Source organism: Saccopteryx bilineata, chromosome 2, assembly GCF_036850765.1.
Source record: "Saccopteryx bilineata isolate mSacBil1 chromosome 2, mSacBil1_pri_phased_curated, whole genome shotgun sequence".
NCBI lineage: Eukaryota > Metazoa > Chordata > Mammalia > Chiroptera > Emballonuridae > Saccopteryx > Saccopteryx bilineata.
Genome location: NC_089491.1, coordinates 317,735,605 through 318,012,797, shown reverse-complemented (window position 1 = coordinate 318,012,797; position 277,193 = coordinate 317,735,605). Strand labels below are relative to the sequence as shown.

Here is a 277,193-nt window from a genome sequence, read left to right as displayed (position 1 = left end):
TGCTACTGCTCATGTTCATGGTTGTGGGTGGCTGGAGCCAATCACAGCTGTCCTCTGGGACAACACCAAATTTTTATTGGATAATGCATAATGTACACGGGTCATTGTATGGCTCTCACAGAATTACATTTTAAAATATGTGGCGTTGATGGCTCTCTCAGCCAAAAAGGTTCCCGACCCCTGGGTTAGACCCTCGACTTGTCTTTGGTACAAACACCTCCTGTGTTTCAGCACCAGAATGTTAGGTTAAATCTGAGGGTGTCTAGTTCACTGGGGAAGGGGAAAGCCTCCTTCCAGCTTCTCTTGGAAACTGGCAGGTGGGCATAAACCCCCAACTGTGTCTGACCTGGAGAGAACTTCAGCAGACTGACTTATCCCATATGAGATAGCTGACAGGCTATAAACCCCTTCCTGGGTCTATGGTTGGGCACCGGGGAGAGCCAACTGAAAACACAAAGCTGGTTTGTTCCAAAAGGATTATTTAAAATGCTTGGTGCACATGTGGTGAGAGGGACCCAAATGCCATGTGGTCACCCAGGAGGGTTGGAGTAGTCAGGGGTCTTGGAAAAGCAGCTGACATCACTGCCTCTATAGGTACAAAGTAATACCTTTTTGTATGTGGATTGGAGAGGTGCCACAGTTTCTCCAAATTGTTTATCTCCTGGCTCAACTGTGTAACGGAGGCCTGTGCTAGTTCAGAAGGTCCTGGGCGGGGCAGGCAGGCTGAGGCTTTAAGCCAGCCAGTCCCCCCTCCCATTGGTTTGCACTGCCTTTGGAATGGGGAAAAGGGGATGGGGACTGATCTCCCAGAAGACTGCTATCAGAGGATAGCACCCTAGGCCTGTAGCCTGGCTTTTATTGTAATTTCAACTCCTCTAATTGTCAGGTCCCTTCCCAATGTAAGTTTTCCCTGACTTTTGCAAAGATAAACTTTTAGCTACATTTCAAAGTGAAGGCCAGGAGGCCACTAAGGGAGAGAATAGCAAGCCAATTAACTACAGCCTCCCAGTGGGGGTGGAAATGTGCTGCTTTGAGCCTGGGGAAGAAATTGGGTGAGGGGAATTTTAGCTCTGGTTTTAAAAGCCGCCCTGAACCCAAACTTTACACTTAGTCCTCCAGCCCCTAGTAATATGTATACACTTTGTCATTTTTTAAGTGACTTCGGAGACTTCTCCAGAATCTGAACTGGAGGGTCTACATTCCCCCTGGTTTGTGCCAGCACAGTCCCAGGCACACTGGCCACGCCCCTGAGAGTCAGGTGGTGTCACCTGTTCTTCGCTTTTACAGAGTAATCTCTGGTGCGGGCCTGAGTACCTGCCCTTAAGGGTATGACTCCTTTCTGTGGTTATTAGTTCATGGGCCGAATCTGCTCTGAAAAACTCAGCCATTTGTGTTAGGTCAGATATTTTTATTATTTTTAGAAGCCTTCCTGTTTTATTATTTTTATAACCCCTCACCATATGCTTTTGCTCCTTGATTGAAGGCCATGGAGCAAGGATGAATTTGACACTTTGGCAGTTTAGGGAGAGACATTGTTCTGGGTCTTTTTTACTCAGCCATCAACGTGGAGTAACTGGAATCTTATAAATATCAGCATCCTAACGGGGGCAATTTTTTTTTCTTGAAAGAAAGAACCCACAGAGTAGAGAGTGAAATTTCAGAGTTAGAATTATGGAGGTTAAAGTTAATAAGCATTTTATGGATACTTGCTGTGTGCAGGCCGTGCTGTTAGATACTGCCACAGAGGCAAAGTTGAGCAAGAAATAATATGGCGGCTCTCCACCTCCTGGAGGAATGAGGTCTTTATAGATGACGTAGATACAGGGCAGTGGAGGGTTAAGTGCTTTAATGACTAGACAAAGAGGGAGCAAGAACTCTGGATGAAGGTTAAGGAAATCATGGTGAAGAAAGTGATGCTTAAGGTATATGGTTAAAGGTGAGCAGATTTTCAACAGGAAGGCATTCCACAAAATATATTGAGCCACATGTGCCCCAGGCTAGTCGCTGGGAATGAAGAGGAGGATCCAACACTGACTAGTCCTTGATTTGAACTTAGGGTGTGTAGGGGTAAAATGAAAGCTGAGACTTTAGAGAGCCTTGACTGCCAGGGTGAAGTGCTCCACAAAGAAAAAGAAAACCAGGGCTTTGTTGTTTTTAATCAGCTATAGTTTAGAAATATTAATGCTTCAGGACATATACAGACGATCAGTTAAGAGACTGCTATGGTTAGTAGGCCTGACCTGTGGTGGGACAGTGGATAGAGTGTCGACCTGGAATGCTGAGGTCGCCAGTTCAAAACCCAGAGCTTGTCAGGTCAAGGCACATGGGAAGCAACTGCTGCGAGTTGATACTTCCTGCTTCTCTGCTCTCTTTCTCCTCTCTCTCTAAAACTCAATAAATAAAATTTTACAAAAGAAACTGCTATTATTAGTAGGTGGAGGCAGTGATCATTGAAAGGAGGGAAATGGATGTGAGAAAAATTGTGGAAGCTAAATCTCTCATGGTATTTATTTATTTATTTATTTATTTATTTCACTTTTCTGAAGTGAGAAGCAGGAAGGCAGAGAGACAGGCTCCCGCATGCACCCGACCAGGATCCACTCAGGAAGCCCACCAAGGGGGCGATGCTCTGCCCATCTGTGGCATTGCTCCGTTGCAACCGGAGCCACTCTAGTGCCTGAGGCAGAGGCTATGGAGCCATCCTCAGTGCCTGGACCAACTTTGCTCCAATGGAGCCTTGGCTGTGGGAGGGGAAGAGAGAGACAGAGAAGAAGGAGAGGGGGAAGGGCAGAGAAGCAGATGAGCACTTCTTCTGTGTTCCCTGGCTGAGAATTGATCCTGGGACTTTCACACGCTGGGCCAACGCTCTACCATTGAGCCAACTGAACAGGTTTTTTGTGATTAATAACAATTTATGTGAGAGGACTAAAGGATTCTGAAAGTTTCATGTTTATGTGACAAGAAAATAGAAATATTTTAAGAGTTGAAACTTTGAGGGAGAAATATTTTAGCTTTTGACCTAATAGTTCCATAATATAATTTAGGCCCAGGTAAGAACTAGCTGTCCAGTAGTTATTTGTTAGATATTTTATTTATTAATTTTACAGAGAGAGGAGGTAGAGGTGGAGCGAGAAGTATCAACTCATAGTTGCTTCACTTTAGCTGTTCATTGATTGCTTGTTGTATGTGCCTTGACTGGGCAAGCCCAGGGTCTTGAACCAATGATCTCAGCATTCCAGGTCGATGCTTTGTCCACTGCACCACCATAGGCCAGGCCAGTAGGTATTTTTTAATTACGTGCTGAGCACCTCTAATGTTCTGGACCCTGTTCGTGGTGATGGGGATGTGGTGAACAATGCCGAGTAGGTACTCAATAAATATCTGTGAATAAATTTGTAGAGATGACTGATTTCTATGGAGAACAAATTGTAGGAGAGCAGAGACAGATGAAGACACGGCAGTCCTCTAGTGGGAAAGGGTGACCTGGACAGTGACGGTGGCAGTGGAGATGGAGAGCAGTGTTTTCAAGGGAGAAGCAGTAGGGCTTTGCAGTGGATTGGATGGATAAGGAGACATGAGGGGAAGGGTGTAATCAAAGTGGCTTAAATGGGTTCATAGTGGCACTCCTTACTATTGATGAAGTGTGAGGGAGGGAGGAACTCAAAACTGAGTTCAGGAGAAAAATTAGGCTAGAACAGTGGTTCTCAACCTGTGGGTTGTGACCCCGGCGGGGGTTGAATGACCAAATCACAGCCCCCGCCGGGGTCGCGACCCACAGGTTGAGAACCACTGGGCTAGAAACACGTAGTTGGGAGCCATTTCTATTAAGGAGATTAGAGGATGCAATATATTGGAGGGGAACCCTATTTATGGGGAGTAAGAGGGAGCAAGCTGACAAAAAAGGCACCTGAAAATGAGAGTCTTCTAAAAGAACCAGGAGCTTAGATAGGCTACTCTAGTTCTCAGATACGGAGAAGAGAATGAGGCTTGGCCATGGGCACCAACCTAAGAAGCCAAGGCTGTGAAAGGCTTTGAAATTTTAGCAGGAGAATTAAAAGACAAGAAACCCTGAAAGTCAGAGAGATTGAGGCTTTCGAGCTACTGCAGGGGTGGCCCTGATGGAAATGAGACACCTTGCATGATGTTTATACATTTCAAAGCTCTAAAACTATAGGTGGGGGATTGGAATGCATGGAAGGAATCACCCAGGGCTCTCCCCCCAACATTCTCATCACCTAGTCCCTGTCACTAAGGATATTTTTCTAGGTGTCTTCATTTCTATAACTGGAAGCTTCTCCCAATCCCTGCTATTAACCTGTCAGCTCCACTCTTCTGCCTCAAGAAGTTAGTTTCCTTCCTTCTCTTTATACTGCTATTAACATTTGAGCAGTCACTTGATTATTTCAGGAGAAACTAGTGCTGAGTTTCTTTCTGCTTGGTCTGAAGTGAGGTGATCCAATTGTCATTCCCTATTTCTGCTGTCCCATTTTATTACTGAAGCCTCTTCTGCTGAGATGTTAGTGAACTTCTGCAACTAACCGAACTATCCCTCCTGTATACCCTTCCTACTATATTTGAAGCCAGTATGCCTGAAAAATCTGTGTTGATATAAGAAACAATTAGTAGCTTCCTTTTCTGTCTCAGATGGCCTCCTATGTTTCTCTATCAAAGGACCTAGAGAATCCCTACCCAGAAATTGTTTTGTTTCCTCCGAAAGATTCCTCTGTGTGTCTTTCTTCCCCATCGTTCAACCTTAATTATCTACTGCTTCTCTGGAGAAAATTGGGCTGCAGTCTTGCTAGGAGAGGGGCAGCTATGAGCAGTGACAGGCAATGTGTAGTTAGTCTTCAGTGTCTGTGTGAGGGGCTGCCTGAGATCTTACAGAACACCAGGAGGGAGGAACCATCCCAGTCTTGTTACACCCCAGCCCCCACCTCGCAGAGGAGTGCCCCAGCCGGTAAATCACTGGGAGATACTGTTTGGACTAAAAGCCACCTCTGTTTTTCTGTCCTGACCCAGAAACTTGTGAAGCCACAGTGAGACAGCCCAAGGGAAAATTCATAATGTTGATACCAATTCCTGCTGTCCTCCTCACATACTTCTTCCCTCTCTGACAGCACATGCAGCATGCACACGCACACACACGAACCCTGTATCTCTATTTAACTAAGATTGCAGAAGCTGTGTGCTTGGCTAAGAATCTTGACTGGCTTCTCTTCTGAGTAAGGTCTCATTTCTGATCTCTACCAATCCACGAGACTTTCCTTCCTATAGAGACTCTAGATATGTCCCTATAGTACTTCACATTTTGCCCCTCTTTTTCACTATTCTTGGTTCAGGGCATTAAGAGAAGGCCAAGCCTGACCTGTGGTGGCACAGTAGATAAAGCATCAACCTGGGACGCTGAAGTCGCCAGTTCTAAACCCTAGGCTTGCCTGGTCAAGGCACATACGGGAGTTGATGCGTCCTCCTCCTCCCTCCTTATCTCTCTCTCTCCAAATGAATAAATCTAAAATAAACAAATAAGAAGGCCAAAATACAGGGCTGACGGGGGTGGTAAGTTGTGGGGTTTTAGTTCTCTTTTCATGGAACAGCTCTGGCCTGAGGCCAGGTGGCAGTAGGAAGGTGAGCAAGTTTATAAGCAGGGACATAATTGGGGGGGGGGGGGGGGGTAGCAGGCAGCTGCCTAGAAGCAAATGGCACATGTGCCATAAAGGCTGAATCAGACTCCACCTGGGTGCTTCAGGCCTAAAGCAGTCACAGAGATGGCACATGTGCCATAAAGGCTGAATCAGACTCCACCTGGGTGCTTCAGGCCTAAAGCAGTCACAGAGAAGAGTCTAGGAGCTAGAGGAACCTTAGGGCTCAGTCCGCCTTCTGCTTGATGCTTCCTGGGTTCTTTGCCTCAGGTTAAAGAACCTGTGAGACTTGAGCATCATGGGCTTGTGTCTGACAAACTGGATTCAACTCCTGCAGCTTTGTGACTCTTGCTAAGTTGATTACCCTCCAAAGCCTGTTTCCCTGTGTATATCATTATTTCCTGCCTCACAGGGTTGGGGGGAGGTTAAGTGAAGAAATACTCATTAAGAGCATGTGCTTAGTAATGGTGGTGGTACAGCTGGCTCCCGGTTCCCGCACTGGCCAGTGCAGGAGCAGCTCACCACGTGAACAAGGGGAAGTGGAGGTCGGGACGTGAAGCTGTAGTCCTTAGCCTTCAGAGGGACAGGGCTGTTACAGGAGAAGCCTGCTGACCTGCCCCCCCACCGTACCCTCCCGCCGTGAGGGCTCTGCTGTGTTGCAGAGTAAAGCCCCAGAGAAGGGTGAGAGAATGGGATCAGGAAGCCATAATGGGGCCAGGACACTGCTCAGAGGCAAGGGCTGGCCCTTCCTGATAGCTCTCCCTCCCCAGCCTCGCTCCCCTCCCTGCCCTCCTGCCCAGCATGCACAAACCCCTTCCCTCAAACTTCTGAGGCGGATTTGATGCTTTTAAACTTTTTTCTTTATTTAGACAGAAAAGATGAACTCTTTAAAAGTAAAATGCAATAAATAAATAAGTTAAGCATAGAGAAGTGTCCGAAATGGACTCCCAGTCTCCCCTTTACCACTCCCACCCCCACCCCGTTTCTTTTCCCTAAAACCTCTTCCTAAAGAAAGTGATCAAGTAATAAACCCCTTTACCCCTCCCCACACCCTTCCTCCCAAATACCTAATTACCCCCTAAAGTAAAGGGAGAAATCAAGAGAGAAAAAATGCAAGGGAAACATTGTCTAAACTCCCAGAAAGAGAGATGGCAGCGTCCGGGCCAGGCTGGCTGGATAACGCAGGCTGGTGGTGGTATTTACACGGAGGGGACCAGCAGAGACTGTAAACATTTTTAGGGGTTCAGGAAGGTCTTTTCTCGTGAAAAGAAGAGGGTCTCTGTGGCTGACTGGTGGAGAGAGGCAGCCCTCAGGGCTCCCCCCACCCTCCTTAGAGGGGGGGCCCTTGGGGGAGGCAGTGAGTTTTAGGGCTGGGAGCCCAGGGTTCAGGGATATCCTACCTCTAGCTAAGGGCAACAGGGAGCGTGAGAACCAGCTTCTGAGAACCCCCTAACATGGCGAGGAGGCTGGGACAGGGTGAGGGGAGGAGCGCATGGGAGACCCACTGCCCTCCCAGGCTGCACAGAGCAGGCCCATTGGTGGGGAAGCAAGTGTGGGAGCTGGGCACAAAGGCCTATCACAGAAGCCTCAGCAGAAGGCAGATACCCCAGAGCCTTTGAGCCTGTTCCCCACTCCCTTACAAAGGCCAAAAGGACACCTGGGAGGAAATAGGCCCTTGAGGAGAGGTGGGGTGGTGGGAGGGGGCTGGTGTCCTGTGCCCCAGAGCCACGAAGCAGCTTTTGCCCCAGAGCCCAACTGCCCGTGGCAGCTATGCAGAGAGGGCCGGGCCAGGTGGGGAGAAGGGTGAGAAGCCCCTTCCTCTGGTGTCTCCAGACCTGTGAAGGAAGGAGACATGGTGAAGCCTCAAGGAAGACAGCAGCCAGTGCAGGTCTCAGGCTCTGGGGGGGAGGGGACTGGAGTGGCTGAGGAAGGCCAGTCATCAGAAAGGCCTCAGTCCACACTGAACCCTCTGGCCCCTCAGCCATTGGACAAGGGACAGGGATGGAGGAGATGGGAGAGAGGGCAGAAGAACCCAACAATATTAGAAAGGAAATTTTCGAACAGCTCATGAGGAAAAGACCAGAAGATACAGAGGCAGGGGGAGAGGCAAAGAAATGAGAGAGCAGACAGGCAGGCAGAGATGACGGAGAGGGGAGCAGGTGCCTTTCTGACAGACACCTGAGGAAAGAGCAGGGAGAACCCGCAAAGGGGAGGGCAGGGGAGGCCCAGGGTTGGGCTTGGGGCTGGTCTCGTGGGTGAGACCCCTGGGCCCCTAGGGAGTGCTCTCATTCCTTTTTGGAAAGGAACAAAGAAAGCCGGAGAGAAATGCACGGAACACAGACCACAGTCACCAACCACTGTTAACCAAGCACATCCCGCGAGCTGCCTCCGGCCCTGACTCTGGGCTGGGGGGCGCTTCCCTCCGCGGTCCCCTCCCCAGATAACAAACAATTGGCTCCAAAGACAACACGCTCATTCCATGCAACTTACAGGGGCCCGGAGCAGGGGTCCGGGGATGGGGGCTTCGGCCGACAATGGACACGGACCCTGGGCTGGGGGCCCCCAGGGTGGGGGGAAGTTAAGCAGCCAGGATTGGGGGGAAAGGGGGAAAAACAGAAAATGTGGGTATTGTTCTTGGGTTGTATTTTTTTGGAGATTTGGTCCAAGGGAGATTAAACAGTATAAAAGTAACCAAAGCTCAAAACTCTAGGCTGTGAGGTTGAGGTGGTGGCTGGCAATGGGGTAGAGGGGACCTGGTCAGTGAAATTCACAGGCAGTCCACAGTTCAGCCTCCTCTACCTGAACCAAAGCTGCTCCTGAGAGGACTGAGGCTGGACTCCCCCCAGTCTGTTCTGTCCACTGTCCCATGGGTCCACTGCCACATAAGAAAATCACCTGGAGTCCAGGGCACTGGGCACCTCATGACCCTACTTCTCAGAATAGATATTGCAGGAGCCAGTGATTCTACAACCCTCTAGTACCCTCAACCAGCCCTCTTAATCCTCAAGTCTCACTCCCATAATTCCACTCCAGCCCAAAGGAAAACCAGAGAGACAGACACATGGACACTGACCAGACAAATGAGACCAGATACTGGGGAAAATCTGGGAGTGAACACAAATATATAAAGACTTGGCTCTCTCTGGGGTCAGTGTGTGTGAGAGAGAGAGAGAAAGAGAGAGAGGGAGAGGGTGAGGGTGAGGGAGAGGGAGAGAGAGGGAGAAAAGATTTGGATGATTAGATAACAACCAGAATTGGCATCCCTGAGGCTGGAGGAAGAGAGGGTGGAGTTTGAGTGAGGGTCCTGGCTGTGGGGAAGGGGGGGCTGCAGAGGTCACAGGACAGGAGCAGGACCCACCTGGGAGCCCTCAGTAGGGCCGGTTGGCATCCTTAGGCCGCTTTAGCTGGACTTTGAGGCGCTTCATGCCAATCTGGAAACCGTTCATGGCCTGGATGGCAGCCTGGGCGCTGGCTGGATTGTCAAAACTCACAAAGCCTGAGGGGTGAGAGGCACAGGGCCGGCCCCGCCCCACCTCACTCTCCTGTGCACTGGGGTTCCCCAGCACCTCCCGACTGCCTCTGGGTCCCCCAAATGCCTAGAAAACTGCCTAGCTCACAGCAGGCATTCGGTCAGTGTTGCTGATGGACGGGTTGAATGAACGAACACAGCCCAGCCAGTCTCCCACAATGGGACAGTATTCTCAGTGTTCTGAGGGAAAGCCCCTTCCTCAGCCTGGGTGGTTCTGAACCCGCACATTGAAAACATTGCTTCCAGACCCTAAGTGACTTCTGACGCAAGGAGGACAAGAACATGGCCTTTCTCCCCTGAAGCAGCCTTGTAGACAAAGACCTGAAGACTAAATCTCGCTCCCTAAGCCTTCTTTTCTGAAACCAAACATCCCGTTCCGGAGCCTCTTCCAGACCTTGTGGAGCACGGGTTTGACTGGTTCTTAGGGAGGAAAGATGGGCCTGCGGTTTTCTGGAGAAGAGAGGGACCTGGGCGGCAGCTGGTATGGGATGTTGGATGTATTAAAAAAATGTTTTTTAACTCTTGGATGATCTGGATTCCAAACATTGGGCCCATTGCAACCATAAGTGCCTTGAAATGTATCAGACCTTGTCCTCATTTGGAGTTCGGCAAAAATGTGCCATATTTTGTCTTTTAGGTCATCATATTCTTACCAAAACACTTGCTCTGATTGGTGGCTCGGTCAACAAAGACTTTGGCAGAGATGACATGGCCAAAGGGGACGAACATCTGGAGGATCTCTGAGTCAGTAAACTCCTGGGGCAAGTGGTAGATGAAAATGTTGCAACCATCAGGGCCTGGGTGGCAGCAGAGACAGAAGGAAGAGTTTGGTGACTGGGGGACAGTCTCAAGGAACAAGGGCCCTGGGAGAGCAGGTCCTGGGAAGACCCTCCAATCCTGACCTGCATGGGCCAGGGTGCCCACCACGTCAACCCTACTCCCCTTCTCCCCTACCCATGGGGCCAGAGCTGGCTGGGCTGTGAGGGAGTCCCAAACCCACCACAGGGGCACCCGTTCCCAAAGGCTGTCAGTTGGGCCGCCCAGGCCACACCTTCCCGTTGCTGCTGCTGTTGCTGCTGCTGCTGCTGCTGCTGGGGCGGAGGCGGGGGCTGCTGGGCAACCAGGGCAGGAGGCTGCGGGAATGCAGGTGCAACCAGGCTGTAGGCTGCCGGGTAGGCTGCTGGAGCGGGGAGACAGAGAGCTAAGGGAGCTCCCAAGAGGCTCTTGGCCCCTGTCCTCCCTGCTGGCTCTGTCTCCCCGGCTCTGGCCCAGGCATGCACTGGAGTTGGCAGGGCTGAGAGGTGTCAGAGAAGGAACTGCTCCAGACCCAGCTTCTGTCTTGCCATCCCTCCCACCTGGGCCAGGCCTGGCAGGGCTCCTCACCCGTATAGTGCTGCATCCCTGCGTAGGCCTGCTGTAGGGGGTCCACCGGGGCCGCGGGGCTCTGGGCTGGGGAGAGCAGCACCGTGTGAGAGCAGAGCAGAGGCAGCAGGTGGGGAGAGCCTCGTGTGGGCTCAGGTATGAAACGAGAGGGTAGACATGCACAAGCCCAGCCTTAGCAAGACTTGAGTCTGACTGTCTGCATAACCCTGATAAGTCCCTTTGCCTCTCTGCACCTCAGCTTCCCTGGCTGAGAACAAGAAGGAACGTCCCTGCCCAGAATGACAGAGCAGGAGAAGGCTGTATAACCCTAAGCCTGGAGAGAGGAGTTGTGTCAGAGCTGCTGGTGAGGGGAGTGGTGGCCAGAGGGTTCCTGGGAGAGGGGTAGGCAGCAGAGACCCCCACCTGGGTAGGGGTGAACCCCGTTGGGATACAGAGCATCAGGGGCAGGCTGCCCGGTGGGCTGGGTGGGCACCGGGCTGTAGCCGTTGACGCCCAGGGCAGCAGGGATTGCCGAGACAGGCGTGGCAGCGATGGCAGGAGGGGTGCTGGTTCCTGGGAAGGAGAAGGCAACAGAGACAGAGCAGAGAGCCAACACACACACACACACACACACACAAATGCAGAGAACCAGTCAGCACGTTTGTGGCAGAGAGGACACAGGCTACTTTCTGACCCCTGACCCCCTCCTGGACCCCACAACTTCCCTGAGCCATGCGCTGTGCCCAGTCCCTACCTTACCATGTTGTAGCTCTCCTGACCTGCCCCATTGCCACCAGCCCAGCCTCTTGGGACCTTACCTGAGGATGGGGTGATGGGGGTGGCGATGAGGCCATTGGCATTAATGGCGGCCATGTGTTGCATCTGCACAGCAGCCATGGTGGCCATGGGGCTGAGGTAGGCACTGTGAGCCGCCACCAGGGCCGCCTGCTGTTGCATCAGCTGGGGGCAGGGAAAGAGGAAAATAGGGTCAGGCTCGCAGCGCCCTGGCCTGGCTCTCCATCCAGCCCTGGGCCTTGGCATTGGGAGGGCAGGTGCAGGACATAGGAGGCCAGGAGGAGGGGTATGGATTGGGCCAGCCCCAGGGGTCAGTGCTTACGGCCTGGGTGTAGGCGCTGTAGGCTCCGAACTGGAGGGCAATAGGGCTGAACATGCCCAGCTGGGTGGCCACCTGCTGCATTCGGCGGAGACCTCGCTCCTTCTCTGTGTCAGCAAACTTCACCACCAGGCTGGATGAGGCACCCTGGGAATGGGCCCCACATGTGGTCAGAGGGACAGAGGCGGTCTCTCCTCCCCAGAACCCTTGGGACCTTGCTCATGTCCATCACTCCTGGCTTGGCCTCCTGAGAGGGCAGCCATCAGTGAGCCTCTCTCAAATGGGCAGATTTTAATCCCACCCTCCCCTGCCAGGATGTGCAGGAGACTAGAAGAAGCCGACAGGAATGTGAACGTATGTGTTTGGAAGGAGAAGGGCCTACCGGTACCCAGAGGGCATCCCTGGCTTCTTGAGAGAATTCGGAGCCAGAAATCCTCTGCAGGGCGCATCGGCCACAGAGAGTTTAATCTCAGACTGGTTGTACCTTGCTGTTGCCCCACTCCCTTACTGCTATCCCTCATCCCCACCCCAGTCCTCAGATCCAGAGATGCACCTCACATTTTAATACCAGCTTGTGCCAAATAAAACCAAACGGATACACTTGCAAACATTGTTGTAGAGCCATGAGTCTGGAATGCACTTCTCCACTCAGTGCTGCAAGTCCCTGCTGAGTGCCTGTGGAACCTCTGCTGGAGCAGCTCAAGTCAGCCGCACTCACCTAGGAACCAGCTAGCTGTGGGCTAGATGCTTGCTCTGCACCACACCAAGGCAGCCAGTTGATCAACTGCTCATGGGCGGAGCATGAATAAATATGCAGACAGCACTGCACGCAAGCAGGCCTCTAAACAAGTGTCCTGCCACCCTCTAAGCCAGTGAGGGTGGGGGCACAGTGCCAGGCGCAGGTGGGGTCCCAGGTGACTTGGCCAGGGATAGGTACTGCTCTCCTTAGGGGAAGAATGAGACTGCCCACAGGACCTGGGTCCTGAGATAGAGCCCAACCAATGGGCTATTCCACAGGAGCTGCCTCAGATGGGAAGCTGGGGAAGAGGTGGGAGATGAGGGCTGAGGGCATTTACACTGAGGACGAGGGACAAGGATAAGGGGCAAGAGGTAGAGAAGTGTTATTTGAAATGTGAATGTGCCCCTAAGAGGGTCGATTTTTTTGCTAGAAAAGTCTTTACAAATACATTCAAAGACCCTGTCTGTAATGGACTGCACCCTCTGAGCCAGGGCTGGTCATGGGTCAGGCAGAGCAGGAGAGGTCCAAGGGTGGAGTGCGGGGCTCACCGGCAGGGTCCGGCTGCTATGAAGGGTGTTGATGGCCGCCTGGGCCTCTGCATGGGTTTGGAACTTCACGAAGGCGCAGCCTAGAAAATTCGAGAAAGAGGAGGAAAGAGTGAGTGCTCACCTTTGAGGCCCCCCAAATCCCAAGAAACCAGTGGGTCAGGCAGTAGGGCTCACGGGTCTGGGTGTGAGGAGGTATGGCGTGGTTACCTTTGCTGGTGCCGTCTGGCCCCCGCAGCACAGTGCACTCATCTATGGTCCCAAAAGGCTCGAACATTTTCCGGACGTCTTCATCTGTCTGCTGCTTCCCTAGCATCCCCACAAAGAGCTTCCGGTCTTCTGGGGGATAGGGAACAGGGGAAGGGGCATGTTCAGGGCCTCCCAGCTGCTTTTCAGCTCTGTCCCAGCTTGAGACAGGCAGGAACCCCACCCTTTACCTTCAGCTCTTCCCTGGGGCTCCACACTCTCCTCACCCTGGGGGCCAATGGCTTTTGGGTGTAAAAGGGGTGAAGGTTGGGGGATGGATACAGTTACAAGGAGGGCTCATCCCAGCTTTGAAGGACTTGCATTCCACTCTGGGCTTCAGTTTTGCCATCTCTGTGATGGGCTGAATCACATGTCTTCTGGCCGCATTCAATCCTATGCCAACCTCGACTGGGAGCCCTTCAGAATTCTGACTTTCTTCCTAAATAAAGGGTGCCCCATGGGTACCCCAAGTCCTGGGCTTCTAGGTTGAGAGAAAGGTACTGAGTCCAAAGATACAGAACCTACCTCCTCGGCTCTCGCTGTCGGCTGGCTTGACCTGGATGGGCCTGTTCATCTAGAGGAAAAAAGAGAAGGCAACTGCTGGGGACCTCCTCTGAACACTCCAAGAGCCCTCCCCAGGCAGGACCTGCAGAAAGGCGAGAGGGAGCAAACCCCAGGCCCAGGAGGTTTCCCCAGCCCTCTAAATTGCTGATGGGAAGGAAAAGATGGGCCCTAGTCTTGTTCAGGATTAGAACCAGAGGAGATTAGAGGCCGTGAAAGGAGAGGATGTAGCGGAAGATCCTCATGGGGCACAGTGCCAGGCGCAGGTGGGGTCCCAAGTGACTTGGCCAGGGATAGGTACTGCTCTCCTTAGGGGAAGAATGGGACTGCCCACAGGACCTGGGTCCTGAGATAGAGCCCAACCAATGGGCTATTCCACAGGAGCTGCCTCAATTCTACACAGTAGCCACAACAGAGGCCACTCATCAAGAAGCCCCAAGGAAGACTCTAGACTGAGGGAGACCCTACAGATGCCCCAACTTCCTGCTGACCCTAAAGGTGTGTCTGCCTCTCTTTCTGCCCCCCTACACCCCTTAACCCCAGGGGGATTGCACTCGGGCAGCACAAAGGGAGCAGATGCCCAGTCTCCGTGGTAACGGGAGAATGCGCGCCATGGCAACCGCCCACTCAGCCTGATTTATCCGTCCTCGTCGCCCTGGCGACCATGGTGACGTCATCACTTCTGCTGCTCCACACACCCGCAGAAGGAGTGGGGAGGTGGGTGGGAACAGGGTATGCTGGTGGTGGTGGATTTGGTGGGCACAGGAAGGTGGGGGAGGGGCCCAGAAGGGCTTCCTGGAGGGAGGCATGCTGAGTTGGCCCTGCAGGGGCCATACTGTGCCTTCTGCCTTCCTCCTCCAGATCAAATCCTTGGTGTCTCACAGCTGAGACAGCTCTGAAGGAGGATTACTGTCCTGTGCTCTGTCAAGGATCTCCCTGTACCCAAAGTCCTCCAGAGCTCTCCCCTTCCACTACTCCTGCAGCATCTCCCTTTTGTTCAGCCTCCAGTGGAAATGCAGACATCCCCACTTCCACTCTCCATGTTCTTGTCTGGCAAGAGGACTTGGGAATGACTCCTGCAGGTGATTTCCTTATCCAAGGTGGGAAGCATCTTAGGAACTGGAGTGGGAGGGGAAGGATTCAGTCTTCGTACCTGAAAATATTTTGCTGTTAAGGACTTTGACCAATGGGTCACACCTGGTCACCCTACTCACCTGATGGCAGGGCAGTCCTAGTTCCAGTGACCAAAAATAAATTAACAAAAGAAACTTTTTTTTTTTTTTTGTATCTTTCTGAAGCTGGAAACGGGGAGAGACAGTCAGACAGACTCCCGCATGCGCCCGACCGGGATCCACCCGGCACGCCCACCAGGGGCCACGCTCTGCCCACCAAGGGGCGATGCTCTGCCCCTCTGGGGCGTCGCTTTGCCGCGACCAGAGCCATTCTAGCGCCTGGGGCAGAGGCCAAGGAGCCATCCCCAGCGCCCGGGCCATCTTTGCTCCAATGGAGCCTTGGCTGCCGGAGGGGAAGAGAGAGACAGAGAGGAAGGAGGGGGTGGGGGTGGAGAAGCAAATGGGCGCTTCTCCTATGTGCCCTGGCCGGGAATCGAACCCGGGTCCCCCGCACGCCAGGCCGACGCTCTACCGCTGAGCCAACCGGCCAGGGCCAAGAAACTATTCATCTACATTCTGAGGGTGGGGCTAAAGTTACCCTCAGGCCAGGATCCCCTCAGCTGTAATATCAGAGCATGGAGAGCTATGTGTCATCACTTAACACAGAGAGAGGCATACATGATGGTTTCCCCACCCAACAGTGGACCTTCTTCCCCAGGTGTCACACGTGCCAGTCAGTCTGGCTGGACTCTACTGGCAAGGGATTCCCAGCCCTGGGTCAAAACTAAGCCCCGCCTCAACAGATAGTCCTCCCCTGCATACCCCCATCCCTGGATCTGACAGCAGCTGGTGGGGGAGGGGTCATGCAAACCTTCCAGCCAATCCCTTCCAGTTTTATCCTCCACCAATCTGGGATTATCCCATCTGAGGTTCAATCTCCTTAGGAGCGTGTGTGCACACGCAAGCACGTGGCGTGTGTGTGTGTGTGTGTGTGTGTGTGTGTGTGTGTGTGTGTATAGCAAGGGGTGGGGGTCAGACACTCAAGCTCCTGGTATTTCACCCTCCTTCTGTCCTGTACTGTCACCCAAGCAATCAGGAAGTCCTGTCACAGGCACCTCAGAAGGCAGAGAGACAGAGAGACACACACAGAGACACAGAATCAGAACCAGGGTCTCATGCCTGCCTAACCCCTTCCCAACAGGCCCCTGGGGATTTGCTGTTCTAGTTGGGGATGGGGAACTTGGGGCCATAGAGAAAGGATGCCATCCCTCCCAGCACCAGCTCCCAGGCATAAAAATAGCACACCAGTACATATCCACAGCTGATACAGGTTCTCACAAAAGCACACACGAGTGTACAGACCACACCAACAGAAGATTCCCCCCACTCCCTCCCAAACAGCTTCCCTTGGTGGCCCCATGCCCCATTGCCAGCCTCTCCTTTTGCACTGGCTCTTCCAGTGGGAAAGCTACTCTTTGTTAGCTCAGCTCAGGCACACCTGTCCCCTCCCCTGAGTCCAGCTGGGCCCTGTTTATCTAGCAACCCAGCACTGGGTGCCTCTCTCCCCTAGCTACCATCTCCAGGTGATAAGCCCTCCCTGAGGGCCTCCCAAAGAAGAAGGGGTTATTTATACTCCAACCAAGAATCATTGAGATCCCCCTCACCAACGTGGTCACCTGTACGGCACTTGCTCCTCTCACCAATCGCAAAGACTCCACTTCCAAGAGGAGCTCATCTGTCTCCTGAGAACAGAGGCCCACCGCCCTGCCACTCTGGGTCCAGACTCACAGCCAGTGTCCAGATCGCACATAGGTCCCTCCCACAGGACCAGAGTCCACTGCCCAACAGAAGCTGACAGGATCCCATGTCCCTAGAGTGGGATTTTGGCCCAAACAGACAGGGAAAGGCAGGGCATAGGGAGTCCCTCAGACCACCACCTCCAGGAGGCCACACCCTGCTCTCAGGAAGAATCCAGGCACTTGTGGCAGAGCCACTCCTGGGACAGAAAAGGAAATGGGCTCAACAGACATAGGTCCAGCTCCCTTTCTCCCCACAACCCAAAGCATCACCCTAGTGGAGCAGTGCTTTCCAGATTCTGGAGTGACAGGGATGGGGAGAAAGGAGAGAGGGCTAAATGACCCCATTCAAAAAGAGCCTGCACAAAGAAACCAGATAGGAGGTGACGGAAGACAATTGGACTTTGGGTGATCGGTATGCAACATAATCAAATGTCAAAATAACCTGGAGATGTTTTCTTTGAACCTATGTACCCTGATTGATCTATGTCAGCCCATTAAAACTAATAATAAAGGGGGGGAAATAAAGAGCCTGTGGTAGGAGGGCATGCAGATTAGACAACAGGAAGAACTTCCCAATATAATTATGCAAGAGCTGGCACATAGTACACATACACACACATATGCTTGCACACACACACACACACACAACCACTGTCTGAGTAGAAACAATGCTGCCAGGATGGCAGGTGGCAGAGAAAAGACCTGGGGACACAAAGAGTCACAGACATCTGCTCCCTAGACTGCCCTGGGATGGTGCCCCATGGGGCACCCCTTGAGGATAAACCCCTCATTTCCTACTAGAAGCTCTGTCCGATCCCTCTGCATCTGTCCTCTGGGCCAAGACCCAAAGTGGAGAAGTCGGCATCACCTTGGGGCTCAGGCAGAGGACTAGACAATCATTAACCAGGGTGCCCTTCTTCCTCACCCCACCCTGGGCCTTATTTCCTCCAGAAGGGGAGGCAGTACCTTTCCATGCCCTGGAGAGGCCTGCCTGAACGCAGCAGGTGGCTGGAGGGGGACAGCCCCAGCCACACAGAGGGCTCTGGGGCTCATGCCCACTCCAGCCCCAATCTCTGGCCCTCTTTCTCCCTTCTCCCTCACCCCTCTGGTTTCTGCAGGGGCTCTGAGAGACAGGGAGACGACAGGAAAAGACAGAGAAACGGGTAGTGTGAAAACTGTTGATTTGTGAGGGGCCTCCAGAGAGAAAGTGAGAAAAAGGGAAGTTGTTATGTGACGTGATAGCAACGAGGCTTCCCAGGGATGCGTGGGCCCACACCCACACACCTGGTCTGTCGGCTGACCACACACGCGTGGGTATGTGCGCACACGTGCTCCTGGGATTGCAAGCCTGCTTACACACATGCACGAACCTTAACTCTGTGAGCAACGGCTGTTCTGGGCTGCCTCACTGCCTACAGGGATCAGATAGTGGGTGACAGCAGGGAGCAGGCTGTTGATCTGCTGTCCTAGCAGCACTCAGGGTTGAATGCTACAGAGGGGGTGGGTCACAGACCTGTGGAGGGTTGGAAGTGGAGGTGGCTGAAGCAGTTCTAATTTTCTTCGATTCCCCAACCCTCTTTCCCCATCTGCTTTATCTATTTCCTTCCCAGGAAGAGGTGGACAATCATCCTGTCTCCCTTTCTTACATAGGGGAAGAGTAGAGGCTGGGACAGGTGCATCCACAGCTCCCAGATGGTGCTGAGCAATGTTTGCTAAAAGGACAGAGGGAGTTAGTTCTCATGAAGAACTTCCTGGGGCTTGCTGTGCTGTGACAACAGAAGCAGATAGAGAGCAAAAGTGAACAGCACAACTTCCTTCCCAGGTGTATAATGGAGGAAAGTGGTGGTCTGAGATTCTCCACTTCTAGCCAGGCCAGCCCAAGTCTGGGGCAGTCTGCAAGGCTGGCTGAGAGAGAGACAAAGAGTTCCGACCTTGCGCAAGGAGGCCACACTTGGCAGGGTAGGGCCTGATTCTCCATAATGAAGGCTGCCCCCCACCCTACCTGTACTTGTCCCTCCCCGCCCCCCTCCAGCTTCCTCCCAGTCCAGCCCACTTAGGCCCTGCTCCTCCCTGCTGCCCTGTAGCCTTGTTCCCTTGCTCTTCTTGAGAGACACAAGATGAGCCTGCCCAAGCTCAGAAGCCAGCACAGACATGCCTGGCCAACAGGCCCAGCTGCCCATCTCAGGCAGCAGGCACCGCTCCCCCAGCTCACAGCCACACTTCTTCCCCAGAGCCACAAAAGAGAGCCTGGGTGCCTCCTACTCACTCTGCCCCACCCCTGGTGTCCAAGGTCTTCTCCCCATGCTTCCCAATCAGCTAGTCCTCCCTCTAAGTAAGTGTCACCCCATGGGCAGGTTGGGAGGTGGAGAAGGGGCTGCATCTGTGCCTTGCATAGTTCATGTTTACTCTGCTAATCACTTCTCTCCAGGTAAGAAAAAATGCATGACTCTACAGCAAGAAAGAGAGCTGCTAGAGGAAGAGAGGGACTTACTGGTGATGAGAGGATGAACAAATGCACTCAGTGTCTTGGGAAGGTGGTGAGCCCCCTGCCCCTGCTAAGGCTCTTCTCAGCCCCCTGGCCCTGGAAAGGCTGGGACTCACCCCTGGAAGCGTCTTCTGTTCGTGCAGGGCGCTCTGGGCCTTCAGGGCTGAATCGCGGGCACAGTATGTCAGGAAGGCACATCCTGAGGAGGTGCAGGGTCAGAGAGACCAGTGGGGGGGGTGAGTCCCAGGTATCCCCTCCCTAAAAAGGCTCCTCCCCCCCCCAAGATACTGAGGTCTGGGAAGCTTGTTCCTTCTTGCCACCTTTGGCCTGCTGAGGTGGGGAACTGTCTAAGAGAGACGTTCTGCCCAGGGACCTCTGACTGATGAGCCCAGAGCTGAGACCCAGAGGCCAGGATGTTGAAATGGTGGTGGTGGTGGGAGAAGGAGAGCACTGGGGCTGCCGGGCCATGGGCTTTATGTGTCTGGAGGAGCGGGGGCATGTGATCGCCAGTGCGTGCAGTGTGGTTTTCTCTCCTCCTTCGCTGAGCTCCTTTCCTCTTTCTCCTTCGTCTCCACCTCCCTCCATCTTGGTCATCATCACCCCTCTCCTCCCATTTCCCCTGTTTCCTCATCTCTCTCCAACTCTCTGGGAGGTGGTGGAAGGCCGAGAGTGGAAGAAGAGAAGGGAAGGGAAGCGCATCAGCGGAAGTCCCTGTGGAGGGAAAGGTGGTGTGGCCCTTCTGACCCCAGTGCCTGGAGCTCTCCAAGTGCTGCCCCTGGGCCTGAGCCTGCTTAGCCACACAGCACTTGGACAGGCCTGGGGCACAACCTCTCTTTGCCTCCAGCTCCTAACTTTCAAGTCCCTCACACTTCCCAGATCTTCACCAATCTCTGTCCTACATACCCTGCTTCCTGGTCTTTCTCCTTAGCCTGGAGCTGCCCTGCCCAGTTCATATCTACTCTTTCCAGGTTGACCACCTGACCCTGTGTCCTGACCAACATCCCATTAGTATCTGAGGTTACTAAGACTGAGTCTTACACACACACACACATACACACACACACCTGCCCAGCTCCTTATCTCCCAAACCAGCTCTCTTGTTCCTCCATCTTTCCTTGTGTTTATCCATGATACCAACCCCTCATCTCTGCAGCCCCCTTGACAACTCTTCTCCCAAAGAGGCCTTCCTTAGTCTTCTATCTAAGCCCTCAGGCCACGCTAGCTGAGTCTTCTTCTAACTCCTCCATCACACTCCCCAGCCCAGAAACTCTTTTCCTTCCAGATCGGCCCTTTCCAGCCACTCCATCCCTCCAGCTACTTCCACTCTCCTCCCAGCCTCCCAGCCTCCCAGCCCACTCCTTGAAGCCTCTCCAGCTGCCTGACCCCTCACCCTTGTGCAGCCCGGTGTTCTTGTCCTTGATGACAGTCAGCTCGAAGATCCGACCAAACTGTTCGAAGATGGGCTTCAGGTCCTTTTCCTCCAGATGCCTCGGGATCTGCCCCACAAACAGCTTGATGGCATCTGGCTCCTTCATTGGGGCGGCCCAGGAGGAGGGGCCGGGGGGAGCAAGAAGAGGCCCAAAGGCCAAGGGGGAGCTGCCCAGCAAGGAGGCAAGTGGCAGTGGGGGGGGGGGGCAGGGGCCCAGCCGGGCTGGCTTTCCCTTGGGCCCCCAACCACAGTGCTGAGCAGAGAGGCAGCTCTTCACACAAAGGAGGCCGGGAGTTGAGGGCTAGGGGTCAAGGGTCTAGGCAGACACTGCCATGCTGCCAGGGGGCATAGCCCAAACAAATGATCTCCTCTCAGAGATTTGGCAAATATCCAGGATGGGAGTCAGTGTGGCCAAGACCTGGAGGGTAGGGTGGTATCAAAGGTGCTGGGAACTGGGGACTGGGATGAGTGCTGGAGGCGGGGGAAAGGGCCTGAGGAGGGCAGTGGGGATGGAATCTGAGGGGTTCAGGGCTCTGATATGGTTGCCAGCACAGGGGTGGGGGTGGGAGGTTGGGGGGGACTCCTGATGTGGGGCAAGTGGAGTTCTCGTGGGTTTCCCTGAGAGGACACCTCCCCTGTGGCTGATCCTTCTGCTGGGTCCGAAGATCCCTGATGCCTGATGTTTGATCTCTGATGGCGGCAGGGCTCCGGGGATACCTTTTGCCCTGCCGCCCCCCCCTTCAGGTCCTCCCCTCAGCCCCCCCTCCCACCCCCACCCCCACCCCGGTCCCCGGGCCTGGGCTGCTGCTGGCTGATCCCGCTGCTGGGGCTGCCTGCTTTCCCGGTCACCTGGGTCCCGGAGCTCTGCTCTCCGGCCGCGCTCTCCTCAACAAAAACCTCCCCCCTCCACACCCCCCTTCCCACTCCCACCTCCTTTCCCCTGACATCAGTGATGTCAGTCTCAGGGGTGGAATACAAATTCCCTACCCTGGAGAGGGACGCACAATCCAGACAAGAGCCACGCCCTCTTTCTATCTCCTGCCTCTCTGACTCCCTTCCCGCCCCCAGAAGAGCAGCTGGTCCTGTTGATAACCACCCTTCCCCCATCTTACTTTCCAGTCACAAGTTGGGCAAGGCAATAAGATGGAGAATTTATAGAGGAGCCCTAAGGTGGGGTCCATTGTTCCGGGGGCTGGAGCTGTCCCTGGTGCTGGAAGAGAAGACCCAGGAGAGGGGAGCAAGGGGGAGAGGGAGAGGAAAGCCGGCATCTGGGAAGACCGAGAGTAGGGAGTCAAGGAAAGAAACCAGGGGAAAGAAAATGGCATAGGAACGATTGGGCAGGCTGCGGGTGGGGGTGGAGGGAGGTGTAACTAGGGAGTGATGCAGGTCACAGAGCCCGGGGAGGAAAGGGCAGAGGGGACCCAGAGAGGAAAGATGGAAAGGATGCAGACAAGGGGAGAGCCCGATTAGGTGAATACAGAAAAGGAACCAAGAAAAACTATATCTTGCTAGCATTTGCCGACGCCTCCTTCTCTCTCCCTGAGGGGTTTGTGTGTATAAGTGCGTGGGCTGGAAGGCAGCGGTGGTGACGGTGGTGGCTTAATGGTGTTGGCAGCCGGAGCTCTCACTTGTAAGCTCCTTGAAGACTTTTGAAGACCAGGACACCGTTTAATTCAGCATTTTACTGTCCACAGTGTTTAGCACAGTGTCTTGATCATGCATAGTAGGTGCTTAACAGATATCTCTTGAATAAGTGGTTGATGCCAAGAACCTCCACAAGAGTAGATTCTGGATTCCTTCACTGGGAAGAACCACAGCTGTCAAACTCCTTTAGGGCAGAGGAAATCCAATTTCTCCTCCCTTTTCTCCCTATCGTCCCCCCTCCCCCTTAGGCTCCTTGAGTGAGACTCTAACTGAATTGGGTAGCAAAGAGGGGTGGGGGAAGCATATTTGGGGGCCATTACCTCCTTAAACAACTATATTGCGGATGATCAATTTGCTTCATAATCTTGAGGGAGGTTGGCCCCTCCATTCACTGGGCCCACTCACAGCTCCACCTCGACACAGGGAGAATCTACTGACATCAAACTCCCTGAATGGGGCAGCCTTGTTTGCCTGGCATCTGATGCATTCAAGATTGGGGTCAACATCTCCACAGTGGTGCTGATGTGTCTGAAAAATGTCCCAACTGAATCCCAGCAGCCCCCTCCTCAGCTGTCACAGTAGGCAGGCTTCTCTTCTGAAAGGGAAGTAATAGTAAGTAATAGTAATAGCACTTAGATGGTACTTACTATGTCTTAGGCATTGTTTCAAGTACTATGTATTCACTAGCTTATTTAAATCTCAGCACTATCCTACGATGTAGGTTCAATTATTATCTCTAAATAAAGATGGGGAAACCAAGGCAAAGAGAGTAAATGACTTGCCTACGGACAAGCAGCTAGAAAGAGATCTAGCTGAGAGTGGAACCAGGCAGTCCAACTCTTGAGTCCATGCCTTTAACTCCTACATCAGAAATTCCCAGTGAGAATGAGGGGAGTGGTTAAGCCTTTCTTCTTCCTGTGTCTTAATTTGAGCCCTGAGTGAGAGATGTCCTTCTTTCTGATGTCCTTTCTACTGTTAGATTCACTATGACCACTTTCTATTCTTCTTTGATATGGGTGTCTGTGGTGTGAAGTCACATTCTGGCAGGTGTGTGTGTTTGAGTGTGTGTAGACATGATTACACTTAATCGTATGGACACCCAGTTCTTCCCAGTAGAGTGCCCTAAGGTGGGTGGCTGGCAGGAGATGGTAGAGGACCCAGTGCTGGGTGCTTGGAGCATGCAGGGAACCAAGAATGCAGATGCATCTGGAAAGGAACTTTCCACTCACCTCCCTCACACCCATGTATCTTTTCTTGCTTCTAATCTGATCTTGGTATTCATGGAGATGAAAAACAGATCATGCCCTTTGAGGATGGAGCCTAGAAAGACCCCCCTGCCCTGTTGATCTCATTACTCTGTGTTTTGTCAGCAGATCTGCCGCCCTGCTGCTCATTTAGGCTTGGGGCTAATCATATTAATTGAAATATTAAACATTCACAAAAATGAATTATTATGAACTCCCCTCATTCCTCCTCCCAGTCAGCAGCTGGGTAGTCAGCTGCCAGCAGCATAATGCCTCCAATCTTTCTCTTAGTTTGTGGTCCGGAGATGGAAGGTTTCAGTCAGAGAAGAGAGGCAGGTTAGGGGGAAGAGACAGGAGCTCTCATCAGGCCCTCTTTGCAGGGTCAGTGTGGGCACATCTCCGTTTTCCTTCAGGCTATGTGGGAGGGGAGCCCGTGAGGTCAAGAGTGGGGGAAAACCCCAATCACTGATCAGAGGACCATTCTGGGGAGTTGCTCTCCAGGAGAAAATAAGGTTTCAAAGCCCTAGTTCCTCAAAGTACTTTCTCTGTCCACTGTCCCCAAGCTCACCCTTTCATGTTCCTCTGCACTCAATGCTAAGCTGCCCTACATAAAAAGATTATTGTTGGTCCTGGCCGGTTGTCTCAGTGGTAGAGCATCATCCCAGCATGTGGAAGTCCCAGGTTCAATTCCCCGTCAGGGCACACAGGAGAAGCGACCATCTGCTTCTCCACCCTTCCCCCTCTCTTCATCTCTCTCTTCCTCTCCCACAGCCATGGCTCCATTGCAGTGAGTTGGCCCCGGGTGCTGAGGATGGCACCATGGCCTCACCTCAGGAGCTAAAATGACTCCAGTTGCAATAGAGCAACAGCCCAGATGGGCAGCGCATCACCCCCTAGTGGGCTTGCCGGGTGGATCCCACTTGGGCACATGCGGAAGTCTGTCTCTCTGCCTCCCCGCTTATCACTTAAGAAAAATATATTTTAAAAAAAGAAAAGATTGATTTTTTTTAATTGAATTCAGTGGGGTGACATTGGTTCACACACACAAAAAAGGATTATTGCCTGACCTGTGGTGGCGCAGTGGATAAAGCGTCGACCTGAAAATGCTGAGGTCGCCAGTTCGAAACCCTGGGCTTGCCTGGTCAAGGCACATATGGGAGTTGATGCTTCCTGCTCCTCCCTCTGTCTCTCTCTCCTCTCTGTCTCTCTCTCTGTCTCTCGCCCTCTCTCTCTCCTCTCTAAAAATGAATAAATAAAAAATAAAAAAAAAGATTATTGACTTCATAAAGGGAGGACTCACTTCTGGTTTTATATTCTTAGGATATGAGAAATGCTGAATAATTGGAATATTTTTCAGAAAGGGTAAAATGTAGTGGTGGTATGTGTGGGGGCAGAGTGGCTAGTCACCAAATGCTGCTGGCCTCACTAATTCAAAACAGAGTGAAGACATCTGCAGCAGAGAATTCATGATATAACCTTCCTTCCCTCTAGTGGCTTCTACCTCAAATGGAGAGGTAGACAGAAGGCCAACGCACTATGCAGTAGTGAGCACTGAGACATTATTAAGAAAATAAAAGTAACCCCTCTCATTTGCACATACTGGTATTTGGATTTGGGCCATGGAACGTGATCAATCAAGAAAAGCTTGATTCTCAATGCACAAGAATATCGTAGAACAGCAGGAGGAGGAAATAAGTTTTCTGTATGGGGGTGGGGGATGGGCAGAATGGTGCATAAGTGCACAGGTGTGTGGAAAGATTTGCCAGTCCAGACCAGCACTGTTTAATATAATTTAAAATTTTCTAGTAGCTATATTTAAAAAGTACAAAGGAACAAGTGAAATTACTTTCAATAATATATTTTATTTAACTTATATATTCAAAATACTATTCAACATATTTCTATGGTATATCTAAAATACTCAACATGTACTCAATATAAAGATTATTAATGAAAAAAAGTTTTTTTTTATTATTTATTTTACAAAGACAGAGAGTGAATCAGAGAGAGGGATAGACAGGGACAGACAGACAGGAACGGAGAGAGATGAGAAGCATCAATCATTAGTTTTTCATTGCGCGTTGCAACACCTTAGTTGTTCATTGATTGCTTTCTCATATGTGCCTTGACTGCAGGCCTTCAGCAGACCGAGTAACCCCTGGCTGGAGCCAGCGACCTTGGGTTCAAGCTGGTGGGCTTTTGCTCAAACCAGATGAGCCTGCGCTCAAGTTGGCAACCTCGGGGTCTCGAACCTGGGTCCTCTGCATCCCAGTCCAACGTTCTATCCACTGCGCCACCGCCTAGTAAGGCGAAAAAAAGGTTTTTAATGAGATACACTACATTATTTTTTGTACTATGTCTCCAAATCTAGTGTGCATTTTATACTTGCCCCACATCATTTTTTTTTTTGACAGAGACATAGAGAGGGACAGATAGGGACAGACAGGCAAGAAGGGAGAGAGAGCCTGACCAGGCAGTGGTGCAGTTGATAGAGCGTCGGACTGGGATGTGGAGGACCCAGGTTTGAGACCCCGAGGTCGCCAGCTTGAGCGCAGGCTCATCTGGTTTGAGCAAGACTCACCAGCTTGAGCCCAAGCTCGCTGGCTTGAGCAAGGGGTCACTGGGTCTGCTGTAGCCCTCCCCGCCCCCCCCCCCCCCCCCCCCCCCGTCAAGGCACATATGAGAAATCAATCAATGAACAACTAAGGTGTCGCAACACAAAACTGATGATTGATGCTTCTATCTCCGTTCCTGTTTGTCCCTCTCTCTGACTCTCTCTGTCTCTGCCACACACACACACAGAAGACAAAATAAAAAGAAAGCAGAAAGATGAAAAGCATCAGTTCTTCCTTGCGGCATTCCACGCTCAAGCCAGCAACTCCTTGCTCAAGCTGGTGAGCTCAGGCCGAAGCTGGGAAGCTCTGGGTTTTAAGCCTGAGTCCTCCGCGTTCCAGTCCGATGCTCTATTCACTGCGCCACCACCTGGTCAGGCTGCAGCACATATCTTATAGAAATGGTTCAAGTGCTTAGTAGGCACAGGTGCCTCATGATGACCATACTGGATGGTGCAACTCTAGAGGTTCTACCATTAACTTCTCTGGGGGTAGAGGGGGGAAAGAGGCAGGTCTTGGCCAACAGCAACTATCACCTCTGATTAATTTCTGCTCCTGCCTGAAAAAAAAAATTACTTCTGACAGATGGCAGCTTATCTATCTACCTCTCATTCTATTAACTCTTCTAAAAAAACACAAACAACCAAAAAGTAACCTGGATGGGGTTCTTGTGAAGAGGCCGGTAGCCCTTACCTAATCTGCCTCTGAGTTTTTCCTTTCTTGGGAACTGCCAACATTTTCACTTCTTTTCCTCAATCTTTGCAGAGAAGAATGGAGGCATACCACCAAGAGGCCCCTCCAAGGCCCAGGCCTAATTCAGGGCTTATTCCTCAGGCTCTTTCCTTGCTCCTTGGGCAGTTGTGCCCAAGTCCGGAAAGGCAGCCTCCCCTTTGGGCTCTCTTTGCTGGCTCACAGAAGACCTTGCTGGGCATAATCCCTGGAGTGGAAAAGCTCAGTAGGTGCACTGAGAGACCGGCTCCTGCCCTTTCCAGGCTGCTCTTTTCAGCTTTCTGGCTTAACATTTCACTTTCCTTCCTTTTTTTTTTTTTTTTTTTTTTTTTTTGTATTTTTCTGAAGTTGGAAACAGAGAGGCAGTCAGACAGACTCCCGCATGCCCATCAGGGGGCGATGCTCTGCCCATCTGTGGCAGTCGCTCTGTTGCAACCAGAGCCATTCTAGCACCTGAGGCAGAGGCCACAGAGCCATCCTCAGCGCCGGAGCCAACTTTGCTCCAATGGAGCCTTGGCTGCGGGAGGGGAAGAGAGAGACAGAGAGGAAGGAGGAGGGGAGGGGTAGAGAAGCAGATGGGTGCTTCGCCTGTGTGCCCTGGCCGAGAATCGAACCCGGGACTCCTGCACGCCAGGCCGACACTCTACCACTGAGCCAACCAGCCAGGGCGTCACTTTCCTTCTTAACTAGATACTAGAAGAATGTGTCTTGAAGACCGACTGCCTTCCTCTGTTCCTACTCAATTAGGAATGGGAGAAATGATTTAGAATTTATGAGGATCAAGGTAATCTATACAAGAAAGTCAGTCCAAAGGGGAAGCTTCTGGCAGGATGTTCCCCCAGGTCCTTGCCAGCATCTTTAGTCTGATAACTTTTCTTCCTTAGCAGAAAGTGGGGTGCTTTCACGTTGTTTTAAGAATCCAACAGTTAAATGTCAAAGGTCTACAGGACAGAGGGTTTGGCTTCCTGGCCGTAGGAAAGGGAAGAAGCCTGGATTCTCTTTCCTTGCTATATAGGCTTCACGCAGCTTTCACCCAATAGAGGGTCGGGAACCAGTCTCTGGGAGACTCTGCCCTAGGATTCCCTGTACAGTTTTAATCTAGAGCTAAGAAAAAAACAATTTGAGGTTGGATGAGGTTAAGAAGGGCTCACTGCATATGCAATCAAGCCGGGTGGTCAGTCCCCAAATCTGTGGAAGGCGATCCTTTAGAAACCTCATATTGCTTCTTCCCTCAGCCTCCTCGGGGCGCTGGAGAGGAGCCGGGCTTGAGGGCGGGACCGGACCGGGCTGGGGGCGGGGCCTCACCCGCGCGACCCGTCGCCTTGACGACCGCGACAAGATGGCGACGCTGCAGGTTGGGCACCTGGGGTCTGACCCCGGGGCGCTGAGCCCGGAACAGCTGGAGAAGCTGCGCGACTTCAAGGTGGGTGCGCCCCTGCCTTCGCCGCTACCCAAGCGCAGCTCCCTCAGGCAAAGGGCCCAGACAGGGAGAAGGACCCCCAGAAAGGGGAGCCCGTTCCAGATAAGGGGCAAAAAGCTGGGGGGAAGAACCCTTCAGATCCCTGAGCAGAGCCCAGGCAGGCGCCTCAGAGTGCAGGAAGAACTAAAACAGGAACCTGGACAATAAAATGGACCCAAATTACTGCAGGATACGTTAACTTAAATGCAAACCAGTACTTCCCGACGATGGAGATAATACCTAAGTCAAGGCTCCTAAGCCTGAGTTGGAAGCAGCTTGGAGATGTTGGCCTATAAGAAGGCAGGGCTTAAATGTTCAAGCATCCTGCGAAAAGACCTGGGTAAATGTACACGTTACTTCCCAGCCCTTAACACCTCCAGGGCTTGAACCCTGAAATCTGCCTCCTCATGAAGCGTGACACTTTGCTCTTGTTCCCAGATCCAGACTCGGATTGGTAACGAAAAGTACCTAAGGACCCACAAAGAAGTGGAGTTGCTCATAAGTGGTTATTTCAGGTAGGTAGTATTCCAGACTGGCCTTGAGCAAAGAGTGGAATATTTTACCAAAGGGGGGGAGGGATAGATGAGTGTGAGTCCTTTTGCTTCCTTTTGGGTCTGAAAGTTACAAAATATCCTATGGTTTAATTTTTTCCAACTCTGGGCTTTGTGGCAACTAGGTTTTTCTTGAGTTATTTCTAGTGGTTTCCTTCAGTTGTCTCTAAATTCTCAAAAATACTAATATTCACTCACTGTGGTTGTAAGGGTAACTATATACCTATGACACTTAGAAAAAGGAGTTGGGAATTGAGAAACTCAACAGGCAGCCATTGGGAATAGAACATTATTCTCTATCAGAGAAATTTGACAAGATCACTAGAACTTTTTAAAAATTCAGATGTCTGGCCCTTCCCTATCTGAGAACATAGTTATAGAAAGAACTAAGGGTGGAAGAGGCGGGAATCATGAACCGGCAATGGCTGAAAATAATAGAACTATCTCAAATACTGTTTGGCCATGTAGACATAGGCAAGGTTTAAATAGTAATAATGGCTTTCATTTGCAGGCACTGTGTTGATTTCTTCCATTAGCAGTCATCACACTGTATTGTGATTGCGTTGTCAGTCTTCTGTCTTTCCTAGTCCAAAGCTCTAAGCTGGTGGAGCCACGTTAGTGTCCCCAGTGCCCACCCAGTGATGGCATCTTCGTATACTCTTGCTGATCCTCCCAGTGACTCTGAAAAAGATGGCTTATTATCACTTCCATTTTACAGACTTCAGATTCAGCTTTGAGAGATGAAGTACTCTCTCCCAGTTGCTGTGAAATGTAGAAACACCACATCCCTGACCATAGAACGAGTTTTGCAAGATTTGCCGATGAGTAAATGAAAAGAGTTGTGTAAAGCCATAATATTAGTTCTGTAAAGGCCATAAATGTTCCCTGATGTCTAAGTTCCGGAAAAGCCCTCAGGATGCTGCTGCCTTAACAACCTCTGTAAAAGGCCAAGATAACCGAGCACATTCTTTTGCTTTTTGTAAAATGCTTTGCTGAGCACTCTCTCCCTAGATTGTTCCAACGATAACCCAAAGCCTGTTTCGCTTCTGCAAAACTGCTTTGGCTAGGTGCTCACCTCCTCCCCTCGCTTCTTTTTTTTTTTTTAAATTTTTTTTTCTTTTCTTTTTTTTAATTCATTTTAGAGAGGAGAGAGAAAGGGAGAGAGACAGAGAGGGAGAGAGAGAGGAGAGAGAGAGACAGAGAGAGAAGGTGGGGAGGAGCTGAAAGCATTAACTCCCATATGTGCCTTGACCAGGCAAGCCCAGGGTTTCGAACCGGCGACCTCAGCATTTCCAGGTCGACGCTTTATCCACTGCACCACCACAGGTCAGGCTCCCCTCGCTTCTTTTTGCCTTTAAAAGCAAACCCCTGAATTTGTTCGGGGCCGCATGATTTGGTAACTATAGTTCCTGTGCGGTCACCAGCATTTTAAAATAAAGACTCCATAATAAACGTTTGTTTCCTAGCTGTCTAGATATAATAGCCGAACCAGGCACCAACTCCCTGGATTTCCCACCATGTTGCCTTGTAGGCACACGGAGCTGGGAAGCCAGAAGTGGGGCTCCTTTCTGTCCTCAAAAGCAGACCTGGAGAGGTGTCCTTTTCCCAGGCCCCTTTGTTTTCCCTGGATTTCACTATTCTTTTTATTTTAGCCATTTCTCCAAGTGGCAGAAGATTATCAGAGGGCAGGAGGGGAAAGAGAAAGGGAAAACTGAAACCTGTGTGTGAGGGCTGGCTTTATTTGGGCTGGGGTATGGCCTGGGCAAAAGATAGTTCTGTTCCTCTCTCAGTGTCAGCCCTGGGGGTCAGGCCATCACTTTTCACACCTTTTCTTCTAAAGGAAAATAAGGGTGACATCCTGCCTTTCCTGGGGAGCTTGCAACCTGAGTTAGGAATGACTGCAGCTGGGAGCTTGGAGATAGATGTTAAAAGTCTGAATTAAAACACTTTCTGTTCACAAACAAAAGGATTAGAATCCTTGGGGGTGGTGAATGAAGAGGGCGTTTTTAAATCATACGTCAGGGGCCGCTCTGCTTCTCTTCCAGGAGCTGGACTTCTGTGCCTGGCTGCTTCCCGGACAGCCCAGGCATCTTCCCTTTCCTTCCTCTCATCCCCCCTCCCCAGGCCAGGTAGGCCACCAGGCTTTTCCTTTTACTGTCCCTGAAACTCTCCTACATGAAATCCTCCTGGCTCCTTTTGGACCTTTCTCTTTCTTTTTTTTTTTTTTTTTTGTATTTTTCTGAAGTTGGAAATGGGGAGGCAGTCAGACAGACTCCCGCATGCGCCCGACTGGGATCCACCCGCATGCCCACCAGGGGGCGATGCTCTGCCCATCGGGGCATCGCTCTGTTGCAACCAGAGCCATTCTAGCGCCTGAGGCAGAGGCCACAGAGCCATCCTCAGCGCCCGGGCCAACTTTGCTCCAATGGAGCCTCGGCTGCGGGAGGGGAAGAGAGAGACAGAGAGGAAGGAGAGGGGGAGGGGTGGAGAAGCAGATGGGCGCTTCTCCTGTGTGCCCTGGCCAGGAATCGAACCCAGGACTCCTGCACACCAGGCCGATGCTCTACCACTGAGCCAACTGGCCAGGGCTGGACCTTTCTCTTTCTGTGGTGGAGATGGAAGAGGAAGAGGAATTGTTTGCTTTGGTTTGCTCGTTCACTTGGTGTTACTGCTATTTCCTTTGGGTGGTGCTGGGATGAACCACAATCAGCCCCTCATCTGTACTAGAAGCTTCAGATGGTCCCTTTAGTGAAAAAGAGAAGGGAGAAGAGGGGACAGAATCCTGGGTAGCACACCTGTTCTCACCTGCTGGGTAGGTCTCTTCTCTAGGCTCACTCCAAGCCACTGGAAGTTCTGAACTGTTTTTGTTGGGAAGCAAGCTCCCCACCCAGGTTTCCCATGACTAAGGCCGTTCAGTCACAGCTCTGAGAACTCTTAATTCCTTGAGTTTTGAATCTTAAAAATGGAAAGAGTATGGATCTAACTTATTTTAGGCACCCAGAGATTTCAGATTTTAGGCTGGAGATGTTATAGCAAAGAGTGAATTATATAAAGGCTTTATTAAATGTTTTTGTAAATACTCAGGCAGATGAATCTTCTCCAATACAACACTGATCATATCATTCGTTGGCTGCAAAAATGTTCTGTGGATTGACTATTCCCCTCCCCTTTTTAAAGATTTTACTTATTGATTTTTAGAGAGAGGAGAGAGAGAAAAAGAAAGGCAGTGGGGGAGGGGCAGGAAGCATCAACTCGCAGTACGTAGTTGCTTATGGCAGGTGCTTTGACTGGGCAAGCCCAGGGCTCCAAACCAACAACCTCAGCATTCCAGGTCAACACTCCATCCACCGAGCCACCACAGGTCAGCCCCACCCCTCTTTAAAACATTCTATTGCAATACAAAGTACAGAAAAGTGACACATCCTAAACTGGATAAACATCCACACATGACACTAGCATCCAGATCAAGGACTAGAACCTGACCCACAACTCAGGTCCTTTGTGGCCCCCTCTCATCACTTCCCCCAAAAAGGTAACCAGCATTCTAGCTTCTAGCAGCAGAGATCTGTCTTGCCTTTACAGAAATGGATTTCTACAATCTGTATTCTATTGTGCCTGGCTTCTTTGGCCCAGCAGAGTCTTATAAATACCCATTTTCTTTTCTGTATTGTATTCCACCATGCGACTATGCCAGGCTTTATTTATGCATTGCTATTGTCTTTTGAATTGAGTATAAATGTCTCTCCCCGGCCTTCAGGAACCCCATGATAGACACTTCTTTGCTTCCTGCTACTCCCTGCTCCAGCCAGCTGAACCTCGCTGATCCTTCCATGGACCTCATCGAGGGTCACTGACACTCCTTATGTGCTCTTCTGGACCCTGGGGATACAAAACTGAATGTGACCCAGTACCTACCCTCAGGAGTTCCCCATCTATAAACACAGGCTGTTTCATTTCCAGTCTTTGCTCCTGGGGCTTCCCTGGGTCTCGAATGCTCTTGTCCTTCAGCCTTTGCCTTGCACTGAAATCCCATGTGCACCTCAGGGGTCCTCTTAAATGCCAGCTGCTCTGTGGAGATTTTCAGGGTCCTGCTCTCAGTAACCTCTCTTTCTCTCTCTCTCTCTCTCTCTCTCTCTGACCTCCCAGTGCACTACTAGCCATCTTGTAGCACTTCCTGAAGGTGGCCTTTTGGACATTTAGGAACTTACCCATTCCCTTTTACTTGACTATAATTTCTTTGAGGTGGGGCTACATTTTATCTTTAAAAATATATCAATCTCTCTTATCTAGTACAGTTATTTTCACAGTTTGTGCTCACTAATTCTCAAATTGAATTGAAGGAGAAGGGAAGCAAAATTCTTAATGCTGCCTGGCCTGTGGTGGCGCAGTGGATAGAGCATCAGACTGGGATGCAGAGGACCCAGGTTTGAAACCCTGAGGTTGCCAACTTGAGCACAAGCTCACCAGCTTGAGCTGGGGTTGCTGGCTTGAGCGTGGGATCATAGACATGACCCTATGGTCACTGGCTTGAGCCCAAAGGTTGCTGGCCTGAAGCCCAAAGTTGCTGACTTGAGCAAGGGGTCACTCACTCTGCTGTAGCCTCCCCCCATCAAGGCACATATGAGAAAGCAATCAATGAACAACTAAGGTGTCACAATAAAGAATTGATGCTTCTCGTGTCTCTCCCTTCCTGCCTATCTATAATGCTGGTGGCTAGGTTCACATTGGATTTAGGCAGATGGCAAAGAGACTATGGAGCCAGGAAGAGTTAGGGCCATTTTGTTTAATAAAGTCTCACAATGGCGGACAAGCACACAGGCAGGGGAAACTGCCTCTCAGGCAAACAAATGGCAAAATGGCCCCTCACAGTGGCAGGCAGGCAGTCCACCACCCACAATCCCCATCACTAATCTTTCTAGAGCGCAAGCCCCCATAGCCTTATATAGGCTATGCACATGCCTCTGCCACGTGCTCACGCACTAATCAAGTAAAGTGCTTGCAGCTGGTACACCAGTGAGCAAGCCTCACACAGCTGCCCCACACTGTCCCTATCTGTCCCTCTGTCTCTGTCAAAAAAAAAAGCATCAACCTGGAATGCTGAGGTTGCTGGTTTGAAACTCTGGGCTTGCCCGGTCAAGGCATATACGAGAAGCAACTACTACAAGTTGATACAAAGTCATCCCTCACCATATTATGGTTCACTTTTCATGGTCTCACTGTATCACGGATTTTTAAATTGTATATATCTAATTTTTTATTGTGGATTTTTCACTATATCGTGGGATTTTGCGGTATATAGGTATTTTTATATATTTATTATTCTAATTATTTTTGTGGTACAATAAGCTGTAATGCTCTTCTTGGCCGTGCAGTACATTCATCTCATCATCATCACTTTCATCGTCATCAGTACTGCACAGCCAATTCATCACCATCTTCATCATTCAAGTTGTAGTATATTCACTGGTGAGTACCCATATAGAATTTTATATGTTGTTAAAATTACATGGGCTTAAGAGTGTAGAAAGTGTTTAAGAGCATAGGAAGTGTTTATAAGAGTGTGGGAAAGTTTAATAACAGTGTGGGAAAGATTTATAAGAGTGTGGGGAGGGTTTATAAAGCCTTAAAATACATAAATAATAAATATAAGGTCACTACTTTGTGGATTTTTGCCTATTGTGGGGGGTTCTGGAACCTAACCCCTGCGAGAGACGGACCACTGCACTTCCCACTCCTCCCCAGATGCTTTCTCTCTCTTGCTTCTCTCTCTAAAAATCAACAAAAATAAATCTTTTTAAAAAAATTCTTGCCTGACCAGGCAATGGCGCAGTGGATAGAGCGTTGGACTGGGATGCAGAAGACCCAGGTTCGAGACCCTGAGGTTGCCAGCTTGAGCAAGGGCTCATCTGGTTTGAGCAAAAGCTCACCAGCTTGAGCCCAAGGTTGCTGGCTCGAGCAAGGGGTTACTCGGTCTGCTGAAGGCCCGCGGTCAAGGGACATATGAGAAGGCAATCAATGAACAATTAAGGTGTTGCGTTGCGCAACGAAAAACTAATGATTGATGCTTCTCATCTCTCTGTTCCTGTCTGTCTGTCCCTGTCTATCCCTCTCTCTGACTCTGTCTCTGTAAAAAAAAAGAAAAAAAATTTAAAAAATTCTTAATGCTTAAGGGTCCGGGGCTTCCTGGGCTGGTGAGGCCGGGCAGCTGTGGCCATGAGGAGGCATGGAGAAAGCACTGGCCTTGGAATCACAAAACTGGGTCCCCTCTCCTTTATTTACTCCCATTATGAACGTGGGCAAATGATTAACCTTTTAAAAGCTTAATTTGTTTATGTGTAAAATTCACCCGGTTGTTGTAAAGTGAAATGATATTTGTGAACATATTTTATGAACCATAAAACTATGCGAGGTAATTTTTTGTTTGTATTTCTCTGAAGCTGGAACTCGGGAGGCAGACAGACTCCTGCATGCGCCCGACCGGGATCCACCCGGCATGCCCACCAGGGGGCGATGCTCTGCTCACTCGGGGCCTTGCTCTGTTGAGACCAGAGCCACTCTAGCGCCTGAGGCAGAGGCCACAGAGCCATCCCCAGCGCCCGGGCCATCTTTGCTCCAATGGAGCCTTGGCTGCAGAAGGGGAAGAGAGAGACAGAGAGGAAGGAGAGGGGGAGAGGTGGAGAAGCAGATGGGCGCTTCTCCTGTGTGCCCTGGTCGGGAATCGAACCCGGGACTCCTGCACGCCAGGCCGACGCTCTACCACTGAGCCAACCAGCCAGGGCCAAGGTAATGTGTTTTGAGTTCCCAGTGGCACCAGGACTGCAGCGCCTGCAGAGTCTGTCTGCTGAGCCGGTGGGCCACTGAGCATCTTAAGTTCTCAGCTTTGTAATACTGTTTTTCTACTCCCATGCCACCTTGGGAATTCATGGTTAAATTTGCTCCGAGGGTTGTGAGGTTGCCTCTCTGTCCTGCCACGCTGAGGAAAAGGCGGTGTGCCTGCTGCCCGCCAGGTTCTGTCTCTGGTTCTGCGAAAATGTTTGTCAAACACCCGACAAGCATCCTTCGGCTGCAGCGCAGCTGCCCTGAAGTGCCGCCCCCGCGGCCACGCGCCCCTGCCTTAAAGCCTGCTTTTCCTCCTATCCTTGTCCCTTAATGTTTTTCAGAAAAATGTTTCTGGAAAGGCCAGACAACATCCGAGAATTTGCTGCAGGTGAGTAAGGCAGTGTCTGTTTTGGGTGTTTGATAAACTAACGCAAGGAGTATTATTGAGATTTAGACTTGGACTAGCCCAGGATTTCCCCCCTGAGTCAGGGGTACGTCTTCACCCGATGACTCTGAAGGGAGCTTTCGTCAGAAGGCTCTTTCGTCCATTGCCACATCCTCAAAATGTGGATAGGTAAGAAATGAGGCAGCACTTCCTTGTGGAGGGCTAAGAATTTTGAGATTCCCAAAGGAGCACAGTGGCCGTTCTTTCCCTGGGAATCTGAAAGCAGGGTTCTCTACCCCGGTGCACATGAGAACCACCTGGGGAGCTTTTAAAATACCAAGGCCAGGTCCACCCCTCCCCAGGTTTTTATTTAATTAGTCTGGGGTGAGGCTTGGCCTCCACAGTTTTAAAAGCTCCCCTGATGACTCTAATGGGCTCCACTGCCCAGAGATGGCTTAAGGCCCATGGTATTTAGATGGGAAGGGCAGGGCTGGATGATTTCTTGGGTCCTGTTAGCTGTGGGAGTTGGTTACATCCTCAAACCGTTTCTAACCGAATCTAAGTAGGGCTTTGCTGCCACAGCAGACGCTGCCTCTGATTCACATTATGCTGGGTGTATAAAAACCCTCTCTGTCGTCATTTTCCGAGAGCCTGGATCTCCTCTGAGATGAGATCCTCAGAGAGGGCGTGCTATCTCAGAGACAGGAGTTGGCAAGCTGAGTTGAGACAAGAATAACACTTGGCTTTTAGTTGGGCTCCAAGATGGGCCGGAAGAGAAAACCCAGAGGCTCCTTCAGCCCTCTGATGGTCCCTTGTGCGTGAGCAAGCGCAGAACAGTGGTGTGGAGGGGCCAGGAGGCATCCTGTGAAACCTTGTGTCCTAGGACTGCTGGAGCTGGCAGGCTCAGAACTGCTGGGGGAGGGGTGGCGGGGGGTGGGGTGGGCAGTGATCACACAATTTGCTGTGACATCTCCTATTACGTTGTAAAGCATGGCTACCACTAACAGTCCTGCCAAGATTGAGCCATCCTAACTTTTCAGCAGAGCAAGCTATATTCTTCCTAGTTTTAGTCCCTTGGGTTTAGATGATTTTTTCTTTTTGATTCCTATCTCAGACTATTTCACGGATCCAAGACTTCCCAACAAGATTCACATGCAGCTAATTAAGGAGAAGCAGCTTAATTAGCAAAATCATGATGCTCAGTTGTTGAGAGAGACCAGCAAGCATCCAGCCCGGGGGCGGGTGCTAACCTTACTTGCAGAAGGAGCTCCTTTACTCTTGTGAAAACAAGTACCGGCTTCTGGGCCCAGAGTGTGAAGGAAATAAATGGAGAAGCTGAAGTTTCATGCAAGTGTTTAGTTTTCTTGACACTGTTTCTGGATTAGGGACTGTGAGGAGAGGCCCAGGGAGTGTCTAGCATGTCTGCCAGAGGAGACATTTGTCTTCTTGCTGTGATGAAATGGATGAAGAGAATGGAAGGGGGAGAAGTTAGGGGTAAAGAGAGTGACAGGGAAATGGGGCTGGGACCTGCTAGTATCAAGACTTTGCTCTCAGACTGCAAAATTCCAGAGTGCTCCTGCAGATGCCATTTCCTCTGTCCCTGGTGGTGGGGGCAGAGGGGCTTCTGGAAAGGGTGGGGACACACCCTTGTTGCATCTTGGATTGGATGCTTTTCTGCTGTGGGGAAAACAGCTGTGTTAGGCTTGCTTGAGGGTTTACTGGCTGCAAGCACTTTGCCTGATTGGTGTGTGAGCGCATGGCAGCGCCACGTGTGTGAGTGTGTGTGTGTGTGTGTGTGTGTGTGTGTGTGTGTAAGGCTATGGGTGCTTTCCCTTGGCGATTCTCAGATCGCTCTAACACCACCACGAGGTGTGGTTTTCTCTGCTTCCTTGCCCTTCAATTTGCTTGCCTGTCTTTGCGAGCTTCCAATAAACAGGAATGGCCCAACACTTCGCAGTTTCTCTACTATCTGCCCAAATTCAGTGGGAACCTGCCTGGCCTCAACCACTGGCATTACCCCCCCCCACACACACACACACACACACAAGCCAGGTGAGGCCATTAGGGCCATCACACATTTTACAGGCAGGATGATTTCTGAAATGATTTTGAAGGTGGTGGTGGTTGTTTTTTTTAATGTGAGGTGGGAAAAAGCCACACTCCTGATTTAGCAGAACCATTTCTGTTTTGCAGGGTCATCTGAAAGTGAGAGTTCTTTTGTCATCTGTGTGGGCTCTGTCTGCTTTGCAAAGGCTTTTAAAGATACTCATTAAAAACAGACCTTCCTGCTCTGTTTTATTTCACTCAGAAGGAGGAAGACATCCTTTGTGGGAGGACTGCTCTGCCCCTGCTTTGACCTGGGGGGCAGTAGGCCTGTTTCTCTTCGGGTGGCAGTTCATGGGCCTCTCAGGTCAGCTGCTGTTTCCATGTGTGCTTCCGTATGTGCGCGCCCAGCCCTGCAGACCACCCACTCCTGGAGCCGAGACTGATGAAAGAATGAGTGGGGCCCTGCAGACCACCCACTCCTGGAGCCGAGACTGATGAAAGAATGAGTGGGGCCCTGCAGACCACCCACTCCTGGAGCCGAGACTGATGAAAGAATGAGTGGGGCCCTGCAGACCACCCACTCCTGGAGCCGAGACTGATGAAAGAATGAGTGGGGCCCTGCAGACCACCCACTCCTGGAGCCGAGACTGATGACAGAATGAGTGGGGCCCTGCAGACCACCCACTCCTGGAGCCGAGACTGATGACAGAATGAGTGGGGCCCTGCGGGCCACAGCTGGCTGAGGTGCTGCTGAGACAGCCTACCCTTCAGCAGTGGCATTTGTGTTTTCTTTATCTTACCTCCTAGGTTACTGTGCAGAGTGTACGGGTGATGATTAACTTTTATCTCCATAGAAACAATAAGAGGAATTGGGGTGGAAGGACAGCAAGAGAGAATGAGATTAGACATGGAACACCCACTCAGGGTCAGCAAGCACTGGGAAGTATGAGCCTAACAGGTGACTCAGAGGTAGTAGACTTGGTTCTTATGAATTTTTAGAAACAAGCCACCCACCCATTTGGTTTTCAGCTAAGAGGCAGGGGAGTGGACCAGTTGGCTTTAGGAAGTCCTTTCTAGGCCAAGAGGCATGGATGTTGCCTGTGGATGTCTTGCCACCATCCACTGGCTCCACTGTATGAAGGACCAGTCACCTGTATATCACCTGTCACCATCACCATAGCAACAGAAGCACAGCCCAAAGCAGAGATTGTATTTCCTTTGTTTCTGCCTGTCTTTTTCTCAGCTGCAGTAGTAGAATGGGTAACTGTAATGCCCGTGTCTGAGGCCAGGCAGGTCCACATTGGATTCGGGCAGATGGTAGAGAAACTGCATAGCCAGAAAGTGTTGGGCCATTACCATTTAATAGATTCTTGCAATGGTGAACGAGCAAACCAGCAGGGAAAACCACTCCTCAGTCAAACAAACAGCAAAAATGGCCCCGTACAGTGGCAGCAGCCACCTTCCGCAATCTCCCATCTGCCACCCACCACTGAGCACGAGTGTAGCCTTATGTAGGCCATGCACACGTGGCGCTGTCACATGCTCATGCACCAGTCAGGCGGAGCGCTTGAAGCTGGCAAACCAGCGAGCAAGCCTAACACAGCTTTTTTCCCAACAGCAACAAAATAGGGCATTTAGATAACTGTTAAAAACTAGACATAATAAGTTATGCAGTAGGAACCTGAAGCATTATTTTAAATGCTTTCAGAATCACACATCAGTAGCTATGGCTCTGTTTAGAAAATCTTAATGAAGTCTTCAGCAAAAAACACATCTACGGAGGGCCTCTGATGTGAAGGGTTCTATTAGACACTCTTTTATTTATTCATTTATTTATTTTGGTGACAGAGACAGAGAGAGAGACAGACAGGGACCGACAGACAGGAAGGGAGAAACGAGAAGCATCAATTCTTCGTTGCGGCACCTTAGTTGTTCATTGATTGCTTTCTCTTATGTACCTTGACTGGGGGAGGCAGGGGCTACAGTAGAGCAAATGACCCCTTGCTCAAGCCAGCGACCTCTGGGCTCAAGCCAGCAACCATGGGGTCATATCTATGATCCCATGATCAAGCCAGCAACCCGACACTCAAGCTGGTGAGTCCATACTCAAGCCGGATGAGCCTGTGCTCAAGCTGGTGACCTCTGGGTTTCAAACCTGGGTCCTTTGCATCCCAGTCCGATGTTCTATCCACTGTGCCATTGCCTGGTCAGGACTATTAGACACTCTTGGAATCTTTATGGGCAGAAATGACCTGCAACAGTGCGGGGAGAGAGCAAAATGTTTTTCAAGATGCTTGAGTGCATGATTTATTACTGTGAGAGGACCATGGCTTATGCTGTGGGGGCCGGAGTTCCTGGTAGACATAAGAAATGCATTTCATTTAAAATATATTCCAAAGCCTTCCTGAGGAAAGAATACATTGAACACATGGTCATAGTGTGTCAGCTTTGCATAAGATAGTGTGCTAGGTCCCGGGAGTGAGGTAGAGAGAGCCATATAGTGGTTTATGGTCTGGAAGATGGGCTGCTTTTCTCCCTAAACTTTTGAGACTGAAAGCTCCATCAGGGCAGGGACCAAATTAAAAAATCAAACTTGTTCACAATTTCTGACTCCTAGCAGAGTGTCTGTAATATAGTGTAAGGCCAGTGGCCGTGGCCATGCAGGTTCCCATTGGATTCGGGCAGACGGTAAAGGAACTGTGGAGCCATAAAATGGTGGGCCATTCCGTTTATTAAAGTCTCCTAATGGTGGACAAGCAAGAAGACAGGGAAAACTCTCTCTCTCTCTCTCTCTCTCTCTCTCTCTCTCAGGACTCACAAGCAAAACAGGCTGGGGGGTGGGAGAAACCCCTTCCCAGGCACAAAATAGCAGACAATAGCAAACAATTGCCGCTCCCCAGCAGGCAGGCAACCCGCTATTTGCAGTCTGCCGCCCTGAGGGCAGGCACCACAGCCTTACATAGACTGTACACACATGGCGCTGCCCCGTGCTCATGCACCAATCAGGCAAAGTACAAGCAAGCAAGCCTAACACACTTGTAACACACTGGTTTGCCCAGCAAATAGCAAATAGCAAGCATTTGTGGAGAGAAGGAAGGCTTGGGTAACTGAAGGAACACTCACATTTTATTGCTATGAAGACAGTTATATACCTGTGACAGAAGCAGGTACGTAATATAGGAAAAGGCAAAAGAATGAACACCAGGTCTGCTTGCAGGAGTAAGGGAAGGCTTATGGAAACTGGCATGTGATGGGCAAGAAAGGATTAGCCAGGCACATGTGGGAGGGACGTGAGGCAGTCAGGGCACCACAGGCGCTTCCATTCTGAGCAGGATGCTGGCGGAAAACCCTGTTTGTTGCCTGCTACTCTCATTACCCATTTCTTCCTTACTAACAGAACACAAGGGTTTTTTTGAGGACAGCAGTGGGCTTTACCTCGTGGTGGATTGTATTTATCTAAGCAAATCACCACAATCAGATTCCCTGATTTCACAGCCTCCCTTACAGCTAGCTATTGGTAAGTGCTCTGGAGGTTTCTAGGAAAGCTTTTGCTTTCATAAAAAAATATAGGCCTGATCAGGCAGTGGAGCAGTGGATAGAGCATTGGACTGGGATGCGGAGGACCCAGGTTTGAGACCCCGAGGTTGCCAACTTGAGCAAGGGCTCATCTGGTTTGAGCAGAGCTCGCCAGCTTAGACCCAGGGTCGCTGGCTCGAGCAAGGGGTTACTTGGTCTGCTGAAGGCTCACAGTCAAGACACATATGAGAAAACAATCAACTAACAACTAAGGTCTTGCAACAAAAAACTGATGATTGATGCTTCTCATCTCTCTCCGTTCCTGTCTGTCTGTCCCTATATATCCCTCTCTCTGTCTCTGTAAAAAAAAAAAAATATATATATATATATATATGTATATATATGTGTGTGTGTGTGTATATATATATATGAATGTGTATATATATATGTGTGTGTGTATATATATGTATGTATATATTTATGGGAGTGTTGTGACAGATTAAGCTGATATAGCCCTCCCTTTCTTCCCTCTTTTCTCTGATTTGAACCCGAATATGATGTTGAACTGAGTGGCCATCTTTTTTTTTTTTTTAATTTTATTTATTGATTTTAGAGAGAAAGGGGAGATGGCAGGAAACATCTACTTGCAGCAGTTGCCTCTCATATGTGCCTTGATTGAGCAAGCCTGGGGGTTCGAACCAGCAACCTCAGCATTCCAGGTCGATACCTTATCCACTGTGCCACTACAGGTCAGGCCTGAATGGCCATTTTTTTTAAGAGAGAGGCATGGAGAGACAGACTAGCATCGAGCTATTCCTGTATGTGCCCTAAGGATCGATCTGGCAACCTCTGTGCTCCGGACTGAGTGGCCGTCTTAAGGCCATGAAACAACAAGCAGGAGGGTGAGCGCCAATCCTCTGAAGTGGCAGAGATGGAAGATCAAAGCCTTTGAGGCCCTGACAGCATCTTTGAGCACCTGAACTGCCTAGCCATCACCTGCCTTCAGACTTCTTGGCAAGCAAAGAAAATAAATCTCTAATTTGTTTTGAAATCAGATCAGAGTTTAAATCCAGACACAGCACTTACTAGATGTGTGGTCTTGGCCAAGTGACTTAACTTCCTTGAGCATTAAGTTTCTCATCTATAAACTTAAATGTATAAATATCTACCTCTCAGGGCTGTTGGATTAGGGGGTGAAGAGTGGATGGTTCCTGGCATGTGGGAGATGTTCACTGGGGCTGTGTCTTTTGGAGGTACGTAAAATGCAAGGGTGGGAGTAGTGAGAGACAAGAAGGTGGGGACAGATCACAAAGGGCACTGTGTATTAGGTAAAGGAGGTTCATTTTTTTTTTTTAACACATAGGCAATGGAGAACCAGCAAAGAATGTTAAGCCAAGAGGAACTGATGAAGAGATTTGTATTTAGAAAGAGTCATACTGTAGAGAAAGCAAATTAGATGAAACTAAAACTAGAATGGAAAGACCTGTAGGGAGACCATCGCGGCCTGACCTGTGGTGGTGCAGTGCATAAAGCATTGACCTGGAACGGCTGAGGTCACTGGTTCAAAATCCTGGGCTTGCCCCGTCAAGGCACATATGAAAAGCAACTACTACGAATTGATGTTTTCTACTCCTCCTCCTTTCTCCCTCTCTCCTCTCTAAAATGAATAGGTAAAATCTTAAGGCATGGGGCAGGGTGGGGGGCCAGTTGGTTCAGTGGATAGAGTGTTGGCCCAGCATGTGGATGTCCTGAGTTGGAGCCCCAGTCACGGCACACATGAGAAGTGACCATCTGCTTCTTTTCCCCTCCCTCTGCCCTTCTTTCTTCCCCTCTCATACCCAGTAGCTCAGTTGTTCCAAGCATTAGCAGCGTCAGAGGCTGAGGATAGCTTGGTTGGCTCAAGCGTGGGTCCCCAGACCAGGTTGGTGTGTGGATCCAGGTCAGGGCACATGCGGGAGTCTTTCTCTCTATCCCCCCTCCTCTCACTTAAAAAAAAAAAAAAAAAAGAGGCAGGAAGACTACTGTATTGCCATGGTCTGAGCCACCATCTCCCCTCGCCTGCATAGCTTCACTCACATCTTAGCTGGTCTCTTTGCTGACTCTCAGTCCACTATGTAAGTTGAGAATGTATTTAGCTGCATATAACAGAAAACCCAATTTATAGTGTTTTATGCAAATAGGGGTTATTTTTCTCACCTAATAATCAGTCTGGCAGTTAGGATGATTTAAAGATTTAATGATGTGGACAGGTCCTAGACCAGGCTTCCATCTTTGACTGCCAGCCTTGCCTGTGGCCTCAGTCCCAAGAGGCCGCATTTCTGTACTCCAAGTGGGGAGGAGGAAGGACAGCCACACAGGCTGAGTTCAACCCTTTTTATTGGGAAAGAAAAGTTTTCTGAAAATCCTCTGCACCTGTTGTCTCACAGGGTCCTGTGGTTCACTCCAAGTGCAACAGAGACCAAGAAAGTGAAATTTTAACTCCTCTAGCATCTAAGACAAAAGGTGGCAAGAGAAAAGAAGAGTGGGAACGGCTAAGTCGGCCCCAAAGCAGTGTCTGCCCACCTGCATCCCCGACTCATTCTCCATGTCAGAGCTAGACTGATTCTTAAGGAACCTCGGTCAGACCCTTCAGGAGTCTTCCGTGCACTTAGAATAAACCCAGATGACTTTCAAGGTGCTACAAAACTTTGTAAAACCTCCTCCATCTCTCTCAGAACATGCTAGGTTGTTCTCACTTTAGAATCTCTGAACTCTGCCTGGATTTCTCTTCCCCAGATCTTCACAGGGCTGGTGGTGCAAGTTGGGCGACTCCACATGGAAGGGAAGACAAAACTGTTAAGTGATTAGGCCTTGCTTTTCTTACAGCAAGTCTGGAGGTGGGGGCTGCTGGTGTTGGTTCAGTGCCTGTCTCTTTGCAGTTTCTTCTTTCCCTTGTGGCCAAGGAGGAGCAGGAGGACCAGGAACGGACTCTGCCAGTGATGCTTGTCCTTCTTTTTAAGGAAAAGGAAAAGCTTCCCTCTCCCCATTCTGCCAACATTCACTAACTTCTTGTTTGCCAGAACTGTGTACATGGCCCCCTCTTAAAGGGGGGCTGGGAAATTGAGTATTTAGCCAGCTACCAGTATCCTAGGTAGCTTCTTGTCACTTTCTCAGAGCCTCCCCTCAGTTCCAGCTGAAGTAGCCTCTCCCAGACATTTAAGCAATATTTAATATAAGTCCCCATTATTATCTGTGATATTACTGTTTTGTTTTATACAAAAACTGTCACTGTCTGATATCGTCTTGTTTGCTCATTTTCTCATCATCTGTGGCTCCTAGAATGTGAGCTCCAGTGAGAGCAGGCCTTGTCAGTCTTGTGCATCACTCCGAGGCCAGCGTGCAGTAAGGATTGCCTCGTTGTGAGTTCGATTCTTGGAGGGGCACATGCAGGAGCAGACTGATGTTTTTGTCTGTCTCTCCTGTCCTCTCTCTCTCTAAAATCAATATATTAAAAAAATAAGAGTTTCTGAAAACGTTTAGAAAAAAAAAAACTTAAGAAAAAGAAAGGATTGCTTCTGTCTCTTTCGCTGTTCAGGGTGGAAAGGAAAAGCAGCATCTAGAAAACAGGGCTCTTCCTTCTAGCTGGGCAGGCCTCTACTGCCCTCTCCTGGCCGTGGCCCAGAACTGACATACCACTTGGGGAATGCCTGTTCCAGCCTCTGTGGAAAGTAAGCAGGAGGAAGAAAAACAGGGTGAGGCATGGGAAACTATTCACAAATTTACAGATTCCTGTAATAGTAAGTTTCTTCTCAAGTTATCAAATCCAGGGCCTTGTCTCTGATGGTGCTGCTTCATGAGTTCCTTAACTGTCTCTCTCTCTCTCTTTTTTTTTTTCATGGACAGAGAGAGAGAAGAAGAGATAGGGACAGACAGACAGGAACGGAGAGAGATGAGAAGCATCAATCATCAGTTTTTCGTTGCGACACCTTAGTTGTTCATTGATTGCTTTCTCATATGTGCCTTGACTGTGGGCCTTCAGCAGACCAAGTAACCCCTTGCTCGAGCCAGCGACCTAGGGTCCAAGCTGGTGAGCTTTTTGCTCAAGCCAGATGAGCCCATGCTCAAGCTGGTGACCTCAGGGTTTCGAACCTGGGTCCTCCACATTCCAGTCCGACGCTCTATCCACTGCGCCACCACCTGGTCAGGCTAGCTGTCTCCTTCTTAAATGTGTTGGAAAAAAAAGAAATCTTGTAAGGTTGATTATTCATTCATTTATTCATTCACCTATTGATTCATTTATTCAACAAATATTAAAGCATATTATGTATTCAGGATGCAGAGTTTTGGGAAGAAAACATACTCTTTCCTTAGGGAGTAAAGATAAATGCATATATAATTATAGTACAGTTTTGTTTTGTTTTGTTTTGACTTTTATTTTTTTCTTTTTTTTTTCATTTTTCTGAAGCTGGAAATGGGGAGAGACAGACAGACTCCCGCATGTGCCCGACCGGGACCCACCCGGCACGCCCACCAGGGGCAATGCTCTGCCCACCAGGGGGTGATGCTCTGCCCCTCCAGGGCGTCGCTCCGCTGCCACCAGAGCCACTCTAGCGCCTGGGGCAGAGGCTAAGGAGCCATCCCTAGCGCCCGGGCCTTCCCTGCTCCAATGGAGCCTTGGCTGCGGGAGGGGAAGAGAGAGACAGAGAGGAAGGAGGGGGGGTGGAGAAGCAAATGGGCGCTTCTCCTATGTGCCCTGGCCGGGAATCGAACCTGGGTCCCCCGCATGCCAGGCCGATGCTCTACCACTGAGCCAACCGGCCAGGGCTGTTTCATTGATTTTTTGCCATCGTTTTCTTTTATAAATTTCATTGCTTTCTGTTCTTTTTTTTTTTTTTTTTTTTTTTAAGATTTTTAATGGTCAGACACTTCATTTTTTAAAATTTATTTTAATTTATTGTGCTTACAAAGATTAAAGTGTCCCACCAAGTACATCCACCCTACACCTGTGTTCCCCTCAACCTCCCCCTTTCCCCCTCCCACCCACGCCCTCCCCCCTTCCCTCCAGGATTTGCTTTTCTGCTCTCTATAACACTGTATATATAATTTCACCAATCTCATTCCCTTCTCTGATCCTATCCTCTCATCCCCTTTCCCTCTGGTCCCTTTGATCCTGCCTCTATCTGTATTCCGCTCCTCAGTTCACATTGTTCATTGGATTCCTCAAATGAGTGAGGTCATATGATATTTTTCTTTCTCTGCCTGGCTTATTTCATTTAGCATAATAGTTTCCAGGTCCTTCCATGTTGTTGCAAAAGGTAAGATTTCCTTCTTTTTCACAGCCGCATAGTATTCCATTGTGTATATGTACCATTGCTTTTTAATCCACTGGTCCACTGATGATACTTGGGCTGTTTCTAGTCTTGGCTATTGTAAACAATGCTGCAGTAAACATGGGGGTGCATTTCTTCCTTTAAATCAGTGAGTTGGTATTCTTAGGATATATTCCTAAAAGTGGAATGGCTAGGTCAAAAGGCAGTTCGATTTTTAATTTTTTGAGGAATCTCCATACTGTTTTCCACAGTGGCTGCACCAGTCTGCATTCCCCCCAGCAGTGCAGGAGGGTTTCCTTTTCTCCACATCCTGTCAGCACTTACTATTTTGTGTTGTTTTGTTAATGAACGCCATTCTGACTGGTGTGAGGTGGTATCTCCTTGTGGTTTTAATTTGCATTTCTCTAATGATTAGTGATGTTGAGCATTTTTTTCATCTGCCTATTGGCCATCTGTATGTCCTCTTTGGAGAAGTGTCTATTTCTTTAGCCCATTTTTTAAAATTTTTTTATTTGTTTATTCATTTTAGAGAAGAGAGAGAGAGAGAGAGAGAGAGAGAGAGAAAGGGGGGAGGAGCAGGAAGTATCAACTCCCATATGTGCCTTGACTGGGCAAGCCCAGGATTTTGAACCGGCGACCTCAGCGTTCCAGGTCGATGCTTGATCCACTGTGCCACCACAGGTCAGGCCCATTTTTGCCCATTTTTTGATTGGATTGTTTATCTTCCTAGTGTTGAGTTTTACTAGTTCTTTATATATTGGTTATTAACCCCTTATCAGATGTATTGTTGAATATGTTCTCCCATGTGTGGTTTCTCTTTTTATTTTGTTCATATTGTCTTTAGCTGTGCAAAAGCTTTTTATTTTGATATAGTCCCATTTGTTTATCCTGTCCTTTATTCACTTGCCCGTAGAGATAAATCAGCAAATATATTGCTGCAAGAGATGTTGGAAAGCTTATTGACTATGTTTTCTTCTAGATGCTTATGGTTTAATGACTTACATTTAAGTCTTTTATCCATTTTGAGTTTATTTTTGTGAATGGTGTAAGTTGGTGGTCTAGTTTCATTTTTTAGCAGGTAGATGTTCAATTTTCCCAACACTATTTGTTAAAGAGACTGTCTTTACTCCATTGTATGCTCTTACCATTTTTGTCAAATATCAATTGTCTATAAAGGTGTGGGTTTATTTCTGGGTTCTCTGTTCTGTTCCATTGATCTATATGCCTGTTCTTATACCAGTACCAAGCTGTTTTGAGTACAATGATTTTGTAGTATAACTTGATATCAGGAAGTGTGATACCTCCCACTTTATTCTTCTTTTTCAAGATTGCTGAGACTATTTGTGTTCTTTTTTGGTTCCATATAAATTTTTGGAATATTTGTTCTATATCTCTGAAGTATGCCATTGCTATTTTAATAGGAATTACATTGAATTTATAAATTGCTTTGGGTAATACAGATATTTTAATGATGTTTATTATTTCTACCCATGAACATGGTATATGCTTCCACTTGTTTTATCTTTCTTGATTTCTTTTATCAATGTTTTATAATTTTCCAAGTACATGTCTTAAATCTCCTTGGTTAAATTTACTTCTAGGTACTTTAATTTTTTTGTTGCAATAGTGAAGGGGATTGTTTTCTTAATTTCTCTTTCAGACAATACATTGTTGGTATATAAAAATGCCTCTGATTTCTGAGTATTAATTTTATATCCTGCCACCTTGCTGAATTTATTTATCAGGTCCAGTAGTTTTTTGACTGAGACTTTAGGGTTTTCTATGTACAGTATAATATCATCAGCAAATAATGATAGTTTTACTTCTTCTTTTTCAATTTGGATGCCTTTTATTTTTTCTTCTTGTCTGATTGCTGTGGCTATGACTTCCAGAACTATGTTGAATAAGAGTGGTGAAAGGGGGCACCCCTGCCTTGTTCCTGATCTGAAGAGGATTGCTTTTAATTTATGCCCATGGATTATAATGCTGGCTGTGGGTTTGTCATAGATGGCCTTTATCATGTTGAGGTATGTTCCTTGAATTCCTACTTTGCTGAGAGTTTTAATCATGAATGGGTGCTGGATTTTAAGGAGTTTTTATTTTTATTTTTTTTATTTATTCATTTTCGAGAGGAGAGGGAGAGAGAGAGAGAGAGAGACAGAGACAGAGAGAGGAGAGACAGAGAGAGAGAAGAAGGGGGGGAGGAGCTGGAAGCATCAACTTCCATATGTGCCTTGACCAGGCAAGCCCAGGGTTTCGAACCGGCGACCTCAGCATTTCCAGGTCGACGCTTTACCCACTGCGCCACCACAGGTCAGGCCGGGTGCTGGATTGTATCAAATGCTTTTTATGCATCTATTGATAATATCATGTGATTTTTCTCCTTTCTTTTGTTTATTTATTTTTTTTGTATTTTTCTGAAGCTGGAAACAGGGAGAGACAGACAGACTCCCGCATGTGCCCGACCGGGATCCACCTGGCACGCCCACCAGGGGCGACGCTCTGCCCACCAGGGGGCGATGCTCTGCCCCTCCGGGCATCGCTTTGCCATGACCAGAGCCACTCTAGCGCCTGGGGCAGAGGCCAAGGAGCCATCCCCAGCGCCCGGGCCATCTTTGCTCCAATGGAGCCTTGGCTGCGGGAGGGGAAGAGAGACAGAGAGGAAGGAGGGGGTGGGGGGTGGAGAAGCAAATGGGCACTTCTCCTGTGTGCCCTGGCCGGGAATCGAACCCGGGTCCCCCGCATGCCAGGCTGACGTTCTACCGCTGAGCCAACCGGCCAGGGCCTCCTTTCTTTTGTTTATATGATGAATCACATTGATTGATTTGTGAATATTGTACCACCCTTGCCTCACCAGAATATATCCCACTTGATCATGATGTATGATTTTTTTCATGTATTGCTGGGTCCAGTTTGCTAATATTTTGTTGAGAATTTTAGCATCTAAATTCATCAGGGATATTGACCTATAGTTTTCTTTCTTTGTATTGTCTTTGCCTGATTTTGGAATAAGGATTATGCTCGCACATAAAGGAGATTGAAATCTTATCAAGTATCTTGGAAGTCTTCCCTCCTCTTGACTTTTTTGAAATAGCTTGAGAAGGATAGGAGCTAGTTCTTCTTTGAATATTTGGTAGAATTCACCTGTGAAGCCATCTGGCCCAGGGCTTTTGTTTTTTGGGAGTGTTTTGATAACTGTTTTAATCTCATTTGTTGTAATCGGTCTGTTTAGGTTTTCTGTTTCTTCCAGATTGATTTTTGAAAGATTTTATGTTTCAAGGAATTTGTTCATTTCACCTAGGTTGTCTAATTTTTTGGCATACAGTTCTTCATAGTATTTTCTTACAATCCCTTGTATTTCTGCTGTGTCAGTTGTTACTTCTCCATTCTCATTTCTAATTTTATTTATTTGAGTCCTCTATCTTTTTTTCTTGGTGAGTCTGATTCAAGTTTCATTGATCTTGTTTACCTTTTCTAAGAACCAGCTCTTGGTTTCATTGATCTTCTGTATTGTTTTTTTAGCCTCTATGTCACTTATTTCTGCTCTGATCTTTATTATTTCCTTCCTTCTACTTCCTCTGGGCTTTACTTGCTCTTCTTTTTCTAGTTCTTTTAGATGCAGGGTTAAGTTGTTTGAGCTTTTTCTTGCTTCTTAAGGTATGCCTGTAATGCTATGAACTTCCTTCTCAGGACTGCTTTTGCTGTGTCCCATAAATTTTGAGTTGTTGTATGTTCATTTTCATTTGTTTCAAGGAAATTTTCAATTTTTTTTCCTTGATCTCATTGTTAACCCATTTGTTATTTAATAACATGCTATTTAGTTTCTAAGTGTTTTAACGTTTTTCAGTTTTTCTATTGTAGTTGATTTCTAGTTTCATGTCATTGTGATCAGAGAAGATACTTGATATGATTTCAATCTTAAATTTATTAAGACTCATTTTGGGTCCTAAAATATGGTCTATCCTAGAGAATGTACCATGAGCACTTAAAAAGAATGTGCTGCTTTAGGGTGAAAGGTTCTGAAGATATCTATTAAATCAGGTTGATCTAGTGTGTCCTTTAAGGCCGTTTCTTTGTTAATTTTCTTTCTTGAGGATCTATTCAGTGATGTTAGTTGAGTATTAAAATCCCCTTCTATTATAGTATTGCTGTTGATCTTGCCCTTTTTGTCCATCAAAATCTGCTTTATATATTTAGGTGCTCTTATATTAGGTGCATAGATATTTACAATGGTTATATCCTTCTATTGGATTGCTCCCTTTATCATTATGTAGTGACCTTATTTATCCCTTACTATAGCCTTTGTTTTAAAGTCTATTTTGTCAGATATAAGTATTGCTACCCCTGTTTTTTTTTTTTTCCTTTCCTATTTGCATAAAATATTTTTTTTCCATCGCTGTACTTTGTCTATGTGTATCTTTTGTTTTGAGGTGGGTCTCTTGTAGACAACATATGTACGGGTCCTGTTTTCTTATCCATTCAGTTACCCTATGTCTTTTGATTGGAGCATTTAATCTATTTACATTTAAGGTTATTGTTGATAAGTAGTTGTTTATTGCCATTTTTTTTCTTTAAATCTACATTCCTCTTTTACTGGATTTTTTTTCTCTCTTTCTTCATTTACAACAGGCCCCCTTAACATTTCTTGCAGCATTGGTTCGGTTGTAATGAATTCCTTGAGGGTTTTTTTTTTTTTTTTTTTTTTTGGTCTGGGAAGCTTTTTATTTCTCCTTCAATTTTAAACAATGGCTTTGCTGGATAAAGGAGTCTTGGTTATAGGCTCTTGTTTAGCATTTCTTTGAATATTTCTTGCCATTCCCTTCTGGCCTCACATGTTTCTGTTGAAAAGTCAGATGTCATCCTTACAGGGGCTCCTTTGTAGGTGATTGACTGCTTTTATTTTGCGGCTTTTAGTATTCTTTATTTATGTCTTAGCTTTGGTATTTTAACTATAATGTGTCTTGGTATAGGTCTCTTGGAGTTCCTCTTTACTGGGATTCTCTGAGCTTCTTGAACTTGTGTGACTTTTTCCTTCATCAATTTAGGGAAGTTTTCAGTTATGATTTCTTCAATCAGGTTCTCTATCACTTGTTTTCTCTTTCAGGAACCCCTATGATACAGATGTTGTTTCTCTTCATGTTATCACAGAGCTCTCATAGAGTTTCCTCAGACTTTTTGATCCTCTTTTATTTTTGCTGTTCTCTTTCCGTGCTTTCACTTATCTTGTTCTCTAAATCACTGATTCGGTCCTCTGCTTCATCCAATCTGCTTTTAATTTCTTCTAGTGTAGTCTTCATTTCTGATATTGCATTTGTCATTTCTGTCTGATTCTTTTTTTATGATTTCCATGTTCTTTTTTATGTTTACTATCTCTTTGCTTAGGTGCTTGTTATGTCCATCTATTGTTGCTCTAAGATCCTTGAGCATCCTAACAATTATTATTCTAAACTCTGCATATGATATCTTGGCTATTTCTATCTCATTCAGTTCTTTTTCTGGGGATTTCTCTTGTTGATTCATTTGAATTGCATTTCTGCCCTCCCATTTTGTCTCTGTATAGACTGCTCCTTTGGATGTGTTGTTTGTGTAGCTAGCTGAGTATAGGGTTGGTGTTGTCTGCCTCTAGCTTCCAGTGGTGTTGTTTCTAGATCTTCTTCTGTTGGCCTCAGCTGTTATTTGTAATCCACTGTGGGCTACTTCTCTGCTGCACTGCTCTTTTTGCTATTTATGTCAGCATTTTCTATGTCTTAGCTGGGTCAGGTGTGAGGAGCCTTTCCTTAAGATACCACTCTAACTAGGGTTGTTAGGTCCTGGGCTGATGCTCTTCGTATCTGGCCACTGGATGTACCAGCCCTAGACCTCCCTGGCTGGAACCTGGCACAGACTAGTGGGGGTCACTGCTTATGACTGGCCTTTAGCAACCTTCTTGGAGCTACAAGCGATCCAGAATTTGTGGCTGCCTCTGCTGGTCCCTGATGTCATTATAAAGATCAGCTGAACTACTAGGCTGGCTTTTATCTACTCTTGGCCTGTGTGTGTGTGGCTTCTCTGTTCCCAAGGTGTGCTCTTTCCACCTGACCCCCACTCTCACAGCCTCCTCAGGCTCTTGGGCACCGACACTGCTGGGCACGTGGGCTCACAGGCCACAGCTTGGGCACCCCTCCAGGCTTCCCCACAGGTGCAAGGGACTTCTTGCCTCTCTGGGCTTTACCCTGTGGGCGCACGGGGACACCTCTCCTTGCCATCATTGTGTGGGCCACCAGGCTTTTCCCCCCACGGGCCGCAGGAGGCCTCTCCAGGCTCTTCCCCTTGCCGATGATGCATTGTCTGCCAGGCTCTGCCCTCTGCCCACGCTGCAGAGGCTGCCCTGCTGGGCTCCATCCCCACTACCGTGCAGGCCGAGCACTGCAGCTGCCACCAAAGCCAGGCCCTCCCTCCCTTTGGAGGTTACTCAGCAGTTTGGGGGTGTGGTGTATGCCAGACCTCAGCACTCAAAACCTGTATCCCTGATGTGCCTCCTGCTTCTAAGCATCTCTTTGCACTGACTAGAGCAGGAGAGCCTCTGGTGGGCAGGGTAATTGCTTCCCTTTGCTGGCTTGGTTCTCCCAGGAAAAATGGCCACTTTAGGTTTGGGAAATGACCCAGTACAGGGGTCAGGGTCGCTGTCCCCACAGTCTCTCCCTGTGACCCCATGACTACACTTTCCTCTCGTAACTCCAGTCTTCTTAGTGTTCCCTGCTTCTGGAGTCCCAGGTAAGTGGCTGTGAATGAGATTTTCTGCACAGTCCCTTTAAGACGGAACCTGTGTCTGAGAGTTTTGTCTCCCTCTTGCAAACAGTCACCTGGCTCTTCTTTCAGCTAAATACTGTCTGTACGCCTCCTCTAGTCTTTGGGCTCCAGGCTGGGGTTCTGGTCCAGTCCTGGGGCTGAGGACCCACAATTCTCCAGACAACCCATCCTGCTGTGAGAGATCTTCCAGGCTGCCTGTCACTCCTGGGAGCAAGGCAGCCCTTTCTGGGTCTCTGTCCTTCCTACGAGTCTCTTGTGTGGCTTCTTCAGTGATGTTTGGTTATAGATTCCTCTTAGTTTATTTAGTCCAAAGTTGGTTTTTCATGATGATTGTTCCTAAGTTAAGTTGTAATCCACTTTGGTTCTGGGAAGTGGGAGTTATATCGTCCACCTACTCTGTTGCCATTTTCCCGGTCCTCTGTTCTTTTTCTTGTCTTTATTTCTTTCCTTGCTCATGCTTGCTTTGGATTTAGTTTGCTCTATTTTTTCCTGAGTTCTTGAGATGAGACTTCAGATGACTGATTTTAGACTTTTTTCTTTTTTTTTTATTTAGTGAGAGAGTCAGAGAGGGACAGATAGGGACAGACAGGAAAGGAGAAGAATGAAAAGCATCAATTCTTCATTGTGGCACTTTAGTTGTTCATTCATTGCTTTCTTTTTTTTTTTTCATTGCTTTCTTATATGTGCCTTGACCAGGGGGCTACCGCTGTGCCAGTGACCCCTTGCTCAAGCCAGCAACCATGGGGTCATATCTATGATTCCACACTCAAGACAGCAACTGCATGCTCAAGCTGGATGAGCCAACACTCAAGCTAGTGACCTTTGGTGTTTCGAACCTGGGTCCTCTGCTTCTCAGGCCAACGCTCTATCCACCGTGCCACTGCATGGTTAGGTTTTCCCTCTTTCTTTCTCTCTTTCTCTCTTTCTTTCTTTCTTTCTTTCTTTCTTTCTTTCTTTCTTTCTTTCTCTTCTTTCTTTCTTTCTCTTTCTATTTCTTTTTTTTTGTATATTTCTGAAGTTGGAAATGGGAAAGCAGTCAGACAGACTCCCACATGCGTCTGATCGGGATCAACCCAGCATACCCACCAGGGGGTGATGCTCTGCCCATCTAGGGTGTTGCTCTGTTGCGACCAGAGCCATTCTAGTGCCTGAGGCAGAGGACATGGAGCCATCCTCAGCGCCCGGGCCAACTTTGCTCCAATGGAGCCTTGGCTGCGGGAGGGGAAGAGAGAGATAGAGAGGAGGAGGGGTGGAGAAGCAAATGGGCGCTTCTCCTGTGTGCCCTGGCCTGGAATCGAACCCGGGACTCCTGCACGCCAGACCAATGCTCTACCACTGAGCCAACCGGCCAGGGCCTTTCTTTCTCTTTATTTAGTGACAGAGACAGAGAGAGACAGAGAGAGGGACAGATAGGAACAGACAGGCAGGAAGGGAGAGAGGTGAGAAGCACTAATTCTTCATTGTGGCTCCTTAGTTGTTCATTGCTTTCTCATATATGCCTTGACCAGGGTGCTACAGCAGAGCAAGTGACCCCTTGCTCAAGCCAGTGACCTTGGGCTCATGCCAGCAACCTTGGGCTTCAAGTCAGCAACCTTTGGGCTTAAGCCAGTGACCATGGGATCATTTCTGTGATCCCACATTCAAGCTGGTGAGCCCATGCTCTAGCTGGATGAGCCCACGCTCAAGCCAGTGACCTCTAGGTTTTGAACCTGGTCCTATGCATCCCAGTCCAACACTATCTCCACTCCACTACCCTCTAGTCAAGCTCTTTTCTTTTTCTTTTTTTTTTTTTTTTTGCATTTTTCTGAAGCTGGAAACAGGGAGAGACAGTCAGACAGACTCTCGCATGCGCCCGACCGGGATCCACCCGGCACGCCCACCAGGGGGCGACGCTCTGCCCACCAGGGGGCGATGCTCTGCCCATCCTGGGCGTCGCCATGTTGCGACCAGAGCCACTCTAGCGCCTGGGGCAGAGGCCACAGAGCCATCCCCAGCGCCCGGGCCATCTTTGCTCCAATGGAGCCTCAGCTGCGGGAGGGGAAGAGAGAGACAGAGAGGAAGGCACGGCGGAGGGGTGGAGAAGCAAATGGGCGCTTCTCCTATGTGCCCTGGCCGGGAATCGAACCCGGGTCCTCCGCACGCTAGGCCGACGCTCTTTTCTTTTCAAGTGGGAAGAGGAGAGATAATGAAACAGATTCCTGCATGCATTCCTACCAGGATCCACCCAGCAACCCCTGTTTGGAGCCAATGCTGGAATCAATCAAGCTATTTTTAGCACCTGAGGCTGACCCTCAGCACCTGGGACCAACTGAACTATTCTCAGCACCTGGGGCTGACCCTCAAACCAATCAAGCCACTGGCTGTGGGAGGGGAAGAGAAAGAGAAAGTAGGGCAGGAGGGGGAGAGAAGCAGATGGCCGCTTCTCTTGTGTGCCCTGACCAGAAATCGAAACTGGGACAGCCATATGCTGGGATGACACTGTATTCACTGAGCAAATCAGCCATGGCCTCTTTTTTTCAAGATTTTATTTGTCTGATCAGGTGGTGGTACAGTGGATAGAGTGTTGGCCTAGGATGCTGAGGACCCAGGTTCGAAACCCCAGGTTTGCTGGCTTGAGTGCGGGCTTACCAGCTTGAGTGCAGGATTGCTGGCTTGAGCATGGGATCATAGACATGACTCCATGGTCACTGGCCTGAAGCCCAAGGTTGCTGGCTTGAGCAAGGGGTCACTGGCTCAGCTGTAGTCCTCCAATCAAAGCATGTATGAGAAAGCAATCAATGAACAACCAAGGTGCTGCACATAAGAGTTGATGCTTCTTATCTCTCTCCCTTCCTCTGTCTGTTCCCCTTTCTTTCACACATTAAAATGAAAAAAAAAAAAGACTTTATTGATTTTAGTGAGATGAGATGGAGAAAGAAAGGCTGTGGTGGATGCAGGGAGGAGCAAGAAAGCATCAACTTGTAGTAGTTGCTGCTCATATATATGTGCCTTGACTGGGCAGCCACATGTCTCAAACCAGTGACCTTAGCATTCCAAGTTGAGGCTTTATCCACTCTGCCACCACAGGTCAGGCACATTTCTTTAATGAGTGTTGGGCTTGGTTCTGGCATACTTGGTATCACATTCATACTTCTGAGGCTTGCTTTCAAGGTTTGTAAAAGAGTCTGTATTCTTTTTTTGTTTGTTTGTTTTTAATTGATTGATTTTAGGAGAGAGGAAAGGAGAGAGAGAGAGAGAGAGAGAGAAGGAGAGAGATACCGATCTGTTTCTGTATTTACCTTGACTGGGGACTGAACCAGCAACATTTGCATATTAGGATGACAGCTCTAACCAACCCGAGCTATTCAGCCAGGGTATATAGTAGTTCATATTCTAATGTCCACTACTACTGAGTTCCTTGGAGGACCCTATTTGATACTCCATGTATTATAAGATCTATCCACACTGGTTTTCAGGAACACATTCCCATCTTTTTTTTTTTAAAGATTTTATTTATTAATTTTACAGAGAGAGGATAGAGGGGCAAGGGGTAGTGAGAAGTATAGTTGTTTCATTTTAGTTGCTCATTGCTTTTTGTATGTGTCTTGACCGGGCAAGCCCATGGTTTTGAACTAGCAACCTCAGCATTCAAGATCGATGCTATATCCACGCACCATCTAAGGCCAAACATTCCCATCTTCTTGTGTAAGCTTTAGGAATTGCTTGTCCTACTGCTTTCTAGAGGTTCCCTATCCCCCCAGTTTGAGGGAACCCATCTTCAGTTCTTCAAAACTCTCTCTAGTATTCTAATTCTCAATTCCTATCCAATTTACCCTCCACCAACTCTAATCCTTTTTCTCCAGTCATTGAGACGTTTGGCTTTATTTGGGTTTGCCCTCCTGCAATGCTCCCTGTGGCACAGTGCAGGAAGCCACCTCAAGGCAATAAACTAAGGTGATCACCACATTTGTTTCCCTTTTTCAGTTAGTAAAGTTCTGTACTGCCTGCTTTTCAATATCTGTAAACATTTCTGTTACAATTCTGTCTGGTTTTATAGTTGCTTACAGTGGGAGGGCAATTTCCTTAGCTATGATTTATAGGCAGAAGTTGAAGTCTTTCTTCCTGAGCCAGTTTTTAGCTGGAAACAACAGAAGAATGAAGAAGTTTAGGTCCCTAGGAGAAAGGACCCTGAAATACTGTGACAACTTTATAGGTAATAATTCCCTCAGTCCTATCCCAGAAGGACTTACGATCATTTATTTGCATAATATACATTTCAGAAAGAGTACTATTCAACCATTTCAAGAAATGTTAGATAGGGTCCTATTTGACATTTTGACACTCAGTAATCTGAAGCATCATCATGGCCACTTGTTAGACTGGTAGTGTTTGGGGCAAGATAACAAATGTATTTCAGGCCCAGATGTGGCTCTCAGTGGGTCTCCTGGGTTCACAGATCCACCTAGTGGTCATTTTACTGGGTCCTTATGGATCATTGAATTGGACATATTTCTGCCTGACCTGTGGTGATGCAGAGGATGGAGCATCGACCTGGAATGAGGTTGCTGGTTTGAAACCACAGGCTTGCCAAGTCAAAGCACCTATGGGAGTTGATGCTTCCTGCTCCTCCCCCTCTTTTTCTCTCTCGTCTCTCTAAAACCAATAAATAAAATCTTAAAAAAAAAAAAAAAGAAATGGACATATTTAATAGTTGTCAGAACTACATTAACCATGATAGGTTAAGAGATATCATACCGAGGCCCTGACTGGGTAGCTCAGTTGGTTAAAGCGTTGTCCTGATACACAAAGGTTGTAGGTTCAATCCCCAGTCAGAGGACATACAAGAAGTACAACTAAGTGGAACAGCAAATCAATGTTTCTCTCTCTCTCTCTTCCTTTCTAAACAACAACAAAAAATTATATCATCCCAAAGAAGGCCAACATGAAGTTCCTGAAACCACATCTACAATCTCATTCCAAGATAGTTCAGTTTGTCAAATTAGTGGCCATTTAGGCCCTAAAGGATGCAGGGATGGTGTTGCCCATCACTCAATTCACCTGTCTGGCCCCTACTAAAACCAGACAGTTCCTGGAAAATGATTTTGGATCATGACAGTCTCAGTCAACAGGTAGTTTCAGTTGTACCAAATGTGGTATCTTTGCTGGAGCAGATTAACAAAACCTCAGGTACATAGTTGGTGGCCATTAATCTGAGTAATATAATATATTCCTTTCCATTGTTATAAGAAGGATTATAAAAAATGTGCTTGCACTATTGAGATAAACAGTAATATACATTTAAAGTCTTGTGCCTGGACCATGTAAACTCTCTCACCGTCGGTCACAATATAGTCTGAAGACAACTGGATCATGTGAACTTTCCATAAAATATCACATTACTGTCTTTATTTTTTTTTAAATTAAGTGAGAGGTGGAGAGGCAAAGAGACAGACTCCCACATGCACCCTGACCGTGATCCACCAGGCTAGCCCCTTACCAGGAGATGCTCTGCCCATCTGGGGCCTCTGCTCCATTGCTGGACAACAGAGCTATTTTAGCACCTGAGGCAAGGCCATGGAGCCATCCTCAGTGCCCAGGGCCAACTAGCTTCAATCATTGGAGCCATGGCTGCAGAAGGGGAAGAGAGAGAGAGAGAGAGAGAGAGAGAGAGAGAAGGGGGAGGGGTGAAGAAGCAGATGGTCTACCCCAGGACTTCTACATGCTGGGCCGACACCCTACCACTAAGCCAACTGGCCAGGGCCACATTACTGTCTTAATGACATCATTGCACAGGATGAGCAAGAAATGGCAAGTACATTGGAAGTCTTGGTAGTATAAACATTCTTGAAATGGTGGTAAATAAATCCTACAAATATTCAGTCAAGTTTTTAGAAGTCCAGTGCTTTTAACATGCCACAACATTCTCTCCAAAATAAATTTTTTATCTCACTACTGAGGGAACTCAATGCCTGGTAAATCTCTCTGGAGTCTACAGATAGCATATTCAACACTTGGGTATACTGTGCTGACACATATATTAGTGACACAAAAGATTGCCAACTTTGGTGGGACATAGAGCAAGAAAAGGCTCTGTAGCAGGTCCTGACTGTGGTACAATGGTACACCTATTGTATTAGTGTCGGTGACGGGAAAAGATGTCACATACTGTTTATGGCAAGCCTCAATAGGAAGTCACACACGACCCCACTGGTTCTAGAACAAGGCCATGCTATCTGAAAGAGTACTATATATACCTTTCAAAAGATTGCTGCTGTCATGCTACTGAGTCCTAGTTGAGAAATGCTTGCCCATGGGACATAAAGTGCTCAGATAACCAGAAATGCATATTATAATCTGGGTTCTGTCAGAACCACAAGTCATAAGGTTGAATGGGTTCCTCCATAGTCCTTCATAAGACGAAAGTGATACATACAGAATTGGGCACAAGCAGTGCGAGAAGACAAAAGCCAGCTGGCACCCAGCACTGTTGCACTGAAGCTTCTCTTTCAGTTCACATCAATCACCACAGGGAGCAGAGGGAGTCCCTTATGACCAGATGAGAAAAGAGGAAAAAGGCTGGGCTTGGTTAATGTACGTGTTGTCTCAGGTGGAAGTAAGCTGAAAATAGACTGTGGAGTACTATGGCCCCACTTAGAAGTGGCCCTGAAAGACAGCAGTGAGCAGAAATCTTCCCAGTGGGTAGAGTGCAGCTGCCTGAAGAAAGAATGCGGACTTATGGGCAACGGTTCTGCTGGTTGATCAGAAGCCTGTTAGAAGAAAAACTGGAAGGCTGAAGACAAGGAAGTCTGAGGAAAAGGCATTTAATTTACCTAAGAATGGATACAAACTGTATGATCTTTATACTGCATATTAATGCCCACAAGAGGACATCCACCACAGAAAAGACACCAAACCAAGTAGACTGAATGACTTAGCCAGTTGGTATTAGCCAGTCACTGTCATGGGCACCCCAAGGATGGCAAAACGAGCATGTGAATGAAGCAATAGTGGAAACCATGCATGAACCCAACATCAAGGACTCACTAAAGCTGATCTAGCTATAGCTACTGCAAATGTCCAAATTGCCAGCAACAGAGACCAACACTAAGTCCCTGTTTCGCCACTATTTCTTCAAGGAAACCATCCAGTCACTTGGTGGTGAGTTGATTATATTAAATCCTTCCTACCTTGGAAGAGACAATGTTCCATCTTGACAGGAATTCATATATTTTATGGGTATGAGTTTGCCTTTCTGGTCTGCAGAGCCTTATTCAGCACTACCATCCAAGGGCTTACAGAATATTTGATCCATTGGCTTGAGACCTTGTACAACACTACTGTATCAAGAGACCCACATTATAGCAAGGAGGGACAGCACTGGTTATACAACCGTGCAATCCACTAGTCTGATCACATACCATAGTACCTAGGGCAGTGGTCGGCAAACTCATTAGACAACAGAGCCAAATATCAACAGTACAATGATTGAAGTTTCTTTTGAGAGCCAAACTTTTTAAACAAACTATATGGGTACGTACATTCCTTATCGAGGTAGTGCCCGTACGTGGTATTTTGTGGAAGAGCCACACTCAAGGGGCTCAAGAGCCGCAGTTTGCCAACCAGGGACCTAGGGCGATGGAACAGCCTGTTGAAGGCACAGCTGAGGCACCACCTTGGAGATGATATCCTGTAAAGATGAGTCACCATCCTCCAGGTGCAGTACATGCCTGGACCAATAGCCATCCTATAGTGCTGTTGCTAAGGAGTGGACATAAGGGTAGTTCTCCATTACCATTAATCCAAGTAACCTGATTGGAGAAACTGCCTCCTATCCAAACTCTGGGCTCTGAGGATTTAGAAGTCCTGTTTCCCAGAAGGGGAATATCTTTTATCAGTGGACACACAGTGTGTGGCTGCCACTAGATTATTTCAGATCACTACCAAGAAGACATGAGGAAAGGAATCACTATCTTGGCAGGAGTAGCTGACCCTGATAATCAGGAGGTAGGGTGGACAGGGAATATATTTGGCATCCAGGACATCTACTTAGGTGTGTATTCTTTCTCCTTTGCCTAATTTGGATGATAAATGGGCAAACAGTCATGGCCTGAGAAAGGCATGCTGACTGGGTACCTTATCAGGTAACCATCTGGACCAGAAGTACAAGTTGAGGGGGTGTGGGTAGGAACCTAGAATGGCTAGTGTAGGAGGGAGACTAGTACCAGTTGCTGACTTAAGCCTAGCTATAGCAGTAGGGATTATCTGGGTCTGTCTCAGACCTTCATGTTTTAAGTTTTCCTGTGCAAAAAGGCCTATCAGAATCCTAAAGGGATCATTCTAGAACTTACGAAGCAAACAGATCCGAACAGTGCAAGACATGGCCTGCAGTGGAGACTGGTGTGCTGCCCAGAAGTCTCCCTTCAGGACTGACAAGTATGTCGATAGCTATCATATGAGTTCCCTCTGGGAACGGTTTGCCTGGTCAGTCACCTCCCCTTAGGTCATGCCCCTTTCCTAGTGGGGGCATACTGGTCTGGCCATTTGTTTCCAAGGATACACATCTCTGCATCCTTGAGCTTGTGAACTGAGGTCTTTCTTGAGACTGCATCAGCTCAACTTCTCCCTCTACCCAATCGTTTCCTTTACTCCCACACAAGTATTGGACCAGAAAACTCTCCCCAGTAAACTTCCTGCATGCAAATCTCCAACTCAGTCTGTTTCACCAGGAACTCACCCTGGCAAGTATTTAAATTCTTTCAGATTAGTTGTTCCAGTTGCTTAATTTCAGAAAGCTTCATGATGGTGATGGTATGGAAAGATGGTATGTTAAATGAGCTTTCCATTTCAGTGACAGTAGGGATAGGAATCACAGAAATGGCAAATTTCAAACAACTGAGTTATGGAGTTCTGGCAAGTATGAGGTTGGGTAGTTACTAGTGCAACTACTGATGACAGACCTCTCAGTTGGGATGGCATCATGGGGATGAAAGTGAATCAAAGTGCTTGATTGTCTTGGAGTGGTAGCTTAATTGGCTCAAATACAATGACAGAAATCAAGCTCTCTGGTGTTCTATTAAGGATAGCAAAAGTCATTGGTCCTATCTGTACCCTTCCTGAATTGCACGACCTCTCATCATATTTGAATGACTCTCACATAATTCACTTGTCAGCAATTGGGTCTTTCTCCCACTAATGGACCTTGACCTTATGCACAACTACTTCCCTCATCTCTTACCAAGCAGGACACCTATTCCATAATTACCTAATGACCAGCCCCATCTTAACTCTGGTCTGGAAACCAATGTATCTTTTTTCAAAATCTTAGGACCTGGTTCAAGAAAAAAAACAGAAGTTTCCTTTTTCAGCTTTTTTCTTCCTAGCTTCATTTCTCCCAACAATTTATTCAGATTGCCTTAGAAGAATAGAACCCACTGTGTTTACTCATGTTGATGACTTTATCAATATACCTCATGAGAATAAGTTTTAAGATCAGAGACAAAACAGCTTGAGTTACCTGCCCATAGCAACTATTGGATGTAGCCTGCCAAATGCATTTTTTCCCTTGTTAGCGGCAAACCCCAGTAACTCAAGAGGACATCCCATGTGGATGTCCTGTCCCCAGTCTACTCAAGTGCAGTAAACACCTAACAAGAATGCAACCATTTTATATCTTCTTGAGACATAAAAGTCCAGTTTGGATGATAAGGATGAGCCAAGTACTAAAGACAATGGCCAGCTCTTCCATCTGTCCCAGTGAATTCCAATGGAGGAAGAGGAAATAGGATCTAGACTGTTTTGGTCTATTAATTCAGCTTATGAAATCTACAGCTTGGAACTTCTTGTACAGGGCAATCACAATAAGTCTGATGTGATAAGTTGAAGATGGGGATGGCAAATGTGGAAAACTGAACATGAATATGCCATTTAGTCGGATGTCCACATATGCTCTCTAGAAGTCCGTCTTTGGTCAGAGTGGGCTCATCTTCGCCCCACTGTGCCTCAGGTTCTGCTTCACCACTTTTGAGGAAGAGTAGGTTCAGGTCATCTGGGAGCTGGTGGGAGCCATTTCCTTGGCAGCTTGCTGGGCTAACCAATACTTGTATCTTTTGACCTTGGGCCTTTCAAAGTTCACCACAGACATAGGTACCCTGACAGTGTCAAGTCCATTTACCTGTACACAAAACAAGAAGCCCCAGAGATCAGTGAAGCAGGTAAGAGCTAACACTACCCAACCCCAGCTTTTCACCCAGTCAGAAAAGGTATGTGAAACACTGACCGTCACCTCACACCAATACTCGCCCCACCGTGTGATGGGCTCTTCTGGTAACTTTAATGCATGTGGAGCTACCACAACACCAAGCTGGAGAAAAATCACAGAAAAAGCTCTTTATGTGTCTGCCACTCATAAAGTCTGGAACTTTATAAAAGAGGGTTCTAGAATTTCCTATACAGAGATGAAAACTGGGGAGTTTATCCTGGCTGATCCCAAAGGAGGGCACAGACCTCCAGGGACGGTGGCAGAGAAACTCAGTCCTAATTTCTCAGAAAGGAGGTGGATTCACAAAGAGAAACCGAACTGGAAACCAAAATTACTTCATTCACAAAAGAAAAATTTTCCAGTGAGTCACATTTCCTCAGGTTCTCCCTAACTCAGGGGTCCCCAAACTTTTTACACAGAGGGCCAGTTCACTGTCTCTCAGACCGTTGGAGGGCCGGACTATAAAAAAAACAATGAACAAATCCCTATGCACACTGCACATATCTTATTTTAAAGTAAAAAAACAAAACGAGAACAAATACAATATTTAAAATAAAGAACAAGTAAATTTAAATCAACAAACTGACCAATATTTCAATGGGAACTATGCTCCTCTCACTGACCACCAACGAAAGAGGTGCCCTTCCAGAAGTGCGGTGGGGGCCGGATAAATGGCCTCAGGGGGCCACATGTGGCCCGCGGGCCGTAGTTTGGGGACCCCTGCCCTAACTAAAGATGAAATAAATGATACCATCTTATCTATCTTCAAATCCTATGTGCCCACCACCATCAGTCCTTAGCCATTTCCCTCGCACACCCCTGCGAACCAATCAAGAACACTTTCCCTGGCTCCGGCTGGACTCACACCTGTGCTAACAAAGGGAGCAATCCTGAGTTTCCTTCCCAGAGGAGCTTCCACCCTCGGAACCGTTTGCGAACACTCACATTTTTGAGAAAGTGGCGGGCAACTATTTCAGGGTTTAGCTCCCATTTGACATTGTTCTTCATCCCCACCTCCAGGTGACAGCTTCTCAGAAACTTCACGGTCTGAGAGGAATTATAAACTGAATATGTTAGGGTTGTAATCAAAGGAAAGGAAACATGTTAGCAAGAGGCACAAGGTCTAAGAGCTCAAGAATAGGACATAATTTCTGCCTCACAGCCAAGACAAGTGAGAAAATCAATGGAAAAGATAGAGAACATTCTTGTCTCAAGGCTGATATTGTGGAATGATGTTTTTGCGCCACTTTGGAGAAGAATGACCCCTACACCTGGCTGTTGCTAATCAAGGAGAAACAGGCGGCCACTGGTATATCTCAGAATGAAATGACTTTTTTTAATTTTTTTTTTACAGAGATAGAGAGTGAGTCAGAGAGAGGGATAGACAGGGGTAGACAGGAACAGAGAGAGATGAGAAGCATCAATCATTAGTTTTTCATTGCACGTTGCAACACCTTAGTTGTTCATTGATTGCTTTCTCATATGTGCCTTGACCGCAGGCCTTCAGCAGACTGAGTAACCCCTTGCTGGAGCCAGCGACCTTGGGTCCAAGCTGGTGGGCTTTTGCTCAAACCAGATGAGCCCGCGCTCAAGCTGGTGACTTAGGGTCTCGAACCTGGGTCTTCCGCATCCCAGTCTGACGCTCTATCCACTGTGCCACTGCCTGGTCAGGCTCAGAATGAAATGACTTTGACAGACTGTTTTAACCCAATACTTCTGGCTCTTCAATCCCACCTCTACCCCATTAATGATTCCTCTTTGTTTAGCAGAATAAAGTATAAACTCACTAGCTGAAGAGTCAATGTTTTTTTTTTAATTTATTGTGTTAACATGGTTTCAAGTATCCCACTCAATATAACCCCCTGCATTGTACCCCCCATGCAAAATCTTTCCATTCCCCTTTCACCCCCTTTGCCCACCCCTGCCTCAGACTTAATGTTTTGTATATCCTACCCCAATTCCCTGTTCACCCAATTGTTTCTTAATATTATACTATACAAGTCCTCTGCTTTAGCTATACTAGTCTACTTTTTATGTTAAAACATGCTTTAACTATCTTCTTAAACTTTTTCTCCCTTACGAATACCTTTCAAAAGCCTTCATGTCCTATCCAAATCCTACTAATATCACAGTCTCATTTAATCCCATCTGGAAAAAAACCCTCTCCAATCACCCTAATCCATTTTGGTCCATGTTACTTTTATAATTTACTGTCTTGCGCTTATTGATTGCTTTTGAATGTGTTTATGTTCTCTTCAAGTTGCCTGGAAATATCCCCAGGGCAGAGCCTTCACCTCACTCTTCCATGGGTCCCCTGGTGCCCACGTTGGGGCCACACTCAGTAAGCTAGGGCACTTCACCCAGGATTTCCCAGGTCTCAATACCAGTCATGGCAGCCACAACACTTCCCTTTCCCCCTCCCTTTGTGTCTGCAATCAAGAGACTTCAAGGAAATCAGAGAACCTCTCAAGAAGAGGTTGGTGACTCGTATAGATAAAGACTTTCTATGTTTCTACTCACCGTCTCACCTGCCTTGGTCTGGATCTTTTCTAATTTTCCTTCTTTTCTTTGCTAGAAAAAGAGTTAAAGATGGAAAAAAAAAAAAAAAAGGAAAGAAAAGTGAGCCTGTGGTATATAATAATAAAGTATTACAATATGAGACATAGGCTGGGTTTCTAGATTCCTGTTCTAGTCCCTATTTAATTTTCAAGTTAAAGATAAAAAGGATGGAAGTTACTAGGGGAAATCTTAAGGTTTTATTCCTCCTTCTGCCTTTCTTTGAGCTCACTATTTTCTCCTCTTCAAACAACTTCTTGTTTTCAGGGGATGCATATACAGCCAGTCCTTGAGGAAGTAGTCGATTCCGGCCCACAGATTTCTTTACTGAAACCAGGTCACCCCTGACTCCCAGACCTGCCAAAGCAAACAGAGACAATAGGTCAGGACTAGCTAGGAGTCCCTAAAGAGAAGCTGATCAAAGAAAGAAGCGCTCTTATTCTCTCAGTTCTTATTCTTCCTAAAAGAAATATTAATATTCACTAGGACCAAGATTTAAGAGAATTCGAATTAGTTTCTTTCTGGCCTGATTTAGAATTCCCTGCACAAAGTGAAGCGCTGTCCTAGCACAGGATTTCAGTATCTGTGGCACATAGGCCTCTGGCCTCCTGCCCTCACGCACTCACACACTAACTGATGTTCCTGCATCCCTGTTTTAACTGGTCACTCAGGAGACCAACACCATAATCACAGTGCTTGTATGGCTTTCTCTTCTCAAAGAGAGAGCTGATCTTTTCCACAAAGTAGGAAAGGGCAGGAAAAAGATGATGTCAAACAGAACCTGTCTCGGATAGAAGTACCTCTGCCGGGCCTTACCCTCTACCGACTGCGTGAGGATGAGCTCCAGGTTGTCTTTGGGCCGGTGTTTCGTGTCCTCCACCAGCTTGTAGACGCGGTGCCGCCGGTGCAGACGCGGCTTCCGGCCCTCCCCGGCCAGCGGAACCTTCCACCAGCGCTCCACGATGATCGTGCTCTGGAGGCCGAAAAGCGAGGGTGAGTGGTTCTCCACGGAGAGGCCCCTTCATACCCGCGCCACCCGCCCCTCCAGGAGAACCCGCGATGCCAGGCTGGAACCCCACCACGTCTCAGCGCGCCTCCAGAAACGAGAGTCGGGCGTAAACGGCCCCACCACGGTCAAGGGTCCCGTAACCCAGACCCTGCTCTCACCCGACTGTGAGAGAGACTAAAGTCGCGCTCCGGGCCTGGGGTGCCCCCTTCGAGTCGTGGCCGGAGCTGCGCCCGGACTCCTCCTTGCAGCAGCCGCTCAGCGGCCGCCCGCAGCAGAGAACAACCCCGAGCCACAAGTGGGGCCGCCATCATCGCGGCGCGGAGACGACCAGAGCAGGCGCGGCGCCGGCGCAGGGAAGGCCCCCGCCAGGTGCCCGCGGCGCGCCTGAGAGGCGCAGCTTCCTCGGCCGAGCCCAGGCGCGGGCCGTAGCAATCCTTCCCCGCCTTGTCGCTGCGGGCAGACCAGAGTCGACATGACGCTCCCCGATTCAGCGTTTACCTCCCGTCTTCCTGTTTCTTTTTGAGGGAGGGACGCCCATCGCTACTGACAGTGGAATGACTGTTAGGTGGACTGACACGGAAAAGACACGATCGCCCTCTCGGTTTTGGTGCTGCTCTTGGCAGTCCCTTCTGTCCAGTCTACTGGATACTGAGGGAGGAGGGTTGCCATCTCACAAAGGATGGATTCCTCTGGAAAACTATGCCAACCCAGAACTCATTTAACTCTTAATCGATACAACTGCGGTATTTAAGCTAATATTTAATTTGGGAAACAAGCTGCAAGCTGACCGAGTCCTTGCAGTTTAGTTTTTTGGGGGACAGAGGTGTGGGGGACTAGCAGTAAGTTGACAAGGTCCTTGCTACCCATCCCGCCACCTCGCTTGATTGGGTTGCTAGAGGCTGGCTGTGGGAGACTGTAAACTAACAAAGATCCTTGCAGTTTAAGGCGTAAGTTGCTAAAGGCTAGGCTCTTACCCACACCTCCATGTTAGCTGGGAAGTTGATTGTTTCCACTGTCCCATCCCCCATGTTCCTCGAAGAAACTGGAGGCTGTTTTCTTTTTACTCTTTGTTTTGTGAAGTTAAAATGTTGTTCATGGTGGAGGGTTTTTTGGGCTCTTGGGAGAATTGTTGGTTTGCCTCAGAAATGTGACTTTATATCAGAGATCTTTTTGTTTTGCAAATGGCTTTGCCCTCTGCACTATAAATCAAATGTTGGGGGGGCACAGGCTGCTCTTGCAAGCCATCAGCTTGGAAATGAGACCTCCAGGTCCCATCCTTTTTCTGTGTTTATTTTCTAACCCTCCTCTCGGGACAATTTAAAATATTCTAAATCATAAGGGAGATAAGCCATAGAAAAAGGAAATTATGGAAAGGCCCAGATAATACTTTCTGAGGAGGGTCTCAGTCCTAGAATGAAGACCAGATAAATGGAATGAATGGAGTCTGTTTGGCAGAGATTTGGGAAAAAATGCTCTGTGCATCATATCATTTGACCCATAAACAGCCTTTGACAAGCTGTCCCTCCCCCTAATTATATTTTCTTTATTTAGCTTCTAGAACATCAGTTTTGTTTTTGTTATTTTCCTATTTCACCAATTTTCTGCAGTCTCTTTTTTTTTTTTTTACATAGGCAGAGATAGATAGGGACAGACAGACAGGAACGGAGAAAGATGAGAAGCATCAATCATTAGTTTTTCGTTGCGTGTTGCGACTTCTTAGTTGTTCATTGATTGCTTTCTCATATGTGCCTTGACCACGAGCCTTCAGCGGACCAAGTAACCCCTTGCTGGAGCCAGCAACCTTGGGTCCAAGCTGGTGAGCTTTTTGCTCAAGCCAGATGAGCCCGCGCTCAAGCTGGTGACCTCGGGGTCTCGAACCTAGGTCCTTCCGCCTCCCAGTCCAACGCTCTATCCACTGTGCCACCACCTGGTCAGGCTGCAGTCTCCTTTTGATGATTTCTCTTTTCTCCCTTCTTAGAGTGACCCCAGGACTCAGTCTTTGTATGGTTACTCTTCTCATTATACATACTCCTGATGCTCTCATTCAGTCTCATGGCTTAAAAGTACTATTATTATATAGTATGTCAGTGGCTTCCAAATTTCTCTCTCTATCCTAGACTTCTAAACTCTAGGCTTGAAGATCCAACTACTTAGTTGTCATCTTCCCCTTAGAAGTCTAACAGACTATTCAAAGTTAACATGCTCCAAACTAAACCAATCTCTATCCTCTTGCCTCAAAGTGCCTTACCTAGAGCCTTTCCCGTTTCAGTTGATGGAAACTCCCTCCTTTCAGTTCTAGGACTCAACTTCTTTCTTTCATACTACAAGAAATCCTGTGGGTTCTACCTTTAAACTACAGAATTTGACCACTTCCCAGCACCTCCAGTGCTTCACCCTGGAATAAGACACTATGCTGACTGCTGCAATAGTCTCCCGACACATCTCCCTTTAACACTCTACAGTTTATTTACATCAGTCAGAATCTTTTTAAGAACCTAAGACAGATCATGTCACTCTTCCAGCCAAAACTTTGAAACTTTCCCCTTTAAAGTCTTTAAGATGGTCTACAAATCATATGAAATCTGGTCTGATAGCTCTCTGACCTTATCTCCCTCTCCTCTCCCTATAGCTCACACTGCTCTACCCTCAATGGCCTCCTGCTGTTTCTTGAAAACACCAGGCACACTTTCTCCTTAGGATTTTTGTTTTGCACTGGGTGTTGTGTAGGCATGGAGTGCTCTTACCCCCAGGTGTCGGCTTGGTTAACTCCCTCATTGCCTTCAAGTCTTTGATGAAGTCATTTTTCCAATGAGGCCTACTTGGATTACCCTATTTATCACTACAACCTGTCTCGTTTCCTTCACGCTCCTGATCCTTTGTCCTGCTCTATTTTTTTCTTCATAGCATATTGTTGTATTGGAACAGCAAGAGACAGACGTCTTGCCACACAATCAATTAGCCAAATTAGGAAGTCTTTAACCAGCTGTGTGACCCCAGGGAGACCTAAGTTGTTTAAATCAATGCAGTCCTGACTAGTCTGAGACTAGCTTTTAAAGGCAAAATTACATACTGATTGAGGAATGGGGAGGAGAGGAAGCATAGCAGTAAAACAAAGCATTGAAACAAGCTTTCTTACAATGTTTATCTATAGGGTTAATTCAGGGAGAAACATTTTGAGAACACCTGCACCCTGCAAAGCTAGCCCAAGGCCACAGCCTGGGAGACTAGCCTCAAGGCCAGAAATAGGGAGTCTTTTAGGAAAAGTTCATTCTGCTAAAAGTCTCTGTTTTAGAGAAAGTAAGTTCTGCCAAAAATTATTCAAGCTAAGAGCCCTTCTCTTCTATATTTCAATATTACCTCCTAATACAGTAAATGATTTTCTTAAGAGGGGACAGGATCAAAGAAGGTGAAGAGATTAGCCAGACTAAATACATATAACACATACAGACAATATGAGGTAGCAATTCCCAGAGGGGAAGGTTGGATAGAATAGGGGGAGGGGGCACAGGGGGTAAAATGGGTAGAGACTTGGCATGGGGCACAGGATGCGGTGGGTAGAGGGTGTTATATTAAGTGGAACACTTGAAACCATGTGAACACAATAAATTAAAAATAAAAGTTAATAAATATATTATTTTCTTATGCTTATTGTTTAGATGTGCTTCTGTTAGAAGATACGTTCCATGGGGCAGGGTTCCTTGTTTACTGATGTATCCCAAGCACCTAAGATAGTGCCTGGCTCATAGTAGGCCCTCAATAAATATTTGTTGAATGGATGAATATGCAGAGGTCTCAAACTTGTGGCCCAGATCTAAATTTTACTCACCATATTGCCTTTAAAGAAAAAATCAAGTTTTAACTGTTAGTAGTCAATATTTTTTAAAAATTGGAAAAATTTACCACAAAAGCTTGTCTTTCCAGTTCTGTTGAAAAATCATACAATCTGGTCCATAGTCTGCATTTCTGCATGGCGACTGCATGGATGGGAGCTGAGTCGTGTTGGCTTGAGACTGGATGTGAGCTTTCCATTTTGCTATAGCCTCACCTGCTGCTCCCCTCCCCCACCCTTCACTAATTTCCTTTAGCTGTCTGGACCCCTGGAGACATTTAGTTTGCAATTCCTACCCTACAGGGCAATTAGAAAGTTCAAAAACATATAGCACCTCTGGGTTGTTACAAGGATGCTGATAAAAATATTTTACTGAATCAGGTCAGACCCTGGATAAGGATCTTGGAAGCCTCTTGCAGTATGAGACACTAACCCAGGGGTCCCCAAACTTTTTACACATGGGGCCAGTTCACTGTCCCTCAGACCGTTGGAGGGCCGCCACATACAGTGCTCCTCTCACTGACCACCAATGAAAGAGGTGCCCCTTCAGGAAGTGGGGGGGGGGCGGATAAATGGCCTCAGGGGGCTGCATGCAGCCAAGGACCATAGTTTGGGGACACCTGCAACCCTTTAGTTGCTGAATTTTAAGGTAAGTGGTGTGTGTGTATGTATGTTGTGGGGGCGCGCTGGAAGGGCACAAATGCTGGGCAGGGCTGTTGACCACTGCTACAATCGTGAAGTACATACTTGGCTAAAGGGGAAGGGTGGGGGAGGGGCACAGCAGAGTCCTGAAGTGACTCCTTGCCCATGTCATAGTGCCCACCTGGTCACAATGGCACCAGCTTGCCTAAACCTCTGTCACCCATCTCTAAACCTCACTTTGCCACTGGGAGGCACTGAACTGAGAAACTGCCTTGCTACAGGTTGCGCCCCTCTCTCTACTCCCTTTCTTATATCAAGAAGGGAAAAACACGGAACTACCTCTACCCAATCTGGTCACCATACGCCTATTACCTCTACTGTTATAAATACCGGGTCACCGTCCGGGAGAAGATGCTGCCTTGTTATAAAAGGTACTTAGTTTTCAACTCTACCTGTTCTTGTTTATATAAACTGTAAGGAAATATAAGAGAATTTGAAAGAACTTCTCACGTGGTAAGAGATAATAGCAAAATAGGTGGAACTTTAGAATTTTTCCAACTGGTCTGGGAAAGTAGATGCAGGCTGGGTTAGGGAAGATCCAGAAGATAGTGCCAGAGCTTGGTCTTATGTTCCTAGAAGTTATGACCCTCTCCCTATCTCAGACTTAAAATAATTTGGGCCTCTTTTTCCCAACCAGCATCACGTATAAGGAACGGGAGGACCTGACACTCCGGCCCCGTTCCTGCCTTCAGTGCTCCTGAGTCCCTAGTAGGCCTCCAGGTGGGCAGAAGCACCGAGCAAGGTAACCACAACCAGCTTAAAGAACTGTATTCGGTAAGTGGACTGTGAGCTGGTGCCTGTTGTAATGGTGCCTTGCAGAGAAGGAACATTAGCTAGATGGAAAATATATCATAGAAGGAGCTAGATGAGATCTTAAAGCTCATGTGTAAATGCCATTTGCAATATATACGGATTCTTAAGGTGCTGGTGAAAAGCAGGATGGGAACAGAAGACGTGGGAACAAAGAGCAGACTGTATTAAGACTTGTGAGACATAAGGCTGTTCAGATGCTAACCTGGACTAGAACCAGAACTCCTGTACTTGCTCTGTATCATTTTGCAATAACATGCTTATATGTGGCCTTTGCATTTTAGATGGGACATGGGAGAATTGAGAGAAAACCCATATGATGGAAAAAAGTGGAAGAGTATTATCAGTGAGACAGTAAACAGATGACATAGCTTTGTTTAAAGAACAAACTCTCAGGTGTAAATGTCAGTTTCTAAATGGATAGTGCACCCCTGAGGTGAGGTTAGCAGGCAATAATAATCCTACGTCAACTCCAGATTTCAGGTGTTCACTATCAAGAACTCCATGACAGGATGGAGTTAGGTCCTAGAGTTAAGAGAGATATACTGTTGAATAAGACCTTGGCTCAGATTCTCCCAGGCTCTCTACCAACCCCCTCCTTGCTTCTTCAGACACTCAAATTGACCTGAGCTCTAATATGTGAGGACTATATGCACACAAAAGCAGGAGACAGTCTGACTTGTGGTGGTGCAGTGGATAAAGTATAGACCTAGAATGCTGAGGTCTCCAGTTTGAAACTCCGGGCTTGCCTGGTCAAGGCACATGTTTGGAGTTGATGCTTCCTGCTCCTCCCCCTTCTCTCTCTCTTTCTCTCTCCTCTCTCAATAGTGAATAAAAAAGAAAAAGGCAGGAGACAATTAGTCTGATCTGTACTCCTTTTCCAGGCTGGGAATTTGACGGTGCTAGCTACAGACCCTCTGCCCCACCAGGACCCAGTGCAATTAGACTTCCATTTTCGCCTTACCCCCCAGACCTCTGCCCACTGGCACGGCGTTCTGTGTGACCATCGACTCTTCCTGGATCTCCCATATCGGGCCTTGGATCAAGGCAACCAGGAAAGGTGATTGAGCCTGGATGGGATAGTGAGTAGGGAATAAGGTTAGAGTTTCACTCTTTCATCATATCATCAGCCACTAGTGCTAACCAGTAAGGACTGACTTAGGAGCTGGATACAGTTGAACCACTGAATTGGCATGCAGACAGGCCTGTGAGCCAGCCCAGATCTGGGGTTCGGTTGGGAGGCTGCTGGATTTAGAATCAGAAACACAGAAGTGAGGATCCATAAACAGTTGTATAGGATGTGCTGTCCAGCTCTTTACTTTATATAGAGTAGCCCCTCCTCCAGACTCTATCCACAGCATGGGTCGCTTCATAGTGTGCTATCCTTCACCTTCAGAGAAAAACCTGTCGAAATTAGTTCAGCAACTTTCATTTTGTGGCTTGGGTTAGTAAAAATTGACCAGTAAGATTTCTTTTGGATACTGAGTTCGCTTAACATTTCATTAACCATTTTTTCTCTCTGGCTCCTAGTTTGATTGCAACACTCGAGTATGTGGAGGAGAAGACCAGTGTGGACTCTGTGTTTGTAAACTTCCAAAATGACCGGAATGACAGAGGTAGGGATCTGCTCTGTCTTTGGCCCTTGGTGCTGACTTTTTCTTCTTAGGGGTGGGATCCTCTTCCCCGACTCTTTAAAAAGGCCATGCTCAAGCATTTCAGCCCTCCCCCCTAAGGAAATGAAGGTACTTAGTATTCGGTTCAAGTTACAAGTGGGAGGTCCCTGTGGATTTCAGAAGCCAGACTGAAGAAGCACTGGTGAAATTACACAGAATTCATTCAAGGGTTGTGGCTGGTAGGGCAAAAAGGGTATCAAATGTATTAAGCACCAACAGTGTCCAGGGTATCAAATGTGTTAAGCACCAACAGTGTCCGAGGGTCAGCCGTAAGGCCAGGATAGAAGTGAATTTAACCAGAGGCTTGGAGCACACATTACAGAAACTACCTCTTCCCTCAAGGACTTTGTATTCTGCTGGATATAAGACAAAGGATGGTTGAGTTTACATCATCGTTACATCATAAACATCTTGTTTAATCTTAAACTCTGTGAAGGTTCTATAGTCCCCATTTTACAAATGAGAAAAAAGTTCAGAAGGGTTAATTCATAGAATGTCACAAAGCATGGTAAATGTTAAAGCCAGGGTCAGAGTCTTGTCTGTTTGACTCCGAGGCACGTCATCCTAATGCCAGCAATTCACTGCTCTCCCACAGCTAATCCCTAGAGCAGAGGTCCTCAACCTGTGGGTCGCGAATTTCCCATGGCTTTAGGCAACCCCTGTGTTTTGGTCGTTTGACCCCCCCCCCCAGGGTAGCGACCCACAAGTTGAGAAATATGTATTTTCCGATGGCTTTAGGCGACCTGTATTTTGGTCGTTAGACCCCCCGCTGGGGTCGCAACCCCACAGGTTGAGAACCGCTGCCGTAGAGGAAAAGCCCCGAATCTCTGGGGGAATCCTGGTATTGAGCTTCAGTGTTCTAATTTGTTCTCTCCTTTCACAGGTGCCCTACTACGGGCCTTCAGCTACATGGGCTTTGAGCTGGTCAGACCAGGTCATCCTGACCTCCCTCACTGGGATAATGTCATCTTCATGGTGTATCCCCTTGAAAGAGACCTGGGCCACCTGCCCAGTAAGCCTCCCTGAACAAGCTTATTCCTACTCTGTGAGGGGCTGGGGCCTTGATAAACGAGACGCAGGATGTGATTCTGGACACCTGCTATCCTAAGAATAAAGGGTAGTGCAATCCTCAAGCATCCTGTTCTCGGGGGCAAGGTGGGGTTGGCTGGAGTGGAACATGGACCCTAGAGCTTAATTCACTGTAGGAGAAACATTTAATTACTGAAAAGATCAGAAGGACCTGAACAGAGAAGGGACCCAAGGATTTTAGGCTTTTGCCTTCCTTGCACCCCAAAGCCATCCCCCCCTTTTTGAGACAGGAAGGGAGAGAGGGAGGGAATGAGAAGCATCAACTCATATTTGCTTCACTTTAGTTGTTCACTGGTTGCTTCTCATATGTGCCTTAGCCCCCTTGCTCAAGCCGGTGGCCTTGGGATCATGTTAATGGTCCCACAAGCAAGCCAGCAACCTTGGGGTTTTGAACCGGAGACCTCTGCACCCCAGGTTGCTGCTCTGTGCCATCACCAGTCAGGCATTTCTCCCCTTTTATTCTAACCATTTACTGAGCACCTGCCAGGATTTTCATTCATCTATTTCGGTCCAAATTGGAGACAAGTGCTAATTCCTTCTTTGGATGTGAAAATGAGAGAAAGCACATGTGTTCTCAAGGCTTTGACTCAAAGGGATTTCAACAGACAGAATAACAAATAGGAAGCACAGAGCAGGGCATTCCTGGCAGCAAGAAAAAGTACAGGGTTGTGTTGGAAGAATAATGAACCCATAAGAATGGGATGTAAACTGACAAGACTTAAAGGCTACATGAAAAGAACTTTTATACATAGTAAACTAAAGCTAGGAATGAGACACCCCTCATTTTCCACAGCAAGAAGTTTTATGAATCATTTGTTAGGGGTCCTCTCTACCTAACAGTAAAGGCTGAGGAAACTGGGGACTAAGTGATCTTGTGACCCTGTAGAGTGGCTCCAATTCCAGGGCAGAGCCAAGGTCTGAAAGATCAATGGCAGCCCTTTGTCGATTTTTCCAAGACTACTCATCAGAGCTGCTCCTTTACAGGAGTGCCTCTGCTAACTGGTACTGAGAATTTGAAAATCGTGGCTATGGGAAAAGAGTTTCCATGCAATAAATGAGTAGACCTTAGTCTCTAATTCCTAGATTAAAAAACCTGCATGCCCTGGCTGAAAAGCTAGGTTAGTTGGAGCCTCATCCTGATACACAAAGATTGTTAGTTTGATCCCTGGTCAGGGCACACACAAGAATAGATGGATGTTTTTGTCTCACTCTTTCCCCTCCCTCTTTAAAAAAAAAAAAAAAAAAAAGGCCTTGACCAGTTGGTTCAGTGGTAGAGCCTGGTGTGTGGAAGTCCAGGATTCTATCCCTTGTCAGGGCACACAGGAGAAGCAACCATCTGCTTCTCCACCTCCCAACCCCTCAACACTCTCTCTTCCCCTTCTGCAGCCATGGCTCCAATGGTTTGAGCAAGTTGGCTCTGGGTGCTGAGGATGGCTCCATTGCCGTGCCTCAAGTGCTAAAATAGCTAGGTTGTGGAGCAATGGAGCAGCAGCCTGGACGGGCAGAGCATTGCCTGGTAGGGACTGGGCAGTTGGATCCTGGTTGAGGTGCATGCAGGAGTCTGTCTTTGCCTTCCCACCTCTCATTTAATAAAAACAAACAAAAAACCCTTTTACACACATCCTTATGGGCTAATTTCAAGTTTTCCAGTTTACTTTGCTGATCCTTAAAAATAAATGTTCATTTGCCATTATTCTACCACCCATGTTATATTTACTTTCAAGTACCTTCATAGTTCTGAGTCCTCACAATGTTGTCAGAAATGGAGAGAGGCTATAGGGAAGTAGGCTTCCTAAAGTCAGAGATCTATTCCTAGAATCCAGGTTTCTGGAATCCTAATCCAGGCTTTTTCCTCCAAATACTTTAGGTGGGGTCTTATTTACACAGCCCAAACCTAAACTGGTTCTAGCAACTTTAGGGAAAGTGTATGATCTATACAATGTTGAAACACTTATTCAAAGACAGGCCCCTCTATGTGAGGTACTTGCAGTTTTCACCAGATTTAGGTTCAGAGGACACCTATAGGCCTGCTTCCATCTTGTGATTCAATCAGCATTGAGTTTTGGGTAATTTTTTTGAGAACTTTATTCAACAAACAACCTCCCAAATGCTTTAAATAATTATACATGTGCTCTTTCTCTCTCTCTCTCTCTGGGTATATGTATATACATATATATTATAGATACTATACTAGCAATTTATTTTCCGAGCCACCTCTCTCCTTGCTTATATTTTAACCAAAGTGTACTTTAACCAAAGTGTACAGGGAAAGAGCTAGAGCACTGTTTTAAAAAAAACCTGTCTCCAATAACATTAGCAATAGAGGGTGGGAGGCAGCATTCTCCTTCCCACTTCCTGAGGCTTTTTTAATATAAATATGCTGATTTTTGCCTTTGCCTCCTGACTCAACTGCAGTCAAGAACTTCCCTTAGCCAGAGTCACCTGATGCGGTGAGTCAGAAGTGTGCAGAATCATCACTTCCAATGACCAAACCCTGGCTGCTTCCCAGCCTCAGAAAGGACACAGCGTAGCAGGAGTGTGCATTCTGACTGGCAGAGGGGAACAAGCCAGATGCTGAGCAGCCTGACAGAATGCAGCAGTATTCAAATGCTGGAAGGAAGGGTGCTGGGGTGGAGTGGGGGCATATATTTGTCTCCTTCTACCCAACACTCTTTCTGTTCATCCCATGGAAGCGGAAAAGGCGTCTGGTCCACAGCAAGCCAGACTGAGTGTGTAATAAAGGAAGGACTGCATAGATCTCTTGATCACAGGCTCCTCTCTCCAGGCACCAAATCCTGCCAAAACACAAAGACACAAAAAAACTTGAAAGGTCTCAATCTGAGAACAAGATAAGCTACAGGAAAGCAGATGCAGAGAAGTACTATTGGTGGGGGAGAGAGAACAATGCAAGGCCCCTGTTGTCACCCTTATTACTTTTCCTGTTGCTCCACTCACAGAGCAAAGCAGCTGGCTGAGGCAGCTGAACCAGACTTCAGATTAAGTAGTCCTCTTCAAGGTTATCATCGCCAGACATAGAGGCAGCTTCTACATAGAGCAGAAATGACGAGAAAGTTAACCCTGATCTAGCAGGCATTGCCTCTGAGATTCAGGGATGTTCCACGACCGCCTTGGTTAAGAGGCAAGTCTTACAGGCTGCCTAGATTGCCGAGGCGGACTGAGGAATGGTAACTGCCAAAGGTGCTCAAGGGAGGGCATGCTGTCTGTACCTGATGAGCTGAGGCAGGACAGGGTGTTTGCTATCTCTTCAGGGCTCTTCCTGGTCTCAGCGAACGTGCTGCTGAGAGAAACATCTGTTCCTGCGGCCTGAGAGGATGAAAATGAGAAAAAGGATGACTGTTGGCTGGTGGGAACTCTCACTTTGCTCACAGGATCTGGTTCAGGAAGCCGAGTTTGGCTGCTGAGAGGAACACAATGCCTCCTTTGACAATCTGGGAATGCTGTCCGCAGAATGTCATGTATGCACAAGACCTGCCCCAAAGCAGCACTCTAAATGCCCACAATGGCTCACTCACATCAAGCACTGTGTCTGGGACAGTTCCGTTTTCTTCCATGTCTTCAGGAAGCTCAACTGCATATCCTTTACGAACTAGTTCTAACCCAATATCAAGTTTCTGAGAAGAAAAATGAAAAGGGAATGATGTTCTCTCTGTAAGAAAAGGAAAATCTGAGGAAACAGGGCAGAGACACTTGAGATATTCCTTTGGTGGGATGGTAAGCAGGATCTTATGGAGTAGGAATAACATCAGATAGGGTTTCTGGGAAAGAAAAAGTAAATGTGATGATAATTATACTAAATAGCTGGTGAGCAATGAGTGAAACCCAATCTTACCTTCCCATTGCTAGTATCATATAAGTAGATCTTGGGCCAAGTTGAGATCCCAGTCTGGACATAGCTCGAGATCTTAGCTACCAGTGGCTTCCAGTCAGCACAGTGAGTAAGTCTGTCAAACTCATCCAAAGCTGCTTCTTCCCATTGTTCACCTGGCAAAGATTGCAGGGAGAGCCTAAGAAGGGGTCAGTGCTGACAGGGGTGGGATTATACCTTGGAGAGAAATGGAAACTACCTTTCTACTCAGAAGGCACCTATGTCTGACTGCCCGGCAAGTTTCTGGCTGTTGCTTTATAGTGCTGGTGAGGAAAACACACCTGAGCCCCATGAACTCAAAAAGCCCTGGAATGTAAGAACTCCTCCCATGTGCTGTATCAAAGTTACTCTATTTGGAGCCAAGGTCAATAGGTGTTGTGACCAATTTACCTGTGGGTGCGATCCGTGCCAGGCTACATTCTATTGCTTGAAATGGAAGGCTTAGGAAGTCACTCCTAAAGTGAAAGAAATTGAAATTAGACTCCTACTACCAGAAGGGCCTTCTTACATTCCTTCCCTTTAGACACACCGACTAAAACAGTGGAGAAGATAATCTTCTGCTCTATACAAACAAGTTCTCCTAAATCCCCCTAGTGATGAGTGCCGAAAGCTAGCTTACCACCCTGTGGCCAGGGATGAGTCAATAGTTGGCACTCCAGCCTGATCCCACCCTGGCCTCCACACTGACCTGAGTGCCCTGAGGTCCCTCAGTGGGCAATCTCCATTATCTCCAAAGTCAACAAAGTAGAGGTCCAGGTTCCCATTCTCCAAGGTACCAAGGACCCGGGCTCGATACCAGGAACCATTTGTAGGTAAAGGTGCTGCTACAATGTCTCCTATATGCACAGTCAAGTCTTCAGGCTATACATGGGGATAAGGACTTAGGAGCAGGTAGAGTTAGGAACGGGTAGGCTAACAAACAAACAGGCAATATCAGAAAGAATGAGTAGTTGCTTTACAGGAAAAGGAAGGAAATATACCACAGTCAAAAAGATATGCCCTTTTTTCATCAAACCTGTCCCTGTCCCTATGGCAACTCACCAGACTATTCTCATAGTGCTGGGTCATTTCATTGACAAGCTTATCCAATTGCAGGCTTCGGGAGCCAATGATTTGGATCCAGAAGTGGTTAGGATGTTCAGAAGCAGAGACATAAACTTCCAGAAATTCATCAGCATGGAAACTAAAGTCAGGACTGGGGACTAAACACAGGTATAAGCAAGTTAAGCTGCAGAAATCATCACTATCTAATATGGTAACCATATCAGAATGTTCTCTGGTTGGAATGAGGAGACCACATCAGGAGATGAAAAGTACAGATACCAAGTGGCTATTACCATTTTAAAAGTGCTCAAGCAGCCCTAATCAGGTAACTTAGTTGGTTAGGGCATCGTCCCTAAATGCCAAGGTTGCAGGTTCAATCTCCAGTCAGAGCACACAGAAGAATCAACCAATGAATGCATAAATATGAAACAACAAATTGATGTTTCTTTCTCTTTTTCCCTTCTTTTCCTCTAAAATAAAAAAAAATTTTTAAGTGGCTGGAGGGACACTGGATGAATCATACAAGAACAGCCTGAAGAAAGGTACTAAGCTATGTTCTGTACCTTCCTATATAATTGAGTAATAAGAGAATTTACATTCTTAGTCATTGGTCATATATTCAAATCAGTCACCAATGATGGTAAATTCTCCATATGCTAGCTGCAGCAGGACTAGTGAAAAGATACATGGACAGATGTGGGCTTGTTCAGATTCCATTCTTGCACTGATTCATTATGTGACCCTGGACAAGTCTGTGAACCTCTCAGGGGCTGGGGTTTCCCTTGCCCATCTCATACCTATGCAGAAAAAAAAAAAGTTCACAGCCTTTTAATTCTTCCTCAATGATTATGATTTTTAAAAACAATGAGACAGGCAAGAAAAATAAATTGGGCTGAGTATTTTACTTGTTTACTAGGTATTTTTGGGCCTGATCAAGCAGTGGCGCAGTGGATAGAGCATTGGACTGGGATGTGGAGGACCCAGGTTCAGAACCCTGAGGTCGGTGGCTTGAGCGTGGGATCATAGACATGACCCCATGGTCTTTGGTTTGAGCCTAAAGGTGACTGGCTTGAAGCTCAAGGTCGCTAGCTTGAGCAAGGGGTCACTTGCTCTGCTATAGCCCCCTGGTCAAAGTATATATGAGAAAGCAATCAATGGACAACTAAAGGAGCCACAATGAAGAATTGATGCATCTCATCTCTCTCCCTTCCTGTCTGTCTGTCCCTATCTGTCCCTCTCTCTCTCTGTCACAAAAAAAAAAAAAGTTTATTTGGAGAAAGAATATCATGTAAATTCATTATTTGATATATTACTCACAGACTAATTTCCTGTGAGCTACCATATTTCTATATTATACTCCATCATTGGTTGGTTTGTATTCAGAAAAATATTATCTTTAGTACCATTCCAAGTAATATCCTACCAGAAGGGTTAATCTGTGATTAAAACTTGTAAATATAGTAAAAAAACATAGCAATTATTTTTTATTGCTTCTTATTTTGGGTTATCTAAGCCATTATTTTTGGCTTCCACATAGCTAATGGGTTCCTTCTCTGTTCCATACTTTCAAACATGGACGTCTCTGGACTGGTCTGCGTTCCAGACTTCTGCGAGCCGTCACCATTAGGTTTTTCCCAGGAACCTTCTTCTGGCTCTCCGATAGCCATGTCACCACCTCCTGTGTAGGGAGGAGCTTCCAGCAGTGAAGCCTGCTCCACACTAGCGCCAGTGTTCCGCCATAAAACTGGCTCGCCAGCTGCGCCTGGCTCTGTCACTTCCTCTCTTCTTATACTGATCGGCTGCTTGCGGGGCACTCTGGTTTCTGCAGAATGAGCGATTCTCTTCCGAAGTTCTTCATCTTCTGAAACTTTCTCTAGAATCAAATGCTGTGGAAAATAACAGGAGGGATGATAGCTATGTGGTCAGATATTTTGACCCAGGATGGAATAAAGGGTTCTTCTCATTCTCAGATATTACTCAAGTCTATGAGCTACTTGCCTTGGCAGCTGCCACTTCCTTCTGTGTTCCTGAGATTTTTATAAGTCTTGATAGTAGTAATGTCCCTTCTGAATCTTTGTCACAGGTAATTTTGGCCCCAGAAGCCTTACAGATAGAACGAATCGTCTCACCACCTCTCCCTGCATTGAACAATACATAAACTCCTGTCCTCCATTCTGGCCAACTTTAACCACTAGAGAAATCACAATTTTGTATACATTAGACAAGATTAGGCACATTCACGGTGGTATGGCCATAGACAATTTTTTATATATATTAGGAGCAGAAAGTCAAGTTTCCAATTGCAAACTGAACAGAATGCAAAATACTGAATGGAAAGCAGGAGATACTAAAATCCCGACTGTAAGAAGGTAATTATGACTTATATTCTCCATCCATCCTATTTAAACTCTAACATTGGCTAGGTTAATTTCTACATGTCATTTCCATTTTCTGACCACTCAGCACACGTTACATCCCCAATTCGTTAGAAGAGACCCTACAAGGTGCGTGAAACATCGGGCTAAGAACAGGACATGTCTCTGTCTCTAAGAGCAGCATAAGTAATGTTCTAGGGAAAAGTATGAAGGTGCTCTCTACAGCACTATCTTGAAAGATTTTGAATAACATGAGCATCCTCAGCTTCCCTTTAAAAATTTATTATGAGGTAAGTAAGTACCTTTACCTGAACCCTTTTGGAACCTATCTGCAAAGTTCAGAGCATTATCTCAACTTGAGGTAATGAGTTTGCTTTATCAACAGCTCTGCAAAAAAGTAAAGCTCTGATCTCAAGTGTCCCTTTTTTTCCTTAGTGAGGTGAAGGAGAAGTAGGCCAGGAAAAACTCTTGGGAAGGTGTGAAAGAAAGGCAAAGATAAAAAAGGAAACAGTAGAGGAAGCTGTCCAGTGGTACCTATGATTCTGCCCACAGATCTCTGGGGAACTGAGAGCTGTTCAGACACTGGGGCATTCTCTGTCAGGATCTGATGGATTGCTGCTTTGGCCTTGCACACCTGAACAGGAAAACCACTGATAAGCAGCACCCGCTCATCGCCTATGTCCTCCGTGTCCACATCGATCCGAGCACCTGTCTGTTTCCGCAGCTGCAGAGAAAAGCATACAGGGCAATAAACTCTGGGAGAACTCCCCTTTAGCTAAGAACACTCTAAACCTAACCCTGGGATAGATGGAACTGGACACAATTATCAGCTAAATCAGGGTGTTATACGCAGTTTTCACTTATAGGTAGTTACAGAAGGAGATTAGTGACAAAGCTAATCAACTGTTAATCAAACAGCACTTAAACAGTTTCTTTTGGTGTTTATTACCCTCTTTCCTCCTAATACTTCTTGGATGAGAGAATGAAGTGTTTTGCTTTTTTTTTTTTTTTTTTTTTTTGGTGATAAGAGACAGAGAGAGAGACATAAAAAGAACAGATAAGGACAGATAGGAAGGGAGAGAGATGAGAAGCATCAATTCTTTGTTGCAGCTCCTTAGTTGTTTATTGATTGCTTTCTCATATGTGCCTTGACTGAGGGGCTGCAGCAGAACAAGTGATCTCTTGCTCAAGCCAGCGACCCCGTACTCAAGCTGGTGAGCCCATACTCAAGCCAGTTGAGCCTGTACTCAAGCCAGAGACCTCAGGGTTTTGAACCTAGGTTCTCTGCATCCCAGTCTGACGCTCTATCCACTGCGCCACCACCTGGTCAGGCAGTATGTTTTGCTTTCTTGACACTCCACCTGAACAATGAAGATAGTAAGAAGACTCAGGAAGCTATTCAATATTTAATGCCAATGAGAGTTTGTTAATTTCATAGTAGAAAAGAATGGTTCAAGCTATACCAATCAAAAATCCCCATTTCAAGCTAAGTAATCCATTCTCTAGGGAGCAGAGTACCCATTTCTAGAAGATAAATAGCATATTAGCTAAAAAGTTCCTGTATCTTTAAAAAATATATATATACATAGTGTGGGTGGGTTTTGTGGGATGAGGCAAAGAAGGAGAAGAAGAATCCACTTCCAGGAAAGCAGACTGCTGACTCACACACTTACCTGTTTAATATTGGCTCCTTGCCGGCCAATGATGAGTTTCACAGCCTCCTGGGGCACTCGCATTTCTATCTCGATGTCATCTTCCCCAACAAACGTCAGCCGCTCTTCTGTACAGATCATGGATCATCAGATCAGATTCAGATAACAGCCAAAGCTACTACCAGCCCTTCTCTGAATCTGTCAAAGAGCTGCTGATCCAAGAGATAAACTGAGGATCTCAACCACAGTGACAGGGAGAAACAGCATCTGAGTGAGAATTAGAACAGCCCAAAGACACCATTTCAGATGCTAAATTGGGAAAAGCATTTGGCTCTGCAACCAAAAGGTGTTGGAATTTAAACAAACTATTTCTCTTGGAGAAGAACGAAGGCTAGAAGTTGCCAGAGGAGTCCATTAGGGTCAGAACTTCTCTTGTTTGTACATAAAACATTTCTCTCGTCCAGCCTCTAGGGAAAATTAAACCCTATAGTTAGTCTTCTCCTAACAGATATAAGGAGCATATAAAAAAAGACAAGAAGATTATAGATATAAAAAAAAAGGAAAAGAAAAAGAACCCATTTCAGTGTTAATGTTGCCAAAGGGAAAAAAGATCAAGAGAATTATAAAATGAAGTCTTCATTTCATATAAATGATAGCTTCACATTAAGAATACAGGAAAGAGCCTGACCAGGTGGTGGCGCAGTGGATAGAGCGTCGGACTGGGATGCCGAGGACCCAGGTTCGAGACCCCGAGGTCGCCAGCTTGAGCATGGGCTCATCTGGTTTGAGCAAAAGCTCACCAGCTTGGACCCAAGGTCGCTGGCTCGAGCAAGGGGTTACTCAGTCTGCTGAAGGCACGTATGAGAGAGCAATCAATGAACTACTAAGGTGTCGCAATAAAAAACTAATGATTGATGCTTCTCATCTCTCCATTCCTGTCTGTCTGTCCCTGTCTATCCCTCTCTCTGACTCTCTCTCTGTAAAAAAAAAAAATAATACAGGAAAGAGCTTGACCTATGGTAGCACAGTGGATAGAGCCTCGACCTGGAATGCTGAAGTCACCAGTTTGAAACCTTGGGTTTGTCGGGTACTATGAGTTGATGCTTCTCACTCCTTCCTTCCCCTTTCTCTCTCTCTTGTTCTCTCCTCTCTCTAAAATTAAAAAAAAAAATAGAGAGAGAGAGAGAAAGAAGCAGCAGCAGCAGACTGATCTGTGGTGGTGAAGTGGATAGAGTGATGACCAGTAATGCTGAGGTTGCTGGTTCAAACCCTGGGCCTGCCTGGTCAAGGCACATATACAAGCAACCAATGAACAGCTAGAGTGAAGCAACTAATTCTCTTCCCCAACCCCCTTCCCCATAAAAATCAATAAATAAATGGTTTGTTTTTTGGTGACAGAGACAGAGACAGACAGAGGTACAGACAGGGACAGACAAACAGACAGGAAGGGAGATGAGAAGCATCAATTCTTCGTTGCAGCTCCTCAGTTGTTTATTGATTGCTTTCTTATATGTGCCCTGATGGAGGTGAGGGGTGGGCTACAGCAGACAGAGTGACCCCTTGCTCAAGCCAGTGACCTTGAGCTTCAAGACAGCGACCTTTGGGCTCAAGCTAGCAATCCATGCTCAAACTGGTAAACTCATGCTCAAGCCTGATGAGCCCATGCTCAAGCTGGCAACCTCAGGGTTTCAAACCTGGGTCCTCAGCGCCCCAGTCCAATGCTCTATTCACTGTGCCACTGCCTGGTCAGGCAATAAATAAAATCTTAAAAAAAAAAAAAGTATACAGAAGAGAAAAAAACAAATAGTTTCAGTCAAAGACCCCTTCACCAAAAGCCAATTACAACCCAACAAATGATCCCCAACCTGGCAAGGACAGTTGTCATTTCAATTTAACAAGATTGGAACACATCTGAACATTTCCATATGTAGAGCTCTGGGTTCACATACCTCTGCTTTCCCTGTATCTGCAGTATAGGATATAGGCAACCATTGCACTAGCCGGGATCCCAAGGCCCAGTGCTATTTTCTGGAGAGTGGATAAACTTGTCCAAGAAGTCCGTTCAGTGGACATTTTCTGCTGTAATCTGACTTACACCCTGAAATAAGCCAATGAGGAAAATAATGAACTTTCATCCAATTACCTTTATGACTGGCAGAGAGACATGGGAACACATTTTATTATTATTATTATTATTAAAGAGAATACTACTGCCTACTTTCTCATTTTAAGAGCTTGAGTAGTTTTAAAATCTGTATCATATAAAAGGTCTCAGGGTAACTTTTAAAAGTTAGCTAAGGGCCACACACACATACAACAAAATAGAAGCAGGCATACTTCATCCACCCCAAGAAGAACTATACATTGATCACAGTTTTAAAAGACAAAAATCAAAATTTTATTAAATGAGTATTTTAAAATATGTATTTAGATTTCTATATCAAACTAATTAAAGTTCCTGGCCCTGGTTGGTTGGCTCAGTGGTAGAGCGTTGGCCTGGCGTGCAGGAGTCCTGGGTTTGATTCCCGGCCAGGGCACACAGGAGAAGCGCCCATCTGCTTCTCCACCCTCTCTGTCTCTCTCTTCCCCTCCGGCAGCCAAGGCTCCACTGGAGCAAAGATGGCCCGGGCTCTGAGAATGGCTCTGTGGCCTCTGCCTCAGGCGCTAGAATGGCCCTGGATGCAACAGAACAACACCCCAGATGGGCAGAGCATCACCCCCTGGTGGGCGTGCTGGGTGGATCCCGGTTGGGCGCATGCGGGAGTCTGTCTGACTGCCTCCCTGTTTCCAGCTTCAGAAAAATACAAACCCCCCCCGAAACAAAACAAAACAAAACAAAAAACAAGCAAAAAAAAAGTTCCTTATATGTGCCCTTCTATATCTCCAGGCCTTTCCTGCAGCTGTTGTCTGTAAGGAATGGCTTTCCAGGCCTAGTTTTGGGCTTTGCAACTTCTACTTATCTTTGTTGAGTCGAGTATTTACTGTCTGTACTGGTTTCTGTTCACTGCTCAACTAACAGTGAGCAGTAAATAGAAAGGGGGGGGGGTTTCACCCTGCTCCATCAAAACTACAACTTCCCAGATAATCAACCTCATGGCATGTACAAGTCTTATCTAATCTTACCTCCATTCCCCTTTTTCTTGGTTTCCCCTATTTCACTGGAGGGGCCTTCTGAGCTTTGGGCTTGTCTTCCAGTGGCCTCTACCCACTGCTATTGTCACTCTGCTGTCTTTGGGTGATTTCATCCATATCTGCAGCTTCAATTAATTTACATGCTAATGACACGAAAACACTGCACCTGGTGCAGAAGCTTCTCACATCTCCTAGAGACCATTGTAATGTGTTCTTACTGTCCTTACAGTGGCCAGTAAGAAGTGACAAGTCAAATACTCTGACACTGAATCTTCATTTTGCTGCCAAGCAAATCTTAACATGTTTCTCACTATATTTCCTTATTCCATATACACCTCACCTTCTCAGACAATTATCCATACTATCCCCTCTCAAATCTCTACTATCTCCTTCTCCGTCCTCTCTCTCAACTGATGTCCTGGTTTCCTATTTCACCAAGAAAGTAAACCACTCAGAGAAAACAAACTTCCACCACATTTACCCACCTACCTAGATCTGTGCCTAAATATTTCCTCTTCTCTTCTGCAGCCATGGATGAACTGTCTCAGCTCCTAGCACTGAAGTCTCTCATAAAAGTGTTGCTCCACCAACACTGCTCTCCTTCCTTCTGTGGCTTCGTTATGTTTTCCTCTCTACTGGATCTTTCCATTAGCAGACACACATGCTATTATTTCTCCTTTCTTAAAGAAAACGTTTCTCAATTCCAATTCTTCCTCCAAATAATTCTTTCTTTCCTTCCTTTTACAGGAAAACTTAAAGAGTGCTAATACTTCTGTGCTCAATTTCTCTTCTTGAATTCACTGTCACAGCTCCTGTCAGTCAGTGACTTCACATTGCTAAGTCCTCATTTTACCTGACCGTGCCCCAGTACCTGGCACAGCTGGTGACTGCCTCTTCTCTGAAATATTTCCTTGGCTTCCACAACAGCATCCTTTCTTTGTTTTCCTTCTCTCTTTCTGGCTGCTCCAAGTGTCTCCTTTGCTAGATCCTTCTGTTTTTTAAATCTCTAAACACAGGAATGCCTCAGGGCTCCGTCCTTTGCTCTACCTCATTTTCTTGGTGATCTCATCAAGTTTCATTTTCAGCTTGGCTTTAAATCCCATCTATAGGTTGAGAATTCTCAAATTCCAAATGGTCCACTTGGACCATTTTTTGGAACAACAGATTTGTAAATCCAACTGCATATGAGACATCTCAAACAGGTACAACACTGAGTTCCTGATCTCATTCCTTTCCTGTATTTCGTCTCTGCCATCTCTGCAAATAGTAACTCCCTTCTTTTAGTCTCTCAGGCTAAATATCCTGCTCATCCTCTCCCTCAAACAATACATCCAACCTGTCAGCAAATCCTATTCATTCTACATACAAACTACCCAGAATATGACCACTTTTTTACTTCTCTACTGTTATGACCACCATCTACTCTAAACCATTATCTCCTGCCTAAATTATTGCAATTGTTTAATTATGTCCCTGCATTTGCCATTGTTCGTTCAGTTTATTCTTCTTGAATTCACTGTCACAGCTCCTGTCATAATGTTATATGACTCTAACACAACAGTTAGAGTCATATAACATTACTCATCTGCTCAAAATCTTCCAGGGCTTCCCACCTCACTATGATTAGAAGCCAGTTATTATAATGACCTGCAAGGTCTTCATTTTGATTGTCTATCCATTAGAATGTAAACTTCACAAGTGCTTAGCAAACAGTAGCTACTTGATAAATATTTGGTCAATAATCATTTGTTGCCTTGGCCAGATAGTTCAGTTGGTTAGAGTGTGATCCTAATACATCAAGGTTGTGGATTTCATCCCCAGTCAGAGCATATACAGGAATCAACCAATGAATGCATAGATAAGTGCAAAAACAAATCAATGTTTCTCTTTCCCGTCCCCCTTCCTCTCTCTCTAAAATTAATCAATAAAATTTTAAAAATCATTTATTGAGTGAATAAACTTCCTATTCTTCAGCAACTCTGTTGCTTGCATGTAAACTCATTAATGGCATAAAAGGTTCTTTATAATTTGATCTCTGCCAACCACTATACTGTATTCTTTAAAAATTTTTTTTTATTTATTGATTTTAGCAAGAAAGGAAGGAAGGGAGGGGGGCAAGGGAAGAGAGGAGAGAGAGTGAGAAAGAAACACAGATCTCTTCCTCCTGTATGTGCCTGACCAGGCATTGAACCAGCAGCCTCTGTGCTCTGGGATGCTCACCAACTGAGCTATCCAGCTAGAGTTGCTGCCCATTATATTCTAAACCTATCTCTACTAGCGGATATGATGTGCTCTGATGTGTCACTTCTCACTTCCTAGTCTTATCCCTTAGCCCATCTGGTATTCTCGGCAAAATCCTATTCCTTCTTTAAGTCTCAGCTCTACCACTACCACTTCTTTTGAGATCTCTGGGGTTTCCCCTAGCTGATGTCAGGTGAGTTCCTCCTTAGCTCACACTGCCCTATCCAGGGGTCCCCAAACTTTTTACACAGGGAGCCAGTTCACTGTCCCTCAGACCGTTGGAGGGCCGCCACATACAGTGCTCCTCTCACTGACCACCAATGAAAGAGATGCCCCTTCCAGAAGTGCGGCAGGGGGCCGGATAAATGGCCTCAGGGGGCCGCATGCGGCCCGTGGGCCGTAGTTTGGGGACGCCTGCAAACGATGCCTCCATGACAGCCCTGGTTCATCACACTGGATGCAAGGTGTATCTGTCATCGCTATACCACTGGCTTCATCAGTGCAGTTCAATCATATTTATTAAGTAGATGTGCTAAATGCTACTATGGCATTTAAGGACAAAGATGTAAAGGTATGTATGTGTACTGAGTAGATACTATGCCACTAGGCACATTACATATATCATTCAATCTTCATACAATCCTGTAAAGTAGAAAATATTAATTCCAGTCTTACAGGCAAATACCCACAATTAGAGTTCATCCAACTTCTTACTCAGAGTGTGGGTTATTATTTGCATATTATAAACTTTTTAAAGTGACTTTGAAAGCACCTCCACCCCTCCTTTAAAATTCTCAGTAAAACTATCTGGTATCTTCATTTTTTAGTTTGGTCAACACATTCAATTCAAAAAATGAATAAATACTGTTGAAAAATCCTGTGGGTGGTAAAGAAAAAGAAAACAACAAAAACTAAAGATAGTGTCTATTTCCAGATATTACAATCTAGCAGAAAACACAATGTGGCTTTTAACAAGGTTTGCTTTAAAATGAGTGAGGAAATGTAATTTATGCTACACTTTGCTTCCAGGTACAAATATTCAACCTATATGATTATGATCGCCAAGGAAAAAAAAATGTTATTAGACTATTAAGTCTAATAACATTAATAAAAAACTTATTTCAGAATAAAACTGGTTCTATATGTGCTTTTCCTGAAAGCCTTTCAGGAAGAGTGATGAGAAGACCTAGCACAGAAATATCATTCTGAGGAGCACATAAAAATTCCCTAAGGAGACTGCAGGTGGATTTCTTACTACTGTCAGTCAGAGAACCCAGTTTTGTATCTGGCCTCAGACAGCTTTACTGACCAGCAGATATGCATAAAAGTCATCAGAGAACTACTAGAAGTTTATTTTTCAAATTTTCAAATTTATTTTTCTAGCCAATAGTTTTAAACAAATTTAATCTATTCTCTTGCCCAGACTCATGGCCTTAAGAAAAAAATAAAAATAATTCTAGGCTATCAGTTAGTTAATAAGTGGATCCAGTATCATATCACTTTTAGAGACTGAGTATCAACCTGACAGATTGGGGCTGCTCCATCCTCCTCTCCCCCACCTTTTGGTGGGTAGGAAGAAAAGGGTTGAGTTTTAATGTGGGGTTGAGATTTGAGGTTCCTTCCCTAACAGGATAAAAATCAGTCTCTCTCACTCTCCTCTATCCCAAGTAGGCTGCAAATAAAACCTCTCAACTCTTTCTTTGAAAGTCTGGGTAGTATCATGTAAACATCTTTTTATATACCAAAGGAAAGGAAACAAGCCTGGTTTCATAAAAGATTTTTGGCTTAAGTGATTCTTGAGCCAAAAGAACTACCATTTTCCTATGTTAAGATATGGTTTATTGGAATAAACAGGAAGTAAGGAACCCCCCCCCCCCCCAAGATACGGTTTATTATGGGTGTCTAGAAAAGATTTTACTTCTTTTATCTACTGGTTATTTCCTATATTTTCTCATACGGTCTCTAATGTGCAAAGCTTGTCTTCACTATTAATGTGCCCTAGTTAGAGATAGTACTAGCTCTCTGTTGTAGGCTGAGTATGCTGGGGACACAAAGAGGAGTAAGAACTCTTGCCCTGAAATACTCAGCCTAGTAGGCAAGATTAACACCAAAACAACTAATTACATGGCAATGCAAAGACACTATAAATTTTTGGTTAATGCAACAGCTGGGAGGAACTAGAATTTAAAAGGTTTCTTAGATGGGTCACAGGTGAAAACCACCCTATTAAAATGCAAATCATTAGCAGTGATTTGCAAACCGCAGCCAGCAAGCCACATGCAGCTCAGTCAGATTGAGGATGCTTTTAGCAAAGGCCAGTTTAGGAGTACCCTAACTAAGTTAATAACAGTGTACCTACCTATATAGTTTAAAAAATTTGTCTCTCAAAAGAAATTTCAGTCGTTGTACTGTTGATATTTGGCTCTGCTGACTAATGAGCTTGCTGACCACTGGAAGTGTGTCATGTGGGAATAAGTGAGGAATAGAACATCAACAGGGAGCATGGAACTTGCCAGAGGGTGAATTGAGTGTGCATGAGATTTCCTATTTTACACAAGGTGGTGAAGAAGCCTTGTTGGTGGGCTGACATTGAGTCGAGACTTAAAGGACAGTGGAGCCATCCATGTGTATGTCTGGGAAGAGAGCCTGGCAGGAACTAACTCTCATCCTAGGGTCGATTTCCTGAGTTTATGCTGTGACTTCATCTTTTCCTTCTCCCCAGTTCTGTCTCCTTTGTCAAGTATTACCTTCCACCTTTTCATTTTTTTTTCTAGAGATCCGAAATGTATTTTATTTGTTCAACTTGACTTCCCTTTTGTCCTCATGAAGGGAACTTGCCAGTAGGAGCTAATGTTTCCCTGTTTGCTTTACACTGTGTTTTAGTCAGTATGTGATTAGATGCTTACTCCTAAACCTGCCAGTCCTTCTAACCATTCCAGTCACCCCAACATTCAAGTAATTTTGCCATAAAATGACCCAGGGCAGGATTATATAGAGATTATCATATAATATAGGAGGGTTTTTTTTTGTTTGTTTTTTGTATTTTTCTGAAGTTGGAAAAGGGGAGGCAGTCAGACAGACTCCCGCATGCGCCCGACCGTGATCCACCCGGCATGCCCACCAGGGGCGTTGCTCTGTTGCAACCAGGGCCATTCTAGCGCCTGAGGCAGAGGCCATAGAGCCATCCTCAGTGCCCGGGCCAACTTTGCTCCAATGGAGCCTTGGCTGCGGGAGGGGAAGAGAGACAGAGAGGAAGGAGAGGGGGAGGGGTGGAGAAGCAGATGGGCGCTTCTCCTGTGTACCCTGGCCGAGAATCGAACCTGGGACTCCTGCACACCAGGCCGATGCTCTACCTCTGAGCCAACCGGCCAGGGCTAATATAGGAGGTTTTAATTGACTATTCCTACAAGGAGGTTAGGGAGTTTTTCCTTTGTAAAAAAATTTTCAGAACTATATTCTTTTAAAAATAAAACACTTTATTTTTTAGAACAGTTTTATTCACAGCCAAATTGAGAGGAAGATATAAGATATCACAAATATCCCCTGCTCCCATATTCCGACAGACTCTTAGGTTAGCAACATTCCCCACAGTCTACATTGACACACCATTATCTCCCAGAGTCTGTACTTTACGTTAGGGTTCACTCTTGGTGTTATACATTTCATGGATTTGGACAAATGTATAATGACATATCCACCATTATAGTATCACATAGAGTATTTTCACTGCCTTAAAAATCTCCTGAGCTTGCGGAGCCTGTGGTGGCACAGTGGATAGAGCATCAACCTGGAACGCTGAGGTTGTGGGTTCACAACCCTGGACTTGCCTGGTCAAGACACATCTGACAACCAGTGAACAACTAAAGTGAAGCAACTGAGTTGATACTTCTTACCCCTCTCCCCAACCTCTCTCTCCTCTCTCTGTAAAGTAAATAAAATCTTTTTAAAAAATTAAAAAAAAATTGCAAATCACGCCTGACCTGTGGTGGCTAGGTGGATAAAGTGTCAACCTAGAATGCTGAGGTCACTGGGCTGAAGCCCTGGGCTTTGCCTGGCCAAGTCATATATGGGAGTCAATGCTTTCTGCTCCTCCCTCACTTCTTTCTTTCTTCTCTCAAAAATGAATAAAGTCTTTAAAAAATGCAAATCATTTCTCTCCTGCATTCAAACCAGTAAATATACAGTATCCAATGTCTGCTTGGCCCTGGGGATACCACAGTTCAGACCGACTTAGTAGTTGCCTTCACGAAGCTTCCTATTAGGCAGGGAAGGTCTTATCTTTTTTTTTTTTTTTAAAGATTTTATTTATTTATTTATTTATGGACAGAGAGAAGGATAGATAGGGACAGACAGACAGGAATGCAGAGAGATGAGAAGCATCAATCATCAGTTGTTCGTTGTGGCACCTTAGTTGTTCATTGATTGCTTTCTCATCTGTACCTTGACCGCAGGCCTTAAGCAGACCAAGTAACCTCTTGCTCGAGCCAACGACCTTGGGCTCAAGCTGGTGAGCTTTTTGCTCAAACCAGATGAGCTGGGTGGGCTCAAACTGGCGACCTCAGGGTCTCGAACCTGGGTCTTCTGCATTCCAGTTCGACGCTCTATCCACTGCACCACCGCCTGGTCAGGCAGGAAGGTCTTATCTTGACAGACAGTAGTCTGTAGGTGTCAAAGTTTTGGAGAAATAAATCCAGCCCTGTGAACAAGAGCGGTAACTCCATCCCAACTCCAATGCTGTCTGCCTTTACCACCAAGTTTCTGATTGTAATTCGTGCTTATGGGGCAAAGAAATCATAGAATTTTAGAACTGGAAGGGACCACAGAGATGATTTGATTCCACAAATAATGTTGCAACTGGGGAAATTGAGGCTGAGGTGATAAGGAATTTCTCTATGGCTACACAGCTAATTAGTCATTTCTACAATGTGGTGTGAAATGTGGTTTGAAGACCAGTCACGAATAGTACCTCTTTAAGGAGACTTACAGGACTAATAGCACCTTTTTTTCCTCCTAGTTTAGAAACTATCAGAATCAAGGCAAAAGGATATCTGATATTCCTCTGGCTCTGTGACCAAATCCCTTCAGTCCTGATCCTTATACTACATTGGGTTTCATCGCTTTGGGCTAACCTGTGTAATGCGTGTGCATTACCGGTACTTGTAGATTAACAGCTGTGTCTGTAATAAGAATGAATTGAAGGCAGCAACAGTGAGGGTAGGGAGACTAATTCAGGAGATATCCCAGGTTATCAGTGACAAGGACAGAGAAAAGTAGATGAATTAGCAAGTTTTAACAGGTAGAACACACAAGATTTAGTCATTGATTATGGAAACATTAGAGGGTCAACCAAGGAACTGGCTACCAGGTTTCTCAGTTGAGCATCTGGTAGAGATAAGAGAATATTGATGATCTGGCACCTGAGATAAGAGAATATTGATGATCTGGTGGTAGAGGGGGTGTGTGGGGTTCGTTGTGGCACCTTAGTTGTTCATTGATTGCTTTCTCATATGTGCCTTGACTGCGGGCCTTCAGCAGACCGAGTAACCCGTTGCTCGAGCCAGAGACCTTGGGCTCAAGCTGGTGAGCTTTTGCTCAAACCAGATGAGCTGGGGGTGCACACTTATTACACAGGTTAGCCCAAAGCGATGAAACCCAATGTAGTATAAGGATCAGGACTGAAGGGATTTGGTCACAGAGCCAGAAGAATATCAGATATCCTTTTGCCTTGATTCTGATAGTTTCTAAACTAGGAGGAAAAAAAAGGTGCTATTAGTCCTGTAAGTCTCCTTAAAGAGGTGCTATTCGTTACTGGTCTTCAAACCACATTTCATACCACATTGTAGAAATGACTAATTAGCTGTGTAGCCATAGAAAAATTTCTTTATCACCTCAGCCTCAATTTCCCCAGTTGCAACATTATTTGTGGAATCAAATAATCTCTGTGGTCCCTTCCGATTCTAAAATTCTATGATTTCTTTGCCCCATAAGCATGAATTACAACCAGAAACTTGGTGGTAAAGGCAGACAGCATAGGTAGAAGGGCTCTGACAAGGATACATTTATGGGGTGACTTCTATTTGAACTGGAAGCCAAATTTTACTAAGTCTTCTTTGGATATTAAAATGAAGTTTGTGCTAATTGTTATCAGCTGATGCCTCAAAGAATGAGTATCTACTTGATAGACCAACTACAGCTATTTACAATCAATATATTCTTTCACGTTGTTTTAAGTTTCTTTTCAGAAAAAATAAGTGGGAAATACAGGGGTCTTCAGATTATGACAGTTCTGACATACGATGTTTCGAGTTTACAATGCTCGCTCCCATAAACACTTTTAAAGAATTGAGACGTGAGTGTTTCAGCTTGCTCATTTTTTGTCATGTTTTTTGTTACTACAGTACAGTGTACAGTCCAGGATATTTATGTCCTTTTCCTTTTTCTGTGGCTTGTGTTTTTATGTTCTAGATTATGATTTTACAACTGTGTTAGGATTGGTAAGTAACTTAGGCTAGGGTGTATTTCAACTTACACAAAATTCGGGTTATGTCATAGGAATGGAACTGTGTCGTAACCTGAGGATCCCTTGTAATAGGATGGATATAGAGATTATTGTAGAAAACTGAATGCTAGCTTGTGTTTTATTACTTCAGATTGAATGTGAAGAGAAGAGGATCAGAATTTAAGACCACAGTTCCTAGACCTAGGGGAAGCTGGGTAAAGAAAAGAGGAGACACATGACCATTTTAAGGCGAGGAATGCGGCTAGGGTGATGGTTTTCAGCAAAAGCTAATTTCCAAGTTTCCTGCAATTTGTATTAAACTTCTCCTAATAACTATCTGAAACTAAGACTTACTTCTATATTATCATTTCACAAACACAGGAATCATATTACATGGTGAGTTCCATAGGGAAAGGACCTCTCATTCCAGTATCTCTTAATAATCAGAACCTAGAAAATATCTAAAACATGGTGATAGGCTTGTTGAACTGAAGTACCTCATTCAATTTCCTCATCCTCGCTACATTTGTTTTTATTTTTTAATTTTTTATTTTTTTGTATTTTTCTGAAGCTGGAAATGGGGAGGCAGTCAGACAGACTCCCGCATGCGCCTGACCGGGATCCACCCGGCACGCCCACCAGGGGGCGATGCTCTGCCCACCAGGGGGCGATGCTCTGCCTATCTAGGGCGTCGCCATGTTGCTACCAGAGCCATTCTACCACTCTAGCGCCTGAGGCAGAGGCCACAGAGCCATCCCCAGCGCCCGGGCCATCTTTGCTCCAATGGAGCCTTGGCTGCGGGAGGGGAAGAGAGAGACAGAGAGGAAGGAGAGGGGGAGGGGTGGAGAAGCAGTTGGGCGCCTCTCCTGTGTGCCCTGGCCGGGAACCAAACCTGGGACTTCCGCACGCCAGGCCGACGCTCTACCACTGAGCCAACCGGCCAGGGCCGCTACATTTATTTTTAAACCAGTGAGTGAAGAAGGCCTCAAAAAGCCTCAATTCACCCTGGCCGGTTGGCTCAGTGGTAGAGCGTCGGCCTAGCGTGCCGAGGACCCGGGTTTGATTCCCGGCCAGGGCACACAGGAGAAGCGCCCATTTGCTTCTCCACCCCTCCGCAGCGCTTTCCTCTCTGTCTCTCTCTTCCCCTCCCGCAGCCAAGGCTACATTGGAGCAAAGATGGCCCGGGCGCTGGGGATGGCTCTGTGGCCTCTGCCTCAGGCGCTAGAGTGGCTCTGGTCACAACATGGCGACGCCCAGGGTGGGCAGAGCCTCGCCCCATGGTGGGCGAGCCGGGTGGATCCCGGTCGGGCGCATGCGGGAGTCTGTCTGACTGTCTCTCCCTGTTTCCAGCTTCAGAAAAATGAAAAAAGAAAAAAAAGCCTCAATTCATTTCTCTCAAGCTGAGAACAGAAGCTATAAAAATGGGACTTTAGCAAGGGAGTCTTCAGCCAAAACTCACGTTAATAGCCGCGTTAAGAAGGAGGGAAACTAGGAAAACTAACAACCCCTCTAATTTATTATTCTGACGACGGCACATAGTAATTCTGTTAGAGATAATTAAAAGCTGGGGAAAATAAAAGGCAAATGGATAAACCGATAACGGTTCTCAAAAAGGACCAGTCCATGGAAGAGTCGGACGGGTAAACCCTCTGGCACTGGGTCTGCTACGGCTTAACCCTGAGCCCACAGCACTTCCTCTGGAGACGGTTCTGTCCTCCGGGGAAAAAGCTGTCCCAAGTAGTACCTCACCACCCGGGGTTCAGACGGCAGCCCCTGGGCCCCCCACTCCGGCCTCGCCCGGCGGCGCTCGGACGCCTCCCTTCCTCAGCCCCACATTTTCGTCTCCTCGTTGCCAGGCGTCCTCACCCGGCCTCTCCCACTGCCCCCGCCTCCGCTCCCGGGCCTTACCGCTCCGCTAGGCAGCCGTCGCGCGATCGCTCTCGCACCTCAGCCCCGCGGCCGACGCCCCCTCACTCGCACCCCTCCGCGCAGTCTGGCGGCCCTCCCTTCACTCCCCCTCACCTGCCCACACCAATCAACGTCCAGCTCGCAGCCCGACCAATCGCATGGCCGGCTCCCACCAATCCCTCCGCCGCTGCCTCTGAGCGACCGGCAACAGCGTACTGATACCCAGATACCCCGATGGAGTATAAAGCTGGCTCACCATGTCGGCCAATAGGACCCAGGGACAGCAGGCTCTGATTATTGAAGCCTGCACCTGAGAATTAAACGAGCCAATTAGAGGCTTCCCCGAGTCCTCCCTGCCCACCTCTAGGCCAATCACCCAGGAGGTTTCCACCCCCTGAGCCTTGCAGAAAGACCTGCGCTCCCCAGGCTGCGATTCGAGTGTGAGCGAAGGACTTGAATCACTCTTGGGTGTCACCGTTCGCACAAAATTAGTGCCTTTGTACAAAGCCAGTGCTAGTCCACAACACATTGACCATTGGGAATGCTCTACTACTTGTTTGCGATCTTTTGCCTCCATCGGTCATCACAGTGTGGCAGTGGTTCGGGGGACATGGGAAACTTTTTTTTTTTTGAGGGGGGGAGACATGAAATAGCTTTCGTAGAGATGGAGAGAAGGTCAAGGGGAAGAAAATGCGCGGCGTAGAGCGAGGGTCTGCTATGCCGCAGTAGAAAGAACCGGCGAAGAGGACCGGCGCACAGCAGGGAAGATGAAGGACCCGAGTTCTGAGTGTGCCCTGGGGTAAGGGAGCTGCGGGCCGCCCTTCCCTGGGGATGAAGGGAAATGCCAGGCGACAAGAGCAGAGGGGCCGTTTTGGGGAGGGGGGGGGGGCGAGGAACGGGGTGGGTTTCTGAAAGCGGCGGTTTGCTTTGTAGGAGTAACTCCAGCCGCCCTCCGGGTCTTGGGCCGTTAGGGACGGTTGGGCCCTGCTCCGGCCCCCGCGGCGGCTGGTCTCGCGAGCAGACCCCGCGCCCCTCCCCGGCCGCACCTCTCCCTGCACCGGGGACTCACCCTGGCGGCCGAGGGTTGGGCGCTCCATGAATTGAGATCTTTCGCACCAGCTTCTGTCACAATGCCTGGCGCATAAGCATTTAGTGTACGTTGAATGAACGCAAGATTTTTATCTTCGGTTAGCTAGAGAGATACCTTAGGTACTCAGTTTTTCGTTTTGGATTAATTTAAAAAATAGTTGTTTTGAATAAGTAACACATGCACAGTCCACAAAATTCAAAAGGAATAAGGTTATTCCTTTTGAATAAGTCTTCTTTCTTTCTTTCTTTCTTTCTTTCTTTCTTTCTTTCTTTCTTTCAGAAACAACCAGTATTAACCAGATTTTTGTGAATTTTCACAAGATATTCTATAGTAAACATATATTTTCTATTTTTACTGAGTTGATAACATTATGCATACTATTTTGCAATTTCCTTTTATATAGTCTAGATGTCTTTCCATAGCAGTACATATCTGTCTGCCTGATGATAAGTTTCATAGTAAGCCTGAGGGATATATTGATGTGTTCAACCGTACTTACCACTATATTGATACCCAAGTGTATTTCATTTGGCTCTTGCATATCTGTATAATAAATACTTAGGGCTGCAAATACTAGGTCAGAGAATTTTGTATGTTGTTCTGTTATTTGGACAGATGAAATTTTGCAAATTCCCTTCCTCTCACAAAGATTTTTCTTATTTTCCTTCCACCAGCAATGTTTGAAAGGATTTTGGTAAGTATAGTTAGTATTGCCAAATTGCCTTCCATGAAAGTTTTACTAATTTTCTCTCCCATCAACATGCTTCTACAGTGTGTTATCAAACTTCTTGAAGTTTTGTTTTTGTTTTAGGTGAGAGAAGGGGAGATAGTAAGGCAGACTCTTGCAGGGACCCAGACCACCCTGTCTTTGTTGGGGGGGATACTCCATTACCAATCTGTTTTTAGCACCTGAAGCTGATGCACTCCGAGGAGCTATCCTCAGCTCCTGGGCGCTGGAACCAATCGAGCCACTGGCTCCAGGATGGGGAGAGGGAGGGGGGGGGAGAGGTCGATGGTCTCTTTTTCTGTGTGCCCTTGATAGGGAATTGAACCTATCGGGTCCATATGCTGGGTGGATGCTTTATTCACTGAGCCACCTGCTAGGGCCAAAGTTTTTGATTTTGAGTATAAATGGCATCTCATTGTAATTTTAATTTCTCTTATAAGGTTGAGCATCTTTTTCTATGTTTAAGTGGCAATATTTTTCTGTAAATTGTTCACATATTTTGTTCATATTTTAATATATTTTATCATTGTGTAAGTTAAAATTAATATTTTTCTTTTCCCCATTTATCCTATGTCTTTTTACCTTTTTAAAATTTTTAAATATTTATTTTTAATTTATTGTGTTGACATGGTTTCAAGTGGCTCACTGAATATAACACTGCACCCTGCATCGTGCCCCCATGCCCTATGCAGTTCTTTCCATTCCCATTTCACCCCCTTTTGTCCCCCTTCCCCCTACCTCCACCTGCCTTTCCCTCTGGGGCTTGCTACACTGTTGTCTGTATCTATGTATTTTACTTTGTTTATGGTGACATTTGTGCTATGCAAATATTTTTTGTTTTTATGTAGTTTAACTTGTCAGTATCCTTTTCTTTTAGAGAGGGGGGAGAAGGGGTGGGGGACAGACAGAAAGGGAGAGAAATGAGAAGCATCAGTTCTTTGTTGCAGCACCTTAGTTGTTCATTGATTGCTTTCTCATATGTGCCATGATGGTGGGGGATGCTCCAGCCAAGCCAGTGACCCCTTGCTCAAGTTAGTGACTCTGCACTCAAGGTGGTGAGCCCATGCTCAAGCCTGCGATCTTGAGGTTTTGAACCTGGGTCCTTTGCATCCCAAGCTGACACTCTCTCCACTGCACCACCACCTGGTCTGGCTGTCAGCACTCTTTTTGATAAGTTCTGGGTTTTATATAATATTTAGGAGAGCCTCCTATTACCTAAGATATTTATAAATTGTTCTGTGTTTTTCACAAATACTTCCACAGTGTCTTTTTGTATGTTTAAATATTAGGTTCACCTGGAATTTACTTTGGTGTAAAGGTGTGAGATAGAAATCTAACTTTATTTTGTTTTACCTGACTCTACTTATTGAATAACCTGTATTTCTTCCTTTTTTAAAATTTTTAAAAATATTTTTCTGAAGTTAGAAGTGAGGAGGCAAACTCCCATATATGCCCAACCAGGATCCACCCAGCATGCCCACCAGGGGGCGATGCTCTGCCCATCTGCGGCGTTCCATTGCAACCAGAGCCATTCTAGTGCTTGAGGCAGAGGCCATGGATCCATCCTCAGCACCCGGGCCAACTTTGCTCCAATGGAGCCTTGGCTGCAGAGGGAAAGGGAGAGATAGAGAGGAAGAAGTGAGGAAGGGTGGAGAAGCAGATGGGCGCTTCTCTTGTGTGCCCTGGCCGGGAATCGAACCCTATCACAACCCACACGACAAGTATATTCCAGAGTCTCAAGCAGAAATGGTATGAAATTAAATGAAAATAGACAAAGAACTAAAGACATAAAAAATGGGTTTTGAAAGGAAGCCACAGCTTCTTGCCAGCAGTAAAATTACTGTCCTGGCTGAGTTGCAAAACATGGTTGCCGCCCTAGCCACATCCTTTTTTATCATTTTGGGCAAGGTGTAAATTAGCAATGATGTTTCCAAGGCAACCCAAGAACTCCAACACTGTAGAAAACCCCCCACCTATACTTAACATACACAACCTTATACAAAGAAGTAACTTCCTTCCAGTTTTTCCGGGGAACATGGGAGGCAGGACGAGTACTGAAGCACAGCCCCTTGCAACTCAATCAGGCAGGTGAGGTGGGGGGTTGGGAAGACTGTCAGCTTACTTACAGTCAGCTCCCAGCACCTCTGTCCCCCAGATATCTAAGCTCTAAAAAGCCTGTTGATTTTTTGGTCCCCAACAGAACCTGGGACTTCCACATGCCAAGCCAATGCTCTACTGCTGAGCCGACCGGCCAGGGCTCCTCCATTATTTTTGAATGCTACAGTTATAAAACTCAAATAGCCATATGTAGTTTGGTCTGTTTTGGGGTTTTTCATGTTCCATTGGTCTCTTCATTTATATTCTACTAGTATACTGTTTTTTAAAAAAATTAGTATACATTATAATTTACCACAATTTTAAAATTATATACATATAGAAAAGTATATAATAAAAAGTGAATTTTCAAAAATGGAACACATTTGTGTAACCAATGCCCAGATTAAGAAACAGAACATTACAGCACACCTGAAGTCACCTTTGTATGCCTTCTCAGTTGCTGTTACCCTCAAGGGTAGCCACTCTAATGATTCCTTTTTTTTTTTTTTAATAGGGACAGAGAGAGGGAGAGTTGTAGAGAGGGATAGATAGGGACAGACAGACAGAAATGGAGAGAGATGAAAAACATCAATCATCAGTGTTTCGTTGCGACATCTTAGTTGTTCATTGATTGCTTTCTTATATGTGCCTTGACCGCGGGCCTTCAGCAGGCCGAGTAACCCCTTGCTTGAGCCAGTGACCTTGGGTCCAAGCTGGTGAGCTTTTTGCTCAAGCCAGATGAGCCTGCGCTCAAGCTGGTAACCTTGGGGTCTTGAACCTGGGTCCTCTGCATCCCAGTCTGACACTTTATCCACTGTGCCACCGCCTGGTCAAACTCTACTGATTCCTTATAGCAGAAACTAGTTTTGTTTCTTTTTGTTTTTTATATGAAGAAAATCACACAGTATATACTCTTTGTGTCTGGCATCCTTTGTGCAACATTTCTGTGAGTGATAGTGTGTGTAGTTTTTCTGTGTGTGTGTGTGTGTGAAAGAGAGAAAGAAAGAAAGAGGGAAGGGGACAGACAGGGACAGACAGGAAGGGAGAGAGATGTGAAGCATCAACTTGTAGTTGTGGCACCTTAGTTGTTCATTGACTACTTTCTCATATGTGCCTTTACGGGGGGTGGCTCCAGCCAAGCCAGTAATCCACTCTCAAACCAGATGAGCCCGTACTCAAGCTGGTGAGCCTGCGCTCAAGCAGGTGACCTCAGGGTTTTGATCTCTGTTTGATTTGTTTTTATAGTTTCAATTTCCTTGGACATATATTCTTTGTGTTCATGGAGTTGTTTTCTGATTTCCCTATATTGCCTTTCTGTGTTTTCTTGTATATCTCGGAGGATTTTTAGGATTTCTATCTTGAATTCTCTGTCATTTAGCTCCAAGGTTTCCAATATATTAAATTTTTTCTCCATAGATTTTTCCTCATCTAGCTGTGTTACCTCTCTTTCTTTTGTATCCATGATATTCGATTTTCTCTTCCTTAATGGCATCTGAGGGTAGTTTTGTTGATAGTATTAATGAGATTTAATAAAGAATAAAAAGTTAAAAAAAATAAAAAAATAACAAATCGAAAAAAGTTGTTTTTTTAAAAAAAATTAATAATGAAATAAAGAAAAATAAAATAAAATAAAAATTTTTAAAAAAGGAAATTATTCCCCCCCTCTTTTTTTCCTCTCCTCTCCTCTCCCCTCTTTCTTGAGAAAATCTTGTGGTGGACTGTGAGTTATAACAAACAATGCCTGTGATGGAGGGCCTGAATTGGGGAAAAGTAATAAAGGGGCAAAAAAGAGAGAAAGAAAAAAAAAAAAAAAAAAAAAAAAAAAAAGGAAAAAAAAAAGAGCGTATGGACCCACAAAAAGCAAATAAGGAAAAAATTTGGGTCAAGAATAAAATGATTTGCTTTTAGGTGTTGGTTTTCTAAGAGTTATGATGAGAGGAATAAGAGGAAAATGGAAAAATGGGGGGACAAATTAAAAACTTACTATTGTATTTAGTGGAACAAGAACTAGATAATATGGAGAGCCAGGGATGGGAGCACTGCTAGTGAGTTAAAAAGGTGAAGTAAAAACCCCCCAAAATGCCACAAACATAGGTTTGAGTCCCAGATAAGATAATTTGTTTGTTATTGAGGTTTGAATGAGAGGAGATGTAAAGGAGAAAGGAAGAAACTAATATAGAGGGAGAAAAGAAAGAGAGAGAGAGAAAAAAAGAGGGAACCACTAAAAGAAGAAAAAAGAAAGGAGAGAGAGAGAGAGAGTTAAGGGTTTTGGAGTGCAACCCTCATAGAGAGAAAGGAAGAGAAGAGAAAAGATAATGGGAGATGTAACACTTATGGGTAGTGTAGTTCAAGGAGAGGAGAGAGTAAGACCGGTAGAGAGTTAATCGGCCAAATTGGAGGAGGAAAAAAAAGTCTCAAGAATGAAGATAAGAGAAACAAACGAACAAATATAATAAAATGGGATAGGTTATAAAGTCTGCATATTATTCTTGATTTTGAGAGGTTATCTTCTTGCTTTTTCTTTTCTCTCCCTCTTCCTGGTCGGTGACTCTGTACCCCGGGTTCTGCCCCTTTGGCACGCTCAGGTAGAGGTTTGCAGTTGATAAGTCTCTATGGCAATGTCATGTATTGTGCTTTATTCTCGTTGGGAGTCGAGGCTCATTAGCATTTATAGGCTCCGACAGTGAGAGAGTCCGTGTTCCTGGAGCCTTTCTCCTAGTCTTTCCTTCCTCAATTAGTAGCCTGATAGTCCAGGTATGGGGTTGCTGCTGCCTCTGCCTGGATAGTAAGAGGCTCAAATTGCTGGCAACTCCCCACTCTATTTCCACTCAGCACAGGGCTCTGGGTAAGGCTCAGTCAGTCAGAGCTGCTAGCATAATCAGGTGGGCTTTCCGCCCACTCGAAGACCTCTGGCTCTGCCACTCTATCCGGTAACACAAGCAGGCGCCCACTTCCGGGGCGCTTGGAGGAAACTCTCACTCACTGTCTGCAACCAGGATATCCGGCCAGCAGTCTCACGCTCTGAGTGAAACCCCCAACCGCAGGGAAAAGTTGCAGCGTTGGAATTGAGTCTCGCTCCGTCCCCGTGTGCGGCTTTTGCAAGGCGCTGGGGCGGCCCGAGATTCCGCTTTGGCCCACACAAAGGCCCCTGACTCTGCCCCTCTCTGTGATAACACGGGCGCGCACTGCCGAGGCACTCGGAGGAATCGCTCACTCCTTATCTGCGCGCGCAAACCAGGATATGAGGCCGGCCGCGGTTCCCTCTGAGTGAAACAGCCTCCAGCACGGAAAATCTCCACCGTTAGGATTAGTTCTCACTCCCTCCCGTGCGTGGCTTTCCCAGGGCGCTGGGGCTGCCCAGAGACTCTGCCCTCAGCCCACAGAAAGGCCTCTGACCCTGCCTCTCCGTGGGGCAACACGGGCACCCACTTCCGCGGCTTAGGAAGAAATCTCTCTTCCACTAACTGCGCACCGACCAGGAGACCGGGTAAAATGGCCGCTCCGCTTGTCTTTCTTTGTTTGGGTTTGGCGCGAGTGTTAGCTTGTATTGCCCGGGTTGCCACAGGATCAGATTTTCCTCGGCTTGGATCTCTGAGCCACAGCCTGGTTCGGCCGTTTTTGCTGCGGGGGCCTGGATCTATTCACCCCCTTTGCCCGCCTCAGTTTCTATATTCACAGTTACCAGAGAAAGCCGCCCTGTTTAGGTTAGTGAGGAAGGCGGAGCATTTCTTACTCCCTATTTCCTTCGGGGTTTGGTTATATATTTAGCCAATTTTTCACTCAATCATACCTTTGGGTGTATTGCGAAGAATCTGGAAGCTCCAAGTATAGGTTTTTCTGTTTCTGGTTGAAGATCTTGTTGAGTTTTGGGGGAGATTTATCGGTATCGCTTCCTACTCCGCCATTACTCTGACGTCATCTCCGACCTCAGGGTTTTGAACGTGGGTCCTCAGCATCCCAGGCTGATGCTCTATCAGCTGCACCGCCACCAGGCTGTTATGTGTAGTTTTAATTCATTCATTCTCATTACTGTGTAATAGTATATTGTGGAAATATGCAACAGTTTACTTTTCCATTTTTATGTGTGACAGAGAAAGAGAGACAGATCAGGATAGACAGACAGGAAGGGAGAGATGAGAAGCATCAGTTCTTCGCTGCAGCACCTCAGTTTTTCTTCGATTGCTTTCTCATATGTGCCTTGACCGGGGGGCTATAGCAGAGCAAGTGACCCCTTGCTCAAGCTAGCGAACTTGAGCTTCAAGCCAGTGACCTTTGGGCTCAAGCCAGTGACCATGGGGTCATGTCTATAATCTTATGCTCAAGCCAGCTATGCCGCACTCAAGCTGGTGACCTCAGGGTTTCAAACCTGGGTCCTCTGCTTCCCAGTCCAATGCTCTGTCCACTGCACCACCACCTGGTCAGGCCACAATTTATTTTTCATTGTACTGTTAATGCTATTTTGATTGGATTAATTTTACTTAAGGGAGATTTATTGTATAGAATATTCCTATATACATGTTTAAGTCATTGATATCCCATCAGTAGTGTTTTGAAGTTTTGTCATATAGAATTTACATATTGCTTAAGATTATCTTTAGGTATTTGAATGCCTTAATTGCTGTAGTTATTTTTACCTTTAAAAGGTAAAGGAACAATGTCCACTGTTGCTTTAAAAAGTACAGACCTATTTTATGGGTCCTTGTTTGTCCAGCTCCACTGGGAGGTGGAGAACAAAAAAGAGGAAATAAAATGGAAATCTAAAATGAAGGATTTAAAATTAAACCAGAGGAGAAATTTTTTAATCAGAATAGTGTAAAGCAGGTGTAATCACTTTTTCCAGGAATTTTTTTGTTGTTGTTGTTACAGAGACAGAGAGAGGGACAGACAGGCAGGAAGGGAGAGAGATGAGAAGCATCAACTCTTCATGCGGTTCCTTAGTCTCCTTAGTTGTTCATTGATTGCTCTCTCGTATGTGCCTTGATGAAGGGGGGAGGCGCTACAGTAGAGCAAGTGACCCCTTGCTCAAGCTGGCAACCTTGGGCTTCAAGCCAGTGACTTTGGGCTCAAGCCAGCAGCCATGGGTCATGTCTATGATCCCATGCTCAAGCCAGCGACCCCACGCTCAACCTGGTGAGCCCCTACTCAAGCTGGCAACCTCAGTGCTTTGAACCTGGGTTTTCCGCATCCCAGTCTGATGCTGTATCCACTGCACCACTGCCTGTTCAGGCTCCAGGAAATTTTCTGAAGAAGAGTTGACTTTATTTAGTTGGATAGGGAGGTTGAGGAGTAGAAGGGACTACTTTAGGTGTGATGATTCCAAACTCTCAAGTCTCTGTGTATATAAAATTTGTCATCTAATGTCCCCTGTAAGAGCTCAAATCATGCTTGAAAGATTGAGTTGTGAGAGGATGACATTGCGTGAATTATAATTTTTAAATTTCTCCAGTTTCAAAGAGTTCATTCTTTTTCCTTGAAGGGTTTTCTGAACAGAGTGCAGGAGGCATAGGGCAACTAGTTAACAGGAAGTCTGGGTTGCCTAGAGAGTTCAGTAGGCAGATGTTTCTACTCAACAAGCCAAATTGTGAAAGTAGACTTGAGCTAGGGGGCTGGGCTGTGAGGGGTTCTCAAACACAATAGCCTGGTCAGCCTTGGCTGATCACAGTTCCCTTCGTGGACAACATGCAAGCAATCTGTTCATATGATATTCAGCTGCCTGAGCTTTTGGACGACAGAACACTCTCTTTGCCCATTATAGCTATCACCCCTTCCTCCCCAGCACTCAAGGCTGTTCATCAGAAACCAGCAGCTGGGAGCATGGGCCATCTCAGTGCTCTCCAGCCTGAATCACCACCTCACTCCTTAGAACAAAAGTCCCACCCAAAGTCGCCTGCCTCTCTCTGAGATGGATAATGGTGGGAGAAGGGGCATGAGGAGGGGAGAAGCTGGAAGTGTTTTCTTACGGGGTCCATTTGGGGACAACTGTGTTAGGCTTGTTTGCTGGTTTACCGGCTGCGAGCCCTTTGCCTGACTGGTGCGTGAGTGCATGGCTGCACCACACGTGTATGGCCTATATAAGGCTATGGGTGCTTGCGCTTAAAACGATTAGGGGTTGTGGATTGCCTGGCCGCCACTGTGAGGGGTCATTTTTGCTGTTCATTTGCTTGAGAAGAGGTTTTCCCCTGCCTGTGTGCTTGTCTGCTGTTGTGAGACTTTATTAAACAGAATGGCCTAACACTTTTCCAGATCCACAGTTTCTCTACCATCTGCCCAAATCCAGTGTGGACCTGCCTGGCCTTGGCCACTGGCATTACATCTGGCGTAGTGGGCAGGATTTGGAGCAGACTGGTATGGAGCTGCCAACACCCTTGAAGGTGGGGTGGAGGAGTGGTAGTTGTTCTCCAGTGTATGGTTCCCTGTGGCTGTCCTTTTGGGGGCCTTAGGCTGGGTGATTTTTATAGCCCTGCGAGAGGAAACTGAGAGCTCTGTGCGAGAGGTGGCCCGAGGTTGAGAGCTCCAGGGTGAACTGCAGACTGTGAGGCAACAACGGCACAAGCTGGAATGGTCACTGGAGAAAGAGCTGCAGACCTGAGAACTGCAAGTCAGACTGCAGGCTGAGAACCAGTGGCAGCGTGAACTGGAGCGAGGCTGACTGGATTCGAGAGTTGCAATGTGAGGTTCAGGCTGAACAGCAACAGTGCCTGGAACTGGAGCGATCTCTGGAGAAGGATTTGCAGGTTCGTGAGCTCCAGTTTGCCTTGGAAGCTGAACGTTGGCAGTGATGGCTGTTGGAGAAACAACTGCGGGTTCAGAAGCTCAAGTCTCAGCTTCAGTCCGAGAGCTGGTAGCTGCAGGAGCCAGAGCAGGCACAGAAGCTGGAGCTGTATTCCTGCCAGTGGAGTGGTTCTGAGTCAGCAGGAGCAGGCGTTTCCAACTCCCCCTCTTCTGAGGGGGAGGCTCGGGCTGCAACTGCTGTCCACAGACTTAGAGCCCGGCTGGCAGTTGCCAAGAAGGTAAAGACCCAGCAGCCAAGAGTCCCTCGGGGCAGCCACGGCCTCTTCCCCAGGTAGTGGAGCACTCTGTGGTCCAGCCCTACACCCAGGCAGAGCCAATGGATTTGGGGGTGAAATTCAGGCAGAAACCCACTGAGCCGCTGGCAGCATGCTTGGTGTGGCTGCGGGACATAGGGGGTGGATGGCATGATGCTCTCTGGAACAGAGATGGACCACAAAGGCATGAGGGCTGCTTCCCATGCTGCCCCCCCCCCCGACTAACAGAAGAAATGGGCCTGTAAAGGTTACCTGAACACAGATGTGGGTAGATTTGATTGCGGCCGGGGCAGATAGGGAGCAATTAGATGGCAACCCTAATAAAGTCTTATGGGAGACTTGGTGGCAGCCTGAGTCAGAACAGAGATTCCAGCTGCTGAAAAAGCAGAGGAAGTGGGTGGCCCTGGCATCTGTCAGGAAAATGGCTGGCGGTCGTGTTGCAGGATCCCCAGGACCCGTTGCTCCAGTTTGAAATAGGGGGAAGGGTGAGGGTAATGCCGGTGGCCGAGGCCAGGCAGGTCCACTCGGACAGATGGTAGAAAAACTGTGGCGCTGGAAAAGGTTGGGCCATTTTGTTTAATAAAGTCTCACAATGGCAGACAAGCACACAGGCAGGGGAAACCACCTTTCAGGCAACAAACTGCAAAATGGCCCCTCACAGTGGCGGGCAGGCAGTCCGCATATCTGCAGCCCCCAATCTCTCATCTCTCTCGAGCGTAAGCCCCCATAGCCTTATATAGGCTATGCACATGTGCCTCTGCCATGTGCTCACGCACTAATCAAGCAAGGTGCTTGCAGCTGGTAACCCCGTGAACTGTGTTAGGCTTAACACAGCTGCTCCACAGCGAGGGATCCATCCATCAGGGACAGATAGGGGCCAGAGGCCTCGTGTGAAATGGAAAATCCACTGATCCCTTCTAATGTGCAGCAGGTGTTGGCATTAGAAGGTAATAGGTGTTTTTTTGTTTGTTTGTTTTACAGCAGGAGCAGCTAAGAGAACTGTTGAGGCAACACAGGCCTTGAATGTGTTTGACCCCGCCAGACCCCGTGAGCTTGTTGAGAGGTCTGGATGGGGTTTGTGGCAACGGGCAGAGTGCTTATGGAAAGGCACTGAGGTCTGTTAATAAAGAGCTGTATGGCTAGTTGCCTGTAATGGACTTTTACCTTGGTGATTTGCACAGAGAGCTGGGATGTCTATCGTGAACTGACTCTTGGACTGCGATCAGAGAGGGGCACTGGCTCCTTTGATGGATGGACATGTCGCTTGTGGACAGTACTATGAGAGACCCTGATGGGGGGAACTGGCACCTGTGGAGGCCCTCCTGCATCGGGAAGCTGCTCTCACCCAGTTGCACAGACTCACCAAGGACACTTATTGCTCTCAATGGACATGGCCCTGTACTGTACACCCTCCCCCCCATGGGTGGCCTTGTTGGCACTGTGGGGTGGGGAGTTGGAGGTGGGTCTTCAGCTAACTCCCTGGGCAGCGTGCTCAGGGAGACATTGTGAAAGGTACCTTTGTAATTGTCATTTTTGGAATGTATGTAATGTATCTTGTGAGGCGAGCAACCCACAGGGGCAGCTGTGTTAGGCTTGCTCGCTGGTTGACCACCTACAAGCCCTTTGCCTGACTGGTGCATGAGTGTGGGGCAGTGCCATGTGTGTATGGCCTATATAAGGCTATGGTACAGTGCTCAAAAAAATTGGGGATTGCGGATTGCCAACCCGCCTCTGCAAGGGGCCATTTTTGCTGTTCGTTTGCCTGAGAAGAGGTTTTCCCCTGCCTGTGTGCTTGCCTGCCATTGTGAGACTTTATTAAACGGAATGGCCCAATGCTTTCCGGCTCCGCAGTTTCTCTACCGTCTGCCCGAAACCAGTGTGGACCTGCTTGGCCTCGGCCACCAGCGTTACAGCCCATCCTACCAACTGCTCTTACTTGGGCTAATGTCTACTTCACATCATAGTCCTTCCCAGGCTTTTCTCTTTGCCTGGACTGGGCCCTCAACTTTTCCCTGCCGCCTGAGGCTTCCCTCAGCAGAGGTGCTTTGCCCGCATTCTGTGGAATCTGTGATGGCTTCAGGATGACCATGGACAATCTGTAACATTTTTGTTCATAGCTTGCAGCAGGTATTCTCAAAGGGGTCTGTGACTCAAAAAATAAAGTTGACAATCATTGCCTTGCAGACTTCTCATCCCTTGAATCAGGGACCCAGCGCAACAAAGGAAATAGAGGTATCAAAATGTATCAGAGACTGACCTGTCAGTTGCGTAGTAGATAAAGCATCAACCTGGAATGCTGAGGTTGCCAGTTCGAAATCGCGGGCTTGCCTGATCAAGGTGCAGATGAGAAGCAATTGCTTCTCACTCCTACCCCCTTTTTCTCTTTCTCTTTCTCTCTTTCACTTCCCTCTAAAATAAATCAATAAATTATATATACATTAGAAACCAACATGTGAGTCTGAAATGCTGCCAAAGTATCTTTGGATCCAAATTTCTCGCAGCTTAGGTGACACCATGTCCGAGATGGAAGAGAGGAGAGGTGGAGGGGGCTGTATGGAGGGTGGATGGAATGACCTCAGGAAGGTTTGGTCAAGCAGGGTGTGGGGCAGCCGTGTTAGGCTCGCTCACGGGTTTACTGGCTGCAAGCACTTTGCTTGATTAGTGCGTGAGCACATGGCAGTCACATGTGCATAGCCTGTATGAGGCTGTGGGTGCTTCCCCTGGGTGGCGGTTCTCCCAGATCCCTCTCCCACCTTCACGAGGTGTGGTTTTCCTTGCTCCCTTGTCCTTATTGCAAACAGCAGGTTTTCCTTTGTTTATTAGCTCTTTCCCTTTTGTTTATTCATTCTCCTGTCTTTGTGAGCCTCCAATAAATGGGTATGATCCGATGCTTTCTGGCTCCGCAGTTCCTCTACCGTCTGCCCGAATTCAGTGAGAACCTGCCTGGCCTCGGCCACTGGCATTACACAGGGGTAGGCAGAAGGTGGGCAGAGGCGAATTCCCCTCAAATTTGAAACAGCTCACAGGTTGCTCCACAATACAAGATATCCCTGAGCAGCTGCTCTGTAAACTCAAGTGTTGTTGGGTGGGAACCCAGAAAAGGACCCAGGAAACCTGAAATTTTTGTATTTAATCATGAGAGGCTATGTGGCTGTCAGTGAGGCATTTCAGTTTAGCCTATCTGATCCCTGCAACTTCTGCTTTCTGCTGATTCCTGGGAAAGAGGCGGCCAGGACATTGGAAGAGGGGACTGAGAAGAAAGTAAAAACCAACCAACCCTGAGCTTCCAGAATCAGTTGCATTAGAGTTCCTGAAGGAAGGTAAGGATTAACAACAGATTCCAGTTCCTCTAAAGCAGTTGTCCAGAGCTAGCCAGGTGGAGGATGACCCCTGGATTTTCCTCTCTCCCAGGGCAGGCCCAGCAGTGGAGAGGCCCTGGGGAAGGGGCTAGAAGAGCATGCAGTGTGGCTATAGCAGTACAGCAGTATGGTGGAGGCATTTGGGTTTTGAGCCAGCTGTGGGTTCAAATACAGCTCCCTCACTAACTAGCCCTGTGTACTCAAGCAAGTACTAGCCCTATGTACTCAACTTAATCCATTTAGTTCTGTCAGCAAAGATGCCCTGTTTTAGAGAATTGATATGAGGATTACAGGAGAAAACGAAGATAAGCCACTGACATAGACTAGGCCCACTAATAAATGTTATTTTTTTCCTCTCCACCACTGTCCCAGCCCGGAGAGAGTGCCATTGGATTGTGCCAATGATGTGGACCATACATCCCTGCACATGCACACACATGCACACAGCCGCACATGTCCCTGGTTACGTTCACACACTTGTCAACACACACACACACACACCAGCCTGTACAGTCGGACCTGAGCTAAGGGCAGCCTTCCCAGATAGGTGCGATGACGACTGGCTTGCTGATTTTACAAGCTGTCGAAGTGCTCATCTGAGTTACCTTGCTACATTAATGGGCTTCCCTTCGCGAGGTCTCTGGAAACACTGTGGAAGGAGCATAGGGGGTGGCAATGGGAATACCTCCACAGGCATTTCCCCTGGCTTGAATGTGCTTGTTGAGGGCTACTTTGCCCATCTCTCGTCAAGGAGGTCCTGGTCTGTGCCCAGGGTTGCAGAGCCTGCAGCTGTGCTGCCCAACACAGTAGCCACTGGCCACACATGGCTATTGAGCACTTGAAAGATGGCTAGTGCAACTGAACAGTGGGATTTTAAATTTAATTTTCATTAATGTAAATGTGAAACCTGATTTTTGGTTTAGTTATTGGAAAACTTTTAATATGTTTGGAACGGCTTGAATGTGTGAGTTAACTTTTTCAACAGTGAATTTTATGAAACCTAAACAAATCAGATATTTCAAGCCGGTGAAACTGGTGATCGAATTGGAATGTACTGTAAGCATGTAATATACACCGGATTTCAAAACAATATGGCAAAGAATGTAAAATATTTCCTTACTAATTTTTATATGGATAATGTGTTAAAATGATAATAGTCTGCATATATTAGGTTAAATTAAATAAAATATATAGTATGAAAATTAATTGTATCTGTTTATTTTGGCCTTTTTAATATATTAGAAAATTTGAACTTATATATGTGACTCCCATTCTATTTATATTGGTCATCTCCTGCTCCAGACACATGTCATCTGTGTCATCTGTCCCCATTGCCTCAGGGACTTCTCGGAGATTTCTCTAAACGGCAGTGTGGCTTCCACTCTTTTCTGTGTTGCCGAGTGGGCAACTAGAGTGAGAAACACTAGCGCCTGACCCCCAAGTCCCAACCTATTATAATAAGCTGCTGGTGGGGAATTTGGAAGGAAGGAGAGAGCTGTGCCCCACCAGGAGGCATTCCTGGCGTCTTATACACCGGAGTTGGAGGCTGTTAGGATACTAAGAGAATTGTGTGTACATGGTGAGGGTAGGGTTGGAGGCTCAGGGATACCCACTTCTCAAGACTGTTGAGTCTCCAGCCTCAATCTTCAAACGTCGGGTTCTCGCATTCATCTCTGGGCCCCGCCCTACCTCTGCCCCACTGAGGAGGATGCAGTGACTGTAGCAGTGTAGCTCCCATGAGGAGCTAGCCTGGAGGTTAAGTCCTGCTGTGTCCTCGAGGTACCTGCTCCTTGTTAGGGACGGCAATGAGTGGACTCCTCAGAATAAGGACAGCAGCAGCAGGGATCAGGAGGTTCATGATGCTTGTATTTTGTTGGGTGAGGGGTAGGTGGGGACTCTTGAGGGTAGAGGCCTTGGCTGCTGCTGCTGCAAAGAGGCTCTCCAGGGCCATGTAACTGCACTTCTCGGCCCCTCCTCCCTGCTCCTTTCCTTTCCTCCACCCCCACCCCCTTCTGATGCTGCCAAGGCTGTTATCCCTTGAGCTCTCGGCATCTCTACTTTTCCTGGCTCCGCTTTGTCCTCTATTTGAAGCATACTTGGAGGCAGTCAGCATCTCCTCCTCCCACCCCGCCTCTGCATGAGAGGTCTCCGTCAGACAATGACCTCTCTCTGGAGACGGCTGGGGTACACTGAGAACACGCAGGCACCCGGGGAAATGTGGAAGAGCAGTGGAAGTGAACGGGGGCATCCCTGCTGCTGCCTCCTGCCTCTGCCTTTCACCACAGCTCTCGGTGCCCCTCCTCCCCTGCTCCTCCAAGTCGAGTCCTGCTGTGTTCTGGGTCTCTCCTTTGACAAGGGCAGATTCTTGCTTTTGCTAGTCATTTTCTAGTAGTTCCCCTCTTGCCTTCCCTCAAGGGCAGTAGGGATCTGTGACACAGGAAGCAGAGAGAGATCCCAACAAGAATGACAAAGGATGGAAGAGCTGGGTGTCCTGGGTTGGAATTTCTGCAGAGGGACCCCCTGTGAGGTGGAGGGTTGCTCCTCCCATCCTGATATAGAATATGAGAAAAGGGTTGAAACGGAAATGGGCAGAGAGTGCTGCTCTCTCCAAGCCTGGCAGGTCACCTTTTGCACAAACTCCTGTTTATTAGATTCAGGCAAGGTTATTGAAATACATGCTCAAAAGGCAGGCAGAAAGGGTAGGAAGGGGGAGATTTGACAGCAATAAGGGGCAGGACAAGTCTGAAGTAAAGAAAACTCCAGAAATCATGTTTAGTTTGGGCTGCTACTCTCATGGCCTTTAGGCAGCAGGTTTAATGTGACAGACAGAGGCAGGTGGTGGAGGCTCATGAGAACACAGTGCCAGTGTCAGTCTGTCCTCCCCATCCTACACTCACACCCTCTTCTCCTGAGCCTGAGGTTCTTGGCCCCGGTTCCTTGTGCCTGGGAAAGGGGATGGAGCAGAAAGAGAGGGAGGCCAGCTGATTGAGGTACAGAAACTCCAAGAAACAAACGGCACTTTCCCCTGAAGTAACCTTGTAGCTGTGGTTGGCAATTGGTATTGGTTATTAAAGAGAATAAGTGTATGTGAAGAAAGCCTTGTGGTTAGACTAGCAGACTGATGCCTTGGTTTTAGTTCCTGCTTTGTGTATTGTGGGGCAAGGGCTGGGCTGACTACAAGGTCTGTATCTGCAGCTCCCGGGACCTTCAGGGAAGATGGCAGTGCTATTCTCAAACTGCAGAAGCATGAGGCAGACTACCAGGAGGCATCACAGCTGCGGGCGCAGCGCAGGCAGGGGGTGTGGGAGACCTGCGCTGCCATGACTGGGTTCTGGTCTAAGTGGCCTTGGTGGGGCCACTGATATCTCCAGCTGACTTGGTGGGGTCCCCAGTGTGAAAGGAAAGGTCAGAAGAGCTTGGCAGTGACCCGGTTTCCCACAGAGTTCTTATCCCCAGAGGGCCGAGGTGCCACAAAGTCAAAGGTTACATGATGCTTGACCCGTCCTTTGCCCTTGCTCCAGAGGGCAATGAGGCCAAAGCAGAGGGTCACTGAGGTGAGGAAGGGGAGGAAGCCCACTGCCAGTACCATAGCCACACCTCTGCTATCCAGGAAGAAAGGCCCCGGGACCCCTGGCGTGGTGATGTTGGGGTCAACGAGAGTGCCATTTGGTGGCTCAACTTGGATTACTTCCAACCAGGTCCTCAGGGAGTCATTCCCAGCGACATTGCTGACCACACATACATAGGCCCCTCTATCCCGTAGCTGCACCGAGCGGATCTCCAGCGTCCCGTCATCTAGCACCCTTACTCTCCCAGCCCTTCCCAGCCAAGTCCCTGGAGGCCTCATCCAAGAGACAGTGGGGGCCGGGTCTCCGTCCCCAGAGCAGGAGAAAACAGCATGTCCCCCCTCCTCTGCAATAACCCAACGCGGCCCAGACTTTTGGATCAGGGCTGGTTGGCAAGTGAAGTGCCCTGGAGGTAGGATGTCTGAGAACTCCCTCAGGCTCTTCCCCTGGACGTGCTGAGGGCCAGCACATGCAGGCGGGGAGGTGCCAAAGTCCAGGCCGCCTCGGAGCCGGAGCAGCCAGAGGAGGCGGCAGTCGCAGGTCAGGGGGTTGCCAGACAGCCTCAGCGTGACCAGTTTATCTGGGGAAGGGAAAGCTGTCTCCTCGAGTGTCTGAAGGGCGTTATCTGCCACGTCCAGGAGATGGAAGGCAGTCAAGCCATGGAAAGCGTGGGCAGCGATGGAGGTGAGGCAGGCTCCCGACAGTCGGAGCTCCTGGAGTCGCACCAGAGTACTGAGCCTTCGGGCGGGGATGGCGGTGATGGGGTTCTGAGATAGATCCAAGACCCTGAGGAAGCTCAGGTGGTGCAGTGCCTGGAAGGGCACGGAGCTCAGGTTGCAGCGGGTGATGGCCAGGCTGCTCAGATTGAGCCCAGCCAGGCTCCCAGGTTCCAGGGCTTCCAGGGCTGGCCAGTGGTGGATCTCCAGCTCCTTGAGCTGCCCAAGCCCCCGGAGTGCCCCCGATGGCAGCCTCCCAATATCCAGTTCTCGAAGCCTCAGGGCCGCCAGTTCCGGCAGCCGGGCCAGGGCCAGGCCAGGCACTGTGCTGAGGTTGCAGCGCTCCAGGGTGAGGGTGCTCAGCTTGGTCAGCCCTGCAAAGGCCCCCGAAGCCACGAACACCAGGTGGTTGTCCCCAACGTCCAGCTGTTGGAGGTTGCCCAGCTCCCCAAAAGCTCCATCAAGGAAGAGGACAATCTGGTTGAGGCGGAGGTCCAGCAAGGTGAGGGCAGGCAGGCCCGAGAAGACCCCAGGCCCCATGATTCGCAGCCGATTGCCTTGCAGTCTCAAGGTGAGTAGGCTCTGCAGGCCATGGAAGGCCCCTGGCTCCAGGGTGGACAGCTGGTTGTAGCTGAGGTCTAGTTCCCGGAGCAGGCTCAGGCGGGAGAGCATCCCCTGCTGAAGCCCCCAGAGGCGGTTCCCACTCAGGTCCAGGAACTTGGTGTCTAGCGGAAGTCCCCCAGGCACAGCCTCTAGCCGCCGGTGGGCGCAGAGCACTGCCAGGGGCTGGGAGGTACAGTCACACACAGCTGGGCAGCCACCACTGCTGCCTCCGGGCAGGAGGAGCAAGAAAAGGAGAGAGGGCCAGGGGGGCCAGGGGGGCCAGGCTTGCGTTGGAGCTACTGGAGCTGTAGCCATCCCCTCTTCAATCCTGGAACAGATGATGACATGGCCCTTTTTGGAAAGTGGCTTCAGATGATGGTGACCCTGCACTTCCCTGTGTCTCTTTTGAGCAGAAAGAGAGCTACCCATCTCAGCACTGCAGGGAAGTGGGGTGCAGACCAGGAAGAATTCCAAGGTGCACCTCTGTGGGGCCTTCTAGGGCTCCTCTTTGGGGAATCTCTCCTTTCTTCCTGGCTCTGGGTGCCTGTAAGCCAAGTGATACTAGCTCATGGAGCCCTAGTCAAGTGTGACTTCATTGGGGAAGTTTTATGGGACTGGGACTGGGACAGGGCTAGGAAGCAGCAGGTGGTAATTTTGAGTCTCCCTTACATCTGTGAGATCCAGAAACGTTTCATGTCCTTCCTCCCTGATGTCTGCTCTCCCCAAGCACCTCTCTGTCCCTCTCTGTCCACTCTCTCCTCCCATATTGTCCATCTGTAGCTTTGTCGAAGGCTCTTGGGGAATCAAAGACTTGGATCGTGATTGGAGAGGCCTCACCTTGAGTCAGTTGCCCAAGCTGTGAACCATTCAGGCCTCAGCCCCCAGTTTCCAGTGACTGCTTCTCTGACCTCCTCCATCCTGGCACAGAGCCTGAGGCCCTGGACTAGCAAGACCCAGTCTCCCCAGAATGCTTGTGTGGACAACAGCCAAGCTGCACATTAGCCGTGGCACAGGACACAGGTGCCATTTGAGCCTCTCACAAGGACCCCAAGGGCAATCACTCCTCCCCAATACATGATGTTGGGGTATGTGAGGGACCCAAGGGATGCCCAAATTTGGAGTTTTGTTGCTTGGTTCTCAGACTTAAGCTTCTCCTGTATCCCTCCAGTGTGTGAACCTGAGGGAAATCTCTGTTTCCTTTGGCTTCAGCTGCCTGAGCAATATACTAGAGCAGATTGTGAGCCAGGGAGGCATAGACAAGGCAGGGACCGCACCTGATCAGACAAGGTGGGCAGGGAGCAAGGCAGCCCTTGGTTGACACAGCAGATCTCTGGGCGCAGGCTGTGTGCACACTCTGTTCACTTAAAGTGGGTTTCTGGGTCCAGGGGCCTGGACAAAATCAGGAAGACTAAATACAGTGGCCACCAGACATTGACTGAGGTGACAGAGGAGATGGTGAGAATCCTTGACTCACGCTATTCAATGCCAACAGGGACCCTCAAACAAGGGAGGGTTTGGAATTGGCAAGGGATGGCTAAAGAAACCCAAGGGTGCCTGGGTTTCTTTCTAGCTGCAGATCCTGATCACCTTTGGGCTTTCAGGCTTCAGGCTTACTGGGCCCTAAGGGTTAGCTTTTTTTTTTTTTTTTTTTTTTTTTTTTTTTTTTTTTTTGACTTTTCTGAAGCTGGAAACAGGGAGAGACAGTCAGACAGACTCCCGCATGCGCCCGACCGGGATCCACCCGGCACGCCCACCAGGGGCGATGTTCTGCCCACCAGGGGGCGATGCTCTGCCCATCCTGGGCGTCGCCATGTTACGACCAGAGCCACTCTAGCGCCTGAGGAAGAGGCCACAGAGCCATCCCCAGCGCCCGGGCCATCTTTGCTCCAATGGAGCCCTGGCTGCGGGAGGGGAAGAGAGAGACAGAGAGGAAAGCGCGGTGGAGGGGTGGAGAAGCAAATGGGCGCTTCTCCTTTGTGCCCTGGCCGGGAATCGAACCCGGGTCCTCCGCACGCTAGGCTGACGCTCTACCGCTGAGCCAACCGGCCAGGGCAGGGTTAGCTTTTTACTACAGGCTTCATTTTCTCCCACATGGAACTTAGGAGGGGCAGTTTAAGAGATGGTGTGGTTGCTTCTCCTTCTACTCTACATCCTCCTCCAGAAGGCTCACTGTGGCGGCTATTCTATAGCTACCTCAGAGATTGTAGGACTTGGGAAACTGAAGAAAGAGACGAAAACAGCAGAGGGATATAGGACACTGAGGTTTGAGCTTGAGAAAGAATGGATGGGACAGGCAAGGCTGCTGACCAGTCTCCTCTAGTCCCTACCCCAACCAAACAGGTATCTATGGCGTGCTAAGAGTTCTCCAGGGAGACAAATGCCCCAGCCTCGCTCATTCTCCCTGTGCCTGTGTTGGGAAGTCCCCCTGACAGCCAGCCCTTTATCACTACCACTGCAGTTCCTACTCATCCTCTGGCTCTGCATTCAGCAAAAGTGCAGTGAAGCATGTAGCCCAGCTTCCCTCCTTCCCACTGCTGTGACATCCCTCTTAGTTCCCAAAGTCTCCTGGGCCAGGGGCTGGGGGATCTGGGGCCAACTCCTTTTCTTTATTTATAAGGCAGCTAATTTAATCACAAACTTCCCTTGCCAATCTCCATGGCTACAGGACTGACTGGCTTCCGGCCACTTTGCAGGAAGAGACTGGTGTCAGAACCACTTCTCTCTGTCCTTAACTGGGCAGGGGTCTGGGATACCATCCCCTCAAGGAATAGTATGTTTTCTCCTTGTCCCTATGTGGCAGTCCAGAGACACATTTGAACCTGGATATCCTCTTTAAAGCAGACCTGACTGAGGCATGGGGTCCTTTGTGGGGTGGGAGCTTTTGGAGGAAAGATTTCTGAAATATCCACACTGATCACTGAGCAGGAAGATCCTTCTCAAAGGTAGAGGGAACACTGGGGAGATGAAGGGAGATCTCTTTGGAGTCCTTACCCTGGGGGGGGCACTTGGAACATTTTAGTATTCTCACCAAAGTCCTGTGGGGCCAGGACTGGGGGTGCGGTGGGGGTGAGACCCCAAACCCTCTAGCCTTGTCAGGCACACGGGTCTGGCCTTGTCTCTGAGGATGTTATGGAGAAGGGCAGTTGCAGCACTGGGACAAGGGGTGGGGGCACTTACCAGAGAAGGCGGAGGGCTGCATCAAGTTCGGCACTGCATCTGTCCAGGGCTGGGGCTCGTCCCGCTCCAGCTGCCCCTCAGCCCACACTTCCCCTGGTGCTCACTCCTACTGCCCCCTGACCACCTGCCTGCCTGCCTGCCTGTCTGCCCGCTGCTGCTGTTGCTGCTGCGGCCGCTGCTGCCAAGACCGAGGTAGAAAAAAGAGCCAGAAAGCATTTCTTCTTTTTTTTTTTTTCCTCTCTCTCTTTTTAAACCAGGCGAGAATGAGTCTGCAGCAACCCTGTTGGTGCAAAATAAATAAATAAAGCAACCAGGGAGGGCTGCAGCAAGCGCCGCTACGGGATGGCGAGGGGGGGCACTGAGGCCAGCTCTGGAGCCCCCGGGGCTTGGGGTCAGGCAGCAGAAGCAGCTGGGCAGCTCCAGAGGGTCTCTCGGACATCCTGATTCACGTCAGGGGAGGTCTGGGGCCAAGCACCCTCCTTCGGGTTGCCTTTCAGCCTCCCAGATGTAGGGAGACTGTGCCACCTCTCAGTGTAAATATCCCCTGAGGGGAAAAGTTCTCAGCCCAGAGCATCCCCTGTGGAGCTGAGTTGGAGGCTCCCGAGCTTCAGTGAGGGAAGACTGGAGTGGGTCTAGAGTCCTTACGGTGACGGCGATGGCAACACTGACAGATGGCTGGGCTGGAAACCTGAGTTGCCACACAGGAACCAGATTGGAACGAGACTGCAGAGCGCTGTGTAGGTAATCTTATTTAAAGCTCCCCTGACACACACACACCTCTTGCCTTTAAAATCATTTTATAAAGAATGGCACAAGTTGGGGTTTATGTTTACCCAACTAACCTCTCCCCGGACAGGGAAACCCCTCCTGGGACCTGCTGTTAATGCCTCAGCAGAGGGCTCAGGGATCACAACTTGATATAAAGCCAAACTGAGTGCTTGGGTTACAGAAAAGGGCGTCCTCCTCCCTCCTGGAGTTGGTGGTTCCCAATCGCTGAGGAGAGCTGGGCCAGAGCGCAGGTCTCCCTCAGTCCTCCAGGGGTCTGTCCTTCACCATCTAACTGAGCAGCGTCCCACCATCTCTGCTTCTCTTGGGTGTTCTTGTGACAGGAGGCAGCTGGGCTGTGATAGTTTGGAGCACCCAGGTCTGAGACGGTGGATGGGCACCACGGAATGCTCCGGGGTCCCTTGGATTGGTGCTCTTCCTGAGGCCACTAATCTCCTCTGAGCTGTGACCTCAAAGAAGACAGATCAGATATGTCTATGGAGCTGCGGAATTCCAGGCTGAATGAGTGTGTGTTTCACCTGTATGCAGAAACATGTCGCTGATCAGATTTGTAACCCCTGACGTCTATTTTTAAAGTGCACATAAGAGGTTTGAGTTCTAACTTTCTCTCTCTGTCTATGATGTTACCCTATACCCAAATCCCATAAAAAATTATCCCCAGCCCCTTACCCTTTGTGTATGCAGTTTTTTTTTAGACCCCAGGAAAAGGGCAGGGTGCCCAACCATTTTCTTGCCGAGCTGGGAAGAAGGGAGGCAGGAAATCTAAAGGTCCAGATTCAAGTTCTATACAGGTCTTTCTGGGCTCCAGCCACCAGTCTCGGAGCTTGGTGCTTCTCCCTCTGCTAAAGCCCGCAGGAAAGCACAATGAGGTATTTAAAAGGCCTATTCTTAGCTTCTGAGCCCAGAATTGAGTTCCATTTGTCCAGGGTGTCCTAGATCCCCCCTGTTGTCCTGAGGACACCTTGGTCCTCCTAAAGGTTCTTAGAGTCCCCCCACTCAGAAGCTAGGGTGAGGGATATGGGGAAGAGGACAGAACAAAGCCGAGGCTGGAGATAGTGTTCCTCTATCCCCACCCTCGGGCTCTTGGCCCACAGCCAGAGAGGCCTGTGGGCAGAAAACCAGTTTCAGCATTTGCTCAGTCCCAAAGATAAGGTAGGGCCATACTCCAGGAGGCACGAGAAAGGACAGGCCGAGGGTGGGAGGCGTCCAGAGAGGTGGTCCAGCAGGATCTAGGGAAGGGAAAGTAGTCCCTCTTCAGGTCACTCGGACAGCCCCTCAGGTGACTCGATTTCAGTGCTGAAGAGTTCCTTGTAGAGTGGGGGGAAAGCAGCTTGGACCACAATGGGGTGAAGATGTTGGAAGGTTTGCAGCTTTTCCACATGCTGGCTGCACAGGCTCCGAAGCTTCCCCTTGGACGGCAGCTGGAGATGGGTTAGTGAGGAAGGCAGTGGTCAGTACTTCAGCGCTCTCCGCTGAGCAGCAAAGTCCTGGCCTAGGGTGACCCTTGTGCTTTCTCCTGTGCACTTGGCCCTTGAGGAACAGACCGGCTTCACTGGTAGGGATAGGTGTGTGTCAGGAAAGTGGAGGGAAGGGAACACTGATGGGGGCCAGGTGCACGTTTTCTGGGTGAAACCCCCAATTCTGTTCCTACTACTCCTAAAAGGAACCCTGTTAAAGCCTTTAATTTACACTGTATGCTCTTAAAATAGTGACATTCTTTGACTCTCTGGTTTATATACTGTTAAATGACTCTTTGCCTCTGTTGATACTGTTTCTCTCACCTGGAATGTCTTTCTAATTCTTTGCTGGGCTAATTCTTACTTTTTATTTGTTGATTGATTTTGAGAAGAGATAAACATCAATTTGTTGTTTCTCTTATTTATGTATTCATTGGTTGATTCTTGTATGTGCCCTGACTGGGGATCAAACCCACAACCTTGGTGTATCAGACGATGCTCTAACCACCTGAACTACCTGGCCAGGGCAATTAATTCTTACTTTCAAGTGTCACTTCCTCTGGGAATATTTCTCTAACTAGTTTCTCCTCTCCCCAGATTAAGGGTCCTTCCTCTGGGTAGCACTTAAATACCATTTTAGAAAAATGATCCAACTTGTCTGCCTTCCCACCCTAGGGTTTAAGCTCTTCGGGTAGGGCCTCTGTTACCCCATTCCCAATCAAATGCTCAATTACTGTTTGTTTGAACTAAACAATTTCTAAGCAGGTACCCAATACTGCTAGGACCCAGCCAGAGGGGTAATGAAAAAGACCCAGACACCCATGAGGAAAGAGAGGGAGGGATACCTTGCTGGAGAAAGGATGAGAAAGCTATTTGTCTTATGCAGTTCCCCCTATAAGCAAATGAGGCTTAAAAACACCTGTCACAGTCACCCCCACCCCGCCTCCCCAGTTTAGTTCCCCAGGGAAGGGCCAGTCAGGGAAGAGCAGGCAGCATAGGACCCCTAATATCTCTTGAATTGATTGTATTTTAATTTTTAAATTTGTATTGCTTTACTTTGAGTTTGTCTGGGCTTTTGTAATAGCTTCATTCATTCATTCATTCATTCATTCATTCATTCATCCATCCATCCATTCATTCATTCATTCAACAATAGTTCCTGAGAACTTACTCAGGTAGGTACTGGAATGGTCTGTGGTGATTTATCAGTGAATAAAATAAAATACCTATCATTTTAGTATATGTGCTGCTGAAGCGAGCACTAAAATACCTATCTTTATTAAGTGTACATTCTAGTGAAGGAGACAGAAAATAAACAAATATATAATATGTTAGAGAAATCGGGGAAGAACCTTCTAGTAGGTACAAAAGCTCAGAGACACAACTGTGTGTGATGAGTTTGAAGAACAGCAAGGAGGCCAGTATTCCTGGAATGGGTTGATAGGCCAGTGGGAGAAGATGAGGTGAGAAAAGCAGTCAGAGGTCATGTCATGAGGCTGGTAGACCATGACACAGACTCTAGACTTGATTCTCAGCATGATAGGCAGCTGTGGGAGGACTGAGAATAGCACTGTGTGGCTGATGTAGGACAGAGTTGGAGCAGGGGTCCAATTAGGAGGCCTCTCTAATAGTCTAAGTGAAAACTGATAGTTGGGGGATGGGTGTCGTGTGTGTGTGTGTGTGTGTGTGTGTGGTGACAGTGGGGAGGTGATTTGCTTCCTAACTCTTTCCCAGGTTCCAGTCTCTCTCTCCACTTCCTAATCTGTTTTACCAGACTTGACGTCCTTTAGGCCAGAGACTGTTGTTTAAGTCATTGTTGTATCCTCAGCACTGGGCACCGTGCCTGGCACATAGCAAGGGCCTGTGGCTTGAGTGCTTACATAAGCGGTTCCTTTACACTGGTTCCAAATTAAATTGCTTAAATAATAGCTCTGATGATATCATTCCTCTACCCCTTGGGGCTCACCATTGCCTAGAAATAAAGTCTTTACTCTTTAATATGTCATTTAAAGTCCTCTCTGATTTGCTCCCTGACCTAATTTGCAAGTTTGTCTCCTGCTACTTCCCTGCCTCCATCAGCCTGATCTTACACTTCAGCCAAAATGTACCATGAACTATATTCTCCATACAGTCATTATTTTGTTTCCTTATTTTTGCTCATATTGTTCTCTAAACTTGAAATGCCTGCCCCATTCCCATGAACATCTGTTAAAATCTTAGCTATGTCATACCCTAGTTTTATTTTTATTTTTTACAGTGATTTTAGAGAGAGAGGAAGAGAGAGACAGAAACATCTATTTTGTTGTTCCACTCATTTATTCATTCACTGGTTGATTCTTGTATGTGCTCTGACTGGGGATTGAACCCAACACCAGAACAACACTCTAACCAACTGAACTACCCAGCCAGGGCTTTCATGACCTAGTTTTAAATGTCATTTTCTCTAGGAAGCATTTATGATGTAACTTTTAACCCCCAAATTATTATTATTATTATTGTTATTGTTATTAGTGAGAGAGACAGGAAGGGAGAGAGATGAGAAACTTCAACTCCTAGTTGTGTCACTTTAGGTGTTCATTGATTGTTTCTCATATGGGCCTTGACTGGGGGGCTCAAGAGAAGCCAGTGACTTGAGCTCAAACCAGTGACCTTGGAGATTTGAACCTAAGACCTCAGCATCCCAGGTTGACGCTCTATCCACTGCACCACCACCAGTCAGGTCTAAGATGATTTTTAATCCTGTTCTTTGCTCTTCTAACATTTCCCCAATATCTGTTATCAAAGTAATGTATCGGGGGCACAGGGATATGGTGGAAAGAGCACAGGGATAAAATCTTGCATTTATTACTACCAATCGTGTAAACTTAATCACTTAAGTCTCTTTAACCCTATAGGAAGATATTAATACCTGCCCTATTGACTGAGCTGCCCTGAGGATAAGAAAGCACATCTGTGACAGCACTTTTTAAATTTCATTTTGTATCACATATCACATCCTTCTCTATGTTAGAGCTATTGGTGCATGAGCTTCTTCTTCATAGCAGACTGAAAACTTGTGATGGGGACAAGGACAAAGCTCTGTATCTTTCCATTCCACGGTGCCTTGTATAAGCAGGTGCTGGGTGTTAGCTATATTAAACTGAATTGTTCCCTGGAGGTCCCTCCCAATTCCAGGCTCTCTAACTTTCTGTCTTCATGCACATAGAAGTGACTGCTTGTTCCCTTAGTTCCTGTGCATCACAAGCTCTCTAATGCATTATGGCAGATGCTCTTCTGTACACTCAGACCCTGGGCCTCATAAGCCCTGATGTCACAGCTCTGGCACTAGGCCGGACCTCTTCTACCCCCATGACTGCTCCTACCTCTGCCAGGATGCCTTGGCGATGAGTCTTGCAGAGATGGTGGTGAAAGGCCAGCTCCAGACTGGACTGAAGCTGTTCTACTTTCTTTTTATCTTGGAGCCCTGGCCGGCCTGAAGGAGAGGATGGGACCATAGTCAGAATAAGAAAAAAACATGGACATGAGCTTCCACCAAAATGGTGTACTATTTTGGACATCTGTGCTAGATGAGGTCTTTCAGCTGAGTGTGTGTGATTGTGTGTGTGTGTTGATTTGATAATGGAGAGCTCTGGGGCCTTGGGACTGGCTAGCTGTGTACAAGGAAAACTGCGGAGGGGGATTAAAGGGATGAGAACTTCTGATCTCTCTACTCCAAACTGTCTTTTCCTTGGTAGCCCATCCAATACTAAGCACTAGGATTCTGCCATGAGGAAAAAAAGGGATTGGACAAGTCCCCTGTCTCTGGCCAAGGATGACTTCAGTTAGGAGATGGCCTTCGTGAAGCCACCTAGGCCAGTGTCAGGGCCTCTGCAGCAGTCTGCAGCTAATTTCAACCTTCTTTGCCCTGGCTCCATAAAATAGCCAGAAGTCATCTTTCAAACCTTTTTTTTTTTTTTTTTTTGTATTTTTCAGAAGTTAGAAGCGAGGAGGCAGTCAGACTCTCGCATGAGCCCGACTGGGATCCACCTGGCATGCCCACCAGGGGGCGATGCTCTGTCCATCTGGGGTGTTGCTCTGCTGAGGCTGGAGCCATTCTGGCACCTGAGGCGGAGGCCATGGAGCCATCCTCAGCGCCCGGGGCCAACTTTGCTCCAATGGAGCCTTGGCTGCGGGAGGGGAAGAGAGAGACAGAGAGGAAGGAGAGGGGGAGGGGTGGAGAAGCAGATGGGTGCTTCTCCTGTGTGCCCTGGCCGGGAATCAAACTTGGGACTTCCACACACCAGGCCAATGCTCTACCACTGAGCCAACAAGGCAGGGCCACCTTTTTTTTTTTTTTTTAAGTGAGAGGTGTGGAGGCAGGGAGGCAAAGAGACAGATGCCCGCATGTGCCCTGACTGGGATCCACAAGCAAGCCCCTTACAGGTTAATGCTCTGCCCATCTGGGGCAGCTGCTCCATTGCTTGGCAACTGAGCTACTTCAGAGCCTGAGGTGAGGCCATGGAGCCATACTCAGCACCTGGGGCCAACTTGCTCAAACCATTAGAGCCATGGCTGCAGGAGGAGGAGAAGGAGAGAGAGAGAGAAAGAGAGAAGGGGAGGGGTAGAGAAGCAGATGGTCACCTTTCCTGTGTGCCCTGATTGGGAATTGAACCTGGGACTTCCACACACCAGGCCAACGCTCTATCACTGAGCCAATTGTCCAGGGCCATCTTTTAAAACTTGACTTTCAGTTTAGGAATATTTTTAGGTCTCTACTCATTGGCAGAGCCAGAAGACTGATAATTTTGGTCTGTAAATTCAGGTTAGTTGTTTGAGCCATTTCCTCAGGTTCTCTAAATACTTGGCATTCTGTTGGCCCAGCTCAGCCTAACCTACTCCCTTCTAGTAGAGAGATGTCCAGAGTCCCCCATGATGGCACACAGTCTTAGAGTTAGTCCACACAGAGCAGCGATTCTCAGATTTGGTAGCACATTACGATCACCTGTGAAAGGCTGTTAAAAATTCTGTTGTTCTGGCTGCACCCCAGATTAATAACCTTGGAGTCTCTGGGAGGCAGACCTAAGTAGCAATTCCTTTTACAGCTCCCTAGGTGATTCCAATATCCCGCCACAACAGCATGGCTGACTTGGATGGACAAGCAGGCTTATTTCTCTTAGGGAAGTGGCTCACTTCACCTCTTTCTCACATCTCCCTACTTCTCCACCCCGCCTGTGCTGCCCTCTTCCCTCTCTCAGGCTCCTCTAAATCTTCATTTTAAGTAATTTTATTTTACAGCTATATTGCTCATGTGCTCTTTAAAGCAATTTCCCAGATTGAACCACATCTGAAGGTCCAGACTCTTTACTGTCTGTCACACCCCCACTAGCTGAATGTCCCTTACTCTTGCCCAGCAATACTCACTGGCATTGATGAGGACAAGGGCTGTGTAGAGGGCAATCTCATCCTCAGAAAAGCTCAGGGAACTCAGGGAACGGGAGAAGTCAAAGATAGAGCTGATGAGCTCACTGCAGCCTGATGGACAGGAAACAAAAAAGTGAGCAGCTTGGAGTGGCCACAGTGCAATGCCTGAGGATGCCCACCTTCTCAGTGTTAGGAGCAGACGAGGCAATCTGTGCCGAAAAGAGGGCGCCCTGGGTCTTGAAGCTTTAGACCCATCCTGCTCCTCTCTCCCATTCCCCCCTGGCCCTCACCCAAGGCTCGGAACAGCTCCATGCCACCATATTTGCCTTCAAAAAAGACTGTGTGGTTGTCAGCGTTGTAGGCCCGGCACATCCTCACCAGCACCACTTCCATTGCTCCTGGGGCAGGAAGGGGGGCGGGAGGTGGGGAAGATGTCACACAAAGCAAGGCATTGTCTCTGTCCCTCTCAGCGTCCTGGTTCCTTAACTACCTCCCTCCACTCAGGCCTGCCCCACTCTCCCCTCTGTCCCCCACCCCCCCAGGCCTGCCCCACTCCACCCTCTGTCCCCCACCCCCCCAGGCCTGCCCCACTCCACCCTCTGTCCCCCACCCCCCCAGGCCTGCCCCACTCCACCCTCTGTCCCCCACCCCCCCAGGCCTGCCCCACTCCACCCTCTGTCCCCCACCCCCCCAGGCCTGCCCCACTCCACCCTCTGTCCCCTACCCCCCCAGGCCTGCCCCACTCCACCTTCTGTCCCCCACCCCCCCAGGCCTGCCCCACTCTACCCTCTGTCCCCCATCCCCCAGGCCTGCCCTACTCCCCATCCCCCCAGGCCTGCCCCACTCCACCTTCTGTCCCCCAACCCCCCAGGCCTGCCCCACTCCCCATCCCCCCAGGCCTGCCCCACTCTACCCTCTGTCCCCCATCCCCCAGGCCTGCCCTACTCCCCATCCCCCCAGGCCTGTCCCACTCCCCATTCCCCCAGGCCTGCCCTACTCCCCATCCCCCCAGGCCTGCCCCACTCCCCACCCCCCCAGGCCTGCCCTACTCCCCATCCCCCCAGGCCTGCCCCACTCCCCACCCCCCCAAGCCTGCCCCACTCCCCATCCCCCCAGGCCTGCCCCACTCCCCACCCCCCCCAGGCCTGCCCCACTCCCCACCCCCCAGGCCTGCCCTACTCCCCACCCCCCCAGGCCTGCCCCACTCCCCACCCCCCCAGGCCTGCCCCACTCCCCACCCCCCAGGCCTGCCCCACTCCCCACCCCCCAGGCCTGCCCCACTCCCCATCCCCCCAGGCCTGCCCCACTCCCCACCCCCCCAGGCCTGCCCCACTCCCCATCCCCCCAGGCCTGCCCCACTCCACCCTCTGTCCCCCATCCCCCAGGCCTGCCCCACTCCACACTCTGTCACCCACCCCCCAGGCCTGCCCACTGCCCCAGCTACCTGCTTTGAGCAGCACAATCTGGTCATTCTGGCAGAGCTCCATAAAGCCCGAGAGCCTCTTGGCGAACTCCACCACATACTGAATGGCCTCCGTGAGGCGGTGGGCACAGCGTTCCCACATCTCCCACATTGACTGCAGGGAAGGAGGAGGGTCCCCCTGTAGCCCACTTTATGACCCAGTGACTGCTCCAAGCCCCTGGGAGCCCGGACTGCCAAGTTGCAGGGGGTAAGTTATGAACTCCCACATTTTCTCAGTACGGCTGTGTTGCCTAGTCTCAGCACAAATGCACACTCAAGGTCAAGTCCTTCATTGGGCTGCACACACTGAGCACCCACCAGATGCTGGCGCTGAGTGAGCTCTTGTGGGAGAACAAAAAAAATGTCAAAGAGAGAGAGAGAGAGAAGGGGAGGGGTGGAGAAGCAGATGGCCCCTTCTCCTGTGTGCCCTGACTGGGAATTGAACCCGGGATTTCTACTCAAAGCGTTTGCATCTTGATGAAAAAAGAACACACTGACTCCTTTCCCAAAAGGACATACCCAAAGGTCTTAATAACTCAGAGAAGCAACAGTTCTGTGCCAAATAAGTGTTTTTAGAGCAAGTGGTATTGTCAGAGTTTAAGAACAGAAGTTCTGGAGGCCAATGGATCTGAATTTGCCCTTGGCTCCACCACTTTGTGACCTGGAGTGACTCTATTAACCACTCTGAGCTCAGTTTCCCAGTCCATTAAAAATAGAAATACATGCCAACCTCATCAGTTGGTTGTCATAACGGTCAAGGATAATTGATGTAAAGAAGCGTTTAGCACAGTCCCTGGCAGAGAAGGGTGTTCAACAAATGGTATTCAGGGCTTTGACTGTTGTTATGTTTGCTACAGGATCAAGGAGAGTGCACCATGGTGGGGTAGTGGAGGCTAAGTAAAATGTCACTAGGCAGAGACTCATCCATCTGCTGGGGTATAGACAGCCATCACTTCAAATTAGGTACATGTTTGTGCCTATCTGATGCCCTGCCTCGCCTCCGCCCACATGGTGTGCCAGTGGCCATCTCTAGACTCCCCAGTGGTGGGCTGTCCTCCCTCCTGGCAGGTCCCTTGGCCTCACCTTCCTCTGGTAGCCAGCCACCTCCTCCCTGGAGAAGAGGTTGGAGCGCTGCCGTAGCAGGTCCTCCAGCCGCAGCTGACACGTCTCTCGGAAGGACTTGCACACATTCTGCACCAGGTGCTCTGGGGCCAGAGGGGAAGGCACAGGCTCCATCTCAGCTGGCTCCCACCCTGCACCTATGAAGGGCACCCCTCTGCCTGGCCTGCCCCTCCTCTCCCTCCCCACAGCCCCTTGTCCAGGATCCCTTTCCCTTGGGCTCATGTTTGATTGACATGGGGTGCCCATTAGGGCTTCTCTCTTGGGAGCCCCTCCCTCATCATCCCCACCCGTTCTGCCTCCTCAGCTGCTCACCAATCTCTGTCAGGGAGGCATAGGGCACCTCTGGGGTGCTGCGGAAACTGGGACTGCAGTAGTTGTCTGGTCCTTGTCCCGCTTCCCTCAGCCCAGGATCCTCAAAATGAAGTCCACATCTGTCAGGGGTCAGTTGCCTGCTCGTGCTATAGAAGCTCTCTCTGCCTTCAGCCTTGCCCCGCTCAGGGCTGTATTCGAGCTGGTATGAGGCTCTGTTGAGCCCGGCCTTGGCCAAGCTGTTGCAGTAGGAGGGCCTGGAGCCTGGGGCTCTCAGGAGGCCCGGGGGACAGGCAGAGGCCTCGGGCAGGTCAGGCGAGGAGCCCAGGGGCAGCTGCCCACCTGGGAGCCCCAAGGTACAGGAGAGGGGGTCTGCCCCTTGTCCCCCTGCAGGAGGGGTCCTGGCCACTTGCTCCCGTTGCTGCTGTTGCTGCTGCTGTAGTTGTTTCTGCACCTCAGCGTGGAGAGTGTCCCTTTGCTTCTTGGACATGCGCCCAAACTTGACAGCTGGAAGAGGTCGGGGTTGAGGAGTGTTTCAGGCGGGAGGATGGGGACTGGCAGAGTCAAGTGGCATTTTGATTATGGCAGGATTAATTCACTGCTCCCTTAATAGCTGACTCCAAGAAGAACTTTTCAGGTCTCACCTGAGAACTTCCCTTCAGGGGACTTTGGTCCCAGACCCTTCCTAGCTCTCTGTTGTTTGCTTCAGGGTTCTGTCCAGCCTAGACATTTTGGTCTCCTGAGTAAACAGTCCTAGCTTGAAGCCATCTTCTAAATGTGGTAGAATTTAAGCAATGAATCTGGACTGAGAATTCTGGCCTCCTGATATTGGGGCTGGGGTTGGTTGAGTAGGGGGCCTCAAGCTGTATTGGGGTCACCTCGCCTTTCTAGGAGGGTTGGAGGAAGAGGTGAGCTGAGAACACAGGTCTCCCTGTGGTCAGGCCTGCAGGCTCCCTGGTGACCTAGATACTCACCACAGCCCAACCCAGGCTCCGCGGCTTGTTCTGAACATCCTCTTCTGCTCTCTCTTTCCTGCCTTTTCACTCCCCCCACCTCCCAGGTGTGGGGGCACAGCCCCTCGCCCCGCCTGCCCCTTGTGCCCCTCTGTGTTTCCTTTCACTTTGTTATTTTGGGCGCTGAAAAGTGCTGACAGGCTCCTTCTGGCTCCCCATCACTTTATGCCTCCCCCTGCCCCGCCTCGTGTTCCCTCTGTGGTGGGGTGGGGGTGGGGGGCGTGAGGAGGTGGGGGGGGTGAGGAAGGTGGAGAAAGGCACCAGGAACAGCAGACCTCTCCACCCTCGTGGCCTCTGGGTTGTTCCCAGGCTGCTATTCCTGCCGCCATCCTGTGTCCCAGGATAGGGATGCGGGGCTAGGAAGGGAGATGGGCCGGGACTAGAGCGACAGGGCAGGAGGGAAGGAGGTAGAACCTGATGGTCTCTGGGCCAGCGGGAAGTGGAGTGAGGAGAACCCTCTCCAAGGAGAAGAAAATGAAGAGTTGGGGACCTTTGGGAAAGGAACGTTGTTCTAGCAGAGCCTCAAGTTGGGGACTGTGAAGAGCTAGGATGAGGGTGGCCTGCCTACCCCAACATTGGACAGTGGAAGAGATGGGGCCTGTCAGGGAGGGGCAAAGAGCATTTGTCGTCCCTCCGGAAAGGCATTTGAAGAGCCCAGGCTGCCCATCAAGGTTGCAGGGAATGTGCAGGGGACTGCCCGCTTGGCCTCACCATCTCGGGACATGCCCAGTGCCAGGCATTTCTGCAGGCGGCAGTGCTGGCATCGGTTTCGGCTAGTGCGGTCGATGGGGCAGTTCTGCTGACGGGTGCAGGAGTAGGCCACGTTACAGTGCTGGCTCCGGCGGAAGAAGCCCTGGGGAAGGTGGACCAGGCTGCTGACCCCAGCCAGGCTCAGCTCAGTCCCAGGCGCCGCCAGCCCACAGACTCCAGCCCAGCAACTCTGGGGCTCTGTGATCAGTTTTCTCTCCAGTTCCTAGCACGATTGCAACTTGTTCTACAATCACTTTCCCACCCCTTGTGTGCAGGGCCCTCCGGGTAAGGCACTACTCCAGCTGCCGCAGGCGCCCGTCCCTGAAGCCAAAGGCCACCAAGCTCTCTCCTTGTCTCTAGGAGACTGTGTACATGTATGTGCTCACCTTGCACCCCTCACAGGTGATGACCCCGTAATGGATCCCAGATGACTTGTCCCCACAGATCTTGCAAGGAATCACTTCAATTTGTGCTGGAAAAGAAAGAGCAGGAGGTCAGTCCAGGGCCTTCTCTGGCACTTACCCTGTGTTCCTGGGCTGTGGCTACTTCCCGTCCCACGGCTCGCTTGCTCTCTTCCTCTGGCAAAATGGAAGAAGTGGAGTGCCAAGTCACGCTCAGCAAAGGGTCTGCGGAGGCCGTTTTTTATTTTGTGGGGCTGCAGGGAGTTGCAGGAGTTGCACCAGCTCTAGAGAGGCAGGGAAAGCAGCTGCAGGGAGGCCACCTGCTCAGCCCTTCAAGTTGTAAAGCTCCAGTTGCCTCCCTCCCGCCTGGGGACCTAGGAGTTATTACTGCTTCACAACACCTGCTTCCCGCCCAGGGGGCTTCCTCTGTGCCCCTCCCCCACTGGGGCTCAGCTCCCGTGGCAGAGCGTGGGTATGGCGGGAAGATGTGGTGCAGTAGGCTGGGGACACCTGGGGGCCAGGTAGAGATGCCCGAGCTGGGCCGTGAGGGCTGAGGGAGGGGCAGGGTCCACAGAGTGGGGCCCAGAGAGGGCAGGGAGCACAGGAGAGCGGGGCTCAACAAGCCAGCTCTGCTGGATGCCCGAGAGCCAGGGAGAGAATCAAACAGGGCTCCTAGGCCCAGCCCCAGAGCAGAGAGAGGGTGGTGGTGTGTATCAGCGCGCAAGAGTGAGTATGCTTATGTGCCTACGAGGGTCTCTGTGTTCAGCTCTAGTATACGCACACAAATCATGAATGTTAACACTGCCTGGGACTTGAGACCACCTCGTTCAACCTTTCCTTTCCTTTACAGAAGAAGAAAGAGGCCAGATGAGGAAGGTGGTTGGTCCAGTGTCACGCAGCCAGTTTGCCCCAGAGCTGGGTCTACATCACAGTCCCCCTGAGCTTTCCATTATGCTATTTTGTGTACGTGGCTTTTGGGGTACACAAATCAGCGGTCATGTTTGAGTGTGCTTGTGTGTGTGTGTATGTGTGTGTACACATGAAAGGTATTTGTGATTTGTGAGCCAATGGGCATGTCTGCTTGGGCCGGGGTGCGCACATGTATATTTGTGTTAGTGTTTGTTTTCTGGGCAGTAGGACCCCCTCCTGCCCGCTGAGCTCCTTGTGAGCTTTGCCTGCCCTTCTCCCTGCACTGATGCTGCCCCAGGCTCATTGCCTCTACTTCTCCCTGTCCCTGTCAATGTCCACAGCTCTCTACTGAGTGTCAGGGATTAGCACCTGGCCTTCTGCCGGCCCAGTTTGAAGGGGAGCTGGGCAGAGTTGGGATTCCTGCTATTTCAGGTGTTTTCATCACTCCCAAGGGCACATGGACCCCTTCTCTGCCATCATTGACCCTCTGAGGGGGAGGCCCGGGGTGGAACAGGCTAGAAAAGTGGTCTAGACCTGAGACCTCTTCTCATCTCTGACATGTCTCCCTCTCATCTTCCCCCAACAGGCAAACACATTCCTGCGAGCTACCTGTGGGCACAGATCTAGAACCCGGTCGCGGGTAGAGCACGCTGAGGTGAGGTGGGAGGATGCCCACAGCTTGCCCACCATGCCCTGAAACACCCTTTTCATCGTCCCTGAACCATCATCGCCTCAGGCCAGCCTTGGGGTGAGTCAGAGTGAGCAGCTGCCTTCTCTAGGGGAGCAGGGCACAGGGGCGTCTGAGACCCTCCCTCCATTAGGACTTGAGTCCTCAGCTCCCGGCCCCACCTGCCTGCCTACCGCAAACCCACACAGAGAGCTGGGGTCATCAAGGACAGACAGAAAGTGAGTTTTCCGATTCTCCCAGTAAATGAAGAGCAGATTGGAATGCATGTAGGGGAAGAGAGAACAGGAGGGGTTCGCGTGTTTGGCAAAGGGACAGAAAGTGTGGGGCAACCACGTGTCAAGTCACTTAGATTCTCTAGGCCTCAGTGTCCTTGGTAAATTCAGGGTAAAAATAACATTGCCTGTACATGGGTGATTGTAGGCAGTGCGGTTCATGTTAGCACTCGTGGAAAGCATAGTGCTAGAGGCAAAGCGCTGTGTGGGCCAGTTGCTGCTACGCGGCCTGAGGGCGAAGAGGGCCAGTCGGCATCTGAGTCTGCCCTCAGCTCACACCTTTCCCCCAACACTGTGGTATCTCTCTCCTCAGTGGACCTAAGCCCAGAGAGAGGAGAAACCAACATGGGTCACCCAAAAATGTGAGTGGGAGGGAGAGAGATTAGGCCAAGCCACAGTGGGAACTCAGGTTCCAGCCCCGCCGTCAACCACAGGCCTCCCTGCCTGTTCCCTTCTCCCAGAGCCACATCCGTGTGCGTGTGTATGCTGACCACACGGGTGACCCAGACATATGTCCTTGCCCCATACCTGACCTGCTGCTGGTCCCGTACCTAGGGACCAAACAACAGGGTCACAAAGACCTCGCCCTTCTCATGTGGCCAGCCACTGGCCCCCTTCACAAATACTGTGTTTGGGAGATGTCTGAGTTTGGACCCCAGCCACCAGGCCAGCCATTCCTCCATGTCCCCAACTGTAGTCCGAGTCAGAGGTACCCAGTGAGGCAGACACAGAGTCAGAGGGTCCAAGCCAGACGGTCAGATGAATAGAGACTTAGACCCAGAGATGGAGAGATGGCCAGAGAAACACGGAGAAGCCCCACTCATGTCCTGACCCTGTCAGCACTATCAGGCCCTCTTGTCCTAGTCCTCCCTCCTTCCCCTGCCACCTGTGTCCCCTTCGATGTCATCTACCCAAAACCTCAAAGAGAAAGTCCCAGTGCGCACGAGTGTGACTGTGGAGGAGGGGAGGGGAGAGGACGGGAAGGGTACTGGCAGAGGTGGCAGTGGGGGTAGCAGGGGTTGAAAAACACCTCGGATACTTTACCCAAACCCACCCCTGAGCCACCACTCTGAAGCAGCAGGTGCTGGGAACCCAGATTGGGGAGGGGGTGCTGAGTAATCACAGGATTACTCAAACTGTTGCCCGGGAGCCTGGCCTGCCAGGAACTTACCATCTAAGGGCCTGATGGTGCCAGGAACTAGAACCAAGCAAAGGTCAGGAACCTCTGGGCCAGCCCTGCAGCACAGCCCCCTCAGCAGCCTTCCTCTGCCCGGGCCCTGCCCGCACCGCTGCTTCAGGAAGATCTGCTGGTCTCACTGTCACTCTCTCCCAGGGGCCATCAAAGGAAACCCTCTGATTCCAGGGAGAGAGAAATGCCTACACATGCACGCTGTCTCCTAAAATCATCTAGTGACTGGATGACTCTAGCCCTTTTTGTCTCAAACAGGATCGCCTAGAGATCTTGTTAAAATGCAGGTCCTGACTCGGGAGGACTGAGGTCCTAGATACTGAGTTTGAACAAGCTCCTGGTTGGTGTCCAAGCTTGCTGGGCCTCAGCCTACACTTTTAAGTAGCAAGAATTTCCTCCTTTTCCTGGTTTTTGTGCCAGGCTGCTCCCACCGGGGTTGAGAGTGGTGTTGGTGGTCTCCTCCTGAGGTCATTCTGGTATCTTCTCCATCATCCAGTGTGACGTCTAACAACATCACTCTGATGCAGTACTAGGAAAGGAAATGAATCTCTCCTGGATTGCCTCAGACACTGCAGGATCCCCAGGGAGCTTCCTGCCAATGAACATGTCCTAGGTGGGGAAATACAGTACAGGCAAAGCAGTCTGCTCTCCCTCCCTCTAGCCTCCTCTAATCTCATTCTTCTCACAGCTGTGAGACTCACTGATAGCGCACTTTGAATACATCCAGAGCTGGCCCTGTGCCACCCTAAGAAGCCAGCCCTGGGCCCCGTCCTGGTGCCCTACGCCACAGAGAGGAAGTGGTAGGTGCAAAGTGGGGCCTGCAACCCTGGGGGAATCTCTCCCCTCCAACCCCAGAACTATCCCCAGGCCTGGTGGAGAAAGGATACGGACAGAGGAACCTGGGATCCTCATCTCCTCTTGGCACCGTCAGTCTAGCAGGGGTCCCCAAACTTTTTACACAGGGGGTCAGTTCACTGTCCCTCAGACCGTTGGGGGGCTGCCACATGCAGTGCTCCTCTCACTGAGCACCAATGAAAGAGGTGCCCCTTCCGGAAGTGCGGCAGGGATGGATAAATGGCCTCAGGGGGCCGCATGTGGCCTGCGGGCTATAGTTTGGGGACGCCTGGTAGAGTTAGGCCTTCCCTCTCTTCTCTTTCTCCTTTTCTCCAATGGATGTTGATTAAGGAGGAATAATAATAGCCATAAGCATTGGCCGAATTCTAGCTCTGTGCCAGGTTTTATATGTTTTTCATTTAATGATCACAACGATCCTGTGAAGTAGATATTACTTGCATTTGTCCCCAATTTACAGGTGAGAAAACTGAGTCCAGGAGAGAGTAAGTGGCTTGACTAAGGTTACACAGCCAGAAGGGACAGATCTGGCATTTGAAGTCAGGTCCCTCAAACTTGAGAGCTAGTGTCCTTAACCATTTTACTAAATACTCTTCAGGGACGAGCTGCCCAAGTGCACTGAAGAGAATGGGGTAGGGAGAGGTAACTTACTGGCTGCAGGGTGGGGGGAGTGGGGGAAGTGAGGGGGGTGGCCAGGAGGGAATTCACGGAGGGTACCCGTGGAACTAAAGCCAGGAGTCGTGTCTAGTGTAACGGTCCAGGGAGACAATATCCCTCTGTCTCAGCTCTTCCTCCATGGTGGCAGCCTCCTCCCGCCTGTACCCATTTCTCAGGGGCATGCTTCTAAGGCCAACGTGGAACAGCGCTCCCATCCCAACAGAGCTCCTGACTGGGGACTCCTCTGGAAGACACGCTCCTTTGGGGTGTGGACTGGCTTTCACACATCTCAGTAGACCTCTGCAGAAATGAATGAGTGAACAGAAAAAAGGAACGTGTCTCTTTTCTTAGCTTAGTGCCCCCTCTCCCCTCAGCCCAAACTCGCAGTCCCTTTCCGCACGGAGACCACAGCCACTCTCCTGTTCCCCGGCCTGTTGCCAGCCTCTCTCCTTGCTCGGCTCTCAGTTCCCGCAGCTTCTGCAAAGCTGAAAACCACGGTGGTGGGTATTGCCGGCAAGGGAGGGGCTGGGGGGTTGGGTGGGGGTCAGGAGAGAAGCAGTTCTACCTGGTGAGCGCTGCTCCCAGCCCATGGCGAGAATTTTCTGCTGATACACCCAGATCCCAGGCCTGAGAAAATAGCGAAGCTAAACTTCAGGTGGGCGAGGGAGAGTCTGGGGTTCTGAAAAGCCATGAAAGAGCCAGCCACCTGAAACCCCCTCCTTGTGCCCCCGCCACCCCCACAGTCTGGGACAGGAGAAAGGAGGGGAAACAAAAGAATTGAGTGAAAACAACCAGTGAATGGGGGAGGGGATGAATCACCAGGAGGAAGCTCTGAGTAGCGGGAACCCAGATGTCACACTCAGCCACCTTCCCTGCCTCCAGGGCTGTATCATCTCCTTTCCAGAGGCCTCTGCTGCTCCAGGAGGCCCCGAGGACTTGGAAGCACCCTAGTCCTGGCCCAGAGGTTCTGGCCCAGAGGCCCTGCCCCGTTACCATCCTTCCTCCCAGATAGACATCTCCACCCTTTCCAAGCCCCAAGTCCCAGGGAACGGCACCACTGTGGCAGCAGCGGGAGGAGTGGACCAGTCACTGGAGGACAAGAGGAGACCCCAGGGCTGTCTTCCTTGGAGAGCTCTGTAGCAGCGGAAATCAGTTTCCTGTCTGAGTCAGGGGCACAGAGGCAGGGCGGGGGTGGGGGGGGGGGAGAGCCACCAGCACCCATGTCTGGAGATGGGACAGGCTGGGATGCTCTAACTTCTAGAGCCCCGTGCTGGGGGCGGGGTGAGTGGGGTGTTTGGGATCCCTGTTAGGAATGGGAAGAGAGGAAATGGGGAGGGAACAGGAGAGATGCAAGGCAGGAGGGGCTCTCTGTGGCACCTGGAGGGTGGACTTCTTTCTGGCTCACTGCTCTTCATTAGCATGACCAGAGCTGAGAAAGCTCAGGCACAGCAAAGACAGGCAGGCACCTGTACCCCTTGTCCTCCACCTCCCCGGGCCTAATGCCAGGGCTTTATTCCTATGGCTTCACACTAGCCATGGCCTGAGCTAGCTGACTAGGCCACCCTCCCTCTGGCTGACTGGGGGAATTCTGGCTCATGGACATTTCCTCTCTACTTAGGAGCAAGGATCCTGTACCACCCTTCCAGAAACTCCATGAAATCCATACCTCCTTCTCTCCGTCTTCCTAGACCCCTTCAGTACTCAGTGTGTCCCCTTCCATGCCTCCCACTCTCCACCTTCCGAGGCCCCCTCGGTATTCTGTGTGCCCCCTCTACTGCCAGCACGCTTTCTGCTGCCTCTCTCCCCGAGTCTGTGTGTCTCTGTGTCTTCTGCATTCCAGTTCTGTCTCTGGTCTCATGAGGCAATGTTTGGGCTCTGTTGGTATTTCTCCCTTTATACCTCCATTTGGACATCACCTGCATCTTTCTCTATTTCTCAGTCTGTTTCTGCTCCTTGATCTTTGGGTGTGTCATAATCCCAAGCCCCCAGTGCTCCAACTTGCCGCAGCAGCTGTTGACAGAGGACACCGTGGTGGCTGGCACTCATGTGGGTAAGTCAGGTAAGTTGGGGCTGTGACACTCCTAGAGGTGTCTAAGTGAGAAGGACGAGTCGCACAGGGCCCCAACCAGAGGAGAACCCCTCTCCTTTCTACCAGCCTGGACGGAGCTGTGGGGGGGGAATCTCAGGTAGAGGTGCCCTGTCATCTCCCTTATCCGGTCCTGAGGACTCCTGCCCTCCTGCCCAGCACTGAAGCATACCAGTCATTGGTTCCTGTAGCGGATTTGCTGATTTGAGACCATTTCTGGGAAGACAGGTCTGCTAAATTTTGTGCTAATGGGAAAAACTAGGAGGGAAACTGGTGCTCCGGGGGCCCCTTCTTCCTGTAGAAGTTTTCGGCTCTTCTCTTAGCCCCTCCTGGCCCACCCTAGCTCATACAGCTGCACTGGAGTCTCCACTCCACGCATGGAAGTGGACTTTGTTCCTTTGCTCTCCTCCTCGCTTTTACCCTCTGGGAAGGCTGAGTGCCCTTCACTACCCTTGGGGGTGCCTAGCTCTGGGACCAGGGCTTGGTTCTGGACCCTCAGAACTGGGAGCCTCTCCAAAACTGGTTTTGTTTTTAAATTGAGCTTCCTTGTTTTGCAGATAAGAAGATCATAGCCCAATGACTTGCCTAGACTACACGGCTAGTCAGTGACAGAGGTGGCAGCAAAACCTGGTCTTTAGACTCTTAGCTCATGGGTCTTTCCAGGTCCCAAGATGGCCTTGCTTCTGCTTCATATGGGAAGACCCCAAGTTGAGGCTGGGGCTGCCTCAGGGTTCAGGCCACTGGGGAACGGGGCTTTCCTTTTTCTCCTTTACCCAGTGATCTGGGAAGTTCTCTGGTTTCTCCTACATGAACATGGGGACTGGAGGATTTTCCCACCCTTGCTCTCCGAGAAGGCACAGGATCCCTGGACATCTGTCTACCAGCTGTTGGCCCATGGCTCCAAGCCAGGAAGGAGGTAAAGCTGAAAGCTTTCTGTTCCCATCTCCACTGCCTGATCCCGCTCATCAAATAGGTGATTGAACTTGGGTGGGACACACACACACACACACACACACACACACACACACACACACACACTCATGGCACCGTAGCTGGATTCAACTTGGTCCTCGTGTCCTTGAGCTGGGCAGAAAGCATGGTGGCTCTGAGGCCTGGATGCGGGGGTTCTGACCCCTTCTGCCTGCTGACCTCACCTGATTCTCACTGTCCCGCTGCTCCAGGTCACAGCAGCTCCTCTGACCTCCCTTTCCAGCCCATTTGCGGGCAGGCTGAAGGCACAGAGGGCCACCACGCAATGGGAGCCGGGAGAGTGCATTCAGGACACCTGTCAATCGCAACCTTCATCTACTACAGCTGTATGATCTCAGCCTTTCTGTGTCTCAGTCTCTTTCTAAAAGGAGGGTTCAGGCATGTCAGATACTCTTGGAGATCATTTCCAGAGCTCATGACCGAGGAATGAGTCCCTTTACTATCACCACTCTAAGAGCATTGCCGGAGAAGCCAGACTCCCCGGCTACTTCACCCATCTCCCAACAGACCTTAGCTTTGATCTGGACACACCCTGTCCGGACAGAACGCTCAACTTTGCTCACTTTGTTCCCAAGACACCCCTCCTTTCCAGAGGACCTGGGGATGATGACCAGATCAAGGCTTCCCCTGCTCCCAAGTGGCCCCATTCACTTACTTCTCATGGCTGAGCTGTGGTCTTTGCCACCTTGGCTCCCTATCTTTTTCAGCGGCGGGTGGTCCAGAGATGGGGCACAGCTGGCAGCAGGGTGGGGGGCAAGGGCACTCAGCAGAGCCTCAGCCCACAGCTCTGCACCCAGCTCTCCCCCAATGCTTCTGGGCAGGGGGGTTTAAGCTAGCACCACACAGGTGGCCTACTGACAACCCCCCAACTCTGCCACCCCCCACCCCTCCCTGGGGTGCAGCTGGTAGGATGACAGGCGCCCCACGTGGCCAATCTGGGCCTGGGGCAGGGTGTGAGGGGCGGGGCAGCAATCGTAGGGGGCGTTGGAAAATTCCAAAACCACATGCGACAGCCACACGCTGTAAAGACTGTTTCCACCTGACAGGGTAGTTCTGGCTGGGAAGCCAGAATGGAGCTCACAGGAGCCTGGGGCCCTTTTCCTACTGCCCCTCCCCCTGAGGACCCACAAGCCTGACCCTCTTTGCCAGGTGACTCCAGAGACAGGGATGTTTCAAGAGGTAAGTCACAGGATGTTTGCCCGGGGTGGTGGCTTGTTCCACCTGAGACCCTGTGGACTGCCAATACCTGTATCAACTGAGGCACAGTCTGGGAGGCTGCCCCACCATCCACCACGCTCATGCCTTCCCTATGGACACAATGTATGCCCTGGGCTAGGGAATAAATGATAAGTGTAGCAGTAATAATTATCAGACAAATGACCACTATCTATAGGAGGGGTTTGTCTGTCCAAAATTTCCTCGGGAGCAAAACTGCTGAAATTAGAATGATGATGGTGATGGTGGTGGTGGTGCTGGTGATGATGATACATACTATGTATCAGCAATGGTTCTTACTGGTCTTTTTGTTGTTGTGGTTCTTAATGTTTTATATGGATTATCTAATCCTCACAAAATACTTCATGAGGTAGGTACCATTATCTCCATTTCAAAGATGAGGAAAGTGAGACACAGAGAGGTTAAGTAACTTGCCCAAGGTCACACAGCTAGTAAGTGGTAAAGTCAGGATTCAAACTCAGGCAGTTTGGCCTCAGATTCCATTTGAGGAATGGAAGGGTTTCTCTGGTCCAAGTCTGCTCTGGAGCATATCACAGCGTGGGACAGCTCCTTGTGTTTGAGTTTCTCACCTGAGGGTCCTTTTGAGGGACCACTCAGCCTCATATCTGCTTATGGGGTACCTCAGCTGGGGAGTTCCCTCTTCAGGACCCCTTAGTAATCAGGCCCCCTCTTGGTCTGGCGGCCCCTTCCTGGGTTCCTCCCTTCTTGGGGTCATTCATCTTAGTTTGGAGACCATTTTCAGAGCAACTCCACTTGGGGGAGGTGTTACTCTTTCCTGGCTTTTCTGGGGCAAATCTCTTAATTTAAGAGGCCTCTGATCCTGACAGGAACTCTCGTAGCTCCTCAGCCTGGTACAGGCCTTACCCTTTGTCCTTTCTCAGCTCTCCGGAGCTGGGTAGTGGCTTGGGCAAAGGGCTGCCAGTCTGGGTTCTCGGAAGGACACTCATGGGAGTAGGGAGGTTCGGGTGCATGGGACCAGTGGATTGGGAAGGACATAAAGGGGTGTGGCCCTGGCTGAGGTTTCCGTGATAAGGCGTTAAGGCTAAGAATGGAATTTAGCTTCTTCCAGTTCTAGCTGCTCCAAAACTCCCCCTTCACCCCCCACCCACATGTGGTCCCTATCTCCCCTCCTCCAACTCATACGTCACTCCTTGACCCGCTTTCCTCCCAGGGCCCTGCTCAGCATTTCCGTGGGGCCCTGTGGCTAGGGGCAGGCGAGGCACAAATCAGGATTGTGCTGAGCAAAGCAAGCCCCCACCCAGGAGGGTGTAGTGTCCTGAATGGCCCCCAGCCCTTGTCTGCCCAGAGCAGGGACAGAGTGATGCTGCTGCCCTTGATGATTCCTCTGCCTGGAACAGGAGGTTCTAGGCAGTTCTGACAGTGGAAGGGGCGGCAGTGAGCTCTCAGGAGGAACCGGTCAGCGACTCAAGGGACGGCCAGATAGGTAGCTTCTCTGGCCCCAGCGTTGTCCTCATCAAGCCAGGGACCCCTGCTCATGGAGGTCTTCCACAGAGTGCTCTCAGGCTGTTAATTAAGGGTGTGCTTGGTTCTGATGGGTTATAAGTTCTGGGACTGAGGTGGAGTGGGTGCATTTTCTGGTGGCATAACTTCTCCCACAAACCAGGAGGGTAGACCTGAGGTGCTGAGAGGTCCCAAGAGAGGATGCTTACTCCCTAGTATCCATTGGGAAGTCCTTCCTGAGCTCTAGTCTCTTCTTACATGCTGTAGCCTCACTCTCCTGGGGCCCTGGGACCCGGAGTGTCCCTCTCCGTTGTGTTTCCTGCAGAGATAAAGGCTTTCCTGCTCTCCAGCCCTGACCAGCCTGGCCCCAGGCTTGTTCACACCCCAGGATGTGTTAACCACAGAAATCAACACCAAACCTGGCTCTGCCCCACAAAGCCTGATGCAGGCCACCGGGCTCCCGCCCCACCCCCTCCATCTCCTGTGTCTCTGTCCAGCATGGCTCCCTTCCTTTCCCCACAGCTCCCCGCTAATTGTTCTTGTTTCTTTGAGATGTTCTCGCTCATTCTTCAGGCTTCTTCCTTATCTTGTCCATTGCCCTGATCTTGAGGGTCCCTCAACCCTTCCCCTCCTTTCCCCATCTCCCTCTCTCCCACTCTCCCCTGATTTTCTTGGGTCCACCTCTCTCCAGGCTTGTCCAGGTTTCTGTGTAACCTCGTGTCTTTCTTTTACAAGAACCACCCACCACCCATGAGGGACTCCGGGCCATCTCTTTACACCCAGTACCATTCCTGCCCAGTCCTCTACTCACAGGTGTGGGTCTTCTTTGCAGCCAGAAGCTCTGTAAAGAAAAGAGAGGGGTCAGGGCCAACAGTTGCAGACACTGGGAACCGAGAGACACTGCCCCCAGTCACAGGCCCCCAGCCTCCCTATTCCTTCCCAGCAGAACCTGGTCTGAGGAGAAGGGAACCTGGTCTGAGGAGAAGGTGGGACTACCTCCACAGCACCTTCTGTTCATCATTTCCTTCCAGTCCTCGAGACTGCTGTGCTTCTCACCAACTCTGGGACTGCCCAAGCTACCCTTTCTGCCTGAAATGCCTCCCCCCCCCCCCCCAGTTTAGCCAACTTCTCCTCAGCCCTCAAGTTTCCCATAGGGTCTCCTCCTTAAAGAAGTGCTATGTGCCCCTCTCCCTGCCCTGGTGCTTACACGCCCAGGACCTTGGGGCTGATTTCCAGGCACTTACCGCATTGTGTCATTATCTGTGAACCGGGGCTTTTCTGCTAGATGGTAATCCCTACGGAGACAAGGACTGTGTCTTCCTTATTCACCTTGTTATTCCCAGAGCCTTCTATAGACCTGGCCCATTAGCGGCGCAGAGTAAATATTATGCAGCCAGAGTTAAACCTCTGTGGGAATTAAATCTCTTGATTGTTGATTTGTGCCTGAAAGCTTTTGGGAATCCCAGAGGTGTGGGAGTTGAGGGTAGGAGGTGAGGACGTTTGGAGGAAGAGGATGCTGCAAGCATGGAGCCTGCTCTGCCTCCCATAGGCCCTGGCTCCTCTGGCCCACCAGCCTGCAAAGGAAGGAAACCCTTCCCACCTGCTGTGCGGCATCTGTCTCAGTGGGGAGTGGGCAGCACATGTGGGTTGATGTGGAGTGAGCAGGAAGGCATGGCCCCCAGAGGGGCTGCTGAAGGGAAAACCTTCGCTAGAGCCTTGTTGGGGTTGTTCATTTGCATGGTTTGCATTTATTAAAACATCTACCAAGGGAGCCCCTGAAGGTGCTTCCCCTGCCAGACCTGGTCTGTTTCCTATATCCACACAACAACTCCTCATAAGACAGAGGGACAGTCTTTTGTCCCAGAAGACCCTGCAGCCCTGCCTTATGCCTCCTCCAGTTTCCCTAATCTTTGAATCTGCTGTCAGTTTTTTCCTCCTGTTGTCCAATCCTGGACACCTCCCTCCCCTGGACCCCCACAGTGCCTCTCTGGCAGGCTTCCTCCACTGGGCCAAGTAGGGTGGGTAGATTTGAAGGCCTGGCCTTTGCCGGGGTGGGGTTGTGGGGAGGACTGCCCAGGGAGGGAGTGGCTCCGTCGGCCCCTCCTGCCTCCCCGCCCCTCCTGCCTGGCCCCACCCAGCTTCCTCCCTGACGTGGCACCCTGGCACTGCTCTCTGGCCTCCAGCCTTGCACCTCAGAGCGGTCCTGGATGGGGTGCCCCCATGCGTGCCTGGCAGTGGCGTTCTTCCTCCACCAGGTGGCCCTGGAGTTTGGAGGCTGTGTCACTCAGGCTTTCCCCCTTAGTGCTCACAGCTGACCAAGCATGTCGCCATAGGATCTGCTCTGAGAGGGTCTCTGAACCAGGTCGTTGGTGGGGCCAAGGACTGCCTGACTCTGTCCCCTGATGCCTGGGCTCGGTACCCCACATTCTCTGCAGAGAGGAAGCCCCATGCCCCTGGGCCAGTGGGAGGAGGGCACTGGGCACAGGCAGCTTGCTTCCTCCCCCCACCCCTGTCTGTCATCCTCAAAGGCAGCACGGGCTTTCCCATTGGTGAGTAAACAGAATGGAAATGGCCAGCTTTCCCGCCACTGCTACCCGGGGTCCTGCCCCGCTGAGCCAGTACAGCTCCCACGGGGCACTGACATTTGGGGGGTGCTGCCCACATTCTAATCCTTCCCTTGATCTGGCTTGCCTGCCTGTACCCCTCTCTCCCGCCACCCCACTTGTCTCCTCCTTCCTCACTTCTCCCTTTCTTTTCCCTCCATGTATTTCCTGCTTCTCCCTCTTTCTTATTTCTCCTCCTCTGCCATGTCCCCCGCCCCTCCTCCTGTTTCTCCTGTTTCTATCAAAACTTGTCCTGTCTCACCTGTTGGGGTCCCTTGACAATCCATATCTCTCCTCTCTTTCTTGTCCTTCCTCCCTCACTCACTTCTTGACTAGTCCCATCTCTTCCTCTCCTCCGACCCCCTGGGGTGCCTTCCACCTGCCTGCAGGGCCTAAGGCCTCTTACCCTGTGAGGCTCGGTGCTGTCTCTGTGGGGCCCTGTCCATGGGGCAACTCCCTGGGTGCCGTCCTTGCTGCCCTGGCTGCCCAGGAGGGCAGAGAGCAGGGCCCAGGGGAGGGGGGAGGGCAGAGGGAGGGAGCACCTGGCCTGTCAGCAGGCAGGGGAAAGGAGTGGCTGGCAGAGCGTCCTGGCACTAGGAGGGGACAAGGGGAGGGACCGAAGGAACAGACTTTGGAGCTTTAAGGAGAAACAGGATAGGTGAAGGGAAGGAAAAGGGACTAGCATTCACTGATCACCTACTGTGTGCTGAGCCCTTTGCCAGGCACTTTATTCGAGTCCACGGTTTTCTTCAGTTCTCACAACATCCACCAGAGGCAAACGTAATTACTCCAGATTTACCCATAAGCTAAGTGATATTTAAAGGTATTAACAACTTACCCATAGACTTGCACAAGGACGATAAGTGGTAGAGCTGTAATCTGAAGTCTTTATGACTTCAAAATCATGTGCTTTCTCCCTGACAGATGCCAGGAGAAGGGAGGGAGAGGTAGGCTTATTTGGAGGATTGTGCCTGTTCTCTGGGATGTGATCAGACATCCCAGTGGTTGCCTGGCTCCTGTTTGCTGAGCCCCTGACCCTTGCTGCCTGTTCCTAGAATTTATGACACTTTGATGCCTCCACATCTTCCTGGTCTGTTGGGGGTTGGCTGGAGGCATGTGTGGAGGCAGAGAAACAATGGGAGGAGAGAAGGGTGGAGAGGGGAGAAGCTACCCTTCACTAGTTGGGGGGAAGAAGAGTCCCCAGGCTGAATGGGCCCGCCCTGGGGCCTGCACGGAGAAGGGGCTCTGTGGAGGGGAAGGGCTGCAGGGCGAGGCATCAGCAGGTCCTTGATGCCAGTTCTCTCCTGCACAGCCTTGGCCCAGAGTTTGATTAGCTGGGCCTGGCTCTCCTGGTTACTCAACAGGCCAGCTGGCTAGGGGCCAGGCTGCAGTGGGGAGGCTCCCTGGCACCTCCTCCTGCTTTCCCTCCCAGCTGGTAAACAGCAGAGCTGAAGCCAGCCACGCCAGGGCCTCGTGACTTGCCCACTGCCCCCACCTGGCGCACGTGGCACCTGGCGTGGAGAGGGCAAGCAGCTGTCCCTTCTCTCTGGGCCCTCCCATCTCACCATCCTCCACTCCGGCCTGACCCTGGAACCTCACACTGCTGCCAGCAGCACCTCTGTTTCTGGGTAGCCCCCAGAGTTTCCCTATGGCTGCAGCTTGAAGGACGAAAGTTAGAAGTAGAGGAGGACTCTTCACCTCCTCAGACAAGGAGATGGAGAGTGACGAAGAGTGGAGTGGAAACTTTTGGGGACCTTCTTGTATAAAGAGTCTGAGGGTGTGTGTTTGTGCCTCTGAGCCTCTGATGATCCTCATGTCCTTTGGTAAATGTGTGGCCCACGCATCTATGTGCACTTCTCTGCACAGAACAGGATGTTGGTCTGTTTTGGGGCTCTGTCCTCAGGTAGGCTTGGAATAAGAAGCAAAGTTTTACAGAATACCATCCCACCCAGTACCCTTTGGCAGACAAAGAGAGCCAGCAAGAGGCAGAGGGAGGGGGTGCAGGAGAGTGCTGGGGCACGATGTCCGGGCTCCCTTCCCTCTGGTGACCAGCTTTGCCTCCACTGGGTACTCTGTCTCTGCCTGCATCCTCTTTCTGTCTATGGCTCTTCCATCCTGCCCTCTCTAGCTCTTCCTTCTCTGTCTCTTCTCCTCTTCAAGCCGCTCTTCCCCTGTGACTCTGGGTCTCCCAGGCCCTTCCTGACCTCCCAGTCATGGACACAGAGTGAGACCACACCGAGTACCTGGGGATGGGCACTCGGCCCGGCACCATGCCAGGCAGCCTTGCTCGCCCCAGATACCACAGGTCTAACTGGCTGCCTCTCCCAGTTGTGCCACTTTGTGGAATGGGGAGGAAGTGAGGGGGGTGTAGGGGGTTGAAAGATGGGGTCCTGGTCTCTAGGCCTAAGTGAGCCACATGCTTCTTAGACATTCTCATGCCCTAAGTGTGGATGACCGGGGTTCTTTCTCTCTGGGGCAAGAAGGTACCTTGGTCATCCTTTTGGGAAGGGCCCCCTCATGCCTAACTTTTCTCCCTCCTGCTCCAATCACAGCCCCTTTTCTGGATGAATTAGTTCTTTCAAAGCAGGGCAGTAGGTATTTTCTCCTCAAATACATCCTTATATTCTTATGCAAGGAGGAGGCTGACAGGAATCAAGAGAATCATTTCAACTCCCCCCTCCCCCCAAAGTGCCTTATCAGGCTGGGCATCTCAACGCAGGAGGCAAGCAGCCTGGAGGGGTGTAGGGGGATGTGGTGGCTTGGGACCGGGGAGCAATCACCAATTTCTCCCTTCCTCCCCACTCCTAAACCACAGAAACCACTTACACTCAGGGCAAGCCTGCCCTTCCAGGAAGGGCCTGGGACTGTGAAGGTGAAAAGTACGTGGGTCCCGGGCAGCCTGCATTCCACACCACCCCAGCGCCATCCTTTGAAAGCCAACCCCTCTGGGATGCCTAATCCAGTGACTAGGAAACAGCTTTCTTTGGGTCCTCTCTAGGATGTCCATGCCTGGGGAGACCTCAATCACCTAGAGTGACTCAAGGAGGGGGCAGTACTCCTTACCCCCTCATCCATTAATGAAAGGGACAACCCAGTCTCTGTAAACAACATCTATAGATCTAGCAGCCTCCCCCCTCCCCCCCCCACCTGTCACAAAAGCCATACCGTGGGTGGAGGGAACAGCTGGAGTTTGACCCCAGCTCCTGGCCCTGAACTTTCCATGGTAACCTTGCCTGTACCACTTGTCTAACATTTTTGGTCACATTTAACATTTGTGGTCACTTAGGCTTGGACACAGCAAGGAAGGTTGAAAAGCAGGAGCTGATTTTTGGATCCAAAAGACTTAGATAAGAATGTGTCCTGCCACTTAGTCCTCAGTTCCAAAAGAGGTCTGACTTGTGTTTGTGAAAGTGCTTGTGCTTGGAGGTCAGAGCAGTCTACACACAGGAGGTGTTCTTCCAACCTCTTCTGCCCCAGGGCATGTTTCTGTGGTGCTAGCTAGCCGGAAGTTCCTCCAGGAACACTGTGGCCCCCATCACAGGGGTACAGTTCACAGCTATGAATACTGAGTGACCTGCTCCTTAATGGGGTGGACTTGAACTCCACCTCCTCTGAGTGGTTGGGGCAGTAAGGTTTCTGGGTAGAGTGATAGTCCTGAATCTTCCCTGTAGCCAGGTTGATCCCCAGGCCATTTTACTCCACCTCTCTGATCTGGCTACTTGGTCAAATGGGGATACATCTACCTTCCTGGGTAGGTGTGACAATGAACTGGACACAAAGTATTTAATTTCTCCTCCTTCCCTCCATTCCTTTAATTTTCCCTTCTTCTCTTTATCTGACTCCCCTTTCTTATGTCCCTTTCCTGCTTTATTTTTCTCAAGACCATATCACAGTTTTTTTACACTTATTTATTTATTTATTTTTTGGTATTTTTCTGAAGCTGGAAATGGGGAGAGACAGTCAGACAGACTCCCGCATGCACCCGACCGGGATCCACCCGGCACGCCCACCAGGGGGCGACACTCTGCCCACCAGGGGGCGATGCTCTGCCCCTCCGGGGCGTCGCTCTGCCGCGACCAGAGCCACTCTAGCGCCTGGGGCAGAGGCCAAGGAGCCATCACCAGCGCCCGGGTCATCTTTGCTCCAATGGAGCCTTGGCTGCGGGAGGGGAAGAGAGAGACAGAGAGGAAGGAGGGGGTGGGGGTGGAGAAGCAAATGGGCACTTCTTCTATGTTCCCTGGCCGGGAATCGAACCTGGGTCCCCCGTATGCCAGGCCGACGCTCTACCGCTGAGCCAACCGGCCAGGGCCACACTTATTTATTTTGTATCTTGTCTGACCCCAGTGTCTGATTTGACCACTGCTGTATTCTATGCCTGTTACCTCATAGGCCCTCCCCAAGTATTTGTTGGAAAAATGCATGGACAAAGGTTAAATGATTTTTTGGATATCATCAATAAGACAGGTAGTAACAAGTGTGAGAGAGGCTGTGGAGAAAAAGGAACCCTCATTCACTGCTGGTAGGAATGCAAATTAGTACAACCATTATAGAAGAAAGTATTGTGGTTCCTCAAAAAATTAAGAATAGAACTACCATATGACCCAGCAATCCCTCTGCTGGTTATCTAGCTCAAAAACTCAAAAACATTAGTACGTAAAGACACATGCACCCCATGCTCATTGCAGCATTATTCACAGTGGCCAAGGCATGGTAACAACCAAAGTGTTCCTCAATAGAGGATTGGATAAAGAAGATGTGGTACATATATACAATAGAATACTATTCAGTCATAAGAAATGATGACATTTAAGACAACATGCATTCTGCCTGACCAGGTGGTGGCGCAGTGAATAGAACGTCAGACTGGGGTGCCAAGGACCCAAGTTCTAGACCTCGAGGTCGCCAGCTTGAGCATGGGCTCATCTGGTTTGAGCAAAAGCTCACCAGTTTGGACCCAAGGTCGCTGGCTCGAGCAAGGGGTTACTTGGTCTGCTGAAGGCCCGTGGTCAAGGCACATATGAGAAAGCAATCAATGAACAACTAAGATGTCGCAATGCGCAATGAAAAACTAATGATTGATGCTTCTCATCTCTCTGTTCCTGTCTGTCTGTCCCTGTCTATCCCTCTCTCTGACTCTGACTCTCTCTCGGTCTCTGTAAAAAAAAAAAAAAAAAAAAAAAAAAAAGACAACATGGATAGACCTTGAGAACATTATACTGAGTGAAATAAGTAAATCAGAAAAAGCTAAGAACTGTATGATTTCACACATAGGTGGGACACAAAATGAGACTCATGGACACAGATAAAAGTGAACTTGTTACCAAGGGGAAGGGAATGTGGAGGAGGGGGAAGGGGACTTGAGTGAATGGGGAAAAGGGAGGGGGTGGAGGGAAGGGTGTAAAGGACAAATATAAGGTGATGGAAAATAATTTGACTTTGGGTGATGGATATACAACATAATCAACCATTCAAATGCTATAGAGATGTTTACCTGAAACCTATATACTCTTATTGATCAATGTTACCACGTTAAAGTTAATAATAATAAAAAAGGTTAAATGACTTTCACATTTCTTTTCAGCTACTTTCAAATGGTTGTTACAGGAAGATTTGGGGCTGAAGTAGGGGACAGTACTAGGGATAGATTAGACTGAGGGGTGGCCTTCACAGACTGAAATTGTTGGAGGGAGGAGACTCGTTTTAGACTCTAAAATTTAGAGTGACCTGGTGAGGAGGTGGCAGCTGGCATGTTAGGGATAATTACAGTGAAGTGATTGAGAGCCCAGACTGCCAGACTCTTTAAGTTCAAATTCTACTCCTTACTATATAGATGATTTAAGTCCAAGGTCACACGAAACACAATAGTATGATCACTCATGGGAGTTGCTGGGAGGAATAAATGACTTAACAGGTTATTGGAACAGTAAGTAGTTCTTTGCCTGGTGATCTTATAGATGGAGCGTTTATCATTGTTTGGTCAATGCTACCACCTGGTGGACACCTGGAGCAAGCCATGTCCCTGGCCTAAATGGCCGAAGGCAGTGGTTCTCAAAATGTGTGCCAGGGCGCACTGGTGCGCCCTAGAAGATTTCCAGGTGTGCCCTATGGTATTCCAGAGAAATACGTGCCTGTTGGGGACCAAAAATCATCAGGATTTTTGGAGTTTAGATTTTTGGGGGACAGAGGTGTGGGGAATTGGCTGTAAGCTGACAGTCTGCCCAACCCCCACCTCACTTGCCTGATTAGGTTGCAAAAGGCTGTTAAGCTGTGGTGCTGGATTGTTTACACTACCCCCCATGTTCCCCGGAAAGACTGGAGGCAATTTTCTTCTATCCTTTGTTTGGTGTAAAGTTAAGATTTGCTAATGGCCTCACTTTGCCCTATAAATAAAGCAAGATGTGGTTTTTGGGCGTACTTTGTTCTTGCCAGCAGCAATTACAAGGCCCTTCTGACCCTGTATTTTCTTAATTCCACTTATTTTCTTAATTCTGCACCATTCCCACTCAGGACCTGGAATTACTAGCTGCGCTGGTTCGTGGCATGTGCCCAGATATAAAAATAAATATAGTTACTCTATTATACCATTTCATTACGGAAATACCAGTCTTTTTGTTAACACATCATTATTATATTTATTATTAACACATCATTATATTATTTTTAGATAAATGCACCCAGAGAAAATGGATAGATTTCTCAAAAAGAAGTGTGATATTGAAGAATCTAATTCTGGAAGTGAGCAAAAGTTAAGTGTAAATAAAATAGGACTTGAAGGCTGACGGGCAGAATTTAATTTATAGCATTTTCCATCACTTAACATTGAACAATACAATTGGATTAGAAACTCATTCATGGAAGCTTCAAGTGATTTTGGTTTAACATTAACAGAAGAAGAAGAACTAGTAGCTATATCCACTGATCATGGATTGATGATTTTTTTTTTTCAGAGACAGAGAGAGAGAGAATCAGAGAGAGGGACAGATAGGGACAGACGGACCAGAACACGGAGATGAGAAGCATCAATCATCAGTTTTTCGTTATGGCACTTAGTTGTTCATTGATTGCTTTCTCATATGTGTCCTGACTGTGGGGCTACAGCAGACCGAGTAACCCCTTGCTCAAGCCAGCGACCTTGGGTCCTAGCTGGTGAGCTTCGCTCAGACCAGATGAGCCTGTGCTCAAGCTGGCGACCTCGGGGTCTCAAACCTGGGTCCTCCACATCCCCGTCTGACACTCTATCCACTGCGCCACTGCCTGGTCAGGCATGGATTGATGATTAAACATAGGAATTGTCTCTTGAGTGTCGCGACAAGTATATTCCAGGGTCCCGAGCAGAAACGGTACAAAATTAATGAATATAAATAAAGAACTAAAGACATATAAAAGATGAGTTTCGGAAGGAAGCCACAGCTCTTTGCCAGCAGTAACTCCTGCCCTAGCAGAGCCGCAAAACATGGCTGCCGCCCTAGCCACAACCTTCTTTATTTGCTGGGCAAGGTGGAAATAGCATACAGTTTCCAAGGCAACTCAAGAATTCCACCACGTATAGAAAACCTCTCACTAATACTTAACATACACAACCTTATACAAAGAAGTAATTTCCTTCCAGTTTTTCCGGGGAACATGGAGGCAGGACGAGTACTGAAGCACAGCCCCTTGCAACTCAATCAGGCAGGTGAGGTGGGGGGTTGGGCAGACTGTCAGCTTACAGTCAGCTCCCAGCACCTCTGTCCCCTAGATATCCAAACTCTAAAAATCCTGTTGATTTTTCGGTCCCCAACACTTGAAGCCTTTTGGATTTCTATAAAAGAAGAATATGTGGCAATATCTAAAAAAACTTTGAACATTTTACTATAATTTTCAACAGTCTATTTATGTGAATTAGGATTTTCTACCCTCAACACAATTAAGAATAAAAAGAGAGGAATTCTTCAATGTATTGATGAGGAAATGAGAGTTTGCCTTTCATATATATGCCCAAACATTGAAGACATAGCTAGAACACATCAGGCTCATGTTTCTCATAAACACAACAATGAAAAAACTTAACACATTTGTGCCGTGACCTGCTGAATTTACTAAATCTTACTAAGAATGTATCTGTATATATAAAAAGATAAGTTTTTTGTCATTTTTTTATTTTTTAAGAGTTCTAAAAAGCATAACTCAAAAAATGTAACAACAAAATGTTTTTTAATGTCAAAATAAATTTAATTTTGTCGTATTTATTTGTTTAATTACCATAAACAAATTTAAAAATGTTTTTTAATGTCAAAATAAATTTAATTTTGTCGTATTTATTTGTTTAATTACCATTACACTTGGACTTTATATTTTTTCTTTAATATTTGACTTAATTATTATAACATATTTCTCAGAAATTTGTATATAGTGCACCTACAATTATTTGTAGGATTTTAAATGCACCCTGACTTCAAAAAGTTTGAGAACCAGTGGCCTAAGGCTCGAGTGGAAGAACCTAATCAAGGGAGGGAAAAGGAACTGGGATTGAGGTGAATGGAGAAGTGTTTGTACTGTGCTAGCATTACACATGCTGAGGTTTATTAGGATCCAGAAGGCTTGGCCCTGGTTCAGGGCACAGTGGAAAATGAGAAAGGGTGCAAGAAGGCGGGTAAAAAAAGCTGAATTGGCCCAGTGCCTCCCACCTACTTCCGTTAAGCCAGGCCTGAGCCTAGAGGAACCAGCTCCATGGAGCAGGTGGAGAGACAGAGAAGGTCACTGCTGACGTCAGAGACATTCAGGTAGGAGGTAAACACATTCATTCATCCATCTTCCACACCCTCCCCTGGCATCCCCCAGCTCTCACACTCTGGTAAGACCCCCTCTTTTTCTCAGTTCCTGGGACATCATATCTTGATCATTCAGTACCCAAGTGCTGCTACGGCTCTGGGCTTTGACTTGGTCTCCCAGGGTGGCACAGGTGTGAAAGGGACGAGCAAGAGAGGGGACAACTAACGGCACTCACTCCTAAGACACAGACATTTCATCTCTCTTAACAGATAATGGCTTGAGTAGGGAGGTGGATGGGTGAGGGAGCATTGATTTCTCCTTTGCAGTCCCAAGGAACCCACAGGGAAAGGTGGCTTATGTTGGTTTCTACCACAGAACTTTTTCTGGAGTGACTCAGTAATTGGAAGGCCCCTTGAAAGGGTAGGGGCATTGTTGGACAGGGACCCTAGGTCCTCCCCAGTTCAGATCTACTGAAACTAGTGTCAGAGTCTCTTGGGGATGGAGCTCAGTACTCTGTATATTGAACAAGCTACCCAGGTGTGAGGCAGCTGTGTTAGGCTTGCTCACTGGGTTATGGGCTGCAAGCACTTTGCCTGACTGGTTCATGAGTCCATGGCTGTGCCATGTGTGTATGGCCTATATAAGGCTATGGGTGCTTGCAATCGGGAGAGATGGGCTATTCTCCCAGATTGCTTTCCTGCCACCATGAGGTGTGATTTTCCTTGCTCCTTTGCCCTTACTGTGAATAGCAGATTTTCCTTTATTAGCTCTTTCCCTTTTGTTTATCTGCTCCCCTGTTCTTGCGAGCCTTCAATAAATGGGTATGACCCGAGGCTTTCTGACTTCATAGTTCCTTTACAGTCTGCCCGAATCCAGTGTGAACCTGCCTGGCCTGAGCCACCAGCATTACACCAGGGTTTCTGATGTCTGGTTATTCTGATGCTCTTTCAAGGTGGAGAACCACGACTTCAGGTCTGCTTCGACTCAATCTGAATGAGCTTCTTCCATACTGGTATGGCCAGGGCAGAAGGAGAAGGGTAGGCTGCAGACCCGAGAGTGTGAAAGGTGCCAATAAGTGGAGATATCCCACTAGAGACAAACAGACATTTTATTAGCAAAAATAAATACATGCCAGGCAGATGGAAGGAAGGAATGGGGACTGCATACCCAACAGATAGCTCCTGAGGAAAAGATGGTCTCAGTCTACAGGCTGAGATGGGCAAGAGCCAGGGAGGCCCCTCGACCTAGCCTACCACCCAACGGGGGCAGTAGAGCAATAAGGGGCGTCTCACACTCGCCCAGCAGCACGTCCCTGCGCAACCCTGCGCCCCTATCCAGTACCTTGGCCCTCAGACTGTGGGCGGCCAGGTCTGGCGGGCCGAGCCCATCGAAGAAGAAGTCCTCGTTGAAGATGGGGTTGGTGCTGCATCTGACCACGCGGCTCCTTTGGCTCCGCGGCCGGACGCGCGGACGCAGCCTCAGCACCACGAAGCAGCCGCCGCCACCGCTCCCGGGGCCGGCTCGCGAGCTGGGCAGGCCCTCGGCGCTGACCAGGCGCAGCCGCAGCTGCCCGGGCCCGGCCTGGTACTCGGCGGAGAGCCGCAGCTGCCCCCCGCGGGGCCCGAGGCGCAGCACGCTGTCCTTGGTCGGCCGCAGCTGGCGGCACAAGAAGTCCAAGTGGAAGAGCGGCGGCGGGGGTGGCTCCGCGCGGCGGAGCGCGTACGGGCTGGTGTCGGCCGAGCTCGCCTCGTCCGGGGACAGCGAGTGCGGCCTGGGCGGCCGGCCACGGCCCGGGCCTGGCCGCGGCGAGCTGAAGGGCGACGAGTCGGGCGACGAGGCCGTGTCGCTGTCGATGGCCCAGCAGAGGCGCAGGTCCGGGGCGGAGACGTGCAGCCGGGCGAGCGCCGGGGACAGCCGCTCCGCCGGAGCGCGCGGCGGCGAGTGGAACAGGGACTCGCGCCGGCGCGTGTGCGGGCTCTCCGGCAGGAAGGCCCAGCCCTCGCGGCCCGCCAGGTGCGGCAGCGAGCAGGCCGCAGGGAGGCCGCGTCCGCTCGCCTCGCGCCCTGCCTGGGGCTCGGCGCCGCCGGGGTCTGGGAGCCGGGGCGGGATGAAGAACGGAGGGATGCGGTCCGGGGTGAGGACATTGGGACAGGCTCGTGCGGGCGGGCTCGGGCCGCGGCGCTTAGGGAACAGGCTGCAGGGCGCCCGCCCGGCCCCGGGCTCCGCGGCCCCCGCTCTGTAGCCAGCTCTCTCCAGGAGCCACATGCGGTAGGCGGGGGCGACGAACGTGCGAATTCCGAGAGGACAGACGGTTCCAAACGCAGCGTCTCAGTGCAGGTCTGGGGACTTGGGCTGGGCGAGGAGAGAAGAGAAGCCGAGGTGGGCGATGCTGCTCAAGTACACCCGGCCGGCCGCCGACGCCACTTCGCCCGGTGCCCACGCGCGCACGGAGCAGGAGAGACCACGGGAGGCGAAGCCTGGAGGCTCGGTAGACATGAGGGAGTCCTGGGCTAGACACATTTTCAGATGCAGGCCTCAGGACCTCCAAGTACACAGGCTCTCCCATTGGTACTGAAGACGGCACCCACGTCAGAGTTGGAAGGCCCAACACACCCCCTAGAGTCCTAGACTCCTGTCAGGACACTAGAGTAACACCCACTTATCAAAGGGCCACTTGTCGCAAAAGGGACCCAGGTCCTGAACCCCGTTCATACACACTCTCCCTTGAAGAGACACTGCAGCCCTCAGCCGGCTCACTGACCTCTTCTCCCCCCACCCATTCAGAAGACTCGGGGTCTCTTCTGAGGTCTAATCTGGAGCCCCTAGGGACCCCCTGGACCCCTTGCCCCGCCGCAAGCTTCTCCAGGCTGAGCCGTCCTTCGGCCGCAGACCGACCTGCCTCCTCCTGCTCCTCCCTCCCTTCCCGAACTGCTCCAGGCCAGAAGCAGACGCACGGCACACCCGGTTGCTGCCGTGCGAGCACCCCGGTCCGTCCACGTAGTCGCACCCCGCAGGGTGCAGAATCCCACCCGCCTCAAGCCCGGAAGGTCGGCGCCCCATCTCCCAGCCCCACGGCATCCCCAGTCTGCAGGGCGGGGCCCGACCGCTAGGCTGCCCCTCCCCTCTCCACTCCTTTTCCCTAGGAAACCACGGAGCACAAAGGCTGCATTGATTCTCCGCCACCCCCAGCGGGCTCCCGGAGGCTCTGCCACCTCGCACTCACCGCACCCCCGCGCCGCGGCGCCGCGAGCGCGTGTTCCAACAGTCTGCTTGGGAGTCTGAGTCTACGGCGGGCTCAGTCGGGCGCTCAGAGTGCAGGCCTTACCTTTGGGCCGCCGCTGGGTCTTGGCCTCTGGCCGGGAGGCGTTCAGATAATCAGGGGAGCAGCTTCCTCTCCACGTTGCTCCCCCAGTCCAGTCCTTCTGGGAGGAGCTGGCAGGGGCCTCTGTTGCCTACGTATGACCTCTTTTCCTGGATAAACACCGCTCTGTGTCTGTGGCCATCAGCCCGGACTTCTTAACTCCTTCCTCCAACCAGGTTTCTAGTAGCATGCCAGCCTCGCCCTCTCCTCCCCTCTGCAGGGCCTGGGGCTCTGCTGGAGTTGGTAGGGGCTTCAGTGAAAAAAGAGGTGGCCATCAGTGTGCAGTGGGCTCCATCCCTCTGTGCAGCACTAGCCCCACCCCAGCCCTCCTAGCTGAAGCACACAGCCATTGCCACACAAATCACCTCTTATGCAAATCCTCCTTACTGGAATCCTGCCTTGGCCCCCATTGTCGCGTTCTGGGGCCATTCCAATAGCTCCCAGACAGAGTGACTTGTAGTGACTAGTTCTCTGAATTACATTGGCCCAAGGAAAAGTGACCAGGCTCAAGGTTTCTGGACATAGAGACACTGAGGACAGAGCTGGTTTCATCAGTAGTCCAGGTCAGGCTTGTCTGTGCCCCTCATCCTTGGCAGAAGGCTGTTAAACTGTAGGCATGGAGGATGTCCCCCCATTTCCTCTCTTCCCCATAGGCAGATCCTAGGAAGCACAGGCTACTGCTGACAAAATGAGATCATCAGCTGCACTCAGGCATACCTACTACATATCCTTTTATTTCTCAAAGGCATCAAGCTCATTTTCTCCTTGGGGTCTTTGCATAAGTTCTCTCTTCTCCTAGGATCGCACTACCTCTTCATTCTTCAAATCTGGAGGTTCTCTCTGACACCTGCCATCTAAATTAGGGGCTTCAGTTGTATAATTTCACAGCACCCCATACTTTTCCTTTATGGCATTGACCATATATATATTTTTTATTTATGTGATTTATAGGGTAGGACAAAAGTAGGTTTATAGTTGTGAGTACACAAAACAGTTTATTATTATTTATTAGTTATTGTATTATTTCCCATATGAACAACTGTAACCCTACTTTTGCCCTGCTCTGTATGTATGTGATTAATTTAATATCCTATTATACTGTAAGCAACTCAAGGATAGTGCTTATAACAAGGCAGGTATTCAGCCAGAATTTATTGAATTAATTAATGATATTAAGCAGAATTATACCTGAATCATTTTGTTTCTTCATTCACTGTGCTAGGTTCTAGGGGTAGATAAAATGGGGAAGAATTCAAGGAGAGAGACAGACAATAAATGTGCAAACAACAATAACAAAAAAGATTGTGAAATGCAGGAAACAGACGAAATGATTATTTTGACATCTGATACTTGAGGATTGGAGTTGACCTAAATTAGAGCAATAGGTATCAGACCTGGAATGAACTTGGAAGTCACCTTATTTAACCTCTTAGTTTCACAGAGCAGGAAACAGAGCCAGAAGGAAATCATGTGTCAAACAGTGGCAGAGTCGAGACTAGAATCCAAATCTATCTCAAAGAGCACTGTTCTTTCTTATTCTCTGGCAGTCTTCGGATTTGAGCAGAATTGCTCCCTTGAATGAGGACCTAGAGTGCCACCTTCTGACTTCTTCCAGAACCATTGCTGCCACTCTTCAAGAACTTCACAGATGACCTTCTTTATTTATTTTATTTATTTATTTATTTTTTTTTTGCATTTTTCTGAAGCTGGAAACAGGGAGAGACAGTCAGACAGACTCCCGCATGCGCCTGACCGGGATCCACCTGGCACGCCCACCAGGGGCTACGCTCTGCCCACCAGGGGGCGATGCTCTGCCCCTCCTGGGGGGTCGCTCTGCCGTGACCAGAGCCACTCTAGTGCCTGGGGCAGAGGCCAAGGCGCCATCCCCAGCGCCCGGGCCATCTTTGCTCCAATGGAGCCTTGGCTGCGGGAGGGGAAGAGAGAGACAGAGAGGAAGGCGCGGGGAGGGATGGAGAAGCAAATGGGTGCTTCTCCTGTGTGCCCTGGCCGGGAATAGAACCCGGGTCCTCCGCACGCTAGGCAGACGCTCTACCGCTGAGCCAACCAGCCAGGGCCGACCTTCTTTATTTTTGCTGGTACAGTGGTACCTTGAGATATGAGCAGATCAACATACAATTTTTTTTTTTTAAGATACTAGCTGCGACTCAGTACATATTTTTTTGGAGATCTGAGCGAAATTCCGAGATATGAGTCGTGATTCTGGAAGCTGCCGCTAGTTGGCGCACGGGTCCATTATCGGCAGCACAACACCAGCATTTCATTCTTTCTTACGTGTTACCTGCAGAATCAAGTCAAATCTCGTGCGCTGTACTCGTTCTTGCATCATTTTTGCATTTTTTTTACTAACTTTTTTTGTGTGCTATCATGGGGCTGAAGAAAGTGAATGTAAAGGACAGTGGTGAGAAGAAGAGAATGATGTTGATAGAAGTAAAGCAAGAAATAATAGAAAAACATGAGCGTGGTGTATGAGTGATTGAACTGGCAAGGCTGTACGACTGCAATACATCTACAATTTGTACCATCCTTAAACGAAAGGATGCTATCAAAAGTGCAAATTCAGCAAAAGGAATTACAATTCTGTCCCAATTAAGGACAAATATCCATGAAGAAATGGAGAAGCTTCTGCTGGTGTGGGTGAAAGAGAAAGAACTGGCAGGAGATACAGTGATGGAGACTAATATGCAAAAAGGCATGTATTATTTATGGTGACTTGAAGAAGAAAGAACCATTAACCTCAAAAGAGGCAGCAGAAGATACATTTAAGGCAAGTCACGGCTGACTTGAAAATTTCAAGAAGAGGTCTGGCATCCACTTGGTGGTGAGGCATGGCAAAGCTGCGAGTGCTGACGGTAAGGCAGCTGAGGAGTACATCACACGTTTTGCTGCGCTTATCGCAAAGGAAGGCTACATCCCCCAACAAGTGTTCAACTGTGACAAAACAGGATTGTTTTGGGAAAAAAATGCCCCGGAGGACTTTCATCACCGCAGAGGAGAAGAAGCTGCCAGGTCATAAACCCATGAAGGACCGTGTGACCCTTGCATTGTGTGCAAATGCTAACGGTGACTGTAAAGTAAAGCCACTGCTAGGGTATCATTCCGAAAATCCTCAAGCCTTTAAGACTTGATTCTTAACGAAAAACTGCAGGTTATGTGGCATGCCAATGCTAGGGCATGGGTTACGCGGCAGTTTTTTATTGAATGGGTAAATCTTGTCTTTGGTCCTGCAGTGAAGAAATATCTTCAAGAAAATAAACTCCCGATGAAAGCATTACTAATCCTTGAAAATGCTCCAGCCCACCCACCTGGTCTTGAAGATGACATTCTCGATGAGTTCAAATTCGTGAAAGTCCTCTACCTCCCACCCAACACGACTTCAATCTTGCAACCTATGGATCAGCAGGTTATTTCCAACTTTATTTATTTATTTATTTATTTATTTATTTATTTATTTATTTGCATTTTTTTTTGCATTTTTCTGAAGCTGGAAACAGGGAGAGACAGTCAGACAGACTCCCGCATGCGCCCGACCGGGATCCACCCGGCACGCCCACCATGGGGCGATGCTCTGCCCACCAGGGGGCGATGCTCTGCCCATCCTGGGCGTCGCCATATTGCGACCAGAGCCATTCTAGCGCCTGAGGCAGAGACCACAGAGCCATCCCCCAGCGCCCGGGCCATCTTTGCTCCAATGGAGCCTCAGCTGCGGGAGGGGAAGAGAGAGACAGAGAGGAAAGCGCGGCGGAGGGGTGGAGAAGCAAATGGGCGCTTCTCCTGTGTGCCCTGGCCAGGAATCGAACCCGGGTCCTCCGCACGCTAGGCCGACGCTCTACCGCTGAGCCAACCGGCCAGGGCTATTTCCAACTTTAAAAAGCTTTACACGAAGCACTTGTTCCGCAGCTACTTTGAGGTGATTGAGAATACAATTCTAACCCTTCGAGAGTTTTGGAAAGATTACAACATTGTGATATGTTTACGCATTATTGACTTGGCATGGCAAAAGGTTACAAGAAGAACCTTGAACTCGGCATGGAAATAGTTATGGCCTGATGTTGTTGCAGACAGGGAGTTCGAGGGATTCAAACTAGAGACTGAGACCGAGGTAGAAGCGTTGGAGGAAATTGTGTCCCTTGGAAAGTTGATGGGTCTGGAGGTAGATGAGGGTGATGTAAAGGAGCTCATCAAGGAACATGAGGAGGAACTCTCAACTGAGGAGTTGAAGGAGCTACAGATGATACAACATAGGAGCTTCTGCTAGAGATTAGTAGTGAGGAGGGGGCAGAGTCGGAGGAAGTGATTTCTACAAGTGAAATTAAAGACATGCTGGCAAGGTGGGAGAAGCTTGCAAGTTTCACTGAAAAGAAATACTCAGAAAGTTTCAACTGGTCATTTCAGCACTTTTTAATGACACTTGTTTGTCACATTTTCATAACATTTTAAAAGGCAGGCAAAAGCAAATCTCTTTGGATAGATTTTTATTCAAAAGTCCTACAAGTGAAAGTGCTGAAAGTGCAGCCAAAAAGGCAAAAACAGGTGATGATTAAATGAAAAATATGTAATGTTAAGCTTAGGTTAAGTTTAAAGTTAAGAAAGTGCATTTTTTTTACAATTAAGTTTTTGTGGTTACATTTTAAGTGAAGAAAGTGCAGTTTTAGTTTTGTTTAAAGAAAATGCAGTTTTAGTTTACATTTAGTGTTAAGAAAGTGCAGTTTTAGTTTACGTGTCTACAGTGCCTGCATCCCTTCCTCCCTCCCTCCTCCTCCGCCATTCACCTCCATTAGCTGCACTCATCTGTCTCCAAGGTAAGAATACAGTACTAAATAACACTTTTTTCTTTTATTTCATATATTTTGTTATGCTTTGGTAAAGTATATATACATGTGTGTTTTTTAATTAAAAACATGTCTTTTTTCATAATTTAGGATGGTTTGGGGATGTTTCATAGGGCTGGAACAGATTAAATCTATTTCAGTTATTTTAAATGGGGGAAATTTGTTCGATATACGAGTTGACTGACTTATGATCTCGGCTACAGAACGAATTAAACTCGTATCTCAAGGTACCACTGTATTAAAGAACAGTTAGAGGACTGGGCATTATAGAGTGCTTTTCTAGGTTCAAGCCAAATGAAAGGGCAGAGAGAGAGGACAAACCTTTCCTCCAGGTAGGCAGCAACTGTACAAGATTCCCTGGGCTTTTGGGTCTTGCTAAGCTGTCTGTCCCATGGCCTTGCATGGCGGACTCAGGCAGCATACCTTGGCCACCAATGCTCACAGCAGGTGCTTTCAGGTGATGGTTTTGGTGATAGACTGTGTCTTGCAGCTCTGGGTCCTCACCTGTGATAAATAACCTAGCTCTATGGCCTCTGATCCAGGAAGGCCTTAGGAGCTCCGTCTTTAAGAGCTGGTCTCAGCTACTGGTGTCCTTTGCTCTCTTGAACTGGTTTTTCTTATAATTGCTATATTCATTCTAGTTACTCCTGACATTTGACTTGGGCATCTGAAGAATGCATCGCTTCAAGCAGAATAAGCTGCCATCCTAGCTCAGATGGCCTGTTGGATTCCACCCCATCTACCTCTGCAGTATTTGCATTACAGATGAATGCACTACACATCAGAATGGGCTTTTTCAGTGGGGAGGCAGCAACCCCTCTTGTTTCTGCCTAGAAAGCTGCAGTACTTGGCTTTTTGGGATGGGAGAGGCATCTGTCAAAGTCCCAGACACTAAGAACTGTTCCAATAGCTGATGACCTTATTTTCCTTATCAAGATTCCTGCCTGCCCACCTGGCCTTATCCAGTCAAGGCGGCCACTCCCCACCTGGCTGTGGGCCTTGCCTGAGAGCCTCTGTAGGTTTTCACGCTAATGCCTGTTTCTCTTAGAAACTGGCCCCAGCAGAGAATTGCCAGAATGCACTCAACCTACTTTAATATGGAAGCTTAAGTATATGGTTTTGTTTTGTTTTTCTTCTTTTTCTTCATTGCATAAGGAGGATGAAATTTATTTCCCTTCTTCTCTTGGGAATGTTTAAATGAAGATTAGACACTCTTGATCACCAATAAAGGATAATCAAGTTTTTGATATACAATGATTTAGACCAGTGGTAGTCAACCTGGTCCCTACCGCCCACTAGTGGGCGTTCCAGCTTTCATGGTCGGTGGTAGCGGAGCAACCAAAGTGTAAGTAAAAAGATAGATTTAACTATAGTAAGTTGTTTTATAAAGATTTATTCTGCCAAACTTAGCAAAAATCCAACATAAAGTACTTGGTAAGTAATTATTATTATATGCTTTGACTTGCTGTAACTCTGCTTTATAAATTTTATAAAGTAAAGTTACTTCCCTACTTTATAAATCACCATTACTGTGGAACCGGTGGGCAGTTAGAAAATTTTACTACTAACAGAGATACAAAAGTGGGTGGTAGGTATAAAAAGGTTGACTACCCCTGATTTAGACTCTGAGTTTAACAGATTATCAAGAGCAACTGTGAAAGGAGAAAGGGGTTTTTAGGGCGTTGGTTTTGCCACAAGAGTTCTGGCTATGGCCTCTGCTATGTGTCTGGCTTTTGGAGGGTACTGGATCAAGGCCCTTTCATATCCATGTTCACCAGTTGTTTGCCTGTTATTCAAGATTGACAGCTTGGGAAGCCCGTGGTCTAGTTCCTGGGAAGAAAATCTGATCCATCTGCCTCCCCATTACTCCTGACTTTGTGCACAAGTCTCTGACCCTGTTAGATGCCACAAATGGTTTCATTCTCTTAGATCCACTCCAGCCCCAGCCCTAGCCCCAGATCCTAGAACCTCAGCTTAGGCTTGAACTTGAATTCTTCACTTGCTAGAATAAGGGTTTAGACATAGACTCTTCCTCTGCCGACCCTTCTCTCAAACTGAGGCAGTGGCTGATAGCTACTCACCAAACCCATTTCCCTTTCTTCTACAAATGGAGTTAGGCCATATTTTCCAACCAACCTCCCCTACAGTTTGGCAGGGCCTAGTGACTGAGTTCAGGCCAATGGAAACACTTTGAGGCTTGGCCTTCACACACCTTCCTTGTAATTCTGTCTTCTCTCTGGATGTCAGTACCCAGGATAACTTTGTAAATCATGTGTTCGAGATGGCAGAACTTTTGTCTGATTCTTGAATAACTCTTAGACACCACCAACTGGACTTTTGTGAGTGAGAAGCACATTCTATTTATGACACAGGTTAGCCTGATCTGTGATGAAGCAGTGGATAAAGCATCGACCTGGAATGCCAAGGTCACTAGTTCAAAACCCTGGGCTTGCCTGGTCAAGGTACATATGGGAGTTGATGCTTCCTGCTCCTCCCCTCCTTCTCTGTCTTTCTCAAATGAATAAATAAAGTCTTAAAAAAAAAAAGACAAAGGTTAGGCTGTGGAGGTGGAAAGGTCATTTGGCCTTACCATATCTAATAACAAAATGCTTTATGACGTGTCCCTTGGAGCTCTCAATCTTTGGTAAAACTTCTCTCGTCCTTGACATTTTCCTGGGCATCACCTCCACCTATTGGCCTTGATGGAATCCTGCCCGTCCTCGAGGAAGCTGCTCAGTTTCCCACCCCTCTCCTCCACAGATACCACTGACTCATCCACCAGTGCCCCTGGGGTCTTGTTAGCTGATTCACACCTTCCTTTTCCCCAAAGTTAGTGCCACTCCAGGCACCTGTTTTCCACCAGCAACCGGGCCTTTAGCATGCTCGGCCCATATGTACTCGGTCAATTTGTTTTCCTGATCCTCACAGTGACTTATCCAATTCATTGTCCTTCCTCCAGACCTCGTTTCCCTCTGACGGTCTTGCCTCCTCTTTCATTGAGGAAGTCAAGGTGCTCTTGGGTGAATCTCTCCAACTTCCCATCCACTGTACCCTCCCAACTCCTTCCTTTTGGTCCCAGAATCATGCTGATGCTCTCCCATGACTCCTGTCTCCAGTGTGCTCTTGATCCGTCTCTAAGACCAGACAGCTATTCTGTTGGATGACACCTCTCTCCCCTAGCATTTCAGCTTCTCTCCATTGGCTCCTTCCAAAGCAATTTATAAATATACTCAAACCCTTTTCTTTAAATAACATAACAACAACAAAAATTCCTAGAAAGAATCATCTAAATTCACTTTGTCATTCCCACTCATTTTTTTTTATCTCCCATAATCTGGATTCGCTCCCACTTCCTAGCAAAGGAGACCACCACCTTCCTTACAGCCAGATCCAAAGGCCTCTTTTCACTTTTCATCTACCTTGCCTTCTCTTTAGCATTTGATACGGCTGAACTCACCCTTGTAAGAATGGTCATTCCTGTCCTGTTTTTGCCTCTTTCACGGGCCTTTGGGCCTCTGCTCCAGTTTTAAGCCTTGTGATTAATATTTATATCTCTGACCCCTTTCTCTGTGCTTCCTTCCTCTCTCCTCCTCTTACCATCACTCCCCCGCCCCCTCACTTCACTGTGCATAATCCACTCCCAGGAGTTCCATGTCAGTTTTCATACTGATGACTTACAAATGAAATCAGTGGCTCATCGATTTCGAGCTCTAAATCACAATATTCAGGTTCTTTCTGGGACTCACCACGTGGTGAAAGTTCCATGAGCACTTCACGCTCAATGCACGTGACACTGGACTTGTTCTCTCCCCCACCTCACACCTGCTCATCTGGATTCCTAATCATGCCACTTAGAACCACCAAGCCAGAAACTCGGAGTCGCCTTCACAGATCCCCTGCATACAGGTAATGGCAGAGTCCTGCACGCTATTGTTTGTAGCACTTCCCACGTCCTTCATCTTCTCAGCCCTGAGCCCTGTCAGGCCCTTCCCATCTCAAGTTTGGAGCCCTGCAGTGGTCTCCTAACCAGACTCCCACCTTCAGTCCTGCTGACCTCTTACTGCCACCGGAGCCAGCTTTCTAAGAACACAAAATTTGATGTCTTTCTCAGCCCAAACCGTGTCAAACCTCCCTGTTGCCTACAAGACAGAGTTCAAGCTCCACAGCAGGGTTTAGGAATGCTTCTGTGACCTGCCTTTGTTCCTGTCCACTTCTCTTTCCATAAACTCCTGCCCCACTCAGCTTCTTTTTGTTCTCCAAGGTCATGGCTCGTTCCCCTTCTGTGCCTTTGCTCTTACTCTGCCTTCTGCCTGGAGTATACTTTGTCCCCTGCTGGCCTGGAGAATGTTGCTTAACTTTTGAGACTCAGTTTAAGAACAGTTTCCTCTAGAAAGCCTTCTGTGATTGCTTTCCTAGAGTAGAATGGACTCCTTTCCCTATGTGTCATCCATAGGAGCCAGGGGGGAGGGGGAAGTGATGGGCGCTCTGTGCACTCAGCGCCTGGCCACGGCTGTGACCTCAGGGCCAGGGGTCCCGTCTTCTCATCGCTGTGTTCCTGGTGCCTCCCATAGCGCCCGGTGCCTGGCGGGGGCTCAGTACATCTCTTGTAGTGGTACTGACTGGAAAGGTGGGTGTGTGGGAAGCCCTGGAAGGATTTCGATTTTCAATTACAGAAAAGTCTTGGGCTGCCTGACCAGGTGGTGGCACAGCGAATAGAGTGTTGCCCTGGGATGTGGAGGACACAGGTTCGAAACCACGAGGTCACCAGCTTGAGTGCAGGCTCATCTGGTTTGAGCAAGGCTCACCAGCTTGAGCCCAAGGTCGCTGGCTTGAGCAAGGGGTTACTCTGTCTGCTGTAGCCCCCGGTCAAGGCACATATGAAAAAGCAATCATTGAACAACTAAGATGCCACAACGAAGAATTGATGCTTCTCATTTCTCTCACTTCCTGTCTGTCTGTCCCTATCTATCCTGCTCTCTGTCTCTGTCACACACAAAAAAGAAGGGTCTTGGGCTGAGAATGGGGCTGTGAGACTTTATTTGCTCAGAGGAAAGTGCCCTCCCTCAGTTCATCAGGTGCTTCCCTGGGGAGCCCTCCCTGCCCTCCCTGCCCCGTGGTGGGTCCCAGGCAGGCAGGACTGTCAGAGGTAGGCTCTCCTGAAGGCAGAGTGACTGTTACTCCTGCTCCAGCTGCAGCTGAAGGAAAACACCTGCAAGAGAATGGTGAGCCAGGTGGCAGGAATGAGGGCAGAGAGGGCAGGGGCTTGGTGGGGCGCTCTGAGCATGGGCATCCAGTTCCCAGTACCTGAGTCCTGTCCTGTGGCACAGATGGGGCAACCCACACATAGAAAAACAATCCTAGTTGACCTTATCCTCATTTCACCCATGTCTACTGCAGGTGACCAATCCCAGCCTGCAAAGAGGGACCCCAGCTTGGGACTGGGTCCTCAGCCTTCTTTCTTCCACTTGTTCTGGGCTGGTGGTGACAGGACAGGGCCTGGGGCTGAAGGACCTCGTTACCTGAGCACTTAGCATAGACTGTCTTCTGGTCTCTGCTCTGTGTGACGCAGGACATATAAAGCTTCTGGTCCTCAATCTTTTCCACGTTAGTGTTCAGTACAGCCAGAGAGCCCACGGGGATCAAGCTGGGAGCAGAGGCGGCTTAGCCCGTCCCTCACGTGGACTCCTGGCCCTCATCCCCTCCCCCTCCCTCCCCCAATCCTTCTCTCCATCCCACCCTGCTTCAAGGACATAAGTGGCGCTAGGCTCATGGCCTGCCTGCCAGCTACCACAGTTGGATGGCAGAGGTTTTTCCGAGAGTGGGCTGGGGAAGGCGAGTGACAGGCAGGGCTCCTGCACCCCAAATGCCGAGGATGGTCACCCCCTCAGTGATGGAAAGGGTCATGAATTTGGACAGCACCGTGAGCATCTGTACTTACTTTTTGAACCTGATGTTGAGGCTTAGTGTGAATAGCCCCTCGCCAGCCAGGTAGGCAGTTTTAGAAAAGGTCTCATCCATCATGGCTGCCAGGGACCCTCCATGGGCAAACCTGGGGTGGGGGTGGGGAGCAAGGCTGCAGCTCTGGGCAGACCGGCTCCCTGGGCGGCCTTCCCTTCACCCTGAGCTGAAACCGCCTGTTTCTCCCTCCCCCAGGAACAGAAAGGAAACAGAGCTGGATCCTATCTGATCAAATCAGTCAAAATCATTTGTTGCTTCAGCATGTATTAGCAACCACCGGTACAATTATTTTATTTCACCAGGAAAAAGATTTTTTTTCCTGATAAAATTAATAGAAAAACATTTTTTCTGATTCATCATCTAATTGCTGGCTGCAATTGCTAGACTTTGACACTAAGTTAATAAGTTCTGATAACCCACTACCATCGGACCAGCCTGCAATTGCTAGACTTTGAAAAGGTGCACAAGGCTCTGGCTGGTTGGTTCAGTGGTACAGCGTCGGCCCGGTGTGTAGATGTCCTGGATTCGATTCCCAGTCAGGGCACACAGGAGAAGCGTCCATCTGCTTCTCCACCCCTCCCCTGCTCACTTCTCTCTCTCTTTCTCCCCCCATCCTGCAGCCATGGCTTGATTGGAGTGAGCTGGCCCCTGGCTGCTGAGGATGGCTTCATGGCCTCCACCTCAGATGCTAGGAAGAGCTTGGTTGGGGAGCAATGGAGCAATGCCCCAGATGAGCAGAGCATCGCCCCCAGTAGGATTTCTGGGTGGATCCCAGTGAGGGCCCATGCAGGAGTCTGTCTCTGCCTCTCCTTCTCTCACTGAATTAAAAAAGAAAGAAAGATAAGATGCACTCACACAGGGGATGCGAAAGCGCCCGACTTTTTTGCCTTAGTTTCTGAGGATTGGGCCAGCTCTACCTCACCAGTCACTGTGGTCAGTGCTGAGCCCACGTTTTCAAGGCCGGTAACTGTGAAAGCCAACTCATGACCTGTAAAGTCACTTATGATCCATAAAGTGCTGACAAGATGGACTCCTGAGCTGTGCTGCCTGGGAAGCCAGGGTCCCCTTCAGCGAGGTGGCGAGCACCTGCTTTATTTAAAGTGCATAAAACTCATTCTCTTTATGCAAGCTGAGCTTTACGCCAAAGCTACTTCACTGTAGGTAAGTTGGAGAAAATAGAAAGGTACCCGACTTTAGCATGCAGGTAACACAACACAGATTCAAGTTTCTGATTTTCAGAAGCACCATTCTGATTCTCCACGGACCAGGTCACCTGTCCTCGCTGTACCACATGGGTTAACCTACTCCTGTCACCAGCAGTCTTCCTGAAATGAGGGCCTGGCACCACACCTACCTGGTGTGCCTCCTTGCACTACCTGTTTGATCTTGGCAAGTTGCTAAACATTGCTGAGCCCTAGTTTACCACTATAAATTGCAAAATAAAAGTAATTCCTACCTCATCAGATAAGATGAGATAACGCTTACAAAATCTCACACACTTCTAGTCACTTTCCTCCCAAAGCGCTGGGAAAAAGGACAAAGGAGTTGGTGTCAAAGAACCTAGACCTGCAGCTCTTCCTCGCCATCCTCCGGGCCAGCAGGGACCACAGGCAACTGTGTCAGTTCTGTGGGGCAGCCCTGGGCCAGCCAGTAACCCACCTCTCCTATTGCCTAGGGGCTGGGTGGGTACTTGTGAGACAATAGAAAACTTATAGATTGGTCTCTGCCTCCAGTTTCTGGCACAGAGCTCCTAAAACCCTTGTAATTCCTGGGAGGATAGGAATCTTTTGTTAGACAGATGGCTCCTGGATGGAGTCTGGTCACCAGAAAAAAATAGGCTGTAATTAGAAGTTTAGAATTTTTCAGCCTCCCCCCCCCCCCCCATTCTCTTGAGAAGGGGCAGGGACTGAAAATGGAGTTAATGATCAATTGTGCCCACGTGAGGAAGCCTCCACAAAATCCCAATAGCATGGGGTTCGGAGGGCTTCCAGGTTGGCTAGCACCACCACACTGGGAGGGTGAGGCACCCCAAGTCCATGAAGACGGAAGCTCGTGCACCCAGGACCCTCCCAGACCCTGCCCCGCACGTCTCTTCCTCTGATGTTCACCTGTATCCTTTATCCCGTTCTTCAGTAAACTAGTAAACGTGTTTCCCTGAGTTCTCTGAGCTGCTCTAGCAAATTAATCGAAACTGAGGAAAGGGTTGGGGGAACTTCAAATCTGTAGCCAAATCAGACAGAAGTTGTGAGTAACCTGGGGACCTATTACTTGCAATTGGCATCTGAAGTGGGGGCAGTCTTGAGGGACTGAGCCCGTAATCTGTGGGATTGACACTATTTCCAGGAAGACAGTGTCAGAATTGAGTTAAATTATAGGACACCCAGCTGGAGTCCCTTCTTGTGGGGGACACACACATTTGGTGACCAGATATGTCAGAAGTGAAGTGTTCTGTGTGAGTAGCACAGGAGACACACAAGGAAGAAAGACACAATAGGAAAGAACTGGGTTTTCCTCCATAGGAGACAGACTGAACTGGGTTTTTCTAATTCAGTAGTAATCTCTTCTCTGGACCCTCTCAGAGGGGGATCCTCCTCTGCCTCTCCTGCCCCATCTCCATGAGCCCCTAAATAAAAGCTAGCTTATCTCTGCCTTCTTGAAGTTTTCTCCTTCAAAGGGAGAGGATTCCCGACTGCTGTAGGGCTCTGAACTGGTCCTCCAGTGTCTTCATGGAAGATGCCTTTGAGATGACAAAGGTGACCAAGGATTGCAATCTGAACCCTCTACCTATGGAGGTGCTGACATCTACTGAACTCTTTTTTTTTTTTTTTCTTTCTGAAGCTGGAAACGGGGAGAGACAGTCAGACAGACTCCCTCATGCGCCCGACCGGGATTCGCCTGACCGGGGTCCACCCGGCATGCCCACCAGGGGGCGACGCTCTGCCCCTCTGGGGCGTCGCTCTGTTGCGACCAGAGCCACTCTAGTGCCTGGGGCAGAGGCCAGGGAGCCATCCCCAGCGCCCGGGCCATCTTTGCTCCAATGGAACCTCGGCTGCGGGAGGGGAAGAGAGAGACAGAGAGGAAGGAAAGGGGGAGGGGTGGAGAAGCAGATGGGCGCTTCTCCTGTGTGCCCTGGCCGGGAATCGAACCCGGGTCCCCTGCACGCCAGGCCGATGCTCTACCACTGAGCCAACCGGCCAGGGTCTACTGAACTCTTTGAATGACAATTGGGTCCTCTGGCCTTGGGATCCTATAGCTGCTCCTTATCCCTCCTTTCTCTCCCTTGCAGGAACTGCAGCACCACCACTAGCCTTTAGTAACTGTCCAGAGCAGGAACAGAGATGGAGGAGAAGGCAGACAACTATGGACTTGGTGCTTCAATGGCCTTAGGAAAGGCTCAGGGTCAGCCTGATTTCCCTTATGGATGTATTTATGTCCAGAGGGTTCTTTCCTAGCTCTCTTCCAAGTCTGGAGGCAGCAGAGTACCGTGAAGAGAGCAATGGGCTTGGAGTCTCAATTCCTGCAGGAGGGTAAGTTACCTTACCTCTGTGTGTCTCAGTCTGCCTGTGGGTAAAACATGAATTGTGCATAGATGGTGTATAACAGCTATATTGTGCTTTATGGCTCATGAGCACATACACATTGGCCCATAATATTGTACCTCCCAGCCACTCTGGCAGGTAGTAATTATCTGCACAATGAGACTGGACCAGATCACCTGGACGTCCTTCCTGTCCAGTGCTCCCCCACCCTTACAGAGCTCCTAATGGAGAGGTACGTCCCCAGGGCCCAGTGTGTGCCTGGTCCACCTGAGCCAAGCCTAAGAAGCAGCCAAGGATGTCCACTTCAGCCCTGCCTGTAGTCTTACCCTGGGGCGCCCTCCAAGTAGGGGCCTGGTTGAAAAAGACAGACAGACTTCTTCTTGGATGGGTGAAAAAAGATGACATATTCGTAGCCTTGTCCTTCCACTTGGATGCACCTGGTGAAGATGCGCCAGTCACTTTTGTCTGGGGAGAGATGGGCAGTGATACAGCTGAGGAAGGGAGTGTACAAGGGCACGGGGCCTGCTCAGGATGCAGGCCAGTCATTCAGCACCATGGGTTGAGCCCTCAATCAGGTACAGCGTCAAGCAGAGAACCAGAGGACACTCAGGCTCCACCCTCAGGGAACCTTCAATCAGAGACCACAAGCACAGCCCTGTCCCTAGGGAGCCCTCACTGGAGGGAAAAACACTCAGGTAGTTCCCTGACTGAGGGTGGTGATAGGATCAAGGTCCAGTCAAGACTTGAACAGACTTTAAACATTGAAAATTAAAAATGCAACTGATGCCTGACCAGTGTTGGTGTAGTGGATAGAGCATTGATCTGGGACATTGAAGTCCCAGGTTCGAAACCCCGAAGTCACTGGCTTTGAGCATGGGCTCATCTGGCTTGAGCGCAGGCTCACCAGCTTGAGTGCAAGATCAACATGATCCCAAGGTCACTGGCTTGAGTGTGGGATCATTGATGTGATCTCATGGTCTCTGGCTTGAAGCCCAAGGTCGCTGGCTTGAGCCCAAAGATTGCTGGCTTGAGTAAGGGGTCACTGGCTCAACCTGAGCCTCCTGGTCAGGGCACATATGAGAAGCAGTCATTGAACAACTAAAGTGCTGCAACTATGAGTTGATGCTTCTCATTTTTCTTTCTTCCTGCCTGTTTCTCTCTTTCTAAAAAAAAAAAAAAGTAACTCATGTAATTCACATATAGAAATTCAAAATAACAATAATGCTAAACAGTAAAATAAGTGCAGAAAAGCCCATCAAAATTCTGATTTTTCCTGCCAAGACAATTACAACCATATCCTTTTGGATGGATACCAAATATTTTTTTTGTGTGTGTGTGTGTGACAGAGGCAGAGAGACAGGGACAGAAAAGCAGGAAGGGAGAGAGATGAGAAGCATCAATTCTTCGTGTGGCTCCTTAGTTGTTCATTGATTGCTTTCTCATATGTGCCTTGACGGGGGTGGGGGGGCTACAGCAGAGCGAGTGACCCCTTGCTCAAGCCAGCAACCTTGGGCTCAAGCCAGTGACCTTGGGCTTCAAGCCAGCAACCTTTGGGCTCAAGCCAGCGACCACTGGATCATGTCTATGATTCCATGTTCAAGCCAACGACCCTGCACTCAAGCTGGTGAGCCAGTGCTCAAGAAGGTGAGCCTGTGCTCAAGACGGATGAGCCCAAGCTCAAGCTGGCGGCCTCGGGGTTTTGAACCTGGGTCTTCTGCGTCCCAGTCCAATGCTCTATCCATTGTGCCACTGCCTGGTCAGACAGATACCAAATTCTTTAAAAATTATTTTGGTGCCTCTGCATTTTTTTGTGCCATAAACCCCTATACAATCTGTGTACTATACCAGGATTGCATCACTGGGCAGGAAACCATATATATGGACGAGAGACAAGAACACGTTGTACAGGCACACAGGCACACACACACGCATAAGAAAGACCGAGCTGAAAAGCTCTATCGGTGTGATTGGTGCGTGTTTCTGAAGAGGCAGTCAGGGTCTAATAGAGCAGGATGGTGGGCCAGGCTGGCAGTCGGGGAGGGAGCCCAAAGGCCTTTTGGGTTGGGGGAGGAGAATTTGGGGTGAGGCGGTGTGGGGGGGCATGCTCAGAGGGCTGAGCTGGCGGTTTTCCAGTGCTGCCGCTAGGGTGCGCTCTCTTTGCAGGTGGCAGGAGGGGAACCGGAGAGCAGAAAGAATACTCTGATCTATGGGCTGGGCCTGCAGCAAGACAGTGGGGGAGTTCGGCAGCAAAAAGAACTTCTGACAGAACTAGATGGGAACTTGTGAGTTTCACTGAACACAGGGAAAGGGGCTGGCTGAAGAGACTGCAGTGGGCTGGGACACCTGTGCCGATGGGCCGTCCGAAGCCAGGCCTTACCCGAGGTAACTGCTAACCCAGATGGGAGCTTGAGCCCCTGGATGTGGTCTCTGTTGGACTTGAAGGAGGGCAGTTTGATCCAGCCATCGGTCTTGGTCTTCTCCAGAAATTCCTGGTACAGGCTCAGCATGTCTGGACACCAGCTGGCATTGGGAAGGGCATAATCTTTTAAATCTGTCTTCTCTAGGCAGAACCTTGAGACCTGTGTGAGAAAAATCAGGGAGACTAGACAGCTTTCCGGGGGTTGGGTGGTGTGCGCCTGCTGCGTGGGCTGCAGGGCCTGAGTCCTCTGCTCCAGCATTCTTGGCTTCCCTAATCCCTTCCGCCAGTGTTGACTTGAGGGAAATGACTCATCTTTTTGACTTGAGGTTTTGGTTTGAGGACCCTTGAAGCTGACTGGGCAAGGGGACCCTAAAGTACAGAATAAGGAAAGGAAAGGAATTGGGGCTGACAGTTAGGGACATGCTGCTCATGGTTTGTGCATTGCAACTATCCTGTTTTAAAACCCGTGAGCTATTCTTCGAGGCTGTGAATCGCTAGTAGTAACCCCATTGTAGAGATGGGGGAATTCAGGAAATTTTGCTCAGGCTGCCCAGCTTGTGAGTGTGAGAGCTGATGGTCAGACTAGAAACTATTCTGAGAGACTGTCTCCCCAAGGACGTTGACAACAGTTGGTGAGGTCTGTGGTTACCACCTCTCACCTCTGGGGCTACTCCAGCTCTGTTTACAGCTGTGTGCCTGTCCCTGCCAGGTGGCTTCACTGCAACATGTTTTGTGTGCCCAGAGAGTTGTGGTACAACCTGTAGGACTGGGAGTTCCCTATAGCATCAAATGCTCCTGCACCAATCACCAGTGTGAGCAGTAAGCCAGGGGCTTGCCAAGACCACACACAGGGTCCTCTGTCTGGGGATGTCCCAACTCAGCTGCAGCAATCTGAGTCCCAGAAGAATAAAGTGATTCACCGGGTAGCCACACAAAATTCAGACCAGGTCAAAAGTGTCCTGGTGGTCCTAGTTTTTTTTATCTAAGCTACTTGGTATTCCAAAAGCACTGTCCTTTTGCCAAATCAAATAGCTCCCCAACACACTGCCCACCTGCCCGGGGCCACAATCTGGGAAGAGAAGAAGGTTTGGGCTGCTCCTATGTTCTAGGCTCCCAGGAGAAAGTCTGTCCATCTGGCTGAGTCAGGAACTCACTCACCAGGGAATCCACAGAGGATCCAAATGCTGAGGAGGGAGTGAATCCGGGCAGGATGTGGAGGGCCCCCGGAAGGGCTCTGTGGTGGCCAAGTCTTGCCGCCCACTGGAAGCCTCTCCTCATCATGGCTGAGCACTGGGACCCGGTCAACAGGACAGCCAGCTGACTCCTGAGGAAGCAGCAAGGTGAGTGAGCACTTTAGCTGCATGCAAGCTGGGTTTGGCTGGGGTTGGATCAGGCAGCCCTCAAGCCTCTCTCCTGTCACAAAACTGTCATTAGCAATCTTCCACTGCAGGTGATCAGACAAGGCCAGGCTGGTTTGAGACAACACCCATAGGTGCTTGGGCCTCAGCTGCTCCCAAGCCCCACCCAGTGCTTGGGGAGGGGCAGGTGCTGCTGGGCATGATTGCATAGCAGGCCTGGTTTGAGTTCAGAAAGAATTATTTGTTAAGGAAGGAAAAAAGTGCATAAAGAAATGTATGAGGTACACAAAGGCTTGAGAGCTGCCCTGGAGTTTTTTGGGGAGACCCAAGAGAATTCCCAGAAAGATAAGGGAGGACTGTCTCTTGATTGTAGGGTGTTTGTTTGTTGTATTGGTGGCATGTTTGTGTATGCCAGCGAGTTTACAGTGCATGCTTGCTCAGAAAGCTCTGTTCCCACTCTGGGCCTCACAAAACCAACACACAGCCCTAGTTAACCCCTTCTTTTATCCCAAACAAAGGTTAACACAGGGAGGCCTCTAGCTGCTGGTCCGGCAGGGATAGGTGGGGAGGGGAAGGTCTGGGAGGGGAGCACAGACAATCTCGTGGGAGGAAGCAGCTTAGCAAGGGCACTCGGATGCTTTGAGAACCCCAGGGAGAGGATGATGGCAGCAGACAATGCTGGGGTGAGGTGGGGACCGGGGGAGTGGAAGCTTTGTCACTGCAAAGCCTGGAAAAGAGGTGGCTTTGAGTGGGAGAGAGGGGAGGAGTGCTCAGCTAGCATGTGCAGGCTGTGGACTTATTTGGTAGTGTTTCTTCCTTGAGGTAAAACTGCCAGTTTTGAAGTAAAAGTCTCAGTTTCTAGTTCACTAGACTAAAGCATGTTCTCAAGGTCAGAATATGCAAAGGTGGAATTATAGTCATGATAATTTTGCCAAATTCTGAAAGATCAAACTGATTTACTCTGGAAATGTAAAGGTCTTGTCCCTTTATTTTTCATTTCTTCAACAATGTATTTCTGTATTTGACTATCTTTATATCATACTTCTTAGACAATTAGAAACCTGGGTTAAGATAAAAACTCACTGCATTGTTTATACTGATAGTTCAGAAATATTTTAACAATGACCAGCATCAATTCCTGATCATCATTCAGAATGTAATTTACCACTTTGTGCGATGGAGTGGACCTGGGAGCGATGTGACTGCGCCTCCCTCCTCTGACTCTTCAGCCGGCTTTTGCCAAACTTACTTATTTACCAAACTACAACCTGATGAAGGCAAGGATGCCAAGGTTTGATGAAGCTTAGGAACAGTCTGCTGCAGAGCAGAAAAAGCATTTCGACTTGACTAGAAACCCTGCTTTTATCTTAGTTGATTGTTTGCAGTCTCATTCATATGTTGCAATGTATCCTGGATGTGATCAAACCAGGGTGAGAATAAAAACTAAAAGTGGAAAGAAAGGGAGGTGTGAGCACACTTAATAGCAAAAAAAACCTGGCCATTTGGCATTCTTTCAGTTAGTTTCTTTTGCCTTGAATGTAGATCTGATGTGCTTTAGCAGTTTTGCAAACCTGCTCAGACACACACCAAATGATTAAAGTACCTTCACTACCTGAATTTCTACCTGTTAGGTGAAACTAGACAGCAGTGCGGTCTCGCTCCTAAGCTTCACATTTTTTTCTTTTTTTGTGACAGAGACAGAGAGACAGAGAGGGACAGATAGAGACAGACAGGCAGAAAGGGAGAGAGATGAGAAGCATCAATTCTTTGTTGTGGCACCTTAGTTGTTCATTGATTGCTTTCTCATATGTACGTTGACTGGGGGTTATAGTGGAGCAAGTGATCCCTTGCTCAAGCCAGCAACCTTGGGGTTCAAGCCAGTGGCCCTGGGGTTCAAGCCAGCGACCATGGGACCACATCTATGACCCCACGCTCAAGCTAGTGACCCCGTGCTCAAGCCGGCAACCTCTGGGTTTCGAACCTGGGTCCTCTGCATCCCAGTCCAATGCTCTATCCACTGCACCACCATCTGGTCAGGCAGACTTCACATGTTTAAACATGGCTAGTGTCCATGCTTAGAACATTAGTTTCTCAATTTTTTAAAATTTATTATTATTATTATTTTGTATTTTTTCTGAAGCTGGAAACGGGGAGAGACAGTCAGACAGACTCCCGCATGCGCCTGACCGGGATCCACCCGGCACGCCCACCAGGGGCTACGCTCTGCCCACCCGGGGCGACGCTCTGCCCCTCTGGGGCGTCGCTCTGCCGCGACCAGAGCCACTCTAGCGCCTGGGGCAGAGGCCAAGGAGCCATCCCCAGCGCCCGGGCCATCTTTGCTCCAATGGAGCCTTGGCTGTGGGAGGGGAAGAGAGAGACAGAGAGGAAGGGGGGGGGGGTTGGAGAAGCAAATGGGCGCTTCTCCTATGTGCCCTGGCCGGGAATCGAACCCGGGTCCCCTGCACGCCAGGCCGACACTCTACCACTGAGCCAACCGGCCAGGGCCTAGTTTCTCAATTTATTTTTAGTTTTATCTACAGTCTGTTAAGGTTGAAATGTGTCCCCCATGAAAAGGTTTGTTGAAATCCTAACCCCCAATTCCTTTGAATATGACTTTATTTGAAAATAGGGTCTTTCTAGAGGTAATGAAGTTAAAATGGGGTCATTAGGGTGGGTTCTACCAATATGACTGGTGCTCTTATAAAAAGGGGAAATTTGGACACAGAGAGAGATGTGTATAGAAGAGGATGTGAAGACACACAAAAGAATGCCATGTGAAGATGGAGGGCTGATGTATAGGCATGCCTTTGGTTTGATTTCAAACCACTGCAATAAAGTGAATATTGCAATAGAGCAAGTACATGAATATTTTTTTGCTTCCCAGTGCGTATAAATGTTCACACTAGAGTGTGCAAGAGTTTTGTTTAAAAAAATGTATATACCTTAATTTAAAAGTATTTCATTGCTAAACTAACCACCATCTGAGCCTTCAGTGAGTCAATTTTTTGGCAGGTGGAGGGTCATGCCTCCATGTTAATGGCTGCTTAGTGATCAGGGTTGTGATTTTGAACTTCAGGGTGGATGTAGCAATTTAAAAAATGTTAATGAAGTTTGCCTCATCAATTGGCTCTTTCATGAATGATTTCTCGGTAGCATATGATGAAAGCATTTTAGCCACAGAACTACTTTCAAGATGGGAATCAACCCTCTCAAACCCTGCCACTGCTTTATTAACTAAGCTTATGTAATAGTTCACATCCTTTCTTGCCATTTCAATAATCTTTACCAGGGTTAGTGTCTATCTCAAGAAACCACTTTCTTTGGTCATCCATAAGAAGAAGCTCCTCATGTTAAAATTTTTTCATGAGACTGCAGCAATTCATGAGACTGGAGCAAATCTTCAGGCTCCACTTCTAATTCTAGTTCTCTTGCTGTTTCCACATCTGCATTACTTCTTCCACTGAAAGCTTGATCCCCTCTGTGAGGTTGGTTGGCTATGGGGGAAGGTCACGTGAGGAAACAGGCCCGGGAACTTTGGCTGGAACCACCCACACCCATGCGTGCCAAAAGAAACTTCCCAGGAGCCCTTTGAAAAAGGATTGTCAGCCAATGAAATTTCGCCACGTCATATCAACTTGACCACCCTAACGACCCTATAAATTACCCCCACACGGAACAATCCGTGCAACTTCTCTGGCTCCTCTCCCGCGGACCAGAGAACATCGTCTGGGAAGTGCTCTACTAAATAAAGCTCTTGCTATTTCACACTTCATGGCCATGCTCTTCTTTCTTCCTCAGCGGGAAAATATCTTACACCCTCAGTCACCCATAAGGGGTTGGAATCAACTTTTTCCAAACCTCTTTTAATATTGATATTTTAACCTCTTCCCATGAATCACAAATATTCCTGATGGCTCTAGAATGGTAACTTTTTCTCAAAATGTTTCAATTTTCTTTGCCCACATCTATTATAGGAATCACTATCAGTGGCAGCTATAGCTTTATGAAGTTATTTTTTAAATAATAGGACTTGAAAGTCAAAATTACTCCTTGATCCATGGGCTGCTGCCACAGACCAGCGCGGCGAGTAATTGTCCAGGTCCTGAGTGAGAACAGTGCGGAATGAAGAAATAAACTCAGAGAGAAAAAGGATGGGATCAGAGGGTCTCTTTGCAACACAGGTAGCTTACAAGAGCGAGTCTCCATCCCCAAATGGCTTTATTTATAGGGCAGAGTAAAGTCCTTAGCAAATCAAAGATATGTCTGATACAAAGTCACATCTCCAAAGCAACCCAAGAATTCTCCCAAGTGCAGAAAACCCTCCACCCTGCATAACTGAAATCAACCAACATCAGAACAAACAAAGGGTGAGAGGAAGGGCATGTATACGATAAATTGCCTCTAGCAACTTAAACCAGTGGGGATGGGATGAGTAGAAACACTCCAGCATCACAGCTAACATGGAGGTGTGGAGAAAAACAGCCTTTAGCAATTTAACCAAGCAAGTGAGGTGGAGGGTTGGACAGACTGTCAGCTTACTGCCAGTCCCCCAAAAATCTAAACCACAAGGACCCTGTCAGCTTGCAGTCTCCAATAGGCTGCAGAATGAATATGGTGTCAGCAGGCATAAAAACAACAAATTTGGCCCTGGCCGGTTGGCTCAGCGGTAGAGCGTCGGCCTGGCGTGCAGGGGACCCGGATTTGATTCCCGGCCAGGGCACATAGGAGAGGCGCCCATTTGCTTCTCCACCCCCCCTTCCTCTCTGTCTCTCTCATCCCCTCCCGCAGCCAAGGCTCCATTGGAGCAAAGATGGCCCAGGCGCTGGGGATGGCTCCTTGGCCTCTGCCCCAGGCGCTGGAGTGGCTCTGGTCGTGGCAGAGCGATGTCCCGGAGGGGCACAGCATCGCCCCCTGGTGGGCAGAGCGTCGCCCCTGGTGGGCGTGCCGGGTGGATCCCGGTCGGGCGCATGCGGGAGTCTGACTGTCTCTCCCCGTTTCCAGCTTCAGAAAAATACAAACAACAACAACAACAACAACAAAAAACAACAACAAATTTCTCTTGGCCAGATAGCTCAGTTGGTTAGTGTCATCCTGATATGCTAAGGTTATAGATTTGATCCCTGGTCAGGGCACATACAAGAATCAACCAATGAATGTATAAATAAGTGGAACAACAAATTGGTATTTTTCTCTTTCTCTAGTCAATAACATTTTTAAACATTAAAAGAAAAACATTAATCTTATTATACATCTCCATCAGAGCTCTTAGGTGATGAGGTGTTATTGTCAATGAGTAATATTTAAAACATCTTTTTCTGAGCAGCATGTCTCAAGTGGGCTTAAAATATTCAGTAAATCATTTTGTAAAGATATGCTGTCACCCAGGCTTTGTTGTTTGAGTTATAGATCACAGGCAAAGTAGATTTAGTGTTGTCTTAAGAGCCCTGGGATTTTCAATTTAAAGTCACCAGTTGCAGTAGCCCCTGTCCTTTGAAGCTTTGAAGCCAGACATTGACTTCTCTCCAGCTGTAAGTCCTAGATGTCATCTTCTTCCAATTTAAGGCTGTTTTGTGTAGTCTTCACTGGAAGTGTGTTGTTTGGTGTAGCCACCGTATCATCGAGACCTCTGGATAACCTGAGGCAACTCTGACATCAGCACTGTGCTTCACCTTGCACTTCTGTCAGAGACGGTTTCTTTCCTTAAACCTCAGGAAGCAACCTCTGCTAGCTCCAACCTTTCCTCTGCACCTTCCGTGCCTCTCTGTCTTTACAGAGTTGAAGAGAGTTAAGGCCTTGTTCTGGGTTAGGTTTTGACTTCAGGGAACGTTGCGGCTGAAAGCATGGCCCGCAGGCACCCTGGCAGGTGAGTGGGCACCTAGAACAGAGCGTGAGGCAAGCGCCCCGACTGCCTGGTCGCTAGGGTCTGCAAAAGACGTGGACACTGTCTGAATGTGGGTCCACACTCCGCACTCTCAGTTTGATCTTCTGTCCAGACCCCTAAAACTTTCTCCAAATCAGCAGTAAGGCTATTTTACTTTATCAGTTGTGTGCACTAGGGCAGTGGTCCCCAACCTTTTTTGGGCCACGGACCAGTTTAATGTCAGAAAATATTTTCACAGACCGGCCTTTAGGGTGGGACGGATAAATGTATCACGTGACCGAGACAAGCATCAAGAGTGAGTCTTAGATGGATGTAACAGCGGGAACTGGTCATTTTTAAAAAATAAAACATCGTTCAGACTTAAATATAAATAAAACGGAAATAATGTAAGTTATTTACTCTTTCTCTGTGGACCGGTACCAAATGGCCTGCGGACCGGTACCAGTCCACGGCCCGGGGGTTGGGGACCACTGGACTAGAGTAGCACTTTTAATTTCAAGAACTTTTCCTTTGCATCACAACCTGGCTGTTTGGCACAAGAGGTTTAGCTTTCAGCACACCTTCGTTTTCAACATGCCTTCCTCACAAAGCTGAATGATTTCTAGCTTTCAGTTTGAGGTAAGAGACATGTGACTCTTCCTTTACTTGAACAATTATGAGACCACTGTATAATTGCGTATTATACAATGGCATAATTAGACCATGGTATAATTTCAATATTGTCTCAAGGAATAGGGAGGGAGGTCCAAGTAGAGGGAGAGAGATGAGGGAATGGCCAGTGAGTGGAGCAGTCAGAACACACATTTATTATTTTATTTTTTATTATTTTTGTGACAGAGACAGAGAGAAGGACAGATAGGACAGACAGGAAGGGAGAGAGATGAGAAGCATCAATTCTTTGTTGTGGCACCTTAGTAGTTCATTGATTGCTTTCTCATATGTGCCTTGACTGGGGGCTACAGCAGAGAGTGACCCCTTGCTCAAGCCAGCAAACTTGGGTTCAAGCTGGTGAACCTTGCTCAAACCAGATGAGCCCATGCTCAAACTGGTGACCTCGGGGTTTCGAACCAGGGTCCTCTGCGTCCCAGTCCGACGCTCTATCTACTGCGCCACCACCTGGTCAGGCAAAACATACATTTATTAAATTTACCGTCTTATGTGGGCAGGATTCATAGCTCCCTAAAAACAATTACAATAGTAACATCAAAGATCAAGGATCACAGATCACCATAACTAACATAGTGATAATGAAAAGTTTGAAATAGTGTGAGAATTACCAATATGTGACACAAAGACGTGAAGTGAGCAAATGCTCTTAGAAAAATGGTGCCTATTAGAATTGCTCGAGCCCTGACTGGATAGCTCAGTTGGTTAGACCACTGTCCTAAAATGAGACATTGTTGGTTCTATCCCAGGAGAAACATCCCATACAGAAACAGATTGATGATTCTGTCTCTCTCTCTTAAATCAACTAAAAAGAGAGAGAATTGTTCAACACGGAATTGCCACAAACCTTTAGTGAGTAAAAACATGGTATCTGTAAAGGGCAATAAAGAGAAACAATAAAATGAGATATGCTTGTATCTATAAGCCAAGGGATGCCTGAGGCCACCAGAAGTTAGGAGTGGCATGGAACAGTTCCACGGAGAGAGCATGGCCTTGCTGACACTTTGACTTTGGACTTCTGGTCTTCAGAACTGAGACAAGGAGTCTATTGTTTGAAGCCACCCAGGGTGTGGTACTTTGTTATGGCAACCCTAATGCTATGGTGTGAATATTTGTTCCCTCAAGATTCTTATGTTGAAACCCTAATGTTCAATGTAATGGTACTAATAAGTGGGACCTTTGGGAGTAATGTGGATGGAGCTCTCATGAATAGGATCAGTGCCCTTATAAAAGGATCCAAAGAGTGCCTGACCTGTGGTGGCTCATCTGGCTTGAGTGCAGGCTCACTGGCTTGAGCTCCCAGTCAAGGCACATATGAGAAACAATCAATGAACAACTAAAGTGATGCAACTATTAGTTGATGCTTTTATCTCTCTGTTTGGCTCTCTCTCTGAAAAAAAAAGGGCACAGTGTTTGAATCCCTAGAATCCAAGAGAACCAAACTGAGGTATCTATTGCTATAGGAACTAGTTGTGTTTCCTACTGTAGTCAAAAATATTTGTTTAGCCTGACCTGTGGTGGAGCAGTGGGTAAAGCATTGACCTGGAATGCTGAGGTCACCGGTTCAAAACCCTGGGCTTACCTGGTCAAGGTACATATGGGAGTTGATGCTTCCTGCTCCTCCCCCTGTTCTATCTCTTTCCTCTCTCTCTCCTCTCTCTCTAATAAAAATGAATAAATAAAATCAATAAATATAAAAAAATGTTTAGATAATAAAACAATAAAACAAAGCAAAAAGATTTATTTAGCTACAACAAACTTATCAGTCATGAACGCATGCATGTACACATCACACACACATGTATATATGCATCCACATATTTGTTCCTTCCTTTGGTTTTCTGGCATTTCCAAGTTTGCAGATGTCACCTTAAGGATCCCATTCAAATTTCAGGAAAACTACTTAATATAAGGACACACACAGAGTTGCTGATGCTCTCACAGTGTTTCTGTGCTAAAAAGTTGAGACGGGAAACAGCTCCTGGAGTTGTGTGCAGAAGCTTGTTCAGGATGGCAGCGTGGGCAGAGCAGGGCTGGGCCACAGCTTCTTCTGCAGGAAGGAGTGCCTCATGCAGGTGGAGTGGAGTTTGCCAGAAGCTCTTTTATGTCAAATGTTTTTCTCAGGCTCCAGCTTTATAAATAATCCTAAATGAACAAATAAAAGATTATCAGTCAACTAACTTCAACCTGATGGGACTTCTCTAAGTAGAAATATGTATATATATATTTAAAAGGCATTTAGATTCGTATTCAGTCTCTCATTTTTCAGCCAAATTAAGAGTCAATTTTTGACTATCTCAATACTGTATTATATTCCCTAGGTAACCAGATCCTCTACCCCTTAGTCATTTCATGGTTCATTACCACTTCCATTAGAGATAGGGAAGGGAAAGGAAGGGAAATTACAACCGAGCCATCTGGTACCTTTTTGATACTGAAATGTTAAGTGAGAGAAGTATAAACCACAGCCTTGAATGGAGTTGTTAAATTGACTATGGATTCAGATTATTCATGATCTTCCTCCTGCTTCTTTCATCCATCATTCCTGTAAACAATTGATGCTTAGGGTAAAAATGAATTTCTTTAAAAAAATTTTAAAATTAATTTATTGTGTTTACATAGATTCTAGTGTTCCCCAGAATTCATCCTCCCCTCCCCCATGTTCCCCAGTACATCTTCCCCTCTCCCCCTCATCCCTTCCCTCCAGGGTTTGCTTTTCTGTTCTCATCCCATCCTATCACCCTATCATCCCCTTTCCCTCTGTCCACTTTCCTTCTGGATCCTTTGATCCCGCCTCTGTCTCTATTCCGCTCCTCAGTTCATATAAAAATGAATTTCTTAAACAAGACACAAAAAGCATTAACCAAAAAGAAAAAATTTAATAAATGTGACTACATTAACATTAAAAAGTTTGGTTCATAACCTGACCAGTCAGTCGTGCAGTGGATAGAGTGTCAAACTGGGACACAGAGGACCCAGGTTTGAAACCCTGAGGTCACCCAGCTTGAGCGCGGGCTCATCTGGTTTGAGCACAGCTCACCAGTTTGAACCCAAGGACACTGGCTTGAGCAAGGGGTCACTCACTCTGCTGTAGCCTCCAAGTCAATGCATATATGAGAAAGCAATCAATGAACAACTAAGATGCCGCAACAAAGAATTGATGCTTCTCATCTCCCTTCCTGTCTGTCCCTATTTGTCCCTCTCTCTGTCTCTCTGTCTCTGTCACACAAAAAAAGTTTTATTTATAAAAAGATACCACTTAAAGAAAATAAAAGACAACTTACATTCTGAAATATATGCAGCTTATGTATCCAATAAAAAGGTTAGTTTAATATAAAATAACTACATAAAAATGAGAAAAAAAACAATACAAGAGGCTGAACAAGCAGGAATGTCACAGAATGAGAGACAATTATGGTTAATCAATATATGAAGAGATGCTCAACTCTATGTGTGTTCAGGGCAATGCAAATCAAAACCACAGAGAGACGATTTTACAATCATTTGACGGGCAGAACTCCAGAAGTCTGATTTTACCAATTGCTAGAGAAGACGGGGATCAACAGAATCTCATATGTTGCTGGGAGGAGTGTAAATTGGTGCAGCTTTAGAAAACAACCTGCCATTATAAAGCTGAACACTCATATTCTACAACACAGAAATGCTACTCCTAAATACATGTCAGCGCTTGCCTATGTACACCATCAGGAGACGGGCTCAAGAATGCTCAGAGCAGCCCCATTCACAACAGTCAGAGGCCCATCTTTAGAAGAGGAGATAAATCCATTGTGACAGTCACACAGTGCAATATTGTACAGCAGTAAAAATGAGTACATTACATAGCCAGCAATACAAGTGGACCTTAATACTGTGAAGCTGAATGACAAAAAAAAAAAATCAAGTCCCAGACAAGCACATGCAGCACAAAATCATTTTTGCAAAGTTCAAAAACAAATACTAAACAATATATTACTTCTATATGCCTATATCCTTGATCAAACAAAACAAACAAACATAGTAAGGAATAAAACCAACAAAATTCTAGACCAGAGTTACTTCTGGGAGAAAAGTAGGAGGATGAGATGGGGAAAAGTAATTAGTTGGGATAAAATATTATTAAGATTCTGGTACTTGTTTGATGGTAGGTTCCAGGGTATTTATTATCCTATTTAAAAAAAATAGATACATTAGTAAATGTTAAATGAAAGATGACCATTCATGTACCTATGACTGTAAGTCTTAAATCAAGGATTATGATTAACCCAAACCTGTGCATCTGACGTCCATTACAATAAAAAATGCAAACAAACAAAAAGCATTGGATATCTAAATTAACTTGTCTAAATCTTAAGTAAATAAAGGCGAGGCTTCAAGGGCCCCTCATTGCAAAGGCCCTGTGGGAGTGGGAGTTGTGCAGTGCTTACGGATGCAGTTGGGAAGCATTTCTATGCGAGTCCAGTACTTCTAGTAAACTGCTACAGAGATCTCAAAAGGAAGGGGCCTGCATCTCCCAGACAGCAGTATATATTGTGATTTTTTTATTCACATTTACACCCAAGTTTGCATTCTTTTTCTTAATTTGGCTTCTTAAATTGTGTAACTTTTTTTTTTTTTTTTGGAGAGAGGTCGGGAGAGAGAGAGAGACAGGAGCATAGAGCTGCTCCTGTATGTGCCCTGACCGGGGAATCAAACCGGCAACCTCAGTGCTCTGGGATGACATTCCAATCAACCGAGCTATCCAGCCAGGGGTTAATTTTTATTGATTTTTAAAGAGACAGAGAGAGGAAGGGAGAGAGAGGGGAGGGGGGAGGGAAGCATTCATCTGCTGTTCAACTCAGCCGTGCACTCAGTTGCTTTTCGTGTGTGCCCTGACCGGGGATGGAACCTGCAACCTTGTCATTTTGGGATGATGCTCTTAACTGACTGAGCTAACTGGCCAGGGCCATATAAGCTTCCTACGAAACCTAGCTCCATTTTTGATAATCCATTTACAAAACCATTTTCATGAGGTACAAAGAGCACACAGTGGAATCTTTCCCCCAACCTATCTGGTCCCTTTCCCAGTGGCAACCGACGTTAATGTGTGTGACTTTCCTTATATACAGATTTTACCTCTCCTCCTATTTCTTAGTTTTTACTTTGAATTAATTTCAAGCTTACAGAAAAACTGAGACGAGTACAAAGAACTGTTTCCTCTGGGACCACTGGAGAAGAGTAACTTGTGAAAATTTGTGCGAAATGGCAATATACAAAGTTACTCAACACAACATTATTTGCAAGAGCAAAAGACTGGGAAAAAACATATGTCTAACATCTCCAATTCCAACCCACACCAGAGTCCATTCTTAGTTTCTCTCTTTCCGTATCCAGAACTGCTCTCTGACAGTGAGAAACCTAGCTCTCACCATGACTGCCAGCCGCAAAGAGGCCCCCCTCACTCTGGGGGCGCTGACGCCCACACGCCCCTCTCCCTGTGGATGCCTTGCTTACCCAGCTTGAGCTCTGTCCCCCCGCTGGGCCACTCCCCTGTGTGGACACCCTCTTCACTCCACTCAGACTCCAACACGGTGCTGGGCCACGGCAGCCACCTCTCCCCCTGACCTCCCCCTCTCACTGAACCTGCCACGCCTCACTCTACACGCTTCTGGAACAAATTATACAGGAAGGAAGGAAAACGTGAAAGGGAAAGAGGAAGAAAAGGGGAAGAGAATGGGAAGAACTTCTACTTTTTCTGCACTAATGATAAAATCTGCACCTTATTCTTATTTATGGCACCATGATATTACACAGTATTTTTTTTTTTGTATTTTTCCAAAGCTGGAAATGGGGAGGCAGTCAGACAGACTCCCACATGCGCCCGATGGGATCCACCTGGCATGCCCACCAGGGGGCGTCGCTCTGTCGCGACCAGAGCCACTCTAGCACCTGGGGCAGAGGCCAAGGAGCCATCCCCAGCGCCCGGGCCATCTTTTGCTGCAATGGAGCCTTGGCTGCGGGAGGGGAAGAGAGAGACAGAGAGGAAGGAGAGGGGGAGGGGTGGAGAAGCAGATGGGCGCTTCTCCTGTGTGCCCTGGCCGGGAATCGAACATGGGACTTCCGCACGCCAGGTTGACGCTCTACCACTGAGCCAACCGGCCAGGGCCTACACAGTATTTTTATGGCACACACAATACAGTTTACAGATGAACTGTAGTCTTTTTAACCAGTCTCTTATCTACAGAAACCTGTGTTTTGCCAGTCTTTTGCTATTCCAAATAATATTGCACGAGTTACACAATTAATGTGACCCTAGAGCAACTGCACACATTGTAATTTTGCACATACGTTAGTACACTAGTGGGATTAAATCCTAGAATGGGTCAAAGGGTACATGACTTTGTAATTTTGATAAATATTGGCAAATAGCTGCCTACAGGCATGTATAAACAGTATGTTTAACTTATTCTTTGAATGACAGGAGGGAATTAAAATTTTCTGGGCACATGGGTTTATAAAACCAAAGCAAAACAAATACTCAAAACCTCAACTAAACAAAAAACACAACAACACAAAAAAGATCTGGAAATAAAACCCCAAACAAACCTCCCAAAGCAAAAAAACCCCAAGCAAAACCAAAATAAACCAAAGCAAAAAAGGGGAGTGGCAGCTTCTTACCTGTTGCCTCTGTGAATAGGGTCTTCTCATCAACACTTTTAATATTACAGGAAGTAAATATTTTCCTTCCTTCAATTTTTTCAAGTTGGCTATTGATCACCACAACAGAACAAAGGGGGACAGGTCTGCAAAAGAAAAAAAGAGGAAAAAATCAGTTTATATCAGATTTCTGCAACATTGAGAGATGATCGAGTGCATGACAGGGGTGGCAATTTATGATACCTGATGCCAGCGGGTGCTGAGAATCCTAGATGAACGTTCCTTAAAGAGGCTGACATCAGCAGCCACTCACACCCCCTTCCTCCCAAGCACCACTGCTCCCGGGCGGCTCATGGGAGTCTGGTCCCTGACTGCCCTTCTGGGTTAGAGTCAAAGGATCACCTGGGAGTCCAGCTCTGTGGTGGCACAGGCTGTCCCCTCTGACTATCCAGAACAGGGGTCCCCAAACTATGGCCTGCGGGCTGCATGCGGCCCCCACTGCACTTCCAGAAGGGGCACCTCTTTCATTGGGGGTCAGTGAGAGGAGCATAGTTCCCATTGAAATACTGGTCAGTTTGTTGATTTAAATTTACCTGTTCTTTATTTTAAATATTGTATTTGTCCCTGTTTTGTTTTTTTACTTTAAAATAAGATATGTGCAGTGTGCATAGGGATTTGTTCATAGTTTTATTTTTTATAGTCCGGCCCTCCAACGGTCTGAGGGACAGTGAACTGGCCCCCTGTGTAAAAAGTTTGGGGACCCTTGATCCAGAGCAAAGTCTGAAGGGAGCTAAAATCCTTTAAAGAAATGAAAACAGGACTATGGGATGGTACCAGTCAGTTTCTCTCATTTTCTCTGTTATAAACGAGATTTCTCACCCAATCCCTTTAGAGTAACTTTCACTAGAAAGACAACTAATAACAACAAATTGCTGGTTAGCAGCTTAATGTGTTAAATAGTGCTGTCCAACAGAACTCCTGTGATGACAGAAATGTCCCATATCTAAGCTGTCCAATATAGTAGCCACAGGTGACGACGGAGCATTCAAAATGTGGCTCCTATGAATGAGAAACCAAATCTTTAAATTTATTTAATTTTAATTAATTTGTATTTCAATTTAAACAGCTACATGTGACTAGTGGCTACTGTTACCTTTGAGAATCCTGGAGACATAGGACCATAAAGGAAAAGATACTCCTTTAAAGGTGATATGGTAGCTGGCAGAGCAACAGAGAGCAGGGAGACGTGGTTTTTGTGTTCCTATAGTACCCCCACGTGGGTGAAGGACCTACTCCAGGTGGAAAGGAAATTACCACTGTGATTACCCTCTGCCCACTCTCCCTTCCCATTTGCTGTTCCTGAACCTCAATGGAACAACCCAGCTTTATTTACTCTTTTCTTGGGCCAGCAACCATGGGATCATGTCTATGACCTCACACTCAAGCTGGCAACCCTGTGCTCAAGCTGGATGAGCCCAAGTTTAAGCCTGAGACCTCAGTGTTTCAAACCTGAAACCTCAGCTTCCCAGAATGATGCTCTATCCACTGTGCCTCTACCGGTTAGACAAAGATGGCTCTTTGAAAAGACTAATAGTCTCTGTCAAGATATAAGAGAGTATAATAAATACTAAATAAGAGAGCTATTAAGATCAAAAGGGTACAGGCCCTGGCTGGTTGGCTCAGTGGTAGAGTGTCAGCCTGGAATGTCGAAGTCCTGGGTTTGATTCCTGGCCAGGGCACACAGGAGAAACACCCATCTGCTTCTCCACCCTTCCCCCTCTCCTTTCTCTCTATCTCTCTCTTCCCCTCCTGCAGCCAAGGCTCCATTGGAGCAAAGTTGGCCCAGGCACTGAGGACGGCTCCATGGTCTCCGCCTCAGGCACCAGAATAGCTCTGGTTGCAACGGAGCAATGCCCTAGATGGGCAGAGCATTGCCCCCTGGTGGGCTTGCTGGGTGGATCCTGGTCAGGTGTGTGCTGGGGTCTTTCTCTCTGCCTCCTTGCTTCTCACTTCATAAAAGTCCAAATAAAAAAAGGGTACAGTTACAGATTTAGCTAAAATTAAAAAAAAAGACTACTATGAATAACTTCATGTCAATATATTTTAAAACTCAGATGAAATGAACAACTTATAGAAAAATATTGGTATCAAACTAGAAAATTAGAAAAGATTAAGAAGCCTGAATAGTTAAATAAAGAAGATACTGAAAGCCATGGCTGGATAGCTTGGTTGGTTAGAGCAGGGGTAGTCGACCTTTTTATACCTACCGCCCACTTTTGTATCTCTGTTAGTAGTAAAATTTTCTAACCGCCCACCGGTTCCACAGTAATGGTGATTTATAAAGTAGGGAAGTAACTTTACTTTATGAAATTTATAAAGCAGAGTTACAGCAAGTTAAAACATATAATAATAATTACTTACTGAGTACTTTATGTTGGATTTTCGCTAAGTTTGGCAGAATAAATCTTTATGAAACAACTTACTATAGTTAAATCTATCTTTTTATTTATACTTTGGTTGCTCCGCTACCGCCCACCATGAAAGCTGGAACGCCCACTAGTGGGCAGTAGGGACCAGATTGACTACCACTGGGTTAGAGCATCATCCTAATACACAAAGGTTGCAGGTTTGATCCCTGGTCAGGGCACATACAGAAACAGATAGATGTTTCTCTTTCTCTCTCTCTCTCTCTCCCCCCCCCCCCCTCAAATCAGTAAATAAGTTAAAAAAAAAAAAAAAAGGAAGAAGATGGGGAGGCCCCTGTGAGGGTAGGGAAAGGGCCGTGGTCTCTGGATCATTTCAGGGTTAAGTCCCTCACTGATCAGAATAACCACCCAGGACTAAATGTAAACAAAGAGTCTACTGATTAAATAAAAATGTGGTTGTAATAGTAACTAGTTTTCCTAACTAATTTACTAGAGATTTTTAACAAATTTCCTTCTAATTTAATGTGGCCAGAGAACTTAGCCTGTAAGGTTCTGATTCTTTAAAATTCACTGAGATTTGATTTATGGTCTAATACAGGGGTCCCCAAACTTTTTACACAGGGGGCCAGTTCACTGTCCCTCAGACCGTTGGAGGGCCGGACTATAAAAAAAACTATGAACAAATCCCTATGCACACTGCACATATCTTATTTTAAAGTAAAAAAACAAAACGGGAACAAATACAATATTTAAAATAAAGAACAAGTAAATTTACTTTTTTTTTTTTTTAATTTTTAAAAAAAAAATTTTTTTTTTTAATTTATTCATTTTAGAGAGGAGAGATAGAGGGAGATAGAGAGACAAAGAGAGAGAAAGACAGAGGGGAGGAGCTGGAAGCATCAACTCCCATATGTGCCTTGACCAGGCAAGCCCAGGGTTTCAAACCGGCGACCTCAGCATTTCCAGGTCCACGCTTTATCCACTGCACCACCAGAGGTCAGGCCCAAGAACAAGTAAATTTAAATCAACAAACTGACCAGTATTTCAATGGGAACTATGGGTTTGCTTTTGGCTAATGAGATGGTCAATGTGCTCCTCTCACTGACCACCAATGAAAGAGGTGCTTCTTCCAGAAGTGCAGCGGGGGCCGGATAAATGGCCTCAGGGGGCCGCATGCGGCCCGCGGGCCATAGTTTGGGGACCCCTGGTCTAATACATGATCAATATTTGTGCTTGGGAAGAAAGTGTATTTTTCTTTAATTATTGGATATAGGATTCTATATATTTCCAATAAATCATACTTGTTATTACATGATGTTTAAGTTTTCTCTTTTCTAATTTTTTTTGTCTGCTTGCTCTATTACTAATTTAAAACAGTGTATTAAAATCTCCTACTATGAAAGTAAATTAGTCCATTTCTCCCTGATTCTACTAGTTTTGTTTATATACTTTAAAGTTATTTTACTAGGTATATACTGATTTATAATTGTTACTATCTGCTATTGAACTGAATCTTTCATTATGAAGTATCCCACTCTATCATTAATAATAACTTTTTAAACAATTTATTATATATTTTTCTGATATTCCAGCCCTCTTCTAGTTGGGTGTTTTTTTTTTGTTTTTTTTTTTGTATTTTTTCTGAAGCTGGAAACGGGGAGAGACAGTCAGACAGACTCCCGCATGCGCCCGACCGGGATCCACCCGGCACGCCAGGGGGCGATGCTCTGCCCCTCTGGGGCGTCGCTCTGCCGCGACCAGAGCCACTCTAGCGCCTGGGCCATCTTTGCTCCAATGGAGCCTTGGCTGCGGGAGGGGAAGAGAGAGACAGAGAGGAAGGAGGGGGGGGGTGGAGAAGCAAATGGGCACTTCTCCTATGTGCCCTGGCCGGGAATCGAACCCAGGTCCCCCACACGCCAGGCCGACGCGCTACCGCTGAGCCAACCGGCCAGGGCCTAGTTGGGTGTTTTCTTGGCATATTTTTCTTTCCTTTCAAACTTTTCTGTGTCCCATTTTAGATTTATCATATAAACAGTTTATAGCTTTTTACATTTTAAAACTCAATTTTATAGTTTCTTTCTTTGAAATAATGGTTTGGTCCATTTATACATTTAGTACAATTACTGACTTATTTAGACTTATTTCTTATTTTGGCATTCTATGTGACTCACTTTTTCTGACCTTGTTATTTTTCCCTCCTTCTTGCATTTTTAAAAATCAAATTTTATTTATTGATTGATTTACCTTGTTTTTACTTTTCTATGGATTTAGGCTTTAATTATTCATTCACTCACCCTCTCCACTAAAAAATACAAAGATGCTTGAACATTATGTTCGCCTCCTCCCACACTACATGTTATTTTTGTCCAGTATTTTAGCTGTCCTTTTTTTAATTCCCAGAATTTAGACATTATTATTACTTATATGTAGACTGTTTAGATTTATGTTATCTACATGTTTACTGATGTATTTGCTCACTATCCCATCTTTCATCCTTCTGCCTGGTGGGATTACTTTCCTTCTTTCTCTGGTACATTCTTTAGAAGTTCCCTAGGTACTGTCCGGTTGTTTGTAAACTGTCTCTACTTCTGTTTAAATGAAAATGCCTTCACTATGCCCTAGTTTTTAAACTAGTTTTGCTGAGAGCATGATTCGAAGTTACATGTCTTTTTCAGGACTCTTAAGATACTTAATTATTTTCTGGCTTCCACTGTTGCTACTGATGAGCTTACTGCTAGTGGGAGGTGCCTTCTCGCCTCTAAGAAACAAGGCTGTTTTGCTCAGGGTCCCCTTTTAGCTCTGTTTTTAAGATTTCTTTACCATCAGTGTTGTTTAATTTCTCTGATATATGTCTAGATATGACTTTATTTTGATTTCTCTTGCTTGATATATATCATGCTTTCTGTATCTGTGGGATCATGATTTTCTTTAGTTTGAGAATATGCTTGTCCATTATCTCTCCAAATATTGGATCCCTTCCATTCTCTCCATTCTATACTTTTAGGACTCTAAATAGATCACATTAGGACGTTTCATCTGTCCTCTATAGCGTAACCTCTATTTTATATTTTTCATCTCTTTTTTTATCTTTGTGCCGGATTCAGGGTAATTTCTTCAGTTCTATATCTCTGTTCACTTTCAGTTGTGTTTAAATAGCTCTTTAGCCCACTAAGGGGTGCTTGTTTATAAACAATCACATTTTTATTTATAAAAGTTTTAGATTCTGTGGCAAATCTGCTTAATAATTTTTATAGTTTTGTTATTGCTTTCTCTTTTCATGATTTCATCATTTTTAAATTTTTTAATTCTTTTTTTTTTTTTTTGAGAAAGACACAGACAGGAAAGGAGATGAGACACATCAACTCATAGTTGCATCACTTTAGTTGTTTATTGATTGCTTTTCATATGTGCCTTGATGGGAGGGGCCCTAGCCGAGCCAGTGACCCCTTGCGAAAGCCAGCAACCTCGGGCTTCAAGCCAGAGGCCTTGGGCTTCAAGCCAGTGACCTTTGGGCTCAAGCTAGCGACCATGGAATCATTTCAATATCCCGTGCTCAAGCCAGCAACTCCATACTCAAGCTGGTGAGCCTGTGCTCAAGTCCGATGAGCCAGAACTCAAGCCAGTAACCTCAGGGTTTCATACCTGGGTCCTCAGCATCCCAGGTCGTTGCTCTATCAATTGTGCTACAACGGGTCAGGCTGTGATTTCATCTTTTATTTCTTTTATAGTGTGTATCTGATTATCATGACATCGTAAGTTCCTGAGGATCTAAATCTGTTTTTCATTATTTCTGCTAATTCTCACTGACAGTGGTTATTTCCTTGTGAATCTGACACAGGATATAGTTATTATGAAAGGAGAATGTTCTTTAGAACTTCCTGTCTATGTTGCATAAAGTCTAACTCAGACCTTCCCAACCAATATGCCATGAATGGAATATAGAAATGCTGAGATATTGGTCTTTTAGGTGGATAGCTACCTCTAATCATTAGATGCTTTGTCTATTTATATTAATATTATAAGTTTATCTTAATGTGATAAGAACAAGGAAATAAATCAACATACTAAAGGTGATATATGAAAATCCCACATGTACCATTACCACACTCAATGGTCAAAGACTGAAAGTTTGTCCTCTAAGATGAGGAACACGGCAAGTATGACCACTTTTGCTACTTCTATTCAACATAGTACTGCAAGTCCTAGTCAGAACAATTAGCCCCCAAAATAAAAAAAATAAAAAAGGCATTCTAATTGAAAAGAAAGTATATTATCTCTGTTCACAGATGACATGATCTTATTGTAGAAAACCCTCAAGATTGAACAAAAAACTGTTAGAACTAATAAATGAATTCAAAGTTGTAGGATATAAAATTAACACACAAAAATCTGTTGCATTTCTATGCATTAACAGCAAACAATCTAAAAAGGAAATTATAAACAATTTCATTTACAGTAGCATCAAAAGTAAAATACTTAGGAATAAACTTAACTAAGGAGGTCCAAAACTTGTCCACTGAAAACTATAAAACATTGCTAAAAGAAATTAAAGATGATACAAATAAATGGAAAGACATCCTGTGTTTATGGATCAAAAGATTAATATTGTTAAGATGTCAATAGTACCCAAAGTGTCAACCTGCCCATCATGAAAACACATGTAGAGCAATATAATATTTTTCTGATCTTTAGTACTATTCTCCATTAACAGAAATTTGGGATCTTTGTAGCTATTCCTTGTCTTGGCATAGATGTGCCTTGTTGCTGCTAGAAGAAAAAGTAATGATAACAACAACAATAATGTTAATAATAACAATAAGCTGCTAACATTTACTGAGGATTTGTTATGTAGCCAGATATCGTCCTAGGTGTTTACATGGATTCATTCATTTACTGCTCACAATGAGAAGTGCCTGGGAATTTATAGTCCATGGGATAGGATTTTCCTGTGACTTCTCCTATGACCAATGTGTGAGAGATATGAAGTCTCCAGTTCCCTTGCATGTAGTAGTGGCGATCCTGAGGCACACATTTCACTCCAGAGTTCCATGAAGCTCCCCTTCGCAGGACTTTGAGGGCTCCACTTCGGTTGGCTTCTTCCCCTTCTCTGTCCTGCTTCTCCCACTGCCTTGCTCATTTCCTCTGGGAGCACTTCCTTAATAATTACGTACACACAAATCTTTGTCTAAGGGTCTGTTGCTGGGGAACCTGACCTATGACATCTAAGAAGCAGAACATACCCATGAGTTTACCTTTTAAAATTGATGTTGAGATTGGCAGTCATGACAACTCCTCCGGCCAATATAGCCGACATACCAACAGTCTGATCAACCATGGTCGCAATGGCCCCTCCATGAAGGAATCTAGTTACAACAGGAGTGAAAAAGATGTTTTCAAAAAGTCTGAAACAAGAGCATCCCTATATAATTTACTTATGAAAGGTCCACTTACTTCATGTTCAGTGTACTGAATGTCAAATATCCATGTCCTCAACTTTACTTGGTTCATACCATAATAGTGTAGTTATTTGTAATAAACCAGAACTTAATGGTAATCTGATCATAAGAAAACATTAAAATATCATTTGGAAAATTTATACTAGTTTTTAAATTAAACTAACAATAACACCATTGTTTAAAAATTTAGAAAACATTGATAAACAGAAGAAAAAGAGAAAAATAATTAGAAGGCATCTAGTGACAAACCACTGTTAACATATCAACAATACTCTTTCAATTTATACTGTATTGTCTTATATCCTATGCTTTTGAGAATTAATAATTTAATTTATTTAAATATCTTTCTTTTTTTGTGACAGAGATAGAAACAGAGAGAGGGACAGATAGGGACAGACAGACAGGAAGAGAGAGTAATGAGAAACATCAATTCTTCGTTGCGGCACCTTGGTTGTTCACTGATTGCTTTCTCATATGTGCCTTGACCAAGAGGGGCTACAGCAGACCGAGTGACCCCTTGCTCAAGTCAGCGACCTTGGGCTGAAGTTGGTGAGCTGTGCTCAACCCAGATGAACCCATTGCTCAATCTGGCAACCTCAGGGTTTCAAACTTGGGTCTTCTGCATCCCAGTTCAACACTCTATCCACTGTCACTACCTGGTCAGAGATAAACATCTTTCCATGTCAATAAATCTATCTATATTACCACTTTAATGCCTTCATCCTAGTCCACGAACACATGGTGATACTGTAAGATAACAATCTTCAGACCCACATTTCTAGGCTCTCATACTTACCCGGGTACTCCTTGCAGGTAAGGGCCACCTTCAAACAAGCAAACTATCCTTTCCTCAGCATCATTGTAGAACATCGCATATTCAAAGCCCAGGCCATCCTCAAAGCTTCCGCAGAACAACCGAGCCTGAGACAGTTTTTCTTTGTTTATAGCCTTTGAGGCTGTAGGGAAATAATCTGGGTGGGTACATGAGAAACAGGTCTGAGAAAGATGCCATGAGAGCTAAACATCTGTATCCTGCTAAAATAACAGATCAGTGGATGATGGATGAAAATAAAACAGGTATAAAATTGAAGGGAATAGGAGGATCCCAAAGAAACAGAATATAAGATATTTGCCCTTGTGGAATTAACAGCCTGACTGGAGACATAGTAAACACAAATGAAATCAAAACAAAGTACTTATAACATGACGATCAGGAAATACGTCATATAAATGAAGTGAATAAGACACTAAGGTGTACGCAGAAACTCTTCTTGGAATAAATGTGGTTTAAATGGGATTTAAAGAAAACAACACTGGGAAACAATTTTCTTTTTCATTTTCTGTTGCATGAGGTTTTAGAACTTTTTCTATATATTTCTGCATCACTGATTCCAAATATGAAATCTATTTTTTGTTCTTGCTCTAGTTTTTATGCAATTTTAATTTCTTTTTGTTACAGTTAATGGCATGCAATTGGTTTTTAAATTGGAGTTAAAGGGCAACAACTCTTGGATTGAATATAACCACAAGACAATTAATGTTTTACAAACATCACTTTTACATAATTGTAGTTTTTTGTTTTTTTTCTGAAGCTGGAAACGGGGAGAGACAGTCAGACAGACTCCCGCATGCGCCCGACTAGGATCCACCTGGCACGCCCACCAGGGGCGATGCTCTGCCCCTCCGGGGCATCGCTCTGCCATGACCAGAGCCACTCTAGTGCCTGGGGCAGAGGCCAAGGAGCCATCCCCAGCGCCCGGGCCATCCCTGCTCCAATGGAGCCTTGGCTGCGGGAGGGGAAGAGAGAGACAGAGAGGAAGGAGGGGGGGTGGAGAAGCAAATGGGCGCTTCTCCTGTGTGTCCTGGCCAAGAATCGAACCCGGGTCCCCCGCACGCCAGGCTGACGCTCTACCGCTGAGCCAACAGGCCAGGGCCAATTGTAGTTGTTTTTAAATGTAAAAAATTATTATCTGATAAAAACATCCTCTTATTTTGTTTTAAGATTGAATCATGGCTTCTTGGAGTAGGCATAAATGTAAGAATAGTCCTGACACCTTCTGTTATATATGTGGCTGTTACACACTTCAACGTCAAAGGTGCAATATTTAATCATTTGTGACACGTGCATATATTGCCTATTTTCAGGTTCCCCTTGGCGATCAAGACAAGAATTGGGCTCCTCATATTGTGTGTCATAATTGTGAGGAAATGCTTCGTGACTGGACAAAAGAAAAATGCAAAGGAATGCCTCTTGGTATTCCCATGGTTTGGCGTGAACCTAAGGACCACAGCAGTGACTGTTATTTCTGTCTGATACATATAAAGGGCATCGGCAAGAAAAAACGGCATATGATCACATATCCTGGCCGGGAATTGAACCCAGGACTTCCACACACTGGGCTGATCCTCTATTGCTGAGCCAACTGGCCAGGGCTTGAGAGGCATCAATTCTTTGTTGCGGCACCTTAGTTGTTCATTGACTGCTTTCTGATATGTGCCTTGACCGGGTGTGGTGGGGGACTACAGCAGAGCAAGTGATCCCTTGCTCAAGCCAGCAACCATGGGGTCATGTCTATGATCCCACGCTCAAGCTGAGGACCTGTCCTCAAGCTGGATGAGCCCGTGCTCAAGCCAGCAACCTCAGGGTTTTGAACATGGGTTCTCTGTGTCCCAGTCCAACACTCTATCCACTGCGCCACCATCTGGTGAGGCTTAAATTAGACTTGCATTTAAAACAAAAACTTGCAGCATCTTCCCTTATGAGAATGCAGTACATCGTTCAACTAGAAAGTAATGGTCTGCCCTCCCCCTAAGAATGTCCATTTTATAGGGGACAGATCAGTGGCTTTCATAAGATTCTTAGAAGAGCCTGATCAGGCAGTGGCGCAGTGGATAGAGCACCGAACTGGGACACAGAGGACCCAGGTTCAAAACCCCGAGGTCGCCGGCTTGAGTGCGGGTTCACCAGCTTGAGTGTGGGGTCCCCAGATTGAGCATGGGATCATAGACATGACCCCATAGTAGCTGGCTTGAGCCCAAAGGTTGCTGGCTTTAAGTCCAAGGTCACTGGCTTGAGTCCAAGTTCGCTGGCTTGAGCAAGGGGTCACTTGCTCTGCTATAGCCCTGCGCCCCCCTATGAAGGCACATATGAGAAAGCAGTCAAGGAACAACTAAGGTGCCGCAATGAAGAATTGATGCTTCTTATCTCTCCCTTCCTGTCTGTCCCTATCTGTCCCTCTCTCTGACCCTCTCTCTCTCTCTAAATAAATAAATGCAAGTCTAGTTTAAGAGCCTAATTAGGCACAACATACTCTAAAATGGTAAAGGTTGGTGTTATCATTTCCATTTAAAGGGAGATAAAAACCAAAGATGAGTACAATGAGACTGGCTTTTGCGTATGAAGATTCAACCAGTTGAAAGAGTTTTTCATTTCTAGTCACTTGTTATCATCAAAGAAATCAGTGGTTCCCAAATTCCAGGACCTAACAGCATCCAAACTATTTGGAAGAGCTCTAACCAAAGGGTCTAGGTGATTCAGATAAAGAGAAACACTAACAAATAACAGTTTAACTCTTCAGTTAGTGCAAAAACAGTAGACCAATGCAGACCTGGAAGCCAAAATTTTCAAGTTTTTCAATGTGTCCCTTTTAAAACACAACAGTTGGCCTGATTGTGGTTTTTCCTCCTATCAGACTCAAGAAAGAAGATGAAGAAAGCAATGAGCAGGAGGAGTTACTCATTTCCCCCTACCTCCCACGCATACATGAGACATACAGGATAAGAAATGTCTTCTCTTTTTGTTAGCCTGTCTTTTATTATAGAAGTCTCAGTTAAGAAATCAGAAGGGTAGAAGAAAAATATTTTTCTTCCTCTGTAGTTTCTGGCAACTCAGGTGAGACCTACTGGGACACTCTATTTGATCCAGAGCCTGCAGGTGCGATCCTAAGAAAACTGGCAGAAGTTGGGGAAGGGTAAGAATTCTTTCCAAAGTTCACTCTCCCGGGATCTCTACCTTTCTAGTACCAGGTTGAGAGAGAAAAGCAAAAGTTTCTTGTCCTTCCTTTCCAAATTCAGCTTAGCAAGAAAAAAATACGGGTAAGAATTAGTGCTTTAAATTGTGGCTGATGGCCTGACCGGGCGGTGGCATGTTGGACAGTGTGTTGAACTGGGTTGCCAGTTTGAGCGCGGGCTCATCTGGTTTGAGCAAAAGATCACCAGCTTGGACCCAAGGTCGCTGGCTCCAGCAAGGGGTTACTCGGTCTGCTGAAGGCCCACGGTCAAGGCACATATGAGAAAGCAATCAATGAATAACTAAGGGATTGCAATGAAAAACTGATGATTGAAGCTTCTCATCTCTCTTTGTTCCCGCCTGTCTCTGTAAAAAAAAAAAAAAAGAAAAGAAAAAAAATGTTGCTGATGAAGTAGCTTCCAGGTACCCACTGGTTTATTTTTTATTATTATTTATTAATTTTAGAGAGAGAGAGAAAGTGAGACAGAGAAGGGGGAAGAGCAGGAAGCATCAACTCCCGTATGTGCCTTGACCAGACAAGCATTCCAGGTTGATGCTTTATCCACTGCACCACCACAGTTCAAAGGTACCCACTGGTTATCAATCCTTTCCCTCCTCAGGACAGTTATTGTTTTCTTGTTTGTCTTGTTTTGTGTTCTAAGAACCTGGCTTGGATTCTGTCTGCTGGGGCATGCAGGTTGTCAGTTCTTATGTGTCTAAGTGGTCCAACTGTCAGATTGGGGCTTTCAAAGTATGGCTGGACAGAAATGTGGGTTGCCCGCCATCTATGGCTATCATCCTACTGACTCGCCAGCTTTCAAAGGGGTTGTCTAAGTCTTTCTTGTGGCTGCTTTTGGGAGTGACTCTATCTTGAGAGGGATGCATCTTTCATACCCTCTCTGGGGACTCCTCTTAGATCCACATTAAGCCATAAATAACTTACTAGTTTTGTTTTTCAGTCTGTTGATAGATATACCTTTGGTTTTTAAAAAAAGGAAACAAAAATTTAAAAAGGAGTTCAATACTGTCAGGAAAATTTACTGTTTGTCCCAGCTGAAACTTGATAAAATATTTAAAAAGGTTTTTGTTAAAGGGATCTATGATCAGAAGGTAGCCAAACTGGAGGCTGATACTCAGAGTCTGATAGTATAATGTTTTTTTAATGGCCTCTCTATTCTGTCTGTTTGATCCCACTCCTACCATGGAAACTTCTCAGTTAACTGAATCCCCTTTTCAAAACCCTGCTGACTATATGCTCCACCAACTCTGTCTACCTCTTCTTGATGGCACAATTTTGCTGAAGATAATTTGGAAGTTTATTGGCTTCTTTGGGAAACTTATGAACTCCTGAAACTGGCTCTTCTAAGACTTCTTCCTTCCCATTGCTCTGCTGTTCCCTCCTCCTTCTGCTACCTTCAATCTTCTATTCAGTTCCCTTGAATCCTTTGATATGTCCCCATTCAAACTCCTACTCTTCCCTCCCTGTCCACCTTTCCCAGACTTTTCCCTTCCCACTTCAGTCCTCTAGCTCCCTGTAGCCATTTGAACTTTACCCCCACTCACTATCAAGGGCTCTAAAGGGGCCTAGAGTACCCCCAAAAGCAAATACCTGAAAAGAAAAAAGAAGCAATTTGGAAATTGGGCAAATGAAAAACTCTTAAAAGCCTTCTCTACAAGAATAGTTAAAAGCTTTAGCCATCTGAGTGGGTAACCTTAACTTGTTCTATCTGCCTGTAACACAATTTAGAGTCAACTGTTCTTTTGTAAACTAGTGAGTTTTGTACTATTAATGGCTCAAATTTAAAAATGAAAGCTATATGATCTCTGCTTATGTCTGTTTGTATATTTATGTGTGTCTCTAAACATATGTTCTAGACATGTTTTTTTTTTTTTACCTCTGGATGGTATTGCAAAAATTAATTTGTAAAAAAAAGCTGTATTTAGGCCCTGGCCAGATAGCTCGGTTGGTTGGAGCAGTATCCCAAAGTGATGACATGGCTGGTTCAATCCCTGGCCAAGGCACATGCAGGAACAGCTTGATGTTCCTGTCTCTTTCTCTTCCTTCCTCTTTCACTGAAATCAATTAAAAAGAAACAAAACTGTATTTAATTGGATTACAAAAAAGTGCTTATATAAATTAAGTACTCCTAAAATTCTCAGAAATTAACCCAAATATTTTTAACATGACTTGGATAATCTTTGGCAAATAAGAATATTGTTGGTTTTTTGTTTTTTTTTTTGGCATTTTTCTGAAGCTGGAAACAGGGAGAGACAGTCAGACAGACTCCCGCATGCACCCGACCGGGATCCACCCGGCACGCCCACCAGGGGGTGATGCTCTGCCCATCTTGGGCGTTGCCATGTTGCGACCAGAGCCACTCTAGCGCCTGAGGCAGAGGCCACAGAGCCATCCCCAGCGCCCGGGCCATCTTTGCTCCAATGGAGCCTTGGCTGCGGGAGGGGAAGAGAGAGACAGAGAGGAAGGCACGGCGGAGGGATGGAGAAGCAAATGGGCGCTTCTCCTGTGTGCCCTGGCCGGGAATCGAACCCGGGTCCTCAGCACGCTAGGCCGACACTCTACCGCTGAGCCAACTGGCCAGGGCCAAGAATATTGTTGGTTTAATGAAACAATAATAATAAAGAAAATACTCGAAAAACATATGCCTTCAGAGTTGTCAACACTAAATATGACGCAGACATACAACTTTTTCTACCTGGGTTTATTAGTTGAATAAGCTCATATTATCTCTGCTACAAAATTTTTCCAGCAAGAGAAATAACAAGATGATGCTTAGTTGTTTAATATCTCATGAAATTTTCATAAAAGAGCAAGTGAATTAAATAGATATAAAAGTTTATAAATAAACTTTTCAACAATAATTAGGTGTTACTGTAAATTTACTTTAAAAGTTTCCTAAATCTCTTGAGTAACTTACACTCTTAGAGTTTTCCTAAGTGATGGATATTAATTGAATATCTAATTATTTTCAAATAAGATAATATACTGAAACATTAATTGCTAAATGTAACTCAGATGTGTTTTTTTGGTAAGAATAGTTATGAGGTAGAGAGATATGTTTTTCTTAAGGGGAAAAAAGAAAGTAATTTTTGTCCTAAAGCAGCAAAACTGGTTGTTTCAGAATAAGAATGTAGAGAAGAAAGGACAAACTAAGAAGAGAGAAAAAAGTGGGGTTGGGGTGAGGTGAGGTGGACAGAGAGATGAAGAGAGGCTCTTAAGTCATGTGGTCAGGCTGGCTAAAGTTTAATAAATTTATTATAAGGGTTTTTAAAATAACCTTTAATATCAATAGAATACCTACACAAAATAAAAATTTTATATTTCATCTATTAAAAGGACACAGTTTTCTTAGACTACTGGTCTGCTCTTGGTAAGAGATTATAAAAAGTTTTTCTTTACCTTTTTTTTCTTTTTTGTTATTTTTTCGAAGTGAGAAGTGGGGGGTGGGGGTTTTGGGGGGAGGGGGTGGCAGGCAGGCAGACAGACTCCCGCATGTGCCCAACCAGGATCCACCCGGCATGCCCACCAGGGGGCGATACTCTGCCCATCTGGGGCATTGCTCGGCTGCAACCAGAGCCATTCTAGCACCTGAGGTGGAGGCCAAGGAGCCGTCCTCAGCACCCGGGCCAACTTTGCTCCCGGAGCCTTGGCTGCAGGCGGGAAGAGAGAGAGAAAGACGGGAAGGGTGGAGAAGCAGGTGGTTGCTTCTCCTGTGTGCCCTGATCAAGAATTGAACCTGGGATTTCCACACACCAGGTCTATACTCTACTGCTGAGCCAATCTGCCAGGGATTCTTTACCTTTTAAGTAATTTGCCTAGAAAATAAAGATTTTCTTACCAAAATAAATTCCTGTGTTTCATATTGTCTTTATCAGGTCTTTAAAAATTATTTATTTATTTTATTTTATTGTTATTTTTTTTAGGTAAGAGGAAGGGAGATAGTGAGGGAGCTACATACACCCCAACTATAATAGAAATCACCAGCAACCCTATCTTGGGCCAATGCTAGAGTACTAAGCTATTTTTAGTACCTGAGGCTGATGCACTTGGACTAACCAAACTATTCTCAGCACCCAGGACCACAGTTGAACCAATTAAGCCACTGGCTGAAGGAGGGGAAGAAGGAGAGAAGGGGGAGGAGGGAGCAGGGGAGAAGCAGATGGTTGCTTCTTCTGTGTGCCCTGACCAGAAATTGAACTCAGTACGTCCATATGCAGGGCCAACACTCTATCTACTGAGCCACGGGCCAGGGCCTTTAAAAATATTTTTATTTATAGATTTTTAGAGATAGAGAAACAGAGAGAAAGATATACATCTATTTGTTGTTCCACTTATTCACGCAGTCATTGGTTGACTCCTGTATGTGCCCTAACTGGGAATTGAACCCACAATCCTGGCATGTTGGAAGGATAATCTAACCAACTGAACTACCTGGACAGGGCCTATCAGGTTTTTGATTACTTAAGAAAATTGAGGTTTTTTTTTTTTTTTTTTTACAGAGGCAGAGAGAGAGTCAGAGAGAGGGATAGACAGGGATAGACAGACAGGAATGGAGAGATGAGAAGCATCACTCATTAGTTTTTCGTTGTGACACCTTAGTTGTTCATTGATTGCTTTCTCATATGTGCCTTGACCGCGGGCCTTCAGCAGACCGAGTAATCTCTTGCTCAAGCCAGTGACCTTGGGTCCAAGCTGGTGAGCTTTTTGCTCAAACCAGATGAGCCCGCGCTCAAGCTGGCGACCTTGGGGTCTTGAACCTGGGTCCTTGGCATCCCAATCTGATGCTCTATCCACTGTGCCACCGCCTGGTCAGGCGAGAAAACTGAGGTTTTTTCTACAAAAAGAGCTATGGTGTTTTTTTGTTTTTCATTTTAAATTATGTAACTTTCCGTGTTTGCCTTTGAAATCTTTTTTACACTTTGGTTAAGTGCATGATTACCGTAGGTTTTGTTTCAGTGACCTGTGATCCTGTTTAGTCAAGTATTTATATTTTAAACCTTTTGATATTTTTGACAATCTTCTCAAAATCAAATTCTAAATAAAGTCTTTTTGACCTAAAAGTAACTTTCAGAGAGCCCTTGGAACATCAAGAAATTTGATCTCTCTACTTATAAAAAGAAAGATTTTAAACTGTTTAGTCCTATTTGATATTTTAAATTATACATGGAACACTGTCAAATAAAAAGTAATATTTAGTCAGACTCAGTGGACAGAGCCACCACCAGTGATGCTGAGGTCCCATGTTTGAAACCCTGAGATCTCAGGCTTGATTGCAAGCTCACCAACTTGAGTGCAGAGTCACTAGTTTGAGCATGGGATCATCAGTGTGGGTTACTGGCATGAAAGTGGGATCATCGACATGATCTGATGGTCACTGGCTTGAGCCCAAAAGTTATTTACTGGATTGAAGCCAAGCTTGCTGGCTTGAGCAAAGGGTCACTGGCTTGGTTTTAGCCCCTGGTCAAGGCATGTATAAGAAGCAATCAATAAACAACTAAAGTGCTAAAACTATGAGTTGATGTTTCATGTCTCTCTCTCTTATGCTAAAAATTAATAAAATAAATAAAAAGGAAAAAAATGATTGAAAATATGAACAATAAAATGGCAATAAGTACATATTTATCAACAATTGAACCTAAAAAATAAAATAAATGAACAAGCAGAACAGATAAAGACTCATAGATACAGAAAACATTTTGATAGTTACCAGATGGGAGAGAGGTATGGAAGGGGGTGTGTGAATGTAATTGGAAAATAAAAAATAATTAAAAAATTTAATTATATGGGGCTGAATGAATTGATGAGAATGATCACAATTTTGTTTGACTTTGTTTGAAACACTGCTGGTTTTTAACATTTTATTTTTCCAGATTTAAGAAAAACTTTCTTTACTCTCTTAAGCTAGCTATACCTTACAGCAATTTAGTAAAGTATACTTTTATAAACATAATTGAAACATTATCTTTCTCCCTATCTGATTGATCCAGAATTTGGAAACTCTTATTGAGTATTCTTATTTTCATGGTCATATAGTTATTTACAGATCTGTTCTCTTTATTCCAGGACATAACTGGAAACATCAGTTATATTATCAAAGCTTTGACTGGATTGTCATTGTAAGGTTGGTGTGTAATGGAGAAAGATCACATGAGGAACCAGACCTGGGAACTCTGGCTGGAACCGCCCATACCCATGTGCGCTAAAAGAAACTTCCCAGAAGCCCTTTAAAAAAGAGCGACTATCTGCCAGCCAGTGAGATTTCACCACGTCATATTAACTCGACCACCCTAGATGAGACCCTTTAAATATTCCCCATGTGGATCACCCTATGTGACTTCTCTGGTCTCTGTCCCCAGGACCAGAGAATATCGTCCAGGTAGTGCTGTACTAAATAAAGCTTTTGCTGTTCCACACTTGGTGGCTATGCCCTTCCTTCTTCCTTGGTGGGGAAAAATACCTTACATTTGGTGCCGAAACCCAGGAGGAGTTGAAGTTTGCAAAGGACCGCTCCTCTCCCCTTTCCCTCCGAGGAAGAACCAGGATCTCCAACTGTCCATCCACTTTGGCACACAGTGCGGTAAGTCTCCTGCCTCCAGCCTCTCCTCAGTTCTTTCTGCCGAGACTCCCTGTCCGAAACCGCAGCTGCGTCAGGGACCTCTTTTCCGTTCCGAGTGCATGTGTGCCCGTGGAGATGTCCAGGTCACATCCACTTTACCTAACCGTCTGGTGGCCAGAGATTGAGTTGCAGGACGTCAATTCTTATCTCTGATCACTCCGAGAACTGAGGGTGGCCATAGAGGCACAGGTATCTAAATCTAATCCAAAAACACTCCTGGAGTGCCTTATCCAAAATCTCTCCCTTCCTAAAGAAGAAGAAACTGTTCTTCTCCACTGTGACCAAGCCATAGAACCCACTGGATAACCAGACCAGGTGACCTCCTAAAGGTACTTTTGATTTTAACATCCTCACCAATTTAACTATCACCAAAAGAACTGGGAAATGGTTGGAGATCCCTTACATTCAGGGCTCCTAGTATTTGCGCTCCCGTCTTAATCTCTGTGCTGCCTGCTACACAGTGCAGGCCGTTTTTGGCCAGAGAAACCTCAACTAAACCCTCCACTCCTGATCGTTCCTCCTTCGCCCAACCCCCAACTCTCTCCCCCTCCTGCCTGACCCCCAGGGGCGCCCCTCTCTCGGGACCCTCTCTGATCCCTCTGCAGACCTCTTTCGCTCGGGTTTCTTCCCTCCAGGAGCCTCCTCCCCTCCCTTTGCCGAATCCTGTTTCTCATTCACCTGCAAATACTGGTCTCTCTTTCTCCTCCCCTGCTGGCCAGAGGCCCCTCCCTTCTCCTCTGTGTTCTTAAGTCCCTCCTCTGTCAGGCCACTCTCCAAGGGCCTTGACCCTCAGGCAGGTTTGCAGTGCTCCTGATCCCAAGGCCCAACCCCAATCTTCTTGCAGGAAGGCCTGGCCCTGTCCTGCCTCTGGCTCCAGCATTTCCAGCTGGATCTGGGTGCTAGGCTCCTCAGGACCCCCCCTCCTCTTAGTCTCACCCCAAACCCTTATCCAAGACCTATAAACATGGCATTTAAAATTTTTAATGGTCACGGCTAGTAGAAAAAGGCTGAGGCTGTTCATCAGGCCTGCATGCAGCAGAAGGTAACACTCCAAACCCAGGCTCTTGTGGCAGCCCTGAAGCCAGCAGAGCAACAGGGACAAGGCATAGCAAGTGCTTGATCCAAGTTTGGGCAGCAAAGAGGAACCCCACCAGAGGCTTGCTTTAAATGTGGCAAGCAAGGTCACTGGTCCTGGCATGGCCCCTGCCTGTGGCTGTCCACTGAGCCCTGCCCTGACTGCAAGCAGCCCGGTCACTGGCAGAGCAATTACCTCTTTTGGGCAACAGGCTTTTCCTCAGCGCCTCTATGTGGAGGACAAGCCACCCAAATGGGAGACCAAGCCAGCCAGGCGGCCCACCCCTCAAACTCCTAGACCTCATGGATGAGTGACGTGGCCTCAACTCAGAGACCCACATCATCCTCGCCAAACCCCAGGGTAATACTGCAAATAGCGGCTAAGTCCATCTCATTTCTTGTGGACATGGGAGCTACCTTCTCTGTTATGCCATCACACTCTGGACCTTTAATCCCCTTACAGGTCTTGGTTATGGGAGTGGATGGGACCCCTTCCTTTCCCCTTCTTACGCCACTCCTGACATGCAGTTTTTCCCCTTCGTACACCACTCCTGACATGCAGTTTTGCCTCAAGCGTGCCCCCACGCAGGACCTCTGGCAGTCGGAACCACTGGGCCCTACCCATCTCTGGCTCACCAAAAATCTGGACCCTGCAAATCCTCCTATTGCTCCTCTTTTATTTAAATCCCTTATAGGACCACATCCGTGAAGTTTCTTGAATTACGGTCAAACAGATGTTCCTCCCTACTCCCCTCAAGCCACCACCTTCTGACATCCCTCCCTAAGACGCCTCTAACCAGCAGGAAGTAGTCGAACAAATAATGGCGCCCCTATTTAACATAAAATGTCAAAATGGTGGGCAATGGGGAAAGGTCACCTTAGGAACCAGACCCAGGAATTCTGGCTGGAACCGCCCACACCCATGCACGCCAAAAGAAACTTCCCAGAAGCTCTTTAGAAAACAGCGACTGTCTGCCAGCCAGTGAGATTTCACCACGTCATATTAACTTGACTACCCTAGACGAGACCCTTTAAATATCTCCCATGCGGATCTCCCTATGCGACTTCTCTGGTCTTTGTCCCCAGGACCAGAGAATATCGTCCAGGAAGCGCTGTACTAAATAAAGCTTTTGCTGTTCCATACTTGGTGGCTATGACTTTCCTTCTTTCTCAGTGGGGAAAAATACCTTACAGTTATATTTGAGGATAATGTGCATAGAATCAGATATTACCAGACAGCTTCAAGGAACTAAGATTGACTTTATGAAGCCAATAAAGCCTCCTTTGAAAAACTAGCTGGTATCTTGCTTACAGGGCCCCTGGCTTTATAGGTAAGTAAGGAGGTCACTTCCTGGCAGGCCCAGGAACTTCAAGACACTTTGGGGATTCCGAGAAGAAAAGAATCGTCCCAAATCTATCAGTATTGCAGACAAAGACGGTGAGTTCTTGGCTTGGTTTCCTAGTATTAAGAGATTTTCAGAAGTCCAAACTGAGATTCCTTGTAAAAACTAAAAGAATCTAGTGGCCAAAGGCACTAGACTTACTGCATTTATGTAAATAATCAGGTCACATTTAAATGAGACTAAACTTATTTTGCAAACAAATGGTCTTCCTGTGATTTTTATCTCTAATAGAAAAGTAGTGACTGCAGAGAGGAAAATTATGTTTCAGTAACACACTTTTGTGGATATCAGATCCTACGCTATTCACTGTCTTTGAGGTTTTGTTATCTACCTGAAAACTGGCCTGGTATTTTTCTAGTCATCTGTCTGGACCCTAAATTTTTCTAGTTTCTTCCATCACCTGGCTATGACTCTCCAAACTAGTATTTCCAGCTTTCTCCTGCCCTTTTTACTTGGAATCACTAAAAACAAACTGCTTTTCCTGAAGCCCTGCAAACTGGAGTTGGACAATGTGATATAAGCTTCAGAGAAATCACCACAACAAGCTCATAATGGACAAACAACTCACCTGTTGCTGTGTGGGCTACTCAGATTTCACTGGAAGGAACACTTGATGACATCACCAGAGACATTCAAACTGCAAACCAGGAAAATCTGTCAAGTGCCACTGCCTGCTCTCACTCCATCTGAAGACAACATCTAGAAATCTTCTAGACTAATTGCCTGTAAATTTATACCAGTGGTAGTCAACCTGGTCCCTACCACCCACAAGTGGGCGTTCCAGCTTTCATGGTAGGCGGTAGCGAAGCAACCAAAGTATAAATAAAAAGATAGATTTAACTATAGTAAGTTGTTTTATAAAGATTTATTCTGCCACACTTAGCAAAAATCCGACATAAAGTACTTGGTAAGTAATTATTATTATATGCTTTAACTTGCTGTAACTCTGCTTTATAAATTTTATAAAGTAAAGTTACTTCCCTACTTTATAAGTCACCATTACTGTGGAACCGGTGGGTGGTTAGAAAATTTTACTACTAACAGATACAAAAGTGGGTGGTAGGTATAAAAAGGTTGACTACCCCTGGTTTATACCATACTTTTTGCTCCATAAGACACACCTGACCATAAGACACACCTAGGGTTTTAAGGAGGAAAATAAGAAAAAAAATATTTTGAACCAAATAGTGTGTTAAAATATAAATATTTAATAAAATACTGTATTTTTCACTCCATAAGATGCATGGGCATTTTCCCCTCCACTTTTTTTGGGGAAAAAGTGCATCTTATGGAGCGAAAAATACAGTAGTTTGTTTTAACTATTAATCTTTGTTTTTCTTTTGTTTCTACAGAAATGACTCATAAAAGACACAATTGCTCACACTATTTAGAGCTTACTTGCAATACTGCATCCTGAAATGACACAACTGTTGAACTGGACTGACCTTTTCTCAGGACTAAGAAATTGGTTCAATGAGATGGAGTAATCTACCAACTAAGCTCTGGAATGTAAAACTTCTTGGAGAAGCTTCAAAGGCAGGGAATGAAGCATAGCAGAATATGCCATCCCAAAATCTGGCTCTGGTATCAGGATTATTTTGAGAAACAGCAGCTAAAAGAGAAGCTCTGAAAATAGAACAGAAGTTAACTTTCTGTGAGCAGAATTTACATTTATGAAGAAAATCTCCACTTGTAAGAGTGTGTTCCCCTCTGTACCAGAAAGAGAAGGATAACTATAAATCAGAAGAATTTTATTAGTGAAGAAAGTACCTACCTAAATTTGCTTAACAAATCTTACCTTGTTTGCCATGCTTTCCCTGGTAATCTCCCCACAACTATTTCCTTCCCTATGCCTTTCTTTTGTCATTAGCTGAAGATGGTATTTTTTTTTATTTTTAAAAATGTTTATTTATTTATTTTTATTTTAGAGAGGAAGGGAGAGATAGAGAGAAAGAGAGAGAGGAAGAGGAACATCAATCTGTTCCTGCATGTGCCCTGACTAGGGATTGAACCAGCAATGTCTGTGCTTTGGGATGATTCTCCAACTGAGCTATCTGGTCAGGGCTGAAGATGGTATTTAAACTGATGGCTTAGGAATGATGTCAGAATAATGGCTATGTGAGAGATACCCTTGATCTGTCCCCTTGAAATGTCAACAAATTGAACAGCTATAACTCAGTGAAGGAACTCCAACTAGATTTGCAGGCTTGCCAAAAAATCTGTGCACTGAGTCAACTAAAGGTGGGAAGGGTAAAAAAATGAGGGACTGAAGTTGAAGGCTGATCTATGGCAGTGCAGTGGATAAAGCATCAACCTAGAAAACTGCGGTCGCTAGTTCAAAACACTGGGCTTGCCCAGTCAAGGTACATATGGGTGTTGATGCTTCCTGCTCTCTCCCTTCTCTCTCTCTCCCTCCTTCCCTTTTCTAAAATAAATAAATTAAAAAAAAAAAAGAAGCACTAGGGGCCAGGCTCTGGAGAAGGGAGAGGCCTGGACTGTTTGGGTCTTCTTCTGCCTGAAGAAGTAAAGAGATTAGGGGAGCATTTGGAGAGATACTGAACCAAAGTGGTAGCAGAGTGTGGGGTTATCACCAGTGTTCCCACGCTCTGCTGGCAGCCTACACTCAGGACAGAAACACAAAAATACAAATTGCATTCCTCCAACCTTCTAGATCCTGCCTCCCTCCCCTCACTATTTATGGGGAGTAGCAGAGACATACTCTACACCTAGTTCTATAGGGACATTCTTATCCCTGAAGAACAGAGGCGCTCTGTGTCTGGTCGCCTGGTCAGTGGAAGACACAGGGAGGAGCACCCGCAGGCTTGAGATCACCACTGCTGAAGCTGTAAACCCCACAGCACACCCTACTCATCATTGTCACCACAGCCCTGCCTCCATCATCTCCATAGCAGCTTCTCAAAGAAAGTCAGCCTGAAATTTTACAGAGTTAAAACTTGTAATTCAGTGCCACCTACTAGAAAAACAGAAAATTCTCTTGGAAGTGCTCCTTTTCTGTTTATTTGGTGTTGTTTTTTTTTTGGGGGGGGGATTCTTCTAATTTTTTTTCTTTTTGTTGTTTTGTTTGTTTTAGATTATTATTTTTTGGTTTTTGTTCTTTGGTTTCTTTGTGTTTTTTCTCTTATTATTTACTTTTTGTTGTTTTTTGCTTGATTTCTTAACAATAACACCCTCAATGGCATCAAGGCAGAAAAGAACTAACACCACGGCTATGCAAGAAAGAGAAATCAGTTCAGAAGGAAAATAAAACATCTCTAAAAAGCAATCTCAATTACATGGAAATCTTGCAGTTAAATGATAGAGAATTCAAAATTGAAGTTCTGAAATTCTCAACAAGATAACAAGAAAACACTGATTGGCAATTTAATGAACTCAGAAAAAAAAACGAGTACCTCAAGGAGATCGAAACTTTAAAAACAGATGAAGAATTCAATACATGAATTGAAAAATGAGCTAGCAAGTTTAGCTACTAGAACAGGCCAGATAGAGGAGAGAATCAGTGACATTGAAGGCAGGCAACTAGAGATGCTAGAGAGGGAAGAGAGAGAGAGACTAAAAAAAAAAAAAAAAAAAAGAGCTCTATGAGAATTGTCTAACTCCATCAGAAAGAGGAATGCAAAAATAATGGATATATCAGAAGATGAGAGGGAGAAGGGTATGGAGAGCACATCCAAACAAATAATTGACGAGAAGTTCCCAAGCCTATGGAAAGATACCAACTAAACAACCTAACATCGCATCTTAAGTAACTAGGAAAAGGAGAACAAAGGCAACCCAAAGTCAGCAGAAGAAAGGAAATAGTAAAAAATAGAGCAGAACTAAATGAAATAGAGAACAAAAACCTATAGAAAAATTAAAACAACAAAGATCTGGTTCTTTGAAAAGAACAATAAAATTGACAATCCCCTGGTTAGCCTCACTAAGGAAACAAGAAAGAGGACTCATATAAACAAAATTTGCTTAACAAACCTTACCCTTGTTTGCCATGCTTTCCCTGGTAATCTCCCCACAACTATTTCCTTCCCTATGCCTTTCTTTTGTCATTAGCTGAAGATGGTATTTTTTTATTTTTTTAAAATGTTTATTTATTTATTTTTATTTTAGAGAGGAAGGGAGAGATAGAGAGAAAGAGAGAGAGGAAGAGGAACATCAATCTGTTCCTGCATGTGCCCTGACTAGGGATTGAACCAGCAATGTCTGTGCTTTGGGATGATTCTCCAACTGAGCTATCTGGTCAGGGCTGAAGATGGTATTTAAACTGATTAAATGAAAGAGAAAAAATTACAACAGACATTAAAGCTATATAAAGGATAATAATAGAATACTATGAAAAATTATATGCTACTAATTCAACAATCTAGAAGAAACAGATAAGTTCCTAGAACTATATAGTCTTCCTAGACTGAGTCACGAAGAAGTGGAAAACCCATAAGCAGGGAGGAAATAGAAACAATTACCAAAAACTTCCCTAAAAATAAAAGTCCAGGACCAGATGGCTACACTAGTGAATTCTACCAAACATTCAAAGAAGATTTGATACCTATCCTTCTCAAAGTCTTCCAAAAAACAGAAGAAGCAATACTTCCTAACACATTTTATGAGGCCAACATAACTTTGATACCAAAACCTGGCAAGGAAAATACAAAGAAAGAAAACTACAGGCCAATATCTCTAATAAATACAGATGCAAAAACCCTACACAAAATACTAACAAATCGAATACAACAACATATTAAAAAATACATCGTGATCAAGTAGGATTCATTCCAGGAGCACAAGGATGGTTCAACATATGCAAATCCATCAATGTAATATACCACATCAACAGAACAAAGAACAAAAATCATATGATTGTCTCAACAGATGCAGAAAAGGCATTCAATAACAGACAACATCCCTTTATATTTAAAATACTCAAAAAATGGGTATAGAAGGAAAGTGCCTCAACATAATAAAGGCCATATATGACAAACCATCAGCCAATATTATACTATAGTATATGGTGAAAAACTGAAAGCTTTTCCTCTAAAATCAGGAACAAGACAAAGATGTCCACTCTCTCCACTCTTGTTCAACATAGTAATAGAAGTCCTAGCCAGAGCAATCGGGTAAAAGAAATAAATAAAATGTATGCATATAGGGAAATAAAAAGTAAAGGTATCACTTTTTGCAAATGACATGATCCTGTATATAGAAAACTCCAAAGACTCCACCAAAAAACTATTAGAAACAATAAATAAATATAGTAAAGTTGCAGGAAACAAAATCAATATATAAAAGTCTATTGCTTTCCTATATGCCAAAACAAAACTTCAGAAAATGAATTGAAAAAAAAAATCCCTTTTATAATTACAACAATAAAAATAAAATATGTAGGAATAAACTTAACAAAGGATGTGAAAGACCCATTTCTGAAAACTAAAAAGCATTATTAAACAAAATTGAAAAAAACAGAATGAAGTGGAAAAATATTCCATGTTCATGGATTAGAAGGATCAACATGGTTAAAATGGCCATATTACACAGAGCAATAAATAAAGTTATGCAATCCTCGTTAAAATCTCAATGTCATTTTTTTAAAGAAATAGAACAAAAAAATCACCAGATTTGTATGGAACCATAAAAGATTCTGACTAGCCAAAACAATCCTAAGAAAAAAGAATGGAGCTGGAGGTGTCACACCACCTGACTCTAAATTATACTGTAGAACCATGATAATTAAAACTGTATGGTATTGGCAGAAAACAGACATAAAGACCAATGGAACAGAATCGAGGACCCAGAAATATATATATGGACAAATCATCTCTGCCAAAGGAGCCAAAAGCACACAATGGAGAAAGGAAGACTCTCAATAAATGGCACTGAGAAAACTGGAAAGCCACATGCAAAACAATGACACTTCACTACAGTTTGTCCTCATGCACAAAAATTAATTCAGAATGAATCAAAGACCTAAATATAAGATCTGAAACAATAAATTACTTGGAAGAAAACATATGTTCTAAACTTATGGACCTTGGTCATAGGGAATATTCAATATATTTGACTCCAAAGGCAAAGGAAGTAAAGGCAAAAATAAATGAATGGAACTAATCAAAATAAAAAGCTTCTGCACAGCAAAAGAAATCGACAACAAAACAAAAAGGTAGACAACCAAATAGGAGCTGATATTCACAAACAACAGCTGTGATAAGGGGTTAATATTTAAAATATATACAGAACTCACAAAGCTCAGCAACAAACCAAAAATCCAATTTAAAAATGGGGAGAGGTCCTGAACAGACAATTCTCCCAAGAAGACATACAAATGGCCAATAAACATGAAAAGATGCTCATCTTTGCTAGCTATTAGAGAAATACAAATTAAACTACAATGGGATACCACCTCTCAATGTTAGACTGGTTGTTATTAAGACAGGTAATAACAAGTGTTGGAGAGGGTGTGGAGAAAAAGGAACCCTCATTCACTTCTAGTGGGAATATAAACTGGTACAGCCATTACGGAAGACAGTATGGTGGCACCTTAAAAAATTAAGACTAGAATTACCATATGACCCAGCAATCCCTCTACTGGGTATCTACCCCCCAAAATAAAAAATGTTGGTACATAAAGACACAGGCACCCTTATGTTCATCATTGCATTATTCACAGTGACCAAGACATGGAAACAACCAAAGTGTCCCTCGATAGAGATTGGATAAAGAAGAGGCAGTACATATATATATATATATATATATATAATGAAATACTACTTAGCCATAAGAAATGATGATATATTATTATTTACAATATGGATGGACCTTGAGAACATTATACTGAATGAAATAAGTAAATCAGAAAAAGCTAAGAAGTAGGTATATGATTTCACACATAGGTGGGATATAAAACTGAGACTCATAGACATAGATTAAAGTAAAATGGTTACTGGGGAGGCTGGGAGGAGAGTTTGGGAGGACAAATACATGGTGACGTGGTAGACTGCAAGTGGCAAAAAGCCTTTGTAAATTTGAGGCTTAGCAAAAGGCTAAGTTCTCCCCCCCACCTCCATATTGGCTCTGAAGCTGAGTATTTGCACTCATTCCATAGCCCCACTTCACTTGCTTGCTTAAGTTGCTGGAAGCAATTTACATGCCCTTCCTCTTACTCTTTGTTTGTTCAGATGTTGGTTGATTTCACTTATGCATGGTGAGGGGATTCCTGTTAATTGCCTTAAGAGAGTTCCTGTTTTTGCCTTAGATGTGTGACTTTGTATAAAAGACTTCCTTATTTGCATATGGCTATATAATAAAGCAAACTGGGGGCTATGGTGCTCTCAAATATTGCCATTAGCATTCAAGAGGACTCCCGATCCCATCCTCTTTTCTCAGTAAGTCTATTTTCTTAATTCTGCACCGTTCTCCCTCAGGACCCAGAATTACTAGCCGCGCTGGTCCGTGGCATTGACAGAAAATGATTTGACTTTGGGTGATGGGCACACAACGCAATCAACAGTTCAAATGCTATGGAGGTGTTCACCTGAAACCTATGTACTCTTATTGATCAATGCACTCCATTAAATTTAATATCTAAATTTTAAAAATTAATAAAAGGCCAAGAAAAAGACTTTATTGGCTAATAAAAATTTTTGATATGCCTTAACAAAATAAACTAATGGCTTAAACAACTGTGGGGAGTTACTATTCCTTGGGTATTTTCCCCAAACATACATGAGGTATATATTACGTTAAACTTCTGGCTTCTTGTTTGTTTCAATAAAGCAATGGAGAGAAAAGAAGGTGGTTCACTACTCTTCCTAATTTCTTTTTCTTTTTTTTTTTTTAGGTGATTGGAGGGGAGATAGTGAGGCAGAGTCCTGCATGCACCCTGACTGGGATCCACCCAGCAACCCTTTCTGGGGCTGATGCTTGAGTACTGAGCTATTTCAGCACCTGAGGCTGATGCACTCAGACCAACTGAGCTATCCTCAGTGCCTCAAGAGCCAAGTTCAAACCAACTGAGCCACTGGCTGCAGGAGGGGAAGAGGGAGAGAAAGCAAGAGAGGGAGCAGGAAGAAGCAGATGGTCGGTTGGTCGCTTCTCCTTTGTGTTCTAACTGGGAATCCAACCAAGATGTCCATATGCCAGGCTGATGCTCTATCCACTGAGCCACCAGCCAGGGCCTCTTCCCAATTTCTATCTTAGGGATCTGGCACCACATTTTAAAGAATAAAAGGATAGAACCTCTTACATGGGTCCCCTGGTATGTTTTCTCTCTTCTCTCATCTTCTTACAAATACTTGTAATGCACTTACTATGTATTGGGTACTGTTCTAAGCACCAGAAATACAGTAGGAAATAAAACATGAAGCTCACCCACTAGTGGTGAACGACAAACTATTACAAAAAGAAAACACAAAGTATGTCAGATGATAAGTGCTGTAAAAGAAAAATAAATGTACTTTGTAACTGCATATTAGGCGAAAGAAAATTTGAAAATGACTCCAACTACATGGCATTCTGGAAAAGGCAAGACTATGGAGGCAGTGCAAAGATCAATGGCTGCCAAGGGTTCAGAGGGAAGGAGGGAGGGGCGGACAGAAGCAGAGAGCATTTTTCGGGCAGTGAAACTATTCAGTATGATACTTTTATGATTGATAACATGTCATTTTACATTTGTCAAAGCCCATAACTTAGAGTGAACCTTAATGTAAAGTATGAACTTTAGTTAATAATAATGTATCAATACTGGCTCATCAGTTATAATAGAGGCACTACACTAATGCAAGGTATTAATAATAGCAGCAAATCGGGTGGGAGGGTAAGGAGTATATGGGACCTCTACTTTCCACTCATTTTTCTGTAAACCTGAAACTGCTTAAAAAAAAAGTCTTAATTTGCCTGACCTGTGGTGGCGCAGTGGATAAAGCATTGGCCTGGAATGCTGAGGTTACCGGTTCAAATCCTTGGGCTTGCCTGGTCAAGGCACATACAGGGAGCAACTACTACGAGTTGACGCTTCCTGTTTCTCCCCCCCTCTTTCTTTCTCTCTCTCTGTCTCTCCCCTCTGTCTAAAAATTAATAAATAAAGAAAATTAAAAAAAAGTCTTAATTAGAAAGCTCTCCTCACACACAACAGAAGAACAGAAAGTATATCTAATGTGTGTGTGCTGGAGGTGGAGAAGGAGCAGTGGTGGGATTCAGCCAGTTCGCACTGGTTTGGCCGAACTGATACCTGATCTTTTGTTGAGTTTGGCAAATCGGTTGTTAAAATGGAACTTTTAATCAGGGATTTCTCTCAAGTGGGCGCCTGGGCAGCTGCCCAATGTGGAAAACACAAATTTACATTCCTTACTCTTTTCTAACGTTCATCTGCGCTACAGCGTATTCTAAGCCCCCACAGTGATGTTCATTCTGTCCATAGGTGAAAAAAATTGCAAGTGAGGACGGCAATCAAGAAGCAATATGGAAATATCTTAAATAAGTTTTTTGTCATGTATTAGTTAATATTCTTTCATTAATATTTTAAAACTCATAATCTAGTTTTGTATACCTCTTTTTTTGTTCTTCTTTAAGTATTAAATGCACAAAATAATAAACTAACTTTCGGTATATCATTTTTTATACTTTAAAACTGGTCCCCAACCCCTAGGCTGCAGACCGGTACCAGTCCATGGGCCATTTGGTACAGGTCCACAGAGAAAGAATAAATAACTTACATGATTTCAATTTTATTTTTATTTAAGTCTGAATGATGTTTTATTTTTTAAAAATTACCAGATTCCCTCTGTTACATCCGTCTAAGACTCACTCTTGATGCTTGTCTCATAAGTTCGACAATTATGCTTAAAAATACCACAGTTTTTACGCCAGTTGCATAATTTTATTTCGTGCATTTATCCATCCCACCCTAAAGGCCAGTCCATGAAAATATTTTCTGACATTAAACCGGTCCGTGGCCCAAAATGGTTGGGGACCACTGCTTTAAAGGGTCATTAGGGCAGAGAACCAGTTGTTAAATTATTTGAAACCCACAACTGCTTGGGAGTTATAAGTATAGGAGATTAGGGGGAGACCTAAGCATCCTACAGTTCTTTACAGTGGCAGAGTAATATACTGGGATAAATGGTAAGATGAAATTACTGATAACAGCCTCAACACAAGAGAAATGAGGGGGCTGTGGGAGGGTGGCTCTCTGGGCTTCCTTGTTCATTCCTGCTAATGGTGATAAGGATGCCAGAGTGGGAAGCAGTCTTATTCTTGGCAAAAGGTCTTATGCCTTCCCACAATGTATAAAATTCACTGAGATTTCTGACCTATAAAACTGGAAAATAAAGAAAACCCTGCATAATAGTCTTTCTTTTTTCAAGTGGTAACCAGTGCTTCAATCTGTTCTTAGTTTTATGTTTTTGCTATATAATTTTCTTAATGGGACAGTTCCTACCACGAATGAAGGCTGAGAAATCTTGACTCATTTTAGTTGATCCATACGTATGTGATGGAAAACATATCCAGGAGCCATCTTCACATTTCTTCATCATCTGGTCAAAGAGGAGTCTCATGCCCTTGCTCCAGCAGGGTTTGGGGAGAGAATGATTCTCATGAATGATGTTCTTAAGAGGAAAGGAACTCTGAAAGACCGGAAATAAAGGAAGAGTAATGGGAGGTACATTCTATGTCATAACATATTCCCCTATTTTTAAAGACTCTTCTGCACTTTTCCTTTTCCAGAAGCTTGTCATTTGAATGGGAGCAAATTTCAAGGATTCCCTGATTCAACCTTTCTTTCTCTTCTTTCTCTCTCTCCTTCTCTCCTCCCTCCCTCCCTCCCTCCCTCCCTCCCTCTCTCCCTTCCTCCTTCCCTCCATCCTTTCTTTCCTTTTCTCCTTCCCTCTCTCCCTCTTTTTTCTTCCTTTTCTTTCTCTCTCTTTTTCTCACACCCTCCTTCCCTCCCTCCCTTCCTCTTTCTCTCTTTCTTTCAGCAGGGAGAGAGGCACAGGAACACCGAGCTGCTCCTGTACGTGCCCTGACTGGGGAGTCTGCATAGGGACGACACTCCAACCAACTAAGCTATCCAGCCAGGATTTTATTTATTGATTGATTTTGAGAGAGACAGAGGAAGGAAGAGAGAGGTGAGGGGGAAGGAAAGCATTCATTTGTTGTTCCACTCAGTTACGCATTTGTTGGTTGATTCCTGAGTGCGCCCTGACTGGAATCAAATCCATAACTTCGTTTCGGGAGGACTCTCTTAACCGACTGAGCTAATTGGCCAGGGCCACACATGTTATTTCCTAGGATGAAGCTAATTAAAAAAGTTTTTAAAGAATCACAAAGGTGGGACTGAGTGATAAAATACTTTTTTTCAGTGGTTCTCAACCTTTCTAATGCCGTGACCCCGCAATACAGTTCCTCATGTTGCGGTGACCCCAAACCAAAAAATAATTTTGGTGGCTACTTCATAACTGTAATTTTGCTACAGTTATGATTCGGAATGTAAATACCTGATATGCATTATGTATTTTCCGATGGCTTTAGGCGACCCCACTGGGGTCGCGACCCACAGGTTGAGAACCGCTGATGTAGAGTCTTCAGAAGTTTTAAGCAAAGCAGTAACATGAACTTATAATTGCAGAACTCAAAATGGTCCTATCCTGTTTAACGAGATACTGAGTTGCTTTTATGAGAAAATAGACCAAAACTGCAAGTCATACAGTTAAAACCAGTGGTCCCCAATCCCCGGGCTGCGGACCAGTACTGGTCCGTGGGCCATTTGGTACTGGTCCGCAGAGAAAAAATAAATAATTTCTGTTTTATTTATATTTAAGTCTGAACGATGTTTTATTTTTTAAAAATGACCAGATTCCTTCTGTTACATCTGTCTAAGACTCACTCTTGATGCTTGTCTCGTAAGTTCGACAATTATATTTAAAAATGCCAGTTTTTACACCAGTCGCATAATTTTATTTTGTGCATTTATCCGTCCCACCCTAAAGGCCGGTCCGTGAAAATACTTTCTGACATTAAACAGGTCTGTGGCCCAAAAAAGATTGGGGACCACTGGCTAAAGCAGCATGGAGAGAACCTGGATCTCTAGCTACACTTGGAACCAAAGTTTGCCAACCTTTCCCCACCATGGAACCAAAGAACCAAGACACTTGAACACTGGAACCCTTTCAGAAGCAAAGTGTCCATTGTCCAGGAAGATGTGGTGTTGATGCCCCTTTACCATCAATGGCCAAGCTCCAAGGCCCTCTAATTAAAACTTGACCCACCAGCACTTCCACGTAACTGTTCCCCTAACCCTTCACCAAGTCCAGTGAACATGATGGAGTTGAGGCACTATTAGGTCTCCTGTCTTCTTGGTTGGTTCCCTAAACCTTTCCTTACTCCAAACTCTGACACTTGAAATTTTGGGCACACTAACTCGATAACACTTTGGCAAGCCAGCCAGGAACTGATGATGCCCATGTTAGGCTGGCCTGGCTGGGGTTCCCCTTTTTGAGTGGTAAGCAGATGCCAAAGCTGTTCTGCTGTGGGGTATAGGCGGCTCTTTCCCCGGCAGGCACTGGTTGGCCTATGCACATGACTTGTATGCAATAAGGAAATATCTTTGGAATTTGATCTACAGTTTGGTAGACCTGGGGTAGGTTGCTGCAGTTAGGAATCCTTGCTCTCTATTTGGGTCTTCTCTCCCTTAGGACAAAACCATCTAATCTGCATTTTTAATTTAACTGTGGGCCTTTTTCTGAGGGTAGATCAGGATTATTGTACTATACCCATTTATCTCTTTGTTTTTGGTAGACTATGTTTGTTTTGTCTATATTTCTGCATCTCTATTTTGGAAGTTTGAGTCTATAACTAAGAGAATAGAAAATCCAAGTTCAATTCCTCATGATAGCCTACTAGAATGCACTCTTCAGAACTGGACTGCCGTTAGTAGATAATTCAAAGGAAATGTGAGGTCATGGTGAAGCTAGAGGAACCTAATAAGAGGCCAGTGTTGCCAGAATCTAAGCAAAATAGGGAAAGAGAAGATGACCTGTTATTAACTCAGACCATCCTACTACAATACCACTGCCTCCTTATGAGGAGATGGTCTCTTGGCCACCTTCCCAGGGTACTGTAGCTCTCAGCAGGGTGTGGACACTAGCAGCTGACCCTGAGTGGCCACTGAGACTGGTTTGTCTAGAGTAGGGATGGCCAACAGTTTTTGCCCCCGGGCCAGATTAGAAAGAAAATTTTTTTCACTGGCCGGATGAAATATTAAAATGAAAAAATGTTAAATACAAAAACAATTTAAGTAAACAAAATTTTATTATGTAATTTATGAATAAATGTGAGTGAAAAAAAATTTAATATACAATATTATTTTAATAAAAAATGTAATTACATACTGTATAAATATCCAAACTGTATAGAAATTAATTGAAACAATATTTAATTAATAGAATGAGCTTGAATGGGTTATATTGCAAATAAAACAATTATTTTGTTTTACAAATAGCCTGGACACGTTTTCAGTTATCAACTACAGCTATTGTCTATGCTACAATGCCACCTAATTTAGCACACTTGACCATAAAAGTAACAAATTGTTTGACTTTGGGTGCGCACTGGCAAAGTCCACCTAAAAGAATGTGGGTTTCACATCGCTGCTAAATGTCAGTTCATATCGAGTACAGACGAGTACAAAAGTTGTAAATCTTTATAATGGAATTTTTTTAAAAAATAAAGAAGTATCGCAAATCCATTTGACCAATTATTGGAAGTTAACCCTAGATTAGTCACACGCGGAATTCTTTTCCGCATATCACTATCTTCTTAAACATCTTGATTTCCAATAATCAAAGATGCTTCTGCTTCTCAGTAGCTGAGATTTTAAAGTAGCAGAGAAAATAAAAAATTTAATCATGGGCCACATAAACTCATTATGCGGGCCGGATCTGGGCCATATGTTGGCCATGCCTGGTAGAGGCTTGGCTGCTGGGAGGTTGCTTCTCCTGATAATATGTTCTAGGCTCCCTTGGTATCATTTTTTTCACATTTTTTTTTAAGTGAGAAGTGGGATGTCAGATTCCCGCATGCACCCCCACCAGGATCCACCCAGCAAGCCCTCTAACAGGTGATGCTAGGTCCATTTGGGGTATTGTTCAGTTGCTGAGCTTCCAAGCTCTTTTTTGCACCTCAGGCAAGGCCATGGAGCCATCCTCAGAGCATGGGGCCAACTTGCTCCAAACAAATCATGGCTGCTGGAGGGGAAGAGAGAAGTAGAGAAGGTAGGGGGGTGGAGAAGCAGATGGTCATGTCTCCTGTGTGCCCTGACCAAGAATTGAACCCGGGACATCCACATACCAGATCTATGCTCTACTGCTGAGCCAACCAGCCAGGGCCATCTTTTTTTTTTTAAGATTTATTTTTATATTTTTATTTATTCATTTTTTCAGAGGGGAGAGAGAGAGAGAGAGAGAGAGAGAGAGAGAGGAGCAGGAAGCATCAACTCCCATACGTGCCTTGACCAGGCAAGCCCAGGGTTTCGAACCGTAGGGCCATTTTTTTACTTTTCCTTTTTGACAGAGACAGAAAGTCAGAGAGAGGGACAGATAGGGACAGACGGACAGGAAGGGAGAGAGATGAGAATCATCAATTCTTTGTTGCTGATTGCTTGTTCATTGATTGTTTTCTCATATGTGCCTTGACTGGGGGGCTACAGCAGAGTGAGTGACCCCTTGCTCAAGACAGCAACCCTGGGCTTAAGCAAACCACCTTGGGCTTCAAGCCAGCGACCTTTGGGCTCAAGCCAGTACCCTGTGCTCAGACTGGTGAGCCTGCGCTCAAGCTGGCAACCTCTGGGTTTCCAACCTGGGTCCTCTAGGTCCCAGTCTGATGCTCTATCCACTGTGCCACTGCCTGGTCAGGCTCATTTGTTTTACTTTTAAGAGAAGAAACAACCTCTGGTTATCTGAAGTTTGGATAGAAGAGTACTTAATTTGTCTTGTTTGTGTACTACCTGTGTATCCATCTTGTTTTGGATGTATTTTATTGACTTGGAAGTAAGAGATAAAATAGCGTCTGAGGCTTCTTCTTACCCTCCCCCATCTACTTTGTCTCAAGACCTGTGGCAGCAGCCATCCTGAGCTCATTCTTCATCCCACTGCCATCTTCCTCTATGAAAAGCTGCTACTTTAAATTCAGGTTTTCTGAAGCTACTCTTTTTTCTTGCTGAGTTTTTCACCTTGATTATGAATACTCACTTTCATTTTCTGTTGTTTGTGTTTGTCAACAAGTCCATGTTAAGGTGTGCCCTTTAAAAAAACACGGTGTATCCTTGAAGGAGAGGATCCCAGGCCTCTCAAAGAGAATGGAATATACTCTTTGATCGAATATAAATTAATTTAAAGGTAGCTTTAAAGAAATTCTTGCAGCATGCAAAGCTTTGGTCACCTGAGCAAAATCTTCACTTAGTCCATCTGTCAGAAACATCATTGGGATCCAGTTTTTCCTCTGAGTTTTTCATTGTACCTGGGACACAAAAGCTAACATTTTAAAATGAAAGCTATGAGATCTCTATGTTTATTTGTGTGTTTATGTATGTCTATACATTCTAGATATAGCATATACTGCTGAATGGTACTAATTTGTAATACTAAATTGGCTTAAACAAACAAGTACTTTTATGATAACTCTCAAAAATTAACAGAAACCCAAATGCTTTTCAGAATCACATGAACTGAGAAAATATTCTATGTTTTAGCAGGTTTTGAGTTTGGTTTGGTTAAATAAGCTTATCTTTAGAATCATTAGCATTAAATAGTGCTTTTATTCTACCTGGGTTTATTAGTCAAATAAGTTCATATTATCTTTGTTAAAAAACACAGCAAGAAAAATAACTTGGTATGATAAGATTCTCATAAGTAATCCAAACTTGTTAGAAGCAAGTATATTAAATGAATTTAAGTAGTACAAAATGTTTCTTTTAGGTTAATTCTTTAGCAGTAATTATACTATATATGTGTACTTAAAAATGGTTTTCTAAATCTCTGGTAACTTGAACCTTTAAAGTATTTATTTATTTATTTATTTATTTATTTATATTTTTCTGAAGCTGGAAACGGGGAAGAGATAGACAGACTCCCGCATGCGCCCGACCGGGATCCACCCGGCACGCCCACCAGGGGGCGATGCTCTGCCCACCAGGGGGCGATGCTCTGCCCCTCCGGGGTGTCGCTCTGTTGCGACCAGAGCCACTCTAGCACCTGGGGCAGAGGCCAAGGAGCCATCCCCAGCGCCCGGGCCATCTTTGCTCCAATGGAGCCTCGGCTGCGGGAAGGGAAGAGAGAGACAGAGAGGAAGGAGAGGGGGAGGGGTGGAGAAGCAGATGGGCGCTTCTCCTGTGTGCCCTGGCTGGGAATCGAACCCGGGACTTCTGTACACCAGGCCGATGCTCTACCACTGAGCCAACCGGCCAGGGCCTTGAACCTTTAAAGTTTTTATAGCTAAATTAAATGATGGATATTCACTGAATATCTAAGTCATTACCAAATAAGAATGTTAATTGATTTTTAGCTGTAGCTAGAAATTAAAATTTCTAAGGGTTAAGAATCCTAATTAATATGGAAGAAAGGCTCAGTGGTAGAGCATTGACCCACCGTGTGGATGTCCTGGGTTCGATTTCCGGTCAGGGCACACAGAAGCGCCCATCTGCTTCTCTACCCTTCCCTCTCTCATTTTTCTCTCTCTCTCTCTCTCTCTCTCTCTCTCTTCTCCTCCTGCAGCTATGGCTCGATTGGACTGAGTAGGCCCTGGGTGCTGAGGATGGCTCTATGGTCTCCCACTCAAGCACTAAGAAGAGCTCTTCTGAGCAACAGAGCAATACCTAGATAGGAAGAGCATCACTTCCTAGTAGGCTTGCTCAGTGGATCCTGGTCCAGATACATGCGGGAGTCTGTCCCTGCCTCCCCTCCTCAAAAAAACCCAAAAAACTATGGAAGAAAATATGTTTTCAGTAAAGAATGTATAAGATATGGAGATTATAGTTATTTTTGAGGGCAAGGAAATTTAGTAATTCTGCCCTAAAGTAAGTTGGTTGTTTCAGATGAAAAAGAAAGAGGAAGCGTGGGGGGCAGAAAAGGACAAAACCTAAATGTAAAAAGGGAAATTATAGGTTTGTAGAAAAGAAATTCTGAGAAAGTTTTATCTGAGGTCAAGCTGAAGAAGACTAAAGTAAATTTTATCAAGAAAGCAAATTTAAATATCAAAAGTAAGATAATGCAAAATTAGAGTTAAGTTTTCTCTCTCTGTTAAAAAGGACTATTGGTTTGCTACTGATACAATGAAAAAGTGTTCTGCTTAGCAAGCAGATTCTGTGTTTTATCAAAATAATTTTGTTTCATATTATCTAAATCAGGTATTTGATTACATAAGAAAACTCAATCTCTTCAATAGTTACTAAATTTTGCTAACATTTATGTAAACTTTCTGTATTTGTCTTTAAAATCTTTTATTGTCGCCTGAACTGTGGTGGCACAGAGGACAAAGCATTTGACCTAGGGTGCTGAGGTCATGGGTTTGAAACCCTGGGCTTGCCCAGTCAAGGCACACATACATGACAAACAACAAACAAGCAATCAACAACTAAAGTAACTATGAGTTGATACTTCTTTGTCCCACCTGCCCTCAAAAATCAATAAAGTAAAACCTTTAAAAATCTTTTATTGTCACTTTGGTTAAATGCATTATTAATGCATATATTCATAATAACTGGTTTGCTCAGTGGATAGTGACAGCCCACCATATGGACATCCCAGGTTCATTTCCCTGTCAGCGCACACAAGAGAAATGGTTATCTGCTTCTCTCCCCCTCCTGCAGGCAGTGGCTTGATTGGTTCGAGTGTTGGCCTTAGGCACTGATAGCTCAGTTGGTCAGTTAAATGTCAGCCTCAGGTGCTGAGGATAGCTTGGTTAATTCTAGCATTGGCCCCAGATGGGAGTTGCTAAGTGGATCCCAGTTGGGGCACAGGTGGGAGTATGTCTCAGTATCTCCCCTTCTGTCACTTAAAAAAAATCCCTTTGGGAAAAGAGCCTGGTACCTTGCTTACAAGGTTCATAGCAGTCTTTCCAGATGAAGAATGAAGGTTGCTTCCTGGGAAATGCAAAGAGAAACCTCAGAATACAGTGGGGACCTGAAGAAGAGAGGAATTCATTTAAATCTATAGGTATTACAGGTGAAGTCTGATGGCAATTATGTGGCTTGACTTCTTAGCCTTGAGAGGCTAAAGTTCATTCTGGAGATTCCTTATGAAAAATTCCAGCAAAGCAGATTTAAAAGTGTTTATATGGTTGATTACTGTTCTTGCTAGACTTGTACAAATAACCAGACCAATTTTATTGAAATCAGACTTATTTTGCAGATACATTAGTCTTAATTTAGCTATCATTGGTAAATATAGGGGTGATATTAGAGAGAAAATTATGTCTCAATAGGAACTATAATATACCTTTGTGGATATTAGTCATATGTTAGTGCTGTCCATTGTCTTTTGATTTTGTTTTTTTGCTACTTGCAAATTGGACTGAATCTTGAACTCTTCTACTTTCTTCCAATAATTACCTATGACTGTCCAACATGTTTCTAATTTTTCTCCCATCCTTTGACTTGGAATCTTTGAAACTCAAAACTGCCTTTTCCTGAATACTGCAATTACAAACTGCAGCTAAATGACATGGTATAAATGTCAAAGAAATCACCACAACAGCTGATGCTTAAACAATCTCAGTGACTGATTCTGTGTAAGCCAAACAGAGCTTGCCTGAGTACCTGATGACATCATTAGAGACATTTCAAACTACAAAGGATGCTTCTAGTCTTACATCTAAAAACTCTCTCAACTGACAGCCTTACAAACTCAGAAACTGGTTTATAATTTTCTCCAATCATTAACCTTTGATTTTGTTTTTATAAGTACACCTCTTAGCAAATACTGATGCATGAAATTTAACCCTTAGGCAGAAGTTTGTCATACAGTCTGCCAACTTAGTATATTGCATTTATATAATAACTTCTGCAAAAGTTGAAACCCACTTAGATAAAATTAGACAGTCTCTAACAAAGAACTGGAGTTTGACATCCTCCATGTTCTTTTTAGTTGGCTTCCCAAAGGTAGTGGATCCTTCTTCTGACCTGGGTTACAGATGAAATAGTATTATAAGCAATGGCTAAGCCTCTCCTTGGGAAGACAGAACTTTGGATATGAATCTCATCTCCAAATCACTTGCTGCAAGTACCGTAAATAAAACTACCTTGTAAAAGCCATGTCTTTGAATTGAGCACCCCAAGTGGCAAACTTCTTGAGATCAATAACAAATTTGGTGACTACAGATGGGAGTCTCTGAAAAGAACTCTTTCATAGGAGACTCCCACTTGGTGCTGACCACTAGAATGGCTGCCTAACATGCCTCAGCGGCAAAGTGGAGTGGCCAATTGAATGTTTCATTCAGTGCTTCGAAAAGGAGGTGGGCAGGTCAACCCCTGTGGTTGCTTTAATTCGTGTTTCTATTCTCACTTTGGGTATAAGGTTGTTGGAAAGGTAGTTTCAGTTCTGGTGCACACTGGGTTTCTGGTTGGTTAAGCAGGAACTGTCTCGGGATGCTAGATTCAGGGCCCAACCTAGGTTTAACTCTAGAAGGTTGTGAAATGTTTGTGGGGCAATGAAAGACATCCTTGGGTGGCAAGCTCCGGTCTGGCTATCTGTTCTGCAGGAGCTAGATTTTGTTCTTTGTGAGTACATGATTTCATTTGCCTTGTCTTATATGTAAATGTGGGTGATGGCTATGGGAAACACAAATTTCAGCCCCAAACGCAGCCTCTGTGGGGTGCATTCTTCAGAATTGGATAAAAAGAGCTCTGCTTATTTGACTTAAAGAAATTAAGAACTTATATAAATTAAGAGCCTGACTAGGCGATGGCGCAGTGGATAAAGCGTTGGACTGGGATGCTGAGGACCCAGGTTCGAGACCCCGAGGTTGCCAGTTTGAGCACGGGCTCATCTGGCTTGAGCAAAATAAAAAAATGCTCACCAGCTTAGACTCAAGGTCGCTGGCTCAAGCAAGGGGTTATTCGGTCTGCTGAAGGCCCGCGATCAAGGCACATATGAGAAAGCAATCAATGAACAACTAAGGTGTCGCAACGAAAAACTGATGATTGATGCTTCTCATCTCTCTCCATTCCTGTCTGTCTGTCCCTATCTATCCCTCTCTCTGACTCTCTTTGTCCCTGTAAAGAAAAAAAAATAAATAAAAATAAAAATTAAAAAAAAAAGAACTTATATAAATTAAGAAAGAAAACAAATTGGTCAATGGCAAAAACTGCCTGTACTGTCCAAAGCAGCCTTGTTCTACGCTGGAAGTCTACTGTGGATTTGGGAAGCACTGCTTTCTAAGTGTAGCTTCCTTGCATCCTCAAGTTTCAGCATTTACTAACCACATGTATGTTCTCCCCTGCAACTCCTGTCCAGCTTCCACCCAAGTAGTACACTTTCTGGAGTACCTCCAGCCAGGGTGGTACTCATGATGGAAATGGGAATGGAAACCCAGCAGTTCCCTGAACAACAAAGTTTTCATCAGACAGATCACACTACCTTCACTGAAGAGGACAAGCAAGAGAGTTCCCAGTTCCCAGTGGAGGTGACGTGGAATAGAAGAGAGGACCTCTTACCTGAGGACAAGTAAGACAGAGGCAAAGGTTGGGCTATGGGACCCAGGGGTCAGTCTATAACCAATAATGTAAAGATATATGATTGGGGTTATATGTGAAGAATTACTAGTTTTACTTATGAGAGGTTTGAGTAAGACTCCCACTGCCTTCCTTCCTCTGAAGGACAAGAGGAAAAAAAATTACATGACATTTCTTCAAAGAGTCTCATTGATATTAACAGCTTTGATTTCAGAAGTTTTATCAAAGGTGTGGTAACACAGGCCAAATATCTTAGGAGTACTGGGAGGAGAAAAACAAAAATAAAACAAAACACCAAAGATTATCTGATTGGATTGGTGCCAGAAAAAGAGAAGTTTGCTATGATTTAAAAATGTAGTTTGAGTCAGCTTTACTGGACTTGCAAAATGAAGCAGGGAGAATCAACCATGTGCATGTATTTTGAGTAACAGAGGTCAAAATATTGGTCTTCCTAGTCACATGGTATGGAAGGAAGGTGAAAGCGACACAGGGAAATTACTTTTAGTAAGATTTCAGAGTGTTCCTAAGAAGTAATTCGCTGGCTCCCTGTTTGTTCATCTGTAAGGATGGTTTTGAAATCATTGACCCTGGGCAGGTGCAGAGTCATGCATTCCTTTGTGTCAGAATCCAGTCAAGTCTGGAAGACTTATGAAAGCTCAGCTTTTCTGAGCAGCAGCCTATTAGCTGGCCCTCTTTCCTCCAAAGCTGTGGCTGGGAGTGGGGCAGGCTGAGGTAAGGGAGCTTGCTCTCTTCATCCACGGGCAGAATAAAGTGCTGCTAAGGTGTGTCCCCTCTTGGGGAGTGGCCTACATTCAGTTTGGGCAAAGGCTTCTATGGCTTTGGGAGGTCTACTGACTAGCAGTGAGACAGGCTGACCAGGGCACATGCCCTTCTGTGAAAGCAGCAAGGTGGAGCAGTCCAGTGATTTTCACAGCCAGAGGCAGCCATAAAAGTTCAAGACCAGAATACTGCACTGCTAAGGTGTGAGCTAGACGGGTGTCAGGCCCTGTGGCTAGCTAGCGCCTGGGGTGCCTGCACAGGAGCTATGCCAAAGGACCTGACCTGGAAGTGGGAGCACATGTGCTGCTGCTCCCAGTTATATAACCTGCAGCCTTATATATAATTTATTCCAGCAGGAGGAGGAGGAGGACATGTGCAAATCCTCCTGCACTGTACATAAACTGGCCTTGAGTAATAAAGTGTGCTGCAGCTTTTGTTGTATTCCTCCCCCCCCCCCATGTTCTGTGTGCATTCTTTAACCTTGGCATCACACTTCCCAAGGGGCCCTGGACACTGACAATGGGAGACAAGTACAGGGAGGTCACACTACCCAGAATCTTCCTTTTAGCAGACCGGGTCTGAATTCTGGCATGTGTGCCAAGCTATTAAAACAAGCATCTGGGCTTGCTTAGGACAGGGTGGCGAGGGAGGGGGTAAGCCACTTTGGGGAGGCTGGCTCAGCTCTCCCTTTCTAGGAGTCCAGAAGCCAGAAGGCTGAGAGGAGCTGGGATCTGGAACCGCAGCAGGATGTGACAGCTAGGGGGGGTGTCTGGGCCTGGAGAGAAGATGAGGCAGGGTAGTGCCTCACGTGAGCAACACCTGTGGCATCACTGACTCTCCTTACTTTTCCCTCCTGTTTCATTAAAGCTAGTGCCCACAGCTGTTTTCTGTATCTTCTTAGCTCAGAATCGGAGCTTCACTCCTAGTATTTTCAAATCGAAATCAAGGGGTGGAGGAGCCAAAGTCTGTGAAAGATCAAAACTGTGAGTTATACAGACCTCAGATGATATACCCATCTCAAGGCCAGTCCCAGTGCCTGCTGGGCAGTGGGTTTGGGGGACAAAGAGGTTACGAGTGAGTTATATTTTCTCCCTGTGTCCTGGTTTTCAGAAGGGCTTTAGTCTCTGAATTGCAGCTGTGTCACTGGTTAACTAGGGAATGATGTCTAACAGGATGTCTGATCATAGAGGGCTTTGGGCTGTGTGGGCCAGAATACCATGGCCTCACAAGTTTGGCCTTACCCTCCTCCAAGTGTGTGTGCATATATATACACATGCTTGCTTATGTGCACGCATACACAAAATTTATATATCCTGGGAGTGCCTCCTGTCACCACAGGGGTCTTTTCTGTGAGGCACTGTCTCAAGAGAATGGATGCAAAGACACCTCCTCAGGCCAAGGTGTCTTATGAGGTGCAGCTCTTCCCTCAGCCACATGGCAAGCATCACTGTGCTTGAGAAAACATGGAACACCTACCAGATATTGTGTAGAACTATCATACCTAGTATCCTTTCTCCCTCTGGGATTGCTGTGCTTCATCCACTGGGGCGTGCCCTTTCTGAATAGTCACTTCCTGCCCAGATCCCACCTGTTCTTCAAGGTCCTGGATAGACTTAGCAGCTCAATAAATGATACCTGAATAAAAATCAAGGATTAGTATCCTAGGTCATATGAAAGGCAATCAGATACGACAGCCATCTTCCCCCTTCTCAAGCAAACAAAGCTCAATCCACTGCTTTAGGGTTGCTCACCTCACAACCTATGCAACAGGTATCTTCTGCAATGGTTCCTGTGTGAGTAATGAGGTACGGTACATAACAGAAACAGTACAGACCACAGGAACCGAATTACAAAGGCACAAGCTATAGCAAAAATGACATTACAAAGGTGCCCTTCACAATGTCTCCCTGAGCACTCTTCCCAGGGAGTTAATTGGAGGCCCACCTCTAGCCCCCTACTGCATGGTGACAACAAGGCCACCATCATGTGTGAGGGGCCTGTACAGTCCAGGGCCATGCCCATTGAAGAAAGTGTCCTTGGTGAGTCTCTGCAACTGCATGGGAGCGGCTGTGTGGTGTGAGATGCCTCCACAGGTGCTGATCCCCCCGCCCCCATCAGGGTGTCTAATACTGTCTGCAAGTGGCGTGTCTATCCAGCAAGGGAGCCAGTGCCCCCTTCTAATCACAGCCCCTGCTTCAAAAGTTTGTTACACCAATCAATGATCAGTCCACGATCAACAACAGTAGAGCTATCTGTGCAAATAACCAAGGTAAAGGTCTGTTACAGGTAACTAGCCATACAGCCCTTTATTAACAGACCTCAACGCCTTTCCATAAGCACTCTGTCCATTGCCACAAGTCCCATCCAAACTCTTCAGCAAGCTTACTGGGCCCGGCGGGGTCAAACATGTTCAAGGCCTGTGCCACCTTGACAGGTCTCTTAGTTGCTGATGCTGCAAAAAAGCATCTACTATCTCTTTTTTTCTTCTTCTTTTTCCAAGTGAGAGGAGGAGAGACAGAGAGACAGACTCTAGTATGCACCCTGACCAGGATCCACCTGGCAACCCCCTCTGGGGCCAATGCTCTGCCCATCTGGAGCCATGCTCTCAACTTAGCTATTTTTAGTGCCTGAGGTGAAGGCTCCATGGAGCCATCCTCAGTGCTCAGGGTGGATGCATTCAAACTAATTGAGCCATGGCTGCGCAAGGGGGAGAGGAAAAGAGAGAGAGAAAAAGAGAGACATGGGGAGGGGGAGAAGTGGAGAAGCAGATGGTCACTTCTCCTGTGTGCCCTGACTAGGAATTAAACCCAGGACATCCACACATGGGGTTGACACTCTACCACTGAGCCAACTGGCAGGGCCTCCTATTATCTTCTAAGGCCAACACCTGCTGCACATTAGAAGGGGACCAGTGGATTGCCAATTTCACATGGGACCTCTAGCCCCTGCATGTCCGTTAGGTCCCTCAGCCTTCCCCATATTCAAACCGGAACAATGGGTCTTGGGGATCCTCTTCTCCCTCAGCAGTCTCCATCATATAACCTTGCAACTGTACTACCTGTGCACCAACTGTTTTATTGGTAGCTGCTGGGGCTTTTCGTTTCAGCAGCTGGAATCTCTATTCTAGTTTAAGCTGCTGCCAAAGCTCTAACAGGACTTTATTAGACTTACCATCCAATTTCTCTTTATTTTCCCTGGCCACCATAACACCTACAATCAAATCTAACCACATCTGTGTTTGGGTAACCTTTATAGAAATGCTTCTCTTCTTAGTCAGGGGGCAGGGAGAAGCAGCAGCAGCAGCCTGCACAGCCTTATGGTCTGTGCTGCCTCCACCTACCCCAAATCTGCCACTGTCTGTGTTAACAGTGTTGATGGGCTGCCCCACATAGGGACTCAAGATAGCCACTAAGGACCCAAAAAGAGCTGCAAGGGAACTACAGAGTAAGGTCTCTCGTCCCTGCCATAAATACTTCCTCATCTGGCCCATGGGACCTCAGGTTGAAAGCAGTATTCTTCATACCCAGTTCTCAGAGAGCCTGCTGCAGCTCAGTATACAACTGCCACAGACTCACTGCCCCAGGCAAGTCTCTAGCATTCTGCCAAACCATACAAATGGCAATCATTACCCATTCTCCTGGGTTGTCATGGCAGTTCTGAAGATGCTGCCTCAAGGAGGAGTGTGTGGTAATAGCAGCTAACTTCTCCATCTCTGTTCTGGAGAGCATAATGCCATCCACCCATATGCCCCACAACTGCAGCAAACAAGCTCCCAGGGACTTGGTGGGTTTCTGCCTGAATTTTGCCCCTAATGCCATCAACTCTGTCTGGGTGTAGGGCTAAACCACAGAGTACTCAACTACTTGTGAAGGCAGTTGTGCATGCCCCTGAGGCACTCTTGGCTGCTGAGTTTTTACCTTCTGGGTGACCATTGGCTGGGCTCTGAGTCTGCTGACAGCAGTTTCAGCCTGAACCTCCTCCTCCTGAAAAGTAGTTGTAAATGACTGCTATTGCCAACCCAGAGCCACTCTGCTGGTACAAATGCAGCCTCTTCTTCAGCAACCGCTTTGGCTCTTGTGGCTGCCAGCTCTTGGCCTTAAGCTGAGACTGAAGGCCTTGAGCCCATAGTTATTTCTCTAATGACTCTTGTTGCTCGCATTTGGCTTCTAGGGCAAACTGAAGCTCTTGAATCTGCAATTCCTACTCCAGTGACTATTCCAGTTCCAGGGGCCATTGGTGCTCAGCCTGCATTTCACAATGATGCTCTCAAAAGCAGTCAATCTCCTTCTCCAGCAAGTGTTACAGTTAAAGCCACTGTTGATGCTTAGTCTGTAGCTATTTCTGGAGCTTCTGACATCATGCAGCCTCTTGCATAGAGCTTTCAGTTTCTTCTTGCAGGGATGTAAAAAACATCTAGCCCATGGCCCCCAACAAAACAGCTACAGGAAACCATATGCTGGAGAACAATGGCCACACCACTATCTCTCCCTTCAAGGGTGTTGGCAGCTCCATAGCAATCATATGAATCCTGCCCACTATGCCAGATATATGCTGGTGGCCGAGGCCAGGCAGGTTCGCAATGGGCTTGGGCAGACAGAACTGTGCAGCTGGAAAGGGTTGGGCTATTCCTGTTCAACAAAGGCTCATAGAGATGGGTGAGTAAATAAGCAAAGAAAAACTGCTTTCTGCAGTGGAGGACAAGGGATCAGTAAAACTGCCCCTCATGGTGGCAGCTGAGGGAATCAGGAAACTGTACCTCGCAGTGGCGGGAGAGTAATCTGGGAGAATTACCATCAAGGGAAAGCACCTATAGCTTTTCACAGAGACACACACATGGCTTTCTGCCTGAAGCTCACACACTAATCATGCAAAGTGCAAGAGAGCAGGCCTAACACAGCTGTTTTCCCAATGTACTGGTGTGCCAGCATATGCTGGGGAGGGCCCCTGACCCAATTTAGTTTATAGCTACAGCTAAAGTAGAAAATTCTCATGAGCCTCAACAAATCTAATCTTGCTAGCAAAGGCAGGATGCGTTCCTTATGCATCAGCCCTGCAGATACTGCAGGAAGGAGGTTTATTATTTTAGAACAGTGTGTGTTTGTGTGCTTTTGCAAAGATATTGTACAAATGTGCTAAAAAATTGTAACCTTGTGGGTTTCACCTATAAATACCCCTCTTCCCTTGAGCTCATTGCTGTCCATTGCGAGAGGCACAGTGGGCAGTCCACTGGCCAGTGAATAAAGTTCCCAAATTGACTGCATCAATTTGGGGCTCCGGTTCCTATATGTTGTGGTTGCACCAAAACATTTGGGGGTTTGTTGGGGATCCACTAGACTTTTCTGGTGTGACCGGAGCCCATAGGACATCTGCCTGGGGGAGATCTCTGAGGGACACTCCTCAGCACCAGGCAAGACCGAAGAACCAAGGGAGTGCCTGCCGAGGGGGAGATCTCTGAGAGATGTTCCTTAGCCCCAGGCAGAAGGCAGCACTCAATTGGATGTTGAGCCGCACAGGGTCTTACTGGTAAGCAACAGGGTCTGGACAGGTTGTGGTGCTCCCAGGGGGCATCAGCAGCAGGGCTGGATGCAGCATAATCTCTGCGACCAGATCCTGGCACACGACGATGGCCAGCAATCCCAGGTTTGGTTTGCCAGTCAGGTTTAGTTGGCCAGTCAAGTTTCATGTTTGTTTTTTGTCTGTTTAGTTTGTGTCTGTTTATATGTTCTCTGGAGTATTTGTCTAATTGTTTTTCTCAGTCTAGACCTCAAGTCCGTCAATATGGGTCAGTCTGCTTTGTGTGCTAAGTGTATGCCGCTTCAATGTTTTTTGAATAATTTCCAGGACTTCAAGGAACGAGCTGCGGATTATGGAGTAACCGTTAGCTCCGGGAGACTATGCACTCTATGTGAGTTACAGCGGCCAGCGCTCCCCCCAGGGAATTGGCCTTCTGAGGGATCTACTAATATCTCTCTTGCTTATCAGGTTCAATCAGTCATATTCAGGCATCCTGGACATCTAGACCAGTTGGCCTCTTGGGGGGGGGGTGTGCCTGACCCCGCTAGATCTCTAGGAGGGGTGCCCCCTGAGATGTTCCAGGGCTCCAGTTTTCTGTGGGTCTCAGACAACTTCCTGGCAGACATCCCCGGTCCCTAGATTCGGCAAAATTGAGGAGTGTAAATACTGACCTCCAGAGGTAAGTAAAGCAAATCTTTTGCTTTACTGAATTCTAGCTTTTCTGTTTGTGACTAGTCAATTTGAAACTCTCCAGGACCAGGACATTAGTAGAGAATTAGGTTCTGCCTCCAGCTTTTCTAGGACACATTTGTTTGTGTTCTCAGGGAAAGGAAATAGTAGAGACTAAATTAAGTCCTGTCTCGGGCTTCCTGGGACACCTCAGTGCTGTCTGTTCTAAAGTTTCTCTTTGTTCGTCAAAGAAATCTCTCGTGACATTTTCTAGTTTAAAGCCACCTTCCCTGGACCCACTAGATCTCTTTTCTTGGATCCAAGACCTCTAGTTTCAAGGCTCTCTGTGCAACTTTTCCCTTGAGAAAAGTGCTTTTTCTGTTAGCTCCTATCTCTCCTCTTGTGTGAGGTACTTAGCCTTGAAGAGGTGATTTCAATTAGAAATTTCTGGTGTAAAACCAGAGGGCAAAAGTAAAGGGAAATTCGTAAACAAGCCCACAAATTATAAAAACTAACTAAAGACCTAAGAGAGTGCTAGAGGGAATATAGAGTAGAAACTAGTACCCATTTAGAAAATACAAGGTAGGAATTAATATTAAGAAGATACATTGAAAACTCTCTGTAAATTAAAATAGCCAACTTTAGAGCAGAATAGCCAAATCAAGAATTGCTAGACCCAGAGAAAGCACAGGCAGTCAGTCTAGCATACTATCACTGGCACCCACCTGCAAGCAGGTGGCATAGCCAGGATGCAGCCGAGTGTGGCAGCAGCAGAGAAAGAAAGAGTAGCTGGCTGCATGGGAAGCAGCAGAGAAAAGGAAAAAAAAAAAAATAGGAGCGGCAGGCTCCTCTCACAGCTCTGGGCACTTGCCCCTCCTCCTTGGGCACTGGGAATCCAGACTAACAAAGAAACCACTTTCTTAGCTCAAGGGTTGCGCCACTGCTTAGTCAGGCAAAAGATAACACCGCAGCAAGCTACAGCCACCCCCTTCCTCTGCTTTGGCTCCAGGGAATCCCCACCTCCATTCAGAGCCAGACCTGAGGATAAGATTTAGAGAATACTGCCCCTCCTAAACCCACCCCTTTAGCCATAATAGTCAGGAGTTGTAAGAAAGAGTCCTCAGGAATTATAGGGTTACTATGTCCCTGAGAAAATTGAGGACCTTATGTAAACTAGGTCCCCACTGTTGAGAAAATGAGTTTGAAAAATTTGTGTTATTTGGGTTTGCTACCCTGACCCTTATATTGACTTAATGTTGTAAAGCTCTATAGGTCAAAAAGAGGGTTAGTGTCTCTTTGCCAGCTGGGTAGCCACAAAATAGTAACTACATTTTGACCATTCCTTATTTTTCTCTATAAATCAGTAGTTCATTAGGGATAGCAGTTTATAATCTTTTTATTGTAAACTGTACTGTTTGTACTAATAAGGCATATAGAATTGTATAGTCTGCCAAATACGAAGACTTCCTTTTTGTACCAAAAATCTGTTGTTGTAGAAAAAATATTTTCTATGTTAGAAATGTATATATTATTTCAAGAGCCTTTTGTTAATTCCTTTTTATTTGCTATTTCATAGCCCTGTAATGTTAAAATCTAAGTTTAAATATTACTGGATATGTAATAATTATTAATGTAATAATTCAGTAATTGGTTTTTTTATCTTCCTTGTAAATTTTATTTATTATAAATAAATTTTTATTAATTTTAATGGGGTGACATCAGTAAATCAGGGTACACATATCCAAAGAAAACATGTCCAGGTTATCTTGTCATTCAATTGTGTTGCATACCCATCACCCAAAGTCAGATTGTCCTCCGTTACCTTCTATCTAGTTTTCTTTGTGCCCCTCCCCCTTCCTCTCTCCCTCCCCGCCCCCCCGTTACCACTACACTCTTGTTCATGTCTCTTAGTCTCATTTTATGTCCCACCAATGGATGGAATCATGTAATTCTTGTTTTTTTCTGATTTACTTATTTCACTCCATATAATGTTATCAAGGTCCCACCATTTTGTTGTAAATGACCCAATGTCACCATTTCTTATGGCTGAGTAGTATACTATAGTGTATATGTGCCACATCTTCTTTATCCAGTCTTCTATTTTTTTTTTTTTACAGTGATTTAAGGCCTTTAAACAAACTCTTGGCTAATACAACAAGAATCCATAAAAGAGTAGTGTCCTTAACATGTTCACCAAGTCCAAGTTGGCAACAACACCATTCCAAATTCCTGCAAATGCAACCCAACCCCAGTTCAGACCGTTAGGAGCTGTCACAAGGAGCAGGAGTCCAGGAAAAGTCCACATGGCACTGGAATTGTTGTCACAATTCTATACTTTTCAGCTCACGTCCAAGTCCCAATGACCGCTGCTTCTAGCTGGTAATGATTCAGGTAGACTGGAAAAGCCATCTGCAGTATGTGTGGAGGTGGAGCTTCTGTTCTCCTCTGCCTGGAGAGATGAGACCAGGTAGCTTTTCCCTGGAGCTCTGCGACTGTGGCATGGTAAAGAGAACCTTGGGATACACTAAGCTGGGTGGCAAAGGTAAATTCATAATAGAAGTTGGCAAAAGGGGGAAAGAGAGCTCTAAAGTAGGAGTAGGTCCCAGCCTGAAATGAGTGGGGCATTGAACTGGGAGAAATAAAGGAAACACTATATATTAAACAAAGCAGCAGAAAATAGGACTATCAACACCCACAACAGAGATCTTCGAGGGAAGAATAAAAACCCTGACTATTCGGGCAAGACATAGTTAAGTGGCACTTGTGCAAGTGAGATCAGTTTACCTGCTTCTTGGAAGAAATACCCTAGGCTCTTCCACAGTGTCGTAGATGGTGCCGACGGCCCTGGGCACCTTCAGCCTTCAGTGGCAAACCCCAGCATTCTGGGCAAGGTTAGGTCATAGGTGGCTGGAGCAGGGCTGGAAGAGACTGAACCCTCCCTTAGAGGAGCGAGGGGGAAGCCTACCTTCCAGTGTCCCTTTTTTCTCACAGCAAAGGCATGTAAGCCTGCCAGGCTTTAGCTCAATGACCTTCCTATTCACTATTAAAGCAGAACCCAGATGGAATCCTATGAGACCCCTTTGGGGCGTTGGAGCCTTTCAGGGCATATCCTAAAAGCTGGTAGTTCATCTGATCTCTACTGGGCTTTTTCTGCCTCTTGGTACCTTAAAAGCCATGCTCAGAAGATCTCGCTGAGGGGTTTGAGGATCCCCATCCGCCTATATAAACCTTTTCCATATATCTGGAGCTATTTGGAAAAAGACAAAACAGTGTTTTTAGCTGGATCAAATAAAAGTAGGTAGGAGTTTGCAGGCGAAAAAGATTTGGTGTCTCCTGTTCATCAGCATTCAAAAGAAATTTAATTTTTTTTTTATTCATTTTAGAAAGGAGAGAGAGAGAGAGAGAGAAGGGGGGAGGAGCAGGAAGCATCAACTCCCATATGTGCCTTGACCAGGCAAGCCCAGGGTTTCGAACCGGCGACCTCAGCATTTCCAGGTCGACGCTTTATCCACTGCGCCACCACAGGTCAGGCCAGAAATTTAAATTTTTTTAAGTAAAAAGCATGATATGGTAGACCCGAAGAAGTTCTAGAATATGACTCCCCCCTTTTAAATTTTTTTAAATTGACCTTAAAATATTTGCTGGGTACACTTTAATAATACCTTGACTTTAACGATTGTAAGAAATACCCATAATTCGAAAGGTTTGACAAAATACAGTCAATGCTTTTGCTACATATGCAGGAGCATTGTCAGTTTTAACCAGTTTAGGAAATCCAATGATAGAAAAATGCATACAGACACTGAGCTATAACATGCTTAGCAGCCTCTCCTGTCCTGACAGAGGTTACTATAAATCCAGAATAGGTATCCACTGTAACGTGGACATAGGACTGTTTTCCAAATGAAGGTATATGAGTAACATCCATTTGCCAAAGTTGTCCCGGTAGGAGTCCTTGAGGGTTAACTCCAAATGAAGGGACAGATTGTAGTATAGGACCCCTTGTACAGGATTTACCAATCTGCCGTGCTGCTTCCCATGAAAGTTGAAACTGTTTACACAGGGCTGCAGCGTTCTGGTGATGAATAGTATGAGAATGAATTGCTCGATCTGTCATGGTTGCTCCAAATAATTTTCTTTTGGGTAGCTTGATCATTCCCTTGTGCTAAAGCTCCAGGGAACATGGAGTGAGCTCAAGTATGTCCTATAAAACATGGAGCTCTATGTTGATAGACAAGTCTTCGAAGAAGGAGGAACTGCTGAAATAGTTCATCAGCAGTTGTCCCTAAGACAGCAGTCTTTATAGTGGAAACAACCATAAGTAAATATTTGCTGTCTGTATATAGATTAAAGGAGGAATATGGCAAATGCGGAAAAGCCATGATAATGGCATATAATTCTAGTCTTTGAGCTGATTTTAAGTCGACTGTTTCAGTATAAAGTTGTCCATTGATTTGCAAAAGCGATTTGCCATTTAGTGAAGTTTCCCAGAGCCATTGTTGTTGATCCTTTGAAAAAAAGAACAATAATTTTGAGGCTCAAAACCTATAAGCTGTAAGGGTCGCCTATGCCCCTTGATAATCCAGGAGGCAACAAGATCAAACTATGGAAGTGTATTCCGTGGGCTATTAGATGGTTCAATGTGCCCAAGCTGTAGCTGCTCTTGTACAATCTAGCAGCTGCCCTAAGTTTCTCCTGAGGAAGGGGCCATTGGTCTACCCATACAGGATTATCTGATTTCCAAGTAATTGGGTCTGCACAATGCATTATTGGGGTAGCAGGAGCTACCAAGGCCCCTATGCTAAATTTTGATATCCTAATCCACATCTTCTGGTATTGGGTGCCACTTCTATGGGGGTGAGAATTCCTTGCTGTCTTTCCCTAGTTCCTTAGTGGGCAAAAATCCCCGATCAAGCATCTGAGTACTGACTGGACCATCAGGACTGACAAGCAACGCTTCCGTATTTTTCAAAACATCTCTACCCCACACATTAACTGGCCATCCAGGGAGCACATAAAGCTTAAAAAATCCAGAATGACCTTCTTAATCTTCCCAATGTAAAAAACTAGAACTTTGTTGAGGGGATTTACTCTGCCCTATACCTTGTAATTCTGTGGCTGCTGCATGAGTGGGCCAGGAAGGAGGCCAATGTAGCTTAGCAATAACAGATACATCAGCTCCAGTATCTAAAAGTCCTTTAAATTTATGCCCATGTATTGTTAGTTCCATTTCAGGGCGTTCCTATTTTTTTAAAATCCAATTGGCAAAATCAGAGGAGCCAAACCACCAATTTTCTTGGGGCCCCTTTTGCAGGATGTGGCCTAAGAAGCGGAATTAGCATCCTTATACTATTCTTGTAATTGCCTGAAATAGCCGTGAGACAAATTCTTTTTTTTTTTTTATTAATTTTAATGGGGTGACATTGGTAAATCAGGGTACATATGTTCAGAGAAAACATCTCTAGGTTATTTTGACATTTGATTATGCTGCATTCCCATCACCCAAAGTCCAATGGTCTTCTGTCACCTTCTAACTGATTTTCTTTGTGCCCCTCCCCTCCCCCAACCCCCTTCCTCTCCACCCCCCCCCCGTAACCCCCACACTCTTGTCCATGTCTCTGAGTCTCATTTTTATGTCCCACCTATGTATGGAATCACATAGTTCTTAGTTTTTTCTGATTTACTTATTTTGCTCAGTATAATGTTATCAAGGTCCATCCACGTTGTTGTAAATGATCTTATGTCATCATTTCTTATGGCTTAGTATTCCATAGTATATATGTACCAAAGCTTTTTAATCCACTCGTCCTCTGACGGACACTTGGGCTGTTTCCAGATCTTCGCTATTGTGAACAATGCTGCCATAAACATGGGGGTGCATTTCTTCTTTTCAAACAGTGCTATGGTGCTCTTGGGGTATATGCCTAACAATGGTATAGCTGGGTCAAAAGGCAGTTCGATTTTTAATTTCTTGAGGAATCTCCACACTGTTTTCCACAGAGGCTGCACCAGTCTGCATTCCCACCAGCAGTGTAGAAGGGTTCCCTTTTCTTCACATCCTCGCCAGCACTTATTCTGTGTTGTTTTGTTGATGAGCACCATTCTGACTGGTGTGAGGTGATATACCATTGTGGTTTTAATTTGCATTTCTCTAATGATTAGTGATGTTAAGCATTTTTTCATATGCCTATTGGCCATCTGTATGTCTTCTTTGGAGAAGTGTCTATTCATTTCTTTTGCCCATTTTTGGACTGGATTGTTTGTCTTCCTGGTATTAAGTTTTACAAGTTCTTTATAAATTTTGGTTATTAACCCCTTATCAGATGCATTGTCAAATATATTCTCCCATTGTGTAGTTTGTCTTTTTATTCTGTTCTTATTGTCTTTAGTTGTGCAGAAGCTTTTTAGTTTGATAAAGTCCCATTTGTTTATCCTTTTATTTCACTTGCCTGTGGAGACGAATTGGCAAATATATTGCTGTGAGAGATGTCAGAGAGCTTACTGCCTATGTTTTCTTCTAAGATGCTTATGGTTTTACGGCTTACATTTAAGTCTTTTATCCATTTTGAGTTTATTTTTGTGAATGGTGTAAGTTGGTGGTCTAGTTTCATTTTTTTGCAGGTAGCTGTCCAATTTTCCCAACACCATTTGTTGAAGAGGCTGTCTTTACTCCAATGTATGCTCTTACCTCCTTTGTCAAATATCAGTTGTCCATAAAAGTGTGGGTTTATTTCTGGGTTCTCAGTTCTGTTCCATTGATCTATATGCCTGTTCTTATGCCAGTACCAGGCTGTTTTGAGTACAATGGCCTTGTAGTATAACTTGATATCTGAAAGTGTGATACCTCCCATTTTATTCTTCCTTTTCAAGATTGCTGAGGCTATTTGTGTTCTCTTTTGGTTCCATATAAATTTTTGGAATATGTGTTCTATATCTTTGAAGTAAGTCATTGGTATTTTAATTCGTATTCCATTGAATTTATAAATTGCTTTGGGTAATATAGACATTTTAATGTTTATTTTTCCTAACCATGAGCATAGTATATGCTTCCACTTGTTTGTATCTTCCCTGATTTCTTTTATCAATGTTTTATAATTTTCCGAGTACAAGTCTTTAATCTCCCTGGTTAAATTTATTCCTAGGTACTTTATTTTTTTGGTTGCAATGGTAAAGGAGATTGATTCCTTAATTTCTCTTTCTGACAGTTCATTGTTAGTGTATAAAAATGCCTCTGATTTCTGAGTATTAATTTTATATCCTGCCACCTTGCTGAGTTAATTTATCAGGTCTAGTAGTTTTTTTGACTGCGACTTTAGGGTTTTCTATATACAATATCATATCATCTGCAAATAATGATAGTTTTACTTCTTCTTTTCCAATTTGGATGCCTTTTATTTCTTTTTCTTGTCTGATTGCTGTGGCTAGGACTTCCAGAACTATGTTGAATAAGAGTGGTGAAAGCGGGCACCCCTACCTTGTTCCTGATCTTAAGGGGATTGCTTTTAATTTTTGCCCATTGAGTGTGATGTTGGCTGTGGGTTTGTCATAGATGGCCTTTATCATGTTGAGGTATGTTCCCTGTATTCCCACTTTGCTGAGAGTTTTGAGCACGAATGGGTGCTGGATTTTATCAAAGGTTTTTTTTGCATCTATTGAAATTATCATGTGGTTTTTCTCCTTCCTTTTATTTATGTGATAAATCACATTGATTGATTTGCAAATATTGTACCAGCCTTGCCTCCCAAGAATAAATCCCTCTTGATTATGGTGTATGATTTTTTTCATATATTGCTGGATCCGGTTTGCTAATATTTTGTTGAGGATTTTAGCATCTAAATTCATCAGGGATACTGGCCTATAATTTTCTTTCTTTGTGTTGTCTTTGCCTGGTTTTGGAATCAGAATTATGCTTGCCTCATACAAGGAGCTTGGAAGTCTTCCTTCCTCTTGAATTTTTTGAAATAGCTTGAGAAGGATAGGAGTTAGTTCTTTGAATATTTGGTAGAATTCACTTGTGAAGCCATCAGGCCCAGGACTTTTCTTTTTTGGGAGTTTTTTGATAGCTGTTTCAATCTCATTTGTTATAATTGGTCTGTTTAGATTTTCTGATTCTCCCAGATTAATTTTTGGAAGAGTATATGTTTCAAGGAATTTGTCCATTTCATCTAGGTTGTCTAGTTTTTTGGCGTACAGTTCTTCATAGTATTTTCCTACAATATTTTGTATTTCTGTTGTGTCAGTTGTTATTTCTCCACTCTTGTTTCTAATTTTATTTATTTGAGTCCTCTCTTTTTTTCTTGGTGAGTCTAGTTAAAGGTTATCGATCTTGTTTACCTTTTCAAAGAACCAGCTCCTGGTTTCATTGATCCTCTGTATTGTTTCTTTAGCCTCTATGTCATTTATTTCTGCTCTGATCTTTATTATTTCCTTCCTTCTACTAGCTCTGGGCTTTACTTGTTCTTTTTATAGTTATTTTAGATGTAGGGTCCAGTTGTTTATTTGAGCTTTTTCTAGCTTCTTGAGGTATGCCTGTAATGGTATGAACTCCCCTCTCAGTACTGCTTTTGCTGTGTCCCATAAATTTTGAGTTGATGTATGCTCATTATCATTCGTTTCTAGGAATTTTTAAATTTCTTCTTTGATCTCATTGTTTACCCATTAGTTATTTAATAACATGCTATTTAGTTTCCAATATGAGTATTTTTCAGTTTTTCTGTTGTGGTTGATTTCTAGTTTCATGCTACTGTGATCAGAGGAAGTGCTCAATATGATTTCAATCTTCTTAAATTTGTTAAGACTGCTTTTGTGCCCTAACATGTGGTCTATTCTAGAGAATGTACCATGAGCACTTGAAAAGAACGTATATTCTGCTGTTTTAGGGTGAAAGGTTCTGAAGATATCTATTAAATCGAGTTGATCTAGTATGTCCGTTAAGTCTGCTGTTTCTTTGTTAATTTTCTTTCTTGAGAATCTATCTAGTGATGTTAGTGGGGTATTGAAATCCCCTACTATTATAGTATTGCTGTTGATCTCGCCCTTTCAATCTATCAAAGTCTGCTTTATATATTTAGGTGCTCCTATATTAGGTGCGTAGATATTTATAATGGTTATATCTTCCTGTTGGATTGCTCCCTTTATCATTATGTAGTGACTTTCTTTATCTGTAACTATAGTCTTTGTTTTAAAGTCCATTTTGTCTGATATAAGTATTGCTACCCCAGCCTTTTTTCATTTCCATTTGCGTGAAATATTTTTTTCCATCCATTTATCTTCAGTCTATGTGCATCTTTTGTTTTAATGTGTGTCTCTTGTAGTTAGCATATGTATGGGTCCTGTTTTCTTATCCATGCAGCTACCCTATGTCTTTTGATCAGATCTTTTAATCCCTTTACATTTAAGGTTATTATTGATATGTAATTGTTTATTGCCATTTTAGTCTTTAAAGCTGTATTCCTCTTTTGCTATATTCTTTTTCTCCTTTGATTTGTTTACAACAGGCCCCTTAGCATATCTTGCAGCCTTGGTTTGGTTGTAGTGAATTCCTTGAGTTTCTTTTTGTCTGGAAAGCTTTTCATTTCTCCTTCAATTTTAAATGGTAGCCTTGCTGGATAAAGTAGTCTTGGTTGTAGGCACTTGTTCTGCATTATTTTGAATATTCTTGCCATTCCCTTCTGGCCTCAAGTGTTTCTGTTGAGAAGTCGGAAGTCATCCTTATGGGGGCTCCTTTGTAGGTGATAGTCTTTTTTTCTCTAGCAGCTTTTAATATTTTCTCTTTATCACTTAGCTTTGGTATTTTAATTATGATGTGTCTTGGTGTTGATTTCTTTGGGTTTCTCTTTAATGGAGTTCTCTGTCCTTCTTGAACATGTGAGATGTTTTCCTGCCTTAATTGAGGGAATTTTTCAGCTATGATATGCTTGAACAAAGTCTCTATCTCTTGTTCTTTCTCTTCTTCTTCAGGAACCCCTATGATGCAGATGTTATTTCTCTTCATGTTGTCACAGAGCTCTCTTAGAGTTTCCTCAGACTTTTTGAGTCTCTTTTCTTTTCTCTGCTCTGCTCTGTGCCTTTATTTATTGTGTCCTCTAACTCGCTGATTCGATTCTCAGCTTCATCCATCCTGCTTTTAATTCCTTCCATTGTGTTTTTCATTTCAGATATTGTATTTGTCATTTCTGACTGATTCTTTTTTATTATTTCAATGTCCTTTTTTATATTTGCTATCTCTTTATTTAAGTGTTTGTAATGACCATCTATTGTTGTTCTAATATCTTTGAGCATCCTAACAATCATTATTTTAAACTCTGCATTTGGAAATTTGGTTATATCTGATTTATTCAGGTCCTTTTCTGGGAATTTCTCTTAATTCATTTGTGTAGCATTTCTCTGCCTTCTTATTTTCTCTGTATAAAGGAGGGTTTTGGCCACTGGAGTCCACTGGGTGTGGCCTCTGTTCCCTAGGTAAGGTCTGTCTACAGACCCGCCACCCCCTCTGCTGTTGCTGCCTAGGGCATTTGGGTATGGGTGTTGCCAGTGCCTGCCCACTGGGGCTGTTGCTGTGGTTTCTGCCTCTCCTTCACGGGAGTGGCTGTGATCAAGTGCTCAGGTGTACAAGCCTTGGTGGCCTTGGCCTTTGCCCCGCACCCATGAGTGGCGTTATGCTTGGCCCTGAGGGCAGTGGCTAGCACCTTTGCTCAGCTGCGGGTCTCCGTCTGTTTCCAGGCTTTCGCCCTGCCCTTGCATGAGGAGCCTGCTCATGTGACGGCTGCAAGCCTTTGCTCCACAGGCCAGGCGGGACTGCATGCCCACACTCAGTAGTGGGACTCTGCCTCTTCTGAGTTTTTGGCTCCACCCCTGTGGTAGGAGCCGGCTCCCAAGTCAAGCCACAAGCCTCGGTTCTGTGGGCAAGGCAAGGCTGTGCTTCTGTGCCCTTGCTCAAGGGCTGGTCTCCACCCCTTCCGGGGTTCCAGCCCTTCTCCCACAGGCTGGATTACAGGCTGCCCGCAGCTGGGCTTGACCACTTTTGCATGCCTCCTCCTCCCCCCCCCCCCCCCGCTGGGCAAGACTGAGCTCACACCTGGGACCAGTGGTGGCCAGCCGGCTTCCGCCCTTGCCGACAGAACTGCGCTTTCGCGTCCCGCCGCCGCCCGCCCTCCGGCGAGCCCTCAGCCATGTGGGGTGCGGGCACTGCAGGTCAGACCCTAACACTCACTACTGTAGGCTCCCTCCTTGTAAGCGACTCTGCTCTGAGTGCCGCGGGAAAGCTTGTTTGGCTGGTGTCCTGCTTCCCTTTGCTGGTATTGCTGTTTCCAGGGGAAATATTCACTTCAGATTTGGGGAGTGATTCGTCCCAGGGTTTAGGGTGGCTGTCTCCCAAAATGTTTCTCCCTGTGCCTCCTAGATTATACTCTCTTCCTGCTACTCTGGTACTCTCCTCTCTCCCTGTCCCCCAGTGCCCCGGGTGAGTGGTTGTGAAAGAGGTGTTCTGTGGTCCCTTTAAGAATCCTGGGTCTGAGAAATCAGTCTCTTTCTCACAAACAGTATCCTGACTTGTTTCCAGCTAAATACTGTCCATACACCTCTTCTAGGCTCTGGGGCTGCAGGCTGGGGCTTTGATCCTGAGATTCAGGACCCTCCCCTCTCTGCTAAACTCACTTCCCGTCACAGCAGTCTCTCCCGGCTGCTGTTTGCTCCAGGGAGCTGGGCAGCCCTCTCCGCATTTCCACTTTTCCTACCAGTCTCGGTGTGGCTTCTTCAGTGTTCCTTGGTTGAAGAGTCCTCTTAGTTTAGTCCAAAGTTGGTTTTTCCAGATGATAGTTCTTAAGATTAGTTTGTAATCCACTTTGGTTCTGGGAGGTGGATGTTGGTACGTCTGCCTACTCCAGCACCATCTTGTGTTTCTCAATTCAGTAATTGTTAATTGTTCAATGTTAGGTCACCAAACTCAGAGTGACAAATATTACTATTGATTGGTTTAACAGAAGAATTCTCAACATAATAAGTAGAAAAGAGAACTTTAGAGACATGATCCTCAACCTCCACCTGATTTACCACTCTGTCAAACTGCAATTGTTAATCAGCTAAGTAAATAGGTACATTGAGATAATTGCAGAGGAGAAACTGCTTGGGTTTTACTTAATATTTCCTATGGAAATGTCATACATTAGAGCCCTCATGGTTCTGCCTGAGTTAAAGGGCAGGGTGCTGATTTAAGGTAGCATAAGAACAATAGTTCAATTACAGCTGATAATCAAGGAAGGAGAAAATAGGAAATACAGTGTGTCCATAAAGTCATGGTGCACTTTTGACCCGGTCACAGGAAAGCAACAAAAGACAACAGAAATGTGAAATCTGCACCAAATAAAAGAAAAACTCTCCCAGTTTCATACCTATTCAGTGCAGTTCGATGTGGGCTCATGCACAGATTTTTTAGGGCTCTGTACATAGCTATCCCGTATAGCCTCTACAGACTCGTCATTGACTGATGGCCTACCAAAATGGTGTTTCTCCACCAAACTGCTGGTTTCCTTCAACTGCTTATCCCACTGAGTAATGTTATTCCTATGTGGTGGTGCTTTGTTATAAATGCGCCAATATTCACGTCACACTTTATTTTATTTTATTTTATTTTTATTTTTGTATTTTTCTGAAGCTGGAAAGAAGGAGAGATAGACTCCCGCATGTGCCCGACCGGGATCCACCCGGCACGCCCACCAGGGGGTGATGCTCTGCCCACCAGGGGGCGATGCTCTGCCCCTCTGGGGCGTCGCTCTATTGCGACCAGAGCCACTCTAGCGCCTGGGGCAGAGGCCAAGGAGCCATCCCCAGCGCCCGGGCCATCTTTGCTCCAATGGAGCCTCGCTGCGGGAGGGCAAGAGAGAGACAGAGAGGAAGGAGAGGAGGAGGGGTGGAGAAGCAGATGGGCGCTTCTCCTGTGTGCCCTGGCTGGGAATCGAACCTGGGACTCCCGCACACCAGCCTGATGCTCTACCATTGAGCCAACCGGCCAGGGCCCCCGTTGCACTTTGGTCACGAATTTGAATTTAGTGAGCCACAGAACACAGTGAACTTTCCTCTGTACCATACACATCTCAACTGGCATGGCCTTGGGCTGCTCCACTGTATACATGGTGTTATGTCATCATCTGCACATGTGCACATGCTGCCACATCATCCTACAGAAACTCAGAGAGTTTTCCTTTTATTTGGTGCAGATTTCACATTTCTATCATTTTTTGTTGCTTTCCTGTGACTCGTCAAAAGTGCACCATGATTTTACAGACACACTGTAGTTTAAATCCTTTTTTTCCAAGTAACCTATAGAATTAGACAGCTCAGAATCCCCTTTTCCTGAGGAAGCCTCAAACCTTAACAGGACTGTTAGGAATCTGTACTGCAAATACACTGCCCCACTTTAGACAAGTGAGACCACCTCGAGAAAATGTTTCTAATTGTTGAGCCTAAGTGGGACCCTACCACTCAAGCAAGTAAGGAAATTTTTAGACACTTTCTACCAGTTTCTGTTAGCCACGATCAGAGAAGATACTAAGAAAAAGAACCATAAGTTTGTCTAAGGTGTCAGAAGTTATTCAGGATCCTTAGAAGACCTCCTTAGCTTTCTTAGACTATAGAAAGCTTACAGAGTCTATACATCCCTAGACTTAAGAGGAACCAGAAGATACTAAGGCAGTCAATTTAGCCTTTATATAGCATTCAGCTCTAGAAATTAGAAAGGAAATGTATTATAAGTTTTTAAAAGGTAGAATCATCAGCTGCTAAAACTAAGTATTCAGAAGGGACATTGCTCCTCCCTCACTCACATAACTATCTCTGTTTGGCCCCTAAGATGGCTGGTTAGCCAAAGACGGGTAAGATTCCTGAAGGCAGGAACAACCTAAGACAGGCACAGTTGAAGAGGTGCCATCAAGAGAAGGCTTAAGAACTAACAAAGGTGAGGCTCAAACCCTCACCCTGAAGAATGCAGGAGACTGTTCACCTGAAAAAGTGGCCTTCATCCACTGTTCAGGGCACCAAAAGAGGGAGAGCTCCATAGAAACTCTAGAAAAGCAAGCAGCTGATGATACTACCAATAAAGTAGCCCTAAAACCAGTGGGGTTTTAGGAAATTTTAGTAACTTTACTAGAACCCAGGTTGCCAAAGGTTTTTTGCAGCCAATTAGAAAAGTGAGACTTAGAATCTAATAAAGAAGGCATAATATCCGAGTGTTCAGTCTGTGCCCAAATAAATACTAAGCAAAGTAAAGAAATTATAAAGAGAAACAGAAAGACAAGAACTTTCCCAAGTAAACATTTAGAAATAGATTTTACTAAAGTAGTTAACAGGCCTGACCAGGCGGTGGCCTAGTGGCTAGAGTGTCGGACTGGGATGCGGAGGACCCAGGTTCGAGACCCCGAGGTCGCCAGCTTGAGTGCGGGCTCATCTGGTTTGAGCAAGGCTCACCAGCTTGGACCCAAGGTCGCTGGCCCGAGCAAGGGGTTACTAGGTCTGCTGTAGCCCCAGTGAAGGCACATATGAGAAAGCAATCAATGAACAACTAAGGTTTTGCAACAAAAAACTAATGATTGATGCTTCTCATCTCTCTCCGTTCCCGTCTGTCTGTCCCTATCTATCTTTTTCTCTGACTCTCTATCTCTGTAAAAAAAAAAAAAAGTAGTTAACAGGTAGGTAGAAGCCTTTCCTACTAGAAATAAGACTGCAGTAACAGTTTTTAAGAAATTGCATTGTGCCTACAGGCCCCAAAGTACAGGGCAAGTAGAACGTATGAATCGGGTCTTAAAGGAAACTTTAACCAAATTTGTTTTGAAACAGGTAAAAAGTAGCCCTCTGTAGGATGAGGCATCCCCTACAGGGAAGAATTCACTCCTTTTGAGATAATGTTTAGGAGACCCCCTCCCTTCCTACCGAAACTCAGAGAAGAAATAAAAGCTAAGTTAAGCAACCACTCCTTCCTTAAGTATTTACAGGGTCTACAGACTACTCAGTAGGCTAGCCAAAGACTGTGTGAGAGCCGCCCCCAGCACTGCCAGGAGATCTAGTACAATCCTTCCAGCCTGTAGACTCAGTCTGAGTAAAGAAGTACACCACCCAAGGACTGACTTCCACGTGGATGGGTCCACTACAGACGGTTGAAGGCTGCAGTCTCAGCAGAGACATCCTCGTAGACAGCGGAGACTGACCCCGTCAGCCCTTTGAAGTTGACTCTGTGAAGGACAGCATGCCTTGCTCCAGCCACAAACCGGAAGCTGGCTGGTCTACACATGGCTAATACCTGAAGAAACTCACTAAGGACCTCCTTTTAATTGGACTTTAAGAAGGGAGGGAAACTAAGATCAAAGGAAAGCCAGAACAAGTTGTCTGAAGGGTTAATACATGTACTACTATAAATCCCTTTACTAGAAGGGAAGCTACGAGGTATAGAAATACTTTTGAACGAAAAAGGAAGTTATTATAAAAGCCAGTTATTTCTAAATAGTTAAGAAAGTTCATAAAAGTTGAGAGTTTATGTAAGTTACAGAGGGTTTGTACAGGTTGTAGGAGGTTAGTACAGAGAAGAAAACCACAAGGCAGAGAGAATTCAAGCCGTAAAGCTTCTAGTATTAAGGGCACACTATCAGCCCCTTCACACCAATAAGGAAACAATGATTTGATTCCCTGGTAAAACCAGTGGGGAATGTACTGGTGTGCCAGCACATGCTGGGGAGGACCCCTGACCCAATTTAGCTTATAGCTACAGCTAAAGTAGAAAATTCTCATGAGCCTCAACAAATCTAATCTTGCTAGCAAAGGCAGGATACGTTCCTTGTGCATCAGCCCTTCCTGCAGATATTGCAGGAAGGTGGCTTATTATCTTAGAACAGTGTGTGTTTGTGTGCTTTTGCAAAGATATTGTACAAATGTGCTAAAAAATTGTAACCTTGTGGGTTTTGCCTATAAATACCCTTCTCCCCCCCACCCCCTGAGCTCATCGCTGTCCGTTGGGGGAGGCATGGCAGGCAGTCCACTGGCCAGTGAATAAAGTTCCCAAATTGATTGTGGTGTAACAGATGAATTGTAAGGAGAGAAGCAATGGTATGGGAACTAGTAAAAGACTGTTGCAAAGGTCCAGGTGAGAGAATGGTTAGAAGCTGAACTATGTAGAGAAGAATGAAAGAAAATATTTAAGAGATATTTTAGGGACCAAGGGATGTGGAGAGATGGGGAGAAGAAAGAAGTCTTGGGTGAGTTGTGACTTTAAAGACTGCAGTGGATAGAAAAGAAAGAGGTTTTGTTAGTGTTCCTGTGTGTGTTAGGATGCAAAGAGAAGCTGAATTATTTAGTTTGGGGCATGTTGAATTTAGGACCCTAGATGTGAGAAATAAAAATAATAAATGTTTCAGTTCAGGGAGGTGAGAACTAAGAGATACTTGAAGCAAAGGCACTTGTAAATTCCAAGCATACAAGGGATAAATGTTAGGGATAATCATGAACTTTTGTTGTCCTAAGTAGAGGAAAAGTTCTTATTGCTCTTTCAATTAAATAATTCTATAAGTGGGACTTGTTAAGTAAAGTTCTGACTTAAAAAAAAGTGTCTCCTTTTAAGAGTAATTTACTAAAAATCAGGAAGTATGACTTAGCGGCCCAGGGGTCTCCAAACTTTTTACACAGGGGGCCAGTTCACTGTCCCTCAAACCATTGGAGGGCTGCCAAATACAGTGGTCCTCTCACTGACCACCAATGAAAGAGGTGCCCCTTCCAGAAGTGCAGTGGGGGCTGGATAAATGGCCTCAGGGGGCCGCATTGCGGGGGACGCCTGATTAGCCTATAAAAATACAATACTGTTAAATATTCGCAACAGATTACAAGGCACCAACATATAATAGGGAAACGACTTTATCTTTGTTCTTGTCAAATCTGTAAGGAACATTTCCTTTTCCAAAGTACAAATGACACAGGATTAACAAACAATCTGCAATAGCTTCTGGTTCTTGTTCAACACACAACTGTTTTTCTATTCTCTGCTCCTATTCTATGTCCCTTAGTTCTTCATTATATTGATAGCACATAGTATATATTTTTTAATTTTGCAATTTCACTTCTTTCTTCCGAACTAATTAGTATTAACTGTGTACATCAATGAAACAAAACAGTGATATAAGAACAGTGACATAAGACAATACTTATTACTAACGCCGGGCACTGTGTTAAACACTTTATTTGCATAATCTGCTTTAAATCTTATAATAACCTTGAAAGATGAGGAACCTGGTTTAGAGAGGATATGATTACCCAACAAGCACAGAAAATTAGGATTAAACCCTACCACTTGATTTCTGTGTGACCTTGTATGAATAATCTTTCTTTATTACGATCAGTAGTAGTGGTAGTCCCGCACTTTCTGACCAAATATCCCGCACGCTTTCAAACCGGAACCACCTTCCTACAGTCTCTCAAGGTTCCCATCTCAGGGCTGAAAGATCCTATGACCTTTTCGGAGCTTATTCTGAGTTGGTTGAGCTACTGGAAGAACAGCTGAACCTATTCGTTAGCGCAGGGGTGCTCCTGACAGACAGTCCCGGCCATTCCCGCCTCTCCGCCCCCGGAACTCACCCCCACGAATCCTCCCCTCAGGCCGCGCAGGCCCCGGAGCGAGTTGAGACGCGCGGCGCAGCTCCTCAGCATCGCTCGAGAACGTGGCCAGGACCTGACACCGCCAACTCACTCACTAGAAGCACGCTCTTCCTTTAAATCCACAGGGAGGAGGGCGGAGCCGGCCGCGAGGGGCGCTGCGCCGAAAGGGGCGTGAAGTCTAACGAGACCGAAACCGTTGTGAGGCGGAGACAGCCTGCCCGGCCGGGTGGCTATACACCGCCCCTAGCCCCGCGCCTGCGCGCTGTGTCCTCCCGCGCTTGCGCGCTGTGTCCTCCCGCCCCGCGCGCCTGCCGAACTCCGTGATATTTTGCTTCAGAGTAGTTGTCCATCGCGCAGGAGAATTAACGCCCTGGGGCGGTAGGAGCGCCCAAGGGAATTGTAGGAAAAAGGTGTTTCCTTGTAGGCCGTGGACAAGACCCTGGGATGGGGTTGGTATTGCCTTACAGAGCGTTTTCTGGGTGCAAAGGGTATTTATGCGCTTAAAATGCTCCCGTGTCTACTCCACGCCCCACCCTTCTCACTCACACCTTTAAAACTTTCAGCAAAGCTATAAATCCATAAGTCAGGCTTTTTCAGATAGGAATCATAGGACCATTTAAAAGATGTGTTACCTTTGTTTCTGGAGACAGACCTGAGCTCAAACTCCCCCTCCACAACTTAGTACCATGTACAGACTCTTCAACTGCACCTGGTCTGTTTCATCTGTTTGTTGTGAGAACTAAAGAGAATGAACATAGAGTTTTACTATTCCCAGGACCCTCTCCTTCAGTAGGAATCACGAAGTTAGAAGTTACCTGGACTTGCCTTATACTACTTCCCTTACAAAGAACGTGTCCCCAGCAGCTGGCTTGTACAGGCTCGTTGGGAGCAGGTCGTTAAATTTTAAAGAATTTGGTGCTTGCTTGGCGGTGCATATATTAGAATAGGAAGGACACAGCAGATTAGCGTGGCCCTTGTGCAAGGATGACATGTTTGTGAAGTGTTCCCTGTTTTCGAAAATAAAATTTCAAAAATGCGGTTAGCCAATTCTTAAACACTGCCATTATTAAAATGTAAATTATGTGAACTTACAAGTAAATAAGTTATATTAAAAATGAAGGTATTAGATACTAAAATTGTATTCCTAATTATTTTACTATTATCTGTGCTTTTGAGGTTATTTATCTCTATCATGTTTGTATGGTGGTAATACTAGAAACATTTCTTCCAATATCCACATTCAGTCATAACACAATGGTAATTTGAAATGTACTGGATGGGAGTATTCACTCAGATACTACAAATAAGGGCCTTCTTCTCTATCCTTTCTACTAAACGACCAATATAGTACAATCCATGTCCATCCTGAGATTAAGTTTTAAGACGCTAGGAATTACTAGAATAAGGGGCTACTAGAATTGCTTAACCCCAACACATCGTTACACAATATTTTCTCACAGACACAACTATGTAACCATATAGTAAAGGGTGGGACTGGATGGATTGTTTTCAAGAGAGATTTGTCAGAGATAAATAAACTTGGCCTTGGGCTTGGATCTAACCGTTAGAGTGTTAAGTTTAGGCTCCTTTAAATTCAAGGTCCCTTTGAAACTCAAATTCCCCTCACCCAATTTCCCACAGGGCAACTTTTTTTTTAATTGTATACTTTATTGATTTTAATTTATTGTGTTTACATAGATTTAAGTGTCCCACTGAATACATATCCCCCACCACTGTGTTCCCTTCAACCTTCCCCTTGCCCCCCTCCCCCGCACACCCTCTCTCTTCCAGGATTTGCTTTTCTGCTCTCTACAACGTTGTGTTATGTATATATAATTTCACCAATCTCTTTCTCATCTCTAATCCTATCTTCTCATTCACTTTCCCTCTGCCCTCTTTCCCTCTGGTCCCTTTGATCCCACCTCTGCCTCTACTCTGTTCCTCAGTTCACATTGTTTGTTGGATTCCTCAAATGAGTGAGGTCATATGATATTTTTCTTTCTCTGCCTGGCTTATTTCACTTAACATAATAGTTTCCAGGTCCATCCATGCTGTCACAAAAGATAAGATTTTCTTCTTTTTCATGGCCCCATAGTATTCCATTGTATATATATGTACCACTGCTTTTTAATCCACTCATCCACTGACAGACACTTGGGCTGTTTCCAGAACTTGGCTATTGTAAACAATGCTGCCATAAACATGGGAGTGCATTTCTTCTTTTGAATCAGTGATTTGGTGTTCTTAGAATATATTCCTAAAAGTGGGATGACTGGGTCAAAAGGCAGTTCCATATTTAATTTTTTGAGAAATCTCCATACTGTTTTCCACAGCGGCTGCACTAGTCTGCATTCCCACCAGTAGTGCAGAAGGGTTCCCTTTTCTCCACATCCTCGCCAGCACTTATTATATGTTGTTTTGTTAATGAGCGCCATTCCAACTGGTGTTAGGTAGTATCTCATTGTGGTTTTAATTTGCACTTCACTAATGATTAGTGATATTGAACATTTTTTCATCTGCCTATTGGCCATCTGTATGTCCTCTTTGGAGAAGTGTCTATTTATTTCTTCTGCCCATTTTTTGGATTGGATTGTTTATCTTCCTGGTGTTGAGTTTTACAAGTTCTTCATAAATTTTGGTTATCGCCCTTATCAGGGGTATTGTTGAATATGTTCTCCCATTGTGTGGTTTGTCTTCTATTTTGTTTATATTGTCTTTAGCTGTGCAAAAGCTTTTTAGTTTGATATAATCCCATTTGTTCATGCTGTCCTTTATTTCACTTGCCCGTGGACATAAATCAAATATATTGCTGCGAGAGATGTTGGAGAGCTTACTGCCTATGTTTCTTCTAAGATGCTTATGGTTTCATGACTTACATTTAAGTCTTTTATCCATTTTGAGTTTATTTTTGTGAATGGTGTGACTTGGTGGTCTAGTTTCATTTTTTGGTAGGTAGCTGTCCAATTTTCCAACACCATTTGTTAAAGAGACTGTCATTACTCTGTTGTATGCTCTTACCAACTTTGTCAAATATCAGTTGTCCATAAAGGTGTGTGTTTATTTCTGGGTTGTCTATTTTGTTCCATTGAGCTATATGCCTGTTCTTATGGCAGTACCAAGCCATTTTGAATACAATGGCCTTGTAGCATAATGACATCAGGAAGTGTGATACCACCCATTTTATTTATTTTTTTCAAGATTGCTGAGGCTATTCATGTTCCTTTTTGATTCCATATAAAGTTTTGGAATATTTGTTCTATATCTTTGAAGTATGTCATTGCTATTTTAATAGGAATTGCACTGAATTTATAAATTACTTTGGGTAATATAGACATTTTAATGATGTGTATTCTTCCTATTCATGAACACAGTATATGCTTTCACTTGTTTATATCTTCCTTGATTTCTTTTATCAATGTTTTATAATTTTCTGAGTACAAGTCTTTAACCTCCTTGGTTAAATTTACTACTAGGTACTTTTGTTGTTGTTGTAATAGTGAAGGGGATTGTTTTCTTAATTTCTCTTTTAGACAGTTCATTGTTGGTGTATAAAAATGTCTCTGATTTCTGAATATTAATTTTATATCCTGCCACCTTGCTGAATTTATTTATCAGGTCCAGTAGTTTTTTGACTGAGACTTTAGGGTTTTCTATGTACAGTATAATATCATCAGCAAATAATGATAGTTTTACTTCTTCTTTTCCAATTTGGATGCCTTTTATTTTTTCTTCTTGTCTGATTGCTGTGGCTATGACTTCCAGAACTATGTTGAATAAGAGTGGTGAAAGGGGGCACCCCTGCCTTGTTCCTGATCTTAAGAACATCGCTTTTAATTTTTGCCCATTGAGTGTGATGTTGGCTGTGGGTTTGTCATAGATGGCCTTTATCATGTTGAGGTATGTTCCCTGTATTCCCACTTTGCTGAGTTTGATCATAAATGAGTGCTAGATTTTATCAAATGCTTTTTCTGCATCTATTGATATTATCATGTGATCTTTTTTTCTTTTGTTTATGTGATGAATCACATTGATTGATTTGCGAATATTGTACCAGCTTTGCCTCCCCAGAATAAATCCCACTTGATCATGATGTATGATTTTTTTCATGTATTGCTGGATCTGGTTTGCTAATATTTTGTTGAGAATTTTAGCATCTAAATTTATCAGGGATATTGGCCTATAGTTTTCTTTCTTTGTATTGTTTTTGCCTGGTTTTGGAATCAGAATTACACTCGCCTCATAAAATGAGCTTGGAAGTTTTCCTCTTGAATTTTTTGAAATAGCTTGAGAAGGATAGGAATTAGTTCTTCTTTGAATATTTGGTAGAATTCGCCTGTGAAGCCATCTGGCCCAGGGCTTTTGTTTATTGGGAGTTTTTTTTTTTTTATTGTGAGTTTTTTGATAACTGTTTCCATCTCATTTGTTGTAATCGATCTGTTTAGGTTTTTTGATTTTTCCAGATTGATTTTTGAAAGATAATGTTTCAAGGAATTTGTCCGTTTCATCTAGGTTGTCTAATTTTTTGACATTCAGTTCTTCATAGTATTTTTTTTTTACAATCCTTTGTATTTATGCTGTGTCAGTTGTTACTGCTCCACTCTCATTTCTAATTTTATTAATTTGAGTCCTCTCTCTTTTTTTCTTGGTGAGTATGGTTTCAGGTCCATCAGTCTTGTTTACCTTTTCAAAGAACCAGATCTTGGTTTCACTGATCCTCTGTATTGTCTTTTTTTTAGCCTATGTCATTTATTTTTGCTCTGATCTTTATTATTTCCTTCCTTCTACTTCCCCTGGGCTTTCCTTGCTATTCTTTTTCTAGTTCTTTTAGATACAGGGTTAAGTTGTTTATTTGAGGTTTTTCTTCCTTCTTAAGGTATGCCTGTAATGCTATGAACATCCCTCTCAGGACTGCTTTTGCTGTGTCCCATAAATTTTGAGTTGTTGTATGTTCATTTTCATTTGTTTCAAGGAAAATTTTTATTTCTTTCTTGATCTTGTTAACCCATTTGTTATTTAATAACATGCTATTTAGTTTCTAAGTGTTTGAGTGTTTTTCAGTTTTTTTATTTTAGTTGAGTCCTAGTTTCATGCCATTGTGATCAGAGAAGATGCTTGATATGATTTCAATCTACTTAAATTTATTAAGACTCATTTTGTGCCCTAACATGTAGTCTATCCTAGAGAATATACCATGAGCACTTGAAAAGAATGTATATTCTGCTGCTTTAGGGTTAAAGGTACTGAAGGTATCTATTAAATCCAGTTGATCTCGTATGTTTTTTAAGTCTGCTGTTTCTTTGTTAATTTTCTTTCTTGAGGATCTATCCAGTGATGTTAGTGGGGTATTAAAATTCCCTACTATTATAATATTGCTGTTGATCTCGCCCTTTATGTCCATCAAAATCTGCTTTATATATTTAGGTGCTCCTATATTAGGTACATAGATATTTATAATGGTTATATATTCCTGTTGGATTGCTTTCTTTATCATTATATAGTGACCTTTTTTATTTCTTACTATAGACTTTGTTTTAAAGTCTATTTCATAAGATATGTTTTGCTACCCCAGCCTTTTTTTGCATTTCCATTTGCATGAAATATATATTTTTCCATCGCTTTACTTTCAGTCTATATGTACCTTTTGTTTTGAGATGTGTCTCTTGTAGACAGCATATGTATGGGTCCTGTTTTCTTATCCATGCAGCTACCCTATGTCTTTTGATTGGAGCATTGACTCCATTTATATTTAAGGTTATTATTGATATGTAGTTGTTTATTGCCATTTTTTCCTTTAAATCTACATTCCTCTTTTACTAGATATTTTCCCCTTTGTTCTGTTTACAGTAGACCCCTTAACATTTCTTGCAGCATTGGTTTAGTTGTAATGAATTACTCGAGTTTTTTTTTTGTCTGGGAAGCTTTTTATTTCTCCTTCGATTTTAAACAATAGCCTTGCTGGATAAAATAGTCTTGGTTGTAGGCTCTTGTTTTGCATTACTTTGAATATTTTTCACCATTCCCTTCTGGTCTCAAGTGTTTCTATTGAAAAGTCGGATGTCATCCTTATAGGGGCTCCTTTGTAGGTGATTGACTGCTTTTCTCTTGCAGCTTTTAGTAGTCTTTCTTTATCTCTTAGCTTTGGTATTTTAATTATGATGTATCTTGATGTAGGTCTCTTTGGGTTCCTCTTTACTGTGATTCTCTGTGCTTCTTGAACTTGTATGACTTTTTCCTGCATCAGTTTAGGGAAGTTTTCAATTGATTTCTTCAATCAGGTTCTCTATCCCTTGTTCTTTCTCTTCTTTTTCAGGAAACCCTATGATACGGATGTTGTTTCTCTTCATGTTGTCACAGAGCTCTCTTATCGTTTCCTCAGACTTTTTGATCCTCTTTTCTTTTTGCTGTTCTGCTTCTGTGCTTTTGCTTATCTTTTCCTCTAAATTTCTGATTCAATCCTCTGCTTCATCCAGCCTGCTTTTAATTTCTTCTAGTGTAGTTTTAATTTCTGATATTGTGTTTGTCATTTCTGTCTGATTCTTTTTTATGATTTCAATGTTCTTTTTGGTGCTTACTATCTCTTTTTTTAGGTGCTCATTATTGTCCATCTAAGATCCTTAAGCATCCTAAAAATCATTATTCTAAACTCTACATCCAATATCTTGGCTATTTCCATTTCATTCAGTTCTTTTTCTAGGGATTTCTCTTGTTGATTCATTTGAATTGCATTTCTCTGTCTTCCTATTTTGTCTCTGTATAGACTGATCCTTTGGATGTGTTGTTTTTGTAACTAGCTGAGTATAGGGTTGGTGTTGTCTGCCTCCAGCTTTCAGTTGTGTTGTTTCTAGATCTTGGATTGGCCTCAGCTGTTATTTGTAATCTGTTTTGGGCTACTTGTCTGCTGCATGGCTCTTTTTGCTATTTCTGTCAGCGTTTTTTATGTCTTAGCTGGGTCAGGTGTGTGGATCCTTTCCTTAAGATACCATTCTAACTAGGGTTGTTAGGTCCTGAGCTGATGCTCTCCGTTTCTGGCCACTGAATGTTCCAGCCCTAGACCTCCCTGGCTGGAACCTGGTGGAGACTAGTGGGGGTCCATGCATATGACTGGCCCTTAGCAACCTTTTTGGAGCTACATGTGATCCAGAATTTGTGGGTGCCTCTGCTGGGCTCTGATGCCATTGTAAATATCAGGTGTACTCCTAGGCTGGCTTTTATCTACTCTTGGCCAGTGTGTGTGGCCTCTCTATTCCCGAGGTGTGTTCTTTCTGCTGGTCTCCCACTGTTGCAGCCTTCTGAGGCACTTGGGCACCAACACTGCCTGGTGCACAGGCTCGTCGTGGGCTCATGGGCTTGTGGGCTCGTGGCTCGTGGGTTGCATCTCAGGCTGCCCCTTGGGGCTGCCCTGTGGGCATGGGGGACTCCTTGCCTTTACGGGCTTTGCCCCACCAGCACACAGGGTGTCTCTCTGGGTCGCTTACTGCAGAAAGGCAATTTCTTCATTAAGCATCTCCCTTGCCCAACCTCCCTCTCCTCTTAAACAACTTCCCTCACCTTGAGAAGGTTCTGAGAAATGTCCTTTGGACAAGGCCATCATGAGGGACCTGAGAGTTCAGAAAGGGAGACAGTCTGTGACCAAAGGCAACAAACCAAGATATGCTAATTTGAGCAGGTGCAGGCAACTCCATACCAGCAAATGCCTTCAGCAATTCCTATATCTAACATCACTCCTGCAGCTCAGGGCTGACACCTGTTGCTGGTCTCAGCCTACTTGCATCTAGGCACTTTTAAAATAAACTTTTCTTTTGGAACACACTAGCCTTGTGTTTTTGGTTTGGCCCACAGTTTTCACTTTTCACAGAGAGCCCTGTTTCTTCTTCTTCTTCTTCTTCTTCTTCTTCTTCTTCTTCTTCTTCTTCTTCGAGCAATTACTATCTATGAAATTAACTTGCAGTAATTGCAATACTGTTTCAAAGATTCTTCTTTCTCAGTCCAGTTGTCTGCACCTGGATCAAAAACTGGTAATCAAAAAAAAAAAATGGTAATCCATATAAGTATGCATTTATTTCTGGACTCTTTATACTGTACCATTGATCTAGTTATCTTTCTTGATAGTATCTTGATTTCTGTAGGTTTTTTTTTCTTAGAGGGTGGGGGTGGGGGATATACAGGAAGGGAGAGAGATAAGAAGCATGAACTCATAGTTGTGGCACCTTAGTTGTTTATTGATTGTTTTCTCATATGTGCCTTGACCCGGGGGGCTCTAGCCAAGCCAGTGACCCCTTGCTCAAACCAGTGCCTTTGGGCTCAAGCCAGCAACCATGGGGACATGTCTATGATCCTACACTCAAGCCAGTGACCCCACACTCAAGCTGCTGAGCCCATGCTCAAGCTGGATGAGATTGTGCTCAAGCCAGCAACCTTCGAACCTCAGTCCTCAGCATCCCAGGCCAACACTCTATCCTCTGTGCCACCACTGGGTCAGGCAAAATTTTAGTTTTTTTTAAAATAGTTAACAGACAATAGTATATTTATTTCAGGTGTACATCACAGTAATTAGACATTTATATGCCTTGCCTTATGAAGTGCCCACCACAAAGTCTAGTATCCATCTGGCACTATATATAGTTACGACAATATTGAGGATAATTACAATTGTGCACATATACAATGGAATATTACTCAGACATAAAGAAAAATAAAATCTTGCCATTTCTGACAACATGAATAAACCTAGAGGGTATTATGCTAAGTGAAATAAGTCAGACAGAGAAAGACACCATATGATTTCACTTTTATGTGGAATGTGATTGATTTTTTAAAGTGGAACTGACCTTGCTTTCCTGGGATAAACCATGAGGGGTATACTTTTCTCGTAATATCTTTTCCTGGTTGTGATAATAGGATAATGCTGACCTCACAGAATTAGTTGGGAAGTATTTCCTTCTGTTCAATTTCTGGAAGAGTTTGGGTGGAATTTTATTTTTTCAACTTCTAGTATAATTTATTTTTCCTAGAATCTAGATACTGTACTGCAGCAAGACAGTGCTCAATACAATTTAATACTTATTTTAGGAGTAAAATCACATTCAGTAAACCTGAAAAACTAAAATTTGACATAACAAATTTACTCTGTAATGATGTAACTATACAAAATTTTATATGCAACACTAGGACTTTAATATAATGGAACTGGTTTTTGTAAACTAGCTTACTCATAAAGTTACTCTTTGCTTATCTGTCCTAACTTACTGTATTTTTTGCTCCATAAGACGCACTCCCCCCCCCCCCAAAGTAGAGGGGAAAATGCCTGTGTATCTTATAGAGTAAAAAATACGGTATTTTATTAAATATTTTAACACACCATTTGGTTCAAAATATTTTTTTTCTTATTTTTCTCCTTAAAACCCTAGGTGTGTCTTATGGTCAGGTACTTCTTATGGAGCAAAAAATACGGTATTTAGTGTTGCACCAATAGACCCTCTTCACTAGCTTTTTACTATGTAATCAGATAATTTCTCCCCAAAGGATAAGGTGAGAAAACCTCACCCAGAAAAAAAAAGTTAACAAAATCATCACGTTCTAAAGTTTCAGCAGCTGTAACACCAGAATTAGGTCACAGGCAACTCTTAAGTCTTTTACGTAAGTAAAACTACAGGAAGTTACAGTGTTGACTCAAAAAACACACTAGTGTCTCATTAAACTTGTTTTAGTGGGCCTCAATTTGGTGACAAATTTTTGGTAAAGTTGTTTCCATTAGAAAGTACTGATTTTAAAAACTACTAACTTCCCCATGTTCATTGCAGCATTTTTCACAGTGGCCAAGACATGGAAACAACTAAAGTGTCCCTCAATTGAGGATTGGATAAAGAAGATGTGGTACATATATACAATGGAATACTACTCAGCCATAAGAGATGATGACCTATTGCCATTTACAACAACATGGATGGACCTTGAGAACATTAGAGTGAGTGAAATAAATACATCAGAAAAAGCTAAGAACTATATGATTTTACATATAGGTGGGATATAAAACTGAGACTGATGGACATAGATAAAAGTGAAGCGGCTACCAGGGGTGGGGGTGGGGGAAGTGGATAAGGGGAAGGAAGTAAAGAGGGACAAATATATGGTGATGAAAAATGATTTGACTTTAGGTGATGGGTTTACAACGTAATCAACAGTTCAAGTGCTATAGAAATGTTTACCTAAAACCTAAGTCCTGTTATTGGTCAATGTCACCCTGTTAAACTTAATTTTCTAAATAAAATTTTTTTAAAAACTGACACAAATATATCAATACTAAATGGTCCACATAACCTTCTTCCCTTCTAAAGGGTCTTATACTATTAAACTTAAATGGCCAATTGAAACAAATAGTTCTGAGGCCATTCTTCCTCCACTGATTAAGACTGGGGTGGCAGGTATTAGGAATAATATTCATTTAGCCTTCTGATCTTTTTTAGGCAGACTCAGTGACTTTGCCAGCTCTAGCTACCTTCTTGTCCACTGCTTTAGTGACACCCACAGCAACTGTCTGTCTCATGCCAATCAAGCTGTTAGATGAAGATTCTAGTAATAAATGTGGGGTCAGCTGAACCAGATAAACAGCATTCTTTACAGAATTCTAATTTAAGAAAGTTATTTTTGCTTTGGTATGCCATGAGTAATAAAAGCACCATTTATAAATACTTATAAATGTTCAATACAGATTTTTAAGACACCCACATGTGACTGAAGAAATATCCACGTCTGTAGTTGTGGCAGTCCTTTTCTGTTATAAAACCATTTAGGATTAGACACTAATCCAAATTCCTTAACAGCTTTGAGGGAAAGAAGTTACAATACATTCACAGTGAAACTGTTCTTGTGAGTTGCTAAATCCCTGAGCAGGTGAGATCTAAGTCTTGAGGGGAAGTAGGGGTTGGCCCAGCAAATGAGGGGGCAGCGAATTTGCAAGTGTGGGGTGTCCAAGAGTGATTCTCCATGCTAAAGAAGAGCTTAGAGTCACTTGGCAAGTTCAGGGAACTACAAATAGTTTCTGTGGGATTTGGGCATTTGGTAGGAGGGGGATGCAGCGAGAAATGAGTCTGGAGAAGCAGGCAGGCCCTTCTGTATTCTGAAGGGCTATTACCACTCATACTAATGTGCTTGGGCAATGGGGAGCCACAGGAGGACTGTTAGCAGAGGAGTAACATCTGATTTATATTTTAGAAAGATGATGGCATTGTAGTTGGATACACCTGAGAGGTCTTTGTGGGGGTGGGTGGCAGTGAAGGGATTTAATTATGGATGAGACCTGGGGCATGAGAGAGAAGGAGTCACGGTGTCATCCAGGTTTCTGGGCTTGCATAGGGTTGCGGGTAGAAGGTAATCTTCAAAGTGGACAAAAGGAGAAGTGTATTTGAGGGAAGAGGGACGAAAAGTCTGTCTTAGACTGGAATGAGTTGGACATACCAGTAGAGGAGTTCAGTCAGGAACTTAAATGTAAGACCTGAAAATGTCCTTTGAGTTAACAATTCAGAACATATTAGAGACTGTAACAAGACTTGTTAGGGTGAAGTGAGGTTGGAGGCCAGACTTGAAAGGTGGGATGAATGAGTGAGAAATGGACAAACCTGTAAAAAATCAGAATAGATTGACTGCTCTTTTGAAACTTGACCATGAGAGGAGAGGGCAGCAGCTAGAAGGCAAGAAAAGATTATTTGTTTTTTAAAAATAAGGTTTTTGCCTGATCAGGCGGTGGCACAGTGGATAGAGTGTCAGTCTGGGACGTGGAGGACCCCGGTTCGAGACCCCGAGGTCGTCAGCTTGAGCACAGACTCATCTGGTTTGAGCAAAGCTCACCAGCTTGAACCCAAGGTCGCTGGCTTGAGCAAGGGGTCACTTGGTCTGCTGTAGCCCCCCCGGTCAAGGCACATATGAGAAATCAATCAATGAACAACTAAGGAGCCTCAACAAAGAATTGATGCTTCTCATCTCTCTCCCTTCCTGTCTGTTTGTCCCTATCTGTCCCTCTCTCTGACTCTCTCTGTCTCCTCCACAAAAATAAATAAATAAATAAATAAATAAATAAATAAATAAATAAATAAGGTTCTTTCTCTTTTTGGCTCTTTTTTTATTTTTTGATAGAGAAAATATCAACTGTACATGCTAAGAAAATTCAAACAACACAGAAGTCATAAAAATAAAAGCAAAGACTTGTCAGTTTGCTTTTTGACCAGACTCCTCAGCTGTGGGCCTGGCAACCACCATTAAGTGATTTTACTTCTGTTTAAATCTGAAATAACCACAATAAAGCAGCAGAAAGCCTCCCTCCTGTATCACTTACCTACTTACCTATTGTTATTTCCCCTCTTTCCACCAAGCTGAATTTATAAAAAAAATAAAAATAAAAAAGCGCATATTTTTCAACTGATATTCAGGCCCCAGACACTATTGAATTGATATTCGGAACTGCTAAGTTAGGTAGATATTTGTATTTGTCAAGCCTCATCTTATTTGATCTCTTCAAAACAATTAACAGTAGTGATGATTTTTGTTTAATCTATTGATCATTTCTTTTTCTCTTAGTTTTCTCAATACCAACTCATTCAAGTTAAATTTCTTTGTTTCTGGAAATTTGCTTCTTTCTTGGATAATTTACTTTCTCTTTAAATCTGGGGACATCTGTCCTCTTTTCTTTTTATGTAGTCTGAGCTGCCAACCTTAATTACTGTTTGTATTCTGGTAGAATGCTTGGGTTCAAATCAGACTTTGTTCTTCTTGGTTGTGGCTGTTTTTTTTTTTTTTTTTCAACCAACAAGCAATCCTTCAATTCTTTGATACCAACTGGGTTTTCTATAATTCAATTATGACACTATCTGCAATGCAGACCCTATGGATTAAGGGCTCTATCCCACAAGACTGCCCTCATTTCAGATGCCAGCTACAAATGGGGTACCCAGGCTACTTTTACTTCCGTTCAGCTGACTATAAATTCAGGGCTTCTCTTGCCTCTCTCCTTGCACCCCTCCCCCAACATCAATAATTCACAAAAGTCAGAAAAGCATATAATAACCATAACACTTTTGTTGTAAGGAATATAATACAGGAACTGCCGAATGCAAGGAAGGGGCAGGTAGGTGGCTGGCTGGAGGGGAATTGGTACAGAGCTTCACACGTGCCACACTTCAAGCAGCACATCAAGTCCACCAAACCTTGTCAGAGTATTTTACTGAGGTTTCATTATGTGGGCACGACTGATTGAATCATTTGACACTGATGATTGAACTCAATCGTTAACCCCTCTCCCCTCCAAGGTCAAGGGGTGGACAGAAAGGTCTAACCCACTAATCACATGATTGGTTCCCCAATCCTGAAGCTATCTAGAAGCCCTGACAGGAGTCACTTCATTAGCATAAACTATAGTTGAAAGGGGCTTGTTATGAATAACAAAAGATACCCTATCCTCAGGAAATTCCTCTTGTGTCTGGAGTATTAGATTTTTCTGAGAGAGAGACAAGTAGGGAGAGATAGAGGGGAAGAAGAGAAATGAGAGGCACCAACTTGTAGTTGCGAGGAGTCGATCAATAAGTAGATAACTGGATAAAAAAGTGATGGTACATATATACAATGAAACATTACTTGGCCATAAAAAGAATAAAATCTTACCATTTGTAACAACATGCATGGACCTAGAGCAGGGGTCCCCAAACTTTTTACACAGGGGGCCAGTTCACTGTCCCTCAGACCATTGGAGGGCCGGACTATAAAAAAAAACTATGAACAAATCCCTATGCACACTGCACATATCTTATTTTAAAGTAAAACAAAACAAAACAACAACAACAAAAAAAAAACAGGAACAAATACAATATTTAAAATAAAGACCAAGTAAATTTAAATCAACAAACTGACCAGTATTTCAATGGGAACTATGCTCCTCTCACTGACCACCAATGAAAGAGATGCTCCTTCTGGAAGTGCGGCGGGGGCTGGATAAATGGCCTCAGGGGGCCGCATGCGGCCGCGGGGGCCGTAGTTTGGGGACCCCTGACCTAGAGGGTATTATTCTAAGTGAAATATCTGACAGAGAAAGACAAATACCATGTGATTTCACTGATATGTGGAATCTAAATAACAAAATAAAGGAACAAACAAAATACAAACATAATCAAAGGTACAAAGAACAACTGAGGGTTGCCAGAGGGGAGAGGAGCTGTCTGGCTCCATAGATAGAGCATTGGCCTGGTGTATGTACATCCTAAGTTCGATTCCTGGTCAGGGCACACAGGAAAGCAACCATCAGCTTCTCGCTCCCTCCCTCTCCCCCTTCTCTCCCTCTTTCTTTCCAATAGCCAGTGGCTCGATTGGTTCAAATGTTGGCCTTGGGTGCTGAGGATGGCTCAGTTGATTTGAACACTGGCCCCAGACAGGGGTTGCCAGGTAGATCTCAGTTGATGTACATGCAGGAGTCTGGCTCACTATCTCCCCTCCTCTCACTTAAAAAAAAACACCCCCAAAACAAAACAAACAAACAAAAAACCTCAGGCAAACTAATTAAAAATGATAGAAGCCAAGATGGTGGTGTTACCTTTGGGTAAGGAGGGGACACAAGGAAACCTAGAAGGATGCTGGTATTATTCTAATTCTTGAAATGGGTGGTGGTTACATGGATATATTCATTTGCATAAGCCCAATGAACTGCATTTAAAGTTTATGTCATATTCTTAATGTCTTTAGTTTATTCTGAAATAGTAGGTTGTGAAGAAATGCTTTAGGAATAATGCCAAACTCCTAGTGGCTTTTTTATTACCTTCCTTTTGTGTCTCTGTGTGGAGCTGTTTGAAGCTATATGTTCCATAAAATTTGTAGCTTTCATCCTTCTAATTAAATTGCAGTAACTATGCCTTCCATTTATTTCTTAAAACTATTTTTTTGTTTGTTTTGAAATTACCTTATAGTATCACTGAGTACACACAAAAGGAACATCACAGAATTTGTTGACAATTTTGATCAATATGTTCTGACCCAAACTGCGCATTAACTTGAAATAGCCAAAATAGTGTGTGTATAAGTTTCTCATTGTTGTGGTAAATGACCACAAACTTAGTGGCTTAAAATGAGATAAATGTATTAGATTTCTGGAAGTCTAAAGTTTGAAATGGATCTCATGAAGCTAAAATTGAGGTTTCTGCAGGGCTGGAGGATTAGGGGATAGTCTGTTTCCTTACCTTCTTTAGCCTCTAGAGGGAGCCCGCATCCCTTGGTTTGAGGCCCCCAGTGGGCATCACTGGTTACATCACTGCAACCTCTCTGTCATCCTTCTCTTTTGACTTTTCTGCCTCCTTCTTCGATATCTAAGAACTGTTGTAATCCCATTGGATCTACCTAGATAACCCAGGATAATCTCCTCATTTCAAGATCCCTAACTTAGTCACATCTGGCAAAGTCCATTTTGCTAAGTGAGGTAATATACACATGGGTTCTGGGCAGTGGTGGGATTCAGATGTTTTGTACCAGTTTGGTAGAACTGATACCTAACTTTTTGTTGAGTTTGGTGAGCTGGTTGTTAAAATGGCCTGGGCAGCTGTCCAATGTGGAAGTCACAAATTTACATTCCTTACTCTTTCTTAACATTCATCTGCGCAACAGCATATTCTAAGCGCCTGTAGTAATGTTCATTCTGTCCATAGGTAAAGGAATGGGATCCTACTCCTACAGGGAAAAGATGGTCAAGGATAAATCACACAGCCGATGATGCATGGATAAAAGCAAAGCAAATTGCAAGTGAGGATGCCAATCAAGAAGCAATATGGAAATATCTTAACAGTTTTATTGTTTTTTGTCAGGTATTATTTAATATTTTAAAACTCATAACATAATCTAGTTTTGTGACCTCTTTTATTGTTCTTATTTAAGTATTAAATGCATGAAATAATAAACTACCTTTTGGTATATTGTTTTTTTAAACTTAAAACGGTAATTAGGGCAGAGAACTGGTTGTTAAATTATTTGAATCCCACCGCTGGTTCTGGGCATTAAGATGTGGACCTCTACGGGAGCCCATTATTCTTCCTGCCACAAGTGCATCTCTTTGTTTTATTTACTTTTATTCTGAATTGTCTGACATTTTGGTCATCAGGTAAAATTTTGGATATATTAAATATCCTTTGAGTAATTAGAAAGATTTCATGCATCTTTATTTCCTGATCTAATTTTCCTCAGTAAGGTAATATGTATCTCAAATAACTAATAGTTTGTACTTTAATTGATGACTATTGTCTCATTTGAAGCTTAGAAGATCTTTTTTTTTTTTTTTTTTCATTTTTCTGAAGCTGGAAACAGGGAGAGACAGTCAGACAGACTCCCGCATGCGCCTGACCGGGATCCACCCGGCACGCCCACCATGGGGTGACGCTCTGCCCAGCAGGGGGCGATGCTCTGCCCATCCTGGGCGTCGCCATGTTGCGACCAGAGCCACTCTAGCGCCTGAGGCAGAGGCCACAGAGCCATCCCCAGCGCCTGGGCAATCTTTGCTCCAATGGAGCCTTGGCTACGGGAGGGGAAGAGAGAGACAGAGAGGAAAGCGCGGCGGAGGGGTGGAGAAGCAAATGGGCGCTTCTCCTGTGTGCCCTGGCCGGGAATCAAATCCGGGTCCTCCGCACACTAGGCCGACGCTCTACCGCTGAGCCAACCGGCCAGGGCTGCTTAGAAGATCTTTAAAACTTAGTCACCTGGGCCTTACCCAGATTTAGATTGCTTTATTATTTAATCATTTTGGCTTCCAACTTGGGTATAAAAGAGCCAACAGATACAAACAGCGAGATCTTGGGGACTTTTTCCTCTTCTTTAAAAAAAGGGGGTAAACCTAACTGGTGGTGGTGCAATGGATTGAGTGTTGACCTGGGATGCTGAGGATCCTGGTTGGAAACCCCAAGGTCATCTGCTAGAGCACGTGCTTGTCAGCATGAGTGTGGGGTCAGTGGCTTGAGTGTGAGATCATCAACATTATCCCAAAGTTGCTTGCTTGAGCCCATGGGTAACTGGCTTGAGCCCAAGGTGGCTGGCTTTAACAAGGGATCACTGACTCGGCCTAAGTACCCACCCCCGCCCTCACCCTATCAAGGCACATATGAGAAGCAATCAATGAACCACTAAGTGAAGCAACTATGAGTTGATGATTCTCATCTCTCTCTCCTTTCCCTCCTTCCTTCCTGTCTCTCTTTTTTTTTTACTTTTTAAAAATATTTTATTCATTTTTATAGAGAGAGGAGAGAGGAGAGAGAGAGAGAGATAGAGAGAGAGAGTGAGAGAGAGAGAGAGAGAGAAGGGGAGGGGAGCAGGAAGCATCAACTCCCATATGTGCCTTGACCAGGCAAGTCAAAGGCTTTGAACCAGCAACCTAGGGTTCCAGGTTGATGCTTTATCCACTGTGCTACCATAGGTCAGGCCTGTCTTTCTTTCTCTAAAAAAAAAAAAAGAAGAAAAAAAAAGGATAAGATGCTCCACTCTTCTTTCTTCAGTTCTTATATTTACATTCATGGCAGGACTTAATGTACCTAAACACAATCAAGTATATTTAGTGATTCAAACTAGCTTAGAAATTACCACCAGGAGTGGACATCCTAGCTCTCCTTGAAGCCTGGACTGCAGTGCTTGTCACCATCAAATCTCATGGAATTGCAGAGTTGATAGATCTTGAATTGTTACTTTTTGGTGGCACTGTACAGGTGATACTGCCAGGTGGACTGTACCGCAGATGCACTGAGGAGTGCCTAGCGAGCAGTACCTGTGTCTTCCCCAGAGTGGGATTATGGTCAGAGAAAGCAGGTGCCAAGGCATAGAAATCTGTTGTGTGAAAAGTTTGTATGAATGCTCTGGCACATTTCTAGGGCTGTGAGAAAAAAGTACTTGAGTTCTAAGGGTTCTCCTGGAAAATGAAGTGTGAGTCACCTCGGGACAGCACTTCTCAGGAGGGAGCTGTCAGCTGCAGAAGCATGGGCTCCCCCTGCAGGATTTCTCACCGCAGAGCAGAAACTGCAGCCATTTCATGTGGAGGAATAGTGGGGGAGAGAAAGAGAGAGAGAATAAAAAATGTAAGGTTATTATTATAAGATTATTATTTATATCTTCTTGGCTTCTGGTATCACAAGGAGATATAGAGCTCTTAACAATATACTTTTCTCTTTGGAATAAAGTAATAAAAGCTACCACTTTTTGAGGAGCTACCAGGTACTAGATACTGAATGAAGTACTTTATACCCATAATACCATAATATCTCATTTACTTCTCACAGCAGCCCTATAAAGTCTTTTTTTTTTTTTTTTTTTTTTTTACAGATGATAGAGAGAGAGGAGGGGCAAGGGAGTGGGAAGCATCAACTCATAGTAGTTGCTTCTCATATGTACCTGGACTGGGCAAGCCCAGGTTTTCAAACTGGCATTCTAGGTCGACACTCTATCCACTTTGCCACCACAGGTCAGGCCCCTAAGATCTATCTTGATATCTCCCTTAAAAACGTGAGGAAACAGCTTCAAGAGATTAATAAATTTTTCCAGGATCACACAGCCAGGAAGTTATGGAGCAGGAATTCAAAGCCATGTCTTTCTGACAAGGTTCATGCATTTTAACTAAATCACAGTGAACTACACTACCAGTCTTTTATAAATCATGATGATATCTTTCATTTCATTAATATGGGGAATGCCAAAGCATAATCTCAAAGTAATTCCCAGAACTACACACTTGTTAAAACCTGCAGTTGCGCTAGCACATTGTTGGACCCAGGTTTCTATACAAAGGTTAAGTGTGGTCTGCTAAGTCACATTAAAAAAAAAAAAAAAAAAAAAGAAAAAGAAAAAAAGCAAGTTGCCTTGAGAACCTGTAGGGGCATCAGAGGCCCATTGAACCTGGTCCTCATTGGTCTTGAGCCCAATTCAGAAAGTAGGCAAAGGGCACTGTGACAGGGGTGTCACTGTGTACGCAGGATGTGGGCCAGGAATAAAACGAAGTGATGTTTACTGTTGGGAAGAAGAAGTGTCTCACTTTCCTCCTGGCTGTTTTCCTACCACATTTCTCTTTCTTTTCTTAAAATATACTTTCGTTTTACTGTTCTCTCTTTTAAAAAATTTTTTATTTCTTGATTTTAGAGTGAGAGGAAGGGAGAGAGACAGAAACATCAATCTGTTCTTGTGTGTTCCCTGCCAGTCTTTCTTCCTAAACCTGCCTATCATAATTACATTCTCTTTGCTACATTAGCTTAACTCAGGGGTCCCCAAACTACGGCCAGGCCCGCGGGCCACATGTGGCCCCCTGAGGCCATCTATCCGGCCCCTGCTGCACTTCAGAAGGGGCACCTCTTTCATTGGTGGTCAGTGAGAGGAGCCTAGTTCCTATTGAAATACTGGTCAGTTTGTTGATTTAAATTTACTTGGTCTTTATTTTAAATATTGTATTTGTTCCCGTTTTTGTTTTTTTTTTTACTTTAAAATAAGATATGTGCAGTGTGCATAGGGATTTATTCATAGTTTTTTTTTTTTTATAGTCTGGCCCTCCAATGGTCTGAGAGACAGAGAACTAGCCCCCTGTGTAAAAAGTTTGGGGACCCCTGGCTTAACTGCTTTATTCCTTAGATCATTCTCCTCCCTACTGTTTTTTTCCCTACCTTTAGATTCTTTCTCTTCTTTTTAAGAACTTCAAATTTGTCTTGAAATATACTCGTTTAAAATTGTTTCTATACATGTAAACTGAAGGTAACATAGCAGCACTAATATAAAAGAATCACTACAAAGAGAGTGCTAGTAAGTACTCACTGGTTTTTTTGAGGGAGTGTGGAGGTGGAGTGGGAGGAGGGCACTGAATTAAAATGAAATGGAATTGAATGTAATAACAATACTTAAATCTTAGTTTGGAAAAAAGAAAAATTTAACAGATTTGAATTGAAATAAAGTGAGAATGTGATTTTCTTTACTTCTAGAGGAACTTTTCCAGTGCTCTAACTTCACGTGACTGTTTCAGGCAACCTCAAACACATTCATCAAAGGTAGTAAGCATTAAATTAAATTTAGACTCATGGACTCATAGACTGTTAAAGCAGAAGGAGAACTCAGATAACATCTAGTCACCACTTTATTTTCCCTGGAATGACTGAGAATCTGGCTGAGAAAGCTGAGACCAAGGACAATGACACATTCTTTGACCATAAAGCCCAGCCCAGACCCTTGTCAGTAGCAGGTGTTCCATAAATATTTGTTATCTGAATGAAGAAAGTTGAGGCCCAGAGAAATGACTGATTCACAAGAATATTAACAACTTCACACAGCAAGTCTGTTGTGAATCCAAGCCTGGACCTGGATGGAGTACCTGCTCTGTGTTCACTGGTCTAACTTGCCAGTGTTGAGTCACTGAAACACCAGCCCCACACTCTTCATCTACCCATCGAAATTTAAACACAGCTGCAGGCTGTGTGTGTGTTCTGAATTTTTAAAAATTTATTTAATAATATTTTGTATTTTCAGGTTTATTGGTTCTCTATTGCTGCTTTAACAAATTACCACAGATTTATCAGTTTAAGCGACACAAATGTATTGTTATCTTACAGATGTGTAAATTCAAGGTCAAACCCAGGTCCCGATGGGCTAGAATCCAGGTGTCAGCAGGGTTGTTTTCCTTTCTGGAGGTTCCAGAGGAGAATGCTTCTTTACCTTTTTCAGCTTCTAGAGACAGCCCCTTTCTTCCACCATATTGAGTTTTTCTGTACCTTTCTTTCAAAATCACATCTTCTTCTGACTCTTACTCTTCTTCTTCTTTTTTTTTGTATTTTTCTGAAGTTGGAAATGGGGAGGCAGTCAGACAGACTCCCACATGCGCCTGACTGGGATCCACCCGGCACGCCCACCAGGGGGCGATGCTCTGCCCATCTGGGGTGTCTCTGTGTTGCAACTAGAGCCACTCTAGCGCCTGAGGCAGAGGCCATGGAGCCATCCTCAGCGCCCGGGCCACCTTTGCTCCAATGGAGCCTGGCTGAGGGAGGGGAAGAGAGAGACAGAGAGGAAGGAGAGAGGGAGGGGTGGAGAAGCAGATGGGCACTTCTCCTGTGTGCCCTGGCCGGGAATCGAACCTGGGACTCCTGCACGCCAGGCCGATGC

At 46.1% G+C, this 277,193-nt stretch overlaps 10 protein-coding genes, 1 long non-coding RNA gene and 1 pseudogene across 21 annotated transcripts; 4 read left to right on the top strand and 8 right to left on the bottom strand.

Moving 5' to 3' along the window:
- Window positions 1-6,651: 6,651 nt before the first annotated feature.
- Window positions 6,652-21,462, bottom strand: CELF3 (CUGBP Elav-like family member 3). 6 transcript variants are annotated; one of them, XR_010729429.1, is made up of 14 exons: window positions 20,522-21,306; window positions 19,248-19,330; window positions 13,700-13,748; window positions 13,139-13,267; window positions 12,932-13,011; window positions 11,648-11,791; window positions 11,349-11,490; window positions 10,954-11,103; window positions 10,552-10,617; window positions 10,220-10,348; window positions 9,822-9,965; window positions 8,998-9,135; window positions 8,130-8,191; window positions 6,652-7,474 (listed from the first exon to the last, which is right to left on the bottom strand). XR_010729429.1 is itself a non-coding variant. In XM_066262125.1 (14 exons), exons 4-13 carry the CDS (start codon window positions 13,746-13,748, stop codon window positions 9,008-9,010), a joined length of 1,161 nt encoding a protein of 386 aa, XP_066118222.1. In that variant the 5' UTR covers window positions 19,248-19,330; window positions 20,522-20,627; window positions 21,410-21,462; the 3' UTR covers window positions 6,653-7,474; window positions 8,998-9,007. The 6 variants fall into 6 exon arrangements, 5 of the variants coding, with proteins under 5 accessions (XP_066118219.1, XP_066118220.1, XP_066118221.1 ...); XM_066262125.1 differs by lacking the exon at window positions 8,130-8,191 and adding an exon at window positions 21,410-21,462 and having other exon boundaries at window positions 6,653-7,474; window positions 20,522-20,627; XM_066262122.1 differs by lacking the exon at window positions 8,130-8,191 and having other exon boundaries at window positions 10,220-10,345.
- A 6,627-nt stretch (window positions 21,463-28,089) lies between these two features.
- Window positions 28,090-37,334, top strand: RIIAD1 (regulatory subunit of type II PKA R-subunit domain containing 1). Its single transcript, XM_066255230.1, has 4 exons — window positions 28,090-28,212; window positions 28,687-28,763; window positions 35,960-36,006; window positions 37,118-37,334. Exons 1-4 carry the CDS (start codon window positions 28,129-28,131, stop codon window positions 37,186-37,188), a joined length of 279 nt encoding a protein of 92 aa, XP_066111327.1. The 5' UTR covers window positions 28,090-28,128; the 3' UTR covers window positions 37,189-37,334.
- Window positions 37,335-60,447: 23,113 nt separating this feature from the next.
- On the bottom strand, window positions 60,448-67,822 carry MRPL9 (mitochondrial ribosomal protein L9). Its single transcript, XM_066262115.1, has 7 exons — window positions 67,624-67,822; window positions 67,273-67,429; window positions 66,689-66,813; window positions 66,421-66,471; window positions 64,846-64,947; window positions 63,919-64,002; window positions 60,448-63,813 (listed from the first exon to the last, which is right to left on the bottom strand). The coding sequence occupies exons 1-7, from the start codon at window positions 67,774-67,776 to the stop codon at window positions 63,679-63,681; spliced, it is 807 nt and encodes a 268-aa protein (XP_066118212.1). The 5' UTR covers window positions 67,777-67,822; the 3' UTR covers window positions 60,448-63,678.
- Window positions 67,823-72,299: 4,477 nt separating this feature from the next.
- Window positions 72,300-75,532, top strand: OAZ3 (ornithine decarboxylase antizyme 3). Its single transcript, XM_066262120.1, is given in 6 exon segments — window positions 72,300-72,367; window positions 72,634-72,694; window positions 72,696-72,770; window positions 73,691-73,866; window positions 74,337-74,422; window positions 75,363-75,532. Coding segments are annotated over 6 exon segments (561 nt in total). The 5' UTR covers window positions 72,300-72,347; the 3' UTR covers window positions 75,506-75,532.
- A 2,639-nt stretch (window positions 75,533-78,171) lies between these two features.
- Window positions 78,172-98,404, bottom strand: TDRKH (tudor and KH domain containing). The gene is given in 14 exon segments (XM_066254524.1): window positions 78,172-78,297; window positions 78,299-78,363; window positions 78,796-78,892; window positions 79,102-79,200; window positions 79,419-79,570; window positions 79,845-79,909; window positions 80,143-80,315; window positions 80,496-80,656; window positions 82,063-82,384; window positions 82,497-82,636; window positions 83,408-83,597; window positions 84,547-84,653; window positions 86,475-86,623; window positions 98,306-98,404. Coding segments are annotated over 13 exon segments (1,821 nt in total). The 5' UTR covers window positions 86,599-86,623; window positions 98,306-98,404.
- Window positions 98,405-98,732: 328 nt separating this feature from the next.
- Window positions 98,733-113,718, top strand: LOC136323396 (uncharacterized). Its single transcript, XR_010728966.1, has 3 exons — window positions 98,733-99,104; window positions 100,070-100,089; window positions 110,247-113,718. It is a non-coding gene; the product is annotated as an uncharacterized lncRNA (long non-coding RNA).
- Window positions 113,719-115,333: 1,615 nt separating this feature from the next.
- Window positions 115,334-120,814, bottom strand: LINGO4 (leucine rich repeat and Ig domain containing 4). The gene is made up of 2 exons (XM_066255229.1): window positions 120,687-120,814; window positions 115,334-117,837 (listed from the first exon to the last, which is right to left on the bottom strand). The coding sequence occupies exon 2, from the start codon at window positions 117,822-117,824 to the stop codon at window positions 116,031-116,033; it is 1,794 nt and encodes a 597-aa protein (XP_066111326.1). The 5' UTR covers window positions 117,825-117,837; window positions 120,687-120,814; the 3' UTR covers window positions 115,334-116,030.
- Window positions 120,815-122,014: 1,200 nt separating this feature from the next.
- On the bottom strand, window positions 122,015-146,857 carry RORC (RAR related orphan receptor C). 3 transcript variants are annotated; one of them, XM_066262113.1, is made up of 12 exons: window positions 146,736-146,834; window positions 144,971-145,021; window positions 144,538-144,567; window positions 133,372-133,457; window positions 132,947-133,088; window positions 131,226-131,729; window positions 130,875-130,996; window positions 129,774-129,906; window positions 128,620-128,727; window positions 128,330-128,440; window positions 126,292-126,401; window positions 122,015-122,893 (listed from the first exon to the last, which is right to left on the bottom strand). In XM_066262113.1, the coding sequence occupies exons 2-12, from the start codon at window positions 144,981-144,983 to the stop codon at window positions 122,732-122,734; spliced, it is 1,521 nt and encodes a 506-aa protein (XP_066118210.1). In that variant the 5' UTR covers window positions 144,984-145,021; window positions 146,736-146,834; the 3' UTR covers window positions 122,015-122,731. The 3 variants fall into 3 exon arrangements, with proteins under 3 accessions (XP_066118210.1, XP_066118209.1, XP_066118211.1); XM_066262112.1 differs by lacking the exon at window positions 144,971-145,021 and having other exon boundaries at window positions 146,736-146,857; XM_066262114.1 differs by lacking the exons at window positions 144,538-144,567; window positions 144,971-145,021; window positions 146,736-146,834 and adding an exon at window positions 141,685-141,725.
- Window positions 146,858-156,283: 9,426 nt separating this feature from the next.
- C2CD4D (C2 calcium dependent domain containing 4D) lies at window positions 156,284-158,503 on the bottom strand. 2 transcript variants are annotated; one of them, XM_066255228.1, is made up of 2 exons: window positions 158,406-158,503; window positions 156,284-157,432 (listed from the first exon to the last, which is right to left on the bottom strand). In XM_066255228.1, the coding sequence occupies exon 2, from the start codon at window positions 157,343-157,345 to the stop codon at window positions 156,284-156,286; it is 1,062 nt and encodes a 353-aa protein (XP_066111325.1). In that variant the 5' UTR covers window positions 157,346-157,432; window positions 158,406-158,503. The 2 variants fall into 2 exon arrangements, with proteins under 2 accessions (XP_066111325.1, XP_066111324.1); XM_066255227.1 differs by having other exon boundaries at window positions 156,284-157,590; window positions 158,406-158,467.
- Window positions 158,504-168,324: 9,821 nt separating this feature from the next.
- THEM5 (thioesterase superfamily member 5) lies at window positions 168,325-176,594 on the bottom strand. Its single transcript, XM_066262116.1, has 6 exons — window positions 176,366-176,594; window positions 175,166-175,367; window positions 173,115-173,253; window positions 169,230-169,340; window positions 168,811-168,935; window positions 168,325-168,500 (listed from the first exon to the last, which is right to left on the bottom strand). The coding sequence occupies exons 1-6, from the start codon at window positions 176,486-176,488 to the stop codon at window positions 168,466-168,468; spliced, it is 735 nt and encodes a 244-aa protein (XP_066118213.1). The 5' UTR covers window positions 176,489-176,594; the 3' UTR covers window positions 168,325-168,465.
- Window positions 176,595-183,233: 6,639 nt separating this feature from the next.
- Window positions 183,234-256,301, bottom strand: THEM4 (thioesterase superfamily member 4). Of its 3 annotated transcripts, XR_010729428.1 has the most exons (8): window positions 256,044-256,301; window positions 226,187-226,264; window positions 221,190-221,376; window positions 198,424-198,598; window positions 197,424-197,534; window positions 189,767-189,891; window positions 185,537-185,657; window positions 183,234-185,257 (listed from the first exon to the last, which is right to left on the bottom strand). XR_010729428.1 is itself a non-coding variant. In XM_066262117.1 (6 exons), the coding sequence occupies exons 1-6, from the start codon at window positions 256,113-256,115 to the stop codon at window positions 185,220-185,222; spliced, it is 708 nt and encodes a 235-aa protein (XP_066118214.1). In that variant the 5' UTR covers window positions 256,116-256,301; the 3' UTR covers window positions 183,234-185,219. The 3 variants fall into 3 exon arrangements, 1 of the variants encoding a protein (XP_066118214.1); XR_010729427.1 differs by lacking the exon at window positions 226,187-226,264; XM_066262117.1 differs by lacking the exons at window positions 185,537-185,657; window positions 226,187-226,264.
- Window positions 256,302-256,979: 678 nt separating this feature from the next.
- Window positions 256,980-257,079, top strand: LOC136327381 (U6 spliceosomal RNA; annotated as a pseudogene).
- Window positions 257,080-277,193: the final 20,114 nt, after the last annotated feature.

Bases quoted from the DNA above. Each gene is read 5' to 3' on its own strand.
- CELF3 (XM_066262121.1), bottom strand. From the start codon at position 20,666: ATGAAGGAGCCAGATGCCATCAAGCTGTTTGTGGGGCAGATCCCGAGG. The intron at 13,268-13,699 runs GTAGGTTCTGTA...CCTATCCCCCAG, and splicing joins CGACAGCGAGAGCCGAGGAG to AAGACCGGAAGCTCTTTGTG. The intron at 11,792-12,931 runs GTGAGCCCCGCA...GCCCATTCCCAG, and splicing joins ATAGCAGCCGGACCCTGCCG to GGTGCCTCATCCAGCCTGGT.
- RIIAD1 (XM_066255230.1), top strand. From the start codon at position 28,129: ATGGCGACGCTGCAGGTTGGGCACCTGGGGTCTGACCCCGGGGCGCTG. The intron at 28,213-28,686 runs GTGGGTGCGCCC...TCTTGTTCCCAG, and splicing joins AGAAGCTGCGCGACTTCAAG to ATCCAGACTCGGATTGGTAA. The intron at 28,764-35,959 runs GTAGGTAGTATT...AATGTTTTTCAG, and splicing joins CTCATAAGTGGTTATTTCAG to AAAAATGTTTCTGGAAAGGC.
- MRPL9 (XM_066262115.1), bottom strand. From the start codon at position 67,776: ATGATGGCGGCCCCACTTGTGGCTCGGGGTTGTTCTCTGCTGCGGGCG. The intron at 67,430-67,623 runs GTGAGAGCAGGG...TTCGGCCTCCAG, and splicing joins TTAGTCTCTCTCACAGTCGG to AGCACGATCATCGTGGAGCG. The intron at 64,003-64,845 runs GTGAGTGTTCGC...ATTTTTCTCCAG, and splicing joins CCCGCCACTTTCTCAAAAAT to CTTGGTGTTGTGGTAGCTCC.
- LINGO4 (XM_066255229.1), bottom strand. From the start codon at position 117,824: ATGGCTACAGCTCCAGTAGCTCCAACGCAAGCCTGGCCCCCCTGGCCC.
- RORC (XM_066262112.1), bottom strand. From the start codon at position 146,775: ATGGACAGGGCCCCACAGAGACAGCACCGAGCCTCACAGG. The intron at 126,402-128,329 runs GTGAGTATTGCT...CCTCTCCTTCAG, and splicing joins CCTTGTCCTCATCAATGCCA to GCCGGCCAGGGCTCCAAGAT. The intron at 122,894-126,291 runs GTAGGAGCAGTC...ACCCATCTCCAG, and splicing joins GCCAAGGCATCCTGGCAGAG to CTGCCGTCCAAGGGGAAGCT.
- C2CD4D (XM_066255228.1), bottom strand. From the start codon at position 157,345: ATGTGGCTCCTGGAGAGAGCTGGCTACAGAGCGGGGGCCGCGGAGCCC.
- THEM5 (XM_066262116.1), bottom strand. From the start codon at position 176,488: ATGATGAGGAGAGGCTTCCAGTGGGCGGCAAGACTTGGCCACCACAGA. The intron at 173,254-175,165 runs GTAAGGCCTGGC...ATCTCTCCCCAG, and splicing joins TGGGTTAGCAGTTACCTCGG to ACAAAAGTGACTGGCGCATC. The intron at 169,341-173,114 runs GTAAGACTACAG...CCCCCACCCCAG, and splicing joins TACTTGGAGGGCGCCCCAGG to GTTTGCCCATGGAGGGTCCC.
- THEM4 (XM_066262117.1), bottom strand. From the start codon at position 256,115: ATGCTGAGGAGCTGCGCCGCGCGTCTCAACTCGCTCCGGGGCCTGCGC. The intron at 221,377-256,043 runs GTGAGTTCCGGG...CCGGTCTTTCAG, and splicing joins TGAGGGGAGGATTCGTGGGG to AGTTCCTTTCCTCTTAAGAA. The intron at 185,258-189,766 runs GTAAGAAGCTGC...TTGTTCATTTAG, and splicing joins CCTATTCACAGAGGCAACAG to GATTATTTATAAAGCTGGAG.